Source organism: Salarias fasciatus, chromosome 14, assembly GCF_902148845.1.
Source record: "Salarias fasciatus chromosome 14, fSalaFa1.1, whole genome shotgun sequence".
NCBI lineage: Eukaryota > Metazoa > Chordata > Actinopteri > Blenniiformes > Blenniidae > Salarias > Salarias fasciatus.
The window spans coordinates 9252332-9540689 of record NC_043758.1 but is presented as its reverse complement, the minus strand read 5'-3'; the positions used below and the strand labels follow the sequence as shown (position 1 = coordinate 9540689).

General features: G+C 43.5%; 8 protein-coding genes, 2 long non-coding RNA genes and 1 pseudogene across 17 annotated transcripts in view; 6 read left to right on the top strand and 5 right to left on the bottom strand.

The window, feature by feature from the left end:
• Positions 1–20609: 20609 nt before the first annotated feature.
• Positions 20610–75190, top strand: LOC115400712 (elastin-like). The gene is made up of 50 exons (XM_030108722.1): positions 20610–20706; positions 29873–29941; positions 30610–30657; positions 32044–32226; positions 32679–32705; positions 43494–43586; positions 43932–44003; positions 44652–44681; positions 45739–45801; positions 46174–46248; positions 47004–47051; positions 47144–47206; positions 47480–47515; positions 47621–47695; positions 48800–48841; positions 48930–49016; positions 49100–49150; positions 49244–49288; positions 49388–49414; positions 49777–49806; positions 52847–53110; positions 53249–53374; positions 53459–53653; positions 53740–53907; positions 54012–54125; positions 54277–54378; positions 54551–54756; positions 54869–54923; positions 55008–55040; positions 55172–55276; positions 55356–55394; positions 62520–62630; positions 63071–63205; positions 64032–64097; positions 64202–64231; positions 65959–65961; positions 66053–66079; positions 66169–66183; positions 66288–66317; positions 66772–66837; positions 67960–68007; positions 68088–68162; positions 68258–68317; positions 68513–68536; positions 68884–68943; positions 69826–69879; positions 70324–70371; positions 72298–72333; positions 73181–73261; positions 73460–75190. The coding sequence occupies exons 1-50, from the start codon at positions 20631–20633 to the stop codon at positions 73504–73506; spliced, it is 3663 nt and encodes a 1220-aa protein (XP_029964582.1). The 5' UTR covers positions 20610–20630; the 3' UTR covers positions 73507–75190.
• A 1586-nt stretch (positions 75191–76776) lies between these two features.
• Positions 76777–121117, top strand: LOC115400186 (LIM domain kinase 1-like). Of its 3 annotated transcripts, XM_030107895.1 has the most exons (16): positions 76777–76986; positions 80041–80140; positions 97699–97837; positions 112045–112154; positions 113984–114199; positions 114521–114626; positions 114977–115176; positions 115318–115504; positions 115815–115901; positions 117502–117633; positions 117737–117796; positions 118383–118448; positions 118748–118916; positions 119031–119086; positions 119961–120118; positions 120365–121117. In XM_030107895.1, exons 1-16 carry the CDS (start codon positions 76929–76931, stop codon positions 120531–120533), a joined length of 2013 nt encoding a protein of 670 aa, XP_029963755.1. In that variant the 5' UTR covers positions 76777–76928; the 3' UTR covers positions 120534–121117. The 3 variants fall into 3 exon arrangements, with proteins under 3 accessions (XP_029963755.1, XP_029963757.1, XP_029963758.1); XM_030107897.1 differs by lacking the exons at positions 76777–76986; positions 80041–80140 and adding an exon at positions 85025–85246; XM_030107898.1 differs by lacking the exons at positions 76777–76986; positions 80041–80140; positions 97699–97837 and adding an exon at positions 105429–105612.
• On the bottom strand, positions 121117–134767 carry LOC115400196 (uncharacterized). Its single transcript, XR_003932775.1, has 3 exons — positions 134757–134767; positions 130138–130141; positions 121117–121213 (listed from the first exon to the last, which is right to left on the bottom strand). It is a non-coding gene; the product is annotated as an uncharacterized LOC115400196 (long non-coding RNA).
• LOC115400188 (septin-4) lies at positions 125672–167033 on the top strand. Of its 4 annotated transcripts, XM_030107901.1 has the most exons (12): positions 125672–125868; positions 130333–130340; positions 162103–162199; positions 162324–162410; positions 162509–162632; positions 162732–162866; positions 163586–163703; positions 163824–163925; positions 164603–164699; positions 164807–164969; positions 165099–165198; positions 166832–167033. In XM_030107901.1, the coding sequence occupies exons 1-12, from the start codon at positions 125817–125819 to the stop codon at positions 166898–166900; spliced, it is 1152 nt and encodes a 383-aa protein (XP_029963761.1). In that variant the 5' UTR covers positions 125672–125816; the 3' UTR covers positions 166901–167033. The 4 variants fall into 4 exon arrangements, with proteins under 4 accessions (XP_029963761.1, XP_029963763.1, XP_029963762.1 ...); XM_030107903.1 differs by lacking the exons at positions 125672–125868; positions 130333–130340 and adding an exon at positions 149085–149239; XM_030107902.1 differs by lacking the exons at positions 125672–125868; positions 130333–130340 and adding an exon at positions 154971–155003.
• On the bottom strand, positions 147201–168163 carry LOC115400198 (uncharacterized). Its single transcript, XR_003932776.1, has 3 exons — positions 168080–168163; positions 154243–154245; positions 147201–147211 (listed from the first exon to the last, which is right to left on the bottom strand). It is a non-coding gene; the product is annotated as an uncharacterized LOC115400198 (long non-coding RNA).
• Positions 168164–169141: 978 nt separating this feature from the next.
• LOC115401090 (max-binding protein MNT-like) lies at positions 169142–182852 on the bottom strand (annotated as a pseudogene).
• A 7276-nt stretch (positions 182853–190128) lies between these two features.
• LOC115400711 (transmembrane protein 255B-like) lies at positions 190129–201929 on the bottom strand. The gene is made up of 9 exons (XM_030108721.1): positions 201866–201929; positions 200182–200321; positions 198991–199053; positions 196419–196508; positions 195378–195458; positions 195156–195241; positions 194871–195030; positions 192036–192140; positions 190129–190274 (listed from the first exon to the last, which is right to left on the bottom strand). Exons 1-9 carry the CDS (start codon positions 201927–201929, stop codon positions 190140–190142), a joined length of 924 nt encoding a protein of 307 aa, XP_029964581.1. The 3' UTR covers positions 190129–190139.
• A 1482-nt stretch (positions 201930–203411) lies between these two features.
• Positions 203412–205668, top strand: LOC115400573 (RING-box protein 2). Its single transcript, XM_030108557.1, has 3 exons — positions 203412–203658; positions 203794–203841; positions 205191–205668. Exons 1-3 carry the CDS (start codon positions 203493–203495, stop codon positions 205307–205309), a joined length of 333 nt encoding a protein of 110 aa, XP_029964417.1. The 5' UTR covers positions 203412–203492; the 3' UTR covers positions 205310–205668.
• Positions 205669–207426: 1758 nt separating this feature from the next.
• Positions 207427–211736, top strand: LOC115400710 (rhodopsin kinase 2-like). The gene is made up of 4 exons (XM_030108720.1): positions 207427–208038; positions 208293–208730; positions 210780–211051; positions 211409–211736. The coding sequence occupies exons 1-4, from the start codon at positions 207427–207429 to the stop codon at positions 211734–211736; spliced, it is 1650 nt and encodes a 549-aa protein (XP_029964580.1).
• Positions 211737–251434: 39698 nt separating this feature from the next.
• LOC115400962 (frizzled-9-like) lies at positions 251435–254045 on the top strand. Its single transcript, XM_030109048.1, has one exon. The coding sequence runs from the start codon at positions 252068–252070 to the stop codon at positions 253823–253825; it is 1758 nt and encodes a 585-aa protein (XP_029964908.1). The 5' UTR covers positions 251435–252067; the 3' UTR covers positions 253826–254045.
• Positions 254046–277519: 23474 nt separating this feature from the next.
• Positions 277520–288358, bottom strand: part of LOC115400529 (tyrosine-protein kinase BAZ1B-like) — a 13926-nt gene continuing 3087 nt past the window's right edge. The window contains exons 3-21 of one of the 3 annotated variants that reach the window (XM_030108470.1): positions 287578–287722; positions 286962–287154; positions 286663–286784; positions 286325–286522; positions 286046–286234; positions 284636–285950; positions 284359–284517; positions 284136–284274; positions 283815–283984; positions 283555–283669; positions 283371–283469; positions 282578–282755; positions 282149–282334; positions 281880–282027; positions 281094–281241; positions 280864–280979; positions 280174–280301; positions 279952–280058; positions 277520–279280 (exon numbers count right to left, since the gene is read on the bottom strand). In XM_030108470.1, the coding sequence (XP_029964330.1) occupies positions 278581–279280; positions 279952–280058; positions 280174–280301; positions 280864–280979; positions 281094–281241; positions 281880–282027; positions 282149–282334; positions 282578–282755; positions 283371–283469; positions 283555–283669; positions 283815–283984; positions 284136–284274; positions 284359–284517; positions 284636–285950; positions 286046–286234; positions 286325–286522; positions 286663–286784; positions 286962–287154; positions 287578–287722 (4555 nt within the window). In that variant the 3' untranslated portion in view covers positions 277520–278580. The remainder of the gene's footprint in view (positions 279281–279951; positions 280059–280173; positions 280302–280863; positions 280980–281093; positions 281242–281879; positions 282028–282148; positions 282335–282577; positions 282756–283370; positions 283470–283554; positions 283670–283814; positions 283985–284135; positions 284275–284358; positions 284518–284635; positions 285951–286045; positions 286235–286324; positions 286523–286662; positions 286785–286961; positions 287155–287577; positions 287723–288358) is intronic. The other 2 variants (XM_030108471.1, XM_030108472.1) reach the window with 2 other exon arrangements.

Genomic DNA, 288358 nt, shown 5'->3' with positions numbered 1-288358 from the left:
CTGAAACGGGAACAGAACCTGCGAGCTTTTCATCTGATGAGGTAAAAACAGAAAACAGGTGGCAAAAATTATAGACTGCAGTATTTCCAGGACTACGGCGGTCAGCCTGCTGACAGAAAATTGACAGATCACAGCTCATACCACCAGTTTGAGGCATCAAATTAACCTTTATACGAAGCGATCATTCTCTCTGGCGTGGGTTCTAATCTCCTTGAACGGCTTTCCTCTCAGGTTTTTGTCACATCTGTGAGAGATTAACTGTCCCAGTCAGATGCTCTCTCTGCTGTTTTAATATCAAAAGATTGATAGAAAGTGACATTTCATGTTGCGCTCAGAACCGAGTGTGAAAATACAAATCAGATGACTCCTGCAGAAAGTGCTTGTTGCTACATCCGTTCTTCATAAGAGGGAGAAAGCACCCTGCAAGTTTTAAAGTTAATCTTATCATACTCAGCATTGAATAAACCCATGAGTCATAGATATCAGGAGATATTTGTAATCTGCTCTAGCAACATGTTTTGGGGCTGTACAGCAACCATATTCACTACTTTATTGTTTTCAGAGCTTTTCTCTGTAACCCCGTTGGGCCTTCCACGGACTCCAGCAGGATTTCTTGTCATCTCGGTGGTGATGAAGGGGGTTAAATACACGAGAAACCTAATGTCACTGCATACTCTCTCTATTATCGTTAACACCGTCAAATGCTCTCAAAGCTTACATGCTCAAGAACGCACATGAGAAAGCGTTCCTCCCACTCCTCCGCTCCGTTGTTCACGATAAGTTCCCTAATAAGCTTTTCCAAGTGGTGGAATATCCCACCTCCTTTCAAAGTTGTTTCAGATGTTTGGAAATTTATTGTTTCAATTGAAGACATGTCTTTGGGCTTACGATCGCCATGTGTCTGCATTAGTGCAAATTTACAAATTCCAAGGGTTAAGCCACCCTGCCAGCATGGTGACAGACAGGATACGCTGCAGCACAGCGAAATGCTTATCATTTTATTGTTTTAGTGTGTTTCACTTTCCCAGGATTGCTTAATTCTTCCAAGAGTGATTTATTGACTTTTAAAACAGAGGTCATGTGAAACGACTTGTGGCCAGCCACCTTTTGCTTTTCTTTTTATTTATCTCTCGCTAAACAAACCAGTTTTATTCGACAACAATGTGGTGAATGGATTTCACATATATAGCTCATTTTTAGCATCACTCAAGCGCTCTTGAATCCTATGTGATCTGTCACATCAGCTTTTCACACACGCTGTGACAAAACATACCGGTATGCCACTGGATGCAGGCTCGAGTTGAGTGTCTTGCTCAAGGACACTTCGACACAGGGATTAGAGGATGACGGTCTGTGTCACAGCTGGATCATAAAAGTGTCGCGGCTCATATCCTTATGAGAAAGTTTGCAACTTTTATAGCCATGTAGGATTTATGACAGTGCTGTTTCTGCCAGGTGAAATTAACTGAACCATTGTGGTGTAAATTCAGTCATCCATGAACTGAAACAAAGAGACGGATAAATCTGCAGTTTCCACAGAGATGAACATCTCTAAAACCTTGTTCCTCAGTTGTTTCACCTCGATATGTCCATTAAGGTCTCCGCCTTCTCACCAAACGTCACATCATAAAATATAAGCAAAGTCGGAATATTTAACAGCCAGTTGATCTTCCTCTGGATGCCTTGTGGGAAGGTCCTCGCATCAGTTTCCCCACAAACCAGACGACTGAGCTTCCAGACGTGAGAACCATGAGAAGAGATAAGATTTCTCATGTAGGGCTTCACGCACCGCGACCTCAGTGCACCTGCTCCATAGTTTAATTTACCTTCTTCATCTGTCTCAGAGCCAAGATGAGGCCTGACTGCTCAGGGTGCAGATCGTCCAGCAGCTGCTGCATCCTGCTCACGATCAAACTTACTAAAACCATCGAGAGGAGATTCAGTCAACTGGGTACAAGTGACTTGAGGTAATTTGATGGTCTCCAGTGTTTGCTGAGCGGCGCTAAAACATGATGTCAGGACTATTATCTTATTGAAGTATGTCAATATTTACTCTTGGTTTCTCAGGGTAGATAGCTCCTCTCTCATCGCTGAAAGTCGTCCAGCTCCCCCCGATCATCTCCCTCAGTTGATGTTCCCACTCTTTTTAATGTCCCGTCTGGCTTTCTGTTCAAGTTTGTTCCACTTATAGTGTCAATGACTTCTTTTCAAGAAGCTGTGAGATGTGGTTTGAAGATTTACAGAACTGCACAGCACATAGCCACATATTTAGCCTTTGCATGCACAAATATGAGAATGTTTGATAACTTGGATAAACCCTGTTGCCTCACTGATCCACAAATATGAAACTGTCAAATTCACATTCTGTCACTTGGAATTTTGGGAAAGTAACAGATTTACAGTAAATGTCATCCGCTTTTTTAATTCTTGCATGCTACAGTCCAATCGATGTTCTAATTGACTATTTAACAAAATGGGGAGGAAGTGGCTTTTCCAGCTGTGCTTGATAAATTCTGGTCGTTGTTATGCTGAGATGAATGGTGTCATTGATTTGTTTTGTTACAGTTGTACTGGCTGCTGCAGATTCAACCACAAAAACCTCTCAAGTAGCGTAAAACATCGGTCCCGAGCAGTCGATTTGTTAACACGCATTCATACATGTACGTGTACATAACTAATCCCTATTCAGAGAAACATTTTGCAGAGCAAAATACGATTTGCCAACACAAGGTTCGCTTTGAGATCAAAAGTCTAGTCGTTGCTAAGAAAGCATGAGAATGAAAACAGAATCCATCGGCCATGTGGCCGTCTCATGTTTGAGATGTGTCAGCGCTGGTGCGCTTGCTGGGTCTGCCTGTATTTGTTCTTGACAATTTTTGGCTTGTTTGTTCAACCACAGTTACAAGCCTCCCGCTCTTTGGCTCGGTCTCATTTTGTTTTATTTGTCAATTTATTAGTTTTTAAGATTGATATTTATGAAACAAGGCACTTCGTGTGAAGGTTGCCAACGATACATGTTTCAGTGTCGATGTCAGAATGGGATTTAATAAAATTCTTAATATTTTCAATATTTCAATTCGTGTTTCACACCAAACATTGGGCCAGATATAAGGCATTCTTTGGCCCACTGCTTGGTGGATGCTGGTTTCATAGTTTTCAGCCGACTCGTGATTGAAAATGTTTGGTTTTTACGAAGAGAGATTAAAGTGTGTGAGGACAGTGTGACGTTGTCACCAAATTATTGGATTGAAACTTAGAACCTGTCTTCCAAGTTTTTCTAGATGGAAGGGGAAGCTTATAGAGCGTTACCTAATGAATGAAAATGAACCCAAAATTGCATAAGTCCAAAACTGTGTTGTCAGAAAACTATCTCATAAAATAAGAAAACCATGTCGTTATAACAAGAAAACTACCTCATTAGAACAAGATACAGCTCAGAAAATGTTTTATTGTGGCAGTTCGTTTTTCTGAAATGTGGCAACTCTTTTTTGTATTTGATCATTTATAAATAGGTCCTTAAAGCGACACTAAGGAACTTTTCAACCATAATAAAACATTTTAATATCTTTTGTGATGATACATGACTTACAACTAGTTTAGTGCCCCCTCTGTCACGGGCTGAGGGCGTCAGTATTGCTTTCACTTGGACTAAGCAGCTGTGAGGAGGGTGGTAGGAACCCTGCACACTGAAAAACTCCAAATGTGCGTCACATCATGATATAACATTGTTTAACAACCATTAGATTCATTACCGCTATCCGTCCTTCACACAGCCACTGGAAACAAATGTAGGCAAGTTCAGTCCCACAGCATGCCACCGGGAGCAGCATTTTACGACGCCACGCGCTAGTCCTCATGGGAACTGTAATATTCATTCATGCAAAACACTACTGCTTTTGTCGACTGGCGCCGCCAAAATCAACAAAAACTTGAAAGTTCCTATGTTGCGTTCACCACCGGACGCGTTGCAAGCGTCACGGGCGTCACTGACGCCTCAAAGTTTACGCGTGTAAAGTGTGGAATTCGACGCGTGTTCATCTACACACGATGCTTGCAACGCTCGTGACGCGCGGCAGCTCATTGGCGGGAGTGGGAGGAGCTTCTGTGTCCTGTCTTCATGTTGACAATGGTGGATCCCATGAGGACACTGGCTTGGCTTTATTTAATAAAGAAAGCCAGAAAACGGCGTCAGCGGGCGCCTGTGCGACATTTTTGGGTTCATCCCATCCTGCAGCGGCGTTCGCAATTTGGGGAATTTCACCATTTGCTCCAGGAGCTGCGTGAGGATGAGGTTCGCTTTCAGCAGGTACTTCCGCCTCTCCCAGCCCAGTTTGACGAGCTTCTGGCCCGCAGTCAGTGCTCAGAGTGCTCGTCTGTGATTGGATGACGCTCTGCGTTGACGCTTCCAAAGTTCAATTTTCCCAACTTCAGGCGTTGACGCCTGCAACGCGCGTCGCCAACACTCGAAAAGCTCGAAAACGCGACGCTCGAAAAGCACCTGACGTGCGTTAGGTCCGTGAAGCTCATCCACCATAGACTGTGATGTAAAAGCAACGCCCTGACGCTTGCAACGCGTCCGTGGTGAACGCACCAGTAGTGTCGCTTTAGGATCTAAGGTGTTTGTCAAAGTTCACAGGGGAGCGTAAAGCCTTTTCTCTTCCAAGATTAAATAAATTTAGGGACACAGTAGTTTTTTTTTTTTTCCATTTTGGCAGTTTCTTTCATTCTTATGTGAGTGATATTAAGCTTGTCTGCCCCCCTACTGTGGTTCGACTGTCATTCCCATCCAAGCAAAAATTTGTTGTACCGGGTTTCTCAAAAAGCGTTGTGAACCACTGCCACAGAAATGCAGGTGGTATAATTTCAGGTGGTTTGTCATCAGTTTACTGTCAGATGAACTCAGAAAATAAGAGGCAGAGGTAACAGAGGAGGATTTAATGGATATAACAGAAAACTGGGAGTAAGAATTTTTTTTTTTATTATTTGGAGAAAACTGTATGGTGTGCTACTCTGACAGATTCATACTTGGCAAAAGATGAAGTCTGAATCTGTGTTTCATTGTAAAGCTGTTGAGAGCAGGTGTTGTCATTCTGGGCTTATATTTGTGGCTTTCGGGGAAGAGGATTGAAAACATGGTGCAACATGTCAAGAGACTATAGTCGGATTTAATGTAAAAAAATAACATCCACTAGAAAAATGTGCTACAAAAAAAGGTAATTAGTCCATTTTTAGAAGAAATATAATGCTGTTGACTTTAAATAGCAGTTCCTGTGAACTGGTAGTAACCGCAGGGTTTATAGGGACTGGTTTGTAAAGGGTTCGTTATGTATCGTGACATAGTTGCACAAAAATATATTTATTTTTTCTGGCTAGATCAACAAAAGATGTCTTTGCCTACTTTTACCTCATTGACTGATTAGTTCCCACTTAGTAATGTTTATATTTTGTCTCCGTTTTGACAGAAGGCATTATTGAGCTTGTTCCAATGTGACGTTTAGAATTTAGTTCTCGTCTCTGAGATCATAAAGACCAGCTGAAGCGTGTTTTACTGTGACACAGAATTTTAAGCTGAGTGCGGCAAAGATGATATAAAGTGACTTAGTATTTCAGTTTGCGTTATGTATTTTCTGGCGGTTAAACCACTCGACCAGATGAGCAGGTTACATGGCTTTCTACAAGATGGTCACAAATTGGCGTAATGAAAGCAGAGTTTTATTTATCGACGGCTTCTGCGGCGTGTCAAATTATTGTTTTATGGTTATTTTTCAAACAAAAATCAACCAGTTCCATGGAACATTTTTTCCTGCCGTGCCAAGTTTAAATCTCATGTGATGAAACGCGATGTGCCGTCATCTGTCAGCCAACAATCCTTCAAGTCTCACGGCCGGTCAGGCTGAGGCACCACTGACAGACCGACCTGCAGAGGCGAAGGTGCCGATTACAGCAGACGTAAAGCAGTTGAACTGCACCGGTGATAACACGCCGGGTATGCGAGAAAGCATGGCAGGGGCAGCGCAGCCGGCCAAAAAATTAATTCGATGAGTCTGACGAAGTGGAACGTAACCCTGTTTCAAGTTCACAGTGAACCTGTGCACTTAAACCCAATGTTATGTTACGCTACTTAATTTCTACTTACATGGATTAATACATAGCATCTAGTCAGCTGTTTTTTATTTATTTATTTTTTTAAGGAGGGTTGTTGCAGAAAGATGTGCTTTTTTTTTAACCCTTCCTGCTACAACTGAGATTCGAAACCAGGTCCCCCTTCATCATATTTAAACTCATGTAGATTTAAGCACGGTGCTAAATATAGTAAACATTTAAAAACAATCGTTCAAATTTAGTTAGTTTTCATTTGCAATTTAGTTGCAGTTTATCAGCTCAACTTTCCTTTACTGCAGGTTTCAACACTTCTTCTACTTTGGATTTATTCACAAGACAAAAGTTCCAGGTTTCCGATCAAAGCCGTAAATATCAGGCAGCAGAATCCTGTTGTCTACCGTCCCCTTTCCGTGCCAAGAAATTCCTTCTTTTTGTCCGAGTTCATCGATTCCTTCATGGTTAATTGGTTCCTTGCATATTTACCCAGTTGCATTCTTTTATTCCCTACAATGAGAGACACAAAACTTTTCCTTAGTGTTTATTTCACAACATGCCAGAGACGGTTTTATTTTATCCACAATATGCCTGTCAGACAGTATTTGTTGAAGGAGGCAGTGCCAGCAAATGAGTCAGCTGAGTTCCACCAGTGACTTTGAGACAAGCTATTAAGTGATTTACTGACCCTCTGGTAGATATTAACTCGACACAAAATCCCTGTGTTCTTATTTCAAAATATGGCGGCGTTCAAGCAACGCCAATGTCACGCTAAGCTCCCAGAGAACTGTCACTTACGGAGCTTCTCTTACGGGATGAGGCCGCGTGCAGACTCCACAAGAGGAAACTTTAGGAGCGCTTCGAGAAATTGAAGGAGATCATTCAATTAGGCCTTCTGAAAGAACCTAAGAATGATTAAAACCGATGAAGCATCCTGGTTAACGCTCGCTCGCTAACGGGTTTCCCGCGGGTTTCTGGTGGGACTTCAGTTTCCTCTTGCAGTCAAAAAATCCCAAAAACCATGTACCTGGGGTTAACTGATAACTTATAAATTGTTTGTAGGTGTCAAGATTGACAAGCTGAACAGTGTAGAGAAAGTAGAGGAAAATGTTTCTGAATCACATGAACTCACAAACGCTGTCACCCAGCGTTTATGACGCTCTTAATTGGTTGATCTTTTAGTTCCAAGGTCTTGGTGGGAGTGTTGGAAATCCTCTAGTGTGAAGCAAGCCACTCCGCTGCTGCAGGTTTGGCTCTGCTTCATGTGGGAGGGCACATCCAGAAACTAAAAAGAGCGCTATCAAGGTGTTTTGTCCGTATCATTGATGTTTAAAAGCTATAATTAGACTCCCACTGCCTCTTAAGTCCAAGGTCGTTTGAGGCCAATACCTCTTTATTTAGTCCTCATCTCGTCATTCACGTGTAACTTGAACAGCAGAAAGATAAATAATCTAATGAAAAAAACATTAAAAGGAACAAGGAGTGCTTATTGCTTCACATTCAGGTAATCATTCATTCGCTGTTGTGTTCGAAGTCCAGGAATAGCTTTCATGAATAAATGCTATTGATAAATGGGCATTTTACTTGAAAGCAAACTTTAGATTTCTTGGTTGAACTAAAGCTTTGGCCAGTGATTGAAAACCTTCCTGATCAAACTTTAATTTGACAACTTCGACAAAGTCATGAGTGTGTGTGGTGGCACCGGTGTGTATGTATGATCCACTGACACGGTCGCAGCGTGTGACAGTAGCCAGATACGAGCCGAGGCCCAGCGCCGCTCCAGGCCACCCGGCTCTACTTAGATAAGATAAAAACAGGCACAGCAGCCACCACCGCCGAGGCGCTCTGCTTGCCAAGGCTTTTCTGCAGGCACGGATAATTGTGTTCCAGCCGTGTACCCACTGATAATAGACGACTCCAAAGCTGGTATCCATTAATACTGCATACTTGCTGCCTTTTCGCCTCAGTGCTGATTGTCTTAGTCAAACAGGACAGTTGCCAGTTGTCAAAAATCAATGATCAAGAAAGCATCCAGCTGGAAGGAGACGGTGATGACAGGAGTAATCACATCTACACCGAAATCCTGCATCTGCATCCTGGATGTGATTCTGGAAATGACTTAAGTTTGCGTGATTTCCCAACAATATATTTAGAAGTGGTCTTGTTTAATGACACATACAGTACTTCAGTTCACCAGACTGTGGCAGTTTGAAGGCCTGCTTGCTGTCGCAGTAATGGACTTTAATGTCTCTTGATAATAACCTGCCTTCAGATAAGTTGTTTGTCAACATTTTGTATTTTTTCATTTAAACCAGACACGTTTCTCCTTCCTGGTGTTTTCAAACTGAGAATCCCAACATGGCTTTATTCTGAAGAGAATTTTCCCTGAAATTATGTGGTAATCTGTTTCTATGGATCCTGCCACGTCTTGTAACTCGACCGTCAGGGGTAGCATAAACTTTGTAACTCTCATTGAAAACAGAATGAAGGAACGACATCCTCGTGGATCCGTATGATCAAGTGACAGTACCTGCAACTGGCAACAAAGCACAGAATAAAGTGAAGTAAGTAGATTTTGATGAGATTCAAAGATAATATGACCTTCTTTGCCTTAGAAATGAATCAAAACTAAATCATAAGAGGTCGTGATCGCATTCCCAACCACTGGAAAGACCACTTTGACACAAGACAAAATAAAAAGATTGATGCAGGTGAACTTTAAGATGAATATACTTTTCTATTTACACTAGTATCTCAAATTGCACTCAAGAATGTAGGTATTTTATTGATCTTGTCAGCCAGGAGTCACGGTGTATACTATACATGACTGTCACTGTTCTGGAGCCACTGATGTGCTTTGAAGCAACATCATTGTACTTTAATTTATTAGATTGTGTGTTGGTAGCTTAGGCCAGGGTTTAATCAGTTCGACGCACTACCACACAGACCCGCCTGCAAACAGCTGCAAGTGAACAATGCCATGTGTGCTATGTTTTTGAATTAGTCAACAGTAACCTCACAAAACATGACAATGAACTTTTCAGGGTCTGAAGAAGAATGTGACAACAGACAGTAAATTCAAAAAACAAAGAAGAAGAAGAAGAAGAAGAAAGAAGAAGAAGAAAAAAAAAAACTGGCACATCCCGGGCACATCTTAGTTCACATTTTCCTTGCGTCATTCCCTCCCAGGCGAACACAGCTGCTGCAGAACAAGAGAACAAGAGGCACTTCAGGAAAGCTGGACGACTCCAGAAAGATGTGGAGGGGCTGTTTTTGTTTCTCTGGTGCCTGCATTCTGACCGAGCTGGCATTCCTTTTTTTTTAATTAGCTTACATACAGAACAATAATGCCAAACCCTTCCTGAGCCCGTAGAGGTGACGTATCACGGACATTACGCTGAGGTTTTGCCCCATTAAGCATCCATATTTTCATGCCAAGAACCACATCCAGAAACGAACAGGCAAGCATATAGCCGCGAGAACGTGGGAGCAGTGCAACAATGTGCTGCAGGGACTGTCAGGAAGAGGCATGTTCTGCTGAGCAGTTCCATTAGGAAACGTTCACTCCTGAGCTTATTTCTTTGACTTCCACCCTGAACGCACAGAGGCGACTCCTGTCCAACTGTAATGCATGGGTGTTGACTGAATTGTGTGCTTGAGGAAGAATTTTTTTTCTGTAGGAGGGGACTTCTAGAGAAAATTGTGCAGCAGTTAGAAATGAAATTAGAAACAGTTAGGGATTATTAGTCAAACTTGATTCTGGGTTGAAAATGTTCTCTGTCCTTCTGGTACTTTTACATGACATATTTATCATTGAAAAACCAGTAAAAACACTGTCAGACTTGATGAATAAAAAAATACATTTAGAAATTATTAGTAAATGACATTTATGTCCCAGTGAAAGATCGACGTTAAGGGACCGAAATTTACTAATAACCTGATCAGAGCAGTTTCTTCTGTAACCATAACTGAAGTCTTTGCTTAGAGTTGCTTGAAGAAATATAATTGGGGTGGTTTTTCTTAGGCAATCATACATTGCAAGTGCATGATTTTGTATGCAGATAACAATCAAACACTCATTGCTATTATATTTAAGTGCACTGTGTCACTTTGCCATCACAGATGTTCCTTTGAATGTGGAATCTGAGAACGTCTGCCAATATGTGACTGTCAGTGTGATAATGAGAGCTTTAGTCTGCAGAACCTTGGACGAAGACACAATTTTGACAATATAATAGCTGTTAAATGAATTGGAACAGAATATCAAATGAGTCTAGACTGAGATAATTATCATTTTCTGTGACTTCATGATATTTTGTGCGTCCTGTACGTGTGGGTACAAAAAGCTGGGCTTCATTCAGGCCTGACGTCATTACATTGACATGTATTCCTCAGTAGCAGATTTCAGACGTGCTGCATCTCTGATCGAAAGTAAATCAAAGGAAAGGTGTCGAGGCACGTTGACTCAAGATGCCGTTGGTTCGATAGGAGCTCATTTTATTGGCGCAGGAAAAATCAAAAACTTCAAAACTCTTGGAATCACAGGAGCAAACGGAGGAAAGCTACCAGCACAGAACACAGATGAGCTAAACCCAAGCTCACACAGACGACGCCTTACAAACACCTCAGCCAGCAGGTGAAGACTATCACACACTCAGACGCAGGTGACTCACATCAGGGCAGGAAGCAGCAATCAGACATGCGGAGGGGGAGTCGAGGAGCCTGAAACCAGTCAGAATATCAACATAACGCAAGAATCAAAATATGTTCCAAGACTAAAGGTGGGATTGAAAAAAAAAAAGATCTTTGGGAAAGAATTTAAATGCAGCATCTCAACTTTAAGAAACCTGAGAGTGAATTTTTTTTTCTTTATTTATTTTGCAAAGCTTTCGAAAATCTGCCCTGGAATGGTTCTGCTGAAGACTTCTTGTAAGGAGACCGAGCTATCACAGCATCAATTTAAAATTAATAATAAGTTAAAATATCACAAATAACTCACTTGAGAGAAGATGCAAGAAATCTGAGACCAATAATTCCCTCACCCTGCACCCAACTTTCTTAGCTCAGCACCTGTAGACATGCAACACATCGACCACCTCTTCTGTAATTTGAGAGGCCTTTGTGACGGTGCATTTTATTCCAATCATCTTTGAATGTCGCTTTATTTGATATTTGCAGACTGAAATGAACACGCTCTGCGCTGGTACACTCATGACTTGGTCTCCTGGTAAACCGAGGTGTCACCAGGGTCGTGACGTGTTGGGAAGGAGAGACGAGAATAACATCTGTATCATGAAAAAATTAGTTTTTTTTAAATGCAAACTGACAACATTGTTTTGAAAATCAATCCACAAAGACAATCGGTCCAGTTTGCACTATTCTACAATATATACAGTGCATCCTCTTATCAAACGACAAGTAAATTTTGCACTGCTGCTCCTCGGGAATGACTGACACGGCCTCAAATGATCTTTCGTCTGCATATTTTTACAGTGCTAAGTGGAAGAAGTGAGGATTATCACAAAACTGAAGCAGTTCACTGAAATCTGTGGCACCTCTGATGATTTGGAGGCTTTAAAAGGCATATTGTTGGCAAATCCCTTTAAAAACTATTTACTCTGGCTTTGCTGGAGAGTATAAATCACATGACTGTCATTGTTAAAGCAGTAGTGTTTTTGGATTTCTGAATTTCCTTCACTTCGCTGTGTGAAAAGATGAAGTCATTTAACCCTCGTTCAAAGTCCTTGTCTCTGTAGAATGACTGTCTGAGGATAAGATGAACTTGCTGCACCCCATCCTTGTTCCACCATCAGTTCAACAAGTGAAATCAGTTGAGAGCCTCTTAAACATCATTAAGTAGTTAGCTTGTTTGATATAAAAACACTGATATCGCAAAAATGCTGAATTCAGCAGAGTGTATAAACAAATTTGTTTAAATAAACTCTTTTATTTAAAGTTGAAGCATGAAGGGCATTCCAGTTTGATTATTCCCTATACCTTAAAAGGACAAAGTATTTTAGGTTTCTAAATACCATTTATCTGTTCGGTAATGTCTGTAATGCTTTTTGAAGGTGGATGGCCAACTTTGGCTGTGTTGATACTGGATTCTGCCTGAAATGATTCAGTGTGCTGTTATCGCTCATTAAATGCTATTATCTTCTTTTTTTTTCTCCATTTGATGTATCTTTTTACAATTGACACTGATTTATTGCAAAGCATTACACTTCAGAAGCATGCGGTTTGTGAAGTCAGTTAAAAATTATCAAGTTTCCCTGGGAATAAGATTCCGGTGCCTAAAATTTCATTTGGTGTTTTTCTTTTACAGATATCATATTAAATCACTTGTAGTACAGTAGTGTTTTCATAAGCCGGATCCCGCTGAGAGTGAAGATCAAGGTTTAGTGCGCTGATGTTTAAGTGGATTTAAGTGAATCCTTCGAACCAGAGCTTTTATAGAGCGGAGATAACCGCCATCACCTCATGCTGGTTCTACGTTTCGTTTGATGAAAATTATTCTGAGTGTTTAGAAAGTCGTACGAATAGAAGGCCAAACAGACAACAATGTTTATTTCAGTATTTGTACTCAGACCAAGGACAGTTTGAGTTATGAGTAAATACCCTGGACGGATACTGGGAAATTCTTATTTCTGTTCAGCTTCATTTCTGCTTCATCTCCAAGTAGTGAGGCTTTGGCCGACACATTTTTCCACATGAAGATCTTTTTAGCACTCTCACACTAAAAGGATTCTGGTAGAATTCTGAGTATGGGACCTTTCTGTGTGACATATCCATTTTCTCTTTGCATGTTCCCGGGTTTTGTCCGAGTGCTGCGGTGCTGCGTTAAACCGGTTGGAAAAGCCAGCTTAACCATCAGACAGCCCCTCTGCTACCTGCTACAGTGCAGCCTGACAGCTGACCGCCTCCTGCTCCAGGTGGCACTTTTAAAACCGATGTCAGGATGTGAATGTTAGTGACAGGGAACTGAACTGTGCATGAAGAGAAAACAACCATAGATGATGAACTATGAAGCCATTTCATTTTCTTTTGAAGTTATTCCACTGATCAACAGCCATAATTTGCAGATCCTCTTGTATTTATCATTGATTTTTTGGTTAATGGAGGAAAGTGTGTCCAAAACGACTTCTCACACTCATCCTTAAATGGAAACTGTTGCTTGCTTCTGAATACCATGTTGTTGTTTTTGTTTTTTCTTTTCTGTCCAGTGGATACGTCTGATTTAAAATAAATGTTTTAGTTGAAGTAAATCAGCAGGAACATCTCTGTTGTGGATTTATCAACCTGTCTTTGTTTTGCATTCCTTCTTTCCTTCTAGAAATAGAAACAGAGCAGCTTTTACATTCCTCGGCACTAAAGCCTGATCCTTTGGAATCTCTTGGCATGCCCTTTCCAGTTGTTTTTGCTATCTGGTGTCCTGCACAAACGTGTGTTTCTCTCCATGGGAATACTTATGGTTTTGTACATTTTCTAAACTGCTGTATCTTGAAGCACTTCACACAGTTGCAGATCAATAGACAGAAAAGAGGAGGGGAAACACAGAGATATGATCATGAATGCAACCAGATTTCTTCGAACACTTAATGGAAGAGTCGGGTAATAAATGTCATGACTCTCTTTATAACAATTCAATGTGTTCTCCTGAAGCCTGTGACCTACTTTCTCCTGGTGTGAGAACCTGCTGCCTTATCTGCGGATTGGGTGAGTTTGTCCGGCTTTCCTCCAGGAATATTTGTGAAAATCCACTTGATTCGTGTTCACACACTATGTAAAATATAGTACTTTGGACTTATCGCATGTGAACTCCCTTCTCCGCAGCGCGGAGCCGACCCCAACGGTTCCGTTATGGGGGACATAAGGAAGTTATAACAATGTTAAGGAAGTGTGTTAGTGGGCCTGTCGGAAATGAGCGCCGCTGCACTTAATTGAGCCCTGAGACGCGAGGCTCAACCAACTGCAACCCTTTTCACTCATTGGCATTTTGTGTGCATGTAACTTTGATCTTAGCTTGGAGAAGTTGGTGACCTGCATGGGAATGAGGATCATTTCAGGCCCACGTAATTGGTTTTCCCATGTCGAAGCCTCAGCCATAACAGCATGTTGTTAACAGGTCGCTTAATGGTTGCGGTATTCCGCCATGTCTCTCTCTGGACTGCGTCTGACACGATGAAAAGCTGTTTCAACGACTTTTTATACTGCCCATGAATTCCTCTACCGCCAATCTCTCTCGCTGAGAAGTGGCACATTGCCCGCTGCTTTTTCTTTTTTTTTTTTTTTTTTTTTGCCCTTCAGTCCCAAAGAAAGCCTGAGAAATTCTCTGATAAGGCAAAAATGAAACATTCTGGAAACACATGAGCATCACTTTTTTCTGCCAGCAATGTCTGTTGTGTTCCTTTGTTTTCAATGATTAAAAAAAAAAAAAGAGAAAACTTTCTCAGAGTAATCTTTTTAATCAGTATTTTCAGACATTGCACTAAAGTCAGTGAGGTTCATCGGTCAATACTTCCATCCATCTTCCAAAAGGCTCGGTTCAGCCGAGAGTCCCTGAAGGTATGGCTCACCCTGGACTCGTCACAGTCCGTCCCAGGACAAACAGACGGCCGCTGACACTGTTAATCAAACTATTTAGGTTTGCTAATCGACCTCAAAGGCATAATGTTTCTGTGGGAAGAAATCCCCCGGAATGAATATGTATACTGAGGTTTTCTTCACTGTTTTGAGAAACAAACATTGCTTTTAAGTGATGTCAACTTCATATGGTGGTCTTCTATCGGTACGTAATCTTTAGTGACAACTTGCGTTGATCCGATGTTGCTATTTCGATGCTGTTGGGATTGTAAATCAAAGGCTTGGCACGGACTTTCACATTACAAATTCACAAATGATCCTCCAAATTTTGTGAACGTACCACTGCAAATTGGGTTGAACTCTGCTGCTTTGATACAGACTTGATTTTTAGATTGTAAACAATACTCTTCTGTCAATGCTTTAGTCATGCTCGATGGATGTTGTGATTTTTGGATTTATTTGTCTTGCATGCCCCACTGAACAGCTAACGATTATCATTCTAACAAATCTTTGCTTTAATTTTACACCATGTGGAGGCTTCAACGTATGAACTGGCAGAACCGTGCCGTGAACCTCATTTTCCACACACACACACTGATAAAGAATCAATAAATGGGGGCTCAAATGTTTTTACCCAAGGGCTTGAAAAGCTCTCTTAGAGTTGTTGTCTTCAGGATTTTGATGCCAAACATGAGTCACCCAGCTTTCTAGTCTGGCCTTTACCAGAACTCTACAGTTTTCCCTTGGTGCCTGGGTTTGGATCTGATGCTTGCTGGAATCTGCTTCATTTTCGGAGCAGCGCTCGCTGCAGAGCAGCAACATCTGGAGTGTGGTCTGCATGTGTGCATCACTGTTTGGAGGTCGGCCAGTCTACATGTGTGTGTTTTGGTGACACTACAGGCATCAGCAGGATGAAGTTTATATGGCACCAGGACAGTCTTTAACTACCATCGCTGATGTTATTTTATTTCATTTTATTTTGCTCTGTGGTGTCACACAACACAAAAATCTGAGCATGTTTGCAGAAATGATTTGTAGCTTAATCAATGTGGATGGCTTTTTCCTTTTGTTGTTTTAGTGCGTGCATAAAACAAACTCATGTAAGCTGACCTGGAACCCATCTGCATTGTGTCAGCTGTAGGTTAATACAAGTTTGTCATACCGCAGTGCTTATGCTGGATCCACCACACTCAACTGATCTTCTTATTCCTGCGCTTATTGCATGATGACGACACCACGGCTGATCCAGTGCAGCAGCGCGGAGCAACATGTAAGCACTTACTCCATGAACAATGGTTCATTGTACCGATGGTACGCCATGTGTAGACTGTTAAACTGTGATTTTCCCCATGCTCCAAAAAAAAAAAAAAAAATCCACAACAAAAACAGCCTCATCTGTATCAGCATATTTTATTATTCGAACCATAGGCCATTGTATTCAGTGGGATCGTTTCAGTGAGGATGCCATCAGTTAAGGTAACGTGTTCCTGTCGAGGGAACAGATGTTGGGGTCATTACATGTGACAAAACACACATGTGGTCATACTTACCAGGGAGAAAGGGAGAGTGCGACTAGCTAGAGCGACTCTTTCTGCAATTTGCATATGAGTGAAAAGCCGGACTGTGTAAACACGCTGAGAACTGAAATCACCGCCGAGTGGAACCAACTCGCCGTAATGTTTCACAGTTTTTTTCCCCGCAGCTTTTTATGAGTTGAAAAGCTTTTCTGTTTTCGGCTACTTTGGGGCTTTTATGACCTGTCAATGTTTGGTTAAAAGAATACTTCCCCACTTCTGCACATTAACTAAACATTGAACAATAACAAAATACGCAGCAGTTTACTCAGAGCTCGGCGGTTCACTGCACAGGACACATCAGTGTTTCATCTGAAGCTGAGTCTCCCGCTGTGTTTAATACTGAACCACATCCTGCTGCAGTTCCTGCTTTCACCTGTAAAATGGAGTTGGAGAGGATCTGTTATCAGAACTGCATAAACAACGGCATTCACATTGCGAAGCAGCCGATTCAGAGCGTTCTGTTATCTAAGATTGATGGTGAAGAAACGCTCGTCTGTTCTGCTGCCATGTTATTGTGGAGAGAAGAAAACAGGAAGGAGCACTAAGTACGCTCTATGACATGCTGAATTTAAAGTGTCGAATGGAAACAGTGGCACGCTGATGTGCATTTGTGCACAGAAAGTGTGAACGTGTGGAAATGCAAATTAAATATAAGCAATGTGTGGTTCGAGTGCATTAGTTTGACAAAACTTTCTCATTTCTACAACTTGGATCGAATAACCTTTAGTCAGAAGTGTGATATGTGATAGAGTGTTCACTGTGTTCAGTTTGGAAAGCATCCATTTGTCCATAAAGCTGACCTTCTTTTAACCATCTAATTTGTTTTCTATCATCAGCTCAAGCACCCTTCCTCCAAAACACGACTCCAGAAAAGCTTGGAAGCAACAGACTCGTAAACAGAAAGGGGGCTCGCAGATGTTATGAAATCTCCGCCGTCTTTGAAAACACAGCGCGGCGATGTGCTGAGCGCTATAGCTGGCGCTGAGGTGGCTGCCAAGAAGGGGTAACTTGGTCATTTACTTTCAATCTGAGCAGTAATAGGCATGCTAAAGGATAAAGCTCCCACTGTCTCGGAATTTAATATACTGACTTACATTCTGAGTGAGTTGATATGGTTCATTTCTCTACCAAAGCCAAAAGTCAAAGCGAATTATATTTTGATACTTTGCCAGCAGGGCCTGAATCTGCAGAGCCTTTAAAGGAAGAGTCTTGTCTAATCCTTCCCTACAAGAGCCTGTTCCAGGATGAAAATCTGAACATATTGGCATGTTGGGCAATGTAAAGTGACACAAATAGGATCCAAGCTCCCACAGAGATTTAGGTCCATGAGACAAATCACCCCGTTGAGCTTAATGCTGCCTGGCTCATAGGCAGTAGGTATGATCATCCACCGACCTTGGACTGATGAAAGGAAACCTTGAATTTGTTACAGCTTGTCAACTATCTTTTCCACGCATCGACACACCTGCTGAAATGATACGAGCTGTGTGAAACAAACATTTGTATTGAATTTAAAGTAAATGCTCCATAAATGATCTGTCTCTGTTTAGTTTTTTGCTGGGAAAAAAAAAGCAGTAACCCAACAACAACACAAAACTAGGCTGAAACAAATGATTCACCACATTTTTTAATCATGACTGAAGCAACACAGTTCAACAGAAGACATGCTATTGTAGTGGCTATTAATTACTTTGATTACCGATCAGTGATCCATGATTTCATTTTCAACTGGACAAAGTAAAAACACAGACAGCTTGTCAAACCAGGAACCAACAATTTATACTTTAATTAATATCGTTTTGTGCCGCATGTTCTGTCCTGATCCTTCGCCCAAGTCTATGTTCAAACTCAGCGTTTTTGGCAAAAACCCACCAGCTCAGCCCAAAGGAGGACTCCAGACATGAGCTAAAATCGACATTTAGTCTTGCAAATAAATTGAGAAAAACACTGCTCCCATCCAGAATACACTTCAGATTCCCAACACACGAGCCAGCCGGGGTCTGGAAAGAACAGTACCATGCAAAGAGCAGCATTAGGTCAGTGCCCCTCCGATGTTTGGATTGTAATTCATGGTTCGATGCAATCATAAAACTGAGACCAGTTCTGATGGTTCTGGTGTTTTTGCTTTGCATCAATGGTTTGGGGCTTATTCAGATTCTGAGGTTGTTGGTGTCATGTGTTGTGATGATTTACTGAAGAAATGGATCCTTCCATTCATCACAGAATGAGTAAGTCACTGTTGGTAGAGGAGATAGATTGTGTTTTCCTATGAATGACATGATTCACACTGTCAAAAAATTGTTTAATCTCGTTCAAACATTTCAGCGGGCCTAAAACAAAATACTTCTGCCAAGGTTATAATTTTGTTTAGAATGCTGCACCGACGGCGTGTGTTTACTCCTGCCATGTGACGTCTGCTCAAGCATTTCTGTCGAACTCCAGAAGGTCTGAATGTAATGTCCAACAAAGCCAGGATTTACATTTCCATCATATAGCCAGGGCTCCTCGACTTTTGTGAATTTTCCAACATGAGTCATAGGTACATTGGTTTTTATGCATTTGATTTAGCTTTTATACTCCCTCTGGGAGATTTTTATTATATATAAAAAAAGAAAGAAAGAAACACCCGACTTGGTGATTCCTAATGCTATAAAAATGCAACCCATTAAAATGACTGATCTGTAGAAATAATTGGGGAAAACAATGGCTGTCTACCTGGACAAAGGACTTCAGAAGCGTTTTGGCATTGAACCTAAAAATAAAATTAATGGCACGACAAAGGATTGTTACAGCCAAACGCATACAAATGCAGAGGAGATGCTGGGCACGAATGGAAAAATTTCTACTTGGCTTCAAAACTTCAAGCTATCCGTTGTTGTGTGACTACTTCATAAGTCAAATGAAATATGCTGTGCGTCCAGTCTGGGCGAACTCTAACAGCTGATTAGTGTTGCATAGCTGACCCGACTTCAGTGAAATCAGCGCGGGGGAATATGAACACTAATGGTGGACGTCACCGCGATGAAGGATACTGTGTGTCTTGGAAAGCAGAAGCCATTAGCATGCGCTCAACAGCCCAATCTGTCAGGTTCGTGTCTGAGAGAGTAACGACTCTGCTGCGGCTCTCGCCAGTAAAAAAGCACGTTTTTCTCAGCCTCTATCACTGGAAAATCCAAAATATGTGTCCCAAGGTTAGAGCGAGGAGATGGACAGCGGCGGCCATGTTGGCGGTGAGGTGCTTCACAGGTGACGATGAACGCAGTGAAGAGGGTGTTGATGGTGCACTGTACAAAACAGTCAGTAAGGAGTTGGCCTAAACAGATTTAAAAGAGGAGAGTCAACTAGTCTTTCTCTGTGGCATCCATCAGTCTCAGTATGAAGGAGCTAATTTGATGGATTCATCTCTTCGCACGCTGCAGCTCCCGTTACAGGCGTGTCGGCCGGACCGATTGTGAAAAGCAGGGCTTGGAGACTTGGTGTGTTTCGTGATAGATGTGTCTTACAAGAGTTCAGGCTTAACCCTCAACCACCGAGGCTCTGTCTTTTATTAACATGACCTGCAGTGCCAATTATCCAGACGAACAGGCTGAAAGATTGCGCAGAGCATTGACCTGATGTTTTCTCGGGGGTTGTTGCTTGATGTCATCTGTGTGTGATGCAGAAAAGCTTTTCTCATTCTTAGCGGAGCCATGTGACTGCCCTCCTCACCGGATCGCCTTGCACAGTGCAGCCGCTCCTTCCAGCCTCGCTCTTATCGTCCGTGGACACACGCTGATAGTTGCCGTGCTGTTGTTGTCCCTCTTTGTCAAAACGTTCCGGATCACTCGCTTCGGAGAACGTCTGTTCCTGCTGGTGTTAAAAAGTAATGAGTTGAGAATTAGAGACTCAAAAGAGCAGGTAATATCTGGGGATGTGATTTGCTCGTCCTCAGTCTCTGTCTTGCCTGTTCCAGATAAGTGTGCTCGGTATCCCATGCAAATGCTTGGCAGACAGTTCAATCCCTTCTGGATGGGCTTTAGGAGGGGGGTCTCGCTCTCTCTCCCCTGGTTCTCCCCTCTCTCTCCCTGTTTCCTCTGTGGATGTGTGTGTCTCTTTCCCTCGCTCCTCTCTTCCTTGCTGGCAGCAGTGACTGTACTGTTGGCAAGAGTGACCCAGAATAAAAACAGCAACACCAGACTTAGAGGAGGAAAAAAAGCAAAGTGATCCACTGAACCAGAGTCGTTGCCCTCTCTTAATTACATTGACTTCCATATCTTCCACCCCTCTTTTTTAATTTTTTTTTTTCACCACTCTCTGAGACTTCAGCTAGGGTAATTAGATAGAAGAGAATAAAACCAGCTGATCTGGGAGAGGGGTGGTGCATTTTGGAGCGAGATGGCTAACAGAAACTTTCTGTTGCTCTTCTGTGGACTCTTCCTCTTAGCACTGATTCAGCCCTCTCTTCAAGGAGGTAAGTGTGTGCTGCAGACCAACTGAGCCACAATCTTAACAAGCTTGATATAATCATAATAATAAAAGAACAATGTGTTGGTGCTTTTTGGCTAAGAGGTATCAATGAATACATTTAAGATGAAACATTTTGCATGGTCAATAAACAATATTGATCTGTTCACTCTGTTGCAATATTGATATCTGTTGTTGTGGATTAATTTAATGTTGCTTTTGCCTAATTTGCATTTGCAGCAGTTTATATTTACCTCCCTTAGTTTCACTTTATATTAAATGCATTTTCTGCAGTTTTGCACAATCTATATTACTTCATCACCACTTTTGCAACATAAGTTCATGATTAATTGATTTAAATGATGGATTTGAGGTTCAGCAGTGTCTATAGAGCCTAATGTCTGTGACCAGCAGTTTACAATATTTGAAGTTTGAGAGAAAAACATATGTCCTAATATTGCTGCCTGTCATGTGTGCAATTTAAATGTCCATGACAACTTATCTGAGTAGTGTCTGCATTTTAAATTCATTTCATTCATTAAAAGTGGCTTTTAGTTGCTCAAAATCACAAAGTGTTTACATGGCTGAGGATCCTTTTTGGAAAACTGTCAGGAAGAGACTATTGCAGCTGCTCCGACTTTCTTCGCAGGAAAAAAAACTCCCCACATAGTTTATTTCATCCCTGATGGGTGGACCAGAAATGCGGTACACCCGAAAGCCTTGTGCAGACTGCAGGAACTCGTTTCGGCACCTTATCTGCCTCAGACAGCGGGAGAAAGGCTGAGAATATGCCTTTCCTCCCGCCATCACTCAGCGAGCCAGTTTACTTCTTCTCCCTGGTCGCGGTGCTTTGATTGGTTCTCGCTCTGCCTTGGCTGAGCCTCTCTTGACTCATTCAGCACAAACATGTTTTGCATATGGAGGTATGGTATTCTCCATTTCTCCACTGATTTATTGCCAAAAACACACAGTTGTTTATGTTCCTTATCTTCCGGTGTGCAAGTGACCTTTCAGACACAATAAAGCTGTTGTGGTTAGATTCTTTTTATGCTGCACTTTATTTTTTTTCAGTTTCCCTTCAGGATCAGTGACGATAATTATGACATCTGGTTTTGCCAGGCCAGTGATTCTGTTATTTAAAATCATTTTCTGTTTCAAAGCACATCTGCCATTTACTCCCTGTGCCAACCTGCACTCAGCTGCGATTGTGAGCTGCTTTGAGGCAAAGCATATTGTAGGTATTGCAGCCAACAAATATCAATCCTGGCTTCAGATCACAACTTTGATGTCAAGAGCGAACGTTGATATCGTATATCTTTGAGGAGTTCAAGCAAGTTTTGTGTGTCGGTGTGCACAAACCTGAGCCAAACCCTGTGGACACTGTTCCAGTGTAAATTAAAAGTGGGTAACATGAACCTTATTAGCACCCGATCCAGCCATTTGCCCCTCACGCTGTAGGGTTTTTCACCTGAGTTATGATGGGTCAAACAGCTGTCTGCATACTTTCAGTCAACAACTGAGTAATGGTTGTAAAAGAAACACCTGGGAAGGAGTTTGTTAATAAATATTCCCACTGTCAGGCTACTTTTTTAACCACGTGGAGGATTTATGATATATTTGTTGTCTCCCATGCGTGCTGAAGGAAGCAGACTTGCTTTACCTTCTTACAAATGAACCTGTATTCCAAATAGAGTTGGCTCGTTTTGTTAAAAACTAAATTTCTATGGTCATGGTTTCTTTTTGTTTCTAAAGTAGGTGACTCATTGAGATCCATGGCCATAGCTGTACTTTGTAAACCTTTAGTGTGTCAAACATAAGGCCTGTGGGCCAAAATGGCCCTCCAGAGGCCCCAATTCGGCCCTTGAAACCATGGATAGAGCTTCCGTGACGTCACCCATAGAGTTCCATAATCCCGTTCTGAAGACTTCAGCGAGTCCAGCAGGACGTCTCCATATCGAACATTTGAAACTGGATGTAAATGTGATTGGTCCAGCCCGTGACCGCATCACTTGGACAGAGGAGGCGCTGTGATAGGGTGATTTATGCAAAACTTTAACTCGTAATATAAAATCAACAGATGATTTATGTGAAAATCAGAGTCTGGTGAAGCCAACACGGTTATAGAAAATAGTGATAGAGGCCAAAACATGTTCTGAAACGGGGGCTTTATATGTTTATTTGCACTTTGCATTTTTGAATGGGTTTCAATGAAACCAGCATCATCGACCCCTGCTAGAATAACCCCGGAATTGCATCTTTTTGCACTTCCGCATTATTTTCATGTTTTATGAGCGGAGGTTGGTGCCTGCTTGAAACCACCAAGAAAATAGTGAAAATTAGAAAAAAAAAAAAAGTTTGTTTTTTGACAAAGTTAGGTGAGATACTCTTTGTTTTCGAGGATTCCTACCAGAACAGACGGTTCTTTGTGTTCTTTGTGCCCTTCCGCCGGCGGAACTTGACTCAGATCTCATTTGTTCTTTCATAGTCTCAGGGAGGTTGTGTGATGTTTTCTTTAGTGATACAAGAAGCTTGTTGCTTCATTTGGCAGCAGCTCGACTTAACCCCGAGGAATTTAGAGCATTAATCAATGACGCTCACCTCATTTTTTGGCCGGGTTCAGTGAAATCAGTACAGATTAGACAGCACGCATTGATCAACACGACTTGTGGATTTCAGCAACGCTCTGGTGTTGATGTTAGAATTTCCTTGAAAATTCAAACACGTGGTGCTTCTTTCCTCAGTGGTAGATTGTGTGGTGAGCAGTGAGAAAGGTTGAATGTCAGTCTGGTGAATTAATGTGACATATCGGCATCGCTTTTTGAAGAACTGCCTGAATAAGACGCAGATGCTCCTTTTGACTGAAGTTTTCTTCGGCTTGCTCTGGATCTACCAAAGCATTTTAATTTGTTGATTTTGAGCAGTATGTTGTAATTGCACTGAAGTGTCTCCATTAGTAGTTTGAATTGAAGCTGCTCACAAGCACCAACCAGAAGGGTTGTTATTGTTTAAAAAAAAAAAAAAATGTCCATGTATCTTACAAATCCTGTGAAAGTGTTTGAGAAAATTGGATTTCTTTTCATCTTTTTTCCAAAAAGTGATTTCACATGACAGCATTTTCTATTGCAGGGAAGTCTTTCCTTACAAACTCTCAGGCAGGTCGCAAACTTGTTCATTATCACAAATTTCAACAGTTTGAACTGTTATCATAATCGTAGCAGAGGCTTGAGATGAATTGTTTCAACACTCACATTTCCCTTGTCTCTCTCACTACACATAATTTATTCAAACCTTTGAATGTGATTGCTGCAATGCAGTTCTTCCATGAAGAGATTTTCTGATCTGCAATCCGTGAGGTGTGGTCTTCAGTCCTGTCACAAGTGAAAAGCAGTTAAACATGAAATAAATCCAAATAGTTGTTCCGTGATTTTGCAACAAATCCAATTTCTGTTTTTATTTTTTTTTTTTTTTTCCCATTTCAGTAACTTTATTGAGACACATAAAGTGAGGTTACTGATCGATGCAATTACTTTTCAAAGAATAGTTAATGTTCTGTAGGATCTTTACTGTCCATGTATGAATAAAGGTAGGGTCATACAGTCACTGCTGTTTTATATTATGTCCTGCATAAAGACAAGTGAAATCATACTTTCACTCCATTAAAGAATATTAAAACTTGAATAAAAAAAAAATTACCGTAAAAACGTCTTTTCTGGAGTGGCTGCCTCACCTCCTCACTGCTTTCAGCACTGCAGGGAACAAATACCAGCGTGTAGCTGTGGTCTTCAAACGTCAGCCCGAGCATCTCCCAGTCAGATGTTTGGTCTGCAGGTAGCCTGCGCCAAGCGCTCAACAAAGAAGCACATTAAGTCAGATGATTCATTCCAGCCAGTCAGTCCGAAACCCGCACCAGGCTGCGAGCCGCTGGGAGCAACTGGCTCCTGTCAGGAATTTCTCATCTGCTCCCAAATTCATCTTTGTTTAGAAACATGACAGTGTGAGCGCTACATTAAAATATATATTTTTTTATGTTAGTCTCAGGCAGGCAATCAAAACAAAGATAAAATAATAATTAGTTTGATAACTTTACATCAGTTTGATCATCATAAAAACAGACCAGAGGCACATGGCTCACTGTCAGAAGCGCTCAAAGCCCATTTTAACACTGCCTGCATGTCGGATTGACCGTGGAGAGTTTGTTCTTTTACACATAAATCACAGATTTTACACTTGTCAGATAAAACCATCACGAAAATCTCTTCATAAATGTGATTGAGGATTCTCACTCTGTCATGTCTCTTCTCTCCGTGCAGCAGATGCTAAACCGCAGTGTGTAAAGACATTTACAGAAAACATGCACCTTCTTCAAATTCTGCACAGAGTATTACTCATGAGTTGACACAGTCCAGCAACATTTTTTTTAAAATATTTTTTTTAAATTTCTTTTCAGAAATGCACAGGAAACCATTCTAAACAGCATTGCTCCATACACATTATGAATTTACAGTAACTAGAATGAAAAACAATAAAATATTCATGTCTTTAATAGATGAATAAAACAACATTTTCGATGAGTAGGAAGTGACAAACAGTGAATTTTTGGAGCCTCTGACATTCCACTTGTAAATATCTTACATCCTGCATGCATGATCGCCCTAATCGGTTGCTGGGATTGAGCCATAACGCGATCTGTTTCTTCCACTGGCGTTTACATGGTCGATGGCAACCTTCAGCCACAGTGCCATGTTCGGTTCAACTCTTAGTACTTTTACAGGAGAGCCCACAGCTGTCTCAAGTCATTTCTTTTTTTTTATTTCAAAGGTTTCTGCTTTCCTAATCTCATAATGATCCCCTGTCATCTTCCAGTGGAAGAGCTTCACACAACATGCAGAAAAGTGAACCCTGACAGGATTTGAAGGAGCTTTGATGAGTTTACGAAAACTCTCCTGTTGATTTTGCTTCTTGGAAGTGACACTGAGATCAGGTTGGGCAAGGGCAGAAAGGCAAAATCAAGTGGCGTCAGGATAAGGTGGATTTTCCATTTGGCATTAAAAGAAATATATATATAGATGCTTGTGACATTTCCCTCCTCCTCCGTCCAGCCAGTGGAAAAAAGACAATGCAAGAGGTGAGTGATGATAGGCCAGCTGTCACATGTCTGATAACGGGAGGACGTCAGGGTGCCAGGAACCACAGCGTTTCCTGTGCTGCCCCGTCGCTCTGGCTGCAGTAGAAGTGCTTTCCATTAAAGAAAGAAGCAAACCTTCCCTTCGGGGATGGCGGTTTTGGATGCACATGAACACCATTGTTAGTTCTCCAAACATTTTTTTTTTTGTGAACTCCATTGAAAGTGATGGAAAAAGTGGTGCGGAGTGGAGTTGTGTAAATATGAGGTTGATAAAGTCCTGTAAAAACATTACAGAGTAGTTTTTTCCTCTGGACTCCAGTACTTACCTAACGCTGTCCTGTAATCATGAATCATTCCTGTGGAGGAAATAGCATCTCTGTTTGTGAGCTTCCATGTCGTGTACGTACTCACATGAGCTTGTTTTGCATGCCTGAGCATTAGACAAATTGTAAAGTCAAGTCCAAAGCCCAATTTATTAAACAACCACCGCGAAGGGTCAAAGAAATGACGCATTACTCAACATCTCGTTGCAAATGGAGCAAATCGAAGCGCTTTCTAATCGCTCGGCGAAACGATAGAAGCTGCTGCTACGACAGGAGGGACGACGGAAACCCCCATCACTGGCTTTAGCTTAATTTGATAACAAGACAATGTCTGACGTACAGTTTCCTGACCGATAAATTATTCAGGCATGATTTAAGCTGTTTTGTCGAAGCCAGTATAAAATTTTCTTTTGCGGCTACTATAAATTCTGAAGAATTCCTCGATCGCGTCGGTGTTCTTTGCAGGCTTCGTCGTCTGTGTGTTGCTTATACGTGTTCTCAAATAAATGGCCTCACCAGCTTAACAGCTCATAAATATGTCAGTTTTTACTTTCAAGCAGGACACGGGATTATTTGAAAGTGAAGATACAACTGGCTGGACGCCGTCCTTCCCACTTGTTAGCTTTCGTCGAGTGAACTACGTCATTTGATCAACATTCAAAACAAAAGAATTAAAGGAACCAAAACACATGTGTTTTATATGAACTTCATTTTTTTATCTTCGACTCGGTTCTTTTCACACATTGTTCTCTTTTTGTTGTATAAATAGAAATTTAAATCCTTTGGAAATCAAATTCTGGAAATTTGTTCACACCTACGCTGCTTTGACAGATGTTGAACCGGGACTTTCTGAGAGTGTGAATTTGTTATCAATTTTTTTTTTTTTTTATCCTGTGCTTGTCGTCCTTTAATCAGGCCATTAGATATACAGCTTTGTCCAAATTAGGGTTTGAGGTTGCTGGAGCCAATCCCGACTGTGGGCATCTAGTATATCACAAAGCAAATACAGAGAGACGATCACACTTCAGCGTCAATTAGAATCATGAATTACCCTCAACTGCATGTTTTTAGACCGTGGGAGAAAACTGGACCACAAAAAAAGATAGTTTAGCAGATTTGAAAACTGAATCAAGACATTGCATCTACCTCACTTTGGCACTACAATATCAGTTCAAAAGTTCTTCCTTCTGGAAGGCAATAGTTCACGCTGGTAATTTCCTAATGATTAATATGCAAAGCACTGCAGGAAATGTCGGCGCTCCACTCCAGACCATGAGGCTTACATATCCGTTAACTCATGACTTATTTTCCTCCTGCTGCCGCTTTACTGACAAGCCATCCATCTGCAGTCTAAAGGTTGGATCATATTCAAGTCCGCAACGGAAAAGCAATAAATTAAAATTATTGTCAGGATTCCTGGGAGTATATATTCATCCTTTTTTCACGCAATTCACTGTAAATGGAAACATTTTGAAAAGAAGCTTGTTGTTTGGTTGCAATAACCGTGATCATTAAATTAATCACTAAACCTAAGAAAACAATATGCGCTAATTAAAATAACATCACCCAATTAGTATCGTGTACACATGACTGTATTTCAAGCAGTCATAATGCAGGAAATGTTCTATAAAGCAGCTGAATTAGCAGTAACAGACATTTGAGGTTTTTACTTTTCTCAGACTATATTGAAACTCTTGACTGGAGTCAACAAAGGAATGATCTGACCCCTGGTACTCTGCATCTGCATGTCAGTCTCATCCTCCCATCACAAGGAATACTGACGCTAGATGACCACAACTGAGACAGTCTCCAACTGGCCTTCAGGCAGGTCAGGTCACTGTGCAGGGGTCACAGCGGGGCCTCGTCTGGATGCATGCTCCTCGTGAACCTGTTGCACTCTGTGGCACAGATGGGACTCTCACCAAAAGGAAAAGTGGAGCAGACAAAAAGTCCCTCTTGCTTCACTTGCAGTGGCGAGACAGGAAATCCTCCTTTTGATTCTGAAGTGTTCAAGTAGAGTTGAGAACAATCAGTCAACCGTCATGCGGTCCGTGCACCTGAGATCTGTGCCAATGGGCAAACCAACAGAAACACGCATGAAGAAAACACATATTTCAAACTGATTCCGTAGATTTACTCCTGTACGGATGTTTTCCAGTTGAGTTTAGAGACATTCAACACCTTTTGTCCGTTCAGTTGTGTTTGATCCAAAAGCATAACTGCTCGTAAGATTCTTTCCATTTACACTGCAGCTGAAAACATTAGAGAATTAGACTTGGTCACACCAGTCTGGAGGAAGGTTTTTCCACACTACACTTTTAAGATTTCTTCTCCTCCTTTATCATTTTCTGTTGAGTGCACCTCTCGGACAGGTCTCCCATGAAAAAGAAGCTGTTCTCAGTGAGATTTTCTTTTAAAATAATGATTCAATATTGAAATTCTTTTCTAAAATCTATCATTTTTTGTGCAGTGCAGTTTCCGAGAGTTTAAGTATAGTTCTGCTGTCATGACTCGCTTGGATATAAAGACTCACTGGCGTCTCGGCAGATTTCAAACCTGCAGCAAAGACTTTCAGACAGTTGTGTCAATGCAGTACTTTTTAATCTTAAACAGTCCAAATATTGTTTTAATGTATGTTATACCTTCACAATCAATGTAATATTGTTCTACAAGTATACTTTATGTTTTTTTTTTTTTAGATATTCTCTTGAATCCAATCAATCAGTCACAACTTGCTCACTGTAGCAGTATGTCGACCCAGACATCTTAGATATTTGCTATTTGGTAATTTTTGTGTGTTTGCTGTTTTGAAGTGTTATTCAGCTCCTATACTGGACAGTAAAACCTTGTAAAGTTCTCCTCATGACGGCCACATTCGATAGACAGAACTGAGAGTTGATATTTCTATAATAAACAGATGAATGTGTTTGACATGTGGTTTAGATTAATTGGCCTCCCAACACATGTAAGAGCTATTAAATACAATCATTGTGGTCTCACACACCCATAGTCTGTTTCATATTGTGTCTTTGAGAAAAAGACCAGGTTTCCCCCTCAAAAAAATAACTTTTCACTTTCAATCTTTGCTCAGTGGTCCCATTAGGTTGAGCCGTTAGTTATTCCAGAACAACAGCGGTCTTTTTTTTTTTTTTAACTGCCTTGCTTTTGGTCCTGTTGTTGTTTCTTGCCCTCGTGAGGCCTCGGCGTCTGGGATCCAGAACGATCATCTCAGGAGTTACTCTGGGATGCAGCCAGAGATCTGGCGAGAAGTAAAGCTAGAGGGAGGTGACTGGAGGTTAGGGGTGTCTGTAGTTTCAGCCATTTTTTTTTTTTTTTCCCTTTCAGTGGAGGCCTCCAAATGCAGTACCTCATCAGTATGAAAACAATTCAGATTTGGTCCTCATCAAACTTCTCACTCTGGCAGGGGCTGCTACGTTCACGTTTCACTGTACGCCCTATCACTTCTGCGAACCGGTGCAGATGTGTATACCAAGGACAGATTTCAGTCCTGCTGTCTGGGTCACAGATGATGAATGTGTTTGGGAATGTTTGCCTAGTAAATGGGGTCATTGTTTAGCAATGCTGTTAGAAGCTTTGCAATAAAAAAAGAGAAGAAAAAAAAACATTGATGCTCGTGAACTAGTTGGCCGTAGTTCCAGTGCATGTCACACACGTTCCTGATAGAGGATGGTGACCTTTTTAACTTCTCCTGATGTGTGTTCCAGGTGTGTATGTACCACCCGGAGCTGGGGTTGGACCGGGAGGCGCCGGACCAGGAACTGGATTTTTTTTCGGTGAGAAAGCATCTGCCTGGACGGTTGATCAAAAGAGATCCAACTCTATCACGAAAAAAGCAAAATCTGTTTACATTTACCTGAATTAGGCTAGGTAAATGAAACTACTGGGGAGCACAAGCTACAAAGCAACAAATGACATCCTGCTTAAGAACTCTCAAACACAACACAAGACCAAATCCCTTGTAGTGATTTGAGTTCAGGCTCGTGAATGTTCCCCACATGTCGCAAACATCAACATGAATGGAGACCAACACAACACAGCTGAATGTTGTAAAGATGCTTGATTAGCAAACAAACAATGAATTCAATGAGAGCAAAACGCTTTGCAGCTCTGTGTGGCTCAGTTTGTGTTGACCTCAGTGGCATCGTCCAACTTCTCTCTCCTGCGCTCAATCGCCGCATTTGTTACGTTTCCAACCAGATGGTGGGGTGAGCCAATGTCCTGTCAAACCGAAAGCTCGCATTTTAAACCATATGCACGTGCCAGTGTTGTGTAAAAGGCATTTTCGTAGCAGCCCGTGTGCTTACGTGTATATGCGGCAGCAGAACGCTCTCCTCAAGTCCCAGTTTCAGCCGGTGTGGAGAATCACTGAGCCAGAAACTGTCCATTATCTTGTTACATGTATTCACACCGTAAATCAATAGTCCGACTGTTGTTTTACTAGGAACTGCTGGAGGAGTCCCTCCGGGCTATAAACCAGCTAAAGCTGCAGGTGAGTTGAAGAACCGTCTGATTTATGATTTTATTTCAACAGTATAAAAATGCTTGGGGTGAAACTATCTGGGTTCTCATGAACTGGTGCATCTACAGCTGCAACAGAGAGACGGACACTGGAAATGCGATCACCTGTTACTGTGTAGCTTTATGTATTAATACTTCGTTGACGAAAGGGATTTTGTCATCGAAGCGGTGTCACTTTCTCAGATTTCAACTTGTTCACATGGACTTTGCCACAATTGGCCCTGATGCGCCGCCACAGATATTCTGTCTGCTGCTTGTCATTTCACACATGCACAGCAGATACTCTCATCACTACACACACACGACTTTAGCAGCAGGTCGCCAACCACTAACGGAGACCTGGCATGGCTTCATCTCCCATTTGCTGAACAAGTTTGGCTCTTGGAAGTATTTTTAGTCAGACGCACTGAGATCTGTCCTGTTTAGGTAACTGTTGGCCTTAATATCGGTTATTTGTCACCTGTATATTCATCCATCTTTTAAACCACTGGACATCGGAGATCCTTGGCAGGTGCTATAGTTGTTGAAGTTTCAGTTTCTTTACTTGTTTGCCGCTCATGTACAGGTGATACCGCACTGTAGTCACTGAAAGGACGGAAAACTTTATTAGTTTCTTATTAATAACCAAGAGGCTACAGCTTTGCACTGAGCAACATTTGGCTGTAATTTTCATTCAGATAACAATAAGGTCATAAAGTCTGCACAGAATTATCTACAAATCATGAGCAAAGGAGAATATTACTGTAATTATTGAGCCTGTTTTGTGCGTTTTTAAATAATTGTGGAACTAAAAGAGCAAACTTGTAGCAGTTATAGAGCAGGCAGGGTTTAGCCTTATTCAGTATGGCTTGTAGAGATGTAATTTACCTCCAAATGTACAGTTAATATCAAATAATATGATAAGAGCTGCATTTTGCAGATGAGAAGCTGTACCTCATTTGTCCAAAAAATGGGTCACGACAAGGAAAAAACAACATGTTCAAAAGTAAAAGCAGACTGCACCACTGTTATTAAACTAATCATACTTTATTATTCCCCTTGGTGAAATTCCTTCTTTTTATGCAATAACCCATCCTAACTGCAGACTGAGGTATGACTCTCTGCACTTCCTCAGTGACCCACAGTGGTGAACTGTCTGCTGTCGGATTCAAACGAGCAAACTTCCGATCATAAATCCACTTCTTCAGCTTCTAGGCCACCTCTGCCCGTTAGCGACAGTCTCTGTACGCAGCTGTAGGAAGTAAAATAAATTAACTTGTTGCCTTTTCCCTGAAAATGACAGTCAGAAATAACTTGTTTGTCTTGATCTTTGATGCTAGTGACCCTCATTACATCTCTTTCCTGCCTGAACTGACAGTAGGAGGATATGGAGGTCGAGGTGTAGGGCCCGGCGGTCTGGTTCCAGGAGGCGTTGGACCCGGCGGTCTGGGTCCAGGAGGCGTTGGACCCGGCGGTGTGGTTCCAGGAGGCGTTGGACCCGGCGGTCTGGTTCCAGGAGGTGTTGGACCCGGCGGTCTGGTTCCAGGAGGACTTCCAGGAGGTATGGAGCTTGAAAAACCAAAAAAAGCACTTCTCAGACACTTTGGAGTAGCTTTAGCTGAATCAGTTCACCTCCATCTGCCTCAAAAAGCTGCTGTCGTTCATATTCAAGTTATTTCAAGAGTGTCACTGATGTTCAATGGTCAGAGCGATGACCTTTGACCCTGAAAATCACAAATTAAAAGGTTGTATCTTTTCAAAGATGGATTTTAATTTGGGTAAAGGTGACTAAAAAATAAAACTTCATATCAGTAATATCAGAAAATATTACTTCTTAACCAGAAGGACAAAGGTTTGATTTTAAAATGCTTGTTGCTCTCTGTAACTGGTATCTGATAGCTTTATATATTCCAAAGTGGCTGATTAAAGTAATATTTTACTTGGGAATATAGAATTTGAATTAAACATGAATAAAAAAAAATTAATAACGCTGTGTTTGTCTTCATCCAACAGGACAAGGTGGAAAACCCCTCAAACCAGGTATGTTGTAATATTTATGGATGTTACTGCTCCCCATGGAAAGTCCTACAGCATGTGAGCTAATTAAAATATATAGCAGTATTATGTTATTGCTGTTAAAAATAACACTTTAACGCAGTATTTTAAAGAATAGCAGATACTGTGTTGTTGTTCAGTTTACACTGAAGCAATATTCAAACTGAGGCCTTTCACAACGTGGAACATTCCTCTGCCTGACACATGCAGTCGGAGCGGCTTGAGAGGAAGGAAACAGCTTATTGTTGAAGCTTTGGTAAAGTCGCTTAATGTATAGACTGCATTAACCATCAGAGCAGTGGCTCCAGGCTCCTTTTGATTGGTCGTCACTGAGTTTTTTTCTTATCACCTGTGTGTTGTTTTTTTTTTTTTATGATTAGTTTACACTGGCTTGACAGCTGTTGAGGACGTCCTGACTGGGTGGGACCGTTCAGAGATTCCACCTCCGCTGTGTTAAGAGTATGAGGGAGTGATGATTGGCAGAGTGCAAACAGCCATCAGCGCCTGCTAAACAATGGTGCCAGAGCACTGATTAATGTTATTGTAATGTTAGACCCTCACAATATCTGGAAACCTCCGTGTTGAAATTTACCACGGCCCTTCTCTCCGATACTGTACAGTAAATATTTTCCTTCACTGTATTTTAGTCTGCGCCGCATTGGTGCTGGAGCAGTGTTTAGCCATCGTTTAATTTCCCTAAGCACTGCTGATACAATCTCAGTCTACCTCTGTGTTTAGAGAGATAAGGAACCGAGCAATCGTCTTATAATGCTGATAACACATGGAGTGGGTTACAGAAGGGTCCCTGCGGAGGGCCACACCCCCGCCCTCTAACAAGAGTTACTGGAGAGCCGTTCTGTGTAAATGACCTAATATCCAGTATTTGGTGGAAGTTGACTTTGGCAAAGAACAGCAGAGAGTTGTTCAGGAAGTATTGCCCCAGCTTTTGTTTGCTCCTCTATCTGAGCAGGTATGCATGGCACAAATTAAATCAGTGAGAAAAGGGGAAGGAGGGAAGCGGACCATTTTTTTTATTGTTCCGTTGAGGGTCTTTTATTTTGCTTCTTTTTTTTTTTTTTTTTTTGGTATTCCCTTCTCCAATCCAGACTAATCCAGACTCTGTTATGTGGAAAAAAATAGAGTGATTACTTTTGGGTCAACTAAGGCTTTGCACATTTCTAAAATGAAAGGAGAGACTGAAATTCGTGGAGGAGCTGCGTTATGTTCAACGTCATGGCAGTTCAGTCCTCTTTAAAAATGTGTTTCCATCAACGCTTTCCCTTGCAGCTAAAATATGTTGCCCGTAAATGGTCCAAATCTGGAAATGAAAACTTTACACAAACCTTTTATTTTACAAAGTGTATATTGAAATTCAAAGAAAATACAAAGTACAATTCTTTAAAACAAAAAAAAGCATGTTATTTAATATCATGTTGCTAACTTGACAATCGGGCACTTATGCATGAGCTCACACACCTTGAAGGAGCCGCTGTGATTCGCTGCATCGTAGTGACACTGCATTCCTCAGGTATGCACCTTGCCTGGCCGGTAATGGAGAACAGCAGCTGGTTGTGTGAGTAGCGTGACTGCAGTGAATCGCAGCGCCGCTCATGCAAGACCTTGTAAATGTTACACTAATTGTAAAGCCTGTCAGCATCCAGCTTTGACGATACACCGAAAGCTGGGAAGAGGAACTCTCTCCTTATGAGCAGCTGTTGGACACTCTCTCCTTTCCTGTCTTCCCTAAAGCGAAGGCGGATTCAATCCTCCTCGTGTGACGATTGCCAAAACTTGGCCTTCATTGACTCGCTCCTTGTCAATATCAAGCAGTGTGGAGGAAGTTAACGAAAACCATAAAGGTTACTGTTTTCTCTGTTATTATGGTTTTATCCTGCCATTATAATGGTCTGTTTTAGCTTTTGGATGGATGTGTCTGTGCTTTTCTTGCCAGATTTCTCTTCAAAATCATTACAAACTGACGCTGATGGACAGCATGCTGTGTGTCTTACATTTCGGACGCTGTCTGAAACAGACAATAGTTTAATGTCACATGAGATTGACAGTAATGAAAACGTGCATGATCATCAGTCTATAAGCAACTGTTTTCAGTATTTCTTTGGTTAGAAGTATACAGTGAATAAATTAAGTGCTGTATTTATTTTATCAATGACATTCTTAAGATTAACTGGAAAGTAGAGTTTGACTTGTAGTGATTTGGTTTATATTTCCTCCCTTCATTTGGCTTCGAAACAAACCGCTCACTTTCTAATGGCTTATTTTTGCGGCAAAGTGGGATTAAACTACACACCTGATAAAAGCAGACACCGGGCGTAGCTCCTTTCAACAGAAGTTAGTGCAGAATGTTTAATTTACTGGACGTCAGACGTACATCTTCCAGCTTCCAGCCGTGAAGAAAGAATGATGGAAATGAGCCTCCTCCTAAGCTGAATGTTATGATGAAATTACAGTGCAATATACCTCAGCGATACAACCTGCAACCTACAACACGACCTTGGGAAAGGAAGATTTATTACTCAGCTATTTACTGCCAATTGTACGGGCCTGAAATCTTTTTAGATAAGTCCACAAAATTAACTGGCAGCTGAGTGCATATTCTCCTTACTGCTTACATCAACCTCACAGGGCTCCTAAATGCCACTAAAAACATTCTTCTAACTATAGTGAATTGAGTCCCAACAGTCATGTGCTTGCCTGGAAATTTCACAGTCTATATAATTAATGATGATGGATTACATTGGCAAGTGCAGAAACATTTCCAATACTGAGAAACACATTTCTGTGAGCTGTCTCTTACAAACTTTTTCAATTTGAAATCTTGTCACTGCTGTGACAGCGATCTCCCCGAACGGCAAGTTTATAGGTGTTGATTACAGAAAATACATCCAAGTGTTTGAGTGTTCGCAGCCTCTGGCTACGTTGCACTGATGAAAAGATGTAAAATTGATCACTGTTTCAAATCAAGTGAATTCTGAGATGCTCTCACACCTATTTCAGACTGCAAACTTGGCTCCGTTTGTTTCTTAAAATGCGTCCCATCAGTACTACTGCCTCTTTTCTGCTGCACAACCAGTCTGCTTCACAAGAGGAAGAGTGAGCAGTGGCAGGAAAAAGGAATGATAAGAGCCGGGGGGAATAAAGGAGCAGCAATAACTTAAACAAATTTGCCGTATATACGTCAAACACACAGATTGTCTTTCACCGAGCCGCGCCGACGGCTGTCTGAGCGTGTGCTCACGCACAAGAAGTGTGCATGAGTTTCTAAGAGTGAGGAGTCTGATGGATTGAGGTGGTGATGAAAGTGTTTAGAAGAGGAGCTCGGGGGAAAGTTTAGTCTCCTGGAGGACATATGCTTTTCATTACCGCGGCGCAGACCTGTCCTCTGAGCTGTGAGAGACTGGACGCATCTGCATGCGAACGTGCGTAACCATGGGGGCTTCTAAACATGTTTGCGATCATCGCATGCACGCAATTACAAAAGTGACCGTGTGTGCACACAAACACACGTTTCCACACATAGATACCGGTATATGCTTATGGAGGTGAGAGATAAGGACCCAGACCAGCCAAGTCAAAGATCCACAGGTGTCCGTCGGCCTGACAGCCCGGCACGCCTGCGATTCATCTGATGTGCAACTGTGACTTTTACACTCGGAGTGTGTTTGGATGTCTTTGTACGGGTCACTTATTGCTATAAAATCGATGTTTGTGTTCCGACGGCATTCAATTAAAAGAGAGACCACATGTGCATACAAACGCACGCTTCGGCACATAAACACTGATATGTATCCTGGCCGGGCTTCATTTGTCCCATACAGCGCTCGTTCGAGCGCCGAGACTCACACAGCCGCACCTGCTCATTCAGACAGAAACTGCTCCTATTTTGATTCCTTTCATCTCTGTTGCACAAAGAAATGATATCAAGCTCTTGTAATTTTGGAAGCTGAACCGCCTTGAGAGGAAACTTTCAGTATGTTACTCTCACAATCAGCTCATGGAACGCAACATCTCGTCGCTCACACCCAAAAGTTCTTCTCAGTTGATGTAACGTGTTGATTTGGTTCTAATCTTTAATATTTTCACTAATTGAGCTCAAGAATTAGCGAGACATCTGAGTACCAACTGATAAGGTTGGGCTTTCATTGGTGTCTAATCAGTCATGCATTATCCTTTCTCCCAGAGTGTTTTCTCCCACACAGCACTTCCACTATCACTAATCTCCTCACCTTTTTTTTTTCTTTTTCTGTGATGAATGATGGTTTGGAAACCATCCTTTCTGGGGTGGAAAGCGTTCAGAGCATCTGACAGCACAGTTCAAGTGCTGTTTATTTAGTGATAGTTCAATTTATCAAGGTTATTTCCTTCAGGGTATTTGAAGACATTTCACAGTTACACAAGTTGATTTCAGTCATTGATTCGAATCGATTAAAATCTGGCCCACTTGAATATCTTTGTTGTACATTTCTTGCTGGATACGCAGTAATGCTGCTGCTTATCATTCACAACAAGTCTGCCTGTCGTCCGCTCGAGGTGATTGGTTACATTCATATATTTATTATCTATTATCAACACACATTGAAGGAAAGGTTGACTGTTAAATATTCGTTTAAAGTGGGACGCAGCTTTAATGACAAAAGTAAACTGTAGTATAAACTGCTAAAAGTGTCACCAACAAGGAATTTATTCTTACATCAGCTTCTTGTGTAAACCTTTTACTCCCAAATCAGTTTTACTCTTTCATGAATATACTTGTATTTTGAAAAGATGTGAGTCACATAAAATTATCTCACCTCGGTGAAATGTCTCTCTTGGAGTTCTCAGTACTTATCAGGCTGGGCTTAATGTGCTCGGATGATAAATGACTTCAAGCTCTGGCTCTCCAGGCCTCAGATATCCCCATGCATTACTGCACAAAGCATAACTTCTATACACCCGCGGCGATTCTGCTGTCGATGACACAAACGATCTGTCTTGCTTTTCTTTGTAGAGCATCCCATTTATTTGTCATAGTGTGATGCCTCGCACGGCCGTGCATCGGCCATACTTTGGCGGTGACAAGGGAACTTGGAAGATTGTTTTGAGGCTGTTACAGTGGATTTAACGTCAGCATTTCATTTGCATGTTTTGAGTCGGGCCGACCTGTCGAACACCAGACTGTTTTTATTTTTTTTGTTTTTTTCCAGCCCTGAGTTGTCGGAGAGGTATTCAGTGGAATGGCAGCTCCATGCATGTGCAGACCATCTGGGAGAGGAAGCACACTTGTCCAACTTTACATACCATGGCCACAGGCTGCATTTGTTAACCTTTTTTTTTTTTTTTTACTGTACAATCTAATTTGCACAATTAGATTCTCCTGCACATGAAGCTCACTGATGAAAAATGAACAGTTTTTCAAAGCCTTGTTGTCTCTCCACATGTAATTGTGTTCTGCAGGAGACTTTTTATGTGTTTCTGTCCGGTTTGCAGTACATACTGTCAGCGTGTCCGTGCCAATTCAAAATGGGCAGTGGTACGAACGCCGGGTTAGGGAAACTCTGCAGACATATCCAGGGGCTCAGTGTTGGCAGAGCAACTGTGAAATTCCTCCAGAAGTGGAGAAAAAGTAGAATCACAGCTCCTAACGCTTGCACAGGGACAAATGTTAGGTCAACTTGAAAGCTTATAGCCTGGCGTGTTCTGCTCTGCACGGCTCGCTGCATAAACAATGACATCAGGGGCGTAGTGGTTCTGGTCGAGCGCACGGCAGACACATGAATGGAGCTCGGATGTAAAGATGAAAATGATCTCTGCACAGACGTGTTGGAAATAAATCATGTGTTTGTGAAGCTGAGACACTCTCATAATCCCAGGCTGGAGAAGTCACAGAGTCGCAGACGTCCCTGAGAACGGCGGCCTTTTTTGACCTGATCGCTGCTTTTGTGATTCACCCAATGAGCAAATTATAGCTTTTACAATTTAAGTGTGAGCGGATCCCTTTGGTTGGTGAGATCTGCAAAGGCTTGCTTTAGTTTCTCAGTGTAAATTGCACTCAATGAAATGAAGCTCTTTGTTTCGTGTGATTCCTATCACCCCCGATTAAAAGCTCACAGTGGCCACCCATACTTTGCAGCTCATGAGCGACCGTGCTAAAGTGATGCTTGTTACATTAATTTTGATCTGGATGCAGTTAAGATGTAAAAGAATGAGGCAAACTCAAACCTTTCCCTGTTTATTAGTGAGTCTGACAGTTTTTCACTTGGGGTCATTTGGCAAAAAAACGCAGGGCTCGGGCTTTGGGACTTTTCCTGATTCCATGTAAAAATAAATCAAAAACAATAAAAGGCCGGCCGCCAGAGTCGACTGGCTCACACGAGCCAGCCAGTTTGTGCATAATGGTGTGACTGTGTGAATACTTAATTAGTCCAACATGTAGCTTCTCTCAGCTCGGTGGCCGAGGCTGACGGAGCGACGCAGAGCATCGTGGGTCACATGAGATGCAGGGGGAGAGGAGGCGCTTCAGAGTGTCCACTTGTCTCACGCGATCTGGAATCACTGCAGCACCTCACATCATTGTGCTCCCCCCCTCCAACGTTTTCTGCGTCACCTTGTAAGAATGCAATACATCCACCAACTTGGAGGAGCGAGCAGTGTGATAATTTGATACTGATAAAAATCTGGTGTCACGACAGTGAAGAGGATCATGATGAGTTTCGCACAGCCGGACAACAGCATCAGCCTCCCAGACAGTAAAATATTGATTCTCAGTTAGCCACCAGGATGCCTTTGAAGGAGTCCACCTTCATAAAGTTTTCCATCATATGACTGAAAATGGCAGCGCGGTGTTGTTCAACAATAGTCCTACTGTGCACCCCCCATGTGGCTTCCTGCTCAGATAACAACATTAAAAAGTAATAGTCAAAATGCCCTCCCCTGGCTTTTTGGTAAATAAACATTTGTTCTTATAATGCTTTCCTGATTAAACATGAGCTCAAACAAAGAATACAATGAGAAGCAAGGCCCCAAAATTTAGTGGGCATTCCAGAGCTTTAGCTCCGAAGTCTGCTCTCCTCGCGTCTGCCTTCAGCTCCAGTGGACATCTGCCACAGAATTCTTTGCTTTCTTAAATTAATCCCTTCACCAAGCCCAGCTGGTTCACAAAGTAGGAAGACAGGAGGGGAGAGAAGCAAAGAAGGAAAGAAACAAACACCTTGTTCACTTGTAAGTTTTAGATTCTCCTGGTTTCTGCCATTAACTCATGAAGTCCAGTCTGACAGACTCCTCAGACACTCACACTCCTCACACCGGTTCAGAAAGACTGAGATTAAAATATATAGAATGGTGAAATATGGGCACCAGAAAGGGCCTGAAAGCTGAAAGAAACTGTTTTGATTATCATTTGCTGTAGTCTTGTGGTTCTGTCACGGAGCTTTACCTTAACTAACCCCAATGCAGAGCGAGGAAGATGGCTCAGTGCAGAGATTAAGACCAGATATTTCTGCTCACACTGGCTCACATCCATGACCTGCACTGAATCTGAGGTTACAAACATGACCGTGGATTAACAGTAAAGCGCTTGTCATGGTGCAGCAGAACATAGTGACGATGGTTTCTTGTTGAACCCTGTTTTTTTTGTTATGAAAGACCTATAGGTTTGCATCCTCTACTGAAGTCATTCTTTATCAATTCAAGACAAATGACCACTTTGAAAAATACATGATCATTCACTCACGCAGTGACACATTTCATCTCCACAACCAGCTTGTGCAACATACAGCTGTGGAAGCGAGCGACTGGAAACTGGCCGGGTACTCCATTCTTTTTTTATTGAATCTAAATTGAGGAAACTGTGATGCACTGCAGATCTGCATCACTAACCTTCCACTTTTCTTGGACCCCGGTCTTCCCTCCCGTGTGGTATTGGGTTTCTGACCCTTCCATCTTCTATTTAGAGTATTGACCTTTTGTAGGTTGCTTTTGTCCAAGGTCCACAGCCAGTTGGGGTTTCAAGTGGTCTCTCGAGCTCCCTACTTTGGCTTGGGGGTCACAGAGAAAATTAGGTACTACATTACGGCACAGACATCCTGCAGCTTGTGAGCAATCAACTAAATACTGGGAGCAGCACCAGGAAAGCACAATGATTTGATCACTGGGACTTGGTGTGCAGGCTTTTCAAATATGGTTCATGACAACAAACAACATTGGTGTAGACTTCCAATAATGTGTGAGCTAAGACAGGTCTATTTGTATGAGCTGACATGCTGTAATAATAGTCCAACAAAAGCATGCTTGTTTGAGCGAACAGAATGAAGTAAATATGGCCAAACAGAGAGCTTTTGTACTATAACTCTACCCACAAATTCCCAAGTACACAATCAGCACATGGATGCCAAACGGACAAAGGTACACTTTCTCTTAGCATGTTCTTTTGCTCTGACCCAGAAAACACACACCATCAGGGATGGAACTTTTGTTCTTGACTCAGAAGTGTTACATTCCTCAATATCTAATGATGTTATAACTACAGAAAATAACATTTTTATTCCCGACACACTTGGACTGAAATGCTCCCTGAAGGCTTCCTGTTGTGCGACTGTCTCTTGATCTTGAATAAGAGGGTTAAACTTGTTGGTTGACCCCGTGCACGACTGCCAGAGCCAGGCTGGGTGCACATCTGAGCACAGGTGGGCCAGAAGAAGAAGTCTCCATGACCCTGATAGTTTCACTCCATCTTCATATTTGTCAGTCTTGCTTGCTCAATTCGACAAACACAACCCTCAGACCAGCCAGTGAGGGATCGTTTTGTGGACTGGAAGCTCATGATCGCAGCTGCATGGAGACGTCAAGCTGGTAGATCATTGAATGTTTTCAGAAAACACGATAGTGTGGTTTTCTTCCCCTACTTGTAGAACTCCTCTAGGGATTGAGGCAGATGGTTGTTCTTTTTGGATCAATCTTTTACCAGATGTTTCTTCTGGTTAAAATGCATTTTGATTTTAATGTCAACTTGTAGAAACTATCCTTACAATGTTCTACTGCTTTTTGTTCCTTGTTCTCACTGAGAAGTGCAAGACAAAGAAGAAATAATCCTAATTTCAACATAATAATGCTGGATTAGCCTGGTTTGTATCAGAATGGATGACCCTTGCTATTACACTGAGGTTTGTCTGAGGATGAGCTGAACAATCGATGAGGATCGAGCTGAAATCTTTGACGGAGAAGTCGGGCGCTGCGCTGAGCTGAGCTCCTGGACTTGCGTTGCATGCTCTGCTTGTTTGCCAAACCCTTGGCAAGGCCAGTGCCCGTATTTGTTTTGTCTGGGTCTTGTAACTCAACTCCCAGTCTTTCAGCCCATCTCTCCAGGCGCATTCTTCCTCCTCGTCAGTATCATTACCTGCTCTCTGCAGTTTACTGGACCGACTCCAGGCTCTCGCCCTCCTCTCCCATCTCCTTCTCAGTTTGTTTCCCAAGCTTGGTTGTTTTCACCCCATGATTTGCATCTTATACAAGTATTGATGAAAATAAATTCCTTGGTGGACTTGTTTGTTGGCGGCATTAAAATGTCCTCGGGTTTCAAAAACAATCATCACTCCGACTTGTAGGTCTCCGATTAATAAACTTTTTCAGTTTTTTTCAATTCAAACAAAAGAAATACATCTCTGACAATAATGTTTCTAACACACTCCCAAACAGTAATTCCATATGTTAACATGATAAAATGTGCATTAATCACTTTGGCAGTTATCTGGAGTGGTTAAAGTTCAACTTGATGGATCTGAATGTGAATAGCAAAAACATCTTTTTCACATTTGCTTGAATTAGTTTTGGTCTGGCGCGCAAAAGTTATGCAGAGATTTCTTAATGTATTAAATTCCCCCCTTTTCGGTTTTAACTGGACATTTTTGTCACTATGAAAGCAGAATGGTAGTTTTGTCCTTTCCATGCCAGACACGAACTTCAAGGAATATACACTTTGGTATAAAAGTCTTTTCCAGTTATGAGTCATGTAATGGCACTGGGGGAAAAAATGCAATTTTTGAGGTTCATAACCGAGATGGAACAGACAGAGACTGATTTAATATTATCAAAAGTTATTCTGAACTCTGGTTTTCTTGTTTTGGGATAACCAGCAGTTATCAATTGTTGAGCAGGTGTTGAGTGTTTTATTTCAATTCTCCTCACTCTCCACACTGTTTTTCCCTATTTTTCTCATATTTTTGTTCTTGCCAACGAGCAGAAACTGAAGCTGGGGTTTTACTTTATTCTTGCATCAAATCAAGCCAAGAGTTTTTACCCCGAACAGATTATTTTGGGGCTTTTAGTCCCAGGAAGAACAGAGTGCTCCCACCACTGTTTATACCACCGCATAACCAGATAGCGAAATGTTTCTCCTGCTGCTTCTGTCATGTGTCTCAATCACTGGTCAACTTCTGTCCCCTTGAGTGCATTTCTTGGCTCCGGAGTCACACGCGTAAATGTTTTCAATCAGATATAATTCTGTACACATTCTGCTATGTCTCGTGCCTCAGAGTTTATTTTTCCAGCATATACTGACACTGTTTCTGCAGATCCTGGAATATGTTTTCTTGAAAGTTTGAGTGATTACTTATTTTTGTTGTAGGATAATTACGGCCATAGAGATCACAAGTAAACCATTTGAGGACCAGGGAAGAAGATTTAGTTGTTTTTCTTTCTCTCTCTCTTTCTCTCTCTTGTTTGTTTTGTTATGCTTTCCTCCATCTCCAAATATCAAACCCTGCACTTCGTTGTCCTTTACAGGTTATGGCAATCTAGGAGCAGGAGGTTATGGCGTCAGTCTTGGAGCTGGAGGTTATGGCGGAGGTGGCCTGGGGGCTGGAGGCCTTGGAGGAGGTGAGTGTGTGTTAAAAAAAAAAAGACTGGTGTGTGTGTGTGTGTGTCTTCATATCTTGTCGGGCCTGGAAACCGGGGTGCCTTGTGGGGTGAGACGTTCCTGAAGGGGCGTCATCCCGATGGTTTGCAGCTCTTTGAGGGTCGAGATGTGGTTCTTAGGCTAAAGTTGCAACTGGGTTGGTATTACGGTTAGGCAACGCTTAAGGTTAAATTAAGAGATTAGACACTGAGCATCCTTCCTTGCAAGAATTATTAATCAAAATTTGTACTTCTTCGTATGTGTGGGTTGTGTGCATGTTACCAGTGTTCACTCATTTATTTCCTTTGACCTCTTGCACAATTCAGGGGCTTATGGTGGATATGGTGGAGGCTCCGCAGGCTTCTTCCCAGGAGCTGGACAGAAAGCTGCCAAAAGAGGTAGTGTGCATGGCAAAAGAGTTTGGTGTGTAACTGTAACATCAGTTTCATATCAAGTAAGACATCATATCCATTTTTCATCAACTTCCAAACAAGCTTTTAAAGTCACTGCCAATGCAGAAGACTCGGTGAGAGCAGTGGAAACTGGGGGTCATCAAACAACATGATGGATTATTGCTTGTTGGAACCAGGCAGTGATTATGTTTCATTTGCTTGTTTTGATATGTTTGTTTTGATTCCTGCAGAGATATTACGAGTCAGTTTAAGTCCTGGAGGTCAAAGTCTGAAAATATCGCTAATTCCTGGACTAAATAAGCTTCCAGCAATGTTGTAATCAAGGCAGGGCGGCCCTGTTGGGCTTTTTAAGGTGTAGCATCATCTCCCTCTGATGTCAAAAAAATACTTTAGTGTTATTGATTGCAAATTACACAGTATTGATCTCATCCATGTTAACCGTAACACTAGAAGTTTCATTTCACTCAGACTGAGAGGTCACTGGTCTGCTTGGTTCTTGAAGTGACTTACTCAGACAAATTCAGATATATAAAAAAGAGAGTTTTATTTTTTTTTGTCTGCTGATGTTCCTCTATGTTTTTTTCTGAATTTTGCCACGACAAACATCTGAGTCTATGGTTCTCCTTCCAGCAGGTGCAGGAGGCCCTCTGCTACCACAAGGAGGTGAGCACATTTTTGGCTGCTGACAGACTTCAAACTGAGCCGAACACAGACTGAAGGATACTTGTCTAGCTCTGCATGCCTGCATGTTAAGAGAAAGCCAAACTGAATGTTTTGAATTAATGGTAGCTCTGCATGAAAACACTGTTCTGGCAAAGACCACCTTTTTTTTTTTTTTATCATGTACTTGCAAACATTTGAGAGTCTGAACATCAGCAGGGCCCCGGATGACCTTAAGGTCTGCGCTGTGTACATATGCATATGATTTGCTTTGAAATAGAAGGACTGGTTGAATATGAACTGAGGAGGGCTCAATCACAGCTGGGACTGCACTGCGGCACAGAGCCCACTCTGAAGTATTGGTTGGCAATGACGGGCCTCGAGTCTCCACATTCAGCCTGTGCTGTTTTCATGTTCTTCCATCCTTCTGGCAAGAGAGAGCTCTGCTTTATCTGTTTCAAACTTTTTGCTTACCAATTCTGCCAGAACACATACTTAGGGGCAGTGCGCAATGTCTGTCCGGCAAAGTATGGAGGAGTTTTTAGATTAAAAATGAAAAGGGGTTTGAGCAAATAAATGAGAGTGTTTTGTTCTGCCGCCAAGGCCCCTTAAAAGTGAAGCTGACAGCTCATTTCCTGCATGATGGGATAGCCAAAGAAATGAGGCATTTGATGAGGTAAAGAAAATGCCATGCGTGCTGTCCGCCTCCTCTGATTATAGTAAAATTCGGCCAGTCAACATTGCATTTGGTCATGGCTGCTGACAGGCTTGAAGGGTCACATTAGCTTCTCCTTAACCAGCCTGTTACTGCTTGTCAGTAGCACAGAGCCCTCTAGTGGCCAGCAGTCACACACCCTGGAGTGTGTTATGGCTGAAAATGGAAGAGTTTTTTTTTTTTATTTCTCAGAAATAGCCCTTGTTGTGTTGTAACAACTGTCTGTCTGATGTGTCCTGCTCCAGACATGCTTCCCTGAACCAGAGCTTCTCTTATGTGTGTTCAAATTCAGCTTTGGTTTTGTGTCCAAAATATTTTATTCCTGCATACGTTGTGCTCCAACAGGGGCCGGGGGAACAGGGATCGGGCCTGGAGGTGCAGGGACTGGAGCTGCAGTGCCTGCTGGAGGCAAGAAACACACAACACATCATTTTTACTATTTCCCTTTCATTTATTTATTTAATCATTTTCATAAGCGCCGCTTTGGAAAGACAAAATTGGCTCTTTTTCAGGCAAACTGGAGTTGATTTCTCTGAGAAACAGCCAGTTTTGCGGTCCAAACCCAGTACTTTTCCTCTTGTAATAAATAAAAATAAATACTGTGGGCCGCGTAGAAAAGTCCTCTGCAGTCATAAATCACAGTCAGATGATTTTGAACTCGGCACCTTTGCAGAGATGTATGTGTCTGTGTTTTTCACACTGCGTGATTGTCAAATTCGATTCAGTGAGCTAACTAGCTTTTAATGTGTTTCTTTCTCTATTTTTTCCCCCCTCCTTTAGTACCTGTTATTCCTCAGACGGGCCTTCCAGGAGGAGCCGGTGGTGCTGCAGGAAAGAAAGCTGCCAAAGTGCCAGGTTTTGTAGACTCAACAATAAACTCTCGAGCTGAAGGCAGACAGGATGCCGTTCATGAAGCAGCAGAGCTACATAGAGTAAAGTTTCCATTGCATGTGGCATGTGGTAGGTGTCTGGCACGGCAGGAGGAACTTTTATAAATACAGCAAATATTTGCATAGCAATCTCGCTGTTTACTAAGAATTAAAAAGGTAGGTGAGATGCGTGACTGCAACTTGTAATACCGACCTTCTTTGTTTAGAATTGCAGGAATTAAAATCAACTTCTTGTGCAATTTTAACCAAAGCACGATATTTTTTAAAGGGAAGCAGTTTTCGTGTTTTTGCAGAGGAAAAAGAAAAAAAAGACATGAGATGAAAAGGAGTTTTGTCTGGATAAATATGTTTTGTGTTCATTTAAAAGGTCAGCCTCTCCACTTGAAAGGTTTTTACTGATAATATATAATACGAACAGCAGATCAATTCGCTTTGAAACAGCTGGAACCTCATATAGGAATTACCCTATTATAATCAGGATTACTGCCAATTATTTCATCTGCTGTAGCAAAATCAAAAGCAGGTGAAGGTCTGAAATACGGCACTGACGCTTTAATTTGTTGAGATGGAGCCGATGAAAGGAGTGCCTTTAAAGTAAATATCAAAATAAACCACAGAAACATTAAATCCACTAAATCTTTTCTGGAAACGGTTTTGTTTCATTTTAACTCAGTCTGTTAAAACAAGCAGACACGTTTGTCCTCTCATTGGCTGTGACAGGAGTGGGCGTGCCTGGACTTTATCAAGGTGGACTGGTGCCAGGACAAGGTTGGTTTAGCTCAGAGATTCGATTCCAGACTGTGTTTGCCACCACCCATGTCTCCGGGTTGCAGTTTCCTGGTCTCTTATGACTCCCTCAGGGTTTGGCGGTCGTGGAGTTTTGCCTGGGGTGGCCACAGGGACTGACCTGAATCCCAAATCAAGTAAGACTGAGTGATTGGTAGTGACACATGGTCGGTGCACGGTGGTCAATTATTAATGAATGTCACATAGCAGGTAAACAAAGTTATAATGTCAGATATAGTGAATAGACGACGTTATTTTGTGGCAAAGACGTTAAAACAACGGTAAAAACGTACTTATTCACCTTTTAATAGTGCATCTCCAGGATAATGTTAACTATGTGGTTAACCCTAATTTGCCCCTTTAATCAGTTTTTGAACTTTAAAATGTGTGTTTGTTTGTTTTTCATTCAGTTGGAGGAGGAGGAGGACAGGGAGGTCAGGGACCAGGTAATTTCTCAAAGGATATTATTTATTGCATTAAAAAAAATCTTCTTTTTCTCACTAATGTTGACGTTATGTGATCAGGATTGACAGATATGTTCTTGGTTGCAGGAAGTCGTGGGTATGCTGGGTCACTGCAGCCAGGCGTGTTCCATGGATATCCACTCAAATCACCCAAAGCACAAGGTGCAAATGACCACTGTAATCCTACACTGTCTGCATTATGATGTGTTTAATGACTCACTTCTCTCTAGGCCTGATAACTAACATACTTCTATGAAACCCTCCGTTTTCTGTGGCGCTTTGGTTTTTCACTAATTGAATCCAGAAAACAGGTTGTCTACTATTTGTCCACCTACCAGCTTTCTGATGCCTTCGAAATCAGAAAAATATGTCTCATTTACTTCCAAACTAAAAAAAAAAATATGGAAAATGACTTTAAAGAGAAGGTGACAGTTTTATAAACTAAGCTTGCACTAGAAAGTATTTTTTCAGCATAAAAATCTTTTGGGTTGAATAAACATTTCTAAAAAGTTTTTGCAAATTTGTGATTGTTATTATATGATAATAGTATGATTATTGTAAACCAGGCCTGGTCAACAAATGTTTATAGACTGATGTGATTTTGCTTGTGCTTAATTTTGAAGAGAAATCAGCTTTTGGACCAGTGTCCTCAGCTTTACTCACAACAGAATTCTCAAACAAGCCTTGCTCGCTGGTGTTTTTTGTTGTTTTTTTTGTTTGTATAAAATATTGTAATTGAGGCACAACATACCGCATGACTTATATATGACAAATAGCAAATGAATAACTCTGTTTCTCTGCTCTCTGTACACTTTTGCCGTGATATTGGACTGTCAGGATCAAATATATCAAGAATTGGTTCTGATTTTGTCATGTGCATCACAACAAGAAGGACAATAGAGAAAGATTTGCATACTTTCAAGCTTTTTAGACTCTTTCATAGACTTCTTTACTGAATAGCTGTAGCTGTAGTGAGGGTCGAAGGCGGTGGTTGCTTCGTTCTGTCTCGTTACTGTAAATATTGACATATTACCATTATGCTTATTCACTGTTTTTACTTTACCGACCAATGTAACATCTTGAAGCCCTCTGAGGCAACTGTTGTTGTGATATTGGGCTATACAAAAATAAATTGATTGATTGATTGAGTTGTAGACATCTGTTTATAGACTTGTGCTGTTTAGACATGCTACATCGCCACAAGTGATCAAGAGTGCACACGCTTTCTCACATTCCTCTTCACAAGATTGTTAATTTTGTCTTCAGGAGGCTATGGAGCTAAAGCTGCTGGAAGCAAACTCCCCTTTGGTACAGATACTTTCTTTCATTTGCGCCTTTGTTTCATGTCTGTGGAAATGCACTGGTTCCTGAAGTGGCTTTATGACCTGTGTCTCAGGTTATGGGGGATTCGGTGCTGGTGGAGCCGGTCTTCCAGGAGGACAGGGTGGTCCTGGATCAGTCCCTGGATATCCTGTTGGAACTGGTATGTTTTTTCACCCATACATTCTTGAAAAATCTTTTAAAAAAATGAGATTTTAATGATTATTTCTGTATTTTCATTCACAGGAGTAGGACCTGGAGGCATCTCACCTGCTCAGGCTAAAGCTGCCAAATATGGTAGTTTGATGTACTGTTCCTGCTGGTCAAGAAAATGTGATGATAGTAAATCATTTCTGCATATCTTAAATGAGTTCATGTTCTCTCCCGTAGGATTGGGTGGTCTTGGTGGTGTAGGAGGAGTTGGTGGTGTTGGTGGTGTAGGAGGAGTTGGTGGTGTAGGAGGGGTCGGTGGTGTTGGAGGTGTTGGAGGGGTCGGTGGTGTTGGAGGGGTCGGTGGTGTCGGTGGTGTCGGAGGAGTGTATCCAGGTCAGGTGCCCGGAGGTAAGATGTCTTGCAAAGGGTATGAAAAGCCCCTTTCACTTTGTTTGTTTCATGGAATAAAGCGTCACACAGCAGAAAAAAAAAATTGTGCAACTTTGTGAAGAAAAACAACAAGTATGTTGAGATTATCCCTTTAGGTTCAGTTGATTGAGCCTTAGTTTCCATCTGTCAATGTAATTTCAACACACATGTACAAACTAATTGCTTTGTCTTTCCATAAGTGTCATTACGTCACAGATTTATAGCACATTTGAGTTGAAATTCCCAGTTTTAATGCATTCAAACTGTTGAAATTATTGTTTTCTCCCATAGCTGCTTTCTGTTCATGTCGTTTATTCTAAACCTTTTTTTTTTTCCAACAGGTTATGGAGCAGCCAAAGCTGCTAAATATGGTGAGAATGTCTTAAATTCTTCAATTGCATTGCCTATAGCTCTTTTATCACAATTTTCAAAAATATTAGAAAAGCTATTTGATGCCAGACTGGAGTCCTTTATTCAAAAATATAATATATTAACCGATGGCCAATACGGTTTTAGGAAAAATCGGTCAACATCCATGGCAATAATTGATACAACTGAAGAAATAACAAACGCTATTGACAATAAAAAATACACGGCTGGAATATTCATTCATTCATTCATTTTCTGCCGCTTTTTCCCTTTCGGGGTCGCGGGTGGCTGGAGCCGATCCCAGCTGCTGTGGGCGAAGGCGGGGTATGCCCTGGACAGTTCGCCAGTCTGTCGCAGGGCTGACATATATAGACAAACAACCATTCACTCACACATTCATACCTAGGGGCAATTTAGGGTGATCAATTAACCTACCATGCATGTTTTTGGACCGTGGGAGGAAGCCGGAGTACCCGGAGGGAACCCACGCACACACGGGGAGAACATGCAAACTCCACACAGAAAGGCCCCGAGCCCCGGCCGGTATTTGAACCCAGGACCTTCTTGCTGTGAGGCAAGAGCGCTAACCACTGCGCCACCGTGCGGCTGGAATATTCATTGACTTAAAAAAAGCTTTTGATACCATTGACCACAATATTTTAACAATCAAACTGGAAAGATATGGTATTAGAGGAGTTACTTTGAATTGGGTCAAAAGTTACCTCAGCAACAGACAGCAGTTTGTGAAGATGGGCAACTTCAAATCTTCATGCTTGAACATTTCTCACGGAGTCCCCCAGGGGTCAGTATTGGGCCCGAAATTGTTTAACCTTTATATTAATGATCTGTGCAAAGCTTCAACGCTATTAAAAACGGTATTTTTTGCTGATGACACAAATATGTTTTGCTCAGGGGAAAACCTGGAGGACTTGTTACATTTAATGAATATGGAAATGAAAAAAATTAAATTCTGGTTTGACTCTAATAAATTGACACTTAATCTGAGTAAAACCAAACTTATGATTTTTGGTAAGTGTAACAAACAAACTAATGTCCAAGTACAAATAGACGGAATTTTAATTGAAAGAATACACAAAACAAAATTTCTGGGTGTAATTATTGATCAGCAGATAAGTTGGAAAGAGCATATTAAATATATTGAAAATAAACTTGCAAAAAATATCTCAATTATGTATAAGGTTCTCGACCACAAATCGTTACATATATTGTATTGTTCCTTGGTGTTACCATATCTGAGCTATTGCGCTGAGATATGGGGAAGCAACTATAAAAGCTCAACATTGCAAATCTCGCTTTTGCAAAAGAAGGCCATAAGAATAATTCATAAAGCTGGTTATTTTGACCATACAAATATATTGTTTCTTAAATCCAAAACACTAAAGTTTCAGGACATTGTAGAATCTCAAATAGCTCAACTCATGTATAGAGCACAGCAAAACTCCTTGCCAGAAAACATTCAAAAGCACTTTCATCATCCATATAATGTTTATCATCTCAGAGACATTGGTTGCAAATTTCTTATTCCCAAACACAGATCAACAATGAAAAGCTTTTGTGTCTCTGTTTCAGGTGTAAAACTTTGGAACAACTTAAGTCCAGATCTGAAAAAATGTTCAAGCATGAGGATATTTAAGAAAAAAATAAAAGAATCGATACTAAAGAATTACGATCTTAAGGAAATCAACTAATTTGAAGATGTTTTCTTTGTCTTTGGAATTTATGATATGTTACTGATCTGACACAGGAAACTGATAATGATAAGTTTCAGTTGGGAGAGGGGGTGGGATTAAATAAGCTCTGCTTCTTCCCACTCCTTTTCAGACATGCAGGATGGCATCTATGTTCTCTATGTTTGGTATATTTTGTTTGAATTGATGTCTGTTTTGATTGATGTCTGCTTTACAAAGTCGCTATTTAGATGACTTTTCAATTTTGAATTATGGTTTGCATGTTTGAAACAAATAAATTCATTCATTCATTCATTCATTGTGACCAGTGTTGGGCAAGTTCTTCAAAAAAGTAACTGAGTTGGTATCTGAATGCAAATATTTTAAAAGTAACTAATTACTAGGCTAAGTGACTATTGCATTACTTAAAAAAAACATGTTTAAATACAGTATGTCTAAGAATTTTGAACCCATATTAAGATGCATGTTCAACTATTTATTATGAAATTTAATTAAATAAATAGATGACTGACAGAAAACACTACAATAATCTAAATTATTCAAATGTTTCTGTGTGTTAATATGAGACAAGACACCAATAAAACTGTAGATAGCATTTCTACAGTTGTAAAAGACTAAGAAAAAACAGTAGATGTATGTCAATGGATGTCTGTGCTTCCATTTAAAAGCTGCCTTTGAATGATCATGGCTCTGTGGCTGTATCTCTGTCATGCCAAGTGATGCACTTTGCAACAATACACTTGATGACATCATGATTAATGAAATCAATAGACACTTCACAACATAAATTATCAACAGGAAACTTTACATTAATCTAAATGATTCAAATGTTGCTGTGTGATAATATTATACAAGACACCAATCAAATTTAATTTGTAACTTTTCTACTTTTTTAATTTGTAGCGTTTCTACATCCGTTAACGTACATCTACTGACACAAATGTATGTCAATAGATATTTATACTTACATTTAAAAGTAGCCCTTGAGTGACCAGGTCTCTCTATGGCTGTATCTCTGTCACGTCAAGTGACACACTTTTGTACCAATACAGTTTTTTGTGTACTCAAACTTCTGTTAGGTCAGCTGGACTCTAGTGGAGGAAAAAAAAAAACAAGCTTAAAGTGGTGAATTATTTTACTGTCAGTACTTGTCAGTAACAGCACTGTAATGCTGGTAAGAGTCACTGGTTAGATTACTTGTTACTGAAAATAGTAACGCCATTTGTAACACTGCAAATTAATACATTACTTTTCAAGAACCCATAAATTCACTTCTAAAATGAATCATGTGGTCAAGTCAGATCAAGCTTTTCTATTGGTCTTCCCTGGACAGGAGTCCCTGGAGGAGTCCCAGGAGGAGTCCCAGGAGGAGTACCTGGAGGAGTACCTGGAAGAGTCCCAGGAGGAGTCCCAGGAGGAGTCCCTGGAGGAGTCCCTGGAGGCTTCCCAGGTGGAGTCCCTGGAGGAGTACCTGGAGGCTTCCCAGGAGGGGTACCAGGAGGAGTACCAGACAGAGTCCCTGGAGCAGTCCCAGGAGGAGTCCCAGGAGGAGTACCTTTAGGTGGTTATTCCCCAGCAGCCAAAGCGGCGAAGTACGGTAAGATATAATATGATATGGTTTTAATGTTGTTTTCACAATATGTCACATTGAAATCCCCATCACAGGTATGTAATCAAAAGCTTGTGTTGTTTTCTCGTTCCCCTGTTTGACCATACATGATAACTGTTTCATTAGGGGCAGGAGTGCTGGGTGGGGCAGGAGGACTCGGCGTACAAGGAGGAGGACAAGGAGCAACAGCAGGGCTGGGGGGACTAGGAGGAGGAGGCAGTGCTGCTGCTGCTGCTAAAGCAGCCAAATATGGTAAAGGGATCTGATTATGTCAACCAACTTCTAATCTGATTTACACCAAGAGGAGCATATTAAGACAAACTGGGCTTTTTTAAGGGGTAGGAGGACTTGGAGCTGGAGGACTCGGAGGTGGAGGACTTGGAACGGGAGGACTCCGAACGGGAGGACTAGGAGCTGGAGGACTCGGAGCTGGAGGACTCGGAGCTGGAGGACTTGGAGCTGGAGGACTAGGAGGAGCAGGACTAGGTGGACTCGGAGGGACTGCTGCTGCTGCCAAAGCTGCCAAATATGGTAAATTCATCAACTTCATTTTACTCAAATAAAATGTCCAATTTGCACTCAGAGAAGGATTTTTAAGGCATAACTGATAACCACAGGAGTAGCAGGGCTCGGAGGAGCAGGAGGAACAGGTGGCCTTGGAGGACAAGGTCTAGGAGGAGCAGGTGGACTAGGAGGAGCAGGACTAGGAGGAGCAGGGGGACTTGGAGGAGCTGGACTAGGAGGGCTCGGAGGAGGTGCTGCTGCTGCAAAAGCTGCCAAATACGGTAAAACTATTTGATAGTATAATCAACTGAAAGAAAAATCAGATCGACAGGGACAAAGCCACATTTAACTAAAAACATCTTGAAAATACATTCGTGTTCCACAGGAGTTGGAGGTCTGGGAGGAGCAGCTGGTCTTGGAGGTCCTGGAGGACTCGGGGCAACAGGAGGACTGGGAGGGCTAGGAGGTGCTGCTGCTGCTGCCAAAGCTGCTAAATATGGTGGGTGTGATCATTTTTGTAATTATGACTAAAAAGAAATGATCATTGATATTAACCATGCCACCTTCAGGGAAGGATGATCTTGAGATAAACTTGCTATCAACAGGTGCAGGAGGACTTGGGGGAGCAGGAGGACTTGGGGGAGCTGGAGGATTTGGAGGTTTTGGTGGAGCAGGAGGACTCGGGGGTGGGGGAGGGCTCGGAGGACTAGGAGGTGCCGGAGGACTCAATGCTGCCAAAGCTGCTAAATACGGTAATTAAAGCTCAGAATTACGCATATGTCAGGAATCAATACTGTTCTTTTATATTGATGTGAAAGGACAGCAGGACAGTTCACATGTTGCTGCATTTACACAGTGATCTGGTTTTCAGACCATTAGAATGCTGCACCACTGTGGATGACAATACCTTTGTGTGTTCCACAGGAGTTGGGGGTATAGGAGGCGCCGGAGGTCTTGGTGGAGCAGGACGAGGAGGAGCAGGACTGGGAGGAGCAGGACTGGGGGGAGCAGGACTGGGAGGAGCAGGACTGGGGGGAGCAGGACTAGGAGGAGCAGGAGGAGGAGGATACTCTGCTGCTGCTAAAGCTGCTAAATATGGTGACAACAATTCAATACAGGAAAGACACTATGTATAACCGCAGTGCAGATGAACATGCATCAATATGTGGTTTGTTTTTATTTGAAGGTCAAGGTGGTACAGGGGCAATTCCACTTGGAGGAGGAGGAGGAGGAGGAGGAAGAGGAGGAGGAGGAAGAGGTGGAGTTCCTGGTGGTGCATTTGTACCAGGATATGGATGTAAGCCCGTCTCACAGACAGTACTTTGTCAAAAGCTAAATATTATGCTTTAATCTCACTTCTTTGGGCATGTTTCTGGTGCAGCTCTGGGTGCTGGTGCCAAACCACCAAAATATGGTGAGGATCAATTTTCACAATTTAAAACAGCATAATGCGGATTCACCTCCAAGAATTGATCACAATATGAGAAACTGTCCTGTGGGTGCCTTAACACAGAAACCAGACTCATTTATTGATCCGATTGGCAGGGGTCCCTGGAGCAGGAGCAGGGGGAGTTGGAGTCCCAGGGGGTTTTCCAGGGGGAGTCCAAGGAGGAGGAGGTCAGGTGCTGCCAGGTGGTGCCGGCTACGGTGGTGAGTTCTTAATAATGCCTTCAGCAGTTTATTATGTTCCAACAAACTCTAAATGGTGACATTTTCTGCATCCTTACAGGTTATGGAGCTGGTGCTGGAGCCAAACCCCCTAAATATGGTGGGTTTGTGTGTGACGTGTGTAATAAATCTTCATAAGATATATTTCAATAGCCTGGCATGCCAGACTGTCTCTCCATGCTCAGGGATACATGGGGAAACAGTCTGGTACCGCGCCAATCGAATCTGACTTCTGCCCGGCAAACTTCTGCCGGGCCAATCACAGCCCACGAGAGGCGGGAGTTAGCGATGCGTCATATTATACACCCCTCAAAACAATCATGGCGGCAGCCGCAACACAGCGAGGTTTTATCACGGCTCTGTCTGGAGTTTTGAACGAACTGAATTTGGCGCTGAAACCACAGCGAGAATCTGCTCTGAAGGCTTTTCTTTCTAACCCCCAAATTCCACCGGACGCAAAAGCGCCGCGCCGCGTCCCAGAAGCGCTGGTGTTACGACGGATCACCAGATCGGAGGCGCTGGTAATTCGCTAGGTCGCCGCTTCTAAACGGCGTGGCGCTGCGCCGCGCTCCCGGTGTCCCTTGACTTCAGGAACAAGACGTGACGCGTCGCTTAAGCGTCCGGTGGAATTTGGGGGTAAAACGGACGTAAAACTCCATGCCACGATCCCATGTTTTGTACTACAAAACGACTACAATGGAGCGCTGCATACGTCGCATTGTCGTTGTGTCACAGCCTTGTTTCTTGGATTGGTTCTCTCCGCTCATAGTCAGGACCGAAAATTGAAAAAGCCCCTTAGAAAACAACATGGTAGGCATTTTTGAGGAAAAGCATTTTAAGCATTGATTTTACATGATTTTTTAGTGCTGAATCCATTTCTGCCGGTTGCCCAGCTGGAAAAGTTACTGTTTAGTCATAATTATTGATTAATTAGTATAATTAATATATTAATCGCCCAAAGTTAGAAATTGCTATTAATTTCCTATTTGTTAATATTATACATATGATTGCTTGGTATCATTGTAAAGAGGACCTTCTAGCCTTTAATTTAAGCCCATATTTGCATTTTTTTGACAAACACAGAGGTCACATGAGCTCTTTAAACTATAAATTACACACATTTTCCCACAATTTTCGCATAAACTATATAGTTTATTTTATCCCTGTGGGATCAAGGGATATCACGGACCCAGAAGCCAACAATCTCAATACTAAATACAAGAAATGTATGATATTTCTTTGTGAGAGGCTATTGTGAGCCTTAAAATAGCAGTAACCGGCTCCGGCCCATTCACCTCCATTCATTCTTTGCACCAGTATTATGTAAACAAAAAAACCCACACCAATTGTTTAGATGTAATGATACTATTAGTAATATTAATGCAATGACAATCAAAGGCCAAGTAGACATTTTCCATCCTTGTAATCAGTAAAATTCACTGAAGATGGCAACTAATTACAAATATAAATAGTAATGATTAAATCAAAACGGCATTACAGGTTCTTTGTGATCATATTTTTTTTCCTTCAGTTCATTACATATTCATGCAAGCGTCACTTGACTTTCGGCACTGACAGGATGCAGTGCATGGGTTTGGCTTACAGCCGCACCGGGCCGTCTTCCATCCAGTTGTGCAGCCACAGGTCACTAGCTCCTCACAGCATCTGGAACTGCAGGCAACGACATGAGTTCAGGAACAAGCACGTTGTTCTCCATCTTCCATCCCATATTTTCAGGGGGTGGCAGCACCGGGTACTGCAGGTGGGCCTGTCGCCAAGCCGAAGTCTGGAGGTGAACATGATGGATGTGAAATTTCAGAGCGTCTCTGGTGGGTGGGTCTCTCTGTGGTCATGCCTTTAACAAACGGGCCCAAACGGACTTCACTGATGTTGTTTGTGTTGTTTACACCGTATAATTTACAGAAAAACATTTCTGCATTTATGACGGTGGAGTCAATAAGCTCAGGACCTTCACCAAGCCCCTTGAGTAGATGGCTGTGCTGTCGAAACACATTCCAGCAGGTCTTCTTCATGTGTCCTGAAATGTATGATGTCGAGTCTCTCCCACTGAGTCCATGGAAACCTGGAAGTGGCTCAAGAACCTCTTCATCCATCTGCAGCTTTTCTACAACTGCACGGATGGGATGTACTTTCTGTCCTTTGCTGTCCCTGCTTTCATCCAGATTTGTTGGCATGGCATTCTGTGGAAGTAGGCGATCAGCAGAATCAAGACATCGGAGTCTCTCTCACAGTTGGAGTTGAACTTCTCAGCATTGGGGTTGGAGTTTTTCCACATCTGTTATAGACAGTTCCTTTATACGATCAGTTGCTGGAGGGTTGTCTCTATCACAAAGTTAGTCTCGTGCCTGTGCAGCACCTTTTATTGTGTCAAACCCCTGCTGTCCTCCTTTTGATAACTTTTTGTTTTTGTCTCCTGACAGATGAGACATTCTTCTCGAGCTAGAGAGTGGCCAGTGTCCTTCAGAGTGCCAGCAGCTCCATGATCACGCTGAAACAGAAATTATACTGCTTATTTAGCCAGCTTGTTAATGTCTTCTTCTTCTTCTTAGTGCTCCAGGAGGGTCAGGGTACCCCGTCCCGGTGCGTTGAGCCGACCAGATGAACCAGATTTTTCCAGTGCTGGCGGTCTTGTGCCAGCTGCTCTGCATCCGCCACAGCAACTCCGTGTTGTTGGAGGTCGCCCGCAACGACGTCGAGCCATCGGGTGCGGGGTTTCCCTCGTGGTCGTCTCCAGCCTGCGGCCTCTGGGTCAAACTGGAGAAAGGCTCGTGTCGGATGTTCTGGGAGTAGACGAAGGCCCACGGCCCAGCCAGCGGGCGCGGCGTTGTGCGACCAAGGAAGATGCTCGGGGCTGGCCTGTGCGGGCTCTAAGCAGAAACTCGCTGGGGCCTCCTGATGTTCTCCATGGTTCTAAGAGCCCTGCTATCAAAGCCATCGATTCTGAGGCCAGACTGTCGTTCTGAGGCCACGTTTCTGAGCCATACAGCAGGATGGAGAGGACGGCTAATTTGTAAATCCGGAGCTTCGTTGTGCGTGAGATGGTCTGGTGCCGCCAGAGTGGTTTCCAGAGGGACTGCAGAGCAGGTGCTGCCAGGGCTCGTCTGCGGTCAGTCTCTGGTTGTAGATCCCCGCTGTCGGTCACCATGGACCCCAGATACACAAAGTTCTTGACAGGCTCTACAATGTTGCTCCCAATTTGCATGGGAGGTGAATTCACCTCGCTAGCTATCTTTAATCAATGGAATTCACTGATTTCAAGTAACTTCATTGATTTACATAAACACATTCATCAAATAAAAAACAAGTGTTAGTTACCTACGATGGATACCAACAAAGTAATGAAAGCTGTCAGCATGCATGTTGGACTCTTGTCTGCAGTAACTCCCTGGTCGGGTTCCAGGCTCACAGTAATCCCCCAGATTGTAATAATATGGTGATGTTATACATTTTCTGAAACTCCATTGGCAAGTCAGTATTTCAGTATCTGTTTTGTGTCTCTGGTATTCCTCGGTACCACAGGGCTAAAACTAAGAAAATAATTTAGGCGGAATTTGTGAAAACAAATATGTTCTTTGTGGTTTGAGGAGCTTGAGTGACCACCATGTGTGCCAGGAAGGTTGATAATTGGATTTAAATGAAAGCTAAAAATGTCCTCTTTAAAATAACACCAAACACAACATTATTGAACATTGGGAAGTGCCCTAACTATGAGCCTAAGCCAGGATAGGCAACAGTGTCTAACATCTAAATTACCATGGAAGGGGGATAACTTGGAGGAGGAAATATAGAAAATCAGGGGCCTTATTTGAAGAGCAACCGGTGGATTCTTGTTTGGGACACCTTGAACTTTCAAAAAATGCTGGTTGCCCACTTTTCCTCAAAAATGCCTACAGGGTCACATGATTCTGAATTTACAGCCCAGTCTATCAATAGTCCCGCCTCTCGTCAGCCGGTTTGAAAGACTGTCTTGTGTGTAACACATAAAGTCAGTCTGGCATGCCAGGCTAATATTTCAATAAGACTAGCATTAACTTGAAGAACTTTGACGTTAGACTAGGAGTGGGCGGTATAAACGGTTTAAACCGTATGCGAAATAAATTTGGCCCTCGGTAGGGATTTTGGTCATACCGCCCTACCGCAATAGCACATCATGTCCTCTAGGTGGCGGTAATGCAACTTTTTAGATGCCCGGTTCACCAAAGAAGAAGTACACAACAACAGCGAGGGCGGCGAGCAGTGAACAGACAGGGGAAGAGCTTGTGAAAAAGATTGGTGCAACTTCTAAAACAGTGGTCTGGCCGAACATTAATATCTGGCCCGCCAGATGATTTTGAAAATCTGAGGGAGCTGCTTCACGGAGGCAGTAACACCGTCCATTAACCTTTGAGCATCCAGCTCCTCCTAAACCGTCTTCATTACCTGTGAAACACCTTGAAACCCTCTGATTCAGTGAACAACCTGAGCCGTGCAGCTCCTGCAGCCTTCAGGGACACTTTGTAAAAGTAGCCTGCTGATAGATGCCACCGGTGTCACAGTCAGCTGTTAGCTTAGCTGTTAGCCACCGACAAACTGGGATCAGTTAAAAAAAAAAAAATGCCCTGACACCAAATCAAGTTGCTGACCCCTGATCTATAATCTGACATGGTTTGGATTCAAAGTAACTTGACTTATGTTATTTAATAGTTTAAAAACTACTTCCTGCTTCCATGCTTTTACCATGTGCTATGGTAACCATCAAGAAACTGTTATGCTGTAATTTGTATATCAAATTATACCGTGATATATACCGTCTACAGTGTAAGATTCAAATTATACCGTGACATCAGTTTTAGGCCATATCGCCCACCCCTATGTTAGACTGTCAGATGCCTTTTCTGTCATGGTCGGTGTGCAGTCAGACCCAAACACAGAGAGACAGAAGCAAGATCAACGGTTGAACAGGTTTATTCGGTGCAGGAAAACCACAAGGGCTGCAGCCTGGCAGCAGTGTTACAGGTTGGCTCGAGGCGAGGCGAGGTCGTGGCGAGGTCGTGGCAAGGTTGTGGCGTGGCGAGGTTGTGGCGTGACGATACAAAGCAAGAAAGGGCAAGACAAGGCTAGACGTGACAAAAACCTCCTCTTTGCTTGGCAGAGCAGCCGAATCCCTCCGCAGCAGCAAGGGAGTCTGGAAAGGGTAACGATCCAGCAAGGAGCAAGTGGCAGGGTGAGGTTTATATAGGCAGGCAGAGTGGCAGTCCCCAGGTGAATGCCATCAGCAATCAGCAATCAGCAGGACCCAGGGAGACTGGGACTGCCTGCTGCCCGCCTGAACAAGATCCTGACAGTACCCCTCCCTCAAGGGACGCCTCCTGGCGGACCACCAGGCTTTTCCGGATGGTCCCAGTGGAATCAAGCCAGCATCTGCCTGTCCAGGATATGTGAACGTGGAACCCACTGCAGTTCTGCCGCCCCTCCACATCCCTCCACATACCTAGCCACCAAAACCCAAGTTGCAGGTGGGACAGCATTCGTCTGACCCCTGGATGACAGGCAAATTTGGAGGAGTGTAGCCAATGTAGCACCTCATCATGGACCTTGGCAGGGACAAATGTCCTGTTGGCAGGACATGGCTCACCGACCAATGCCTCCCACACCCGCTCCATAATAGGCCATGGCAATGCTCACACCACACAATCCGCTGGGATGCTGGAAGCCTTCTTTCTCTCCTCTCCCTCACGGGCGAATTGTCGCAAGAGGACATCAGGTCTGGTGTTCCAGGTGCCTGGGTGATACGTGATGGGAAGAGACGGAAAGCAGCCTGTCGACTGGAGGCAGTTGGCCCGGCAGCAGGTGCTCGAATAGATCACCCTCCCCCCGGTCCAGGAGATGAGAGGGTCGAGGGTCCGCAGCCAGGGGTACCCAAGGATCACTGTTTCAGTGGACCGAGGTAGCACAAAGAATCTGATTGCTTCCCTGTGGTTACTGGGGGAAAGCAGGGTCACTGGGGCCATACGGAACCGAACGACGGCGACCTGGGTTCCAGAAGCACTGAGTCTGTGAGCTTGATGCGGCCGACCTCCATTGTGTCCACTCCACGCAGTGCTACCTCATTCCACCTGCTTGCAGCAGCTACCACCCTGAAGTCCACTGAGTAGTCAGCGATGGAGCGCCCTCCAGGTCTCATCATCAGCAGCCTTTTGGAGAAATCCCCCTCCTCCTCCATATGATCGAAGGCCCTCTTGAACTCGGAGGAGAAACGGGTAAAGGAATAATCAGCAAATGCAGCACTTTCAATAACCGCTTGAGCCCAGACTAGCGCCCGTGAGTCTAGGAGATTGGTTAAATAATAAATCTATCTATATCGATGGGGAACTCCTCCGGAGCCCTTTCAAAAACTATCCTGCATTGAAGCAAAAACCCACTTGCCCTGCCAACCTCTCCTTCATGCCTCGACGGAGTGGAGATGGAGATGATGCATTGCTGGCCAAAGGCCGCTCCAGAGGCTACCGAGGGTGAGGGGTCCAATGGCGGAGCGGATGCTCCCTGGGCTGATTTTGCTTCCACTAATTGGCTCACCATGGACATGCACTCAGTCATCTGCTGTCCCAGCTGATGCGGGTAACCCTCCACTGCTTCCAAGCGTTCCATGGGCGCCTCTCTGCTGGGTCTGGGTTTTGGCTGGATCGTTCTGTCATGGTCGGTGTGCAGTTATACCCAAACGCAGAGAGGCAGAAGCAGAATTAAAGGTTGAACAGGTTTATTTGGTGCAGGAAAACCACGAGGGCTGCAGCCTGGCAGCAGCGTCACAGGTTGGCTCGAGGCGAGGCGAGGTCGTGGCGTGACAAGGTCGTGGCAAGGTTGTGGCGTCGCGATGCAAGGCAAGAAATGGCAAGACAAGGCTAGACGTGATAAAAACCTCCTCTCTGCTTGGCAGAGCAGCCGAATCCTCTGCAGCAGCAAGGGAGTCTGGATGGGTAACGATCCAGCAAGGAGCAGGTGGCAGGGGGAGGTTTATATAGGCAGGCAGAGTGGCAGTCCCCAGGAATCAGCAGGACCCAGGGAAACTGGGACTGCCTGCTGCCTGCTGAACAAGATCCTGACATTTTCTCAGAGTTCAATGTCCTCTAATGAGAAGGTTAGGCCTCCAGATTGCACATTAATTTACATATTAAGTGTATTAATATTAATGTGCTCATACAGATTCCTCCATTTCTCTGTCAAATAGGAGTCCAGGGAGGAGCTGGAACAGGATTAGGAACTGGAGGGCTAGGAGGGACGGGGGGAGTCGGAGTAGGAGGTGGACAATACTCTGCTGCTGCCAAGGCTGCTAAATACGGTCAGTAAAATGAGCACACATACACAAAGTCATGCAAATGATGATTCATTTTTAAACTTATTGTGAAAGAAAGGCCACCATTTTTCTTGACACATAAGATAGTTCACATTGTTATATGTTGTAAGATACAAATCTGGGTTTCCATGATGGGGCACTGGTGCAGGTTTAGGAGCAGGAGTATTCGGAGGAGTTCCAGGGGTAATACCTGGAGGTGGACAATATTCCACTGCTGCCAAAGCTGCTAGAAATGATATAAATATGCACAACATTGATAAATATGAATGTCACATATTTTATCTCACCCAAATGTTTGATTAGAGTTCATTTTCTTGTGGCCACTGTTCATTTGTGTTGTTTTTTGAGACTGATTTTCACAAATAGTACACATTTATCTGAAGTTATCAGATGCAGATTGCATATTTTTCCTTGACTGGGTGTAGGTGTAGGTCTAGGCGGAGTAGGAACAGGACCTGGAGGACTTCCCAGTGGTGTGCCTGGAGGTGTACCTCCAGGTGTAGCAGGGGGTGTGCCTGGAGGTGGAGCTGAAGGGACTGGTGTGAAACCACCCAAATATGGTAAGAAACACAAGCACCTTTTTTTTTTCTGATGAAAATAGTTTTTTTCTAAGTACCTGAAATCACCTTCTTGTTTTGTTCCTTTTCATTTTCTGTTGTTTCTCAGCTTATCCAGGATTCCCACGAGACAATTTGTGTTTAGCCAGCAAATATATAAAAAAATGATACTATTCAACAACAACAATGAAAATCAAAACAGACAAAAGAAAATAATACAGAAAACACCAATACAGAGCACGTCTTAAGTTAACAGGCATTATACGCATTACTTGGAGACGGAAACTGCTGCAGACTTCAGTTAAACACAATACTTTCGCAGTGTGTCCAGCAATCCCCAATGGTCCCTATTAATCCATCTCTTTGTCCAAAGTATTTACATCATGCCAGCAGGACTGTCAGAGCCAGCTTTTAGCTATTTATACCAGCTGGAATAGCTCCATACTTGCTTCTCCCACAGTTTCTTTCACACCATTTCCAAAGCTTTCTCATGCTCTCTGTAGATGCATGCGCATCTTAGGTCTTAAAGTCTGATAGGAACTGGAGTCCAAATGACATAAACTTAACAGGTAAGGTAGTGAGAATTCTGTGCTGGCATGTTGTTTTATGTAATGTTTCTACAGAAAGCTAATGAGATGGTATTACAGTGTTATTACTGTAACCAAGTGCTTCTAAAAGTGTTGCAGCTTATATACAAAGACTCCTGAGGCCTGTGACAAGCACAACATTAACATTACATTTTATGATGTGATTGAAACATTCTCTCTGTATTGTAATTCAGCTGCTCACAACAGCAGCGTTCTGAATCTGACAGCCTCTGGTGTTACAGGAGACCTCTCTGGAGTGACCCCAGACACTGGCGTCAGCGGCGTTCCCAATGGTTCTGCAGTCCCAGGTGGGGTTTCTGTGGCTTCACGTCATTTATGGGATTGTACCGTTTGTTTTTTGTAAGTTGTGCACTAATTATTTTCTTTTATTGCGCTTTGTTTTTCTTTCTAGCAAAAGATCTCAGTGGAACACCTCAACCAGGTACTGAGAAATATCAAAACTCTTTAATGTTTTTACAGAAACGCATAAATGTATGTTTGTAGATCAGGATTACACAGTTTATAGAAAACAATTTTACTGTTTACCTGTCATAACTGAGAGAGCAGCACAACAGTTTAAGGTAATGTGAGAGTTAAATGGTAAAAAAACTACATTATGTCATCATTGTAACTTCAACACAGCAATCATAATATTAACACACAGGCAGCTAACCTGAACTATTTTTTCACCTTTATTTGTCCATGACATGCTACTTGGGGTGGATGCTTAAGCCTGTTACATTTTCTTCACACATGTTGTTTGTATTGCTGTTGCTGCCAGCCATTCACCATCTCCAGCTTACAGCCTCCCAGCTGTGGCAGTGCAGTGTCAAGGTCCAGCTTCTGTCTCCTCTGGTCTCTCTCACTCTGCACCTGTTGAAAAGCCGATGCGTGACTGGAACCTGTTGTCTTCTTGGCAGGCCCCTCAGCTAGTGCCGCAATTGGCAAGCCCACAGATGCCCCACATGCCAGTAAGACATAAAGCTTTCAACCAGTGGAGTGAATTATATCTCATGTTTGTAGTTTTACTGGTTGTTGAGTTGAATGTTGGTTTTAAAAGACAGCATGGGAATGAAGATGTAAAAGTTTTTATTTTTTTTTTCCATTTTTTTTTTTTTTTTTTTTTTTCGTTAAAACCCTAAATACTGTGTTAAAACCCTAAATACTGTGTTAAAACTCTAAATACTGTGTTGGGCTGAATAAAAAAACAAACAGGTTTTAGAAGGTTCAGCACATGAGCATCCAGGAAGATGCTGATGTGACCCATAGAGAGCGGCGTTGAACACCAGGGGAGGACCATCCTGCTACAGCTGCTCTATACTGTTAACACGTCGTCTCAAGGTTTTAAGAAGCTGCACGTCAAATATTTTGGTTTGCTCTTCGACTGACGATAAATTTAGATGATGTTATTATGAGAACAGGATTTGGTCTTGAAAATGTCTTCTAAATATCAGCCTTGAAAAAAGGAAGATAAAGGGACAACTTAGAATCATAACGTTCCTAAATTCAGCCCAATATGCTAAATATAGTAAAACTAAAAATATTTAAACTCAAGAAGCATATTTTAAAATAAAAATCAAGTCCAGACAGAAGACCGTTCAACTCCTGAAATTAGTCTACAGCAAGCACTGGCTAATGAACAGTAGTCACCTGAATAAGGTTTTCAGTTTGTTCTCTCTCATTTGAGTCCAAGAGCATTTTCCCATCGACCCCCTGCTTCAGCTTCCTGTTGTGCTGGAACAGCACTTCCAGCAGTTTTCTCTTCTTCATAGCAGTGTTGCAGTGTTTCTCCTTCACTAACAGCTTGCTATGCTTGCTGGGTAACTGTCATCATTATCAAAGCTCGTTTGTTTTTGAGAAAGTGGGTGCTGTTTATAGAATTTGCCATAATTCTCACAATGTCTGGAGAGGAAGTTATTTTAATTTTGTCGCAGTGATTGTATCAAGATGATACTTTGTTCACTTTACTCTGTGTGGGAAGTCTCAATCAGCTGATGTGACGTAGATGGAGGTGTCTCACATTTTGTTCCTTATTGTTCCCATTATTCCATTGCACTGATATTGATTTGTAATTTCATTGATACAGAAATATGCCTACAAATGTCTAACTTACTTTCTTAATCTTTTCTTTTTGCTCTTTGTTCTCTTGTGGCGGTTTTCTGCAAACAGGCGGTGAGTTCAAACAAAAGTTAAATGAGTTCAATTAATTAAAATCTATTATATGTTTTAAACTGTTTTAACTTCTTTGACCATTTCTTAACAGTTTCAAGTGGAATTGTTCAACCAAGTGGTAAGAAGTGCAAATACAAATTTATTAAAGTATTATTATTTATTTAAGTGCTCACATTATTTAACTTGTTGCTTTTTCTCCTTTCACAGCCGGTACAAGTGTTGGTAAATGAGTCCAAATTCTCTTATACTGAGATATATCAAATAATATTGCTGAATAATTTCTATTTAGACTCAAATTTTTCTCTTTTTTTCACATGTTAATAAAGGAGGAGCAGGAGTTGCAGTTCCCTCTGGTGGTGAGAAATGTGTTTGTGTTGTTTCTACAGTTACACTAAACATTGAGTTTTGGATTTTATTACCTCATCGAGATAGTAGTAAACTGTTACTGAAGTGATATTTGAGGGTCACAGATTATATAAATTAAGAGGAGGAACTCAATCTGGGGTGTCATCATGGCTTCATTTTACCACGGTTTTCACTCATTAAAGAAGCAGGACATTTAATTCTATTTGTTTAAAAATGTGTTTAAACATAATTTTAAAGCACCAGCAAGTTATATGATAAATCTGAATTCCTTTTTTTTTTTTTTTTTTTTTTGTTTTAAGGTAACGTTTCAACCTCTCTCCAAATATTTTCAATGAAATCTTGCAGTACATGCTTCTGGCCACATGGTGGCGACAAAGACAAACACAACAGCAGAGGTCGTTTGACAGTCACCACGGTGATTAAAGGAAATGGATGTGTTTACAGGGGTCGGCACTGGGGTCGGCACTGGGGTCGGCACCGGGGTCAAAGCACCTAAACCTGTCATACCAGGTAAACATGGAATCTTTTTATTTTCTCATGGTTTTATGTTTTACTTGTGAGTTCATAGATAGCAGGTTGCAACACCTCGTGGTCACTCTTACTAATCTCAGAACATTTCATGTGGTTTGAGTTTGCTGGTTAGTGTCATTGACTGGAGTTCAGTTAGGTTTGACTGATAGAGAGAGCTGTTAGTTAAGTGAATTTATTTGCAGACTGATTACAGACTGACAGACAGACACACTAAAGCATTTTAAAACCGACACAAACATTTTTTTCTTACCAAATACTGGGAAGATAGTTTATGGTTTAACCTCATATTATGACTGAACTTCCTCTGTAAGATCCCAGTATCACTTCATCTTAGATTAAACCAAATTAAACTTTTGTCTGTGAATTTAAAGTTCCTTTATGTTCATATTTTCTTCATAAGCCAGATGAGTCTAAATGCCATTGTAACAATAGATCAAAAGGCCTTCACGAGGTTGGAAAGACACAGGTGAAAATATTCAAACATACGTGCACAGTCAGCATCTTGAATCTGTCGATTCATGCATTTTAAAATCAAGACATCCTAATAATACCATCAGCAGAGTTTTTATGATCCCATTCACTGGTGTAGATCTCCTTCCTCCCATGGAAATCCTATTTATCTTAACATGCACGTTCTGTCTGGACGCCTAATGACTCAACGTGAATCGATAAAAACAGCAGCCTTTGCTGCATCAGGCCTTTCTCTACCCAATTATCTCTGCAACTGACTGAGCGCTCATCAATTTTGTGCACCTGCAGGTTTGCGGTTTTAAGGTATTTGTGCTACTCTGCACTTTCCTAATAGTGTAAAAAAAGATGCATCTCAGCTAAAATCTTCTAATATCAGAACATTATGTTATTTTGTATGAAAGCGAAAGAGCCCTATAAAAACCAATGTTACACTCATTTATCACGTCAAATCTTTTTACATCAAATAATGATATATATATATGTTCTTCACCATGCCTTCTGCATGATCTGAGTTCTGTGTGAAGGAATAAATAGTCCTGTCATTGAGTTATGGTAGATTTTACCTGGATTAAAGATTGATGAAACAGCAAAGACCTTTAGTCTTCTGACACTTCTCTTCCATCGGAGTAGGAGTCGGTCCGGGCGCAGGAGGATATCCCTACGGTGGAGGATATGGAGGTAAGTGCCTCAGTACTTCCTTATTAACATTATCAGTAAATCTGGGGTTCGACTGACAGGAACCTCTTCCTGTGTTTTAGTACCTTATGGTGGCGGGACGGGTACCGGGCCTGGAGCTGCAACGCTGCCCGGAGCGAAGCCTCTCAAACCTCCAGGTGTGTTCACGGAGGAAACAGACGAAGATTACAACTGTTTTGAGGATGTTATTTGTCGGATGTGCACGTTCACACATTATTGTGTTTGTTTACAGTTGTGAGCGGAGCAGGAGCAGGCGGAGTCGGAATCCCTCTGGCAGCGGGAGGTTATCAAGGTCAGGACCTGTTAGCTGAGATCAGTGGGAAAATAACCACAACTCATTCCTCTTTTAAAGATTAAGAATGTTTTATTTCATTGTTAACTTTGTATTTATTCCCTATTAGAAGCAGTTTTTTGGAATTATCCAGTACTTGATGATGATTCACCCGACTAGAAAATAACGCTACTTTTCTTTGTCGTCATGATTCAGGGGGATACGTTCCATACGGACAGGGTATGTCTGAGAGGAGAGGAGGCTCAACTCATGAATACACATACACATGTTCTAATGTACACACGACCCCCCTGGGTGTGGAAAAAAAAAAGAAAAAGACCACAACAACTGAAGCTAAAGCTTCCTGGTCTTTGACAGTTTGCTGGGAGATGCCATCATTCTGCTCTTCCGCTGCAGGAAATTGTAGGACTTGCTGATAAGTTTTTGAATCAGGCATGAGGAAGTGGTGTGGATGCATTCTATGAATTTGTCCTCTATTCTTAGCTGACTTGGAGTCTAGTGCAGGGCAGCTGCAGGCGACAGCGGGAGGCTTCATCACCACCTGTGTGTTCTCCTTTTCGTGGCAGGTGTGTATCCTGCAGCCGGGCTGGGAGGTGCTGGCGCTGGAGGAAAACCGCCCAAACCAGGTAGATCATCTCTAAGATCACAGTTTCCTTCATTTACACATTTTTGTTTTCAACTTTAAAAGCTGATTTGTTGTAATTCCTTCCCAAGTTTCAAGAATTGAGTCCATCAGTTCCAGTCATTGAAGTGAATGTTTACCTAAACAGTGGCAGCATGCGATTTGGTGATTAAGCCAAAACTTCTGTAACAACCAGCTCCAAGGAAAGCAAGTGAATCACCGACCGTTAGTAGTCTATAAATGGAGCAAGTCATCATTTCCCACTGGAGGCTGATTACCGCTTGTAGTGCTGCGCAGAACATCACAGCGTGATTGTCTGGAGATAACTCGTCCCCCAGAGAGCCCAGCCCTGAAATATCAAAAACTCTGCTCAGAGAAAATTGGATGAGGTTGTTACTGTACGGTGACCTTATTATACTTACAAGAAAAAGAAGGGGGGATACAGGAGTCGCAGCACAGCTTTGAGAAGCTTAACTAACCAAAGACAGAAATACAAATAGGCTGTATGATGCTTTATGAAGCTTAATTCAGGCTTATAAAAATGGGAGCAGATGTGATATTGCATGCACACGTTTGTAAACTGATCTGCTGATGGAGTAATACACCTGAACAACGACAAAAACCCACTTATTATCCATTCACTGCATTCTCCTTCATGAATATGGAATGTTATGCGTTTGCGCCAGATATTTGGTGCCAGATCACAAAGCGGTCACACTTTGTTCCTGTGACTTGAGCTGATTCCATCTGAGAAACGTGAGGGAAGGGGAGACGAGGAGGACGTAGCCATAGAAAGAGAAATCGTACACAGACAGGTCAAACTCACTGTATATCACAAGAAGAAGTACATTCTCATCAGTGTTTGATTAACCTTTCAATCTGACAGGCTACGGCAATCTTGGAGGCACAGGAGGAGGTGGAGGAGGAGGATACCAGCAAGGTGACGACTACAACATTTTGTACTCCGGTTGACGCATTTTTGCGTTTGCCCTCTCCCGGTAGTGATGGATGAGTGTAATCACACAGCAGCAGCAGACTGAGCCGTCTCCTCTCACTTCCCCACAGCTACTGTACAAGCTGTCCGTAAACTCTCATGACCCAAATCCTTTACCCAGAAACAAGTCCTTCTGTGTGCCACACTGCTACAGATGGCATGATAACTTTCACTGCGCAGCACAAGAGGCTTAACAAATTAAGAAAAAATAGGAAAATGAGGTCAAGCTTTCTCAGCATGTACATTTCTCATACATTACTTTTTTTTTTTTTAAATCTACTTTACATTTAAGCCTTGATGAGCGCAATTATTTTATTCCTTGATCCAAGTCTTGCTCTTTTCTTTTCAATGAGTCTGTGGTTGTTTGTTAAATATTTTTGGATCTCGCAGGTGTGGCTCCTGGATACAGAGGCGGATACCCTCAGCAGTACTACCCAGGTACGACCCCGGCTTCAAATGTGCACACGTACAGAGCATGATGACAAGGAGATTGACTAGGATGTCCTAAACTAATCACTCACCACATTGTCACAAAAGGCAGCAATTCAACACAGCTGATAACAAAGACGTGATCAGGAGGACCTGCTGCACTTCGAAATGACCCTTTCTGGCCACAGTGTAGTGAAACTAAAAGCTCAAAGTGGTTAAATGGTCATGAAAAACACTTCACTGGCCTCAAACCGCCTCCACAGTCACCAGATCCGAGTCTCATGAAGATTCCGGGCCTGGTAGTTAGCTGCAGGTGACTCCTGTGGTGCGTTAGTTGTGCCATAAATCAGCGAAGGCAACTTAACAAATGAGTTAATGGAGACATTCATCTTCTGCAGTTAGAGGCAGAGAACGAAGACTCTGTGTGTGTGTGTGTGTGTGTGTGTGTGTGTGTGTGTGTGTGTGTGTGTGTGTGTGTGTGTGTGTGTGTGTGTGTGTGTGTGTGTGTGGTAAATCCTAGAAAGTATCTCGACTTACTTGCTTGTTTTGTTCTTTTCTGTTGAAAATATTTCAGTTCTGTCTCGTTGTTTCTGCATATCAGATTCATCTGGTTCAGTCTCCCCAACTAAATTCAGTACCTGTGTCCCGGCCTGCCTCCACCTGGAGGGGGATTTATTTAATAGACGATTCTTTAACTTTTTGTCCTTGTTTTGTTCGGATCAGGAGGCGGATTAAAGCAGAAATGCCAGCAGTCAGGTAACAGCAGAGAGGAAGGACAGCAGACAGACTGATCTGTTACTCCAACTTTAGAGCTCTAAAAGAAGGAGAGAGAGGAGAACTGAATGCTTCACCTACTCCAGCTTTTTCTTCACCAGAGGATGAAAAAACAATGTGTTTGTAAAATAATCCGGTAACACTTTACTTGAAGCCCCTCTTTATAACACATTATAAGTAGTTATAAACACTAATACATGATCACAATGCTTTATAACTCACTATACAGCAGTATACAGCATAGGATTAAGGTTAGGGTTAGGGTTAGGGTTAGGGTTAGGGTTAGGGTTTGGTCCTGGCATTGTGATCATCTATGAATGTTTATAACTACAGCTACACATGTTATAATGGCATTATAATGCTTTATGAATGTACTTATAATGTGTTATGCAGGGGGGCTTCAAGTAAAGTGTTACCAATAATCCTATGGTGCTGTGGTGCCGCGTTTTGAATACACGATGAAGATCTTGATCTCTCCACCTCTTTATGGCGTCCGCCGTCAACAAGACTCAACTTCACTTCTTCACCGTTCCGCTTATTTGGATCATTTCAGCAGTGAATATATAGTAGAGACACAATGCATTCTTCAATTCAGCTCCAGTAACTCTCTCTTCAAGTCTCTGATTAAAACTATTCACCAATGCACGTATAGTTCCTAATTATTGAGTCACCTGATTTTCAAAAATGAAGCATTTAAGGGTTTTTCAGTTTTGAATATTTTTTAAAGATGTCATTCAGCTTGAGAGTCGTGAGACAGGTTAGTTTTTTTTTTACCCTACTGATGATGTGTTGTTGCAAAAGTAACAGTAAACATGGGAGATCGACCTTTCTTCATCTCTCCACACGAAACTACATAAAGGCAATTTTAGACTGACAATAATTAAATCTTCAAATGAAATGATTTTTTCAAATGTTTTTTAATGAAGGGAGAATCCAGACATTATCTCAATGAATTCTGATCTGCTGAAATACACTCATCTCCAGAGTTAAGTGCCTCCCATGTGATTTACTCCACTGTCAACAGCCTCATTCTGACCACATCCTGGCTGAGAGGCGCTCACTTCACTATGTGACCCTTTCAAAGTGCTCTCATCTCAGCTATACTATGCAAGCACCAATTTCCTCTCCTGTTTCTTTCTCTTTTTGTCATTGATGCTGCAGGTGGATATGTACCAGCCCCACTGACTCCTCAACAAGGTACCAGCATCCTCACATCACGAGGTGGCCATGATTCAGGCCGGGGCGGGCGAGCTTTTGACTTTAGTACCCACACTGCAAAATATCACATCATTGAGCTGGAGGGTGGAATCTGATCACAAAGGGCAGGTTAATATATAATGGAACAAGGAGTAAGTGATTTTGAGTGAAATTCATTAAATATATACCATCTACCATGACCATAAACACTGTGTGTTGTAAATTCTGGATTTCTTTGTTTTCTTTTTAAGCACGTCTACTTTTAGGATCCAGCTCCAGAGAGATTTTGTGAGACTTTCTAGGGCTGAAAATAACACCAGTAATGGCAGCTGTAATTTTATTCCTAGCACCTGTGTTTGGTTACATTATCGACCTCCCGTTTTCAGATTTTTACAGCCTCTCTGGGAGGCTGCTGGACGTCTGGCAGCGTTGAATCATAAATCTCAGCAAGACAAGTCGTTACAAAATGTTTCCACCAGAGGGACTTTCTGGTGAAGGGAAATAAATTGTCTTGCTCTTTATATGGGTATGCCAAATAATGTTTGTTTTTTAAAAGGTATGGGGTTTATTGCAAAAAATAGGAGGTGAACTTTGAAAGTATTATTGCATGTTTCGAGAACAGAAATGCTGTTTAATATCAGTGTGAACAGAGGACATTCATGTCAGGAAAAAAAATAAAGTAGTGACACATTTCTACAGATCAGGTTCCAATTTCCAGCTAAATCCTCTTTTATTACAAGTTAAATGTCTCTGATCCTGCTTTAAGGCAGGAGGAGCAGCTCGTCTCTGAGGCTGATCACTGTGCCAGAAATCAACCTCAGCTCCTGACTGAACTTTTGTTTTGCAGCCAAAGCAGCGAAGTACGGTCCACTGCAGGGCTTCCTCGGTGGGGCAGGAGGCGGAGCGGGAGGAGGAGGCGTCTACCGAGGTAAAGGACATGAAGCACACCTCTGAGAAAGTTCACTTTGAGCTCACAAGAAGCAAAACCCTGTTGAGAGCGAACCTTCAAAGCTGAGCAGCTCGCAACCTTCGAAAGGAACTAAAAAGCATTTGAACATTTCAATCTGTGACGATGCGATGCTGAGCTGAGACTGAAGTGTCCCTGTGATGCTGTGCTTTGCTGCAGGTGGCGTTGCAGGATGCCATGGCAAATACTGTGGGAGGAGGAAGTAGAGGATCTCCCGAGATCCAGTGACCTCAAGGAACCATGGTGCTACTGCATGATCGAGAATGTACATTTCATATGCAATCAAAGCTCCGTAGGACCGCCTGTAAAGATATTGGTTTTTTTTTACATACTTGACTTCAGTGTTTTTATGGGAACCCACCGACCCTGAATTTTGTACACGTTCTGATGTGACGTATGTTAATGATAGTGCCTTTAGACATTCATGTGTTAATCAGCTTTAACTTTGTATTGCACCTGCCTACTTGGACTACAAAATCTGTGTCTCTGTTGCTATGTGTGGCTGTGTGTGTGTGTGTGTGAGTGAGTGTGTGTGTGAGTATCGTGCTGTGTGGACAGACGGTTGTACTGTTGTGTGAAAGACTGTCCGACCTGTCAGTGCCAGTGTGACTCCGTGACCTTTCATAGTTAATCCTGAAACAAGGTGACCCGTCTCACGCAGCTGCACGGAGCTCGCCGACTCGGTTCAGCTCGGCTCCGGCCAATTCCCACCTGCTCTCAGCAACTCTGCAGACTGAAGTCGCTGAAGTTCATTTTTACCTGCAATTTTTATTTAGCTCACTGAAAACAGTTGAAAACAACCTTAAGCTCAGAGAAACCAGCATCACACACAGAGTAAAACCTCCATCACAGTGATTCTCCAAGGATGGATAATTCACTTTACCTGAGGAAAATCTCAGACTGTGCATAAACTGAACTCACTTATGATCAATATAAGTCGACCTCTTACAGGTTAGATGCTGTGATTTGTCTGGCGATGCTGATTGTAATCCTTGAACACCGCTATTCGTCCGCTCCGAACTGACCTTTGTCTTCAGCAAGAGGACACTGATCCAGATTATGTCAAGTCTTTGCTAAAATGTGAACATCTAACTATGAGCTGACACTTCAGTGGGTTGTCAGCTCGGCTCGCTGGCACACACGCACAGACTGCCTACATTGTTAAAAAGAATGACGTCCTTCAAAATGAAAGCAAGGTCACTGTGTTGTGCACATAATGTGTGCAGACTTTTATTAGATCCATTGTTCCTCAGTGACCTGAAAACCAAAGGGCCGCATGTGGCTGCACATTGCACAGGTTTGAGCAACTGCGTCGTGCTCGAGTGTTTGATGTCTGGAATTAAGAGATGGAGAGCTTCAGATGTTTAGTAAGCTGGCTATTGGTGCGCCTGGCTTTGACTCATAGCTTCACTGTTATCAGGAATGCGTGAACACGAAACAAGAACAATCATTTGCTTGTGCATTTATTCACTGTTACTGAGTGTAGTGCAGATTAATACTTTAACGGGAGCGCCTGTGTGTTTACGTGAGGCACAATGTCCTGTTGTTCTTTATTTACTTGAGCTGCTTTTTAAAAAGAAAAGGCTTTACTGACCAATGGTTCATGAGCGCTGTCGCCAAGTGACCCCATCTCTTTCTGTAACTGTGTACTGTATTTTTACTAATTTGATGTTAGCTGGCTTCAGTCCCTTCACTCGGTGCTGTTTAAGAAGCGTCTGTGAGCCTCGCTGGGTCAGACTGTGTCTTATGTATTGTGGGATACTCTTCACCTATTTAAGACTGTTTTTATAAGAAGGAACAGTGTGGTTTTGCACTTTTTATATTTCTACAACACACATGTGACTTGTTCCCAGATATCCTGGCATTTTATTTGCTTCAACAAGTAACAGAATAAAATGTATTTAAAGAACCTCTTTGTTTTTGTTGCTTCTCTGAGTCCATTAAAGCCCTGCAGGGGTAGCTCGCCCTCACAGCTGATCAGAAACATCTGGATGGAGCTTCCTGGAGGATCAGTCAAATTCTAGAAAGACATCCAGTCTTTATCTCTTGCCTGTTCGGGACCTTCATGTCGGCCCTGTTTGTTCCTCTAGAGAATCGATTCAGATTTGGTGTGTTTTAAAAACTGACACAGGTTTGATTTCCTCTCTGTAATGACAACAAACCTCGGGGTCAGGAGGACAGGCATGTTGCCCCGCGTCTCGGCGTGGAAACTCGGGTTGTATTGTGCCAGCTGGAAATAATGAACTCATGCTGCTGTGCTGAGAGGATCTCCTGGGAGAACCACTGACCCGAGATCCACAGCCCGGAAAAGTAGCTTACACTGTTGTTCCAGCAGCGCAGGCTTCAGTCCCATGATGCCTCACTTTGTCACTGCAGGAAAACATGGCACAGAACTCTGTATTTTCAGGAAAAATAAATACTGCAGCCTCATCACTCCAAAAGGTTTGCCCCCAAAAAAATGCATTCAAGGAAAACAGCTGGCTGAATATGGTTCTAGTCATAAATGTGACGTTTTTAAACACTGAAGAGGCAGTGGTGGTGTGACGCAACAAAAGGTGAAACGCACCGATTAGAGACACCATGTGTGTAGAAAACACATGCACAGGGAGAACATGCAAAGTCCACACGGCAAAGCAAAAAACTGCTCCGACTGAAAACAGTTCAAAGTTTTAACAACTGACCACCAACAAGTCAGTACAAAAATTTACTCAGTTTTAGTGGTGTAGTCCATCACATCCTCATCATTTTTCAAGATTTCCTGCCAAAAAACACTTTATTTTCCTCGTTGTAATAAACACTTCATGTATCTTTTCTATGCTGATGTACATATGGAGCTGGTTGATGTGCTCACAAAAAGTTTCACATTATTATACAGTGACCTGCAGACAGTTGTGGTGGTGTAGCGGCTTGAACTCTTGCGGCACAGTGACAGTCCCCCTGTTTGATTCTGAGCTTTTCCTCCCACAGCTCGAACACGTGTTCAGTGAAGCAGTAACTTTTAACTGTCCATAGTTATGAATGTGAGAGCGTGTTTGCATTGGATGTATGGTGAGGGAGCTTACCACTACACCATTCTGTAGAACAGATCAATCATTCACAATTCAGCCAGAATCACACAAAAAAAAAATAGTATTTTAAACATCTCCGAGCTTTAAGCTTGCTGTAGTCACTCTCTTTCCTCACACTTGTTTTTATGGTTACAATTGCAGATGATCGAACTGTATTGCAGTAAAAATGATCAATCCCTGAAGTTGCATGGTAGTTACTGTGGCGGTGTTTCCTGCAGCCTCTTCCTGCTGACACCTCCTCCTCCTCCTCCTCCTCCTCCTCCTCCTCCTCCTCCTCCTCCTCCTCTGAAATCCTTGCATTCATTACGCAGGGCGCGTGTCCTATTGGCCGGCTCCTGCCTTCCTCTGCCCGGCTCTGCAGCTCCATTGGTCGGAGGCTCTCTTGAATGAAGCGCCGCAGAAACGTGCAGGCGGCAGCGGGCAGGAGGAAGCTGCGTGGGCCGCGGCAGGGAGCGACCGACCGACGGACCGACCGACGGACCGAGCGACGCACAGCCGCACGACCGCCGCGCTGCCGGTCGGACACCGGTGATCTGTCGGAGCTCGGTGTCGGAGAGTGAATGAGGTTGATGCTGCTCTGCTGCACCTGGAAGGACGAACGCATGGGAGAGGAGGAAGGTAAGAAGGAGGAGGAGGAGGAGGAGGAGGAGGAGGAGGAGGAGGCGCGGGGCTGCAGGGACTCCCGGAGCGGAGCGCATCCTCCGCCGCTCGGAGGACGCTCCTTTCTGGAAGTGGCAGCAAACACCCACACATGCACTCGGGTTTTTTTTTTTTTTTTTTACTTCCTCCTGCTGTGTCTGTCACTGGCTGAGGATGAAGCGTGGAGTGGGTTTTCCTGCGCTGCAGCTGAGGCCGTGTTTCCTCCGGGGTGATGCTCCATCATGTTTGGATGCGCTCCTCGCCTCCAGGCCACGATCTGCAGGAAATCATCTGTGGCAACAAGCAAACATGCATCCTGCTCAGACACGGGTCACTGGCCGCATGGATGCTTCCGGAAACGTACTGTAAGGTTTACAGGACGTGAGATTGATGCCATTTTCAAATAGGAGCCTCATGTAAGGCTTAAACTTCAATAATTAGCGCGTTCCTGGAGGGACAGCTTCCTCTTGTAAGATCTGCCACCTTACACTGTTACAGGAGATTCAAACCATTTGTCAGGAGAGGCCAGAGTTCAATTTAAGACATAAAGTGACAAAATAAATTATATAGATTTAATATTCGAAATGATATTATGGCATGAATTGACCATAATTCCAGAAACTGATTTTCCATGTTCACTTTTCTTGTGAATGGATGAGCAGTTGGTAAAGGTTTCATCCCTCATCTCATCTTGTCCAAATGTACCTGATTGACAATCGAGCCAAAGTTTCTTCTCATGGAAGCACCAGCGTCTTGCTTGGCATGTGTGAACGGGTGAATGTGAATCAGTGTAAAGTGCTTTCAGACTGGTGAAGTGGTGAACGTGTCATATAACTGAAGTCCACTGAACATTATTTGTTCCTCTTCTGAACCATAAAACACGACCATGACTGAAGCAGAGACTTTGTCCTGAGCTGGCAGCTTTAGGAATCAGTTAGTGTGTTAGTGTCACATCACTTCGGTTAACCTCCGTGTGTGTGACCATGGCGTAGTGTGTGTGTGTGTGTGTGTGTGTGTGTGAGACCATGGCGTCGCTGTCAGTCAGCGTCTCTGATCTGAACAATGGAGCCTCTGTGTGAGGTTTCGCTCTGCGCTGCAGTGTTTATCTGTGAGGTGTGTCTGTGTGTCCTCTCTGAAGATAAGAGGGTGTGATTATTACAGACAAATATGTGTGCAGACGAGGTGACAGCTTTGCCTTCTGGCGGGGATGTAAATTAGCTGAGTGACTGAATACTTCATCTTTGAGTTCAGTGTCAGGACCTGGACAGTGTTTGGTTTGATGAACCTACAATGCTCATTTCGAAGTTTAATGATTCCCAGTTTTAGGGAATTATTTTCTAGAAGTTTGTTTACTTCTCAGTCTGTTTACCTTCTTTCAAAGTTCCCTACATATTTGTGATTCCCCAGCTTCCAGAAAGCCTGTTTCCTCAGTGCTGCCGGTTGTAATTTGACTCCTGGCTGCTGCTGCTGCTGTGCCACAATCTGCTTCACAAGGAAATCCAATGAGCAGATACCAAAGAGATTTTCCCTCAAATAAGTTCATTAGACACGCAATTAGTCTCCTCTTCTCAGCTTCATGTCAGTTGCAGAAATGATAAAGAAGCCTTTCAAGTTCTTTACTTTCATTAGTTTAGTCGGCAAGGATGCTGGCAGCAGGAAGAAGCATCTGGAGCTTTTTATTTAGTGGAAAGACAAACAAGACAGTGATGTATAAAATGCATGTAACTGCCATGTACATATATTTGTTTATGTTTTGCATGTTGTCTCTACAGTCAGGAGTTGATCTGTTTTCACACAAATGAAGTGTGTGTCGCCTCTTCCTCGTCCCTCTTCGCAGAGACCGAGCCGCTGCTTCCTCTCTGATGTGTGACAGAGTGATTTCTACAGCTGAATAGCTTTTTCTTTCCCGAAACTCTAATCGTAATGAGCATTTTCCTCATTAGAGAGCAAGAGGATCAATCTGTGACGGCGATCTGCTGATTCTAGTTATTCTACCGGCAAAGCTGAAGATGGAGGAAAGTTACAGTCATGCTGATTTTACAAATGTCGTATCAAAGGTTCTTTCAATTCAGAGGTAAAATCAAAGCTGTCACGTTTCATTTCCCATCAAAAAACAGCTTTTTATTAAAAAGAAGATGCTTCTTATGCAGGTTAATACAGCTCCAAGTTCATCACAAGCATCTTTTAAAACATCTTCAAGAATAGATAAATGAACGTTATATGAGACTGGGTAGGCTAAACTAGTGTAAAACTGTATAATTAAACAGGTTTATGAAGAGAAATGAGGACTTGATGGGATTTAGATCAATAAGACAACAAGTTTTCTGTGAGTTCTAGGATTTACTTCAATATAACATAATTTAAAGGCTTTTAGATGAATGAATCTGAAAAAGAACCACAAAAGATGAAACTGATGTCAAATCTCAGAAAACACGATATACTGTATGAACATAAGGAAAGAGGAAACTGCACTGAACACAAATAATTTTTTGTCAAGAATATTTTATCGTGGCGATAACAAACCTAATAATTAAAGTAAAACACTCAAGAAGTAAATGATTAAACCTTTCTTAAGTAAAAGATTTAATGCTTTTTTTTTTTAAAAAAAAGTTGAGCTCAGTTTGTATTTATTTGTTTTTATATTGTTAGATTCATTCAATAATGTTATACTATGAAACAGTCTTTTCCAAGATGTGATTGATTATAATTAGTTGAAACACTGGGTTTTATTTCTATAGAATTAGGATTCAGTTAAAAGCAATGCAGACTTTAAAATAAACAGAGCAGATCATTGGAGCGTCTCGTACGGAGGGAGAAAGCTGATTAATGCTGCTATTCACTGTGTTTTTTCTGTCATGTTTTGTGCGTTAGCCGGTGAAAACAGGACATCAGAGCCTCTTTGTGTTACAGCGCCGGTGGTATCCGTGGAAAAAGAGCTGAGGCGCAGCCGATCTGCACGCGTCACCCTCTCTGCTGTTGACGGATCTTATTTGTGCGACGCTGATATGTGACGTGTGTCTGGTGTTGTTGCAGCCGGGGGAAGTTTGCCCGTGTGCGCGGGATGCAAACAGAGGATCTACGATGAGCAGTACCTGCAGGCCCTCAACACTGACTGGCACACCGTCTGCTTCAGGTACGGCTCCACACAAACACCTCCTCCCTTTCCACACTGACGAATCTCAAAACCACCGCACCTGTCCCATATATTCTATATAACTCTGTCCAAATGTTTTCCACATGTCCACAATATTATGCAAACTTTAAAAATCTGTCCAAGCACTGACTGCACCCTCATATCCGCGAGCGTTGAACTGTGCACATGTCTTCCTGCTGGCCGACGTCACGGCAGCGTACGGCTCAGCTATGACCAATTCTACCCATGTGGAAATGCTTTTTATAATATTAACCACTCAACCAGCAAAGAATAGTCCAAAAATATCACCAGAAATGAACAACTGGTGATTCAGTGATTCATCTTTCCCCCGATGTCCACTGTCTGTGTCAGCTGACTAACTGCAGGTAAACTGATGATACGTCAGAGATCAAGGATCAATAGACCAGGATCCAGTTTCAGACAGAAGCTTTCTGCACTCTTCCAACAACCTGGTTTTGAGTTCTGTGTCTCAACAACCTCCAAGATTTTCTGCCTGCAGATTTCTCAATCTGTGATTGTAGTGATTGTTTGGCTTGAGAGACTGACGCTTGGTGAAATGACATGTTTTGCGCTAGGATGTGTAAATCTTTGATGGTTGCTGCAGTCAGCGAGCTGAGTGCAGATCTGACACATATTTATTTACTCATAAATTTAACCAATTGTGTTTTGCTCTGTCTCACTTATTCTGCTGTCTTTCTTCAGTCGGAGGTCCAGTGATAAAAAATCTTTGTATTTGTGCTTCTGAATATAATATGAAAGAAAAGAAGAGCAGATAATCTGTGTGTCATTGCACAGGCGCAGTGAAGCTGGATGCAGCCTCTGGTGCACAGAGAAAAACAACATTAAAATGCAGCGGATTCAAAATAACGTGTTCAAAAAGAAAAAATATATCTATCACTCTGGTGGATTGTGGTTCAACTATTCTTAGGTGTTGTTTTCACATTTTCTTTCACTGTATTGCGCAGCATGTCAGTGTTTTTGTGGAGTCCAGGTTCGTGCTCTCAGTCAGGTTGTTTATCACTGCAACATTAGCGTGCCTTGACCTGGAGCGTACTACATTTATTTATTTGGTTGATGATTGTTTGCATGTCAGGATTGATTTTCAGCTGAGCTACAATGTCTGGGACAGCAGTCTTTAGTGAGTTGCGGATAAGACGGTGCTCTATAGGAACCAGTCAGACGGTTTATCCTCCATGAACTCGTGTTTTTGTTTTTGATTTCCAGGTCAGGGTGTGGCTCTCAGCTCTTGTTCTCTCTGATCACCACATTAACATGTCTGTGATCTGCAGGCCTGCAGACCCAGATCTGCTCTGCTGGGCTGACAGTTGCCTCCATTTGAGGTGTTGTTGTCATTATTCACCACTAGATGTTACAGAAGAGCCGCTTTTCACTGAAAGCAGCACGTGTTGTTGTTCCTGTCAACTTGTTTGCATTTTATAAGGAAACGGTGCAGTAAAAACCTGTTTTATTACAACTGGCTGCTCTTCTTTGTGCTAATATACGTGCAGCTGCTTCGTCCGGTCCGTCCTGCTTTCACTGTGTTCATCTGAGCCGCTCTGCCAGTGGAAAACTCACCGATCAGTGTGTCATTAATGATTTCCCCCCGCCGGATGTCTGAATGGGAAATCCGAGAAGGCTATCTGGGTGCACAATGTGTGTGTGTAGATAGGGAGGTAAGTCAGACTCCCGGTGTGAAGGCTTCCAGCAGGTTTTTGTGTATTTCACAGCTTTTTTTTTTTTTTTTTTGCATATTTTGGCCTCTGCGTTTCTCCCTCACTGTATCAGATCCACGGTGTGTGTGCATCGTGTGCCAGCGGCATCATCCTCCTCTGAGGTGTCAGTTATCAGCTCGCAGCTCTCCGTCCGTCCGTCTGTCTACGACACATATGAGAGCAGGACTGGATCCCTGAGAGCAGCTCACAGTGGAGCAGTCCGCCTGAAAGTGTTACATTCTTCCAGAAATGATCATGTTTTCCCCTCAACGTTCACTGTGAACAGAAATTAGGAGCCGTTTGCTTGAAGGGATTTAAGAGCGTTCGTCTGGTCGGACAAGACGTCCGTGGAAAATCGTGTGGTGGAACAGGAAAGAGTCTGGTGCATGACTCCAGTGAAAAGGACGAGGAGACAAGAGAAAGAGGAGGAAGGGTGGAAAAAAGAAATCTTTTTCTTTTTTTTCTCGTTTTCTTGAGACTGTTTAGAGTCGTCCCCTGGGTGCAGAGAAAAAAAATCTGGCTCTTCAGAAAAATAGCAGGAACAAGCTCAAGGCTTCATGGGAAAATGCATCCGAGCTGTTTTCACATTCGCGTTTTTTTTTTTTTCTGCCTTCTGTTTGTCCCAAAGTGAAAGTGCAGAAAGAACAGACAAAAAGAAAGGGAATAGGAAGTAGTTAGAAATTAGTGTGAGAACAGCGTCGTCCTCTGAATCCACCAGGTTTGCTTTTCCACTGCAGTTTCTCTCAAAACAGCGACCATGAAGTGTAACCTATCAGACATGCACAGGATCATGGCTTCATGATCAGAACCAGTGAGTTGGTGGACTTTATTCATCACATGTGCAGAAGCTCTGCAGACTGAAGCCTCTCAGAGTGTCTCCCACAGGAGCTCCTGGAGGAATTTTATTGCCTTCAGTGTGGATTATGGGAGATTAAGTAAAAGCAGCTCTTGACATTAGAGGGAGCTCAGTGAGACGATGTGAAGCGTCCTCCTCAATGGACTCTGTAGTGACTACCGTCCTCTCACCGCCTCTTCTGGATGAGGTGCAGGAGGGATTTCTAGTCTCATGACTGTTTTTTGTTTCATGGTTTGTGCTCAGTTAAATGCTATCGTAGTTATTTGTAGTGATGCTTAATTAACCGTTCTGCTTTCAATATTTGCTGTTAGAAATGTGAAGTTGACTGCATTAGAAGTCAGTAGTTTTTCAGTGGTGGCGCCGTGCTGCAGTGTCTCTGCAGTGATGCAGCCCCGTCGTGATCCCAGTGGAACGGTTTCTGCCTGACGCTCTCTGTCCCAGCAGCAGCAGCAGCAGCAGCAGCAGCAGCAGCAGCCCCTCAGGACCACCAGGGCTTCTGCTTATTTAGCACTTTAAATAAATACCTCTTCTTTTTCTTTTTTTTTTTTCCCACTGCGAGTCGACTCCTGCTTGTGAAATGGAAAAACTCAAACGGCTCTCTCTCATTTTGGTGCTCATGCTGTTCATATTTTGCAGAAATATGCAGATGGGTTTTACCTGAAGGCATGCACACACACACACACACACACACACACACACACACACACACACACACACACACACACACACACACACACACACACACACACACACACACACACACACACACACACACACACAGATGCGCCGTGCAGGTCCGGCGCTGTGCTGCAGGACACATCTGCAGCTTGAATCACATCTGCAGGACACAACATTACCTCCACCGACGTGCTGCTGAGAGAAGTGACACAGCAGACTATTTACTGGTGGAATCTGGTCCGTGATGCTGCAAAGTTTGACGACGCGAAGATGAGGAGCTGCAGTGACTCAGCCGTTTCCCACCTGCAGCTCAACTCTGCCCGGCAACAGAAGCTGCAGGATGGAGGCAGCCCACCATGATCTATCAATCTGAATGTTCACAGAGGAGAATTATAGAAAATAACAGTTATGGATGTAATCTGCTTGGTGATGATACTGTACAGCAGTCCTGTAGCGCATGCATGTTGTTCTTGGGTTTCCTCCCTCGGTCTAAAGACATCTGTAATGTGAATGGTTTCGGGATTCACTTCCTCACACAACCTACATTTTGTACTATCCGGTTACTCAGAAGTGCTCATATTGCTGTGAGTGTTCACTGTGCTGCCTGATAGTAATCTTTGCTTCTGTTCCATCAAATATGGGCGAGTCCTTCAGTTATTATAGCAGAGGCTTTTAAGATTCAGGGGAAGTAACTACTCTCTAGTATCTATCATTTTTGCAGTTAAAGAAAGGTAAAAAAGTGAAGTGTTCTTAATGTGCTGACATTTAATTGAACACCCTCTTTACCATGTTGTACAGATGTGTACTGTCAATGCTGGAAGGGACATAAAACTGGGAATGATCTAAAATCATCAACTGATGTGAACTTCTACCGGTTTTTTTGTCCATGAAATGTTCTCAGAACTTATGATCTCTGCTCCTGCTGTTAGAGGATTTGTGAAGATCTCACTGAAACACAGAGGCACCCGGTGGACAAACTAGGAATAGCACATTGAACAACTGCAGTTCCTATTTGTAGTTATTCTTCTGTTCAGTGTCATCTGGTTGGATTAGATTGAATCTTCTGGTTTGTCCGTTTGAGCCCATTGGCTCCATCTTGGTAATAATCTGTTTAGATATATGAACGCATATAAATATGTTGTGTTTTTCTTTTAAACTGTGACTGAACTCAGCTGTTTGACTGCGTTCATCATGTGTTTGAGGATCTTTAATATTTTTGCACCGAGGACGTCTGGATGATGAAGTCTGACTCAGCTGATCCTATCGATATGGGAGTGAGGTAGCTCTTTACCAGCAGTGATGAAGAGGAGCTGTCATCTCACTCCTCCTCGTCTCGGCTTTGAGAAAACAAAACATTTCACGCTCCTGATATCAGTTCTGAGGAAATCTTCAACGGATCATTTGTAGCTACGAAATCTTAACTTGGGCTGCCGGGAGAGCTTGCAGGAAGTGGGCTGTTCACTTTGCTGGGAGCGCGGCCTTCATGAGAGAAAAGGCTGGCAGGAGGAGGGCAGGGCCGCCGGGGGCGAAGCCCGTGATGTCACAGGGTCACGCCGGCTCCCAGGGGACCAGCGGCGAGGACGGGAAATAGCTGATACAGAAGTGTGACCTCTGTGTGTGCAGCTGCGCTCAGAGAGGAAGCAGAGCGAGGCAGAGACAGAACACACACACACACACACACAGAGTGTGTGACGCCGATGCCCGTGACAGCAAGACCCACTTCAGCATCAGAGCTGCTGACACTCATCTGTCTCTGGACTGTCAAAACAAGAGCGTCGGTCTCCCGGGTGGCATGTCAGCGCAGAGGCAGCGCAGCGGGAAGCGGCCGCAGACCAGAGCGTAAGTCTACCGACCGATTTATCCGCACTGAGTTTGGAATTTGAAGGTGACGCTGCTTCACAGAGTGAGAAAAGTCCAAATACTGGGAGGAACTCCGAGGCAGCAGCAGTCGGAGTTTGTCCAAATGGAATTTACGCTCATGTTTGTAAACTACTATGGTGCATTGAGGTCCACTCAGCATTATTAAATTCCTCATTAAGAACATAGTATGTAACATATAAGTAACATAGTTTTGAAATACTCTTTGTTGTGGTGATGGCAATTCTAATGACCGTCTTTGAACGCAACGGCCATTTCTCTACAAGCTAGACACAAACCGTATCTATATTCATGTTTTATTTTTCAAAAACTTGACATTTGCTTTTTTCTTTTTTTGAACCATCATTATTTGTCAGCTTACAATCTTTGCCCAGGCTGGTAAAGATGCATCCAGAAGATCAAACTTCATAACCCCCCAAAAAAGTGTTCTTTGCAAATAAAAGCAAATCATACTTTTATTTTCAGTTCTGATGGACCTCACGTCTCAACAACAAAAAAGCTGCATGTGTCCTGTTTTAGTCTGCTTTCATTTTTGCTGACGTCTTTGTAGTTCCTCATGACACCATCTAGTGGTGAAAACTGGTATCACAACAGAAAAGCTGATTTATTGTTAGCTTCATGGTGTTGAAAGATTCACAAATTCATAAGTATGATTGTAACAACACACAAATATGTAATTTTTTAATATAGGTCAGTGTTTGTCCAGTGTGCGCTTCATTCTGCCAGATAGTATTTATTTTCAGTGCTTAAAGGAATACTCCGAAGATTTTGGACCCATCCCTATCCCTATCATTTACAGAGTTAGATAAGCTCATAAATACCTTTGTTGTGTCCGTTTGTCCAGCCGCAGGCTCCCAGCTGTTAGCATCGTAGTTAGCTTAGCTCAACTACGGCAGGTGAAGAGGAGGCAGAGCCAGACTGAGAAAGTGGACAAAATACTCCTTCCAGTGGTCCAGGGGACGGCGTATTAGCACGTGAAGTAAATCCGAATGGTTATAAAGCATTTTAAAAGACATGTTATCTTTTCAATCCGTTAAAATAACGTTTTGATCCACACAAACCTGCGCATGCGCAGTGCTTCGCGGAAGGATATACCGGAGCACAGCAGTAGAAGCATAGACTCAGCCGCTGTGCGCCTGGTATATCCTTCCGCAGCGCACCATGCTTGTGCAGGTCTGTGTGTATCAAAACACTATTTTAAGGGATTGAAAAGAAAACACGTCTTTTAAAATGTTTTATAACCATTCGGATTTACTTTGCGTGCTAATAGGCCGTCCCCTGGACCGCTGGAAGAAGGATTTTGTCCACTTTCTCAGTCTGGCTCTGTCTCCTCATCAACTGCCGCAGTTGAGCTAAGCTAACTACGATGCTAACAGCTGTTAGCCAGGCACTGAACGAACGGACACAAAAAAGGTATTTATGAGCTTATCTCACTTTGTAAATGATAGGGATAGGGCGTGGGTCCAAAATCTTCGGAGTATTCTTTTAAGGCTCTTGACTCTGTGTGTGTGTGTGTGTGTGTGCGAGAACTCTGTAGTATTTTTACAGTATGGAGCGTAGAATCCAACTGAAGTCGAGTCATTTCCGTTTAGTTGTTTTTCACTTCCTAAAACTGGCTGCACAGGTCGGTCCGCTGTGTGCATCACACTTCTGTATATCTTGAGTTTAAAAACCTCCAATTTCTTTCAACTTCCTGCTTTTTGAAACCACAACAGGAAATCAAACCGTGGTGACCTGCATGTGATGGACATCATCTGAGCCGTCTTTAGACTTAAATGGTCGTATTTCGTCACTTTTACAGATGGACGGGAAGTGGCTTCTGTGTCACAAATAAAGTACAGTCATTGTGTGTATATTTATCATTTATTAGCAGTTTGGTTGGATAGGTGGACATTTAGTATTATGTGACATCCATCATTTCTTTAAACCATTTTATTGTCCCAGGGTGTTGGAACCCAGCTGATTCTAATTTCCAAGGTTTGATTTGTGTGAAATGTGTGATCTGGTTTTAAAATATCCTCCAACAGCACCCTGGGGTGAAAATCTGCGATATTCGAATATCTTGTGGATGTCGTATGAAAAGTTAAAGCTTGAAGCTTTCAGGTGTTCACATGTTTCAACCTGATAAGGCAACTTAATTTAACTTTTCAGTATTCTTAAGTAATATCATGACAGCAGCACATTCCTGTGATACCATGTCACCTCCAGTCCATCTTTTCATTATCCAATTTGAGTGACGGCTGCCGTTGTAAATCGGATTAATATTCTTCTAAAGAGCTCTGCGATGCTGCGGGTGACTGTCGTGTCGCAGAGTTCATACCTGCTGATAATGTTTGCCGAGGGGTGGAAAGAGTCATCCCATGTGTCTGTGAATTTTGATTAATCCTTTCTTCCCTGACTCTAACCTTTTGGCTCATCCGGCTTCACCTGAATCACACTTTGAAATTTAATTTGTTGCCGTTCGGAACCAATAGAGACCAAACTTAAAACCCTGAATGGGACTTTTCTCTTCTTTTTTTCTTCAATAGAAGATTAAAGCCATAATTTCTTCCAGGTTTATCGAGTGCTGTCATTGTTCTACAATAGACTGTCTATATAGATTTATCTGAAACAGATCTAAGTTCAGAAACTGTTATGACTGCAGTTATAAAACAATCTGAACTACTGTGACGCACATTAACAGAGACATGGTCCTGGTGATTAAGGTCTTCAATCCTCAGATCATGAAGAGATCTTGAACAGAGTATGTTAAGTTTGTGTGCAACCATGCAATGTTGACTCAAGTTACTAACAATGATGATAATGGCTATGAGAACTTCAAGATGTAATCAGTACAGATTTGGCTGTCAGTAGATACAACAAAATCCAACAAAGCTAAGATTAGAACCCATTAATTCCTAAGTATTCAAGTTTGAATAGGTGGGTTTTCAGGGTTTGAGGGTGTTCAGTGTTCCAGAAGTGGGGTAGATCCAGTCGAAGTATCCTGTGGTCTGAGAAGCCGGAGGTTAATGGATTAATCAGACTTTAAAGTACTGGACCTCAGTACGTGAAGCAAAACTTGTCAATATCAAAAATAATGTTTCCACAAGTGGATGTCGCTGAGATTCCAGCACTCTTGTTGAAACTGTGCTTCTATTATGTATAAAAGTTTTCGGTGTTTCCAGTTTTTGGTCACTGTACGTGTAAACACTGAGGTCTGATAGTGAATGAGAGCTGCTGATCAACACTCATCCTGAACCTGTTTATCGTTTCCTGGCAGTGGAAGCAGTGAGAAGGCCCCGGACTGACTGTGCTGACAGTCTGTCAGTCAGGCCTGCTTAGCGGCCACAAAGGAAACTGCTGCCGTGCGCTCCATTCACTCCCAGAATGCCAGGACTCCTGTTTACCCGCTGAATAGACCTTTGGGCCCCGGATAAAGAGATTGTCTCCCACAGTCTGAAACATTTGTTTGGTGGAGTCGAGGCTGTGGGGGACTCCATTATCTGCACTGTTTAAAATGCATGGCCTGCTCCGCTCCGCCGTGTCGAGCTTCTTTAGGAGGAGCCGACGTCTCTGTGAACGCCGCTGAGTTTCAGTCTGCCAAGGCCGGGGCCTGATTGGCTGCGGGACTTCCTGGTAGACCTTGAAGAGGGGGGTTTGCTAGATGGTAGGGGGGGTGAGGTAATGTTTTTATTCAGCGTGAGAGGATGACATCATGGCCGTGGCATTCTGTGTTGCCATGGCGAAAGACGAGCGGGGGATCCCTGGGAATGAGACCGATGAGTCTGAATGAAACCCACTCAGCTCAGATTATCCTCTTCAGTCCATTAGTTATAGCGAATGTTATAATAGACGGCTGAGTTTGTCTGTCGGGCATCCTCTGCCGGCTTTCAGATTCAAATCAGGCGTGAAAACTGTGTCTCCAGACCGGGGATCCAGCTCTGTTTGTTCCTGCTCTGAGGGTGAATTCTCCCCCAAGATCTTGTGTGGGGGCGTGTCTTGTGTTTCTCTGTGTGTGTGTGGGGGGCTGAAAACTGGGAACACGCTACACTGCACCATTGTGGAGCCCACAAAAGATGAACCCTGCTCTGGATAAAAGGCGTCACAGCGTTAAAATACGACTATAATGATGACGGTGATGATCAGCGCTTGTGTTTCTTGCAGTGATTGATCAGAGAGGATTTTCCTGTGTGTCACAGGCTCAGCAGTTTTACACCCTTGTGTTTTGTTCGTGGTGAAGGACTGTTGATATAGAAAGTGAAATGCTCAGAGAAAACTCATGCGCTCACAGGCAGTTCCACACATGAAGCCCTAAAAGCCAGCTTTATTCCGTTCATAAACTACTGACTCCTCTTATGATATTTTCTCCCATCCCCATTAATGCAGAGTGCTTAAAGTGCTATAAGGCATTAATTGAAATACCAAATTATCAAAATATATTTTAACTCTATTTTAACTTTTTTTATTTTTATTTTTTTTATTTATTTTAACTTTAACTATTTAAATCAGTGTTAAACACCCTTGTCTGCCATTTGCATGTGATTTAATGATGTTATTGAAACAGATATAACTTACATCTGCTGAATGAGTGATCTATGATTTTAAAGAATTACCTCGAATAGTTTTATATATAGTATAGTTTTGACTCAAAATATTCAAACTCGCCCCGTCATATCTGTTGAAAGCCACAATACGCTTCTAATCACTTTGGCAGCTTCACGCAGATGAAACAATTTTTGTTTTTGCTGCCAGACTCCTCACTTAGCATCCGCTGTCTGATTATTCCTGATTTTACCGGAAAGAGTGAACAGATGTGAGGATATTGGCTTATTGAACGGAGAGTGTTTCTGCTGTCATGGCAGCCGAACGGAAGACGGATGTCCTTCCGTGATGGATGGTTTAATATTTAATGAAGTGCTTGTGTGAGTGTGTGGTCTCCTATATCATATTTTGAGTCCTGAAAAAACTTTTTAGTGTTCAGAATGAACCAAATGATGTATTTGAGGATTAAAAGAATGGTTTAGAGCTGAAGTTATTAATTGGATCCACATTTAGGATCAGGACACTCGGTTATTATGATTAAGGTTAGGAAACGGGACTATAGAGCAAGTTTTCAATCATAACAGTTTGGTCTCTTATTTAAAAAAAATAATGTTAATGTTTTTAATTGCAAGAAAAAAGCATGTGCTGGAAATGAAAGAAATTATATTTCAGTATTTGAATGGTCCACTCCAGCTGAATTTGGGAGGAGAACGGACATCAATGTGACCAACCTGCTAGAGAATGCATTACGCCATTAGAGTTTGTCCTGTGTTTGAGGGTTGCAGCCTCACATAAATCTTTCAGCTTTTTATCTGTCACTTGCTAACGATCGCTCGCCACACCTCAGCCAGCGTACGCACGCTCCGTTTCCTTTTGACTGCGCCTGCTTCCTGCTGCCGCCTCGGCCTCCGTGTCGTTTAATGACCTGCGGCCACACGTGCACGGACACTCCCACATCTGCAGGCGCCACAAACTTATCCTGAGGATGGATGGCTGGAGAGGTTTGAGGTGCGATTAGATGCTATTTTTTTTTGTTCTTTCTCTGTACTGAAAAAGTCCAAGTAAGGTGAGAGAATAATGAAATAACAGGCAGGTTTGCGTGAGTGAGCTTCATAGAATGAGTTGTATTGTTGGCGTTAGAGCTACAGCTCATGAAGAAGATGAGTTTCACTGGTGTGAATGTTATTTTTCCGTTTTCCCATGCCCACATGTAACCGCACAGCCAAATGACCAGCGTGTGTGAAAATGCAATACAGTAAGGGAGGTTTTTTATTTACTGTAGCAGCATTCTGTTGTCACACTGTGACATCTAGTGGCCCCAGATGGTACTGAATGTATTCCTATATTTTGATATAGAAATCACATTGCCAACCAAACAATTAAAAAAAGATATTTAAACATGGTAATCTCTCAGATCTAGAAGCTGCAGTAGAAAACCAGTCTTGATGCAATTTTATTGAAGCTGCTGTGGAGCAGATGTGAAGGCAGGACAGCAGAGCATCTCATATCCGCTTCACAACGCAGAGCTGATATAATGAGAACATTTAGCATCCTTAAATAATTAATCAACTATCTGTATGTCTCCTGTCTGTGTGTGTACGTGTGTGTGTGTGTGTGTGTGTGTGTGTGTGTGTGTGTGTGTGTGTGTGTGTGTGTGTGAGTTAATTCTGTGTGTAACTCATTTTGAGATTATGTACTGCTGCAGGCCCACAGCTTAAAATTATTTATTTATGAAGTCATGATTTTTTGGACATTTCTGATCCAGCCCTCTTTACAACAAATGAAAACCATCAGTTTGTCGGAGCAGCAGATTGGTACAAACAGGATCCTTCATTATTAATCTGGCCGAGGTTTGACCTTGAGCGTGGGCTATCCAGTTTTGAAGCCCGGTTGTGGCAAGAGGAACCAAATATTTGTGAGAAAAAATGAATGTATTGCCGAAATAGGTCCAGTTTATCACCATGTTCTCCCGGTTCATCCATAATAGTAAAAACAAATGTTTTTTGGTAACTTTAAAGTGTCAGAGTGTTTGTGTTCATCCTGTGTTGGACCGATGATGTCTCACAATACATCAGGTGAGAACAGTTTTTACCTCTGCTACACTGTAGTAACCAGTAATATAACACCTGTCATTAGGGTGATTTTATGATATTATGATTTTTTATTGGACAGACAAAACTGGGAACGTAAACCAGTCAATATATTTGCAGCTTCAGATGTCAGATCTGTCAGAGTGTTGAGTCTCATTCATTCATTCACATTCCCTCACTCATCATGTTCAGTAATGACCCAGGTCATTCAAAAACACATGAATCACAGCGTCTCTGTGGGAATGATGCATGTGAACGTCGGCTTTCTGAGGAATGACTGAGAAAGCGGTGTTCCTCAGAGGAGAACAGTAGAACTTATAAAAAGGAACATTTGAGCCTGATCATGAAGGCCTGTGTTACTGAATGTCTTTGTTTTGCAGTGAAGTGTCTGTAAATTGAATACTAGCGTAAGTCAGCAGCACATGAGCAGTTTTTCTAAATCATTAAAAAAAAATATGTACCGTAAATCAAGTGGGAACAAGAGTTTTCAGTGAAAAATCTCAACTTATAGTGGACTAACTATTATTATTCTCACACTTAGTAAGTAACACAAATCAACACTGAGAACTCTGTACTCTGCAGGTTTGAGGTATGCTCCTGAACACAAGCTTTCACCTGTGAAGAGGAAATGCAGCAAAGTCATAATATCTGGTTTAGATTTTGTAGATTAGAATCTTACTTCTTGTGACAGAAAGAATGGAAGCAGCTCCAGTCGGCGGTGCAAAATGAATAGGAAGTGAATCGGAGACAGAGCTTGTTCGTTCTGCCTCTCATGTTTCCCTGCCCGGCGTGTTTTAGATATTTTGGATGTCAAACACTCCTAATTCCAATAAATGGGTCCTGTCAAGGTGTATGCAGGTCTTGATGTTAAACCCTTGTTTTTATTCAGGAGTGTTAGAGCATCTAAAACACGAAGGCTAGAGGTTCTTTGTGTGTGTGTGTGTGTGTGTGTGTGTGTGTGTGTGTGTGTGTGTGCATATTGCTGATTTGCTTCTATTTCTTCAGAATTCACCATTTAATCACTTTTCATTTCAATAACCATAAAGGTATGAAGTATTTTTGACAGTATTGTGACTTAATGTCCAGTTGTTGCTCACCTGGATTCTGCTGTGCTCATTTCTGACTCTTATTGAAGCACAGCGGCTCAGCACGTGTGCAGAAACTAACCTTTTGTCAGCGGGAGATGTTCCTCTATATGTCCTTTGCTGTAGACATGTTTGGTAAATCCACTCGGTGTTGACTGTGTCTGGGAGTTTTGTGTTCTGCAGTTAGATCCTCCTGCGGATGTGGATCGGCCTCTTTCACAGGGTCAGATGCTTGATGGCCTGCTCCTCCTGCGGGTTCTCTGAAATGTCTTTCAGCAGCACGTTGAACTCCCAGGTTGCTCCCGGCGTCAGACCAGCAGCTTTTTGCACCAGTTTTAATATCCTTGGAGACCTGCAGGAGGAAACCCCCCTGATTTAAGTGCAGTCCATTTACTGTTTAACCTCCTTTTGCAAGCAGTCGTCGTCTCCTAGCCTGAGCTCTGCTGTGGGGTTTGTCTGACTAGTCCGAGCTTTTTCTGTATTTTAATTTCTTCCTCACAGTTTTTATTTCTCCACTGTCCCACCGAGAGCAAATTTCTCGCTCACTTTCAGAATCAGTCCAGACGTAAACAAATACGAAACGAGGGTTCATCTCTGTACTGACGTTGATAAATAGTGTTAACATAGGGCGTTGTGTTCAAGTCACGGTTCTCTGCAGGTGGCAGAGTGACTGTGGTGAACGAGGCGGCGGAGTTCAGCACCTCCCCAGCTGGCGGTAAACAAACTCACTTCCCCATCTGCATGAAAGGGGGCTGTTTTCACTTCTCCATATGTTCTCTCATTTAATCACCGACAGAATGCTGCATTTGGCTAAAATGAGCCGACGCTTCCTGACTGAGGAAAACAGAAGCGGTACGATAAAGTGTCCAGCCTGTCAATCACTCGTCCCGCTGAAACGTGGCCAGAGGTGGCGCATGTAGCCAGAAACGCAACTTAAATCATACTGGGCTGACAGATTACATTCATTTATACAACCTAATTTCACTTTATGCAAATGTGAACATTTAAAGAAAATCAGTCTTTGACATAATCGCATTTTTTCTGTCTATGAAGAGAATGAAATGCGTCAAAATTGACATTTTTTACAATTATTCAGGGTAGAGTAAGCTGAAAAAGAGCTGCAACCCCATGACGAAAGGTTAAAATGTATCGTTGACCTCATGGTGAGTCGGGACAGAGCTGCACACTCTGACCTGAAGCCAGCAGATTTTCTCTGAGAGTGGCGGCCGTGACGGATTGGAGCCACTGAGTCAGTGAAGGCGACGACCCTCAGCAGGACTCGGATCAATGTGGGCTCAGATGTTTGAAGGTGAGAGGCCGGAGGTAAAGGCCTGGAAGAGGAATTTCATCCTCCTCCCTGAGACCCTTTCAGCTAATTCCATCAGGGATGCGAGCGGGAGGGGAGGCGCTGTCCTCCCGCCGCCTCAGCTCCTCTCTGATTGGCTGCTTGCTGCCCTCTGGGATCCTGCTGGGTATTTGAAATCTGCTCTGCTTCCTCTCACTCATCCAAGAGAGTGATTTATGTGTGCAGCCTGCACCGGCATTTCTTTGTTCTTGACCTTTTTCACTTGTCAATAATCATTTTGACTCATCTCTGCCTCTCGTTTGCTCTCCAAAACATTTTATTCCTGCAGATTTTGAATTTTTTTTTTAACAGTTTGCTGGTAGTATTTAGGATTCCACCCAGTGAGATGTTTGAGGCTCACAGTAAAGCTGGTAAAGACTCTCTGACTTCTCCACACAGATAATCCTCTTACCCGTCCGTGCCGAGGCACGCGCGAACGCAGCCTCCGAAAAACAACACAAAACGAGGCTGCAGAGGAACATTGACACGTTAACTGCTACCCTGGAATAGGCACCGGCTGTTATTCTTTTGTGTTGTTTTTTTTCTTTGGTTTTGTGGTGATACTTTGGTGTCTACTTCACAGGGGAGATAATACTCGTGTCCCGAAGGCAGGAGTCCTCCATCAGGGAGCCGCTCCTGTATTCACCCATATCTTTAAGAGAGCGCAGCCACTCCCCGCCCTGCTCACAGACACATTTCTGTGAGCAGAGCTGAACCTGGAGGCTTTAATCTCCCTCCCGCCTCTCTGTGGGCATCTCGTCTGTGATTGCGTGCGTGCGTGCGCGCTGGAGCGCATCCCACCCAGGTACGACCGCCTCTCAGCGGGGGGTCTGCAGTATGACTGCAGACGCAGCAGCAGTTATCGAGCGGCAGAGAGCCAAGACAGCCGAGCCGCTCCTGGCCTGACGCTGCGGACGTCTCCTGAAAGCTTTGACCCACTTCCAGATCTCCCCCCCCTCTCACACACACACACACACACACACACACACACACACAGACTCACCCCAACAGGCTGCATAGCGAAGCAGCTCTGCCACAATCTGCTGCGCTGCACTGAAGCTCTGCACGCAGACGCTGGGGAGACAGAGTGCGTCTGTCTGTCTAATAAATAAATTGCGTGTGTGCATCCCCAAGGTTGTGCGTGCGTCTGCGCGTGTGCGTGTGTATGATTTTACAAAAGTGCAGGACCTTGGGCAAAGTCACAGAGAGCTGCTGCTTCTGTTGAATGTTGAATGAGCCTTCCTTCCTCGAGGTAGTGCTGTAGCCACCAGCTCCACAGTTTAACAGCAAAGAGCAAAGAACTGAATTTATCATTTTGTTACATTCAACAAAAAATAAAGGAAGTCGTCCAAGAGTCTCATTTACAGATTTCTTCTCAAACCTGCAGATAATGCTCTCAGCAAATGAAATATGACATTGGTGAGGAAATCAGACATGAGAATCAAAACTTTTCTTTTTTGAAAACACATGTACTTATTATTTTTTGTCTTTCACCCATCATTCCTTCCTTCCTTCCTGGTGCTGGTAGTTTTGAGCCTGAAACCTCAGCCTGCTCCTGATTCTGCAGGGTGTGAGAGGATGTGTGTTAAAGGCCAAAGGCTAAATGTCCAGTGAAATTGGTGAAGTGCATTGTGGGTTTTTAATGCAGTGTGACCACACTGAGGATTATTGAATAAAGCTGGATTTCACGTCACACTCAGACACCAAGAACTCAGACAAATCACTAAAACCGAGACATTTGAATTATGCTAATGAAAGCAGTGAAGTGAGGATAAAATGAAGGACAAAGTGAATCAGAGTGTTTCAGTATTTCAACATGCTCAGTCTTTAACCTCTTCAGAGCCAACAGGCTGCGGCGCTTTAAGCCGAGGCAGTCTCAGACGGAAGGGATGGAAACGGTCACGTAGTCATGAATGTTACAATCAAAGATTTAGGCAGATTATAAACAAGCACACACACACACAAGCCAGCGAGCATGTCAGTGCTGCTGTAAGTCACCAGTGAATGATGGTGTAACATGTATCAGAGCGGATTAACACACATTTTGATTTATGGACACATGCAGAGCAAATGTGACGGCTTGCACAAAGACAGGCTGTACATGAGAGTCAGAGGGAGAGACAGACATTCTAGTCGATAGAATGATCAGTGGAGCAAATCCAGACTTTTCCCGTTTCTCTGTAAGCAAGTTTGCTCTTGACAACTTTACACTTGAACCCTGTGAGTCAGTATTGTGAAAGAAATGGATTTGTGTGTGTTTCAGTGTGTCACAGTGTGATGTTCATTCAGGCAACCAATGATTTGTGGTTGACCTCTGCTGAAGGATCAGACACATATCTGACATATTGGTATGTCTGCTTTTGAAATATCTCCTTTATGGCTCCCCTTCCTCAGTTTTCACCTCATAATAAATAGAAAAATAATCCTTTCAGTTAGATGTTTTTAATTTGAGTCATCTATATGTTTATGTACAGTCTGTAACTGTTTTGACTTTGAAATCCACTGATGTGTGTTGAATTATTTCTCAAATAGATAAATCAATAAATCTAGCGGCAAAATTCTTTAATCGGCAAAATAACAACTGCATGAGATCAATTGAAATTTGCTTATCAAGGTAGATGCATTATTTTGGAAAATAAAAACAATTTTCTCTTACTTTTATTTGGAAGAAATGAGTGATCAGTTGTGAATTATTGAGCCTCCTTTCGACGCAGGTTCGTCTCAGGTTCACCTGTTTTCTATCTGTCTTTTCCTTTTGCCATTACTGGTGTTTTCCCAACGCTCACTGTGTGATCGACACACACGGACTCATCATCTCCATGAAAACTATAATTTGAGGCTCTGCAGGGTGTCATCAGGAGGGTTAAATACGGCCTACAGAGCGCAGCTCAATATAATGTTCTGTCAACAAAACAACAATTTCATTTGGTGAGAAGCAGCTCCCGAAGCGCCTCGAGCCAAACACTAATGACGCTCTGCACGTTATGATCGGTGTTGTCGGAGTACGCCGGGTTGTTTTTCACCATCTGAAAGAAATTTGGGCTCAAATTGTTGTGGAGCAGAAAACGTCATGTTTAAACTGTGAACTTCCTGAGAGGTTAAAGATTCAAACAGTAATTACTTATTTGAATCATCTGTTATGGAAAAAACAGTGCCTGGTTTTTCTGAGTGTATGTTGTGTGTGTTGAAATAAACGGCATAAAACAACCATTTATTGATGTTTGCATTTTTTTGGAGGATCATCTATTAAAGTTGTACTATGAGTAATATTTGTTACTCGTTTAACTATGAATTGCGAGACTTGTTCTGTCACTTTTGGTTAAAAATGAAGAATTATCGATCATTCGCTCACGTGTCTGTTTCCTCCGTCAGGTGTTGTGAGTGCAGCGCTTCACTGTCCCACTGGTATTATGAGAAAGATGGACGGCTCTACTGCAAGAAGGACTACTGGACTAAGTTCGGGGAGCTGTGCCACGGCTGCAATGACCCCATCACCACGGGCCTCATCATGGTAAGGCGACCGGATCTCATCTCGTCCATGCGCGCTCCGGCTCGTCTCTCGTCACCTGGCCGGCTCTTTGTTTGCTGACAGACCTCGAGTTACACGTCGGAGCGTTTACCGCCGGAGCCTGCACGTGCACAGCGGCGTCGGCGCACGTCGGGCCCGTGCCAGACCTGTAACTGACCCTGGTGCCTTGAGATCGTCTTACAGACCTCCAGCGATGTCGTGGTGACACAGGAAAGGGTTTCGCGCACAATAGAGGTGATCACGGTGCTGGAGAGGAGATGAACAAAAGGCTTGGCCGCATTATAGAGGAGACAGGATACCAACGTCAAGGAAGACGCGTGTCGGTTTGTTGAATCAGAAACAATCAGAGCCTGAAGAAAACCATCAATATTTCATGTTGCTGTAACCTAATATGTTGTCTTTATGTGAGAACGAACAGCTGATATTTGAAGTGGTTTTCATCCTGAACCCGTCTCCAGGTTGGAGGCGGTGGGAGTCAGTCAGCTTAGTGTGTTTGCGCAGATCGGGCGGATCAAAAGTGCAATTTACTGCACAAATACAGGCTTGAGGTTCTGTTCGCCTCATATCTCCTCTAAAGGCGCACCCAAAGTAATTTTCAGGGCTTAGCTCTGTGGCGGAGCAGACACGTGCAGCCCACAAAGCACTGAGTGGATGTTCGGAGTCAGTTTACTCGCTCTGACCCCAATCAGTGCTTTCATTCAGGTTTTAGGGCAACAATTAGCTGTGAGTGTTTGCAAGCATAATTATTTTTCAGACACTTGAACTGGGGGGCTCAGGGGTAATGAAATAATCAAATGAAAACCATGAAGTTTAAATAGATTGAACTGCTCCCTGGCTTGATTTGTTTCAGGCTCGTAGACTGAGACGCAGAACGACGAGCGCACCGATGGCATTTCGAGCTCAGCTGTGGGTTTTTCTCCAGCAGAAGATGGGCCGTAGTGACAGTATCTGTCATCGTGGTTTAAAATCCGTGGCTTTGTGTACGGTGAGACGGGTTGTGGAAGTCTCAGTGCGACAGCAGAACATGATGCAACTGTCGACAGCCAAAAGTTCAGAGATTGTCATCGAGTCGAAATGCAAAAGAGTAAGTTTACCGGATGGCATTTCTGTGGCGGACTGCTGTCAAACAAACCAATTTCCACTCTTGGAAATTGTGAAAACAGATTATACAAGACTGATGTAAGCTGTTTGTGGAAACATGTTGGACTCACGCTTGGAAGAACTACCGCTTGTCTGCATGGCGTGACAGAAGAATCCTCAGTGATGCTTAAACAGCTAAACGGTCTCATTAGCAGCAGTAAAATGATCCGGTGCTTTTTAAAGAGGTCAGTGTGTTTCCATTTGTGCTTCAATGCTACATCATTATGATCGTTTCGCTTCCATTTTTAGCCGCAGTGTCGGTGCTGCTGTATTTCTTTTAACGTTCTATTTGAGCTTGTTGTAATGAAGCAGACTGTGGTGGTTAGAGGACGCTAAGTGGCTGCTTCAGGTGATGAACGGCCTCTGAGGACCAAGTGTCGACTGCGTCAATAACAGACGGACTGCTGGTGTTCCTGATGCTCTAAATGAAGAGCTGACTTCATTCTTTGGGAACAAAGTTTCTGGTTGGACGTGCGTGTGGACGCATACAGCAGACAGACGTTTCTGAAGTGTGTGTATGTGTGTGTATTTTTGTTATTCACAGCTTGTCCTTTACACAGCAATCTCAGTAATGAATCCTGAGGCAGACCCGAAAGTGAATTAGGTGGCGGGCGGCACTGCTGTGTCTTTCTCCTCCTTTGCTTTATTGCCCCTCGGTGCAAAGCCACTGATTGACTGTCTCTGAAGCTGCACTTTAGCAAATTTGAGTTTCGTCAGCCGGTCAGGCCTCGGTCGCTCGGTCCAGTCATGCTAGTGCGTACAGATTCAGCTCCCTGCTCCACCCAGGACAAAGGGAATGTGGACTCCAGTCCTGCACAGTCACTCTGACACCTGTGCAGATTAACACGCTGCTATTTTTGAGGCGCACCGAACTGCCGCCACAGTCGGAGAGGTTGGTGATGCAGGGATGAGTCAGAGGGTCTGCGGAGTCAGCCAGAGAGAAACACTGAAGGGAGAGACAAAGCCAGGCAGGGACGGGTTTATCTCATCACACCTCATTCAAGTCCAACACATTTGAGTCTTTTTCTTCTTGTTTCACATGGCGATAAGTTCTCTGATTCTCTGCATTCAGCTTCACTTTTGTCAAAGACTTTTTTTTTTTTTCTTTTTTTACTTTCAAGCAAGAGTTGTTGGGCTGATCAGGGTGAAAGGTGAAAACAGAGTCCCTCAGATTCAGATACTGGAGCAACAATAGTTCGTACTCAGGAACCAGTTCAGCAACACGAGTTAACACTGCTAGGCCGTTCTAGAAGAGTGACGTCCCACACTTTATTCACAGTGTAAAATATTGAATGGAGAGAGAAAAAATGAATACAATTCTGTTTTAGAGGAGTGAATAAAGGCATTCAGTGGCAGTTTCATGGGTTTCTCTTTAGCTACAGTGGTAAACTTAGTAAAGATATCATTACCTCCACACCAAGTGCTGCAGTATCATTTTACTGTTCACAGTCCTAATCTCTGGAATATGTTACGCCGTATTTAAGGTTTTCACCTTAAAAAGAAATCTTAACAGTCTGCCTCAGACAGTTTGTGGGATGGGATTTTGGACGTGGGTGCTGAGCAACTGCTTCACAGTATGGTCCTTTATGGTGTGGCTGCCCATAAATGACAAGAAGTCTGAAATAATACTGAAAATATGGCCAACAGGTTTGCTTTTTTGGTTTGGAAGTAGGTCCTTCTTTCCACAATATGATCAAATGATGGGTTTATTCAGTGTAAAAACTTTGCCTTGATCAAAAAATAAATGTTTTTCACTTTTGGGGAAAACGATATTTTCATTTTTGTATGAATGTGTGGAAAAGCTGAGAGTGTTTTGGTGTGAAGGAGTGTGTCTGCAGCTTCATCTGCAGCTTCTGCTCCAGTCAGCACCTCCAGCCTGAGTCCAGAGGAGGTAATTCAGCGAGCGGATGCTGCTCGGTTGTTTATTTACTGGAAGCTTTTACTCAGGCAGATTTATGTGCCGAAACAGTGAGTTAACCGAGGCGATTGGATTTTCCTCTCAGCTCGTCCCTCCTTCGCTCTGTCCGTCCATCAGTCCCCCGCCTGCTGACGGATGAGTCTGCGTTAATCACAGCCGTCTTTAGGTTCGAGGGAGAATCAGCAAGGCAAGAGATAAAGTCAACCTCCCGCATGGCTCAGGGCTAAGGTAGAGGGGGATTGGAGAAACGTCCATTAATTCTGCATTAATTCAGTATAAGCTACAGTAGCTCGTCTAGCTCACACAACAGCGTTCACTCCCCAGTGAGACTCGGCCGTCCATGACTCTTCAAAACCCTTTCAGTACCCGCCACTTTTCCATTTATCTGCTTCTAACGCACGAACTTTACCAGAATGCCCTGTTATTCACTTCCCCAGTCATAATGTTATGGCTGATCAAAGTGTTTAGTCTGACAGTCGGGATGTTTTCTCCAATAATTTCCTTGAACACTCGACAGGTCTTCTTCTTCTTCTTCTTCTTGTCGCTGCCCACAGTTTCTCAGCGTGTTTGACTGGAGTTGTTGGGCATGCTGCGCCGTGGTCGCCGCAGTTTTCCCTCCGTGTTTGAGTTTTTCTCAGCGTCTCCTTTCATCAAGTGATCTCACACTGACTCCGTGGTGCAGAGATCAAGGCCCCGTGGGAGCCCTGCCATCTGGCTTTGTTCTGCCGTCATTGAAGACAGTGAAGTTTGTTCCTCATGGCTCGCTGTTTGGTCTTTTAAAACACCCCTGTAATGAAAGTACCATGTAAAGTAGTGTTAAACTTTGCATATGAAATGAATTAATAGCTAGTTCAATGCGTCAGAGACACAGAAAAAAGACAAGTAATGATGTTGAAGCTTTCTGGGGCACAGAGAGCTCAGAAAAGACATTTTGCTTTTGGTCAGGGAGCAACAAAAACAGAAATAATGAGAAACACTTTTGTTTTAAGGTCTGTGGTCCGTCTGGCTGCTTTGTTTTGTAGTTATGTACATGCATAACATTTAAAGAAGAAATGAGTAAGTAACCTCAGTTGTTCTGCAGTTCCTCTTTTTTATGGACATTTATATGAACACAGACCTTGTGTTGTTGCTGTTGTTGTTGCTGTTGTTGTTGTAGTGACAGTCGTCTCACAGCAGGGGCTCATTTATGTGTTCCTTCACATCAACAAGGTACATAACGTGTTGCATCCTGTCTGCGCAGGACAAACGGGTGTTTTGTGGCTCGGATAGAGACATTGAAAAGTTTAGAGGTAGCAGATGTCTTAAAAATGTGTCCGATGGATTTCAAAGATAAAACATATTTTTTCTCACACCTCTATGAATTAAAGGAGGGCCTCTTGTCTAAAACCCACATCGGGGCCTTTTTATGCAGAGTTTACGTGTTGAATTGAAAACTTGTCCCATATCAAACGTGCAGATCATGTGATCTTTTTTTTTTTTGTGACCCTGTTAAAGCAGCTCAGCCACACTGAAGTTCTGTTTTTCTATATTTACTTCATCCTAAAAAGTCTTGGGGACTTTTTTCCTTTCTGTTTTCTAATTTTGTTGCTCAATACACTTCTTTGGTTTTGAAACAATAAGAGGTGGATTTCTAAGAAATCACAATGTCTCAAAACTCTTTTGGATCACATGTTTTGTTGGGAAAACTTTGAAAACATTTTGCGGGAATGACTCGTCTTTTGTTCGTCTTCACTTTCACTTTATGACGGTTTGATATTAGTCTCATCACATTAACTTAGTAAAAACATTTGCAGCATTTTGATTCATTGGAACAAACACTGCTGTATGTTTTCGGTTGATATTGAGAAACAGAGATGTTTTGTGAGTTTGTCATGAAGTGGATGGAAAGTCCCAGACCTGCAGTGACCCTGATCACCTCCCACTGGGGTGATGTGTCTGTTGGTGAGTGGGAATCTGTCTGTTGTTCCTGTAAACACCTGACTGAGGATTGTTTGGTCTCTAAGTGAAGACAGCCTCCTGTGTAATAGGTGTTAAAGCAGCCATGTTTGTCAAGATGTGGCTGTTTGGACTGTTTTTTCAGCAGCGGATCTCATCAAGAAGCTCTCTATCGCTGTGAAGAGACTTGTTTAAACCTGCTCTGTAGGTTCATGATGGGATCTGTTTCGTTCTTTGAATCAGGCCATTGTCTCACAGAAGCGCTCAGTGAGCGGCGGTGAGACTTCCCAGAGTGGGGAAACCGTGACGAAAGCAGCAGCCTCTGCAGGCTGGATTTCCCCCCGCGGGCCGAGGAGCTGTGGGCCGTTTGGTTTCACTTCTCTGAGAGTCAGGGGGTTTGAACTTCACCACTTTTCCTTTCAGTCTATATCTTATTTACGTTTTAGGATATTTTTAATCTTATTTGGGTTACTGCATGGAAAGTCACGAACACTGTTTGAAGCAAAGCTGCAACTAAAAACATATTTTAATATGTGCCTCCTTTGTCCATGTTTAAAATTGATTGTTTACTGATCATTTCAGTTTGTAAATGTATGTTTATTGCAGCTGTTCCAAAAGGACAGAGGTGATAGTCCAAAAAAATAAAACACACAACAAATCAGTGTCAACAAGTTTATCAATTTTTTTAATTTTGTAATCAATTTTTTAATCTATTTTTAATCTATTTAGAACAATAAAATGTTCCTGGCAGCGTTTCTGTGTTCAGGTTAGATGTTTGAGTTTCTGAACTCTTAATGTCACCTTCGTATCTGCAGCTTCCTCTGTGGTGATTCAGTGGTCCTCGTGCTGACTGGTTTGTGTATCTTGCCAAGCTTTGCTCTTGATAATTTATGTTTTCGTCTTTCATTTTTGTAACAGTGATTGATAATGAAACTGTTTCTGGGAAACAAATGAAAGACAAAAAATTTATTACTCATAAAAAAACCCCCCACAACTTTAATGACTGTGGAAGATTACCAGATTACATTACGTAAAATCCTGTATGAAACAAACATGTTGGAGCGCAGCGTCGGCGCAGGCTGGATTCTGGTACTGTGTTGTGATGAAATGTGCTCTGTCCCATTTCTACATAAAAAAAGTTCTTGGAAAAAGAGAAAATGAATGAGCATTACAGAGGGATGACTTCTGATGGCACATTCAAACAACCCTTCCTGAAGTACCTCACTGTGTTCAGGATCCAAATAGATGTTTTTTAAGAGATGCTACTTTTGATAATTAGTCAGGCTCTAGCCAGTATCTGGAAAGCAGTTTATTTTAACTAGAAAAAAAATAAAATGATTCACACATTACAGACATCATATTCTTTTTTTATTAGAATTTTGAATCGTGCCATTAAAAACAGCTTGAATAATCAGATCATTCAGACTGAATGTGGTCTTTTCATCTGCTTGTTGACCTTCCCGCTGGATAGCTTCAGTTTGAAGAGCTCTTTCTCTCTCCCTCTCTCTCTCTCTCTCGCTCTCTCTCTCTCTCTCTCTCTCTCTCTCTCTCTCATCCACTAATGCAGCATCCATAACTTCCACAGTAACTTGATCACCCTGTGTCTCTCAGCTGTCTGCCTCTGAAGTGCGTCTCGGCTGCTTTAACATGAGAGCCAGCAGGAAGTGGATCTGTTGCTCTAATAATATCTGAGCTCTCAGATGGTCCTCCAGTCCTCCAGTCCTCCAGTCCTCCAGTCCTCCAGTGTGGGTGTGAGGTGAGGCAGGGTCCACACCTCGGGGTATGCAGGGCATGCTGGACATGTGAGATTACATCTTTACAGTCTGAGTCAAGTCAGGGAAAACCAGAACACACTCAGTGCATGTGACAGTGACACTGCCTTTTTTTGTTTTTTCTTCATTTCTGTGTTCTAAAAGTCTTACATTATTGAGCAAACTGCCAGGGGCTTGGTGTAATAATTAATTCCTACAGTAACACATCTTTTTGCCTTATTGTGAAGAGTTATGAGGAGATTTAAGGCATGAAAAGCTTCTGTACGAAACAAAAGCCTCCCCATTACCACATTGACATTTCACACATAAAAGCACCATGACCAATAAAATGTCCAATAAAAGTAGCATTTCATTAAATATCTATTATGTGAAATAAATCAGTAGGTTATATCAGTGGGACATATCCAATAATAAATGTAGATCAGATAGTCTTTTTTTGTTCTTTTAGTAAGGGGAACTGAAATTGTGTGTTTTGTGAGGGCCAGAGATAGTTATGGCCTCTTGTAAGCTGTCTTCACTTCCAGCTGTAATCTGGTCATTTAGTTGCAATCAGAGAGGAAATAAGCTCATATGAGCTCACCGCGGCGTCCAGCGGCCTGCCACCTGAAAGCGAGCACACTCGCCCTCCATTGCAAACGAATTGAACATGTGCCTCGAGCAGAGGGCGTCTCATCACATGGAGCGTGTGCAAGAGGGGGGCGGAGCCAAACAGGAAGCGATGAGGTCATAGCAAGAGAGAGGAGGAGGAGGAGGAGGAGGGGCAGTGAGTCTGATTCAGAGATGAGCTCAGCTGCAGAGGCGTGGGCTGCTCTCTCCTCCCTCCCTCTCTGCCCGGCTTGGCCGCCGCCAGTGTTTTGTTGTGACAGCGGGGGAATCGGCCGCCTCAGTGGGATGAACTAGACGGAGGGCGAGCGCCGGCTCTCGCTGACATGGTGGGAGATTTGTTTTTCTGGAGCTTCTGCTGTCTCAGGCTGTGGAAAAAGGAGAAGAAGGTGAGTGCCGCTGCCTGGACGTGGTTCGGGCTGACATGCAGTATTGATGAGCCGGCTGCTCTCCGGCTGGTGGAGGAGGTGTGCCGGCTGCTGCTGCTGCTGCTGAACCGTCTCCATCCCTCTGCACGAAAAACTGATGCTGCGTTTTTACTGTGCCCTCAAACTGGGTCAGCATATCGCTCTCTCACTGCAGATCTTGAGATCTTGTCCTCGTTTTTCCTCGTGCTGCTCTAGTTTCTTCTCTCCTCTTCTTTTTTTTTTCTGCATGTCATGAAAAACTGATGAGCCATGGCACGCATGCTATTTTTAGACGGCATTCTTCCTCTGATAAAAGTAGTTTTCAAAGTGTGAGTGCATTCTGCGAGAGAGAGAGCGAGAGAGAGAGGGAGAGAGAGAGAGAGAGATGCGTGCAGACCAAGTTTCCTCATTTCCAGAGAGGAAGGCTGAATACATTAGCAGCGCTTCTAAAGCAGAAGCCTGTTTCTCCGGTACTGTATGTGGCAGAAGGGGGTTTCCATTCACACGCCATCAATGTGCTCTTCTGTCTCCTCTCTCTCTTCTTTCCAGTCTAATTGTGTTTCTGTAAATCGTTCCCACTGTAGCTTGAAAGTGTTTGAGGGGGTCGCTGGCCTGCAGGGTCTCTTATACTTTTACTTATTTCTGTTCCAACAGGCTTGATTGCAGCTTTGCTTTACGTCCTCGTCACAATTTGTGTGTTTATCCTTCAGGAATTCCCTTTGACACGTTTTGTGGTGCTTGACCCAGTTGTAGGGGCGCTCCCTCTGCGGGGAGAATCGGGTTCCTCCTGCACGTGCTGTTTCAGCGATTTCTCCCAAACATCCACATGAGATCTTTTATTTTTCTGGCGTCGGTGATCGTGTGATCTCACTCTCATGTGGACCGCTGTTTGAGTTCGAGGAGGTTTCAGACATCATGACATCAAGCTTGAGCGAAAGCAGATCCAGACCTCCTTCAGCCCAAAGCGCCTCCTGCTGTGTTGATATGAAGTCATTCCGGCTGCTGTTTATAGATGCAGGTGAACTGGTTAAGTGGTTTGTTCTGCCGGTGCAGACCCATGACTGGACTCAAAGAAATGTGCACCATCATTTGTTCTTTTTGCACTTAATTTCAAGCAAATGTGTGGATGGTTGAGAGTCGCTGCTCACCTACAATGACGTATGGTGTACCAGGCTGTGCAGGCTACAAAGTTCTATCAGCAAATCATCATTTGTGCCCAGAATAGATTAAAAAAAAGCCTTTTTTGTTATCCCATTTTCTACTTTCTTGAAAGTACTAAATAAGCCAGATGATACCAGATGATATTGCTTACATTTTTTCAGATCCTCTAATTTCATTCACCTTAATTCATTTTTATTATTTCATGAATTCAGACATGTCGTCTCTAAGGTTTTATCGTGTGGGAAGTTGCTGAAAGTTTCAAAATTTATTGAAAAAAACAATCACATAGATGTTGTTTTTCTCTGCATTTTGGATTTGCTTTTAACTCTCTCCAGGTTTAGAGCCTGAATCTGTCACTGTAATTTTGGCAAAATCTTTTTATTTCCATTCAGTCGCTGCTGAAACAATTTTAAATGTATTATTTCTCATAACCGTAACTCCTTGACCATGTACAGCATCCAAGCAGGTCACAGTCTAAAAGAGAAATGCAGGACTATACGCCCACACACTAATTATTCTGGTGACAAAGACACACCGGTGTGTCGCACATTTGTAATATGAGCTGCCTGTAGCATTAAAAACACACAGTAGTGATGTATATCTAGCAGATATTGAGAGTTGAAGGTGACCTCGGGGAATCAAAGTCAACTAAAGAGTCCAGAATATCATTAATACCATGAAGGTTAATGAGGGTCACTCACAATCCTTACTGCAGCTGAATGCTTCCTTTCTTGCTGCTGTTTCACATTCTTAAAAAAAAAAAAAAAATGTTCACAATAACTGTATTGTAAAGGATATGTATTGATAATAGGGATCATTTCTAATAAGTACTGTCTTAGTTCAGCCATGAAAATGTGTTGAGCTGCAGGATCAGTCACATGACCTTTATACAAAATTTCTGCATTTTCTGTCCATTTGATCTTCAAAGTTGTCATAGACACAGACACACAGCTTGATGCTAAAAATAATCAATGGCAAATGTGACAGGAGTTGGAAAATGTCGTGGGGACGACCGTACAGTGGTTTGAAAATGTGTTGAAGAAAGGGAACTGCATGATTCAACTTGTGACAGACATTAAGAACATGTAAGCTGCGTGTTTTTCCATTTTCAGAAGATTTATACAAGTGATTGATGGTTAAATATCCCGCCTGGTGGTCCTCAGTTGATGTCTGTGATGATCACTCAGATTTTAACACCTGAGGGTTTCCAGACCTCGGCTCAGGGGGAACCAAAACTCTGAATTATTACCAACATGTTTTTTGGCTGTTTCGTGTCACTGGGAGAATTAGACCCTCATAAATTTCACCAAACAGCTCACCGAGGTCCTCTCACATTCCTCAGCCGCTATAAGGTCACACTTATAAATCAGGACGAACAAAAACTGGGAGGTCGTCTGGTCGGGCTGGAGGAGTCTGGACCGGAGATAATCAGAAGACACTTTAAATCCTAATTTCTACCCATCACTAGAAAAACACCCCCGGACTGCAGCCAGGGCAGACTAATGATAAGCTGAGCGGCCGTGTTTAAGGCGTGTCGTCAACACGCAGATAAAGGCGAGATGATGCGAAAATTCAGTTTACTTTGAAATCTGTAAGTTTATCCTGTTCTATCATGAAAGGAACAATTTCTTCTTTCAGTCATAAACTTTTTTTTTAATATTTATTCCGTTTGTAGCTTTTCCCTGCTTCCTATGTGGATATTTTCTCTACTTTAAGTTTATATGAGCCTTAAAAAGTCGTTCTGATGTAGACATTTGCTGTTAATGAATATTTATACCTTTTAAATGGATTCTTTTTGAGAAAGTTCCTCACATTTTCATGTTGTTTTAAAACAAGTCCTGAGGGTTACACACGAAAATGGTCATTGCAGGCTTGGTTAGCTGCAGTTTTTCTCGTTGCACTCCCAACATGAGCCATAGGTTTTGATACTGCACCTTTTAACTGAGCATTTTCACCTTAATTTGACCCGATCCCTCCTGGAGCCCCCCATCCCCCCCCCCCCCCCCCACCAGGCAGACTCAAACACACTCTTTTATGAAGCCACGAGGCGACATGACCGGGAAACATGCAGTCACACGCCGGAGAGCATGATGATGAACTAATACGCGTTGAAGTTATCACACGCTCAGGCAGCCCGATCTGGACAGGAAGCAGCATATTTATACACATGATGCTTTTTTTTTTTTTTTTTTTTTTTTTCAGTCAGCCTTTTGAAAAGATGCGGCTCACGTGGTGGAGATCACGCAGAGGGAGGATTTTCTATATTGGATGACAATTCTTTCTGCCTGGTTGTCTGTAAATCTTCAGTTTGGAGGGAGCGCTTGTTCTGAATGTGAGGGCAGCAGCTGTCGCCTCTCAGATGTGGCTTTTAAGAGGGCGTGTGCACGTGTGTGTGTGTGTGTGTGTGGGGGGGGGGGGGGGGGGGTTAGTATTTAATGTTGCTGTAAGTAAGGCAAAGCAAGGCCGCTTAAAACATTTGTTCCACACATTTTCAAAAACGATACAATCGAAAGTGCTTTGTGGCAATTAAATTTAACAATGAAATAAATGTCGGACAGAAAAGGTGAAGAAGAACAAGGAGAGCACGAAGAAAGAAAAAATACTGGAGAAATTCAAAACAGGCTAAAAATAAGCTGAAAAGGTAAAGGAAGTGTAATTGCTGAAGATACAGAAGTGTCTAAAATGAAAAGAGAGAATGGATTGTTGGATGAAAGGCTGGTTTCTGTTTCATTCTGACTGAAGAACCTGAATCGGCTCACACGCTCCTGTTTGTGGGATTTTGTCCTTGTGAGTCTGTTTCAGAACATCCAGTGAATACTGAGCTGAAGACGTGTTTCATGGTTAAGTTCAGGGCATGGTTAGTTAAGTAGTAGCTTTTTATGAGCATGAGAGAGTTTTAAGGTAATGAATGTAATTCACTGTCTCAAATTAGTGTGTGTGCACGTGCCTGGGTGCATGTGTGTGTTGTTCTTCTGTCCCGATGAGGTCCGAAACCCGACTGCGTGAGGACCGGGGTCATCATGGAGATCAAAGTGAAAGTCCCCTTTAGGGAAATCAATCAATTCTGAGGTGAGGGCCTGTTCAAGGGTCAGGGGGTCAAAAGGATTAGGTAACCCGGTAAAGCCGGTGAATTATAGGAATAACAACATGAGACAGCAAGGCAGTGAAACCTAATGCATGTGTGTGTGCTGCCTTGCTCATCTTTTCTGGTGGGGAGATAAACTAACTAGTTACAGCTTCATGTTATTCTGCGGGAAATAACTAGAGGTCTGTGTATTGTTCTCATTAGCCTTTGGAACACAGCCTGTGTGTGTGTGTGTGTGTGAGTGTGTGTGATGCCCACATGCTGGGCAAATGGTGGCCACAGCGTCAGAGCCACACGCCCTTTTCGTCTCCGTCCAGCTGTCCTTTCTTCCCGTCCTTCCCATTTGTCAGAGTTGCACCTGATAAACACACAAAGACACAGAATCTGCTGCCTGTACGGATGAACACGAAGCTTTAAAATGAAACATGATGAAGAGGGTTAATCTTCTCTAAAAAAAAATCTTCCACCTGCAGCTTCGTCCTCCTGGTTAAATTGCTGGATTGTTTGCACTCATCCCTTTAATGTGTTTACACCCTTTGCAGATGTCACCCTCAAGTTGTTTATGACTCCTTTTTATGAGGCTGCTTAGAAGACAAATAAAGAAATGAAGCGGGTCAATAAGCCCTCCAGCTGCCTCGCTCTCGGAGCCATCACCCCACCGGGCTCCATCCCCGCTCTGATCTCCGTCTGTTCTGCTGCTTCAGCCACAGGCAGAAGCCAACATCGGTTGTTTTTCACTGGAAATGCAAAAGAAAGATAAATAAACACAAACAAGTTGCAACGTTATGGTCCCAAATCCGAGTGGTGGCATCTCTTCCTGGAATTTTGCTGGAAGCCGCTGAATGACTTAAAAAAAAAGCTGTTAATTAATATGTCTTCTGCCGGGACCTGAGACGCCCTCGGCTCGAGTTTATCTGTTTGTGTGCACTGGCGGCTTCGCTGCTGATCTCCCAGGAGGGCGTGGCAGCAGACATATGGCTATAATGATCATTTTATTAATGCTTTGATCCAAAAATGTTCCTTTTTTTTTTTTTTTTTTTTGCTTGAGTTTTTTATATACAGCTCATTTAGAAGGAGCTTTCTTTGATTGCAGCTCTGCTCAACATTTGGTGTTTCAAAGCTTGGCTGGTTTGATTCAAAAGAGTCGGCTTTTGAATGTGATTACAGCAATTACTGGTTCATAACGTAGAATTAGATCCTGTGTGGGGTTTTTTTTCACCATCCATTTTCAACAGTAATAACCTGTAAAATGTGAGAAAATAATTAGAAAAAAAAATGCAAAATTGCCAATTAAGAAAAATCTTTCTCAGCATTTGATTGATTATTCTTTGTGCGGCGCTCCTCCCCTGCTGCTCCTCCTTACTCTCGCTCACATTTGCATTGCAGATCATTGCAGTTGAGGATTGCTGTCACGGGGAGAGCTCCAGCCAAACGTTTCTGCCACACAAAGCAAAAAAGTAAAACCAGGAGCGCGACCCCTTGGGGGGGCAAACTGCTCCGGCGGGCTCGACCTGACGGGCTTAACATGGCTGCTCATGTTTAATCATACATGTCGGTAAATGCCTGAGCGGGTGGCTCATTTGCATCAGCGGCCGCCAAATTACCTGAAGGAGTTAAAAAAGGGTCGATAAAGATTCGGGGAGGTGAAGGCCTTTTAATCAATTGATCCCAGCTGCAACAAGAGAGGACGCACAGGGAGAGCACGCATGTAAATACTTGATTTATCTCCTCGTTTTAACAATCTGGGGTTAAAAGACAGGCGGAGCAGGAACCTTCAGTGGACGCCCTCCTCAGATCTGCCAGCGTGAATTATCTGCTCATTCTCAGCTCTGTTTTCCTGGCCTTAACTCAATTCCCTGCTCCTGTTTGCAAAGCTGCCCCGAGCTCCAGAGGGGATCTGGCCGCTGCTAACTCAATCTCTGAGCCTGTAACTCATCAGTGACCCTCAGTGAGCAGACCTCGCCCTACTTCCCAGACCGGTTCCAAACTGCCTCATGCTGCTTGTTGCTCTGGTCACATCAAGCGTTGTGCATGTTTGGCCCTGGGTGATCCTCTCTGGATCAGGAAAAACGGCCCACTTAACACCACGATACATCATTCTGTACCATGTTTACTTATGTATTAGTAGAAAACAAAAGATTTTTTTTTTGTCCTTTCTTTCTTTGTAGGTCGCAGGCGAACAGAAGTATCACCCAGAATGCTTCACCTGTCTGAACTGCAGGACGTTCATTGGTGATGGAGACACGTACGCTCTGGTGGAGAGATCCAAACTCTACTGGTGAGTTTCAGCAAGACATGCATCAAAACATGTACACAAAAACCTGCATACAAAGGAAAGGAAAAGGTCATTTTCACTAAATCTGAATTCAAAGTGTGACGTTTTCAATTTGCCACAAACAAAATGACACATTTCAAGCCTTATTTGATTTTATCTTCTCAGAAATAAAAATTCATTATCTCATCAGATATGTTTATTATTCCACCAGAAAAGAGTAATTATCAGGATTAATTGTACGTAAAGCTTGGAATCGTTTTAATTTATATGGTTTGAGTTATAAAATATTCAGATATTCCTTTTTTTGTAGATTCCTCTTTATTTCATTCGATTAGCGTCAAACCACACTGCCGTGGCTGAAATGTGACCTACTTTATAAACCGTCTGCATTTGTCCAGTCGCCGCGCTGACATCCAGCAGATCGGGCAATTTTTTTGGGGGGCTTTGCATCTCGTGCAACATCCCCCTTCAATTAACCCAAAGATTACTTGTTTTAGGTCGTTTTCCTAATTCCATCTTCTGCCACTCACTAATCCATTTCAAATCCCTTTAAACCCAAAATGCACAGAGAAACGCACGGTAAGCCCAAGCTGCTCGTGACAGGCAGGATCTGAAAAATGCGTTCGGCTCATTTCTGCCTTCAAAGGAAGTTCTGTGACGAGCTGAGGTGAGAGCTGACAGGACGCATGTGGAGAAAGTCACTCCAAAAAAACAGATATTTGAATTTGTTCTGCAAAGTGTGGCTCTCTCATATCATGGACACTAATATTTACATCGAACACCGGCACACGAGAAACCAGCCAGACTTTAAATGCTGTGGATGTAGATGCGTTCTAGACCGCAGCGATCGGGTCGGACTGTTAAGAGGAGTTCGTGTGTGTGTGTTGTTTTTGAACGCTACAGCTGCAGGATTGTTTTAGTGGGACAGTCAGAAATCATAAGCTGTGCGAACAGAAGGTCACGTGTGAGTCAAATCCCAAAACACAGAGCGTGAGGAAACCAGAGGAAAAGTTTGGGAGGCTTTCAGTTCTTATCTGTCAACTCCTGATTTTACTGTGCAGCATTAACGAAAACCTCCAACACACAGTCAGACTCGTGTGTGTTCATTGAGTCTTATCACATTTAAGATGAATAAATCGGTTTATAAAAACAGATGCGTGTATGTATTATATTACAGAGAGGCCGTGATGACGTGAACCTCTAAATTTTAAAGTGTGTGTGGAAAAACTAGTGCTTAAATCCATGAGTCATCCCGAGCAGTCACTAAATACGGATTTAATTTAAGTTAGCAATTTGTTTTAATATAAATGATGAGGGAAAGTCTATTTTCAGGGCACAGCATTTCCTTACAGCTCACGCAAACAGAGCAGGCTTTGTGCTGCTCTGAGCTGCAGGACGACTTTAACTCATTCGCTGTTTCACATGTTGCATTGCAGTTTGATTCAGGTGACATGAGAATGGAAATCGGCTCTCTTTTCAGCTGCTCATGAGCCGTCTGTGTTATTTAAAGGTTTTTTTCGGTTTAAATTTCTAACTGCTTTTCTCGTTTCTCAGTCGCTTTCTTCAATTCTCACCACGTTTTTTTGTGAAATTTGGTTGTTTTGCAATCCGGACTCGTGAAACATGTTTTGTCAAAGGTCGTGCTGACCCTGGGCAGAGAATAATGACTGCACAGTTTGGTCCTGAACATCTCGCCAACAACATGTGACGCTGTAAAAACTGACGTAATGAGAACTTTATCGACCCACTTCATGATTTCATGGAAACCTCCCGAGGGTTTTCTTTCCTCCACCGCACTGTGAACGTCTCCTTCTCTCCGTCCTCCCCTCCAGCGGTCACTGCTACTACCAGACCATCGTGACCCCGGTGTCGCTGCCGGACTCGCCATGCTCGCGGATCCCCCACACCGTCACCCTGGTGTCCATCCCGGCCTCCGCCGAGGGCAACAACGGCCGCAGGGGGCGGGGCTTCTCGGTGGCCATCGACCAGCCACTCAGCCCCACCAACGGCTTCAGCCCGGAAAACGGACGCACCGTCAGAGTCTCCCAGTGAGCTGCTCCGTCGTAGATTAAAAACCGCTGTGTTTTCATGTGGAGCGTGATGATATTGCCGGAGAGGTTAACAGGGTGAAGGACAGAGGATGAAGAAGGGGAATTATAAACAGAGGACAGGTTGATTCATGGGGTTCATTTAAAATGTATAATAGAGCAGAAGAAAAAGGAAATGAGGCTGGATCTGAGTCACTGTTGTGCTAATGAGCTCTGAACTTATCTGATCTCACGTCTGGGTAGCAATGAAAATCTTCAACGTGTGCAGAAAAAAAGGTTTGAAAAGGGTCTTACCTCTTTTTTTTTAATTATTCTCTACAGAGTGGATGCAGACTGCATCAGTCCAGATGTGAAGAACTCCATCCATGTGGGAGACCGCATCCTGGAAATCAACGGGACCCCCATTCACAACGTCCCGCTGGACGAGGTGAGAGTTATTGTTGCATTGCAATAACTAGTTATTCATGAATAGTTCATAATGTTCATCTTTCCGGTTGTTTGAGAGCACTAGAAATGGTTAAATACATCAATAGACAGAGAGCTTGTGTTATATTTACTGGAGCTGCATCAATAATGAAACAGATGAGCGTGTTTCTCTTTGGTCGGCCTCATGGACGCTTCATGAATTAGCATTAAATAACTGCAGAACATTTTTAACCTCCACATTCACTCTGAAGCGTCTCCATCCAGTGCGTCCATTAGGCTGATTTTTTGAGCCCTGTTCAATATCTGTTTCTGCTCTCAATCATTCATCCTGAACGGACCGCTCCTCTCCAGATCGACCTGCTGATCCAGGAGACGAGTCGTCTGCTGCAGCTCACCATCGAACACGACCCCCACAGCCAGGCGGGGGGCGGGGGCTCCACCGAGGTGGACGGCCCGCTGTCCAGCCCCCTGTCCGAGGGCCCCAGCCCCACCCTGCCCATCACGCAGCCCCCCAACGCCGACCTCAGCAACCTGAGGTCCCGCATCATCACGTGAGTAAAGAACAAAAAATACACAAATACTGGCTTTGTACTTCCTATTAATATCACTGCAGCTGTGAGCGACATGCTGAGACATTCCGCTCTCCTCTCCTGCTGACTCATCGGATTCTGTCGCTCGCTCCTCTCTCTCAGACGCAGCTGCAGCATCGATAAGTCTCCGGGCTCCAGCAATGCAGCGTCGCCCATCTCCCAGAGGAAGGACATCAACCGGTCGGAGTCGCTGCGGGTGGTCTCCAACCGGACCCACCGCATCTTCCGCCCGTCCGACCTCATCCACGGGGAGGTGCTGGGGAAGGGATGCTTCGGACAGGCCATCAAGGTACGCAGAGGAAGTGATGTGGAGATTCTTAAAGTGTCCACAAGGTGGCAGCATTGAGACGAATCAGAACGTCATGAATTGATTTTTCTGATTGGGGATTCACTGCTTCACTGTTTCACAGCGTAATCATTCTTACTCCAGATGTGAAAAACATGGAAGCATACAATTATTTGGGTATCTTCCTACTTATTTAGTCCAAGATATATTTATGGAGGTGTCCTTCATTACTATTATCTAAAGTCTCATACTTTTTGGTGTTTTTGAATTAGTTGTGCATCCCAGCATGATTTTTCCGTGTTTCCTGTTGAAGGTGACCCACCGGGAGACGGGGGAGGTGATGGTGATGAAGGAGTTGATTCGCTTTGACGACGAGACTCAGAGAACCTTTCTGAAGGAGGTGAGCGGAGACGAAGCGTCAGGGCTCACATCATGAGGGAGAGCCGTCATAAAATTCTTTCTTCACGTCATAAAATGATTATTACACGCTCATAATGTATTCAGACGTCTCACTTCGAACAGTTTGTTCCTAAAAGTTGGTGAAGCGAGCGGCAGCTGTGCTGCGAAGGTGAATGCAGTTTGAGCGTGACTCGAAGCTGCGGTTTAAAATTAGCCGCTTTTCTGTGAGAATGTAGGGCAGGACTGAAGCAAAAGAAAAAAAAATTCTCTTATCTGATTTCAAGATTAGAAACCATAAAATCACTTGTATTAAAAAGGCTGTAGGGTTAAATGCATCATGGAAATTGATACTCTCAGTAATTGATCATTTTGTCGTGCCATAATATGGAAAGATTTAACAGAATTTGAAGATATACTGGGTCTAACATGAGAGATGGAATCAGAGCCGCTTACTGTGAGGCCTTCCTGTTTGATGTTCAGACATTATAATGTATTCTCACATACACAGTCACAAAGAATATTTTAACACGTTGGATTTGTGAAAAAGAGCCAACTGTTAAAGGTTTGCATAAGTGGCTGTTTGATTGAGTGTCACTGGAAAATATACTATACTTGTATTGTACATTCAAATTAAATACAATTTCATAAAGTCTAACAACCTTGTCAGGGCTCCTCAGTGGTGTCATGTTAGGTGTTAATGTGAGTGTGTGTAGTGGAGTGTAAAATCTGTGTTTCTGTCCGGCACTGTTTTGATCCCTCATGGGAAACTGTGTGATGCCTTCACATTGTAAGTTAAATATGAACACAAGCTCACAATATGCTGTGTTCACAAAAGTAAATATGGTTTCTACACATGTCAAGCGAGGAGTTTTTAGTCTGTATTACTTCTTCTGCTTTTCACATTGTCATAGAAAATATCGGCCAAAAGAAGAATGTTGCATTTGTTCCATTTTTTTCCTGCACCGTGAACCCAGGCTTATTTTCCCTCCCACACTGGGCGTCATCTCTCACCCACCCTGCAGATAACAGAGCGGCTGCTCCCCGCTGAGGTTTCGGCTTCTGTAAAAACCGACGTGAATTACTGCTCGTGCCACTGTTTGAAGTTCAGAGTCACTCATCCAGTTAACGTCCTTTTTAATGAGACCCTTGAAGTTCACAGAAGTATTACTTTGTGGGGGTCTTCGTTTTATTACTAGCTTGGCGACGGGGCTGAACTTTTGCTTTGTAATTGGTGTAAACAACAAAGTAGAAACACTTGGCTGTAAAACAAACCCACAGCATAATTAGAGCAGATTATGACCCCTGCTGGCTCCTTGTTTGCTTGTTGGTGGCCTGAGTCTCAGTTTGAGTCACTTGTAATCATGTTTCGGGGCTCCACGGCCTCCTGGGTAAACACTAGTGCAGCAGTCCATGACAGCACGGGGCTTGGAGGGTGTTGTTTCAGGTTAATGGACGACAGTGAGGAACATGCTTGAAAATGTCTCTGCTCACAGCCGAGCTCTGATCAGCACCAGTAATGAATCCACGTGATCATGAAGATGTCAGTTTTGACTGCTGCTGCTGATTTAGCATGACAAATATCCGATTGTTTCTTCCTTCAGGTGAAGGTCATGCGCTGCCTGGATCACCCCAACGTGCTCAAGTTCATCGGAGTCCTGTACAAAGACAAGAGGCTGAACTTCATTGCGGAGTACATCAAGGGAGGCACCTTGAGGGAGCTTATTAAGAAAATGGTAAGAAGGCCGTGCATGTGCAGAGTTCGGTTGTTATTCGGTTAATCTGATGGAGAGTTCATGCACTGACTGTAATGTTTTCCTCTCATGTTTTTCATCTCAGGACAATAACTATCCCTGGAACCAGCGGGTCAGTTTTGCGAAGGACATCGCTGCTGGGATGGTGAGTTCAAAGACCTGATATGTAATATTCATTCAGCAGTGTTCAGTCTTTACTGCGAACCCTGAAGCAGTGATTCTGATAAGTTAGGACAGAGCTAAGGACGGACCAAGGAAAGTGTCTGATGCTTTTATTTTGAAGGCTCCTCCTTTTGTATATTTTCAAGAGAGGGTGTGTCCATGAGTGTTTGGCTTCACTGTGGAGTTTAATTCTAAGAGATGACCTGATTTGATCCAGGGAATGTCAGTGGAGGATATACCAGCTCTTCCCCCAGACTTCCCCACTGTCTCCCTCTAGTGGTGGATGTTAGTGAACTGCAACACTGGTGTTAATATTCCACCAAGTCATTTCCGTCTCTCAGTGGAAATTACAGCATGGATTCCTGCAGGATTAGAGCATGGGCTCTTGACATTTCCCTCCAACATGAGGACAATGACGAATGTCACGCATGACTGAGTTATTGGATTTTCAGCAGCAGCCACTTGAGCTGTAACCAGGCTGCATTGTTCCGCTTGCTGTGGGTTTTTCATGTCCTGAGAGCTTCTGTTATATTTCCCCCCTCATGTATGTCTTTCTGTCTGTCACCCAGACATACCTGCACTCCATGAACATAATCCACCGGGACCTGAACTCACACAACTGTCTGGTTCGAGAGGTGAGACTCGTCCTCCCGTGCACCCGGTGTTTGTGCACACATACCTTCACATGCACGGCGTGTTTTCTTTGAGGATTTAACACAGTGTGCCTGTGATTTGTTCTGCCAGTAAAGAAACAAAGGGCAGCTTTGTTTGCAGGAGCTGTAAGAGACTAAGCCTTCCTATAACATTCTCTGCACATGCCATCTGGGACAGAAACGATCAACTCACATGACCTTAGAAAATAAAAGCCTTGTACAGATATTACATGGAAGCATGTTACACTGCGTGATGAAAACACCTCCTGATGTGTTTAAAGGACAACACAGTGGTGGTGGCCGACTTCGGGCTGGCTCGTTTGATGGTGGAGGACAAGCACGAGGAGAAGCTGACGCAGGGAAAGCTGCCCGGCCTGAAGAGGCCGGACCGCAGGAAGAGGTACACCGTGGTGGGAAACCCGTACTGGATGGCTCCTGAGATGATCCACGGTAAGATCTGAAGGGACACATATACCTGTTTCTCTGTGCAGCCGCTGTTCACCATATGTACTCATTGCACTAAATGAAATATACAATCATATGTTTACTTTTTCCCTCTTTCAGGAAAGAGCTACGATGAGAGAGTAGACATCTTTTCCTTCGGCATAATGTTATGTGAGGTGAGTGAAGCTGCACTCTATTCCCTCAAATACTTAAGATTGCAAATGACTTTTTGATGAATAATGCAACCAAAAAGTCTCACCGTCACTTTCTCCATTCAGCGTGAAAATTTGAAAATGATAAATGTTTCATGTCTCTACTTCTTAAGGTAGATGTGGCCTTAAAGGTTCTTAATTTCATTTTATTAATTTCTGGTGTTTACATTTCACCATTAACGTGAGGGTGAAACATGTTTATGGGGTTTTTTTAGTTTTGTTTTCCCGTCATTCTGATTGATGAGGAAAGAATGAAGACACTAGATTATACGTTTGTGGAATTAGGGAAAAGAGCATTGTTCATTTTTAATAATTGACATTTAGGGCTATTTTTCATAACTCAGTCATATGTTAGACATCTTGCTTGCTTTTTTGTGTGGACTCAGGAAAAGTTTCACTGTTTTTATTTAGAGCACAGCCCTGCTTTATAATCAGAATCAAAATCCGCAATTTATCCAACATAAGACAGTTGATTCTCATATTATTTTATTCTCTCTGGAGTTAAAGATATTATTATAGTTTTACTGAATTTGGAAAACATTGTGCGGTCCATAATCTACACATTTGTGACCCGGCAGTTTGTGCTCAGTCACTCTGTAGCGCTGGAGTATAAGTTTTCCAGATGGGCGCCATTATGCTTGAGGGGGATTAGAGAGAGCAGAAAAGCAAAGGCGTCTTCATGTGGTCGCTCACAGGCGCACGCACGAGAGCTGCGGCCTGTTGGAAACCATCAGCCTCAGTCTGGGGGCTTTACTGGATTTTCAGCTGGAGGCCTGATGGGGGCTTCTCTCACTCCGCTCTCTCCTTGCCTCTCATTTGCTTCTCCCCGCCGCCTCAGATCATCGGCAGGGTGAACGCCGACCCCGACTACCTCCCGAGGGCGACGGACTTCGGCCTGAACATTTCTGGCTTCCTGGAGCACTTCTGCCCCCCCGATTGCCCCCGCACCTTCTTCCCCATCGCTGCTGTGTGCTGCGACCTCGACGCAGACAAACGGTGAGACGCCGGCAGCCGCCTCACACTCCGAGGCTTCGCCAAGCGACACTTCACCCAACATGCAAACCTTTATGGAGGCACTTTGCTGAGTTTGAATTTTGTTGGTTGCAGTTCAAGAAAAATGCCTAAAAATTAACTTTGGTTTGTGGCTTAAATCTCCAAAATGCTGCGTAATACAACATGAAGAAATACAGCAGTACAATGATTCCTGTTTCACTAACATTAAGCTGCTGCCTGATTTCTCAGACCCGCGTTTTCCAAGCTGGAGGAGTGGCTGGAGAACCTGAAGATGCACTTGGACATCGGCTTGCCCCTCATGTCTGAACTGGACCAGCTGCACAAAGCCTTCTGGGAGCACCACAGCGCCGCCCACCCCGAGAACGGCTTGCACACCCACCCCGAACACCCGGAGTGAGGCCGGGGCGCGCCGGGAGATCGTTTGAAGATTTACCCCCTAACGAGGAGGGCGGGGCCAGCGATCGCCTGCCCCGGGCGGCGCGGAGGCCTGAGGAGTTGTGTAAATACCCCCCTCCGGACCCGGGCTGGCTCCGGCCTTCACCAGTAGACTCAGGGGGGAAAAAAAAAACCAGGATCTGAAAAGCCAGCCGTGTGAGACGCACACGCGTATGACAGTCGAATTAGCAAACGTCACCTGTGATCGCTGCACCTGAAGCTAAAGTGGAACATGTCGTATGCAACCAGAGCCAACCTTCAAATCATGACTCAGCTTTTAAATCGAGTAGATCCATCATTCGTGGTCACGCCAGACTAAAATCCTCTGTGTAGCGTGTAGACTCACTTGGAAAACTCTGCGTCGCGCAGCCGTTCGGCGGCGGCGCTTCAGGCCCCCTCAGTGTGTGCCGTCTGTGTTTGCAGGTGTTGTCGTGCGTTTTATTTGATTTGGTTCTTATTTCGACTCTGAATTCTTAAAAAATGCACCTGCTGTCTCCGGGCTAAGGTTTGGATCCACTTGAAACCTGTAAAGCTTTATGAAGCTCCCTGCAGAGTGCATGGCTGTAAATAACGCTGTCCGGTCAGATCGCGCTCCATCCCGCCCCTCTGACCTCGTTTGATCATGAACCACTAATCCCCCTCCTCCATTTTCCCACTATTTATTGTGTAGCACTGACTTATCAGAGTTGTACACATCTCACGGTACGTTTTCTCTCATTTTTCAAGAGCGGTAAGCGTATGTCATTCATACTTAACACACCCATGTACAGAGCCTTCGACACTGTAAATGTTTTAAATACTGTAAATGTACAGACATATTTTCTATACGTACGCTACATTGCCATATTTTTATTGGCCGACCAGTTGAAATGAGCAGTGAAGGTTTGATTGCAGTGAAAAGGGCACAGCTGAAGGATTTACCGGTTGCTTTGACTTTTGGACGTTATCCTAGATGTGGAAGATTACAGACTTTTAGCATTTGTGATATGAGGAATCTACGTACACACTCCTGACCCTCAGTTCAAGCTCAGTAAAATTACATGCTTTCATTTCCATTTAAGGAGTTCTCAATACTTCTACCCTACACAGCCAGGAAGAAGTGACTACCAGAGCATCGCAAAGTAATTCAAACTGAAACCCCCAGAAATTTTAGGTTTATTGCACATTTCTTTTGAAATAACTGTTTTAATTTTTGATCATTAATGAAAACAATTACTCAAATGCATTGAAATATTTTGTGGCTTTTTAAATTCAGAATTATTAAGAAATTAAGTTTTGAAATGTTGCTTTATATGTTATGAGTGTAGAAAAAGCGGATGCAACAATCAACCTGTGATTTAAATGTTATTTGGTTGTAATAAGAAATATGATGCCACTGAAATGCAGCATGTCTGCAAAAATACAGAAAAAACCAATCTTCAAACTCATAAGTGTTTCCTTTAAAAGAGATACAGGTATTGAAAAAAAAACACAACATATTCTTCATCAAAAGCAATTCACATTTTATCAAAAATAATAAAGCTGATGAAGCCTTTAGCAGCTCAACATACAAAAAGGAGCAGCTGGATTTACTGAATATTGTCTTTTTTGGCCGAGGGCAATATTTCTATTCTCTACCATTCCTTTTTAGGAACATATATAAAAAAACAGCCTGATTATCATTTTAAGGTTTTTTTTTTTTGTTAGTGATTTCTACATTCATGACATATAAACTAAAAGGCATTTTTTAAGTTTGTACTGTGATAATTATAGCCTCTGGTTTACAAAATAGGAGAACAACTAATGATATAAAAAATTCTAAACATTCTTAGAATTGTGTTTTATGATGTGCAATAAATCTAAAATATAGACTTCACAGTTTTCAATTCAAAGTATGTGAAAACTAATTTGTTGAAATGTTTGGATGACCTATATTGATTGGCTGCAGTACATTGATGTTATCATTTTCTTTACTACTACATTTCTGGTGTATTTGCTCCTGTTTGAGTTTTGTAGCGTAGATTTCATTTAAACGGAGCCATAGATGTGTGCTGGAATTATAATACTGGATGACACTGTTAAAAGGGGAACAGTGACCCTTTTAAACCTGTTACAGACTATTATTTACTGTAATCACAGTTGATATTGAAGGGCAATCGACTGGCTGTCAGTGACTCAGTGTCAGTAGTGAAGGTGTGGGAGGGACTCTCACCACACACTGACTCATTCCACCATCTGTCCACTGTCCTCTCTGGACGTTCTTCTTCTGTTTGTTTACAGGCAAATGCTCGCTGTAGATACCACTGTAAATACACATCTGTCTGTCACGTGCACCGCGCAAACACCCGCACTCCTCAGAAGCTTCCTGTCCGTCAGATTTCTCTGTTTGCACCTTCTCTCTCCGTTCTGAACCGTCTCCTTCGGATTCTCGGCTTTTGCTTTCACGAGCTGCGTGATGTTCGAACGCGGTCGGCTCAGCTTCCACACACGGCCGATTCTGTCCGAATGTTGTGGTTTTAAATAAGAAAACTAGGGATGGAAAAAAAAAACACAAAAAAATGTTGATAAAGGAAGCTGCATATAAAAGGAAATGAGATTTTAATATAAAAAAAAACACAGCATCTGTTTTTTTATATCTTCCCACTGAAATCCTTTTGTATCCTTTTGAGTACTTTGATTTGCACTATATTACCAAATGGCTGGTTGAAGCCATGTTTGTTAAGTTTCTCTCTCTTGGGCTACTTGTGATAAGGAAATAAATTAATGATGTCGGTTCAGGTTGATATTATAATGCAAGACACTGATAGAGCCTTTAAAAAGTAAAAAAAAACAAAAAACAAAAAGGGTTCTGGGAAATACGTCTTCTCGATAGCAAACAGGACATTTTTGATTATTCTGATGTATTCATGGATCAGCTTTTAATTATAGTTCTGACATCAGCTTGTTTGATCCATGAAAGCTTTTCTTGAAGTCACATTTTTCCAGGTGACATTCAGACCGTTTTCATGATGTCAGGTTTAATCTGAGAGAAACGGAGTCCTGCTCTTTGCTGTCCAGAGGATGTGACGTCCCAGATCCGCGTGCTGCCTACAGACTGGTCCTTTGTCAATGATGTTCTGCGTTGTTTGTGACTGCTTGGTTCACGTGTGATGCCCACAGAGGTCGCATTCCTGCTGGTCTTTCTGATAACGGAGTACCTAAACCCACTTTTCTCACCACTCTTCATCACAACTCCTTTGGCTCAGGGCCGAAATCTTCTCTGGAGCTTTTTCTTCACAATTCAGTTAATTCAGCAGCTTGGTAGGAAATAGTAGAACTTTACAGTAACAGACTCAAATAGCATGTTAACTTCTGTCTAAGTGTGCCACAAACCTGCTTTCTCTGAAACGAGCCTCTCCCGGTCGATGTGTTCGTCTCTGGGCATGTACTGTACACCAGTGGCTTCGCTGTATTTCTTCTTCCATTCCTGTCTGAGCCGTGTGGAGCATGTTGGATGCGTCTGAGATGGCGTGTCGATGATCTCTGAGAATGTTGCCGCAGCACTTCTTTTGCAAAGGATCGTTACCTCTGAACAATGCTGTGCCTTTGTTGTAAGCTAGCCTTGCCAACGACTCGAAAACATGAACTGATCTCCTTTTTTATTTTAGATGTAACATAAGTGCAAGCCTGATTCAAGTGGATTGAATATCATAGCTGATACCATGTTGTATGAGATCTCATCTTGTTCTGTATCATATTTATATACTTTCCAGATCTGCATTGTCAGTTTTGATATTTTAATAGTATATTTCTCTCTTTTTTTTTTGTCTTATTTAATTTTTTTTTTACACAAGCTGTGAAAACAATTCTGCACTTTAATCATGAACGTGAACATTTAGACTCTGAGAGGCGACTGTTTTTGTTTCTTTTGTCACAGCTAAAAATAAAACTGTTGCTCCTTAAACCACTTCCATGTCATCTGTGACTCTATTCTTGCATAGATTTCACTTCAACATTAACCTTCTACCAGGGGATTCGCAAAGACATGGACATTTTAAAAAATCATATTAGTCATATAATATTGGTTTATTGAAACCAATCGAGGTCAAAGTTCACATGGAAAGATTTCCTAAGAGCAAAGTGCACAAAGCATAAGCAACACAACATGCAACATTTTCATGATGTACAACTGCAGACACTTATGTAATGTGTTGCAGAGTTTCCTGATTTGGGTATTATTAAAATCTTGGAACACATCTTAACAGTTTCATTTCAAATCCATTGTGGTGGTTTGCAGAGTTCAAATGATGAAAATTGTCCAAATATCTTTAAACCTGACTTAACAGTACAATTGATTTCAACAGTAACATGTGGAAAATCCGCTGCAGTCTTTGTGTTCACATTATAAAAGCTCTGTCAGTGATGCAAACTGAAAAATGTGTGTGGGATTCTCCACAGTGGTAAAAATAGTGCTTGTTTCTGCTTGGAAAAAAAATCATTACAATTTCAAAATTTTACTACAACCAGCAGGTGTCACTGTCTTTCTCTGCCAGGGAAACAAAAAGAGCAATGTTCTTTGACTTGCAGGATGCTGGAACTGATTAAAGCTCAGTGTGAGCTAAACCCGAGTGCAAAAAGAGTTAAAAGTGGCAATATCTTGCCCAAAGGCACTTTGGAGATCAAACCGCCAGCTACAGGACAACCTGCTTCAGGAACACCTCAGTCAATACGTTGTTTGGGTTTTTTTCTATTATTTAACTTTTTTAGTGTACAAATTGAATTAAACAAATTATATAACAAATGTGATGCATATATGCATATATTAAATCTTGCAACACACCAGCACAACCTTATAATGACAGAAGATGCTGCCGCTGATTGTAAAAGCATTAACTAAACGGATGGATGGATAGACATAGACCATTTGTTAATATCATGAAAGATAATTGAAAGCCCAGGCTGTGTGTGTGTGTGCGCGCGCGCGCGCGGAGCAGCCTCTCTCCTCTCGGGTGCACGTGACCGGCCTCCCATCGCATCCACGTGCGATTGTTTTCGTTGTGACGTCGCCGCCTCCGCCGCAGCGGTCGGCGTGCTGTGACGTCACGGGGCTCGAAGGCTCGGCGGTGAGTACCGAGCGACTGCAGCCGCGCGAGCTCACTCTGTCACGGACCGGTTTCGCAGCCGCGGGGCTCGGACCCACAGAGAGAAATTTGAAGGAAATACCGCGGAATACACCGGGGAGACGGAGAAGAGGGTCGCCGCTGCCGCCACCAACTAAAACTTTACGATGGAAAATTTGTCCAGTAACAACCGATTTCGCTCAGCGGTTTTCAACAACGGTGAGTGTCTTCATCTCGCTTAACGTGTTGACCTTCTCAGGTCTCGAGCTGAGGTTTTTGACAAACATCCTCACTTTCGGCTGCGTGCTCTCATTTAAACCCGCACTAATCGCAGTGATGCAGCCCGTTTGCCCACAGGTCAGATTTGACCCCTCTGAGGATCCTAAACCGATGATGGCAGTCCTGATTTGATCATAATTGTTGTACTTTGACAGGACAGGGTACATTTAGTCCCGCCGGATGAAAAATCCTTGAGAGCCCCACACGGGACACGGCAGCAGCAGTACACTGTAATTCTGCAGCTATGTGAGAGTGGTACCGCACTGGACTATTTCTGGACCGCGCACATATAACTGGATTGCACCGGTAAAATAGAGACTGCAGCCGGATGGAGAAGTCTGCACCAAGAACCAGTCCGTCTAACCAGGGGCGGACCCACAACATTTCTCTTTGGGCTGGAGCACTGGAGTGGGGGGGTTAAATTAATTCAACCAAGAGCCAAACTTGGGTGGGCACAAAAAAGCGGATTCTCTGAAGGCTGCCAATAGCTATTTCTTCTATATATGTATTATGAATTAGCTGCATTTTCACTTTATTTATTTATTTTTGGTCAGTCTAATTGAATTCTCGCTCTTTGAGAAATAAAGGTGTGTTTACAGATTGATGTGCAAGATTAAATGCACCAATCATTTTTCGGTTTCAGTTCAGTCCATCAGCCCCGTAACGTTTTGCAATGTGATGTTGGCCTTTTCTAACTGCACATGATCCCATGTCCAGCTTTACCTGGAAGCCCAATAGTGCTGAAGATTGTTGTTGTTTGTTAACTTAATTGAGTGTGCTCCATTTCTGTTTGGATTTTTGTTTTCAAAATGCAATCCCTCAAGAACATAGTCGTCAACAGACAGAGTGTGCACAGGAAATACAGTTATATGTTTACAGCAGCGGTGTTTCCTCTGTCAAGCAATCATGTTTTGCTACTGTCTTCTTTCTCGAAGTGCCATGTGGATTATGGAAGAATTATTTGACCCTCCCTAAGAAGACCAGTTTGGAACAAGAGTGTTCATAAAATCTGTTTGAATTAAGAGTCTGCATAAACCACCTTTTTTTTAATTTGGAATTAAATTTCTTTCCCAATATACCCTATAGGATCAGATTCTTCTGTTACACATGTTAAATTAAAGCTTTTTCATTCTGATCAGGGAGGGAGCCCCAGTTTTCACCAAGGAAACCTCGCCGGTGCATCTAATCATAATGGTGAAATACGAAGTTCTGGCTCACTTTTAATGTATCAATGAAGGACTCAAGTTACACACCTTGTGTGCCTTTTTTAAGAATCTTTGCAGCCAGGTGGCACATCATGGCATGTGAGGCTCCCAAAACTGTGAAAGCAAACTGTTGATAGTCTGTCATGAAGGAGATTCTGTTGTCCAATGCTTGTACTCTTTAATGCAAGGTCTGATTTTAAAATGAATATATAGATATAATTCCTATAATTCACTGGAAAATACATTCAATAATTCCTGAAATACTGCGAATTTTGACCACAATATGTATTCCACAGGACATGTAACTATTTAGAAATAAACTTTCTAAGCTCAAAGTTTTAAATTGCATGGTCAGATTATGAGACAACAGGGCCTGTGGGCGTGGAAAAGGGCCCTCGCCCTCTCCATTGACAAAAAAGTATGTTTTTTTTCCTATCCCCAGGGGTGGAAGTAACAAATTGTAAATACTGAAATCATTGAAATCAACTAGTGTAATTGCACTTTTGTAGCTTCATGAGCATTTTTCCAAGCATGTCATTTTACTAAGACTTTAGTCCAGTTCACACTGTGTAATCTACTTTACTACAATTATAAGTCACTGCTGAGTGTTTTCAGAATTCTACAAATCCACCAAGTCTTTTGATCTGCATTATATAGCCAATTAACTATTGTTTTCCACAGAAAAATCTCGCTGCAGATTTCCATTTTTTGTTGTTAAGGGTACTTTGTTATTTTACTTTTTCAAACTGCATGAAAGGTCACATGTTAGCTGCCTCTGTGTGCAAAAAGAGCAGTTTGTTTTCAGGCCCATTTCGGTCTGGTGATACACAGAACTGTTCCTCTGTGCTGTAGATCATGCAGGGTTGGAGTCATGGAGACAGAGTGGAGAAAGGGGGAAGGGTTAAGTGCTCACATGAGTGTGGACAGGGATAGTGGGTTTCTTTCCATATGTTGTCCATGTCTTATGCTGAAACTAAAATAATGAAGAATCTGTATTTAAACTTTATAATTCATCCACTTTCATGCAGACGTTCCACTTTATTTATTCACGTTGACTGTATTTATCAAGCTACAAGTCGTGTTGCTGCACTGGTTTAACCAGAATCCATGAACATGATGAGAAACTGGTCTGTTTTGATTTGAGGTGAATCACACTCTTGAATGATTTACCTTCAGCATCTCCAGTAGTGTCACTTTACATTTTGCTTTTCGTTGTTGAAGTATTGGTTTTTGGGTGGCTACATTGTTTCTGGTCTTGTCTCATTTCAGCTCACGTTTCATTGCAGTGTTAAGTCTAAAGTGTTAAGCAAACTAATTACACAAAAAAGAGATGATATGCAGTGGTGACTTAAGTTGTGACTGTATGGTGACGACCAACAGTGCCTTTACTTCCAAACCTATAGCAGCAGCTTAGCTATGACTTCAACTCCTGACATGAAGCTTTGCTGCTCAACATCACTGAAACTGTGAACAGCCGCCGCCGGCGGGACAGTGAGCGGCGTGGATGGGTGGCACAGTCAGCAGCGGCTAACATTCCTTGTGGAGAGCCTTGCGGAGAGATGCTGCCATCTTCACTGCGTCTGTGGCCGCGCTGACAGCAGCGCTGCTGGACCATCTCAGCATGTAGGTCAAGAAAAGAGCCACAAGAAAAATTAACAAGTGAAGCGAGTGAACCACAGAGTTTAATGCGCAGTGCATGTAATGCTTCTGTGTAATGAGAATGTGTAAATGTGTAGTTGAGAATGCGAAGGCTGCTTTTTGTAAGCTGTGGCTAGGGAGGTTTATTTCATCTGTTTGTTAGTTTTACTGTTAACTGTGCACAAAAAGCTCAATTATCCGTCTTCCACTGACATCAGGAGGATCTGGAGCGATGCACTCTGAGGCCGGCTCCTGGAGTAATTTGCAGCTCATACATTATAAATCGCCTATATGCAGGTTCGACAAAACTAGACCTGCACCATATGGGGAAGAGGATACTGATGATTGTAATTAACAAATCATGGATTTTATGTTTTATTTACATGTGTATTTCTGCAACCAACATGCTGGCTCACCACTGAGCTGGTGTGAATACATGATAGTTTCTGTTTCAAACAAGAAATTCATGTCTTGTTGTGGCCAGAATCACCAGATATAAAAACATGCTGTTCTGTGCAGCAGTTCAGGGGTTCATCCTGTGAAATCTGCCATGTTAATGCTGATGATATCAGTTGATCTAAAATAGTCGCAAATATGTTCTCCAGTTTCAAGACCAAAAAAAAAAAAAAATCACGAAATAATTCTAACCCCATCCCGACCTCACATATCCAAAAGGTTGTGAAAGTGCCAATTGAACGTAATATTTTGCTTGTATCACACAATATAGCATTAGTAAAGAAATGTTTTGACTCCTTACTAATAAGAAAATGAGGAAATTATAAACATAATGAATAATTTGGACTGCTGCCTGTGCTTGACTAATTACAGGAGAGGACAAATGTTCCATCAGTGTGAGACTTTGAGACAAGGTCCAGTTTCACTACTAAGTGTATCACAGTCTTATTCCCAAGTTGTTTTTAATGGAAATTTCTGTCCCGGTGATGTTCAGTGATTACCACACCTGCTCTCTTTTATGATGCTGTAATCATGAGTGTGAAGGTGACAACATGTCAGGAGCTCATTCAAAAATTCACTCAAGGAAACGAAGCACACTGTATCACTGAGGACTATCAAACAACTTGAGAGGAAAACAACATACATGCTTCTCTTTCAAGCTGTATCATAGCTGAATGTGAACATGCTCAAATTACACGGCATTTTTAATACTCAGAATTTAATGCTTTTGGCCAGATGTCACAAAGATTAATTGAAAAAGCAGTTATTTAATGCATGGTCCTCAGTCGGGGTAGGAATTAATTTTGTGGCTGTCACAGCATTGATAAAGCACATGGCAATTTGTTTTTAGAGCACGCTTTTAGTCAGGGACTCAAAAAGCAATAGACCAAAATCAGATCAAAAATCTGACGTGTCTGAACAAGTCTTTAGCACTTGAAGCATTTTCTACATATAGTAAGTTTTTCACCTAACTTGCAAGGCTGTGTACTTTCATGAATTTATTCAACATTTTAAAAGTAATGTTTGTTTTTCTTTCATGTGTCCGATCGCTGTTGGATGACTTGAAATCACTTCTGATGCCGCTGAATCGTCGTCCTCCAACCAGATGATGAGGTAAGAAACTCCAGTTTTCCTCAAACCTGCAGATGAAGACGAAGTAGGTCACTTGTGAGGGGAGATTTAGCCTCGATTGTCTCACTAAAAGCGAGGGCAGTGTGGTTTGTTTGATGTCAGTGTGTTTTATCCCTGATAGCCCGTGACGTTGGATTTATCTGCAGTTTGGTTTAATTTGCAAGGAGTCGATGCATGTGCTTCGAATTTAAAAAAAGAGAGATGTGCTGCAACTTTTGCTGTGAACACTGAACGTGTGCGACTGAGATTTGCTTTAACGCTCCAGGGTTTCACTTGACACCACAGAAATAAACCTGTATGAATAGGTGTGTTCACACAGCCCAGATTTTCTTGTTCCTCTTCTTGCAAGGTGACAGCTGAGTATCTGCTGTGCGTCAGCTTTGTCTTCCAGACTGCGTTACTCCACACATCCGAGTGGTTCAGGTAGCCTTTCTGTGTGATGTACTGCAGTCTGAGTGATGATGGTCGTCTGTTATACCCCTTCCAGTAGCTGGAAGACTATCACCTTGGTGTCAGAACTCACCTCGGCCCTCCTCTTTGCTCCTCCCCTCCTGTCACTGTGTACATCCCAAAGCCCCGCAGCTGTGTTTGGCCTGACTGAGTGGGGATGAAAGAGGGGCGTGTTTGTTTTCAAGCCCCAACAGTTCACAGGCGGGTGGAGAGGAGGGGATCTGTGCGGGTGTGACAAACCCGGGTTCCTTCCTCAACCACATTCCTGGCCTATGTGACAAAGCTGCTGAGTACGTAGACGAGGGCACACCTCGAGAGGAAACGTTCAGCATCTGTCCCGAAGCCGGCGGAGCCTGCTGGTGCTGCTGCTCCTGCTGCTGGCAGCCTGACAGCGATCGCTCGTTACCCTCACCATTGGTTTGGCACGTCTCTTATTGGTTTTGTGATTAAATACGCAGATGTTCAAGACTGCTGGATCTACATTCCTGCTTTTGGAGCCACACCCCTTGTCCAGACCTCATTAGAAACAAGGTATCTCTCCTCCAAAACTCATCACTTGGTCCGGATTGACAGTACTCAAGTGCCCTTGTCCTGCCCCTCCCCGCGGCCGTAAACCGCGCAAGACTCTCGGGTGTGGTGGAGCAAGAGGGTGGCTGTGGCTTCCTTTTGTTAGCCTGAAAATGCCACAAAGTCTCTCACATACACACAGGGTGACGTCAGTCTTCTTGGGCAGCGCCAGCCCCGGAGAGCATGAAGAAGATGGTTGTCTCACTTGAGAGAAACTTCCCTCAAAAGTGCACACACACACACACACACACACACACACACACACACAAAATCACTATGTGCTCGCATTCCTCTGTGGCTTTTACTCAACTAGCCATTAGCTCCTTATGCCTCCAAATGCTGCTTGCCAATCGAGTAGGCAGTCTATACTTGGAGTTTATCAGCCTATTAGCTTGCTAGCTCCTGCATCGGTTGCTGGCGCTTCCTGCTTTCTTCCGACCCTGTAGCCGCCTCTGTGTTTCTCATTCGCTATCACTGCCAGTGTGTGCATGCTCATGGCATTCACTTGCAAACTGGACGGGCAGAATGTGCAGATTTGCAGCACCACGCCCAATCGTACATGACATTTAATTATTGAAGAGACGCATACGTCTTTGAGTTAAGGTAAGGGTGTGAATTGTGACTTGACAAAATGTTATGATACAGCGTTCACTTTTTTCAAGAAAGTTTTAAATGAAGAAGAACTGACAGACTGAATTTCAACTCCTTCTTCTCTTGTAGCCCCGGTGTTGTTACCAAGTGAATCTTCTCCAGCATAGAGCATCAAATGTTGGTTCTATACTCCAGGCTGTACAGTAATTCTACCATCCATCACACTACACTGTGCTGCCAGCAAACCAACAACGGAGCCACTTCATGTGGGCTCGTTTACAGAGAGAGAGTGACGTATCACTCATCGCTGAAACCTGACTCATCCCTCAGTATTATTTTACATTAGGTGCATTGTGTGTGTGTGTGTGTGTGTGTGTGTGTGTGTGTGTGTGTGTGTGTGTGTGGGGTTACTCTCATGACATTATCTGTGCGGCGGCACAGTGATAATGCAGACATTGCTTCGGCCTGTGGGTCTTGCTTTGACAGCCGGCCCTCTGGGCTTTTTTTCAGTTTGATGTGAGGGCAAACAATCGAGTTAGGGGGCGAGCACGCAACACTTGACCCAGTACCAAACTGCCGTAAGAGAGCAATGAAGAGATGCTGAGAGATGAATGCTCAAAGAGGGTTTAGTCGTCGACATCAGATGCCATCATGTGTTTAGTATTCTTTTGTAAGAGCGAGTTTTTCCACAGGAAGAGAAGCTTTACAAGTCTGTGTTTCTGTCATCATGAGCTAACTAAGTAAGGTTAAATTGATTTAAATCGTCTAATGCCATCATGAGGCTGTAATATTTTTACAGCACGTCCTGTCAAAGGGAAATATTTTGGCTTTCTATGTTGAATGAGGACGTATTGTTTTTTAATACATCTCAATTGAAATTCAGGATTTGTTGTTGGATGATCTTATATACTGTGACACATTTAAAGAAACTGGAAAAACAAGTGTGAATGATACATGTTGAATACATCGTTAATCATTCTGTACATAATTTGTCACTTTCACCCATTCACATGCTCACACACTACACACCTTGAGACTGAAAGATGACCCACTCTAAAAAATGAACCACTGTTTCCCCCCTACATCATACCTATTACTATAACTGAAATACTGCTTATACCCCTGAGATAACAACAGCCAAAGGCCAGAGGCTTGGTGATCATAAATTGTCTGTTTCATGACAGAAGTTTCTCAAATTTGGCTCAAACTTTTAACTCTCACTTACAACTGAAGCGATTCAGTTTCAGCAGCCAGATGTCAAAGTTCCATATGATGAGGAATGCAGTATCTCTGTCAAGTCTTGTGAGAACGGCTTCGTATTTGATGCAGATCTACATGTTGATGGGCTGCACAATGAACCATGAGAATGGGATGACCATTGATCATGGCTTTACGTTTTCTTTTCAAGTTGTATTTATCGGGGTTTTAGGGATTTTACTCATTGTAGACTCAGTCTGCCCTCGTTGCATTTCTCAGAAATAGCCTGAATAGTTGCCACCAAACGTATTGTGAGTCTGAACAGTGACTGATGTACCAAAAGAAATTTTCCCTTGTGGGACTAATAAAGGCATAATTCATTCAATTCATTTCACTCATTCATTCATTCAAAGGGAAAACAACAACAAGGCACCGGTGCAATTTTTTTTTTGGTCAACGTTATCTATGTTTGTAGATTACATAGAAATTATTTAAAAAAAAAAAAAAAAAGCCCCCAGTATATGTATTTTTGTAGGGGCTCATATTGGAAACAGTAAACAAACAATAAAATAAAACATTTAGAATGACTTAGATTACACATGCCTAGGTAAAACAACAAAAACAGCTACTACTCCCACTCAGAGCAAAGTCATGCAAACACACCAAAGAAGGAAAAGGTTCATGTAAGGCCCGGTCGGGGATGTAATGAGGCACTCTGCTTTTGTAGACAAATAAACTCTTGTGACATCAGGCAATTTGGCTGTGAGTTTGAGACGTGATTCTACCTAAAAATGTCGAGTTGGTTGCATCAGTTTGAGAGTGTTTGTGTTGTCAATGCAGACTCACTGTTGCGTCGTCACTGGGACACCCGATCAGAACAGATCAATTATTAATCTTTGCAGGTACACCTGGCCATTGATACCATTTGCTGCAGAGACAAATTCTGCAACAACACTATCAACCACCACCTTTAGTGTGACATCGAGTTACCGCAGAGAAGATGCGATCATTCTCTGTGAATTCTTCAGTCCGTCTCCATTCATTTCTTGAGTCATTTCCCCTAAAACTAGCTCAGAAATATCTTTCTGAATCGCTGTATTCCCCTCAGATCTCCTCCCTCCTCATGCTCACTGCTCCCTTCCCATTCCTCCTGGGCCAGTTCACCAGACCTTCATCAAGCCGACTGGCTTACGTCTTCATCCCTGCAGATGTCCCACGTCAGCCTGAGCAAGCCTTCAACCTCCATCCTCAGCACTGTGAAGAAGTTTTGGTCAGAGGGCGACCCTAAACATTCCTCTAAAGCCTCATAGAAGTAGTCCCTGCCAATGGCTATAAATAATCCCATCGCAGTTCCCATGGCCCTTTTGAGGTCTCACAACTGAACTAGCAGTGTGTTATATGTTTTACAAGAACAGAACATCAGTGTTTCATGATAACTGATGAGTGTTTGCTCTCTCACTATGCCGAGCCTTGGAGATGTGGAGCTGACTGCGACATTTATAATCAAACTTAAATTTACCCTCACTCTTTTGGCCCTCTTGAAAGTCATATTTGTGTTGCATATTGTCAGTATTTACACCATCAGCCTCTAACCTCTGAACACCTCTTGAATATCTTAATCTGGTCTCTCACTTTTTGGTCTGAAATGCAATCATTGTGATGATGCACCCACATTTAGTGCGTGTCTGATTTGAACTGCCATGAAGTCATTGGTATTCAGGTACAGTCTACACTGCATATCATAAAGGGAGAAACAGTTTAATTTAACATGTGTTAGCATAGGAAAAGAAATATTAACTTTCATAGTTTCTTTTCTTTTAGAAAGACTTAACAAGCTTATGGGGAATAAATTAATCTTTTCCATATTCAGTTGATCTATAGTAAAGTGAACAAGTACTCCAAATGTATGGACCCTAAAGGTTTTGTAGGCAGTGCAACCAAAAATGTCGATTTGTCTCTCTTTGACAGTATTGAGAATCATTTTGCTCTAATTGCACCATTTTTTTAGTAACATGCTCACAACTGATTGCTGATACCAAACGATTGATGCGGTTTCATTTACTGGAGTGTCTACATGAACGTATAAGCTGTGACACATAACCTGTTGGCATGAAACTAGCTGTAGAGATCCTGCTCATGTCTGTCTTGCCTCTTGTGTCAGACATAAGATTTATAATTTATTTTAACATTTAAAAACTCGCATTCGCTGGGAAAACATATCACTACTGCTCAAACCAGTCCTCCTGACAGTAATATGAAAGATGTGGGACTGTAAGTAAGTGTCTCTCACATTTTTCCAGTGCAGTGCTTATGATGTATTTGTGGTCAGGGCAGCGGGGCCGAGAGATTTGGGAGGCCATCTTCGAAGTGTAAGTTTTCTGTTTCAAATCCAACTGCTGATGGGTCTCTGAGCAAACCACGTACACCCAACTGCTCAGGTTGCATCAGGAGGGGTCTCTGGTGCCAATTCAGGCATGCAGATCACATGATCTGCGATGAATGTGGTTGAGTGTTGCTGCAGTGGACAGATTAAACGCCACCCTTATTTCTACCATTTCACTTTCAACCAACTGATGACACTGTAAGATTTGCAAATGTAGTCTCTGATAAGCAGTGAGTGAATTTGGGCCTATTAGTATGTTAGTTCTTGAAGACATCAATTTGTCAGTGGAATTTATCCTGAGGGCAAACTGCGATCCAGTAGAGGACACCATACTGTTTTTATGTTCATGTGGATCACAAAGCCGCTGACAGGTTGAACCCGTATGCAGGAATGAAAGGAGATGTCTGAACTGTGAGCTGTGCCCTTTGCTGCAGCTTTTCACAGCATTTTAGCATCTTTGATCTTTGTCAGGATGGGCAGGAGCCTGAACCAAAAGGCAAGATTGGTTGATCTTATCTCTGTGCTTCTGGGAGCAAAGCCACAGAGTTTACACTGACTGCTGCCACTGTGAAGACTCAGCTCTGTTCGAGGCAGACAGTAATGAGCTCCATCTATAAACAAGGATATGACGATTATCAGGGGAACACGGTGTCACGCCAGATATTTTTAATATTTGATAGCTTTTGTGGAACATGAGAAAACACTTGTGCCCCCATCAGTAGCAGTTAGTCTCTGGCATTCCCAAAAGCTTTTTTATCCCCCCCTATTTTGAGCCTTTGAGGCTTCGCCTGATGCACACATTTTACATTTAGCATCACCTAATGGCTGCTAATAATGGTGTGTGAACTTCCATGCTAGAGTTGATGGGATTGTACACTAATGCCCCAAGATGAGACCCGCATGGTCCTCAGCTGCGGGACCTTCCACTCCCCTTATAAAAACATTTCCAGATGCTCCGTTCATGCTGCCGGACAGTGAGAGGAAATTCCAGACCAGCTAAAAAGGAAGAGCAGAAGAGATGGTGGAGATCTTGGTGATGACAGGGGATGTAGTAAAGGAAGATTATAGTCTCTGGAGAACATAGACCCTATATCTTGATGTAGTCTGCCAGTGAATCCTTCTGGGGAAAAAGAAGCATTTTATCTTCAGGATAAAGAATATAAGTATATTTGATTCATTGTGGCTGAAAGGAGCTGATTTTTTTATGTCACAGGAATAAAAAACAAGGTTGCTGAATGCTTAAAGTCAGAGATTGCTCCCTGTATTGATTGAGCACCATCTAAACCAGACAGCCAAGGAACCAATTCATTTAACTGTATTTCGTCTGTTTCTACCCACCATCGTCACAGCTGGCGAGAACACCAAGACAAAACAGATACTTATACAGATGGTGGTGTCAGATAACCCTCTTGGGTGTCAGTGACGCATGGAGTGTGTTAGCATGCTCCGACATGATGATAAATGGAGAGAAATAGAGAACTGCCAGCGAAAGACCACCATAATAGGGCTTGAAGAATCTTCCTGTCGGAATAAAGAAAGCGACTTAGGCTACGTTCACACTGCAGGGCTTAATGCTCAATTCGGATTTTTTTGTGAAATCCGATTTTTTTGCGAGTTCGTTCACATTTACAATAAAATGCGACTTGTATGTGATCTCCCGTCTGAACGGAATACCACCCAAAAGTGTCCCGCATGCGCAGAAGAGGACATAACGACGTCACGCAGCAGCGCGCTTCAGTGTTTGCGGAACCCACAAACAACATACAGAATCTACAGCTTTTCAAGCGTCAATGATTTATTTAAGAACTGATCAAACACGCATTCTTACAATTGAATAGTGAGCAATCATTTCAGTGCTGCGCTTCTAATCAGCCGCGCTGAGCTCCTTCTGTGTGTGTGTGTGTGTGTGTGTGTGTGTGTGAGAGAGAGAGAGAGAGAGAGACACACAGGGAGCGAGAGAGAGGGAGAGAGGGAGAGCGCGCGTGTGGATATTATTATTATTTTTCCTCCCCGTTGTCCTGGCGCTGCAGAATTTAGCGAATGAGAAGGAAGAGAGCCAAGTTTTTGGCCATGGCGTTTTGTGGGGCAGCGGCAGCAACAGAGAAACGCAGCCAGGAGAGGTGGAACAGTGATGTGAGAGGCTTTAATGATACGGAGTTCAATAATATTTTTCGGATGACAAGAACTCCCTTAATGTGCGTCTGCGAGCGCCTTTTTTTAACACTCACGGTAAGACACACGTCTTCAGCCCCACATCGTGACGTGCAGGTCGGATAAATGCGACCTGGCCGTTCAGACTGAAGTCGCATGGCAAAAGATCAGATACGTATCGGATTTAGGACCACATATCCAAGTGGCCTGGGTCGGATTTGAAAAAATCGGATCTGTGTCGTTCAGACTGTCATGAAAAGATCCGATACAGGTCGCATAGGGGCAAAAAAATCGGATTTGGGTCACTTCAGCCTGCAGTGTGAACGTAGCCTTAGTGGCTGATTGAATCAGCTTCACAGCCTGCTGGACCCTAAACAGGAGACCCCACCTGCAGCTGATAAATGTGCTGCACAAACAAACAAGAGGCTGCTCACCCAGCAGGAGTCAACCGTCGCACAAGGAGAACCCAAGTGTAACAAAGCCGGGTACACTTTTACTGAGCGGCGTGTGGATTTCTTCTTCTCCGCGTATCACTTGTGTGTGCACATGTGCATGTGCGACATCTGAAACCAAACACTGAAGCTATACCCACAGACTAGTATAATAAAATTCAGTAAATATTTACAACTCCTGGAGCAGTTTTGCTGGAATAGTTTCTTGAGTTCCATATTTCATTCCCGTGGTATTTTCTGCTCTAAAAACCGTGGACTTGGCATTTAATGGAAGTCGTAGATTTGCTTATATTTTAAACAATACTGGAAATTTTGAGTGATTTAGTCTAGATTTATATATTGAAATAAATACATGTGGTAAAGACTTTCTAGATCGCAGTCTGCCGTGCTAAAAAAAATATTTTGTTTGCCTTTTGTTGCAGTACTGTTTAAATATGACCTTTTAAACAAAATGAAGGACCCATTTGTTTTTTTACTTCTAAAACTATGTAACAGCACCATGTAATCAAAAAACGATCTGAATGATGTCCGATACATCTGTTCTCAATCAGTTATGTCTTGTATGACCAGTACTCTGATGTGGCATGGAGCTTGAGTACATTGCTGGTATGTATCAGCTGATCATGATAGTTGAGGATGTGTAGCATATCGTCAGATTTTTTTAAATTTATATCTGTTCATATGTGGATTCTAGTGCTCAACAATTAAACAGATATAGTCAAATGGTGATGTGAGATGTTGTGAACTAATCATTGTAAGCCCTGAGTTTCAAAAAGTAATTTTTTTTAAATAAAATAAAAAGAATAAATCCACAAATCCTAATAACAATGCAGATGACTTCATGAATGTAAGTATACATGTTTAGTAAACACCTCATGGAGAAGAGCTTCATTGCTGGATGAGGAAAAAAGATTCCAGTCTGCAGCATCGTGATCATGTTATATCCAGTAGTCATGGAGCCGTGAAGCTTCACCCTGTTGTCCCTCTTGGTGTTAATTTAATGTGTGGAAAGCAAAACAGCATTATCGTTAATGGCTGTTGAGATCTATTGGCGATAAGACGGGAAAACTATTCTCATGCTAGCTAAGTGCTTTCACTATCTGGTTTATCTTTACAAATAGGATGCAGCAGTCAGAAGTGTAAAGTGTGTGTTTTGGTGGCAGTGGCAGGAGTGTGTCGCTGGAGCGGTAGAAGCGGCAGCAGTAGGTTGTGGTGGTGTTATTTGAGTAGACAGGCTGATTGCAAGTTCTTGTGGTACGTGCTCTAAAACAAGAAGTGTCTTGGGAGGAATTGAAAACATTAGCGTTGTGCTGGCCGGGACTTGAGGCTGAAGCGTCTCGAGCGTGTTTCTTTGAGAATTGAGATCATAGGAACCGGGTGAACACCACAACATGTGCGTTTGATTGGAGGATCAAAGAGAAGACACGTGGCTCCCGGCTTCCTCTGACTCTGAAGCCTGCACCCCCTCAACTGCTCACCCCGTTTTCCTTTTATGTGCTCCCCTCGTTTCAGACTGGAGTTGTTGTTTTTTTTTTTCTTGCTTTCTGTCTTCCGGTGCACGAAGGAGCTCTGACATCTGTCTAAAATAGCCCGTCTTACTTAAAAGAATTGCTCCCTCGGGCTAACCTCAGTACAAACACACTCGCATACCTGTGGCATCTTGACCTCCCTGTTATTCAGGAACTCCAACCAGACTGGGATCCCTCTTTTTACCCATCTCTGACCATGTGCATCCACCCTCCATGCCAAGGAGGTTTCCGAACTGAAGTCAACTGCTGAATAAACATGTTTATTTTAGACACATTTTCCTGTTGTGGAGTGTTCAGAGCATTCAAGAGTTAAGCGCGTACATATTGCTATAGACCTAAATTTTGTTTATGCTCTATTCTTTATTCTGTGCTCTCTTATTTATTCTTTATGCTCACTTTATCCTGCAAGGTCACAAAGGGCTGAAAAACACTGCATCTCCGAACTTGTCTGTTCACAGTTATCACTAGTAGTTTAACAGAGTATGTACTGAAAGTGTAATTCCTTTAAATGAAGATATCACAATGAAATCACAAAGTTATGGCTTGAAGTCAAACTAAAATTCTTAAGAAAAAAAATTTTTTTTTTGCAAAACCTGTCATTTAAGAAGAGCGTAACCCAGCAGGAAATAAAATACTCATTAACTGCTGCTCTGTGTGAGGTGCTTTTAATTATGTGTGTGTGTGTGTGTGTGTGTGTGCGTGCGTGCGTGCGTGTGTGTGTTCGTATGATCTTCAAACGTTCAGCGCAGCCAGAGGACGCACATTATTCGCCTGTTTTATGGAGCTGACCATAGTATTTAGGCACTGAGAGCAGCTAATGACTTCCTTAATTTTACTGTTAAAAAGTTCTCTCGGCCTCTTTTTAGAATCCTAGAAAAACATCCGGTAATTTCAACACGTTGCCATGGACCCACTAGGCTGATACAGTACATCCAGCCAGGACTGTATCCTCAGCATTTATTTTATTGGCACCTTCACACAGAGATGACAAAGAGAAATTTTAACTTCAGGCAGATCATGACTCGCTCACTTTTCTGTTCCACTCTTGAAACAATTAATTTAGCCTAAATGAGGAGAGACTTAAAGCTGGACAGGTGATCAACTTCTTTATCAGAAGATCTGTGCTGCACTTCTTGCTCAGCTGTGCCTCTATCTCTTTGGGCTGCATCAAACGGGAGCAGAATTTGTGAAGGCGTTTCCAAAATGTCCCACGACATTCGCAGTGGCAAAAGGCCTTCCAGACATTTTACTGAATTAAAACAAAAAAAAAAATCATCGCCGATGTCTCAGACTTGTTTCTAACCATTCTTTATTTAGTTTTTGTGAAATACAAAGTGGGAGGAATGTGAAATGAGCCTTCAGCATGTCAGTCTGGTCTTCATCCAAGTTGAGGTAATCATCCAGCAGCATTGGGAGTTTTTTTTTTTTTTTTTTTTTTTTTTTAAAGATCTATTTTTGCTCAACGTCTGATGACAAAATGATTGCCGGACTTGGGAGAGGCTCTGTATTTATATAGTCAAAAATTCTCAACAGGCTCAGAAGTTTTGCATGACATTATACCTCTGGTGCGAAACAGTCATAAGAACCAACAATTTATTTATTCTCATCCAAATCTTAAATCTTGAATGTGACGATCGAGCGAGCGTCTTACAACATGGTTGTGAACTGCAGGCAAAGTTTGATCCAAATTGCACCAGTAGTTTGTGTAACATGCAAGATTTGTGCCAAATACTCTCAGGGATTCCAAGAAAAATTCTTGCTCATTTGTGTTTTGTGTCACATTTTTGTTTCCACCTAGTCACGAGTCACAGGCCGATCAGATGGGGACTTATCCCGAGTGAATTGTATTTTCTACCTAAGGCAAGACCCTAAATAAACAAGTGACTTACAGTTAACTAGCAAGCGTGTGTGTCTGCGGAATGTTACTAAGATCAGACTTTGTCTTGCCATCAGAGTCAAAGAAACTTTAATTATTTTTTTATTTTTATTTTTTTTTTTAATCAGAATTCAATTGCCATTCTTAGCCTGTGCATTATTATTCCATGGTGGATTCTTAGATAGAAATCTGATGGTAGATTTAATTCTGTCGTACAACTATGTATATAGTATTCATTTTAATTTATACCAAGGTATTTATGGTTTTTATTACATTCATTTGGTTAAATCCTGCCTCTTTAATAATCCAATAAAACTCAATTCTCTGCTGTTTTCCACTTCAGCCAAATATCTCCTTGTTTTTTCAGCTGGTTCTGACTAATTCCAGTGTGCATTACCATTAAATACCAATGAGTTAGTCATGCTTATTATCCTTAAATATTAAGTGCGATATGTCACAGCACGCCTCGATGTGTATTTTTCAATGCCTGCTGCTTCAAAGGATTTTGTTCAACCTGAGAGTATTTTGACCTGAAACTGTCTGTTTCCTGGAGGATCCAGGGGGAAAAACAGAAATCAGATTCCAGACAAGCTGGGGAAAATGTGGTGAAGAGAAATTTAAGCCTCTGAATAACTCATGAAAATATATTTCATATTTTAACTAGCACAGATTATACTATCACCCAGTCAGTACGATACCTGTAATGGATTACTCACTGAGAAAAAACAGTTCTGCATTTGTTTTTATGAGTTTTTGTTATCGATTATGCCAGCCTGATTATTACTCTCCTGTTTATTCCTTTCATGCTTCTGTTCACACACTGCATCCTCCTGCTGTGTCCTGCAAACTCTTCATTCTCAAACATGCTCAGAATTTAAAGAGTCTAAACACCCCCCCCCCCCCCCCCCCCCCGCCCCCAGGCGTCTGTCTTCTCCCACCACACAGCAGGCCAGTGGGCAGTAAATAAACGCCCTCGGTGTCCTTGCCCTTCCACTCCACCTGTTAACCACGACCACAGCAGACTGCCAGCCGCCCTCCCGTGCCGCCCGTCTGTGATGTTTATGTTGGTGCGGAATGCAGCGTATTTTAGGAACTCTCGGAAAGAAGCGAAATGTCTTTAACCTGTGATCATGCATTAGGTCGAATTACAAAACACATCAGACACATTTGAAAAGCCATGTTTAAAATAGTCATTTGTCATTTAAGCTGCTGTTTGCGGGTGATGTTAAAGCGAGTAAACACCTCTTCAGAACCTGTTAAGTGCCAGCGTTAAATGTCAGGTTCTGTTTCCTGAGTGCAAGTTCTGAAGACACGCTGTCTGACCACGTAGAAAATCAGAGGTGGCAAAACTATTCCTGTTCTCCACTTCGGTTTAAGCACTAATCTGAAAGAAGAAACGTGAAACTACTATCTGTAGAGTTTGAGTCAGATAACAGGCGAGCAAGGTTTGAGATTTTAAGGAGTACAAATTGTGGATGTACAATGTGAGATGACAGATGTGGCCTTTTCCACTTTAGCCGCTTTGGTTATGAGATTGTTCCCAGTGAGAAAAGTCCAGCTGGAGCAGCCTGTTAGAGATAGTTTGGCATTGCGTAACATCCCACGACAACCTGTACTGGTCCACGAAACTGTTAGAAGAGCAAACACACCAAAAGGAATTCCTGGGTGGCACGAGGACGCTGCAGAGAGTAAATTTGTGTCATTTGAACAACACACTCCATGGCATCAGGGGAGTTTGGTTTTGTGAGGTTTACACACATTTTTGACTGATTTACTGCGAGCTCTTGTTGGTGCTGCAGTGCACCAGTAGTCTCTGAATACCTTTCTGTTTTTCAGACTCTCTGGAGACAAAAGCCCAGTTTCCTCTCTCTAAATGAGCACTCTGGTTATGGCATAGCGGTGTCTCTCTTGCATTGCTGCCCAGTTTCCCTGGGAGTCGTGCCAAGAGGGGTGCCCCCTTCTCTGCAGTATTATGATCACAGGGGAACGCTGAGGTCCTGTGCATTGCGATTCAAGCCTCGCCTTGTTAAAATACGCTTCTCATCTAGTTGCAGACGTTGAATTTTTCCGAATGAAGACAGATGTAGAATGTCAAGATCTTGTGTATTTTTAGCCGTGTTGTTTCTCCTTCTGGCGAAACCTAAAGAATGACTTGAATGAGTCAAGAAGCAGACCAGGAGGCTTGTTTTTCTTTCTAATCAACAGCCCGGTCCATCCAGAGCCAGACTGAAGCAGGGCCTGCAGAGCAAACTCTGCTGCTGACTTGGGAGTCTTGTGCTCACTGGTGTCTGGGCTATTAATAGAGCTAGCCTGAGAATTCAGACTAAGGTCAGCAATCAGATTCCTACTCCCAACTTCTGGAACGGAACAAGAGGGAAAAGTCCCCCAGTGAAATTATGCATATTTTACATTTCTCTTCATGTATGCATGTATGTATGTATACTGCACTCATGGAGGATGCCCGCACTGTGAGGGAGTTAAAGGGACATTCACTCCAGAAAGTGCCAACTGTTGTTCCTGCCGCATACATTCGCTTTCTGCTTTAAGATTTTCATGCGACTCGCAGAGTAGGGAGCACTTTCCTCCTGGAATGGCCTTTCAGCATCTCAGCTGCTCTATGCTTTTTTTTTTTTTTTAATTCATGAAGTAAGACATTTTAATGCGCTAGAATTGAGTTTCAACGTGATTAGTATAGAAGACTCCGAATGAGGAGACATTTCAGAGGAGTAGAGAGTGCTTTTGATAAGTCGGAAGTGACAGATGCCAAGAAGAGAAGTACATTCCAAAGAAGCTCTGCAGGTGCACTCTGCTGATTGCTTCAAGCTTTATCTGTGGCTAAAACTGGCAAAAACTCGACTTTAGTAGTTTATATGAGAGTGTGTGGGTTTTATAATGTAAATTGAGCATGGTAGTATCATTTAACCCACAAGTTAGCAGCGGTCAGTCTCCCTCTGATAATCGATAACTTCTGTCAACATATGTATATTTATCCCTATTTATCGCTACTTCTTAATCAGAAAGTCATTTGTTGCTTCACTCTAATGCACAGCCTTAATATCAAATCCTGATCAATCAAAGAGTCATTCAACATTCTTGTAGAGATTATATAATTACAATCTAATAACTCAAGCACTCACACTGATTCAAACCTACAGTCCGTTTACAGACGACTCTTCCCAATCTCCGGCCCTTTACTGTGGGGGGAAAAAAACAGAAGTCCCAGGCCTGAATTTGTGGGGATTTTCTCACTGGGGTGTGAGAGTGCTAACCACATTTCTAGAGAGTTTGGCTTTTCTAAATATTGCAGATGTGGCTGTCTGGATTATTTTATTAGCACAGCTGCTCGTGAGACTCTGGCAGCTCTGTCAGCAGTCTGTCCACTCACACCGATAGATAAATAGACACACAAGCGTCAGTTTATATAAACATGCAGTCTCACCCATCTGCAGTTTGCAGTCTGATTGAAAGCCACACACCCCCAACCATCAGCCCCTGATTGAAACAAATACTAACATTACTATTATTCCTCAGTCACAGATGGACTGTGTGAACCCAGTGTAACCCGACAGATTATACTGCCGTCACACTGACACCCACACAGATTATAACTGAGCCACAAACTTCTCTGTTGGAGGGTTGAATAGTAAACGAGGAAGCGTTTAAGTGGCAACCATCTGTGATTGTGATTTCTGTTATTTGTGTGATTGCTGTCTGTAGCTTTCAAGTCTTGGATGTGTGCTCCAGCTTTAGTCACTTTGTATCCCATAAATGTTCTATTTTTGGTTTATGGAGATTATACTGTGAACATCTGGAATAGCTGCAACCAGTGGTTCCGCAGCAGATGCACAAACACAACACTGTCTGAAGTGCCGTGCTCGCTGTGTATACTGTATGTAGCTTTTTGCTTTTGTTGATGACTGTGAATAAATGAGGTGAATGAAATGCAGGAATGTGGAAAAACTGCATAGACATGCTGATCATTTTGGACCCTTTGAGGTGAAACACCGTGAACCAAGCTGAAGAAATCAGGGAAAAAATAGTTTAGCTTTTAGCCGCCCGAGGTGCCGGAGTTCGATCCTCATTAGTGACAAGAAGGGTTTCTGTTTAGTTAGTTAGTTAAAACTAACCAAGTCTATGGTGCAAGTTACAATGAGGAGACAAAATGTTGAAAATTTTCTCATTTTGTCACATTTCTGTGTCTTACAGCAACATAGAAGCATAAAAAATGTTAATGCTGGGATTCTAATCTTTGGATCTCTTCATGTGTCTACATTGCTTCAAGCTCTTTCCACTCTTCATCTCGCTGTCCTCGTTCACTGCTGCTAATTCCCTCAAACCTGCCCCTCGTCCGCATCCTTCCCTCTAACATGACTGTCACATTGTGTGGCGGCGGCTCAGTTCCTGCTCTGCCCAGCAGCGTGCGGAGACCTTGAGCCGTTCCACAGCAGAGTTCATCACTCTGCTCAACTTAACTTTCTGACTGAAGTCCCTTTCAAACCGGTTCCACACAGTCCCAGATGAGCTCTGCGTTGGTCAGTGGAAATTCACTTTATCTTCAAACTGTGCCGTCGTGCCAGGTTTGTGCATTTGGTCCTGGCAGCTGAATGCAATAATTTGAAGAAAAAGTGGACCAACAACTGAGGAATTAAAGCAAAACTGGCCAGACGAGATGTGAATAAAAGATCCAGGCAATTCACTGTGCATGAACTGTTACTGCATCTTCCTGATATTCACTCCTTGGCCTGGTTTTTCAGTGTTCAGTGAGCATTTATTTTCTGAAGTCTGGTATCAATAAGAGGGCTGCATGGTGGTGTAGTGGTGAGCTCTCTTACCTCACAGTGACACTATCCACGGTTTGGTTTCATGCTTGACCATTATTATTATTGCTTATTCTTACTGTGCACATGTAGATCTTCCCAGGTTCCCAGTGTCCAGTGTTGTCAATATAAAAAGTATTGGTAACTCTAATTTTCTTGAAGCTGTGAATTTAGTCTGTCTGTTCGCCCTGTGTTTCATGGTGTGCATTGCTTTTTGCCTACTGTCAGAATCGGCTGCAGCTTCCACAATCCTAAATGATTTTTCAAAATTGGATTGATTGATTGATTGATTGATTGATGGATGGATCTTATGAGTAGAACTTGCCCATCCATTCAGATCTGTGTTGATCCAAATATTTTCATCTTTTAATATTGGATCTGACCTTCTTAACACAGGACCTTTTCAATGCTGCAAAGTCACTCTTCCATCCCTGACTTTTCTTTTTTATAACTTTTTCCATAGAAACATAGCAAAGGCAGTTATGAGCTGAACAACTGGCAAACTGCTCACAATACCAGGCTAACGTCTCTGAAATTTATTGCTGAAGTATTTTCCCATCTGCAGTGAACCCAATATAAAGGGTCCCATCCCTCCAATATGCACACATACTCTCAGGAAAGAATTCAGTAAATACAGTATTTAAAAATTACAAGTCTGGTTAGTACCATCTGACTTACTCCTGGGTGCCATATACTGTTATCAAAAATGCTTCCATGTCCAAATGTATGAACTATGTCATAATGAAAATCAGTATTTAGGCTGCACGATATTAGGTTATCACATGATAATGTTGTCTGTCACAATAACTCTACGGTTTGTCATTTTCCGTGATTTGTGCTCTGTGCTCTGTCATTTTGAATTTGCAGTGCATGGAAGATTTCTCACAGTTCCATAACTATTTTATATTGTGCGGTGCTAATAAATATGACAATCATATGATTCACTTCAGTATTGTTTTCTGGGTTCTGGTTTCAGTATAACTTCTGCAGGACTCTGCAATTTGTCTCACTGAATATACCATTTTCTTTCACACCTCATTTTTTTTCGAGATGTTAGTGCTGATGACACACATCATGTGCCACACTGCTTTTCAGACTGTTGATTTACATTCCTGGATTGAGTGGCACGTCATGGAGGCAGAAGTGGCGCTCTTATTACATGCACAGTGAAGCTTTATGGAATATTAAAGGAATGCAGAATCACACCATCTCCATAACATACATAAAAACTTCACCTACAAGTTCACTGGAAAACTGCAAAACTGTTTATTTCATTCTGAGTCGCTATCCTGTTCAAGTGAGGGAGTGCTTATGCAGTTAAAATAAACATTATCATGCTCTGCTTCTTGTGCACGCCAGCCAGAGAGGTTGACAGATCTCTGCAGGTTTTCAACGAAAGTGGCCGAACTACAAACACAGGCTGGTTGTTATTTCCACAAATGTGCCGTCAGCACCAGGGACGTGTGGACGGGCAGACGCAGGAGAGCCTGACAGCAAAATAACCACAAAATAAAAGAAAAATCTGGTACAATTCCAGTCCTTTAATGATCGTATCATCGGAATTCGTAAACTTCAACTTCTCGAAGGTGAAGGCATCTTCAAGATGCGGACAGTGCACAACAGTGGTGTAATGGCTTATAGAAAATATATACTAAGTTGTTTGTATTTTATATTAACAAAACTCATTAAAGCAAGTTATTTAGTGGTTTTAAATGATACAGATCTAGAGCCTGTATTTTTTCTTCTTCTTTTTTTTTTCTTTTTTAGACACACGACAGCCTTAGATACAGTTGGCTTCGTTGAGCACAAATGAAAACTGTTTTTAAGTTTAAAAAAAAAAAAGTTCTGAAGTGACTGGTGCATTTCATTGCTTCTGACTGTTGGGGGTAAATTCATTTGTACCTCAGTCCCATGTGTCTTAGACAGCACAGTGCATCCTTATCATATCATTTAACATTTTGAAATACTTTCATGTAAAACTGGCATCAGACACGGTGTTTTGTGTCTTGTGAGATAGAGCCACAGGTTATTATTGTAACTGCATCAAGGGTCAGGAGTGTTTGAATTCACGCTTTCTTAATTAAATTAATTAAAGCTCTACCATCACATGCTCTCTCTCTCTCTCTCTCCCTCTCTCTCACTCTCTCTCTCTTGTTATGAATCAGAATCAGTCTATTTGGCTAAATGGCTGGGTACCACCCAAGTAAGTTGGGGAAGTTTATCTGGCTGGTTTGCAGCATGCTGTACTCTAAGAGCAGAAAACATTTCAATTATTTGCAGTTTCTGTGCATTTATAAAAATGCCAAAACAGTATCATGTACAGGATCCAAACAGAGCATTTGGTTTTATTTTTCTAGAACATTAGCTGTGATCAGTCCTGTTGTCCTCCCATGTCCAGCTATGATCAGCTGCACCTGATTTTACCCCTGATTTTATTGATTTTATTGATGGTGATGGTTGATGGTGTTTTGTGACCAATTTCTTCTTGACAGAATTTCTTAAACAGAGTTATGAAGTTACTTAATTTTCTGGCAAACATAGCTTTTCAAAGGAGTTTTACAAAACTCCTTTCATGTGCATTTGCTCGTTTCCTGACATGTTTTAGTGGGATTGCTGGTTTCACTCCCTTAACTGACGCTCTTGCCCAGATGAAGCTTTTCCCTCTTTTCCTTTGTCACTGCTCTTTTTTGCAGCGTCACCTCAGTCGAGTGTGAGTGCAGCCTCACGTTATTAATGTCCAGCTGTAAGACTGGTTAGCTCTGCAGGAGCTGGAGGCACACAGGGTTTGTCCACACGGACCTGCAGGAGCTCTGGGTTTGTCGCTGTCCTCTGCTGAGCCGTGTGTGCGTCTTGGCCATCTGCAGAATGGTAAGCGTAGCGTGTCATCCGCAGTGTGACGAGCAGGGAGATGAGCGTAGCGATTCGGGCCCGTGCCTTCTGACTCAGGCAGTCGGAGGTGATTTAAAATGTGCCTTTTTGTTATTGACATTGATAGTGTACTCCAAACAGTCTTTTTGCCATCTTTACTCTAAAGCTGTGATTTCTGATGGCATCATAATAACGGTCTACTCTCATCTTTCTGCCTGCAATCTGCATGTCCTGAAATTACTAATATCTTGGTGGCAGTGTTATCTGCAGCTGTACAGTCTGCATGACAGACAGTTGTGAGGCAAAAGGATGAAACACAACACAGAAGAGCGTGAATTCTCTTTAAAGGGCTGCATGCCTGTCAGGAAAAACAACGTATGTTTGGAGCTGCGTGTGCTGAAGTCACAGATGAGTCAGTTGGCAAGGCATGGTGTTTGTGTGTAAGCACTTCTGTTGAGGTTTCCATGTGTGCCTGTGCATGTGTGTGTGTCTTGTGGTTCTTTGTGCGAATGGGCACCGAGATTAGAGACGTGGATTACATCCGGGAGGAGGGGAACAGATGGGACGAGAAGGAGGAAGGGGACTGTTAGGTGTAGCTCATGTCGGAGCCCGAGCTCGTCTGGCACCACCTCAGTCAGCGCCACCATCTTTCATGCGTCCTGTACTGTCACGTTATTTACTGTCAACGTTTCACATTTACTATTGTTCTGAGAGTGTTCTTCCAACACGTTGTCCTAATATATCTTCTGTGGATTGAAATAGAGCGACCCACAGCCAGTAAGAGCTGAGACAGCTTCGACCACGTGGAGGGAAATCTGCTCTCGCTGGATCGTTCTCATATGAAGCCCAGATGTAACTCAGTACTCGAAAGTTCTTGAGTCTTTACGAGAAGTTTTTAGTTCCAATCTGTTGGGAGATTTCTGAAAAGTTAAAGATCAGTGTGAGACCAGTGCAAGCTGCAGCTTGTTATCCCAGTGGCGTCTTACTCCAGAACACAATGGGATGTGCACAGGTTTCATGTTGGCTCACATTCAGGATGCTGCTGTTGCTTGTTGTCAATCAACGATGCTGGAAGAAGCAAGGAGCTCCTTACAACCCAGTCTGAATCGCTCAATTACCAGGAAGATGATGCCAGCCAACCCAACATGAAAGTCCTTGAGGTTTTACGCATGACAAATGTTCTATACAAAAGAAATAGGATTTATTGTATAGTTGTCAAACAGGATAAATGGACACACACAAAAGAAAATATTTGTGAAAGAATTGAAATAGTTAGATTAGTACACACTCTGGTCAGCTGCATTGAAACCTGTTGATTGTTCTGTCAGAACAGATTTACTGATAACAATAATGTAATAAAATGGTAAGCTTTTAGAGGAGCGTAAATTGCCTCTGGTGCACGTTTACACCTCAGTCTACATGTTTTCCATACAGCACATGAGGGAATAAAAAGTCAACCTCCAGCACAGTTTGCCTTTGGGCACTGCTGACTGCAGCTTCTTAATCTGCTGCTGAAAACATAATGAATGTGGTGCTCGTTCAGCCTCTTGATGTTTGTTTCTGTTCCCGTACCACCTCTGCGAATTCAGGAAACCCAGTCCAGACGCTGATGTAATTTCTCTTATTGAATCACTTGGAGACACAATATGAGCAGTGTTTATGTCGGTCTGAGGTTCCAGCTCCAGTAGCGTGGTGATAAGACTCGGCAGGAGCCAAAAATCACACAAGGTAGTTTTGTGTTCGTGTAATGTGGGACCGAGACGGGCTGGAATTCAGTGTAGCAAAAGCGAAGCTGCACACATCCCACTGACTTCCTTTGACCAGGCCACACAGAGTTCACCAGATGTTGGACTACTTCTTTGCTTTTAGCTTTACAGGTGCATTAGTGTCTGTTTGCATGGGTGCAACAGACTAAATAAACACCTTTGCCATCTTTGTAGACTGGACTCAGTCCTACAATTTGTTCTAAGGTTTTCTTTTTCATGATTCAGCAGCGGTCTGCTCAGCCCTCTGTGAGTCAGTTACTGGTTCTCATTTTGAGTAATGGCTGAGTATAAACATTACAACTCATTAAAATGTTCGGGTCCGTGCCAAAGGTAGCAGAATAAAGTACAATTACTTGAATCAGTGGAAAGCAGGCCCTTAGCGTTTTCTTTTGAAGTGACTTTCACTGTTTTGCATCTGTGCAAAGCTGATTTTGATAATCTCTAAATCTGCTTGCTACGTTTAACAATGCTCTCCTTAATTTAGCCAATGTGCCTTACACCATCTGCACTACCGTTAATGATGCAGAGGAGATTGCAAACACCCCAAAGTTCAGATGGAAACAATTATTCTTATTCTGTTCTGTTTTTCTCATCGTTATCTTTTATAGCTTAAATGACTGTGAGAGACAAACTTCAGGTATCTCGTACTCTCTGTAGGATACGTTGTTATTTTGTTGAGGTTCGTGGGATTTAAATGCCAGATAAACCACACGTAACAGCACGTGAACATAGCCCATAAACCCAGCCACCCATGAGCACGGATGACAGCCAAGTTCCTCCCAGACGTGTATAAAGCCTCCGATGACTGCTGATTGTAATGTGTGGTATGGCTGCAAATGAACAATGGAATTCCAACACTTGTAATCTGGGAAAGCCTTTTTCTTTCTTTAAGTCGTCCAGTGGAAACTCTCCCCTCCTCCCAGAGGCACATGAGTCTTTGTTGTAGTATGCCACCGTTTTAAGGGGGGGAAAAAACAAAGTGAGAAAATGCTTTAGCTCCTTTCCAACAGGAATCTCTCTTTGTTAGATAACGATCCTTAATTGAATGGAGGAGGAAGTGTAGGAAGTGTAAGTTCAGCAAATCCAGCAGCTCCTCGTTCCTGGCCATTGTGGAACAATATTTATGTTTCTAACAGAGATGGTGGATATCTGCTTCAAAGGGCAGCAGCGTGGATGCCAGATTTATTGTACTAATAGAAAGATTCTTCCACCTTCTCAGACAGCTCAAGAGAAAAAGTGATTAAATTCAATGTTTCTGCATATTTACGTTGAGTTTTCTACGTGTTTCTCATAGCACAATGTCACCCAGAAAAAATAAGGGAATGTGCAATTAGTTATCTGTGTTTGTGTTCTTTTTTTTATTTGTTTGTTTTTCATTGATAATTTTAAAGCACTTTTTAAGTTTTTGTAGTATCAGCTATTTTAAGGTCTGTCGGATACACTGACTGGACGACACGTCAGATCTCCTTGTTCAGGTTACAATGACTCAAGTATCTTGTTTCAGCCACTTTATGGCAACTGGTCTGGTGTTGTAAATGTCATTTCACTGTCACGGTGGACAGGAGTATGAAAATAGAATAGCCACTCTTGATGTTGTCAGGAGCATTTGTGCATCATCTGGTTGTAAAAGTCAACATGCCTGCAGCCAAAAAAAGCCTTCAACCCATTCCAGCAGCGAGTGAAGCCCGGTGCTTCAGTGATCTGCTGCGGCACAGACTGTTTCCTGTCGTTAGCAGCAGGTGGCACTGCCCTCCCTCCCCTGACCAGGCTGCATCCTCTACAGATTGTCAGTAGGGGAAAATGCACAAACAGCCTGATGCTGGCATTGCACGCAGACATGTTTTACACACATGCATTTAGCTGAAAATACTGGTTTCTACTCAGTCGGCTTGCTCCTCAGCGTTTGCGAACGATGGCGTGCGTTGGCTGCTGGTGTGAGTGCAGGGGCTTTTATCTAGAAAGTCACTGCAGTCCCCTCGGCCCAGAGCCAAACAGCCCCTCAGTGTAAACAAAGAGACTGTTTAATTACAACTGGCAATGTGATCCTCACAGCGCCGATAGACAGCTCCTCACTGTCACGTCGAGTTTGTCTCATCTGTGTCTGTGCCATGCCTTTGCATGCTACATGTGTGTATCCAGCATAACATACAGGTTACTCCGAGTGTGCGCGCGCGCGCGTGTGTGTGTGTGTATAGTCTGAGACTGTACATCTGAGTTTGTGTGTTTCTCGGGCTCCGTCAGCCCTTTCAGACTCTCCGTGATAATCACCCTCATGATGTGATGCAGCCAGAGAGGATTAAAGCCGGCCGGTAGTCGTCCCCCCAGACACTATCTTCCCTTACAGGAAGTACTGTCTCCTGCTGTTTTTTTTCTTTTTTCTTTCTTCCTCCGCTTTCCTCGGCCTCTCGTCTAGGTCAATTGTGAACATGCATAACATGAAATGAGGATTTAAGTGAGATTTGCCTACTGTGTGGTTTGCCGGACTGGCATGTCTGTCGACCTGATGCTATTTGTGTTGCTCCCTGTCTACTACTTATGGTAGTTATTACAGTTGTATGAGTTGGCACACTTACTCCGAGAGCTATTAAGATTGGGATCATGTTGCGTTCAGTTCTTCCCTCCATAGGCAGAAAATGAATCCTCAGCTGAATTGCGCTCCTGTTTTTGCTCTCCCTGAAGCCGTTAAAGATTAGATCCCAGCCTCAACACGAGCTGAACTTTTCAAGCTACATATATTTCTTTGTCCACCTAGACAGTGGTAGGAAATGGAAACTCTCTGGGAAAGGAACACTGTGAAATCCAAAAACGCAGTCATGTGGCGGTGTACAAAAGAAAGTGAAAATGACGTACACTGCTACTGAACCCATTTGCTTCTGTACAAAACGTCACACTGCAGCTCAGCCACAAAACCCCTTTTCTTTAAGAATTATAAGACGTGCAAAGCAGAGATTCATCAAGATTAATGGGGGGGGCTTTGTGCTGTGGCCCATTTAACAGCGTGCGTGCGCGCGCGCGCGCGTGTGTGTGTGTGTGTGTGTGTGTGAGCAAGAAAGAGAGCGTGTGCATCAGATAAACAGATTAGTTGTAGCATGTAGCCCACAAGTCACCTCTTCTCCCCACCATGGCTTCACACTCAGCCTGTGCCGCTCTGGCCCTGGCACTGCCAGCTGGGAGGTCTGGGCCGATGTGACGGCCATTGTGAGAAGCGAAGCTGCTATTATCGTCTGACGCTCAGACACTCTTCGTTTCTTTTGACTTCCTGTCTCTGGATCACTGTTTGTCAAGACATGATCTATTTAGACTACAAATCAATTTCTGACTAATCTACTTTTTGCTTGTGCATGCGTACGTGCGTGGATACGTGCATGCGTGTGTGTGTGAGAGAAGTCAGTGATGTGTTGATCTCACAGGGTGGCTTGAGGAATGAGGGCACAAGAGGCTTGTAGCGAGTCGACGGGGCAGATGTTTTCTCTGTCGAATAGCTCCTTTTCTCAAGGCATGGCAGCAGCACACACACACACACACACGCACGCACGCTCACACGCGCACACACACACACACACACACACACACACACACACACACACACACACACACACACACACACACACACACACAGGACTGTCAGTCGTCTGCAATTCAACTGCAGATTGGCCAAAACTGGAGAGGAGGGTGGAGCTCCTGGAAGGCTCCAGATGCAGGGAGGCAGTGATCGAGCATGCACCTGTTTAAATAAAGATGTTTACAGGCAAAGTGTTGGAGAATGCTCAGGAGAAAATTGGATGCTGTGTGATTAGTGAGAGAAGGATGGTAGATGTGCTTATGTAACTTTGCCCTGAAAAACAAGAGGTTGCACTCCCTCTCGGAGGCTTCTTTAAGCTCTTTTTACTTTTTCTTTTTTTTAACTTGTGCTTTCTGGATAAAACCAAAGGAGTCCTTCCTGCTGGTTTTTAGTTCATGATATGGCAGCAACTATGGAAACAAACAGTGATACCGAGGTATGTGTTGCTTCTGCTTTTGCCGAGCTTGCACTCAAGCGCAACTCTTTGTCAATTTTTTTCTTTTCTGTGTGACTTTCCATCATTGGCGGCTGCAGGTTGTCGCCGTGCATGTCGTGTCAGAATTCACATGATACAGAAGAAGCTGCACGCAAGCTGAATCCTGCACATAAATGAATTAGATCATGCTTTTTTTTCCAGATATGATTTTTTTAACAAGTCCTGGCCATTTCTGTCTAATACTGAGAGCATCCAGAATATCTGTTATGCATGAAATGTTTCGAGCTTTTACTTGATGCGCATTTCAAGGAAGCTAAAACTACATAATTGACGCATGTATTGACCACAGATGACAGCCTAATGCATTGAGAGTGTTATGAATGAGCCTCTGGTGGAGGAAGACAATGTTTCTCAGTTGACAGCGAGACACATTTGGGACAGGGATGCTATTGCTAAGATATCTGAGTATATCTTAGCACTCTATATCTTGCATGTACCATATGCAGCATTACTTGTTTTCTATTGCAGTGATATTGTGGAGCTGTGGTCACGTGACCATTTGCATGAGCTGTGAGAGATTGTAGTGGTGGTGGAGTGGTGGTGGAGGGGGGGGACTATTTCTGTCTCTCTCTCTCTCTCTCCCTCCGTACTGAGCCAGCTTCACACAGAGCCCTGCTATAACTATCCAAACAACCACAGCATTCACACAGAGCCCACATGGCTCACTTCACCACCTGCTGCTGGCCTCATCACAAGGAGAAACCTTACTGGTATTCAGCATGTGCCCTCCTCTCCATTCACGTTCTTCAAGATCAATGTACACAAGGTTAGGTTTTCTAGTATATGTAATGATCCTACTTCTTGATTCTTTTTCATTCATGATGTTCTAGCCACATGCCCATGACTGTATTAAACAGCAAACTGTGTGCATTCTGGCAACTTTTATTGTATGAACCAGCTTTAAGTTCTGCATCTGTTTTGTTTGAGATTCAATAGTTGGATTAGACTACACAAGCCAGCCTTTACTCCCTGCATGCATCAGTGAGCCTGGGCCAACCGTGACCCTGTCGTCAGTTCACCGACTTTTCCTCCTTGGACCACTTTGATCAAATACTGAGCGCTGCAGAATGGCAGCACCCGACAAGTAGCTGCAGTTTTGAGGATGATTCGTCCCAGCTGTCAACACAGTTATCCCTTCATCAACGTTCAGAAATAATTTCCCTTGATAATTTTTTTTTTCTGTATTTCACCACATGGATAAAATGTTCCTTGCTGCATTCCACCCATCAACAGGTCCGTTGATCAGGAGAGAATATGAGTTTTTATTTCACGCTGATAGTGGTCATAATGTTATGGCCGATTGGTGTGTAGTTATGCAGTCACTGTACCAGCGTTCATATTTTGCGAGCATACATTAAAGTGACACTTCTTGTTCGGAGGGCCACCCTTGTCATGAAAAAAAGATCAAGCATACAGTGAATAATACAGCGCAGCAATTATTGGAGCCGGGTTATGAATGAGTCTGTCGACTGCGTTTCCTCTGCAAACCGCGGCGTGCTTTCATCATCGAAGGTCAATACCAACATGCTGTATGGTTCTTTATGACTCCTGGCAGCTTCTGATTGCATTTCCCATGTCGTACGGGGAGCGTTTGAAGAGGGCTTTCCCCTCGAGAGCCGCGTTTATTGCAACAAATCATCATCCATCAGCGCTGCGTGTCAGCCGAACCCACTGCCACCGTCCAACAGTAACAAAGCAGCGCGGCCAAACGCACAACTTGTTTGTGTTCGGCCGGATTTCATGTCCTACAATTGTTTCTCAGGGAGCGCATGGGTCAGCAGCGGAGGTTTTAGTCCCACCATAAAGCATGCGCCGCAGCAGCTCCCTGACATGATCAGGAGGTTGTGAAGGTTTCCTTGATAACCTTTGGCTGAAAGGCTACAAAGGATTAGTGTTCTTAGTTGTACAGCCGCTTACTCCTTGCCTTTCAGACTGCTTATTAAATGTCATTAAATTGATTGAATCCGTTGGTCTGGACTGTTTATGCAATAAACAGCTCTGGAGTGGAAGTATTGCTTCAGCCCCACTTTGACAGGACATTCCTGGATGTCGTCTCCTCAAGGCTGCGAAGCGTCCTGGGTTCACGTCGAGGCTTCATCACTACGCTCTGTCCGTTACGCACCGTGTATCAAACCCCAGGAAGACCCCTTATTACCCCAGGCTTAATGTCGCTGCATACCATTGTTTTATTTTCCCTGTCTCATTTATTTGACTATGTAGAAAATGTGGATAAATGTTTTCAAGCAATTTGAGGAAGTCTTTAAAGCATTTGAAGTAATTTGAGGAAGTCTTTAAAGCTAATCAGACTTGGATTGTCTTACTTTCTTTGCAGGAATATTTGTCATAAAACGAGCCGTGTTGTTTTCGCAGGGCGTGTTATTGTTGGGCCTCGTCAGGCCTTTTTGGGCTTGAACCAGCCACACTGTGGTTTCACCTGGTTCGAGGGTGATTTCTTCTCTATTATTCTCATCTTACCAATGACACATTTTCCTCATTGCTCAGGAGGAATTAACCCCTCAGCCTGTTTTGGAAATAGTAATTGGTTCAGGTCTCAGCTGAGACTCATTCCACTGGAGACGCTTTGTGCGGCGGCAAAGGGAAAATCTGAGAAACTGGTGTCAGAGCCCACTCGGTCTTATTGGGGTTCTACGGGATCGTTTTCCACATCATTAGTTAATATTTGAGAAAAAGGTGGCTGTGAGGAATTTGTGGGATGCTGTGTGACGCACTGACTACAACATAACACTTAATACAACTAAGAACCATCAACTCTGTTAGTTACGATAAACTCAGGATAATTCTAAAATCAATCACATCCGGGCTTCCTAAGCTTATTGATTCATGCCGCTCACACAACACAAAATGGTCTGATTTAGCCTCTCTATCGGCTTTGGAGTGAAGTGTACGTTTTGTGTTCGCTTTGAACAAGTCTGCTCACAGAAAACACACAGCTTGTTGGAGGGAGGTAGTGCTGATCTCTTGAAATGTTCTGATATTTGAACCGCCTGTGGTGGTATGTTTAATATGATCGAATATCTGCAGTTTTGAGAGCAACTTTCAGCTGCATTGCAGTCCATGGAAATGAGCCAGTTTAAGAAAAGTGCAATTCAGTGGAAATAAATCCAGGCTGAGGATGAAGTGCTGCTGCTGCTGCTGCTGCTGCTGCTGCTGCTGCTGCTGCTCGGTATGACAGGAGCGACTTAGAGAAGACATGGAGAAGCTCTTCGGGGTTTGCTTCAGAATTATAAGTCGTCTGGATAAACTTAACGGGACATGAAGTTTTACTTTTTTCCTTCTTTGGTGCAACAGTGTGCCAGCAACACCGAGCAGCTCTGATTGTTCCTGACTTCACCTCTTCAGCTGTGTTAATTGTCTTTCCAGTGAGATTTCTTAGAGAGGCCAGGAGTAGCTTCATTTTACACACTGTAGGTATGATCCCATTTTTAATGAAATTCCTTTTGTTAAACCTTTTCAGCTGTAACTGCTTTTACCCCATATATGCTTTTAAATCAAGACGGAGATGGACCGAATGTCTGGCTGGTTCGGAAGGAGGAAAAAGTTGCATCATGTTCCTCTTTCGACTTAATTACTTTGCCTTACAAAGCTGCTGGGAGAGAATTAATCCTGAAACCTGCTCACAGTAATTTCTGCCTCATCAGCTGGATTTAAAGATTACAACACTTCATAAGTATTTACTACTATTTCTGTAATCGAAAGCCGTAATTATCACTACCAAATTTAAAATGGCTTCAAGTTTATATGTTGAGACTGCAGAAATAGCTGGAAAAGCAGTGGTATTATGGTTCCAGTGAAGTCGGAGGATCAGAGACGTATTTGAGGCTTGATGCTGGTGAACTGAGACAATCCACCCTGGTGAGGTGATCGTTACTTTGAAGGAACTCGCTGAATACATTTGCTTACAAATGAGGAAGTTGCTTTAAAGTTTAATGCGGTGTGTGTGAACCCATGTACATCAGCATGTAAATACTTGATATTTAATTCATTTATTTGCTCAATTAGTGGGCTCATTAACATCTTCACAGCAGCTATATTAAGCAGCTTGGCTTTCTCATTTGGTGTATCCAGGTTAATGTTGGGACACATAGGATGCTATTTTTTTTCTCTGTTTTGTTTTTTCAATAAATAGGGCTTACTTATCCTTCTTTGTTTATTCTTCTGAGATAAATTACAGATACGTATATTAATAGAGTGTTTGGGCATGTTTCATTTCCTTCTATATTTGAACTTTTTATCAAAAATAACACAGTTTGCTTCTTATCAAAGTGGAGTGTATATTTTACAGTATTTGGGTGCTTTTCACAGTTTTACATGATTGCTGACAAGATGCTTTTAACTAAAATGAGGATCCAAACAGCTGGTCATAACCTCATAAATCAACTAAACCTTCTGTCTGATATGAGAGGAGCTGGACGAGGCCGCGGTGGGGCTTCAGCTCTCCCCGGTGACCCTTGGTTCAGAGGATTCACTCCGTGTGTGGGTCAGTGTGTGGCCTTTGATCAGTGACGCGCTGCTCGTCGATGCTGCTGATCGTCCCTGCGGGGCACCGAGTGGCTCGATGCAGCTGAAGGACGCCGTGTCCCCTGGGTTGGAGGCGTATAAAGGCCGGGGCTGCCGGTCTGAGCGCCGTGCTGCCTGCTAGAGCGGGTATGAAGAGCAGTGTGCACAGAAACGAGAGGGAGAGGATTTCCGCGCTGGTGAAAGGTACCACAGGTGAGACGGCAGAGGAGAGGAGGTGAGATTGTACATTAAGAAATGTTGAACAGTTTTTGCAGGTTTTCTGAAATCGAATTAGTTTGATCTTTCATTTTGCTTCTTTTACAAGCTGGAGTTGTTGATTATATGTTGGTGGTGCTGATTGCTACTCTCCTCAGTGGCTATTACGTTTTTTTAGCACTATATTTAGGATAAATGTGGGAAATTATATTATGCGTCACTTCAAAGCTGTTGGCGCTTTCCGATTGACCGTGTGTTCTATGTAGGTCACAGAAGGAACCATGCTGGACATTGATCTCAGTGGTTTGGTTGTGGCGCCGGAAAACAGGTCACTGATTTCCTAAACTGGGAAACTATCAATGTCTCCTCTGCCCTTAAGCTCTCGATCCCACACATAATGAAAGCTGTCGGCCAGGAGTGGAGGATGGAAACCATGCAGCAGGAAAGAAAAAGTGTTTCAAGAGCTGCGTTTTGAGCTTTGATGTTTTAACAGTGGGGAGAATATCAGAATTCTAAGTATAAAGTTTGGTGCCAGTTTGGCAAAGATAACTAAACTAATCTCTTTGAGAGGAAGTGAGTTTTATTTTGGTAGTTTGACTCCCCATCAAACACTGAATGGTTTCTTCCATTATACTCCTGCAGCAGGGATGTTTGAACGTACCAGCTGACTTTCCAGTGTTTAAATAGGACAAAACCACAGGAGTTCATGTCGACATTGGAATTTACGGAAATCTTGTTTCTGCATCAGTCACTCGTGTTTTCGATCATACCATTTCTGTGGTAAATGGTATGTTGTCTCATATTTTGATTTGTTTTTGCATTTATTTAATCCTTTTTTTCTCATCTTTTACCTTGTCCTCTCCTCACCTTCATCGTGTTCACTCCTTTCGTCACACTCCTCGTGACTCTTGAACCTCGTGCGCCTCGTATCTTCATCGTGGACTTGTGGGCCCGTCTCCTCCCTCTCAACACCCCACTACTGTCACCCGCCCTGAACCCCCTCCCACTTGTGCGCTCCTGTCTGGTTGGAGATCGCAGAGTGCACTGTAGCCCCTGTTGCAATGGAGGACAGTGACCACGAGGCTCCGTCTTCCTCAGACGAGCACGACTCGCGCCCCGCCTCCCCAGCCCACTGCAGGGACCATGATGCTCAGCAGGTATCAGTGACGCCCCCAATAACTCCCCAGGGTCAAACAGACCATCTCAACTTCAGCCTGAACTGTGGAACATCTGCTATTTCCTTCAATGTATTTTAACAAAGAAAAACCATTTTAATTCCTTTATGATATTGTAAACTGTGAAATCAGGAAGAAACTGTTTTGTTGAGCAAAATATAAGAAGTGGTCAGAAGACTCAAACATGTGATGCAGGAAAGCTGATAACAGATGAAAAAAATACACGTATTCAAAACAACCCAGAGATCTTCTGAGTCAGTGTTCGTCTGTAACACGATCCGTCATTGTTTCTGACAGTCCTGCCATATACGCTGGAGATGTCACTGAAAACCCATCCACACATTTTTCTAACTAGCTAAGCTGATTTCTCTTCGTCCACCCGCTTTTTTACCTTTGTGTTTGCCCCCTTCCTTCCACCTCCTCCGTCCTCTGCACCGCTCCGTCCGTCCATCCATCCACCCCTTTGACGTCGGTGTCTCTCTAGCATTCAAGCCACTCAGATGACTCGGAAGTGGAGAGCATAATGCAAGACCCTCAGCATCACGGAGGGCACGTCCACCACCACCATGACCACGACCATGACCACACGCACCATCACGATCACGAGGATCAGGACGCAGACAGGGAGGCTGAGGGCGAAGACCGCCCACACACCCCGTCTTACCTGCGGCCCCCGGCGGCGGGCAGGGCCCAGTCAGATTCAGGGTCAGACGCCAGTTTGCCACAGAGCAAAAGTGTGGAGTTTGACTTGCCGTCTTCCGCCAGTCCTTCCAGGCCAAAGAGCCCCTGGGGCCTGTTTGACCCGTACGACAATAACGAGGTAACAGGAGGAGGAGCTGTCAGGAGAGGGGGAACTCGCTCTGAGTGTTTCAGATCTGTCTGTAGCACGGCTGAACAGCTGAACTGCGTTTTGTAGAGAAACATTTATATTGTTGTGGAAGGTTGAACCAGAAAGTTGAATTTTTGTTTTGTTTGAGCTCATATTTTTGTGGCGAGCTTCGATTCTTTTGGGGATTTTGGGGAAGTTGACTGTGAATGAAACAACCTGTACTGAACAACTGAAGTGGACCACAGTCAGACAGAAATCCATATAACGTCCATTTACACAAAGAACTCTTATTTACTTTTAGGACCAAGACAAGGAATATGTGGGTTTCGCGACATTGCCAAACCAGGTCCATCGCAAGTCAGTCAAGAAAGGCTTTGACTTCACGCTCATGGTAGCAGGTAAATCCCGCTGTGCACATCAGCAGACATTTGATCTTCAGCCCCCTGCTTACTTTGAAGGGACGGCTGCTAATCACTAAGTGTCGAGCCTTGCTGTTTTCTCTTTGTTGTTCTCTGTTTGAAGGTGAGTCTGGCCTGGGAAAGTCCACCCTGGTCAACAGCCTGTTTCTCACAGATCTCTACAAAGATAGGAAGCTGCTCAATGCTGAAGGTGAGGAAGCTGGTTCTGCTTTGACGACTCAGGTTTTGCTGTGCAGGTTACGTGCTCTGATATTTGAAGCTGAAGCTCCTTTGTTGTCTTTCTACTAGAGCGAATTACACAAACAGTGGAAATCACCAAACACACTGTGGACATTGAGGAGAAAGGTGTCAAGCTGAAGCTCACCATTGTGGACACCCCGGGGTTTGGAGATGCTGTAAACAACACCGAGTGGTACCTTTCACACGCCTTTATTTAGACTCTAAATCTGATTTCAGCTCTGTTATCCGCACTGCCTCGGAGAATGAGCATCCCTGTGTGTTTCTGCTCCAGCTGGAAGCCGGTGGCCGATTACATCGACCAGCAGTTCGAGCAGTACTTCAGGGACGAGAGCGGCCTCAACCGCAAGAACATCCAGGACAACCGCGTACACTGCTGCCTCTATTTCATCTCACCTTTCGGTCACGGGTATGATAAAGCTCCCGTTCTCGTCCAGCTCGCCCACGAGACCTTTCTATAATTAATCCACTCATTTTAACTCACAACCTGAGTAAAGGAACTAATGCGTACATGTAAGTGCACCAGTCTTTACTTGCGGTGCATTCAACCACATAAATTGTTAATGCAGCGTCTCTCGCTCACGGTTAAGGCACTTCTCTGCTGCCTTCAGGTGGATTTACATCTGCTGCAGCGCCTTCACACAAATCAATTGTACTGTGCTGATGCGGTGCTTTTCAGTGCATTTGTGCACATGCACTGTTTCACATCACTGTCCCCATCAAAGAACTGCTGGACCATAAAACCAAAGTAGCTGCAGTGCTTTTCAGTGACATGTATAGAGAAAGGGCTCCCCCTGCTGGTGTGTAACCGTCATTACCGGTCAGATACACCAGTGATAAACCTCTGCTGCCACTGACCGATCACCCACTTTCCTCTCATGACTGGAAACCACCAGCTCCAGAGTCAAACACAGAGAGGCAGACGTTCAAAACAAACTCAGGGAGAACATGAGACTCATGCATAATTCCCCAAACCCAACCTGAACTTTCTCTCTGTCAGGCAAGCACACAGAATCTCATGTAGAACTTCATCTAGCAAAGCAGGCTGCACTCACGTAAAACATCTCTTGATGTAACTATTGCATCTCAACATTTCTCCTTCATGAACTTCGTTTGTGTGTCTTCCAGTCTCCGGCCTTTGGATGTGGAATTCATGAAGGCTTTGCATGAGAAGGTCAACATCGTCCCCATCCTCGCCAAAGCAGACACGCTCACCCCGATGGAGGTCAAGAAAAAGAAAATTAAGGCAAGAGAAACAGTTTCCTTTAAGGCAAACCGATCACCGGCCTGCAGCTCTTTTTGTGATGTCAGTCAGTTTAATTTACGTTGTAAAAGTTGAGTTTTCACATCAGATCTTTTCTTGCAGATCAGAGAAGAGATTGAGCAGTACGGCATCAAGATTTACCAGTTCCCCGACTGTGACTCTGATGAGGATGAAGATTTCAAGCAGCAGGACTACGAGCTGAAGGTGCGCCTCGCAGCTGTCTGTCAGCCTGCTGTCATTTCTTTATTTCAGCCTTTTGGGGCAGAAGCCTCAGGGCTCTCGAGTTGATTCCACAGTAGACATCAGTATACTGACATAACATAGCAAACTGAACACCAGGAAAAAAATTTCTCTTCTTCTTTTCAGTTTTTTTAACACATCAATCAATTATTCAACTGAAAAAATGTGTTAAAGCTTTCTTGTTCGTAAACGTAGTGAAGTTAAAACAGATTCAATGTAATCAACCGAACACTCAGTCCAGTGCAGACGTCCCCAGTCCTGATACGTCAACCGTTTTCCACCCTTCTCGCATCGCTCGCTGGCAGAGGAGATGCAGTCGGTGTATCTCTGTGTGCCTCCGTCCTCGGTTGCCCTCCAGTGAAAACAGTGTGACGAAATGGAACCGACGGACGCGAGCTTCAGAATAAACTTTCCACATTAGTGTTTAAAACTGTGAAGCGTTCCTCCAGATGGATTAAACAGAGATGAGGGAGCTGCCGCAGAAAACAGAGCAGTGGGGATGTGTATTGGGAACTATAAAGAAAACAAATCCATGGTGAACACTGCAGTGCAGCACAGCCTGCATCCGTCCAGTCTCTCTGTTGACCCATAGACATCCTGCACTGCTTCAGATTTACATCTCTTTCTCTTCTCTCTTCAAGGAAAGCATTCCCTTTGCAGTAATTGGCAGCAACACGGTGGTGGAGGCCAAAGGGAAGCGGGTGCGAGGTCGCCTCTACCCCTGGGGCATCGTAGAAGGTGTGTCCCTGCTCAGACTGACAGTTGTAAATCATTCATCTGCTGAACTTTGCGGCACGACAGTGGAAATTCTTGATTTGTGAAGACGGTCGAATCTGCTTTCACAGTGGAAAACTCTGCGCACTGTGACTTTGTGAAGCTGAGGAACATGCTCGTCCGCACACACATGCAAGACCTGAAGGACGTGACCCGAGAGTGTCACTATGAGAACTACAGAGCCCACTGCATCCAGAGCATGACCCGCATGGTGGTCAAGGAGCGCAACCGCAAGTATGATCACACACCGCAGCGGGCCGGGCGAGCACACACACGCGAAGCTGTTGTTTTTGGGGGAGGACACATCCAGGTCTGTTTGCTGTAATTCGTTAAAGCGTCTCTCCAACCGCCGTTTCTCTGCAGCAAACTCACCAGGGAGAGCGGCACAGACTTCCCCATCCCCGTGGTGCCCGGCGTGTCGGAGAGCGAGACGGAAAAGCTCATCAGAGAGAAAGACGAGGAGGTACGGCACGCCGAGCACGAACTGGACTCGCATCAGCAGAACGATCACGGCCACGAGCAGGAGTCTGAGCAGCACGAGCCCTCAGAGCCTCAGCCCGGCTCAGAGACTCTCTTACGTCGGATAGACGACGAAGCCCTCTGAACTTTGTCGACTGTAACTTGTTTTTTGTTGTTGTTATTGTTGTTGTTTTTTTCTAATTTAACCAAACAACATTTTCTGTGGTTAGAAGGCAATCAAGCATGAAAAATCTGAAGTGGTGTGATAATATAACAAAGCTCTCCTCCCCTGTCAGTCTGAGCTGTGGGTTAGATACTAATCTGCCACATCAACATTATTGGATCAACACTCCCTCTGAAAGCACAAGCACGTTACTTTATAGAGCTATAGCTTCAGCCGCAGGAGCACAAGATGCTTGGTTTAATTTAATCCACGCAGAACTCATCAATTAAAGGTGAGCTGAATCACCTGAATCAGATTCGAACAGTTTAACACATAAAGAAGCTTACATCAATCCCAATGATTACCACTTGCCAGCCCCTTTTTTCCCCACTCTGCCCCCCGATGGACACACCGGCCTCTGACGTACAGAAGCTGAAGCACTCAGAATGAAATGGGAACGTTCACAGACCTGCTCCACATTCAATAAAGTGTTTTATTATGATTTTTCTTTGACATGTGTAAATGTCATTTGCAGGCAGGCAGAGTGTCGGCCGCCCCGTTGATCTCATCCAATCAGATTCAGGACTGCCAGTCATGTTTTAATACAACATGCTGTAAATATCTGGTGATCTGACTCAGATCTACAATACTCCCCCATCAGTTCTCATTTAAAAAGACAAAATAATACTTACTATTTATTGTTATGGGAAATATTTTCAGCAGTATTATTGTGAAAAGTAACATGACCTAGATATTCCTGTTATTCTAAATCTGTAGCTACAAGACAAACACCTAAAGTTAGAGTGAAATGAAACATGAAATGAGCCAAATTAGAAGCCTCTTCTTGGCTTAAACGATCAGAAAAGTTTAACCTAAAATATGCTGATATGATAAAAAAATACAAATGCAATACCACTGTGTCTCAAGTTCCCCTCCAACTCCTCTTCCCTATTTATTATATTTTAAATAAAGAGTCTTTTCTTCCTCAGTTGTTTCTTTTTTTTTATTTCTTTGTGTAAACATGATGAGATAATACAATGTAACGTTACTGCAAAACATAAACATGGTTGTTTCATTCATTTAACATATTTTACTACAAACATGAAAGCACATACAACTAGCCGGGTAACTAATGTTTGTGTTATTGAATATTAAATGTCATTTTAATTGTAAAATAGATTTGAATTATCCACGAACAAAAAAAAAACTCAACATAAGTGGCAGAACAGTTTTCCAGCATTAAAATGTGTTTGTGCCACACCGGTCGTCTTGAGGTTAAAGGTCAGGCGGAGGATCCTGCGGCAGTTCACCGCAGGTCACGTGACCAGCAAAGCGATGGCCGATCTCCCGAGTGTTATTGATTTGCGATCAGCGTATTCATGTGTGAACAATTAGCCCTGTTTAAACCCCGCGCGGCTCCGCTGCAGTACGTCCACCATGATAGTAACACCCCTCTCTTTTCTTTTCTCCACAGCTGCGGCGGATGCAGGAGATGCTGCAGAGGATCCAGAACAACATGATCACTCAGAAAGATGGCTATTAACCCAGAGCTCCCGTCACGCTGTGTACATGTCTTTCTTTCACTGGGATACAAAAAAAAAAAAAAAAGAAAAGAAAAGTACCCAGCAAACCCGTCTTCCACTCTGCCAGCGTCCACTCGGCCTCATCAACAGCATGTCCCACGCGGCTCAGGGAGCTGCTGAGGAGGTGGTAAGATGTCCCGACACCTTCGACCTCTCCAGGATCTCTGACGTTAACGACGCCACTGCTGCAAAGCCCAGAACTCTCCACTCCGCTGTGTGAAACAGGAATTAGTACATTCACATATCTGAAGTCTTTATTTAGCCACATGATCACAGGGATGGTTTATGAAGTTTATGAGGTTTACATCAAAGTACAGGTGATTTTTTTTTTTTTTTAAGTAAATTTTTATGGTGCAAGTGTTTATTGTTACTATCTTTATAGGTCAACATGCATATATACTGTAATAATTTAATTTTCTATACTACACTTTTTTTTTTCCAACAGTTTTCCACCTTTCATGTGTTGCTGGTTTTGTTTTATAACACCTCCCTAAACTGCTGAGCTTCACATGGATGATGTTGAAAGGTATGGTGATTTTGTTTTGATTTTATTTTCCGGGGTTTGTTTCACTTCATGTCAGGGTTGATTCTTCAGCACATTCAGTGTAGTCGAGGCCATGACGCTTTGCTCAATGGTCAGGGTAATCTCACAGAAAGCTACTTCCAGATTGTCATGTCAAGATGTAACATAAAGTACCTTTAAACAAAACAAAAACTAAAGAAGTGGTCGATTCAGAGTCAAACTTTAAAAAGACAAGACCCTAGATTTGTATGAAGTGACGAGTTAAAGGCGGGGTTGCATTAGCGGACATGCAGCGTATTTATCTTTTGCATGTGAAGGTTACTGCAATTGCATATCACTTTGATTTTGAACTTGTACGAAATTTCAAAAACAGATTTTTATATATATATTTTGGTTGGTTTTAGATATTTTTTGCTCACTTCAGGAGAACTCCCATGTCGGATGAGTACTTACTTTAACACGTATCTTACAAGCAAGGATTTCCCTTTAAAAGTGATATTTTTGTTAATGCCAAGAGTAGCGATCAAGAATGATGAACATATGTCTCTGTCAGTCTTTTCTATGTTGCAGACTTTTTTTTTTTTTTGAACTTGGGTATGATATGACTGCTCTGAACTTTTGTTGAAAATCTGACATTCCTCGAGCTTCTGTCCCGGAGTCTGGTTTATGCTTCTGTTCCTTCCTTCTTTTTCTTTTTTTTTTTTTTAAATATTAAATTTGTCTTTTGGTATGTTATGTTTTTGAGTATATTTATGTAAAAGATTTATAAAAGAAGTGAGGACAGAGAGGCCAACATGTAAAAATTCTAATATTGTAATAAAATATGAATATAATTTCATGCACAGTTGGACAATGACCTTTACTTGCCTTCTTTGAGTGTTGACTGTGAGTTATGCAACTTTTAATACATTGAGAAGGCGCTCGTTTTCCAGAGAAGCAATCACACAGGAAACGCTTTTAAATAACCTGTTCTATTCATGGTTTTGATCAGCTTCCTTTCCCAATGTCTTCTTTTCCTCTCCATTATGTTTGATAAGAGCCATTAATCTGTCCGTCCATCTTCTTTAATGCTTCATCTTCCTCATCCTCCCAGCTGACAGAGAGCAGGGACACACCTTGAACCCGTCACTACTCCCCTGCAGGCAGTCCAGAGTCGAAGAGAAAACTGGAATCCTGAAATAGTCAATTAATGATAAACTTAAAATGATTTTCTTCACTCCTTAAATGAATTGATGGATTTGTAAATAACGGAATTATGTTTGAAATGCAGTAAACAAGTGTTTACAACTGAAGCACTGTCTGAACATTTCATTAAATAACTCCCTTATCCCTTAATGGCTTCCCACTTTTGAATTTGAACAAAAAACACTTCAACATTCAAAGATGATAAAATTGTTTTAGTTTGAGTCAACTTTCCCTTGCAACTTCTGTTCTTTTACTCTTGTTTAAGACAAGCTGTCATTACCATTTTCTTTGAATGAAATAGACAAATAGACATTTGTAAACATAATACCATTTATTAAGTTTTATTTTTTAATAAATTTTTGATTTTTTACATATCCCCCCAGGTTTTTTTTACATGATACATTTAGATCAAATACAGCCCAACATTTACAGGCAATGTACAACTTAGACTTTCACCATAGGGAAAACACACAAGTATTGTTGCTTCTTCAAGTTTCTGTGTCCCTGTAATTCTCATACATTTTGTTTTGGTGGAAAATGATGTGAAAATACAGCTTTTTTTTTTTTTTACAATCATATGCTTAAAAATTTTAGAGGGGGGGGGTAAAGGGTTGATCATTTTTTTCAGTAAACTGGTTCTTCAAAACTGAAATACTAAACCACAAGAAAATAAAATAAGGGCAAAAGATTTTACAGAGTGGCCAAATGTGATATAAAATTAAAACATCTGTGTTGACATCAGCCTCTTGTATATGGTCCCAGAAAGAAAAAAAAAAAAAGGGTTAAAATAAAGAGATACAGCTCAAACAAGCAACACTTTTTCTTTTAAAATAGAAAATTGTTTTGAACGTTACACTTTAATAAAGTAAAAGCATAGCAAAAAAAAAAGGTTTGCCACTGCACATCCTGTCATGATCGGTACATTCAGTGAAGGCAGCGCGGCTGGAGCTGTCCTTGGTGCTGCGGCGCAGGTTTTCACAGTGCGAGCTCCGGGAGGGACCGTTCACAGCGAACTCGCTCAGAACGGATCCCCACGACGATTTATCGGTGACGCTGCTTCGGATCAGAAAGTTGACAAGCGGAAAACACGGCTGCAGTTTGCAGCCATCTGTACTGCGATTCACGATGGAAACACATTTTACTACATCGTCCAGACGAGCACAATCTCCACACGAAGCTCTCCGAGTCAGTCACGTTGCCGTCAGTAAAGATCTCTGCCATGAAGAGCCCCAACGAGCTCCCAGTGGGCCAAAAGATCTGTGGAAAGTCAAAACTTTCTGCAACACTAAGTGGCTGAAAGGGCATAAAGATAAGTCACAATCTGATTGTCTCTTAATTCATAAAGGAGCCAGACGCTGATAAAACTGCACATTCATCCGGTGTATGAGCGACAGACTGAGCAGCATCGCTTCTCCACAAAGGCTTCTGTTCGCCAGTGAACACAAACGGCCAATAGGAGGAGCTCCTGCTGCGTGCGCAGTCACCGAGGACTGGTCTGTGTGAGGGGAGTTCAGTCCGGTCTTCAGCTCCAGCCCTGCAGCACGTGCTCCCGCTGAGGAGGAGGAGTCTCTGATCACAGTGAGTGACGTGCTGGTGATGGAGCTCATCAGAGACTCACTGCTGGACTTTCGGCCTGCGTGGAACGTCGTCTGTTCCTTCAGCGCGAGCCGGAGCTGCCGAGTTCCGGTCACTGTGCATCACAACACACCCGGCGACGAAGGCCGACGACGCGCGGCGTGCCGACGCTGCACTGCGGCAGCCTGGCGTTAACAGGAGGTCTTGAAATGTTCCCGACTTCACGTCACGTGACAGTGAATTTTCAGCAGAAGGCTGAGGTCCTCCAGCAGCTCCCCGCCCCGGCCCTGGAGCTCGCTCGCAGCCCGTTCTGAGGCCGGACGGTTCCCCCTCCGGCGGAGCGTCTCCGTACGACGCCCGGCGGTCCGGTGGGCGGAGCTCAGGCCAGCTTCAGGGTGCTGATGGGAAAGGAGGGCATGGTCACCATGGCGACGGGGTTCAGGACCGTCTGACCGACGAGCTGCGGATGATGCGCCATCATCTGGGCGCTCTTGGTGACGATGGCGGCGGCGGCCTGCGGCACCGCCGCCCCGTTGACCTGCGGGTGGGCGTGGTTCAGCGTGTGGGTGATGTGCTGCGTCACGGCCACCGGCTGGGGGTAGAGGGCGGGGAGATGCTGGCCCAGGTGGGCCACCGGGTGCACGGTGATGTGGCCGATGGGCTGGTGCACGGGCCCGGCGGCGGCAGCGGCGGGGGAGGGGGCCAGGTGGGCGATGTGTTTGGGAGCCCCGCCCTGGATGACGTGGTTGACCGCCTGGATGACGGATGGGTGGGACACCGAGGCGTGGGCGATGACGGTGGGGTGCAGGCTGGGCGCGGTCACCAGCTTGGTGTGGCCGGGGACGAGGGGCTGCGGGGGAGGGGCGGGCGCGGCCGGCGCGGCGGCCACGAGCACCGACGGCGCCGGCGCCGGCTGGGCCTGGGGGGCCTTCTGCTGGATGGAGATGTGCTGGGTGATGAAGGAGGTCGCCGTGGTGATGGGCGTCAGCGTCGGGGCCTGGGCGGGCGGCGCCGTCTGCAGCAGCTCGGGTTTCGCGCTCTGCGGCACGCCGGGCATGGCGGCCGGCGCTCTGGACGCCGGCTCTTCTTCTACGTCCTCGTCCATGTTGTCTTCGCCTTCTGCAACAGGAAAACAAGCATGAGCGTCATTTCACACGACGGCGACTTGAAGGCGGACGTGGCGGGAGGCGGCGGCGGGCCGACCGGAGGCCGTGGAGGTGGAGGCCTGATCCTCCTCGGGCTGCGTGGCCTGCCGGACGACGCGGTCGATCTCGCCGTCCACGTCCATCCACTGGCTCAGCTCGTTCTTCAGCTCGTCCAGCCGCTGCTGCGTGGCGATCTTCTCCCGGGCCAGTCGCTCCATGTCGTGCTCGTACTCCTTCTCTTTGCGTTTTAACGTCTGAAAAGACAAAGTGGAAAATAATGAAACTCACAGACATGTACGGTTAAACCTCTACTCTGATACCGGAAGTTTAAACCTGTAAACACACTTTATTCAAAGCTATATTTCAAAACAATGTCTGAACTGATGAAGTTCACCAATTCATGACATTTATTATGAAATATTTAAATGCACACTTATTCAACTTTTCCAGTCTTGCATAAATTAAAGTTTTATTCCATTAAATATTTTCAATTTAAGTTGTTTAATTTCTAATTCCCTCTTTAATTCAAACTATTCATGATGTTGTTTTATGGCACTTCACAGCTGCTACTTAACGTTTTAATTAAACTTTTTAATTCTAAACGAATCACCCAGCAGAATTCATCCAAGGGAAAGAAATGTGACGGAAAAACAAAAGAATGTGAGTCCGGCGGCGGCGGCGGCGGCGCACAGACCAGAAGAATGGAGGGAGTGCAGCATGAGGGACGGAGGGCGGAGCCGCTGGAGAGTGGGAGGGGCCTGCTGGGAATGACTCTCTGACCTAATTTTCTCCTGATCAGCTGACGCTCCACTCAACCAAACAAAGCGAGCTGGACTTCCGCGTGCACGGCAACAAGTGGAAAAGTTTGGAGTTGGAGAAAAGAATGTGCCGCACAGACAGAAACCGCTCATACGCTGATAACACGGCGGACGTAGTTTTATTGTGGGGGGGGGGGGGGGGGGGGGGGGGGGGGTGGAAAATCAGACACGCGATATTACGACATGATGGTTCAAATAGCTCATGCTCTCGAGATATGCAAGCTCGAGAGATGCAGGAAATGATGGTGTGAGAAGCCCGTGTGACTCAGCATCATAAAGCTGGATTTCCAAAGGGTGGACTTCCTGTTTGTGGTCACACCACCAGTGCTGTAGTGTGTACGTGTGTGTGTAGGATTGGAAAAGAGCACCTGCATGTGTGAGACAAGACATGTTGTGTGTTGCTCCTGGCCTACTTACTGTACGGTGTGTGTGTGTGGCCATTTCTGTCGTTGTTTTGTGTGCATGTGCGACTACAGTACGGCGCACACGGACATGAATAGCAAAGGGGACAACAGGCGGGCCCCCGAGCGAGGCAGCACCTGTCTCCAGCCCTGATCCGGATTAGAAATGCAGTGGCCAAGTTGGTCTGGGCTCTTGCTGCTTCCAGCTGGGTGTGTCGGAAGGAGAGCTGCGTGTCTCAACCGGCTAAAACACTTCATATGGATGTATTTTTGTGGTTTTGGAAGGAGTTTCGATGTCGCTACAACAATCTATTGTTAGTTTTAAATACTACAAACGATGAGTCGGAACCAAAACGGCATCAGTGCTGTCAAAGTGAGAGTGACACACACACATCTCGCTGCTCGTACGGTTCAGATCAGGGTTGTGTGCTTCTGGTGAGCCTCAAACTTTCCTGGAACAAACACGTAACTGTTGAGTCACAGCGGTTCAGTGGTTAAAGTTCCTGCCCTGCAGTAGCACCGCCTCTGGTTCAAGTCCGATTTGGGGGTTGGTGTGTTTTCTGTGAGGGTTTTGCATGTTCTCTCTGTGAGTGCGCCGCTGTTTTCCAGCTTCCTTCATGTTCAAACAAATTCAGCCGACTTAAAATTATTTGAAATGATTTTCTTGTTTTAAGTGACAGCGGCAGTCTAAGCAGTGAGAAATGATGGATGAGTCCTGAAAATGTGCTGTGGACACTCGCTGTTGTTTGTAATTCATTTCTTTTGTGCACATTATGCTGCAGACCTTATTGAATAACATGTTCCCTGAGGACAGAGAGGTGAAAACCTCCCTCACCCTCCATCAGGTCTCAGTCAGCTGAGGACGTCCTCGTTCGATTCTGGCCACAAAACATGATGTACTGAAGCGACCCCCCCTCCTCTGGTTGTCAGGGAAACAGCTGAAAGCCTCCCAAGGTTCCCTCCTAATTCTAAAACCGTACGCCTTCATGTGCCGTAAAACTCAACCGACGTGAAAACATCTGGTGACACGCAGGCAGCGAAGTCTGGCTGCCTTTGTTTCGCCCAGCGCCACTACTCATGACTCATGCAGAGAAAATGAGCGAGAGAAGAAGTGCTCCACAAACACACAGACCCACTGAACTCTCCTCTCTCCGGCGGCGGCGGCGGCGGGAGCGACCCACGCCGCGTCCGTCCCTCGGATCGTGGCTCCGACGAGAAACGGCGCGCTGGAGATTAACCGCGCTGGACCCTGACAACTGGAGACAGCAGGCAGATGGATCCCGCGTGACTTCCACGGCGCGTTAATCGTGTCATCAGAGTTGACAGGACACAGGGGCGCCCAGCACCTTTTGATTCCTCTCACATGGCTGCGCCTCCGTGAGCCTCGCCTCCAGTGTGCGCGAAAATCTAGATCAGCGCAGAGATAGGCGGCCGTGTGTGTGTGTGTGTGCGCGTGTGGGTGTGTTCGTGCACATGCAAGGTAAACAATGCTCAAGCGCCGTCACAGGCAATGCGAGTGCCGAGCACATGGCCCGACAGAGAGGCCACAACAGGAGGAGGGAGGGGGGGGGCGACAGATAGCGGGGGATTGAAAGAGAGCGATACAAGCTGTACCGACTGACTCACTTCTGCAGCAGCCAGGAACACACAAGCACAAGGCTGGCTTGTCTTAAAGGGCCAGGAGCTCCAAGGCCACGTTGCAGACATGCTGATCACAAGGTCTTGTGACAGTGCCGTAGCTTGTCTCACTGTGCCTTCAAGCTGGAACAGAGGCGGTCACGTTGGGGGGGGGGTTCAACAATAAAAGGTCTGTCTGCAGGGAAACACAAATACCTACTTCTGCACAGCATTGTGGTTTGCAAGCTTGCATCAGCGGTGGCCTAATTACCTGTACCTGGTAAAGAATTAAGTGGAATGAACTGCTGTTCATGTAAGACAGCAGGGCAGGATGGTGGCTTTCACTTTTGTAATATCTACTAATAACCACAGGCGGAAGTGTAATGCTGGTTTTGTCAGTGTAAGTCCAACTTCAAAGCCCTGAACTCTGCTGTATCAGGTTTTCCTGAAGCTCAAAACTCCGTCAATATAAAACTGTCAAACGGCGTCACTGCAGCCGTGTTTTAAAGACAAGCTTCAAAAGGCTGTAAGTCATTACAGCTCGCTGGCATTAGCCAAACAAATGACACCTAATGCATCCCGCGCTACTGGGGCTTTTCGACGTCTCCCAGGAGGCAGTGGAGGAACAGGATCGGTCAGCTCAGAGTGGAAACCGAAGCGGAGGAAACTGAGCCGTGTGTTTACCGCTCCACGCTCCCTCCCCACTGCATGCAGCTAAGCCCGCTGGTACAGCGAGTCCTGCCTGTTGCAGGGCTGGGAGGAGGCACCAGCACGGGGGGGTGACGTCACGCGGCTCCGGCTAGCCATGTGCTCGCAGCTCATGTGGCCCTTAAAAGCTCAGAGAGGCAGGAGGAGGAGGAGGAGGAGGAGGAGGAGGAGGAGGAGGAGCTGCAGGGCACGGCAGGCTCACAGGCACGGTAGCATAATGAAGCACAGCAAAAAGGGAGAAGCTCAAGCTCAGATCTGGCTCCATAAACGGGAAATCACTGGAAAAAAAATCAACTGCAATTGTGAATCAGTTGAAATTGGAAAAAAAAAAAAAAAAAGTAAAAGGAGAAAATGGAATTGGGTTTCAAAGCTGTTATAAAGTCTGAATTTCCGTAGAAGTGGGATGATACCGGGCAGCAGTTTTCCCACACTTTCGCTTTATTCTAGAACTCTGCGTGACAAACGACAGGGAATGTGATGCAGAGCCAAAAGCCTTTTAGCTAAGTGTTTTTGTGTCTGTCAGCCAGAGGAGGCGAGGACAGGGCGGGGCGGGGGGGGGGGGGGGCAGAGGCTCAGGGGTGGTTGCAGGCAGGCCGCACGCACCTCCCATGTTACGGTGCCCGTACCGGCACGTGTATGGCTTTTCTTTAGAAAAAAAAAAAGAAAAGAAAAACACTGGCTGAACATCCTGGTTTCTCTTCTTTAAACCACACCACACACACCACACACACACACACACACACACACCACACACACACTGAACACAACAATGACAAAAAAAAAAAAAAAAAGGTACACAATGAAACTTAAGAGGCAGTAAAGTTGCGGTGGCCAGAAACTCAGAGTTACAATTCCCCTCTATTCACAACAGGACATTTCGGGATGAAGCAGCGTCTGTTATAAAAGTCTTCCTCGCTCCACCTGCTTTAAATTTAGCCCTGGTCCAGCTCAGCTGTTGATAGGAGGGACGCCGGGCAGGTCAGTCAGCCAGTCGAACACACACACACACACACACACACACACACACACACACACACACACACACACACACACACACACACACACACACAAAGTGTTGCTTAATCACAGAGAGGCTCGTGGGGGGGGTTGGGGGGGGTGACGAGCTGCACTCCCACGCTGTCCTAGATTTCCTCACTATCCACGCACAGACACCAGCAGACCAAAACCCTGCTTCCCAGAGGATCAGAGCGGCGACGCGGCGCTCCTGTCAGTATCGCCACGGGTCGATCTGAACGAGCTCCGTGAGGAGGAACACAGCGAAAAGCAAGGCTGATTCCTTGACTTCGCTGAGGTTCGCCACCGCGGCCTCGCCGGTCGGTCAATAAACTCAACAAGTACGTAACAGAAGCATAATCGCTGTCTGGAAGCGTTAAACCAGGCCAGCGGAGGACCTTTGCTCCAGCAGGATCCTCTCGCCGTGGGCAGGCTGCCAGTCCACACGCTGCACGCTTCACTACGGTGCAAATGAGGAAACCTCAGAGGTTACGGCGGGACCCAGGCGCCGCGGCAAAACAGGCCAAGAATTCAGGGAAAAGCCGAACGGAGCTGAATCCGCCGTGCGAGCAGTGGATGAGAAGTAGGATGTTTATCGAAGCAGTTCGATCACATCAGGCCTCCGACAGCCTGAACGACAGTGTGAAATATCCACATCTAATTTTAGAACATCAGTCTTCATGTTTAGAGGAAAGTCAGATTTCCTTCTGCTGTAATTACAATTGTTTATTGTTTGGAACAACAGACACGCCTCCTGTCCCTTCTGGCTGAACTAACAGGAAAAGATCTTTAGGAAAACCCGACAGTCACTGTCCCACTGATACTAATCCTTATATTATCAATCCCTAAACTGCTAGAAAACAGAGAAACAGAGCTTCATGTCGATGTACTAGTTACTACAGTGTTCCTTATTTTAAAATTCAACAACCATAAATCAATATTACAGTTTACAATATAACAAATGAGCTGAGGTCTAAAACACGATCACTCTGGGTGGAGAGAGGTCACTGGTTTATAGCATGTTTGTTCAAGAGATGTTCAAGCTGTTCCTTTTATTGGTGGGTTGACATTTACTGTCTCTGACCGGGAGATTTCCACCCGGAACCAACCTGAAGTCACGCTCTGTTCCCTGGGCTTGTTTTTAAAGCGTCACGCCCTCGCGCGAGCAGGTAGCGCCACAGGTAACAAACACGGCGCGGCTCTTCCTCCGTGCTTCAACCACTACTGGCCGGCATTCAAAACATCCTCCTCTGCAGCGACAATGCTTCAGTCCTCTGAATGATGGACCGCTTCCGACTGACAGGCGGCGACGCCGCAGTCCAACAGTGTTTGTGTGTTTTCTTTCATTTACTCCAACTCCATGCTAGTTTTTCTCAGTATACTGACAATGGGAAGGACGTGACTGTCCTTGGTGCCGCAGCTTCTATTGTGACGCAGAAACGTGAGAAGGGAAGCTTCATTCTTGCGTGGTGATAATTACACGAGTTTTTAAAAAAACACACACACAAGAGGACAATCGAAAGACTTCAGCTTGCTTTTGAAATGAAGACACGGAGATGTGAGGAAAACAGACGAACGAAGACTTCTCACTGAATCGGTACTTTGTGTACCAGCGTTGGATTATCGCTCTGGAGTTGCACAACACTCCGTACACATTCACCCACAACGTTCGTCAAGTATAATTACAACTTTTGGCAGTGGCGCTGACAGTGGATGAATGTGGTGCAACTGTCTTCCAACCGTGACGCCAGAACAATGCAAGATAATTAAACTGCTGTGAAAATCGAATCAAGAGCTCCTTACAGCGAAGGAATTATTTAGTCAACATCCACCGAGCCAACGGAGCTCTCAGGAAATGTGCAAAAACTTTAAATTCAACAAGCGAGGTCAGAGGTGACAACTGAGAGCAAAAGAGCTCACCTGAATGTATCTGAGCGCGCTCCTCAGCCACGCTCGAGGTTGGAGGTTTTCTCTCGTCGATGTGGGGATGTTCTTCTTCAGCGTCTCAAGCACTCCTCTAGGTGCGCCCGTCTGGAACCAGACACGGAGGGAGACTGAGACAGCAGAAAATCATGGATCCATGCGGTAAAGTAATCACTGGACATAAAAAACAAGTGGCCTCTTGGATTAAAACTTCAGACTTCACTACACGCTGATCCCACCTGTGCTTCTCAAGCTTGTTGTGCACTTCTCTTGTTCCGGCCACTGCAGGAACACAAGAGGAGCACGTTGTCAGGATTTCATCTCTGAAGGCGACGCAACAAGAAGCATCAACATCAAAGACAAAGTAATGTTTTTAAAAAATGAGATGTTTCCTATTCAAGCCACAAGACAGATCTACAGCTTAAGAGAATAAAATCTGTCAGTAAATTAAAGGAAAGCTTGATTGATCTTGATTGGTTGATCTGCAGTAACACGGTGTGGCCGTTCAGACTCACCCTCCAGGCCTCTTCTTGCCGTCGAGCTGCCGGCCGTCGTCGGGCGGACTCCCCCGGCCGACGGGGCTGCCCTGCGGCGCGGACAGCCGGGTGGGCTGCAGCGGGGGCGAAACGATGGAGCCGGGGGTAGCGCTGAACGGCGTGCTGCGGCGGCGTCTGCTGCCGGAACCGGAACGCCGCCGGCCGGAGCGATGAGCTGGGTGTGATGCTGCTGCTGCTGCTGCTGCTGCTGCTGCTGGTGGTTCTGCGTCGGCTGCTTGTGATCGCGGGCGGCCGGGCGGTCCGGTCTGGCTTGGGGCAGGAACAGCAGGGCCGCGGCGCTCTGCTCCTGAGGGGAGTGAGGCTCGCTCTTGGGCGAACTCACAGGAGGAGCCGCCGGCGGGGAGAGCGTGGCGACGGGCAGCGTGGGCGAGCCCGTGGGGTTGGGGGTGACCACGGGGACGGGGACGACGGCCACGGGCATGGAGGGGGGCTTCAGGGAAGGAGGCACGGGCGCCGGACAGCTCTCCGCGTGGAGCTCCTCTGCTCGGAACGCTTTGGAGACATGGCTGACCGGGGCGATGGAGTTGTAGCTGACATCAGAAAACCTCTGTTCAGTCAGCTGCTGCAGACGCAGACTCTCCTTTAACTCATCTTCTGTGGGAGAAACAAGAGTTGAACAAAGCCATCAGTTCCCTCTGCAAAACAGGAAGGTCTGTCAGTTTCTTTTAGAGAAAACACGAGCGACAAAGTCAAGATATTCAGCAATGGAGGAATCTAAAACCAGACTTCTTAATATTTGAAATACTTCTTCCTTTTTAAAAACTTCTGCAAAACAAAGTAATTGTTTCTCTATTGGTAATACATATTGCAATAACACAACATGGGTCACAGTTAATGAATATTACTAATTTATGAAGAGGAGCTGTGTTGCACAGCAGCTCTACTTTCCTGCTGACAAAGCCAGGAAGGCTCTCTCACACCAAGACACACGTTTCAGGAAAAACAACCTCAAAGTGTGTCAACAAATCAAATGAATCAATTAGGTAGATCAGTCTGTTGAGTCTGTAAATAAAAAGACATCTTTAGAAAAGCACTGAGTGTGAATTAGGATCAGCCTGATCACGTTTACACTGCCGCACCAGCGTACCGATGTATGGAAGCAGCAGAGAGAGGCTGGAGTTGCTATGGCAGCTGTGATATTCAGTTAGAAATGTCAGCGACAAGTGGTTGTTAATACCATCGTTACGAAGGAAAGCAGGGCGCCGCGGCGCCGCACAGAGGAACCAGCTCAATTAGATCTGGGCGTTGCAGAAATGAAGTTATCGAAGGTGTTGATGATGGAACGTAATGCAAACACATGGCACAGAGAATTCCAATTTCCTAAACAGTAACGGTCATCTGTTCTTTGCAGGCATTTTCATTTAAAAAAAGAGAAGAAAAAAAATTAAACTGATGATACACTGCTTTTCTGTCCTCCTTTGTATGTTATGAATCTCAAATAGAGGAGTAAAAGTGTTTGTCCTGTAGGGAAGAGTTCAAAGGTCAGGAACATTACAGCCTCGTTTTGTAACCTGAACACAAACTTCGCTCAAACCCGGTTCGAGTTTTACAAAACAGAAAAGCTGGCTTTGAGTTTGCCGGAGGGAAGTTATAGAAAGTATCTCCGTCTATCTTTTGTTCACACAGAAATATGCTGCAACGTGAGGAGGAGACTCTTCCTGCTTCCAGTAACAACACAACTTTCTTCTTAAAGCGCATCACATCAAATAATTTGCCGTTTCACTTTTTCAAACAAGATTTTTTTTGCCAGCAAAAATGTTGTTGAACTGAAAATCTTCCCTGATGTCAGAGAACCTAAAAAGAACAGCATGTTCTTAGTTTTGGTGTGCGATGGCTTTAATAGACGCTCCACGCTCAGTGGACACTTTTCTTAAAGAAAATCTGAGAAACTCATCAAAAACATGCTGGTTTTCTGTACGCATTATATAACTGCAACAGCTCACAGAGAAACAATGGCCTACTTTCCGAACACAGTGACCTGCTCTACAGAAGCAGGGAGGAGGAGGAGAGGAGGAGAGGAGGAGGAGGAGGGGACTCTCCATGCAGCAAACCAAGAGGCTGGAAAGCAGACTAGCAAGAGATCTCACTCGGAGCATCTGAGTCCACAACGTCAGTAAAGATCCGAGAAACTCCAGCTGAATCTGTAAAGCCGAAGACTTTTCTTTCTTGATTAAGCGGTGTTCATTTCAGAATCTTGTCCTCTCCAGGGTTGAACCGTTGCGGGGGCTCGGAGTGGGGGAAAACCTAAATAGCCGCTCACATTCAAAAGGTGATGCAAGGTTACACACTGCAGTGAGTCTGAAGGACGGGGAGGTTTTGTTTACAACTGCTGTGGTGCTGTGGTGTCGCCCCTCTCCGGCTAGGAGAATCGAAGCCCTCTGGTATAAAATGTTCGATTATAACACAATATATTCATTTTCAGTGGAATCGTAATGTTTAAAGACGAACCCGTACACACGGGTTCATGGTCTTATCTCAAGTCCAGATGTAAAATGTGACAAAAGTCAGCAGATTGTGGCAGATATGGTTATTCTGACGTGATAATGTCTCACATAACTGGTCTTTGCACTCAAGTCTTATGGGGGACAGAAAAATAAAAGTTATCGTTATTAAATGTCATCAATCAATTTCACATCGGGCAGTTTGGGAACATTGATTTTTTTTTTAAATGCAGTGTTCCTCACGTTGCTTGTTACATATGGCATGCGTCTGTGATTTGTTTTCTGACAGCATGTCAGTCAGGTGACCTGTCTCCTGTGTGTAACAGTGTAACTGAGGACACTTGACCCCACAAAAGGAGCACAAGTCTGTTCCCGCCACAGCGATAAAGCGCAGACTGCTCGTGTCCCTAAATACCCTGCAGGGGACTAATGTGTTGGAACCATTTTGGTACACCAACATTGAGAGAGAGTGTCAATGTTTTTACTTCGTCCATCATCCTATAAAAGGAGAAGAAAGGTAAACAGCTGCAAAAATCTGAAATTATCTGTGAAGAGAGAGGGATTTAGAGAAAAGAGGGCTGCAGGGTGTTAGTCCTCTCACCTCACAGCAACAACAACAGCTATCCAAATGCTTCCAGGACAAGTGCATGCTACCTGATTTACACAGTCCAAACATTCAGTGTTTTCTATTAACTGGTCTTGCTCTTTATGCTGCTAATGTGTGTGTGGTTATTCATTGATCAGTAATTTCCTGAAATGGACAGGTGAGATCAACTCCTGCAACCTTGAATTGATTTTTTTACTTAAAAAAAAATAAAAATAATGGTTAGAGTTTTTAAGAAAGCTGTTACAAAAATAATTAGTACTCAGTTTCACTTGAATTATTGAAATATACTGTAGAATCTTCGATAGGGGAGATATTCTTGTTTTGTTTTTATTTTATTTATTAATTTGATGACTAAACACCACAAAAGATTGCAATGATTGTAGAAAAATTTAAAAATCTAAATATTTCTCCCTCCATTTGATGATTCAGTTCACAAACTGGACTTGACAAATACACGACGAGCAGATTTGTTTCCACCTTCGCGGCTGTAGTGACTCATCCTCTTCATAAACAATCTCTGGGAGGGGTTACCCAGCACGCACGTGGCGAAAGGGGCGGAGTCACGCGGCCTTGTACCTTGCGGGTGGGCGTGGTCTACCTGAACACGTCACGGGCAGACGCTCGATGCCCTCCACGAGAGGCTTGCGGAGTTTGTTGTTGTTTCGTGATAAACACGGCAGAAACATGTCGGCTCGCGGGCCCGGCATGGGCCGACTGGCTGCCTGGCCCGAGGGCCGCGGAGCGGAGACCCTCAGCCAGCAGACATCTGATCGCACGCGCACGGTGTCGGGTCATTATGTAAAGCGCGCCTGGCATTCCGCGCGCCACCGCCCTTCGTGTCCTTCTGCCCTGTGGCGTTTGTTTTATATGCAGAAGGCTTGGCGGTGTGTGTGTGTGTGTGTGTGCGTGCACACTGACCGTCTCTGCGGCAGGTTTGACTGCAGCGGCTTTTTAGAGTCACTGTTTCGCCAACAGCGCGGCAAAGCGATATGAAAGTAAAGGAGAAAAAAAAACAAACTCCGACAGTCCTGTCAAAGTTACAGCGACGCAATGTCAAAAATCAAGCATCGCCCTTTCACAGCGCGTGCGACACGATCCGCATCTGAAATAAAAACCATAAACTCACCACGTGCTTTCTGTTGTTGCTGGGCTTGCCATTCCAGAAACTTGGCAGCTTCCAGGAGCGTTTCGATGCTCATTTCTGTCCAGGTAAAGAGGGAGATCCAGAGCAGAGAGAGAGAGAGGAGGAGGAGGAGGGGGGCGGCGGCAGCTCCAGCGACGGCAGCAGCCTGTCTGAGCTCAGGGAGAGATTCCCGGAGAGAAGCGGCAGCAGGGTAACAGGATCCCCCCTCGGCGCTCCGCTCCTCCACTCACGTACCAGAGTTACAAACAAGATGGCGCTCCATCCAAGTAGTAGGAACAAATAAGGTTTGTGAATCACGCAGAGTGTGTCCCCGCCCACAGGCACGCAGCTCCCTCCCCCCGGAGTGACAGAGGGAGGGAAAACACGGAGCGTGTCAGTGGAGGGAGGGGGGAGGGGAGGGGAGGGGAGGTTGCCAGGTCCGAGGGTTTCCCGTAACATGGTCTTATATTGTCTTCTCTGTATTAAAGCTTCGACACAACTATTCTGGACACAAATTAAACAGACAAATCCCCTCCCATGGCCGAGAGGTTAGAGAAGAAGATTTAGGTTGCAGGTTTGAATCAGCTGAGGGTCACCACTGTGGGCCCCTGAACATGACCTTTGACCCCCAGCCATCCCCCGAATGCAACAACCTGCTACACCTCTGCCTCTGGGTTCAGTGTGGAAAAACTGGAAATGACTGAGGGGCTTAATGAAGGATGATAAGTTAGCTTAGTTTCATTTTCTGAATCTCACCAAAACCCATTGAAACATCTGGCGCTTCAGTCATGAATGATCAGTCAATCCATCCATCCAGAGGAAACCGCAACATTTTTGGCCAGCATTTGAACTCATGAGGCAAGAGCACTAACCACTGCAACCGCCGTGCCTGCTGGAAAAATGAAGAAGGGAGGACTGATAAGACTGGTTTTGTGTGGAGAATGTCATTCGAGTCAAGACTGATTCATTACTATTCATTCCACTGACGAAGTTGGGGAAATTCCAAAATCATATTGTGTGTGTGGGTTTCTTTTTTAATGAAACTCTGATGAACTATTTGGGGGGGAAAATGCTTTTATTACTGTTGCACAGATGTTGTTGATGTTCTATTAAGACTCTATACAAAGTCGAATATAACATGTAACATAGCAACACTTGAACCTATCAAGGCGCAGCATGGAGGATTGGAGCAGCAGTTGCTCACAGCGTGAAGGTCACCAGGCCGTTCTGTGTGGAGTGTGCATGTTCTGTGAGTGTGTGTGGTTTTCTATCCCTGTTGCGTTTTCCCTGCGATGTATGCACCTGAGGCCCTGAGGAGCTGGATGGATGTTGAACTTAATGGTGGAGCAGGTTTAGTCTCACAGACGTGGCAACCTCCGGCTGGACTGCTCTAAATCCTGAGTCCAGCCTCTTGTCTGGGGGGGGGGAGTGTCAGTAAATGTTCCCCAGGGCTGTGAGCAGCTTACTGTTGTCTATCTGTGGCTTAGCAACCACTCTGGATCAACATGTCAACAAGCAGGACAGGAACGGGACGCTTTTAAGCTGATTTCTGGAGAAAATTGTGTGACCCCGACCCAACAAGCACTGGTTGTTTAAATACCAAACTTCAGCCCACATAAATAAACTCACTGAACCACTATTAGACTCTTAAGCAGAACTGGAAAATAGAATTTCCAAGTGGGTCACAGGAAGAACTCTGTCAATATGAATATTTATCTCATGAGAAAAAATGTGAACCTAGCCCAAATCTTCTTCCTTCTGTTTGAATTGTATCTAGATTTTACTTCTAAATGTTTGATAATCTGTATTCCAGCTTCCTGGTTGTTGATGTTAATCTCCAGTTAATAGAATTTAATTTCTCTCAGGTGTCTTCATAACATATCAGGGTTTTTCTCTCACATGACTCACAGCAGAGAAGTCAAAGTCCAGCCGGGACCGAGGACCACCTCGTCCCAGAGCGTACAGGAAGTGTGCTCCTGCCTGTGACAACAGAGGGCCTGACTGCACGCACGCACGCGGCCGTGGGTATTTAGGTCTGTTTTCCTGCCATTCACTCAGCTCTGCGGTGGAGTTGGAGCTGTGTGGAGTTGGACTGGGGGTCTGAGGGGGGGGGGGGGGGGGGGTCTCCAGGAAGTGTCTGAACTGCACAAAGTCAAAGTGTCACAGTAAAACAGAGGATCTGATGAAGTGACGACTAAAGGGCTTAACGTGAGAACAAACACAGAGGCTGTTTGAAGAGCTCAGAGCAGCTCTCAGCCTCTCCAGAGTGGCTTCAGTCTGATAAGCAACACACTTTCAAACAGACACTTATGCTGGAACCAGAAGTGAAGAGTGTTACCCTCAAAAGCTTGTTTCACCCTCCCTTTTTCGAGTTCCTCTTTTTAAGCTTTTACGCTGCATGCAATTATTATTCATTCTTTTTTTTTTTGTTTGTTTGAAATAAAGCAATAATTTGATCAATTCAATTTCAGACAGAGTTGATTTTTATTGGCCTACTTATCATTAATATTGTTTTTATACATTAAAGTTTCCATCATGGCAAGAAAAGAAAAAAAAGGTGAATGACTAATTGTAAAATGACATTATTGATATGAAAAGCGGAATGAATCTAAGAAATTTCTGAAATCTGCCGATTTGACATGAGATCCTGATCCCTCTTGCATCCAATTATGAAGTGTAACTTAAAAAAAAAAAAATCTCCAATTTATCAAGTCAAATCCTTCACCTTTGTTGTAGGCTCAAAACAAAATAACATTAATGGAAATGCTCTTTGTTTCTTTCTTCCTTTGAATATTTTCAATGAAAACATGACTCAAAAATAATTTGTATTATTCATGAAGCATCCTAAAAGAGATTTAAATTTGAGTAGCTTTGATCTCATGAAAATCTTTGGTGCTCTGAACTTTTTTCCTCCAGAGGCTCTTCTGAAAGTTTCCATCAGACATTTGCATGTGTGTGTTGTATTTTCACTTCATTTCATTTAGACTATGTGCAGCATCACAGCTTTTCTCTCTGATCCAGTACCAAATGAAACCAAGGCTGACTCTGGCCACAGCCGCAAAACCTTTAAACAAAGGTTTTGTGAGTCAGAAATCCGTCATGAAAACCAGGAGATGATTCCCTATCAGTGGAAAAATGACTGCAAGGCCTCAGGTTGCAATAGGAAGGTTGGAAAGTCGTGGTGTTGCTGCCACCAGGTGGACAACAGGAGGAGAGACACATTCAATGACATTAGAAGACTTCTGATTAATATGAGGACATTATTGTGTGTGATGTTGTGCAGGAACTGTTCTTAAAAGTGGTACAGTGGCCTTGTTTCTCTCTCTCTCTCTCTCTGTGTGTGTGTGTGTGTGTGTGTTCTTGTATTTCTATCCTTGTCGGGGCCAAATGTCCCCACAAGGATAGCAAAACGTGGAACGACGTGCCTTGTGGGGACCTTTTTCCGGTCCTAAGTAGGAGAAACAGTGTTTTCTTGACCATGTTGTTGTTACTGAAAAAAGTAAAAGTGCAAAAACATTTCTTTAGGGTTAGGCTTTGTTGTGGTGTGGGTTAGGGTTAGGGTAAGGGTCAGGGTTAGGGGCTAGACATGAATGGGAGTCAATGGACGGTCCCCACGAGGATAGAAATACGAGACTGTGTGTGTGTGTGTGTGTGTGTGTGTGTGTGTGTGTGTGTGTGTGTGTGTGTGTGTGTGTGGTGTGTGTGTGTGTGTTTTAATTTGTTGTGAAATTTAAAAAAAAAAGTAAAACCATGTTGTCATTGGATCAGTGTGTTTAGTGTAGCTGTAACAGTAACTCATTTGTGAGCTTTTCTTTATATCAAACTGACACTTTAGTCCGGGGGTGGGCTACTAATGTTCCTAAAGGGCCATAAGAAAAGTTCACATTGAGGAAGAACAGTTGTGTTGACATGAGTTTTGCACAACAACAATGATCCCTGTCTTTAAATAATTTATTTTTTTTCACAGTTTGTATGAGCTACTGTTGCTCAGAGCCCCAGTATTTGTCTGGAAATCATGATTACAGTTTTTTTTTTTTTAATTTAAGATCAGTACATACGTTAAAAAAAAAAAAATTAAAAAAAACAAATATATATATATATATATATATATATATATATATATATATATATATATATATATATATATATATATATATATATATATATATCACCATGTTTTTTTTGTTTGTTTTTTTTTTTGTTTCACAGTGAAACATTAAATTTGACAAGGATGAATTGCTATCTCTGATTGCCAATGTACTAAACACAACCAGTAATGTAACGATTGCGAATAAGGTGGGAAAAATTGAACAAGAAAGAAATGAAGTCGCTGCAGGGCTGTTTTCTATGTAATTGTTATTTTTGGACAGCAGAGGGCGCTAGGCATGGCAGTGTGACATAGTCTGTTGTATCTTTCATTCTACTGAAAGCTTTAAATCTATTTAAATAAGTGACGTATCATATTTTTTTACCATTGAAAATAAAAATTCATGCAATACAGAATTCACCCGGATGCAGTTGCAGTAAAATCAGGAGGTAAAGAGTCCCTTTTTTCCCCATCTAATTTCATATTTTTAATTTTCTTCAAATAAATCATGATAAAAACAAACACGCAAAGGATACAACCATAATAGTTTAAATGTGATTTACTGCATTTATTGACAGTGTAAGGCAGATGAATTATAAAATTCACTGAAAAACCCACAGCTGAACAGAGGCAGCAGTTGTATTTAAGGGCTGTTCACATCTTGGGAAAAACATGAAAAAGTCCAGCTTTTAAGCAGAAAGAGCAGATTGGTCTGAGTCAGAGCATGCTGTTCCAGCTCTATACAGAGGGATGCAGCAGGTCTCATCCTGTCATATTTTGAAAAACCTCTATTAGATTATTGCTTTTCATGCACAGCAGTTACAGGCAACGCGACTCCCACTGCAGTCAGCAAAGTCTACTACTTTATCTCAGCAGACGAGCAACAAGAAAACATGCAAAACTGTATTATATTTTGGTTTTTGTGCTTCTTTCATGATTCATTCACTGTTTGATAAAGAGTTATGCTGTTTTGTTTCATTCAGACTGTCTTAACCTTGCATAACTTAATTTAGTGTTCAGTTGCTTTTAATGTTGTTCCCTTTAGATGTGCATTCAATAAGACTAAACAAATACAAAAAACATTTTATGGATTGAAATTCTTATTACTGAGGTGGTGCCACACATTCCAGATGGAAAACTGGACATTTCTCCTCTCAACACAAAAGCAACCAATCCCTTGGTTTTGTTTCATTATGTTGGTGGTTTTGGTTTTCTTTCTAAGGATTTGGTTCCTCAGACCGGTTCAGTTAGACCAGAGCTACAAAACAACAGAAGCAGCCGATTGAGCTTTAAATGTGAAGCGAGAGCGAGAGAGAGAGATGACAAACAGGACCGAGGCTGGCGCTCGCTGCTCACTGAAAACAAGCTGAAAAGACCTGAATCACCTAATGGACAAGGATAGAATGATTTATATTTTACATACTTTAATCACACATTGCAACATCTTTGGCTGCTTCTGAAGCATGACAGTGTCCAAATGATTTAGTAGTTCATACATATATATCAAAAGCGAATAATCATACATCAAATAAAAAATGCATCACAAGCTGTAAATCAGTTGCTTTGTCAACGCCCAAAGTGGAATTGTAGTGGCATGAGCTGCTTTCTCTTTTCACTGACATTAGCAGCTACAACATGCATCTCATCTGTGTACATACGCCTCTATAGCTCAGATGACTGGTAACTGTTTTGATGCAACATGGTGTCAGATCTCCGTCCGTCTCTCAGTCATGTCGTCGTCTCTCACCTGTTTGTCACCTGCTGTTTTATTTTGACTCACTCGTCTCGTCTGCAGCTGCTGTGTCTGAGACCCTTGTGTCCTTTTGGATCTCCTAACTTTTCTCTTTCTCTGGCCACTGACCTGGATTGCACTTTGGATGCCCTCCACCTTGAACTCGCTCAGTGAACTGCACTTCAGCTGTGAACTTTGCGTGAGGCTGCTTTTTAAGTTCGACACCACCAGCTGAGACTCACGGCAGTGCGGGATCGAGCAATTACAGCCAGCCGCAGGGGCACGAACCGGGCTGGGCGGTAAATGACTGAAACAATCCAGCAGAGCGACCGAGGAGGAAAACAAAAGCAAACATGAAACACGTCAAACTGTGACCGAAGGAGCGGCTCACGGTGTGTAACGCCCAACTTGTCAGTCAGCTGCACGTCCCGCTACTGACCCCTCAGTCCCTCCTCACACCAGGAGCAAAACACTCCAACAGAGACCCACAAAAACTCCTCCACTGGTTGTTGATCCTCAGAGCCTCTCTTCGTATGTGGCATTCCTCCTCCGCCTTGGGAGATTTCAACATTTTGGGAAACAATCTTGACATGTTGAAGGATCCATTTACATCCTCGCTGCTGAGCCCTGAGGCAGCGTGTCTCTGGGGAGGCCGAGCACGAGGGAGGCTGCCGAGCTGACAGGACTTCACATTCCGGTGGGTGTCTGTTGGGATTTTGGGTGGAAATGCCACTAATCAAAGGGTGTAAGGTGCAGTGGTTCGTATTCTCACCTCACAGTGAAAATGTCATGGGTGCTGAGTTTGCATGTTCGCCCTGTGATGGACTGACAACCTGTCCAGAGTGTCTCCTGCCCTCCCCCATAGCCCTCCCACTGCGGAGACGAAAACAGTCCAGATGAATGTGCTTCAATATGCATTCCATTTATTTTATATAGATTTGTTGATTAAAATCACATTCTTGAGGGGCCTCATAGAGCACAAATCTTGCATGAGTCCAGATTAACAGAAAGTCAATGTTGACACACCAGTAAAAACCACACACAGCTCCAGTATCAATGTGTGTGTGATGGATTAAGCAAGTGAGAGAAAAAAGACAAATAATTTAAACTCTGATGACGTTTCAACTTAAGCACACTGTTAAAGTCTGAGTTATGGCCCCTCTAAACACATGAGGTCAACTTTATGAATACATAAGATAAATTTACAACTATCTCACAAGATAGCTGAACGTCCACACCCCCCGGCCGAAACGTCACAGCAGGAGGATTTATGGAGACGATGCACTGAGCCTTCGTCGTCAGATGAATTCAGGCTTTCATCAAAACGGGTTTCATTTAGGAAAACTTTTGTTGAAATAAGTGTTTTTAATATACAGTAACAGTTCAGTTTCCACATGAGACAAAGACAGAATCCCCTTCTTTGATGTCTTTCCGCTAAATTCCTGTACCTCATGGAAAGGTGCTTGCTCATCTTGAGCGGACAGTTCCTGGGTCAAAGGTTTCCCATTTATTCAGTCTTCTTGTGATACCGCTGCCATCCTGGAGTGGCAGAAAGCCTGATCTGGATCCACTCGCTACTATAATGTCCCATGTGGACTTCTGCAGTTTAAGGAAGATTAAACTAATAAAATAACTGTGTGTGATTTCCCTTCTCACAACAATATCTGAAACAATCATAATGACGGTAGCTCATCCTGCCTCTCATGTTTTCAGTGTTGCGCCGGTTGAGGAGCTCTGTGGACCTCAGGCAGGGAGATCGTGGTCTCGGTACGGCGGCAGGCTGCTCAGCGGGGCAAAGGGGGGTGGAGGAGACGCCAGGAGGGGCACCGAGGACGAGGCAGCCGTCTTTTCTCCGGGATCAATAAATCCTGGCGCTAACTGGAGGAGAGACACAAAGAAAGACGTTTTTCACTGGTCCTGTCAAGTCTGTGTGGATTACAAACGGCAATTTACTATGACAATCACAGATAAAAAGACTTAGCTCAACATTGTTGACTATTTTTTTGAAGTTCCTAGTTTGATTTGGAACACAAGCATTTGTTATGTTTAACAAAACACACAAAAATACAGCTACAATGTCAGAATTACACACTGAAGTTTCGAGTTTAACACAGAAAGCAACAGGAAACTCATGATAGTTTTGCAGCCATGATCACCAGACTGAGGTCAGCTGCACTTTTGATGCAGTCAATCAACGTTATTAGTTTTTCTCCATTTGGCTCATTTCCTGAAACAGAAATAACATTTTCAAAACTCTAAGATAATTTGGTCTTGGAGCTCAGCACAACACCGTAATTCACTTGAACGAGCTCATATCTCTCCCAAAACGGTTCACTCATGTTTCAAAGCTGTAAATAAAGCTGGAGTTTCACAGCTCACTTCTTCACTGGTCACCCTCCTCACCCTCCTGATCGGGCCCCTGACCCTCACACCAACAGATTCATGTCTGGTATTGATGGTGTTGCACTACGTTCTTGACTGATTTTGACAGCTGAGCAGATGATTTTGCAGGTGTCGACTGAAATACAGCGAAATGATGCCGACATGCTTTGGAGAGAACAACTGACGGAGGGCATCAAGATCGCTGAAAATACATCACTGCTGTTATTTGCTTGTAAACAGAAGGAGCGAGGACCTCACAGAGAACCACAGCGGCTCGGATACTGTAAAAATGTTTACAGCAGATTATTCCTTAATGCTCATTTGCCCAAAAATTACCCAGCAATGTTTTGCCGACATAATCAAGTTGCATGTTAATAAATCTAAACAGAGTAGAGAACTGAGACATTTGCAGCAATTTCAGCTATAAAAAAAGTATTAAGAAGAGCTGCAAATTATTTAACCAACTTTTACATTCTGCATTCCATTGAATATACAAACATCATATATTATTTTACATTTATAAAGCTGAACACCCAAACTTACAAGTTGCAGACACTTTATTAGCTGTAAAGATAAATCAGCATCACTATCTGTATTGAATGAAACGTTTATTGATTTCATCCATGGTTCGGGGGTTGGAACATGAATCATTAAGAGTCCATTCGAAAGACTGTCTGCTCTGCGAGAATGCAGTAATGAACTAATGAAGTGTGTGAGGCTTCAAAGCAGCGGGGTGCAGACGTCCTTACCAGACACTCCTTTGTAAATGTGATTAAAGGACATTTGCTTTGATTTGAGGGAATTCAACCGCAAATAGTCTCAGATTACTTTAATAGAAAACATGCTTCTCTTTGGAGAAACACTGAATTTAATGTGACCTACTGTGAGAACTAAGTGGTTCGAAGTTCACTTCAGGTCATTCTCTTCAGGCTCCTCTCTTTCTTTTTCCCACAGACCTCTGACTGTGTTAAATGTACATTTCTAAAAGCCTGTTGTCCACCCTACCGTGAAGAGAGACTCAGGGTGGTCCAGATCAAACATTTTATATGGATTTGCATCATTAATCCAACAACAAACGGACTCTTTTTTCAGCGGATTAGGAACATCCATTTTCATAGAACAAAACAAAGTTCCCAAGTCATGCACAGCACTGACGAGGGCTGTGGAATACAATGTTTCAATAGGACAAAGACAGCACTGCAAAAGGGTGTGGTGTGTGTTTATATGTGTGTTTGTGTGTGTGTGTGTAGCACTGACTGGGTGGAGCCGGTGTGCTTTGTATGCATTGGTGTCCATCAGCAGAGGGGCTGTTGGGGAAGATGCAGCGCTCTCAGAGAGGTCAGTCACAGGGCTGCTGCACCTCTAACACAAAGAAAACACACACACACACACACACACACACACTGAAGATTAGATGCGTATCAGTCACAGACATAATCACTGATTTATTATCGGAGTCAAAACTAATGCCCCTCCCTTTGGGTGGTCTGTCTGAAATATATTCAAGGTTAAATCCAAAACCTGCGTGAGGCTGCGTCTCCATAAACTTCACAGACTGTAAGTTTCTGTATACTTAACATAATATACTGGAGCCAGAGCGGAAAAGAGCGTCAGTAAAGTACATGATAGCATGAGTAAGGGACGAACAACAGCAAAGAACCACAGCTGCAGTTACAGGACACGTCTGGGATTTTCATAATTAATGTCCACACAAAAGAACCATTCTGTTTGACACCGTCAGGGTTATTTGCAGGCTCAATAATGCATAACATACACACAAAAATGGATGGATAATGTAAAGAAAGCTGAAAGTCATTCAATCCAACACCTTCAGCAACTTGCAGCTATCAGTGACTCATAAGGACAGCGATGTGTGTGTGAGCTGTGTTTTCATAAATGCCTCGGTCTCTGTGGAACGACACTGCACGGGAGCCAAAAACCTCTGTGTGGGAAATTTTAAAGAGTGTGATGGAATTAATAAAAAAAAGAAAAAGAAGCCAGAAAGAGAAAACAATGCCTGTGATTAGATGGACAGCGTAAAGTCCATGGAGGATCACTGCTAGTAGCCACATTAACAAAGAGCTCAGTGGCCACAGAAGGATGAAGCTCCACCAGATGGTGTTGTGTTCGGTCCTGGGAGACATTTAGTGTGCAGAGTACATGCTAAACATACTGCTCCACAGTAAAAACTATCCCAGTGGAAGGTAATTTTACACCCGCTCCTGTCTTCAACAACCTGAATACCACAAACGATAAAGCATCAGCAGTTTATATCCACTGAAAGATGCATTGTTGAAACGGTGCAGTGTTGTGTGCATCTGAACAATATGAAGCACCGATCTTTTCCTCCTCACAGGAGAAACAGTGAAGGAATGTTTCTGATAAACACTGCTGATGGACTCAGGCGAAGCAGCCAGAGACATCCCTGTTAACCCACGGCGGTCGGTACGGCTTAGATTACACTCCTCCCTCAACTGGACATCCTGTCTGTCCTGCATCTCCGGCACAGAGCGATGAGGAAGTGAGTCCGAGGACAGCGCTGATGGATAACTGGGAGTCTTTATGAAAGCACCGAGCCTGAAAACACAGGCGGGACATTTCTGACCTTATGTTTCATTTTTGTGGGAAGCAATGAAAAAAAATCCTGCGAGGCTTAAGAAAGAGAGAGGAGGGAGGCTGCGCTCAACTGTGTGGATATTTTTGACATTTAGGAGCGTCAAAAGAACAGATAATGCAATGACTGCAGCACAGGAAGGCAAGACAGAAAACCACAGGATTCTCTTTAACTTTCACCAATATTAAAGAGTGTAATGAAACGATAACTGTACAAAAAAAAGGAAAATTTGTGTTGAACAGGTCTAACCACTGTAGAGAGGTTTTGTTTGCCTGGAACACACGGTGTGGATTTGAAAATGTGTTGGTTTGTGTTTGTTCACTAAAAAGTAAAGCAACGTTTAGAGGAACATGAACTTGGACAATGTTCACCTCTGTTCCTCCAGGAAATGATCGGAACAGGCTCTTTCAAACTTTTTTCTGGTAGATTAATCAAATTAGTAACATAATGAGATATAACTGCAGAATGTGAGGCCTTACATGTAACTGGGATGAAAGAAGATTTTATATTGTATTAGATTTGGGGTTTTTAAATATTACTGAAAAACTAATAAAAACATCAACCTAACCTTGGTTGCACTCAGTTTGGCTTCATTTCAACAAATTTCTCAGATTGGTCTGAATTGTGTTTCAGGAATACAGACTGAATCAGATCAGCCCACAGAACAAATATATTATCGATGAGAAAATGTTTGATGTAAAACTGGAAAAAAAATAAGAACAAGACAGGTGCTGATATGCAAATATGACTACAAAATACGAATATTTTTCCTTTGCATGAATATTTGTATGAAAGAATGAAGATTCTGCTGAAATTAAACCATTCAATTATCAACTGGAATGTTTTTCACTGCTGTTGCAGTAAAAATCCAATCAGACATCTCCCTGATGTCCTTCTGCTTTCTGTTCGACTCGTATTCAGCCAGCTGATTGCTGACGCTGACCGACAGCTCAGTGACGCATGGCCATCTTTAAGTAAAGGAAGATAAAATATTGATCGTCTTTTTCACTACTGTGAGACCAGCCCCAATAATATTCAGTAATTTACTGTTGATGAAGGTATATATAGTTCTGGTCAATGCTTGGCCTCTTCTGCTAAATTATTTTTGCCACAGGGGGGAGGGGGAGGGGATATATCTTCCCTGCAGAGTAAATAAAGCTACTTCAAAAGCAGTAGTATCAATCGGTGGAGTTTCTTCAAAGGATCAAATTGCTCTAACTCTGTTTATATGAACCTTCTTGCTCTCACTGCGCACCGCTTTGACTTCGCATCCAGGAGAAACCTTTGGCTGGCTGCCAGATTTCCTATATTTCCTACACATTGCTTTGGGTTTTATTACTGTGATGAGTTCCGAAAAAAAGAGAGCGTTTTTCATTTCTTTAGATTAAATATAAAATGTCCAGCCTGCGACGGGAGCTGCTGCTGTATGGCTTCCTGCCGGTAAGGTAAGGCTCGACCTGGAGCTGGACCGTGCTCACCGGGACTTTGATGCTGCCCAGCACGGCGGTGACCAGGATTCCCATGAAGAAGGCCACGAGGTTCAGACCGGACAGGATCCAGATTGAAACGTACAGAACGAAGACTTCGTCGCAGCTTTGCACTCCAACAAACTCGTAGTAGTTGCTGAGATAACCGCCGCTGCAGAACAAAACAGCATCATGCAGAAGTATCTCTCCAGTGCTCATCAGAATATTCAAGCAGATTATTCATCAGTCTGATTTCTGTTTTTACCCTCAAAGACACAAAACGCAGCTTCATCTTACTTTGCACAGTCGTACAGATCGCAGCAGTAACAAGTCCCACTGCGCACCGTCAGGGTGCAGGACTCCTGCAGAGTCCAGCAGGACACCTGAAGAAGGAAAACAAACAGACGCCTTCAGAGATCCTGGTGCTTCATTTAACTGTGATATCCAGTCAGACTAATCATGAGGACTTTACCTTCTCGTATTGAGCATGTTGGGAGTGTTGGGAGCATATTTACTTACAGAAGTATAGAAATTCTCATACATGTAGCTGTTGCCGCTGCTGTAATGTTGACATCGTCCTGCTTTCAGTGGACGCATGTCCTAAGAAAAAGGAAAGAAACAACAACATCCATAAAGCTCAGTAAAAAGTTTAATGTCAATGACAGAGATCTACATATAATTACAGGGAATAAAAACAAGGAGAAAATATAAAATATAATCTCAAGCTTACATGCATATGAACTGAAATGATCACAGTTTCAAACATTTTATTGAAAACTCATAAAAAGAATCCAACACAGCTGAGAGCGATTTGAACTCACAACAAAATATGTATGATGTGGTTTCTGATGCTTGAAAATAGCTAACAGTAAAAATCTGCTTCTATCATACAAAAACACAAATAAAACGGAAGAAGCTCGATTAAGTAGAAACAACACAAACACTGCTGATATTTTTACCCGTTGACAAAAAGATAAAACAATTTCCCTCAGACTGAAATACTCAGAATGAATGGATGAATGACTGAGTGCTGAAATGTCCTTGTTTCTTAAGAAATGATCCCTTTTCCATAAAGAACAATAAAAAAAAAAAAGATTAAGGTGTTAGATCTGTTTCCTTGCATCGACAATGGAAGTGAACATTTTTTTGCTTTTAAACTTGTTGAAAGCTGTTTCTGGAGGATCTTTGTTTTCTAATTACAACATCAGTAACACTCGGCAGGACGCTCAACAAGCGGGCGCATCGAGCCAAATACAATATGACCTCAAATCTTTGTTGTTCAAACAACTTCAGCACTGAACGAAAACTGATGTTTTGAGCTCACAAGCATTCTGGCAGTGAAAAACTAATATGACGAGAGTTAGAACAAACACTTTCAATCGACAGAATTGAGAGACGGTATTCATGTAACATCGTGCCAACATAAGTACGCTGCCACTGAGAGCCTGCACCGATGGATCAAAGCCAACCAGCGCCACGTGAGTTTATTGTTTCACTGCCTCACGTTACCGTTTTCATCATTCGGCACAACTGTGCTCGAAGGAGCAGCAGGTCACTCACCAGGTTCAGGGCCGTACAGACACCGTCGATGAGCAGGCACAGGAAAGAGCAGATGACCCCCAAGCTGAGGAAGAACATGGCGGCTCTCAGCTGGAAGAAGGACACAGCATAACACAAATAAAAATGGATCCTCAGATATATTATAGAGGAAATAGCAGAGAAAGAGAAAAAAGAAAGGCGTGGGATTTGATTGAAGCATTTGATCCTGGTCAGGTAACTTAAACAGTAGCAGACGACAATAAATTACAATTGTTCAGGATGTTCGGTCCACTTTAACTCAAAAAAACAAATGCTTTATCACTAATATTCAATATTATTGAACATACAGACTAGTTCCAGGAGTCCATCTTAGCTAAAATAAACATTTCTTAATTTATTAATCCTTTACTATTCCCCAGGGGGAACATTTCTTCATCGGTAGGCAGTCACACAGCGTGGCTCTCTGGGGGCCGAGCTGCTTTCAGTTCCTCAGTCAGAACCAAACATGCAGAATCTGCTTTTAGTTTTTAATTCTACAGAAATGTGGAACAAACTTCCAGAAACATTCCAGAAACTGGAGGCCTTCCTGTTCACTGCCTTTCACTGAACAAATCACTGTATCTTTGAGTCTTGTAGAGCACCTATACCTTCTAATGGTTTCAATAATGCTTTTATGTTTCCATTATCAGTTCTTTTTTTCACAGTTTATGTAAAGGACTTTGAATTCCATTGTTGATCAAATGTGTGAAACAAACAGAGGCACCTTGCCTTTCAGTGTATGTCTCAAAAATGTTGCAAGAATATTTTCTGATGATTAAATTTGAGTAAAAGTGGCCTGGAGTTTGTGTGCATAATGTGGGACAGTTTCTGAAGAACTGCATGACATCCACAGAATTTCTAAGGCTGGTTATAACCTACAAATATTGTGCAACAGACGATTATAAAATCTTGACCACATAAACCTGGAGTCTCTCCTCTGTTCAGCAACAGTTTCATCATCAGACAACAAGTACACCGCACTCATCGACCGACGGATGAGTGAAGATATGCCGAAGGATCAATTTCACTGTTTCTACAGCGCAGAAACTAAATAGAGAAGGGTTCGAGATGTATTTGAAACATCCACAACAACTACGAGAATATTATGGAAAACAAAAGAGTTGTGTGAAGAAAGGGAACATCTGGAATACCCTGACATTTCTGTGTGTGTGTGTGAGTGTGTGTGTGTGTGTGTGTGTGTGTGTGTGTGTGTGTGTGTGTGTGTGTGTGTGTGTGAGTCTTTCTATTGACCCACACGGTGTGATTGTGACTGACCTTTGGAAAGGTTACATCACTTTTCAATCCAAGCTGCAGGAATCTGACCTGTTCCTGACATCTGAACGCTGGGTGCAGACCTGATGGCTTTCAGATTGCTTCAGCAGCAGCACACAGCCTTGTTTCTGAGAAATCTCATTCAATAATGACAATCTTCAGTCATCAGCCACTCTGCTTCTTTGTGCTCTTCCATGTACTCTTTTAGTTTGTTCCTGCAGTTATTCGGGATGGATACCAGAAGGAGGATTGTTGATTAACTTTAACTGATCTGATCTTTGTCTTTTACTTATTTCAACCTCACAAGGTCTGAATGGACATTTCTGAGGCTGGTGACTCATGAGGTTAATTTCCTGAACTGCGTTGAGGAGAGGAAGTTAACGTTTTAAATATTTCATTCTCAAGGAAACATTCTTGAAACGTCTAACTTCATGCCTTGAAGTGACTCATGTGCCCCTTCACTGAATTATACATTTATTAACATCATATAGGTTCTCACTGTTGTCATGATGGGTATTTATGGGTTTTTAAAGTATGAGCTGGGCGGTGCCAGAGAGCTTAAGGCTGTGACAGCAGAATAAATCTAGAGGTCGGGGGAATGACTTCTCCAAATTATCAATCATTTTATAAAAACGCACATTTGTGGATCTGCGGTGGAGTGATAAGCAACCACTGTCTGCAGCTGTCCGACAAGACAAGTGCAAGAAACACAAAAGAAAGACACTGTACCCTTCAGACTGTCACAGTGTGGAGTTGAGGTGTGTGAGTGTGCATGGAATCAGTGAGGGAGCAGATGTGTACATGAGCAGCTCTGCAACATGTGTTGCCTCTCTCTTGGCCAAAACACACTCTTTTTCTGGCAAGACAGAGCTGGGTGTGCTCAAGGAAAACATCCAAGGACATTATGAAAGCAGATTCGGATGTTAACCTGCCGGCCAACGAGGACTTTCTGAGGGGGAATTTGTTCCTATGTGGGTTTTCTAAAAGCTTCCTCCCACAATCCAGACAGTGTTTGTGAGGTTAAAAAGGTCTCGAAGTGTTAATGTGTGACTGTCTGGTGACCTGTGCAAGCAGCAATTCTGCCGATTAGATCTGAACCTAGTAACCTCTATTGGTCACGAGAAACTACTTATGCTCATGCTTTTTTTTTTCAGAATAATTAAAAAAAAGGAAGCACATTGCAACATATTCCAGACATCAAGCGGCAGGTCAGGAGCAAAGAGAGCGCAAGCTGTTAGAGGCCGCTGGGTTAAAGAGATACGGAGAAAGGAGGAGGATATACCAGCTGCCTGCGGTTTTCCTCCAGACGCAGTCCCAGGAGTCCCACGAAGGATCCGAGGGTGAGCTGCAGAGGACACCGTGTGATCAGATCAGATATGAAATGAAGAAGGATGGCTCATTTTCTTAACACAACAGGAGAAATTCAACACCTGCAGAGGATCCGTTCAGCCTTTTCAGGTTCTAAATCAGAAGGAAATCTGAGCATCTATAAATTTAGCAATATTAGTCAGATGTCTCAGCTTCTTCAGAAAAAAACCCTGCAAGATTATGTACCACTTTCCTGTATGCCAAGCGCAGGCATTACATATTTTCCTGAACATGGCACTGCCTCATACTTCCCTGAAATATAACTGCATTCCCACACATAATGACAAAAAAGACTTCTGTTGCACGCTCACTATGTGTTTCTTACCCCATCCGGAATGCTACACTTTGAATTGCTTTTAACCCAAAACGCAGCTTTATTGTTGATTTTATATCCACAGTAATGAAACAAAACCACTTTTTATGGAACAAAACTGCTTCAGTGGTGTGTTTCTCTTCCATCAGCGGTTTAACTGCAGTTCCCACCATTCAGCAGCGTTTCAGAAGCTTTGACTTTGTTTTTGGTCCTTTTTTAATTTATATTTGTGCTTCTGATTTCAGGCCTGTTGACACCAGATACCGCATAACGTTCATTTATTTGTTATATGGTTAGCCATCAAAATCAGGAGTTCTATTTTGAAATTGATCTGATTTTCAGATGGCGTGGGAACTTCCTGTCTAGTTTGATCTCCTCCACATGGCCTGACACGCCTTCCTTCAGAAACAGAAACGCTGCTTGTTGTTCATCCCTTTTCGTCAGCATGCATGCAGTCAGATTACCACTCAGCACAAGCACACACTTACAGAAAGCTTGACTGTTGCTGCTGTCGGTTATCTTGAAGAATTTCCACACAGTTAATATTTCTTCTGCTTTATTCCTTCACCTGCTCTGCTGAGAGGCAGTCAGTGGACGTTGGATATTGGGTTTGGCTATACGTTCATGAGTCTGAGCAGAGGATTTGACTGCTTTTCACATTCTATATCGCCTCCTGGGGATGTTTGGAGGATCAATTTGACATCTCCTTGCAGGAGGTGCAAACTAAAAAAGCAAGCATTTCAAAAAATGCAATTAAACCAATCTCTTATCTCTCATTGCTGGAAAACTTACAATGACTCCCGAGGCGTAGCCGGTCACATGCAGGCTCTCCGTGCGGGTCGTGGTGTAGATTCCCAGCAGCACCAGCAGCAGGGACAGAGTCAACATGCCCAGCACCAGCCAAGACGCCCTCCTGACCCTCATCTTCAGCTCTGACACACACACAGGGGAAAATAAACCTTCCATCAAGCTACACGCTTCACTGCACACCACAGAAAACACAATAAACGGCTCCTATATCTGCTGGCTTGAAGCAGGAATCAAACCAGAGTTCAAATGTCAATTTAAACTCAACATAGTCTTATGCTCAGCTTGTTTTTATTGAATTTATGTTAATTGTATTATGAAAATGACAATACGAACCACATGTCTCCAATTTGCAAGGGTTAAATGTCATGAATTGCTTATATATCGATGTCAAAACACAGGGCCATAATTGTTTCACTGTGTATCTGATAAAGACTTTTTCCAAGAGCGATCTCCTTCAAAGAACAAAAATAAACAAATTACAGAAGAATACATGACGTTTGACACAAAGAAAGAAAAGAAATGACAGTTGAAGTCAAGTATGGCTGACTCTTCAGGAAGTCAGCTGCTGCCAAACATTTCTGGGACAATGAAATTAGCATTTACCTAAATGCTTTTAGTTATAAGTCACCCAAGAAAGAATAAATTAATCCTGTTACATTACATTACTACATTTTAATTATTTTTTTTTTTACAGTTTAATTATGAATTTTACATATGAGAATGAGCCTTGGGATGAAGCAGAAACAGAACCAAACGGTTCAATTTTACTCATGGATGTATTAACATTTCTGCAATAAATTAACAATAATGGTAAATCTCTTCATGCACAAGAAGAAAACATGACAGCTACTCCAAATTTTGCTTGTGTAGTTAATTTGTAGCTATTTCAAAAATAACCCCATACATCAGGAACCATATCTGATCTTACATATCATAATAGCCTTTAACCATATCCAAGAGGTCCCACACAAACAGAGCCACTGAAAACACATTAGACTATTTTTACTTTACAAACAAGGCAGTGGTGTTGTAGAAATGTTTGCTAAAATATTTACCTGACTGCATTGTGAAAAAGAAAATACTCATCATCAATAACTGAAGCAAAATAAAATTGCATTTACAGTAACTGTCATAAGATTGGATTGTATTAATGAACTTAAAAACCCTAAAATACAAACTTCTGTTTTTTTCAAAACATTTTTGTATTAAAATAAGAAAAAAAAACATCATGCGATCACAATGAAATTATGTAATATTAATAATATGTGATAGCAAACTGTGGACTGAACCTGTCATTCCTGTCCCAACTGCATGGGAATCAAACTCGCACCTCCATTTACACTTCCTTGAGGATAAAACAATAACCTTATAAAGTTGCTAAATTGCCTCAATTCGACTTCAGTTTCATTGTATTAATGTCATTCTCCTTCTTATATCATTATGATTATTATTACTAGTAGTAGAAGTAACAGTATGAATAGTTATAGTAATTCTTTTATTAAAACAGATTTTTGTAAAACAACAATGGAAACACCTTAACTTGTAAGCCCTGAATCCTAAAAAAGTATTAAACCACAAAAAAAAAACATTTGTTGCAGTTAAAGCCTTTCTTGTAGAGGGGTAAAAGACTGTTGTTATCATCTATAAGATGCAATAGTAACGTTACCTGTTTCTGGGTTTGCAGATGCTGGTTTGCTTCGACCCGCCGCTCCAGGAACCATCAGAGTCATGACAGATAAAGTCCGCTGAGACACAGATGTAGAAATCTGCCCATCCACTGCGGGTTAGGAGTCTGTTCCAGACTCAAGCCCTTCTTGATGCTGATGCTCTGGTTTCAACTTTCACATTAGAGCGCAGCGCCTGGCCGTGCTGCGTTCAGGGACAATCGGAAATGTACCTTCAAAACCACATGTCAAATACCTGTTGAATATTTACCGAAGATGTAAAGAAAGAAAAATAACGAACCTGTAAATAAGTCACACCCTCATGTTGGACGTGTATGCTTGGTAGGAAGTGACCGTCATGATGATAAGAAGCCAACATCTCTGAATTCTTCCCAACACTCAGAGGTGTGCAGTTTGTCTTTATTGCAAATTTTTTAACCACTTATGCTTTAATTGAAAACATTCATTTGAGGAACGACAGGAAGACAAACAACACATATGCATGTGTGGAAAAAATGTGTCAACTTCTTGTGAGGTCGAGCTTTAGGAATTGGAAATCAAGCAACAACCATGCCAACGTTCATTCTTATGTATTTGATTGAAAAAATAATAATAATATTGTGCTTTCAAGCTCATTATTTAGAAAAAAAAAGTATCCATCCACAGCCATAAACCATTTTAAAGGAGTGCAAAGATAAGAGTCTGAATAATTACCTTACATTCTTCATTCTTTATCTGATGATTTAAAGTCTCCTCTGTCTCAGAATGGGCTGGAGCTCAGCTTCCCTCATGACTGATGAAATTCCTCAGAAATATGTTGGCAGTTTTAATAGTGATTCATGAAGAGAGAATGAGGAAAACATTAATTTTGTACGTATGTTGGATGTGCAATAGCTTTGTGGATGCACAAAACATGCAATGACCTGGACACACATATTGTTGCACAAAGAAGAAGTACAACATCTGAAGGTATACGTTACGTACACAACATCTTTAGACTATCTCTTGTCCATATGGGATGAGAAGTGCTGTACAAAAATAAATTGATTGATTGATTGATGATCATCTGTTTTTGTCGATTACTCAAAACTGTTTAGTTTGTTTGAGAATATGCAAACTCTACACAGAACGATTCCAAATGGTATTTGAACTCAGATTTTCAGGAGCACTAACCACGGCACTGTGTTGAAGAGGATATATGGCTCAGTCAGTGCATACAGGTAAATACACAGGTACGTCTCGAAAACAATGGAAAATATTGCCTTCGTGTGATTCCTTCACAATTATTTTAATTAAATTATCGTATATTTTAGAGTTATTTCTAAATATTGAAACATTTCCGGCCTCGTTTGAGTCATTTTTCTTAATAACTGTAACTTATAAATCATAAATATTTATAAAAAAAAAAAAAATTAATATTACATAAGATCAGACTGTATTTAAAATTGATGGTCTCTGAACAACGGCGCCCTCTGGTGTCAAGATGCAGTCATTACGCCTGAATGAGCTCGTTAGCTTTAGCATTAGCACGGCCGGTCCGTCGCGTCCATTTTGTTTAGCCGTGAGCTAACCTGCGCTGCTAGCGCCGCGTTAACACTACCGGTCTACCGGGTTCACCGAGCAGCAGAGATGGATGACGGCGACGAGCCGGGTTTAGTCCTCTCGCACAACACGTCGTCGGGCTCCAAGTCGGGCGGGGACAAGATGTTCTCCCTGAAGAAGTGGAACGCGGTGGCCATGTGGAGCTGGGACGTTGAGTGTGATACCTGTGCCATTTGCCGGGTGCAGGTGATGGGTGAGTCCGAGGAAGACAAGCTTTATCCGGCCAGCGCAGCCCCGGATACCGACGACTAGCGGAGGCTAACGTGGCTAACATGAACGCCAAGTCGCAGCAGTAGCGGCGGAATAACGCGTTTCTATTCGTTTGCAGACGCTTGTCTTCGATGCCAGGCGGAAAATAAACAAGAGGATTGTGTTGGTAAGACATAATTTTACCTCATTTATTAATAGAACGATCCAGCAGGTTTACCTAACACGTTCACAGGAGCTAGTTTATCACCGAATAAGACCTTATCGTTGCAGAGCTTTATCTTTCAGTGTTACTTTAATACTTAGCTAAGTCAGACTAAAATCCAGTGATTTTAAAATGATAAAACTTATTCATGCCTCCATAAATGCTGCCTATGTCATCTCACGTTATTGTGTATTGGGATATTTAAAAATGAAAGCAGCACACAAGCCACTATTGAATAATCAAATGGATAATTTTGAACTGTAATCACTCCTCCCAACTAATTCTACTCAATCAAATAGACAACCTTACTAATGCATCTCTTGATAGGGTTTTAGATCGTTACAGTCTTATAAAAATGTCACACCTTGGCCTCTGGCAAAATTACACAGTACTTTGAGTATCCTGGATTTCATTGTGAGGGGAGTGGTGATCTGTACATTTCTACTGTCAGTGTTTTTTGCAGAATAGATCATCCAACTCATTCAGCCTGTTTTGACGATAAAATAAGTCACACGTTCCCTTTTAAGGACCTGCAGAATTAGACAGAAAATGCTGAAAATTCTGACCAAAAGGTGCTTTTGCAGTGGTAGCAGTTTGATCACGTGACTACAGTTGTGCTTCAAAATGCCCTGTCATTAGAAGGATGCGTTTTGGGTTGTTTGTAAGATGTGGGATGCAGACCTGAAGACTCAGGCATCATGTGGAGAAGAGCCTCACATCTCTGTGAAAATGTCTAGTTTTGGGTTTATCAATTAACCAGTTCCCTTCTGAATTACACGAATCAGTAAAAGGAGCTTATAGATAATATGAGGACATTTTTTCATAAGTCAGTGTTAACCAGAATTATATTGTTTAGTTGGAAAATGGGCTTTGGTACTTTATAAATCAGTCAAATTCCTGAAAGAGAAGGAAAAGAGGGTTTTGTTATGGCTCAGTGAAGCCATAAAGAGTCTCACTTCCTATTTTAAATGTGAGAAATTTGATGCCTGCAGTCCATGCAAGAAGTCCTGTCCAGAAACCATGCAGCCCAAGGAATTTTCATGAAAAACCTCAGAAGTGAAGTGAAATGTTGGCTGATAAATCTGGAAAGTGTCAACAGGACGGTCATTATTTTAAATAGGGCAGAACGAGCCCCCAACTTCAGTTTCTTATAATTTTGTTAAATATCAGACCGAAACTTAAAAACATCCATCCGATCAGTCAGTAAGATTTGAAGCAGATTAAAAGATCAAATTGGTCCAGAGAAACCCAGCATTTCCCTGAGGAGAGCTTCCTGTTTGACGTGATTGTGTGCGCTGTCTCCTGTCTTCCAGTTGTGTGGGGCGAGTGTAACCACTCCTTCCATAACTGCTGCATGTCGCTGTGGGTGAAGCAGAACAACCGCTGCCCGCTCTGCCAGCAGGACTGGGTGGTTCAGAGAATCGGCAAATAAGCCGCGCCGTCCGGGTGGGCTTCACCTGCGTGCACCCGAAGGTGCTGACAGACTTTACAAGAAGATCTCCGTGGCCTCCTGCGTGGAGCCACCAACATCAGCTGCTGTCCTCCTCCTTCAGATTGCATGTTTTGCAGTGGTCCTGCTGTCAAAGGAAGGACGGTGGAGAAAATTGAAGCTGTGCGGACGTTTGCTCCTCGTCGACTGGCTGAAGCTGCCGCAGCTACTGAGACAAGAAGAGGTGGATGAAATGTGTTGCAGCTCCGTGTTGGTTTTCTGTTATTGTCTGTGATGCTTTCTGGCACATCTTCAATGTGTTACTGTCTTTTTAAAGAAATAAAGGTTTGTGACTAGTTGTACGATGTATGTTTCTATGAAGGCATTTGCATCACATCTTCACATGACAGGAAATCAGGGTTTTTGTTTGCATATTGTTTTTATTTGAAGCCTAATTTTAAATCACTCTGAATCAGGCAGTTCAACATCTATGCTCCACATTCTAATAAGACTCTTATTGGGATTTTCTTTGACATCTGCTTTGTTCATCTGAACAAGCTCTGAGCAGGTGAAGTTAAGACCCCTTGGGGCTCCGGGTCGGAACCACTGACCTACGCAGCTGAAGGGGAGTAGACGACTCAGCCCTTAAGTCACCTCACGGCTCTAAGTACTTTGGCTGCCAAAGTGAACTACCTGGACGGCGGCCATGACAGCAGTACCGGCACTGGTGCGTGTGGACCCTGGACTCCTTCCAGCGTCCAGCTTAACCGTCCTGTTGACTGTGGCCTCTTCACCCAGTCATTAAATTCATCCAATACGTTGAGTCGAGATCAACATGATATGCGATATATCTGCCAAACTTATTTTTTATTTATTTACATGTTAAACATAAAATATTAAAATTTTTGATAGATTTCATGAATTTCAACCAAATTCTCATCAAAGAATCATGCCGTGGAATTACTGTTTGCTTTTAAAATGTATTTTTTGTGACGCAACAGAGAGAGTGGGTAAGACTGAGGGGAGTAATTGACTTAAGACTTTGAGGCTAATGACTCAAAGGTCATTTCGCCAACCTTCTTGAGCACTAGAAGGAAGTGACCAGTGTTCTCAAGTAAAATCCATGATGAGATGAAGGCTCCTGTTTGTATTCAGGCTTCTCGAACACTTACCATCACTCCAACATAATCTACTGATCCTAATCATTTGTCACTGAGTCTATAAAACCTGGAGGTGGTGAATGATGCCAGTCACAGTTTTGTTTTTACAAAGTGTGATGAGATACATTGAGCTACTCCACAAATTAATTTGTTGTTGCAGTGTTCAGATTCAGAAAGCACATAATGTTCTGCCATTGTAACCTCACCAAGCAGGTGTTTACTTTCACTGGAACTTTAAATGCTATTAAAGGTATTATGTGTTGCATTTTTTTGAAGCACTTTCTCCTCTGAACACACTGAGCCTCATCAGGCTCACACATAGATCTCTGAGAGGGATCAACGGTCATCAGAAGTCACCAGTGAAGGTTAAACATCCTCTGTAATCTACTTTGAATATGAATATTATGATGATTACAGCGATAGGTGTTCTTTTTATGATTCTTATGATAGCATGGGTACCAGTGTGTTTGGCCTCTGAGCTTTAACGAAGGACCTCACGTTCCCAGTTGATTTGGAAAAATTTTTAAGAAAATGTCCTGAAATATGTGTGATTTTGTGACTATTTGCTTATTGCTTAAGCCATCTATTGACAACAGTCTTTGTTTTTCTTTCCTCAATACTAGTTATAATCAAGCGGAACCTGTCAGGCCAGCATCTGCCGCCTCATTATGTTCACTTACTACCCACAGTCACTTTGCATCTTCTAAAAATAGACTACACTAAAGCCTCTTAAGTTCAAACTGCATAAGTTGCTTTCCCTGTGTGCCGTCTACGAATAAACGTGCAAAGACACTTAGCTGGCCACAAATCCCCCGAGCACAGCGGTGTTCTTCAGACTCAGGTAGGCGTGGCCCCGGAGGTGGAGGATGTCCGGCACGCCGTCGCCCGAGGCGTTCAGTTGTGCCTAAAACTCGCTGATGGCCGAACCGTAGGTTTTTTTTTTGCCAGCTGCCTGCCAGCATGACAAATGTCACAGCTGACCTGGTGGGATTGGACAACCTGGTGGCCAACACGGCCTACCTGAAGGCTCAGCAGATAGATCGCACCGAGCTGAGGAAACAGAGACTGACGCTGACGCTGCCCAGGCCGAAGAAGACCTCCGCTCTCCGGACGGCCGTGGGGAGGAAGTACGAGCCGCTCTGCGAACAGCAGCCGATTGGGAGGAAGCTGTTCCAGCAGTTTCTTCTGACCTCCAACCCAACGTACAGAGCTGCCTATGAGTTCTTGGAGGAGCTGAACGCCTGGAGCTTTGCTGAAGATGAAACCAAAGAAAAGGCCAAACAGGGGATCCTCACCAAGTTCTGTCAACCCGAGTCCAAGAGTTTCCTCTCCTACCTCACAGGAAGCGATGCAGAGACATGCAGGTGTTTATCAAGCACAAACTTTGATGAGGAGAATTTGGAGCAGATCGGAGAAGCCACCAGGGAGTTTCTGAAGGGGAAACCCTTCCTGGAGTACCTGAGCAGCCCCTTCTTTTACAGGTTTCTGCAGTGGAAGGAGTACGAGGCGCAGAAGATAACAGACCGATACTTTTATGAATTCAGGACTTTGGGGAAAGGTGGCTTTGGTGAGGTAGGTGCCACAAACCTCAGCACTTAACATGCAAACAGCTAGTTGGATTTATTTAAAACAATGAAGATAAACCCATTTTTCTTGAGTCAGATGGATCATCTTAGTCAGTTACATGATCAGTCTCAGACAAACATGCATTACTTTGCTTTAAAACTGCAATAAATACTAAACACACAACCACGAACAACGTCTATTAGGATATCATCCGTTAAATGAAAAGGTGATGAAGTCTAACATGTGGCTCTGGCTGGCAGGTGTGTGCCGTGCAGGTGAAACACACCGGCCAGATGTACGCTTGCAAAAAGCTGGATAAGAGGAAACTGAAGAAGAAAGGAGGCGAGCGGCTGGCTCTGCTGGAGAAGCACATCCTGGAGAAAGTCAACAGCCTCTTCATCGTCAACCTGGCCTACGCTTACGACAGCAAAACTCACCTGTGCCTGGTCATGGACCTGATGACCGGCGGAGACCTCAAGTTCCACATCTACCATTTGGGAGAGCGGGGTCTCCGCATGGAGCGCGTGGTCTACTACACGGCTCAGATCACCACCGGCATCCTGCACCTGCACGCCATGGACATCGTGTACCGCGACATGAAGCCCGAGAACGTGCTGCTGGACGGGAAGGGGCAGTGCCGGCTGTCGGACCTGGGACTGGCCGTGGAGCTGCCGCAGGGCAAGATGATCTGCCAGAAGGTCAGTGAGGCAGCGTCAACATCTGAAGACAAGGGACACACATTATTATCATCTACAGCGGCATCTCAAAGAATCACAGTAGAAGGAAGTTCATTATTCCTCAGTTATTTCTGAGCTCAAAACATGTAAATTACAGAATTTTAACTGTCTTATCTTTGACTGAATCTGAAATATTTTCAATGTTTTGAGATCCTTCATATATTTTGTGATTTGTAAGCTAAATTTATATTAAAAAAAAATCAATCTAAAAGTTGTGTGATAAATCTGAATTATACAGAAGTATAGTCTCAATGAAATAATGATAAAAAAATAACTTTCCTTTTCCATTCACTCTCATGGGTCAAACAAAATGACTGGATCGATTTCTTTAATTTCTGGCAACACAACAAGGTCACATTCCAACTCCTTCTAAATGCTTAATATTTGGTTAAATGAAACAGGTCAGATTGCCTCGTGACTTATGAGTAAACACTGAATATCATTGTGTTTCATTTCATACCGAGAACTCAAAGTAACAGTGTGATGAATTAAATAAGCTGCAGTCAGAAATGTGATTGGTCTTTGCAATTTTCTGCAAGCAGAATGTGAATTCTGAAGACAATTAAATAATTTCACTCAGCTTCAGCTCACAATAAAGAAAAACTTAGTTAACTTTATGTATTCCGTAAGTTGAGGACATTACGGAAAGTTTTTTTTTTTTTCCGCCCTCTTTGCATATCTTCTGAACGAGCTGATCCTTGACCACCACAAGCAGCTTACCAGAAATAGATATGATGGTGCTAAGCCCCCTGCCAAGACCCGGTGAAGCAGCATAACTCTGTGTAACCTGCTGAATCTTGTTAAAAGGTGCTTCTGAAAGCTGCCCCGGCCGACCGACATGGCCTGGTAGCATTAGCTGGAAAAACCTTTGCTTTACTAATGCCAGATATGACTTCCACGTGTCTGTCCAGGACGATGAACCCGCAGGCCAGAGAACTCAGCCGACGTGAGACTCATGCTGCACAATAGAGTCTCTTTTACCAGCTGACTGGCCTGATGGAGTGCTGAAGCAGCAGTATCAGCTCTATCAGAGTCTAATTGTTTCACTTTGGACAATGTTTTCTTGTGTCTGCCTTTAAGCCGTAGTTTGATTTTCTGATTGTAGACAGAATTTCACAAAATAAATTAGATAAAATGGTTTAGAAGTAGACCATGATGTAGATTCCTTAAAGGAGTCTTTATTAAAAGGGTGAATGAGCACAGTCGCTGATTATGTTCGTTGAATCATGCATGCCTGATATAAAGCACATTTTGAGGGATGCTGGGATGAGAGCCTTCTTCAGTTCATTATAAAATGACAGTAAAGTTTGAGTTGAAGTAAGGTTAAGTATCCAAAATCATCCTGAAAGTGTCCTAATTGGTGACGTGCCAACTGATATCAATACTACCAAAATCAGGGATGACTGTGTCTGGATTCATTCATATGCTTAGATGACAATAATTAAATTGAAGTTAAGGTAACACTTTACTTTAAGCACCCGGTATAGCACATTATAAGTAGTTATAAACACTCATACATGATAACAATGCTTCATAACTCACTATACAGCATAGGATTAGGGTTAGGGTTAGGGTTAGGTCCTGGCATTGTGATCATCTATGAATGTTTATAACTATAGCTACACATGTTATAATGGCATTATAATGCTTTATAAATGTACTTAGAATGTGTTATACAGGGGGGCTTTAAATAACGTGTTACCGAAGTTAATATATTAAGATAAACTTGTTTTATCTCTAAATTTAAGTTTTTACTGTAAAGCTTGCATTTCCTGCTAGTTGTCTTTTTGCCTAGGTGTCTATTTAACAGCTGTATTTTGGGAAAAGAAACAAACAAACCTTGACCTCCTTTCTCTTATGGCATACCTTCAAGCAGGAGGCTTTTCTACAAAGCATCAATGTTGTATTGAGGCGTTTGTACTGTGGTAAATTGCAGAATCTTATGTCCAAAACCTTCTATATCAGTCAGATTCCTTCATGTGTCTTCCCCTCTCTCCGTCCTCATGTCAGGCTGGCACCTCCGGCTACATGGCTCCTGAGATTCTGAAGCAGGAGCATTACCGGACCTCGGTGGACTGGTGGGCTCTGGGCTGCAGCATCTATGAGATGGTGGCCGGCCGACTGCCGTTCAAAGACTTCCGGGAGAAGGTGCAGAGCGACGAGGTGACCCGGCGCACCTTGGAGGACGAGTGCAAGTTCACGCACAAAAACTTCGACGCTCCCACCAAAGACATCGTCGGCCGCTTCCTGAAGAAGAGGGTTGGCATCCGTCTGGGGTGCCGGTGAGAATAAAACTTCATGCTGCTTTCAGACTTACTGCAGCTTTCCATGTGTGGAACCTTACTTTTATTATTATCATGACTCAAGAAATATGCTTCCCCAATTTCTAAAAGACTGAAAGAAGTCAACTTATAAAAGTCCTCAAGACACACTCTGTTTGTTCACAACTTGTTAAAAAAAAAGGTGAAAATACACAAGCATCTGTTTAATCATTTAAAAAAATAGATTCATTCTTCATCTCATGAGCATGTATAATGTGTAACAAAGAGTCTTCAGAGGAAGTTTTGAGAGATTCGACCTGATAACAAGGTCAGAAATCATCATTTATCTCACCAATGTTGTGTTTTTGACCTTTACAGCAATGACGACCCACGAAACCACGTGTTTTTCAAGAATATAAGCCTCCATCGGCTGGAGGCGGGGCTGGTGGAGCCCCCCTGGGTGCCAAAGCCGAACGTGGTCTACACTAAAGACACGGCCGAGTTCAGGGACAGTTCTGAAGTCAAAGACATTCAGCTCAATGCCAAAGATGAGAAATTCTTCAAGGAATTCAGCACGGGAGCGGTCTCCATCCAGTGGCAGAAGGAGATCATCGACACCGGAGTGTTTGACGAGCTTAATGTCCCCAAACTGGACGGACGCGACTGTGAGACCTCGTGGAAATCCAGGATGTGCATTGTTTTGTAAGCATTCGGCCAACATTTTCTTGAAAACAGTCCAGAAGCTGAAAGTATTATAAACATGTAAAATGCCTGCTTGTAATACTGAAGTGAGAAACTTCAGAAGCCTTCTCAGAAACACTTTTTCACACCTACATACCTTCTTTTTCCCCTTCACCAGACTGTATGCTCATATGCTGGACCATCATTTTTAAAAGCCGTGATGCTAAATCAGTGCATGTTAAAAGTAATCACAGCAGAATGGATGAAAACAAAAAAAAAAGCATGCTGACAACAGCTTCTTTATGCTTCGTCTTGCGTTCCGTGTGAGACAACAGGTCCTGGTGGATTCATAGTTTCCATTACATCAGTCAGCTGCTTTGCAGACTGCAGTTTACACGAGTCGGTAAACACACTGCTGAATGAGTCCCACTGACCAGCAGCAGTCTTACTATCTGTGCATAAGCCTTAAAGACTCAGGTGTCACACGAATACCTCGAAGGCCTTCGATTCATCTTACAAGCAGAAGATGTCTCGCAGCCTCTGGCTGGTTCAAAGTCCCTCAGTTGCAGACATTCACCACTAAGTGCCGCCACACACTCACAGAGAGCATCCGGCCTCCTGGAGGCTCCTCATCATCCTCATTTACCCTGACTGTGCTGCTCCGGTATTTACAAGCTCTGCTGGACTCGCTTTAACAAGGGATGCAGGGAGACAAACTGTCGTACACACATAGTTTTCCACTTAAAAAAACATGTTAACATAGTTGTTTTTTGGCACTATCAATCCGGTGCCAGCCCGCTTTACGACCCCTCAAAATCACCTTCATGTTTATATGCCATATGCAAACCAAGGGGGACATTAACTGCTTAAGTGCAGAGCAACAACAACACAACACACACTGTTGATGAAAACCTGAATAGCTTTTGTTACTTCATCAGTTCATCGTTGTCTTATCATGGTGAATCAGCATCGTTTCATTCAGTTGATTTTTTTTGTTGCTGTTGTTGCCTTTCTTTGTTAGTGATGAGATGAAATCTGAGGAGACAGGCAGGGATCTTCATTCAAACGACTCAGCTGGAACTCTGACTCGACACACTTATTCCACCTGTATGCTCCATGTCTTGTTTCTGAGTGAAATTCCTGATATGATCCAAGTTTTACTCTTCAACAAGCTCCTCTTACCTCCAACAAAAGGACACATTCTGGGCATCAAGCCATGCCAACCATATTTTGTAATCTATGAAATACATGAATGTGCTTTCTTGTGTTTACCCCTCTGGATTGTGTACAGTGTTTTTATGAGCGTTGGGCTGTTTTTCACAACTTTATAGTCGATGTTAAAGCAATGTGACCTTTTTTTTTTTTTTTTACAAGATGTGATAATAAAAAAAAAAGATAAACAAATTTCCAAAAACCTGAGTGAAATACAGCAACTCCCTGTGCTCCACTGCTGATGACTTCTGCCGACATGCGAGTCTTCGGAGTGATGAGATCAGATGTTACGGATTCACGGTATGCAGTCGTTTTGATTGTCCTCTTGTTCCTCTTCGCAAAGCGCCTCTATCCAGGCTCAATCTGAAAAACAGGAAGGCAGAGACTCAGACTGAGGCCAGCAGCTCGCCGTTTAATTAGTCCTTCATTCAGCAGACCACTTCAAAACCACAGACACATTTAGCTAATGAGGGTCACATCAACATGAGGACGGAGGGAGGGGGGGGGTTCTGACCTGACGGGGCTGAGAAGTGGTTCCGTTCACGCTCGACTGTCATGAGATTAGAGAGGGGGGCTTCAGATGGAAATCCAAGACGCAACACGATCACGGCCGGCTGTGAAGGCAGAGCGGGGAGTCCACTGCGGACGACGTGACGACAAGACAGACTCTGCACCGGGTCTCCAGGAACATGTTTTTACCAGGCGCGTACAAGACACTGCCAGGGTTCAGCTCCCCGCAGGCCCCGGCGCTGCAGCGCTGCCCTCGGACTCACAAACAGCACCGACGCGCACACACGCGCACACACACACTCACACACCACTCTGCACTCATGCATGCAAATATGCTCACGTACATGCACATTTATGCATCCTCACGCTTCAGATGTGCAAAAACTCCAATGAAACACAGACAAACTCATTTACACATCCACTACACACACACGCACACACACACACACACACACACACACACACACACACACACACACACACACACAAAATCTTATTACCTCTGTAGAAGCAGGCATGGGGTTTTAGAGATCAAAGCAGGACAGGGTGTAATTTGGTATCTGCGTTTGTTACATGCCCATGCTCTGGATTCACATCAAAGGCGTGTGCCACACTTCAGTTCTGCCCTGGCATCCCCGGGATGGTATCACACCACTCATATTCCCGCTTTTCCCTTCTTCGGCTGTGTGTGAGGCTCCGTGTGTTTCAATATACATAAAGAGAAGAGCCACGCAGGCCGGCGTCCACATATGCTCTTGTGTGCGTGAGAGCGCGCACGGGTGTTTAGGATAGGTGAGAAAATGGTTAAATAGCGCAGACAGAGCGGCCATTGTCCGCCGGTGGAAAGTGAAGCCAGCCATGTGGGAGAGAGCGACGGCGGAAGAGGGCTGCTGCTCGCTGTCTCACACTCAAGGCTAGTTTGAGGTATTTATTTTTTAGATTAAACATCTGTTTTTCTGTAGCTTGGTTATTTTTCCTCGGGCACCATTCACACCTTTTCATTTCACAAAAATGTAAAAAAAAAAAAAAAATTGTGATCAGGACGGTGGTCTTGCCATACTTTGCCATCAGGGAGACACAACAACAGCTCAGGAAGTGTTTTCTTCTGGGTTCACAGTCCGTGTTTCTCAGCTTCATTGCTCAAATTCTTAACATTTCCACAAATAAAGTGAATTCCTGCAGAACGGTCCAACAGAAACAGCGTGTGTGTATGTGTGATGTGTGTGTGTGTGTGTGTGTGTGTGTGTGTGTGTGTGTGTGTGTGTGTGTGTGTGTGTGTGTGTGTGTGTGTGTGTGTGTGCGTGATGTTCCTCCCCGCCGGGGCCCAATGGGCAGTTTCCAAGGCGCCCAGACCTCAGACCCCTTCCAATGCCAGGAGCTGGACATCATCATGGACAGGGCACCATACAGACAGACACACACACACACACACACACACACACACACACACACACACACACACACGTATGCACGTTTTGTGTTTTTATCAATTTCATTAATTTCAATTCCTGCAATTTTAGTTTGGTGAGACTTGAACAACTCAAACCAACATCCCATCAGGCGAGCTGAACAATAGTCTGACCCACACACACACACACACACACACACACACACACACACACACACACACACACACACAAACAGCAAAAAAAGAAAAAACATTCATCTGTTTGTGTCATTTATGCTCACACGGAAAAAAACAATGCTGCCAGAGGCTACAACAAAAGCACCACTTTCCAAATTAAAGCTTCACAAATTTGTCATTTTGATTTCTTAAAAACACTCAATAATGAGCAAAAATGCTTACATTTGCGGTTTTATAGCAACAGATTTGGTAGATCATATTTTCATTCAGTGAATACAATTATACAATAAATCCTGCAAAGATGCAACATCAGCTGGAAAAAGCAGCTGCCTTGAGACCTAAGATGAGTCCAAGAAGTCAGAGGTTTACTTCATATCAGCTGCCTGAGCATAATTACAATAACAGCACAACCTGCACACAATAACTAAGTTGGAACTCAATGTGTTTGTTATCCTGCTCTTTTTGATAAGAATACAAACCATAGTTTTGTGTTTCTTTTGTAGGTTTAAACTTTGACTGTCAAAATGAAGTAATGAGGAGTAAAAATTCTCTGGAGGAGGTGATTTAGGGCCCAACAGATTTTGTCCTGTTTTAGTAATTTGCTTTCTTTGCAGTCTACACAGAACTCTCAGCTGCTTTGATTATGTATCCTCGACTGTTCAAATCTCTCTATTTGTCAAACATTAAATGTGCCATTAAGGTGTTACAACCATAAGATTCTCATCATAACCTTTTCAATGTATTTTTTTCTATGCTTTCATTTATTACAATTTAAAGAAAATTACTGTTTCTTCTCACCTGAGGGGTGTGTTTCTGATAGTTCTCACTCATCTTTATAAAGCATTTATCCTTCTAATACACGCAATTCACCCCATCTTCACAATCAGTGCTGTGCCTCGTCTCTCCAGACACCTGTCACTGGGACTAATGTTCTCCAAAACTGGTAGAAAAGCCCAAGGAAACAGCATAAAGTTCAAAAAGTTGCAGCATCCTGAAACCGGAGTTGGTTGGAGCGTAAAGCTTTCTGATGTTCCTCACCCTTCCACTGCAGGCTGATTGAAGATCAGCACATCAAACGAAGGGAGAGGGGTAGAATGATACAGTATACGCCATGAGGGGAACACTTTACAGCTCCTCGTCTGGCAGGGTGCAGGGGAAAAACAGTTGTGGTGCATGTGCTAATGTACTTTAATTACAGTACACCGCGCCGTGCCATGAGGGTCACTGACCGAACAGACTTTGGCATCTGTGTTTGTATGGTCAGCACTGCCTGTGTGTGTGTGTGTGTGTGTGTGTGTGTGTCTGTGTGTGTGTGTGTGTGTGTGTGTGTGAGGTCCTGTTGTTCTATAACTGGTCAGAGCCCAAACTTGATTGCACACTAACTCACATGACAGTGAGAGCAAAAGTCTGCATTAGGGAGATAATTATATTTGTTTTGAGGTTAAATCAAGGTTAGATGCAGGTTAGGGTAAGAGTTAGTAGTTACACACGAGTTGAGAGTGTGCAGGAAATGAAAATGAAAAGTCATATAATAGGTACAGAAGCATTATGTTGGTATGTGTTTACTTTCATTAGGAGAGCCTATCAACTCCCAAATCAATGTCTCATGAAGAAAGCCATGAAAAGAATGAGGTTTAAATGTTACATCAAGATTAGAATTGGTGAAAATTAAACTAAATGTTAGTGTTAATCAGGCACTAGTTATGGCCGAGGTTAGGATCGGCAGGAAATGAATGTAACTCAATGCAATGTCTCGGGAAGGTAAGAAAACACGTGTGTGTGACGGCGTGTTCGTTATGGAAGGTGATGTGTGTCCCCAATTTTCTAAACTCAGTTCATCCGGACTTGTTGCAGTAAAGTAATCCATTCCATTTTTTTATTTGTAGGGTAAAGTGAGTAGTTGTTTCAGGTGAGTTTTTGAATAACTCTGCAGGAAATGAATGTAAGTCAATGCAATGTCCCTGAAAGGCTGAAAACACACACAAAAAAAACATGCGTGTGTGTGTGTGCATGTGTGTGTGATCGATTCCTCAGTGTGCTGGACCATTGTGTCACAAAAACAGAAATCTAAGCTGTGAGCCGGCGTTGGTTTCTGAGAGTGAGTCCAGTTTGATTTAATGAGCTGGTACTTATTGCATTCTTTGTTAGCGGTGTAATATGACTGACAGTTGGCACGGCGGGCCGGCTGGACTCAGTCCAAGTCCATCACTGCTGTTAGTGTGTGTGTGTGTGTGTGTGTGTGTGTGTGTGTGTGTGTGTTTCCAGTGCCCAGATCAGTTGTCGCGTGCTTGTGTGTCACTGAATTCACTTCTCCCACGCTGAGACACCGAGAGCTGCGCTGATGCTTCGGATGAATACGGCTCTGTATCTGCACCAAAAAAACGGGCGGTTTCCACTGAAAGGTGTTTTCATAAAGATCAGCACTCCTCTTCACACTATGAGCAAATTATGTGGAATTTCCTCAGAGGAACTCCTCATACTGTTACTCACTTGATCCCTGGGAGCCAGCAGGAAGAGGAGGAAGAGGTAGAGTCACACTCTGGCAGTAAGCTGGGATCCCCACAGGCAGACGCCGTCTTTCCTTTTTCTTTTTTTTTTTTTCTTACTTTCATTAATGAGGAGCTGTAAATGTGCAGCAGGAGTCTGGACAGTTTTCACTTTAGTGACTGGAGGCCGACGTCCCAGCGTGGATCAGATGATGTTGTTTCCATGGCGACATGAGACCGAGACGAAGAAGTGTCGGCGTCCAGCATCAAAACAAATTTGATGTCAGCTTTTCACTTCTGTTTCTGGTGCATTTTTACTCTCATCTCTAGAGGAGTTGCTGGAAAAAAATATGCATTAAAGTCTTTATCTTCCAGGTTTGTTCAAAGCTATGCATCGTGGATGGGGTAGCACTCTATTTCAACCAGAGTTTTCAAATATCTTTTACTAACCTCTTTCTATTATTGGAAGTAACTACGATTTTGGATGTATCACATTCAGAATGAACAAAAAACATTTATTTTTTTGTTACAAGGTAATTTGGTGAAACCTCTGCAAAAAAGGACAGCGTGGCCAATGTAGCTACAAATCAAAGATTTGCACATATGGAATAAAACCAGAATGAGACACAATCTACAGTATGATTGAGGAATGGCCCATTGCTTTATTTTAAAGGTTCCTGCTTTCTAGTAGTTGAATCATCCAGTGTTTGGCTACACTCTAATGTTTCAGCAAATCGGACGTCAGAGAATCGGGTTCTGCAGTTTGCCTTGGAGGTAATCTGGAGGAGCTCCAAGGTAAATAAGATCCACAGGAACCACTGCTCGACACTAAGTGCTGCCACTGAGTCAGACAACATAAATGTTTGTGCTTTTCTGTCTCGGCGTTTAAGCAATCAGTGGCAGTTGAGCAAAAACAAAATCTGCTTCACATATCTCAACATGTACACAGAGACGAAATGGGGAAAAAAATAACTTTTTCTCCACCATTTCTTTAATACGAGTCTGGATTGAGGAAAAAAAATCCAGCATTTGTAAAGAAATATTGTTAGTTCCTCGATAAAAATACAGTATAAACACTCTCTCCGGTTGTGGAATCCTTGATGGTGCTTCATCTTGTTTTGACAGACGGGCTAATTTAGGGAGCACTACTTTGGGCTCTTTCTTGTTGCGGGCCATCTCTTGGCATTTGAAATCAAACTGAGCTCAAGTTGCCAGTTCAGGAACAGCAGCCATAACTTCTGTCGAGAATGCTTTCAGTGGTAACATGCCTCAAATCTAAAAACTCCACAGTGTAACTCAATCACTCTTATTTTTATCTCCAGTGAATGACGTTTTATACGACGGATTAAAGAGCCGCACTTTATCTTGTGACGATCGGGAGGATGTGGCCTCTGACTCTCCCGCACACACATAAATATGCCAGCATAAATACAAGTACACACTAACCACAGATGTTCCTTGACAGGAACTGCTGTGACTCCAGCTCATTTGTTTATCCCTGCATGCACAGTTAACTCTCCATGCCCTGCACAACACAGTTATGCTGCACTTTTCCATAGTAACTCTTTTTGACTCTCACTTTCTACTGAGACCACAGAAACACAATGGATACCATGAAACTCTGGAAGTGCACCGAAAATGCATCTTATCTATGTCCTGATAAAATTTATAGTGTGTCATGCCATAATGCTGAGGAATACCTCATGCACTGGTGGCAAACATATGATCCGAGAACCAAACATGACCCGTAAACGGGTTCAGTCTGGCCACAGAATGACCTTCGTTCAAAAGAATAGCAATAACAGTTTTTCAAAAATCACAGGATATCAAAAAAATATATATTGTTAGACTACTTAGTTGTGGTAAATGATATAAATAGCAAACATAAGATGATGTGTATTTCTTAACAATGAATCACAAATACAGGGAAACAAACTCATCGCAGGACCCCACCGTCCAACTGAGACTCAAACTGAGAACGCCATATAACTTGAGAGATTTTGTAATATATACATGTTCCTAGTTTGGCTCGGATTAACCTGCTGTCTTTATAAATTAAAAAGTAATAAAGGAGAGTTCAAAATTGCCTTATTTGTTCTCAATGAAAGGAATCTCAACACGATCAACCTTATAGGCTGAGTGTAGATTCTGCTGTTGACAAACAAGCGAACCGAGTCCATTTAAAAAGAAAAAGTATTTCAATATATATTGCAATCAGTTTACAAACCAACTGGAGTCTCATCTGAATCACATTTAATGGAAATCTAATGTAGTTTTAACCAAAATGCTGAAAACAATCCATGGAAACAAGAGCTTCAAAAGCAGCGTATTGTAAATGGCGTGCACAAAGTAGGAATTCCTGCCACTATTCGGATGTATTCTATACATTTCATGAGCTTTTGATTAATTTTTAGCTGGTAAAATTCCCACAGCCATAACATCACATGCACCGTGTTGTTACGGGTTTCAGGACATCCTTCATTCGGGGATGGGCTCCAGCACCCTGCCAACAGAATTAAAAACAGCAAGCATGCCAGACCGATTGATGCACCTTTATTGTTAGGGTATTGTTGCAGAGTAAACCTCAGAATGTGTTTAGAATCGATCTAATGTTCAAAATCCCAGTGTGAACCAGAACCGCATGGATCAGGCTGAGCTCAATGTTTGGCTTTGATGCGGATTGTACAAATGTGGACGGTTCCATGGCTCTTGGTTTGAACTACAACCTCTCCATGACAGCAGCCAAGGTCAAGAACATGTCTGAGGTGTCTCTGGAATCGTGTAAGGATGTCACAAGAAAATATCTGACTGGCATAAACATGATATATCACAGTGCTGAATGTCACGCAGCAGGATACAGTTACCGTTACCATATTCAACTGTGTTATCCTACAGTTCACCGACAGTATTAAACGCGCCGGCGTCACCTTTGAATTTAGACCCTTGTGCTATATTTGTCCTGTCGGTCAGGTGAGCCACAGGTGTCCTCTGCATGAGCCTCACGATTCATCGCCGTGAGCTCTGATGAATCCTTGTGGATTATCAGCAGAGCAGGTATTTCCAGTCACATTCACACATGTTTTCAATACATTTGCCTAATATGACTTCTAATAACTCCTGAAGGAGGGGGGGTAGAGCTTTGACGGGAATTGTCTGACATCACTTTACAAACATCTCCATTGTAAAAGATGGCAGCAGGTGCAGCAAAGCTGACGCATAAAAGCCTTTCTGTCCTGAGAGGAGGGCGATGGGGCGACGTGGAAACACCTGTGAAGCACCAATTGGCTTTAACCAATCGCAGATGTGCTGATGTTTACGCCCCGAGAGAAGAAACAAATCGTGCTGTGCAATAGAAACTTTTACCTGTTGCTTCTCTGCAAAGTTCCCTTTGATTGTCAGGTTGGATTTCTTAGAAATGTGAACACTGCTGAGTTTTTGATGCATTGGCTGAGCTGTCACCAGTCTGATGACTGATGACGTTCCGCTGGAGTTACATCAATGAGTTGAAGGTCAAATAGTGAGAGAGGAGAGAGCATGTGAGTTACACTGGTGTTTAAGATGCGTTTATTCTTTATTTTTCAACAAAGGGCTTCTGTTGAGAACTCATCTGTGAATTCGCTCTTCCAGCTCTGAACATCTTGATTTTAGTCCACAATTTACCTTCCTTACTTTTTTTTAATTACTTTTCATCATCTTTTCTCAAGTAGCTCATGAGTTTCTCACTTGTTCTGAATTGAAAAGGCTACGAAATTCTTTCACAGACCGACCTACAGGTTGAGTTTTGCTCACACTTTCCATATTTCACACATGTAGTGTCAGATTCCTGCAAATATTTCCTGCAACTGAAGTGGAAGATAATCTGGAGAATAACTATGACGACGGCAACTTGTTGCCATCCTTAAATCAATAATGCAGTTACATTTATCAAACATTTTTCTGTTGAGCTGCTGTCTCTCTTCTGTTTCCAGACCAGGCTGTCGAATGCAGGTGTAGAAAATTGAATCCAGCCACAGTTGCAGTTGAAAATACCGGACTTTAATACTGACTGGATAACAGACTGAAAGTGTGAGTGTCACCATTTCACTTCCAAACATATGATTTAACAGCCCCAAAATTTAGTTTAATTCAGAATGCAATAATAAGTAACACTCAATTGACTTTTCCAAGTTTTTTAAGTAACCAATAGAATTAGTTGTCTACTTCTTAAAGACAAAAGTAATTGCACTCAACTAAAAATTTCCAGTAACCTGCAACAAAACATCTGTTTTCAGCACAAACGTTCAGGTTTCCCATCTGCAGAAGACTGCTAATGCTATGCACTAATGGAGAGAAGTTACACTTCTGGCTTCACTGGATATTGGAAAATAATGTCCACTAAAATGTTGCTTTTGCAGTCAAATTGCAGCCGCCGTCCTGACTCCGGCCCCTCGGTCTCTCCTGGATGATATTTGCAGTCACTTCCATCCTCCGGTGGGCGGGAGTTTGTCAGACAGCTGCTTTAGGTCACATGTTTAGTCAGATTGTTAACACATAATGAGCCCTCTTGCTCTTATAAACATCAAAGACCTTCTATCAGTCAGAGCTCCGTCCTTCCTTTGAACAGCCTCTAACATTAAGGCCGGTGGACGAGCCGACGGGACGTTTCTGCGGAGATGTGTCAATGTTGCACATTGCAAATGTGGACACTCACACACAACACGCATTTGCACTTACACTCACACGCACAGTGTGTGTGTGTGTGTGTGTGTGTGTGTGTGTGTGTGTGTGTGTGTGTGTGTGTGTGTGTGTGTGTGTGCAGCCAAGGCCCCGGGATGTCTGAAAGGAGCCCTTTCTTTGATGGTGCGGCCCTCACTCCTCATTTGCCGTTTGAGTTGGCATCGGGTGAGTTCTCCTGTGGGCTTCTGCACACACACACACACACACATACACACATACACACACACACGCACACACTCGAAAGCTTCATGGAGCCTGCAGGGAGTCAAACTGCTCTCACCTGTTGTCTCTGGCAGCCCAAGAGGAGACGATTAGCGCCCTGCACTGACAATATGCTCTTTGTTCCCCCTCGTTCTCCCCCCTCTCTCTCTCTGCCATCTCATACTTGCAGTCTGTCGCTTCTGCCACTGCTCATTTCTCCCTTGGCTCAGGCCTTCTGTCTTCCTCCCTTTTCTACCTCTTAGCATCTCTCTGTCACTCTTTGTCTATGCGTCCATCGAGCCCGCTTTCTATTTCCGTCCCTCCCTCCCTCCTTTCCCCCCCTCTCTCTGCCTCGATCCATCTCTAATGCCCTTGTGGCCCTGAGAGCAGAGTGTGGAAAACAGTTGAGCACTTTATCACAGATCATCGATGTAATCCCTGTAAATACACTCCGCGAGGTCTCATTTCTGGAGCCGTCCCAGTAAACGAAGCCAGATCCAAGTCGAGATGCTTTGCACCGGCGTGGAAGTTAAAAGTTTTGAACATCAGCATGAATGCATGCTTTAAGAAGCTCAGCACACGGCCTCTGGTCTGAATGCATTAGCATGAATTAGTGAGGCCCGGTCATCCTTTGCTGGCATCCGAGGGTGAGATCCTGTAACTGTATGTCCCCTCAATGTCGGGAAGGGCACACAAGCTGCAAACAGAGCGAGTGTGACATTTCCACAGTCTGGGTCACAAATGTACAGCTGTGTAAAGTGTCCTTTACGGCCAGAGAGGAGGACCTCTGTGAGACGTTCCTCGGTACATTGAAAACATAGTGGACAGCACTGAGGGGTCAGGTGCAGCGAGAACAGGCGCATCTGTCAACCCGGTATCAGCTGTACTTCAACGTGAGGTACAGCCTTCATGACTCTGAGGTAAGATTAAAAAAATACTCTACATACAGTACACAGTTTACAGTTTGAATGAACCCAGCTTTTTTAAATAGCACTTATGTACAATGTGTAAACTGTAATGTAGGAAAGTCCAAAACAAGTGTCAATGAAAAACATTTGGCGTATTTGCTCTGAGTATTTTCTCCTGGGTTCAGGTCTGGAGACTGGCCTTGGCCACTCCAGGGTCTTGAAATGCTTCGTCTGGAGCCACTCCTCAGTTGTCCTGGCAGTGGGTCATACTCATTCTTTACTCATTTATGAGTATAGTATGAGTATTCTTTACTCATACTCATACTCATTTACTTCCTATTGTCTCATGCTAGCTGTTGCCAAAGCTGTCCGTCCCTGGGAGTGGGATCCCTCCATACTGTGGTTCTCCCCAAGATTTCTTCTTTTCCCACAGGGTTTTTGGAGTTTTTTTCTTGCCGGATGTGAGGGTCTAAGGCGGTGGTTGCTTCGTTTTGTCTCGTTACTGTGAATTTGACATATTAACATTATGCTTATTCGCTGTTTTTATTTTTACCAACCAATGTAACATCTTGAAGCCTCTGAGGCAACTGTTGTTGTGATACTGGGCTATACAAAAATAAATTGATTGATTGATTGACTCATGCTGGACGACTGCACCATCTTCAACGCTCTTACTGAGGAAAGGAGGTTGTTGCCTCATCCATCCTCCGATCAATACGTTGTAGCCGTCTTGCATCCCTAAAGTATCACATTTCGACCCCCGTGTTTTATGGTTGGGACGGTGTTGTTGACGCTGGACTCATCCTCCTTTTTCCTTCAAACACGGCAAGAGGTGTTTATACCAAAAAGCTCTATTTTGGTCATACCTGATCACATGACCATCTCCCATGCTTCCTCTGGATCGTCCAATTGGTCTTTGGCAAACTTAAAATGGGCATGTGTAGTCTTGAGCAGGGGGACCATTCAGGATCATAATCCATGATCTTGTATTGCGTTACTGGCTACGACCTTTACGACTGTGGTCCCAGCTCTCTCTCACGTGGAGCTTCAGACTGAGGGAGTCTGAATTGAGTTTCTTGCATTGACTAATAATTGTTCCAACATTTTGTTGCTTTCTCTCCAAGGGGTTTGCTTATTGTCTTGTAGAATTCAAACAGCTGGTAATGACTCTTAAAGAAAAACTCAGGTCTGTGAGAGCCTGAACTCTTGCCTGCTGGTAGGTGATCAAATATAATGTGATTTTCTGGAATTTTTTCTAGATTCTGTCTCTCACAGCTGAAGTGTACCAATGATAGTCACAGACCTCTCCATTTATTGTTAGAGGGAAAACTTAAAAAACCAGAAATGTATCAAATAGTTATTTTCCCCACTGTAACTAATGAGTATGGACAGGCACTAATTTTTAGAAACGTTTGCAACACTTTTCCAGTGTCAGTTGAAGTGTAGTGGCAACTTGAGCTACCTGAGCTGAAACATAAATCCTGTGAGCAACTTGATCTCCTCCTGGAGATGAAGGAGTTGGCACCAGCGTGAGAACAGACACACTTATAAACACATGTGCGTGCGTGAAATGTCTTAGATGCTTCATCTGTGTATTCAAAGCAATTACAAAGGTTAAGAAGAATCTCAATGTGCAAAAATAGAAACATAGAAGTTGATAGAGATGTAAAGCGCTGTAAAAATACCTGCTCAGTGTGTGTGTGTGTGTGTGCATGTGCGTGTGTGTGCCCATCGGCCTTGTGTTTGAAGCTGGTTCAGACTTCACAGGCTGTTTATGTGACTGTTAGCATGAGTCTCTTATCACACCTGCTAAAAAAGGGTTTCCGTTCACCTCACAGTATGCAAACACAACAGATATCGCATGTACAATGTTTACAAGGCTGAACAATGACTTTACTGTGCGTGGAATACAGGCATTACATTTTTTGAATAAAGGGAATATTTGTTTTCACAGAGAAAGTAAAATTAAATAAAAACAGTTTAACCTATCAGATTTAGAAATACAACTTTACTCAACAGAAGCACTTAACTCAACTAGCTGCCCTCTTATTTCTTTTGGCCCCTCCGAACCTGCAGCACAGGGGCTTGGTTTGAGTTGGCACGGAGGAGAAGCTGGAGTACAAACACTACCTGTCAGCTCCCGGAGGCTCATATTGTACAGCCGACTCCGACTCTCGGAAAAATGGGCCAGCGGACCGAGTCTCTGCACGGAGCAGTCCTTCAGAAATACACACTTTAACCCCAACAACATGCTGTAACAGTTTAAGCTGTCCATAATGTTCAACGCTGGAAGATCACTCTCGTTGTGCAAGACAAAGAAAAGCAAAAGAAAATTACATTGGATCAAATCTTTCAAATGTAGGATCTGTTTTGAAATAACTTTGAGTCATAAGAAAACACTTTGGATTCATTATTATTCCATGTTTACCGAGTAGCTCATCAATTCATGAACACAATTCAGGAACAAACTGACTGATGAGTCAGGAAAACACTGAAATAGCTTTATAATAAAGTAAACTGTGAGTGTTTATTAGTGGTGGAGTAATAAAACAAACCACAGTCCTTTTTGAACTCACATTATTAGAATGGAAAGAGCTGGCTGAGCAGATTCAAAAAACAACAAATCATTATTTAAAAATTTCACATTTATGCATCAACAGTAGACCTTTGAGTCTGAAGCTGAGCTGGTGTGGATTGGTGAATGCCTGTTTGTCGCTCCCTGTTGACATCCACAGTGTCTGCCAGTCACACACAGTGTGGTGTCGCTGACCCTTGTCAAACTGCAAAATGCTGCATCTCCACATCTCGGGGATGAAGAGGCAGTAGCAGCTCAGACCTGCTCAGTAACAATCTCTGCTTCAGTGAGCTGTAAAAAACACAGCCACCGCTGTGCTTTAAGGCTTCACTGATGGGCCATGACAGATTGAGCCCACCCTATGGACCAGGGCCTCTTTGCTCCCAGACACGCTGGAGCTTTATTAGACCTCAGTATGTCTCCCTGCGGACCCACGTTGCCCTGCATGACCTGGGCCGCTCCAGTCACTGATTGGCCAGCGGCTCCCCAGGCCGCGGGCCAGGACTCTCTCAGCCGGGGAAGCAGTTGAGACGTGTGCTGTAAATCAACAGGCCAGAACAATGACACCCGAGGAAGCTACAACTCTCCGCTTGGTGAATACGCGCCATAACTCACATGTGGTTAACCTGGAGAGAAAGTGGACTTGATGTGAAAAGGAGTGAATGTACAGGACTTGGCTAATCATTCTAAAATAGACCCAAAAACAATCACATTAGGTTTTCTGCATTGACTCGCACTTTTATAGCCTCGTCTCTCCTGCACACCCCGAAACATGTTACATTCAGAATACAAGTCTGTTAATCAACAACTCACATAGGATCGTATAGAATATTAATGCTTTTTCTCCATGCTGAAGAAGTGTATGTTTTTTTCATTCAACAGCAGTGTTAGATGATGCACTTGCGTTTCAGGATTTATGTGATGAAGTGAGAGCAATCAATATTTCAGCTCATCTCCCATTCATCCTGTTTGTGTGACTGAGGGAGTTTGCTATGCCGGTCGGAGCTTTGCTGGATCAAGAACACAGATAAGCACATTATTGAATGTTGACAAGTTGAGCTGGGGTTGAATACCGCCCAACACGAGGGGAGCTTTCCCAGGGTCATATCACAACACGCGCAAGCTCAACAAAACAATAAGATGGTAGACGATCTGATTGAGATTTCTTTTACTGCAGTTATGCAGAGAAAAGGTTCATCATGAATCACGTTTGAATTATTATTCATGAAACCAGTTTGATCAATAACTTAACTGTAGATATCATTATCACAGTACCAAGACTCAGTTCATAGGAAAAAAAAAAAAACACTGTGGCAATGAAGCTAATCTCCACCACAGGAAAAAAAAAACTAATCTTAAGATGCTCATCTCCAAAATAAACTAATGTTAATGAGCAGTAACGTTCGGGCAAGAGGCTGGAGAACAAACAAAGAGAACCTCTTCAGAAGTTAACCGGCTTCCAGTAGCTACAGCCTTTATATATGTTTGTCCGTTGAGTGAAGTGTTATGGAGATGTACTGTAGTCTGTTTGTTAACAGTGGCAGTCCTCAGTCCTGAGCGCCAGCTGCTACTTTCACTACTGCTTGACAGATCTGTCCTCACAACATGCAAATACACAGAACCTACTCGTGACAATGTAAGATGATGCCCAGAGTGGCTTACGTGAAGTTGTGCTGGAAACAGACCAATGAATAAACAGTCAAAAATACTTTTCCTTATTTTAAAAAGGCAAAGCTTGACTTGGACATGTCCAAAAGCCCCACAGCACACGGGATAAGACTGGGCGCTTACTGTCCTTAAAAGGCCTTATGTAATTCAGTTCCACTGAAGAGTCAAAAGGAATAATTCAGTTTTTACTAAATAGTGTGTAGCCACAAACTGGTTGTTTTCATTAAAAGGATGATTGTTTTCTCAATCTTACCGGGCAGTTTTCATGTCCAAGCCTAAGCTCCTGTAGGGTGTTTCCAGTCTGCAGTGGTCAGTATCTATCAAAAGTGGTCCACGGAAGAAAATGTGGTGAACTGGCGACAGGGTCGCGGGCGGCCATGGCTCATTGATGCACATGGAGCGCAAAGGCTGCCGCATGTGGCCTGTGTTTATATATCAACTGCATGTGTTGGTCTAACTGCGTTTTTATGGTGAACATTTCTCAGAAATTTTGTCAGAGATGATTTTCCACCGCTCCCGTAATGGACAATAAAGTTTTTTTGATTCAGGTTTTGAATCAACAAGTGTTGAGGCTTTGGAACTGGGACCGGTCAGTCAGAGAACTGGACCGGGAACATGGTCTGCTTTGAGGAATCCTGATTTCCTTGACATCAGGCGAATGGTCTGGTGTGTGTGTGGCTTACTGGAAAAGGTTGGATCCTGTCATCCATGCAAATATTGCTGTAATACTGACCATCTATCCAAGCACCATTGCAGTCCATGTAAATCCTTTCAGGAATTTTATTCCCTGATGGCGGTGGCCTTTCTCAGTAGGATCACTGCGTACCTGACCATGAATCAAAAAATGACCTGAGGAATAAATCACAACAAGTTTGAATTGTTGACTTGGTCTCCAAATATCTTAGATCTCAATCCAACTGGGCATCACTGGGGCATTCTGGATAAAAAAGTTCTCTCCCTAAAGGTTCCACCTCTCAGTTTCCAAGACATCTGTTGCTAACATCTTGGTACCAGATTTCACATCATATCTCCAGAGATCCAGTGGAATCTGAACCTCAACAGGCCAAGACTTGAAGAAAAAAGCCAACACTGTATTAGACAAGTGGTTATGGTTCATCTGAGTGTGTAGTTCAACAATAAAGTGGAAACTAAATATTTCAGTTGTTTCAGCTTCTGTTTGTGTTGGATTATGAATCTTAAACTCTCTGTGCAGAATTCTAAAACATCTGATGAAGGACCTGACAGTAATGAGCCTAACAAGCCTCTCAGAGTGTGTTGTGTATGCACCATGTTTCCTCACCCACCCAACGGACAACCGACAGTTCTCACTGGAAAAAGAAATAGCCTTGTGTGTGTTTCTCCCTCCTTCATTTCAACCATATCTCTCACTCCTCCACATGTCAAATTCAGTCAGGGTTTTTTCTTTTCATGCCCTCTGCACAGAGGAGGTTGTTATGAGTCAGAGTCACTGGCTTGAAACCTGAACATCACTGTTTTAGATCTTTTCTTCTTCTTCTTTTTTTTTTTTATCTGTGAGATCAGTTTTCTTGGCATACAGTTTAGCATAGGGGCACTTTATCTCACAACCTCCTCCCCACAATGGCTCTCCTAATCTCCCCCGTTCCTCCGTGTTGGATGAGGGTGTAGGGTGACCTGGGTAAAAAGTATTAACCTCACTTCTCTACACACTCATATAATTACCACCAGATTGTAAATGACCTGGATACGCTGCTGCAGTCTCAGATAAAGACCTCAGCGGTCGGGAAGTGAGGAATAATATGACATTTGATGTGGACTTTCCTAAAAATACAAACACTAATAAGAATAAGGCCAAATGCAAACTTACGGAGTGACTTTTCCAGTTTATATAAAGTTTTAATGTTTGGTAAGCATGGGTAAGGTGAGAAAGGAGGATAAACCATCCAATGGCCTTCTGGGAGGAATACAAATGAAACAAGATTTTTTTTTTTTTTTTTTAATATGTCCTCTTCCGCTAACCAGGGCAGGCTGTGTGTGCTGGCTGCTGGTGAATGGCCGCTCTATGTTCTGACAGACAGGAGAATGAACGGTTTTATTACCTCTATGCACGGCTGCCAGTCATCATACAGAAGGTATCCTTCACACAGAAACACCCTGACTCTGAACAGATATTCACTGTCAGCAAGTTATTACAACCTCAGGTCCATACAGGAATCCCGCAATAAAGTTCAACAAAAACTCCCTCAGCACAAGCTGGCGTCTTAAGTCTCCAACTTACAATGCATTGTTGTCATTTTATCACCTCATCATATGCATGATTTTTGAATCCGTCTGTCTGTTTTCCTGGGAGCTCAATATAAAAAAACTCAAATCCCAGCTGATCCTTTGTAATCATCGGCATCTCACCTGACGGAGTCCTGGAGGCAGCTGGTATCTGCTGCATCCGGTTCTCCTCGCTGGCATTTTCTTATCAAATGCTAAATTGTTGTACATACGCAGTAGCGCTGACTGCTTATCTAATGATCTTAATCTAAAATGACAGAATCATCGGCAAACAAGCTGCTCTGCAGTTCAACTTTTTTACTCACTGTGAGCCACCATAGAAAAATATACAAAGAACGAGTTAGGGGTGATTAATACTTGATGAATGCTGTGGATCATTCAAAATGGATCATGGTCTGCTTTGCACTTTCACTACTTTCTCAACTTTTGTTCAGGTGCTAAAAGTTTGTGATTCGTCAGGAGGAATGGGAGAGATCGGAGAAAAATACGCCAAACCTGAAGGAGACCTCAGAATCTATCACCCTGTCACGGTGATCAAAGTCACTTCGTCAGCAGGACGGACAAAGCACATCAATAAAATGTGTTCTGAAATCAAAGTAAAGCGGCGCTGCCAGTCTTCAGGGATCAAAGTTGAAACTTGTGCTGTTAACTCTGAGATCAGACGCCTGGCGCATTTACACTATATTTTCGCAGAAGTGGAACTTCTTAATGAATTCCCCATGAAAGATGTTGTTGTTGGGGGCTGCTGGGATCTTTGTGACGTTAAAAAGTGGAGGTGTGCTGGCTTTGAAAGGGCCTTCTGTATTTATAGTAATGCATTACAGTGTTTTTTCATTACTTTAGTTGGATTTCAATACATGTTCATGGCGTTCACCTTTCTATAATAAACATTGTATTTGAATTTTGTTTTTACTTTTGCCAGTTTCACCTTAATATCATGAATGACAAGAAATAGGAAATGCTCAGTCTTGTTTAAAAAAAAAAGCCTAGGCTAATCTATTGATATATATTTATAGAAGTTGTTGATAAATGACTCCATGGAATAAAAGGTTGTCAGTCATAAAGCATGTGAAATCCAGATCTGGCTCTACAGAGTCACTGGAAGGTCACCACAAAGCATAAACAAGGGGAACGTCTCTCTCATCAGAGGCTTGTACTTGTTCCGCTGTAGTGCCGTTGGCACGGGGGCAGAAAGGTGATTTACAGGCTATCAGCAGACCATCAATACCATCCAGGGTATCTGTGTCATCTCTGGCATTTTCCAGCCGAGGGGACAGATTGTGACTCCATTTCCATAAAATCAGAGATGAAAGACGGCCGGGCGCCTTGGGACCGGCGAGCCCACCCTCGGAGAGGGGAGGCCATCCCTTTCAATTGAGTTTTGCAATTACGTCTTTGTTTAATCTCCGGCCGCTTTCTGTTTCCACATGCCACCCAAATTCCATGCCAGCGGGTAGTTTAGGCTGCGGCGCGACTTGCCAGCACTTATCATATCAACGCACGACAGAGGGGAGCCGAGCGCTCGTCAAACCTCACATTTACAGACACGTTCAAACACAAACTGCAGCTCAGTCACCCGCTCTGTCAGGTGGCATTGGTCTGGTCTTGCATAAAACAAAAACCTAGAAATCTTAGACAAGTATCAGAACAAGGCAGAACTTTGTCTGGCCGCCACCCCTCCCTCGCCTGAGCACACACACCCCACAACCTGACCCCCACCGCCATATGCCAAAAATTATCATACAAGTTTCTCTTTGTATCCATATTTAAAACATGACGGAGAAGAATTGAGTCTTTATACGAGGGGGCTGCTGTGTGTTTATCCAGCAGCGCCAGCACCAGGAAACAAGAGAAAGCCCCCATTGCTGCCGGTGGAAGCAGGAAAGGGTCGGAGACTGCGGGGCTGGCGGGAGGAGAAGTGAATGGAGACGAGGAGAGAGAGAGGAGGAGAAAGAAACCCTTTGAGTGACAGTAATTTAGGAACCTGCACTTTTTTTTATGATTCCCCTGCTTTTGGGAAAACAAACTGACTTCTGTGTGTGGCACCAGGGACCAAATCAAAGACGTCTTTTACCTTTGATAGATGTGTGTGTGTGTATGAGTGTGTGTGTGTGTGTGTGTGTGTGTGTGTGTGTGTGTATGAGTGTGTGCGTGCGAGTGTGTGTGTTTATAACTTGCATATTTAGGTAAGCAGCTGTGACATAGCTTAAACAAGAGTAAAAGGTTTGCATGGAACCATCTAGAAGCGATTATTCTACTGATGGGACATGCTGAGTGAGGATCACATCCGATAGATGCAGAAAACAAAGTTCGGATGGTGTCTGGGTTCAACAGTGGTGAGAAGCATTTCATCAGGTTGCGTTCTTTTCTGAACACTCTTCTTTTTCCAGTTTTGTGGCCCATCACCATGCTCTTTCTCAACCTTAATTCGTTATTTCTGTCTCCGTCATGTGTTTCCCTTCATGGTTCCGGAAAGTGATTTTATATAGATGGTTCTGGTTTATGGTTCAGGTTTGGTTCCACACGTCTCATGTATTGACACTGATGTCTTTGGTTACTTCATGTCTCGTGTGTTTCAGGATTTCTGGTGTAGTGAGACTCCGCCCTCATGCGCTCCTTCTCTGATCACCCTTCAAGTGTTTCCACCTGCGTCTCGTCAGAACCTGCCTATTCAGGCTTTCAGTCTCGCCGTGTCTTTGTTGGTTTGTCTGCTGTATTCCTGTGTGTTTTGAGCTCATACTTTTTGCGTGTAACAGGGATTCCTGTTCTGCTGAAACATGGCCATGCCTTTGGGTCCTCAGTCTGTTGCTTATTTTTGATTTTTGGAAATTTGGGATTGATTTACTATGGCTCTGATATGCTAAACACATCCTTCACCAACATGTCCAAACTCCATGTCAGCACATTTTAATTTGTGCGTGGTGAACTTTAGCCAATGAAGACAGAAACAACGTTGTTCCCAGCCGATTGTAAACAGGGCCTAATGCAAGCAAGGAAAAACCATTAAAGGTGCATTAAGGAGTTTGCACATTTTGTGCGAAACAGCGCCCCCTGCAGGCCTTGGGCGTAATGCAGCTTAGTGAAACACTCGTGCCTGTGGCTTGCGTGCACGCAAGAGGGGATCTCCTTCCTTGCTCTTTTAGTAGCGCTCAAGTAAGATTTAAGTTTCTTTTACCTGGTGGAGTCTGTGCTGGAGCTGTGGCAGTGCTGGAAGCCAGTCTTTTCTTACTTTCTGGAAGATCCTGCTCAGTTGTTGCTCACTAAGCATCTGGAGGAGTAATGGCGGACAAAACGAAGCCTAACTAAATCAGGCCAGCCGGAGCGCGCATTACGTCATTCCTTTCAAATTCTCCCCAACAAAATGCTGGTGCCGGACCGGCACTGCAACTTTCAAGTGACAATTTAGAGCTGTTAGAGGTACTTGTAATGAATATGTCAGGGCACATTGTACACATCATTAAAAATTTGTAACATATTTATGGTGGAAAATAAGTATTTTTAAAGTTGAAAAACTCCTTAATGCACCTTTAATGCTGTTGTTTTATCAATTATGGTGCAATGCATTTCTGTGAGGATGCAATTTAGAATATACAGAATCTGTCCCTCTAAAACTACCATTATTTGTTAGCTGCAATTATGTGGGTTCTGTTTCTGAGGGATGCACAGTTATACTTTCCTGATGGTCAACAGTGCTCTTTAGGACTAAGGTTTGTTTTGTATGCAGTATTGTTCAACACGGCTCCAAATAAAAAGTAGTATAATTATCTTCACCTCCAGCTGCATTGTCGATTATTTTATTGTTTCTATGAACTGAGTTTTGGGTATAACGAATGTTTTCTGAGGTATCGCACTAAAGGTAAAACACCTCACATGGGTCAGGGAGCGGCAGAGGGTCTGAAGTCTCGTCCAGGACATACAATGCCCAGATCTGTGCTCCATGTTAACGTACCGTGTTTGTGGTTCACCGGCTGAGTTACTGGCAGTTCGCACCATCAATCCTCCCTGGTAGCTGGAGATAAATATTTGTTGCGTGGCTTAATACTGACCTGGCTCTGTGTATGGCACCACAAAGAAACCAAGCAGAAGTCTTGAAATGAAGCAACCGAATAAAAAAATAGACCAATTAAAAAAAAATAGGCTACAGTTTTGTTCATTTGAAACTTGTGTTTCAACAAAACTGAGAAAAAAGTTTCCGTTTCTAAAAGGTCAATATTTTATTTTGTTTCTAGCTATTTTTGCAAGTCTTCAAAGTGTTAATTTGTGAAAGCAGTCTTCCAGCAAATGAAAATAATGATGAATCAATCAATTGTTTAGAATAAATCTCAGATGTCCACTATTTATATGGCTGATTATTCACAGATGTTTTATTATGGCTTTTAGGCTCTCCTCACTGGAAATAAGGAATATTTACTCGCCCTTTGGTGTTTTAAAGTGAATCTGAGTGTGTGTGTGTATGTGGGGGGGGGGGGGGGGTGGCTTTAAATGAAGTGTACCAATAGTTCATGATATAAATGTTGACATCTTTTCATATACTTTACAAATGTAGAAAATTTGATGACATCTCTGAAGAAGAGAGTCAAACAATCACTCCCGTTACGTCTGCAAATTGTCAGTGAAAACTATTTGATCACAGATGATTTACAAGCCAACCTAATAAACGCACATCTTCACAGAAACTGTATTGGGGAGGTGTTTCTAATTTGTATGTAAAAAAAAAACTGGATAAAGAATGTGACATACTGTTCATCATCACTGTAAATGTAAACAGGCTGCAGTCAATCGGCATTTTTATCTAATATACAAAGAAACCTCTGTATCATCAGCAGCACGAGGCAGCAGCTGAATGTCGTTCACAACAAACTGTGTATTTTATGATGATTTCCTGGAATGCAAGAGATTAAAACCATCAAAGACAAAAAAAGCACATGAAAAAAAGTCATATCACAGGCTGTTAAAGTTAGAAAACTGAAACTATTCTGAATCTGCAAGCCAGCAAATGATTGACTGAAGTGCCTGAATTCGCAGGTTTATAAATCGGCCCACAGATGGATCCATGTTTTTGCTCATGTCAAACAGAACCAGGGCTGAACAGCCCTCCTGATGAACGACCCTCTGGCCGCTCAGGAAGGCCGTGTGGATCGGAGGTTTTAAACCACAACGACCTTTTCACTCGTTTCATTTCTTTTTATTTTCTTTCTTATTTCGACATGAGACACTGGATAAATTATGCTGAATATGAAGGGCCCCCTTGTTCACCAAGAATAATAAAGACAGGATACCCTGGTGGAGACCCTTGCAGTAATTTTGCTCATAAGTGTTTGAGAGGTCTGAATTCACCAAGTGGGCGAGCAGAGAGAGAGAGACAGAGAGAGAGAGAGAGTGAGGGCTGAGGGACTGTCTCATTTCCTCCATGATGGACGAGCCTGTTAGTCTTCCACTGTTAACACAGGACCAGCCTCACGGCACACATCCTCCATTATTCCAGCAGCAAAAGAAAGGAAAAGAGAAGTGGAAGTGGAAAGGGTGAAATGAAGAGATCAGATTTAGAAAATGTTTTAAATCAACATCAACTTACTCGACAGTATTATTACATTTATTCAATGTCCACATCTCACTCCACAGGCATGAAAATGATAAGCCCGCATGTTAAAAATGAACAACGGCGTCTTCCAGGAACGGAGAGACTGACCACATCGCGCTGTTGCAGCTATCTGTTTCCATGTTTGGGACGGTCATTTATTAGCGCTGGTAATCCATCGGATAATTTCTCCTGCTGCTGTTTGGTTTTGGGTGCAGATTCAGGTTCCCTTCCGAAACGAAGTAACAAAAAAGAAATAACAATGTCGGCTTTCCTCTGGAGACATGGAGGGACTTTGCTGGATGTACTTGTTTTATGTCTCTTTGCATTGTGGATGTATTGTAGAATGTGTGTGTTTCTCTGTGTTTGTTCGTGTTTCTATGCCAGAGGGGTTTTTTTTCTGTTTTTATAGCAGTTTGTGTTTTTGCCAGTAAAGTTTGTATCTCATTGTATTTGTGTTGTGTCTCTTAGTAGTTATCTTTTCATGTTTGTTGTTTGATTGTGTTGTGATTTTGTGTCTATTTGTTCATACTATATTTGCAGCTCTCTTGTGTGTCCTCACGGCTGATTAGCATCTCCGTATTTATATTTCCTAGCCTAACTTCGAATGAAACTGTGTGTTTTAATATTTTTATGGCTGTTTAGTTTGGTTGTATGTTGTTTGCGTTGATTTCCTGTGACTTTTGTGAGTCTGATTGTGGTCTGGTTGCACCTCTGAATTTGTTTCTCATCTCTCTCATCAGGTCTTCAGAGTCATATCTCACATTTGTCATGTTTGTGTCTCTTCGAGGTGAATTTTTGTGGATTTACTCTCCCTTGATAACTTTATGCATCATTGTGTTTCTTTGTGTCTCTCTCATTCAGTTTTTTGGATATTGTGCTTCCTTATATCTCCTTGTGGTTGTTTAAATGTTTGTGTCACAGCTTTGTGTTTCTTTGTTCAGAGTATATTTCCAACTATTTTGTGTGTCACTGTAATAATTCTTTCTGCTACCTTTGAACCTCTTTTTTATTCAAATCCCAATGTTTTTGGAAATGTTTTTGGCTCTTTGTAGCTGTGTTCTTGTATCTCCATGGTTACTTTGAGCTTAATAACTGTTCTGTGAATTTTTGCGGTGGATTTGTCTTCTTTTGTTGTACCTTTCTTGACTCTTGCTCCAGTCTGCGTCTCTGACTTTGCTTTTTTTTTTTTTGTTTATCTCTTTGCAGAGTTTTTTTCTCGGTTTGATCTTCATGGTCACCTTTTGTTTCTGTTCTGTGATGCTATTTGTCTCTTTGGAGCTGCTTCGTGTCACACTGTGGTTGTCTGTGTTTAGGTTTCCTTTGGTGATTTTGTGTCTCGCCATGTTGCTTTGTGGTTACTTTAAGTCTTTGTAGTTGTTTGACATTTCTTTTCCAGTTTACTTTTTATCCTTTTGGGGCCACCGGGACCCTTGGCTCTCTGTATCTGTGCTGGATGGGCTCGCTGTGCGTCATCCTGCTTTTTCTTTTTATGTATTAACAGCAATGAGGCAGCTCGTGTGTTTTTATCTGACACTGTGTTATTTTGGTATCACACTTTTGGGAAGAGACTGGATTTCCTAATGCAGCATGTACCTGCATGCTATGGCAACCGGCAGACAGAGTTACATAATTCAAACCTCCGACCCATTATCCAGTATTGTATAACAACTGAACGCAGCGGTGGAGCCAGAAACATTTCGGTGGGGTGAACAGGATGAATTACGGCTGCTTTTTGGACGGCACATAAATCACTATTATTTCATATTATAGGAAGGGCATAAATAAACCACTGGCTTCAGCCTATTGCTTCTCTTGGTGATTTAAAAAGAACAGAATTTTGCTGCCGTTTGTAATTTATGCATGTTGAAATATGACCAAAAATAAATGGTTCATTCATTTTTTAAAAAGACAAGCAATGCTTGTGAAAAGGTTGTTAAAACACTGTAAAAGAAATCCTTTGATTTCATCTGGCTGTCACAAATACAGATCAGTCATGAGAGCACAGCGTCTGTGTTTGAGAGTCCAGAACTCCTGCATGATGTGGTGCGTTCAGCTCTGTCTGCTCACCACGGATCTGAGCGCAAATGAAACCTCTGAAAAACAACTACTTTATTCTGATCGAGTTCATTTATTCCAATCCAAAGCAATTTCATGCCAAACAGAGAGGTTGGCTGAGGTATTTTGTCTTAATCAATTAAGGAAAAAAAAAAAAATACAATTGATTTTGATAATTTCAAACAGTCTTGTCAATACAGAAGATTTATTTTTTTCTTCTTAGTCATAGACTAGGAACATTTAAACAAGAATTAGACAAGACTAACGGTGTAGTTCAGAGTTCTAGACAATGTAACTCTGATACTTGACACCCGTCCCTCAGATCTGGTTGCTCAAGCTTTGGCACTGATGGCAGATGGTGAACGTCTTGTGTTTCAATGCAGAAGCTTTATGTGCTTGTCGGCTGCTCCACACTATTAATGTGAAGCTCTGAAACTCTCTGACAAGGCTTTCAAACTGTATTCGGGTCTGCAGTCGTTGCCGGTCACATCATAAAGTCCATCTCCCCTTCTTCATCTGTTGTTTTATTTGGTTTTTTTTATTTGTGGATCTGTGCTTTAGCTCCTTCTCCTCTTCAAAGACCCAAAGCTTCAGTTTCTGACACAGTTCTGTTGGTGATATTCAGGTTTAATGGTGTTGATACATTCAGGACCAAGCCACTGGCAAAAGCAGAAAAGCAACCCTGCAACATGATGGTACCGCCGCCATGTTTTGCACTCTAGTTTTCCTGATCTCCATCCTTTGACCAGTGGCTTGTGTCTGGCACTCGTTGCCTTATTGAGTCTTTCTTTAGCCTGGAGGCCTTCTTGGTCTTCATCCATAGAGTCCTACTTGTTTTAGTGTTTGCTGAATACTCCAGGCTGAAAATAGATCTGCAGATTGTTATAGATCAGTCTGAAGCTGTTCGGGTGTCCGACAGGGGGATTTTTTTTCTCTCCCAGAGGAAGCATTACGATAGATTAGATAGAATAAACCGATGCAACTGGGATTTTAAGAACTTGCCACACAGTCTTGTAGTTTGTAGAAGTTTGTTTTCCATTTCTGAAGTTCTTAGTCAGACAGTCTGGATACAATCAGTTCTTCTTCGTGCAGTAACACTAATTTTCATTGTTTCATTCAAAAAACATTCACATTTATTCACAGGTGAATCTTATTTGTTTTTATGTTGTCGTTAAAAGGAAATTAACAATCACGGGTGCCAATACCCTGTTTCGTTGGCAGCTCGAGGGGCTAATGCATGCATGCCGACTCACGTCACCCTCACACTGCCCAACACACACCCTTCAGATGTGGACAGTTTCCAGAGGAGGGTCCACCTGATTCCCTCATCCGTCTGCAGGTTATAAATAGGATGAGTTTGACGTCCCCGCGCAGAGGTTTACGGGGTGGAGTTGAGGTGGGGTCAGAGATAGCTGATATCCTTACGCTTGTCCTCTAACCGCTCCATGAACCCCCCGCCTCTCTACGCTGCCAGCCTTCCCTCTGCTCGCTCTCTCTCTCTCGGTGTTGGCCCACCATGTGTCCTCCCTCACTCACACTGTGCAACATGTGTCACTCGCACTCTTTCTGGCATGCACTCCGTCTCTCCTCCACTCTCTCTTTCCCTCCGCCCAGCTGACAGCATGTAATTGAAATGGTCAAACACATGAAAACATGACAAATGGCGAGAGGTATTTGTGCTTCATCATCATCCCTGCGCGGCGTCTCCCCCTCTCTCCCGCCTCAGCTGGAGTTCGGTTGACAGCCTGTAATCGAACTGCTCGGGCACATGGCGAATGCTGGGCGGCGGAGGAGAGGTTTGTGCTTCATCATCATAACTATGAGAGCGTCTCGAGATCTGCCCTCCCCGGGTGTGTCTTTCCACACACTTGGCCCCAACACAGAGTGAGTCAACAGGTTAAAATATGAATTATAACTATTTGACCTTCGCATGCTGTTTTTCCCAACAGCGAGTCCCTGAGAAATGAGATGTGCAAACAAACAAGACTGTAGAGCAATACATGTGTTTTGAACCTTGTCTCACATCTGATTGTGACATTTTGGCCAAAATAGTGTGATTACTTGAAAAGCACTCTGACGAAAGCAGTCCTGGAAGGTCAGACTTTCCTGGTACCACGTTGGAAGGCTGCTTCTGCAAAGACAACAAAGATAAGACAGAAATGAGGATAAGACCGGAGATACCCTGCTGAGCGCCGGTCCTGGGTTTGATCACCGGCTGTCAGCTTTGACAGTTTTCACCACACACTGATAAAACGTGTTGGGCTGCACCACTCGGTGTACCAAGACCAGCCTCACACAGGAAGTGATGGCCACACTCCCTAACAGAAATAACTCTGGAAAACTTTCAAATGTTACTTGTCTCCTCTCAGTGTGCACATAAACTGATAAGAATCCATCCCAATTTTTTAGGATAGATTTGTGGAGCTTTGACACTTTTTGGTGCATTTTATTGCGAAAGCTGTTGTGTAAAGAGATTTTTTTGAATGGATGGAGTATGAAGGCAGTTGGTGGTCAAACTGGTGCAGTTGATTCATTTATGTTGATATATATTGAGTGCTATAGCTTTATCACTGTCGAGTTTTTTTTATAATAAAGGTATCTGCTAACTCACTATCCAAATACAAAGAGCAGTGGTAAAAGAAGGACTTCGGCGTTTTTCTTTCTTTGCTCTCAAAGAAAACTGAAAGCACGACGTGCTGCAGTCACAGTGAAATCATACCGTCCTGCTGTTTTACTGTAGCCGGCTCACGCTGATAATGGTTTGATAACACGACACTACAGACAATTACATGCCCTGGAATGCAGGCAGGGAATGCGACGTCTGGTATATCAACAACTGCTGCCTCTTGCCAAATGCATAATGAAGTTGTTTTGGTATCTCCAGCTATCTAAAGCAGCCATCTTTCAGCTATCCGAAGCAGCTATCTTATGTCTCTGTCCTCTCTGACATCTGACGGGACAGAACAGTCAGACAACACTGGATACACTGATAGTGCGGGGGTCTTGTTTTCCCATGCGCGTTGCCAGGATGTGATGTATAAATAGGCACCGAGCTGTTTGTGTGTGAGTGCAGGCTTAAGTTATGCGACTATAGCTTGATAGGGGCCGTGCGTGGCGGCGAGGCCGCGGCTGGGCCGGAGCGACGGCGGGTCAGGGCTGTCGGCGTCTTCTCATGTCCTGAGATCTGAGAGGCCTCTCCCAGGAGGTGGTGACGGGCGGCAGAAGGGCACGGATTCAGAGTATTTTGGTGTTAATTGAGCTTATTGGCCTGCTATTCACAGCCTTGACATGTGATTGATTTAGAGGCCGGTGCGAGATTGTGACAAAGCTGACCTCTCTGGTGGCGGCTCCTTAGATATGGCCTCAGGACCGCACAGCTGTGAGGAATAATCCCCTCCCGTAGTTTTTTTTTTTTTTTTTTTCCAAAGAGGAGTGAGCAATCTGCCCTCCTTTGCTATTTTATTAGTTTTCCGACGGCACAAAGAAGGACAGAAGGGAAAGGGAGGAGGGAGAAATGAGAGGTCCTGGCAGGGGACCTGGGAGGGTTTTCTAACCGGTGCAAAAGAGCAATTAAAAGTGAATCCGGACCTGTTTACTCTGCTTACCCTGAAAAGATTCTGCACCTAGATTTATGCTGAATTATGGAACTGAATGCCTCCATTTTTATCTGCTGTTTCAGAAGTTTATGTGAAACTTCAACCCACAGCTGTCAGCTCAGCACAATGACTGGAAACAGAGACACAGCGGCTCTTTCCAAAAGGTAAAGATAGTCCAGCTCATAACACCCCATAAAACCGCAATGTGTCATTTCTGACTTATTTATTCCTGGTCTTGTCATTGACAGGGGGGCAAATCAGGACGGGTCAGACGTACCAGTTCAGGCCAGAGATTTACTCATGCTTTTAACCTAAAGCAGTTTTAATATGTATTTTTATCTTTACTTTAGCCTTTAAAAAACTGCCCTGTTTTAGGTCAGACCATCTTTCTTGCGCCACCATTCAAGCAGATTTTACTTGCCATCAGGCCTACAGAAACTCTGCATAATGAGGGTTTAAAATGATTAATAATATAATATCAACAGTAAAAGACGGTAGTGGGTGATGCAAATGTGCAAGCCGTTGCATCATACATTCACTCATGGACACACTCTCACCGACGACCAACAGTCAACCAAACACACAGCTTCAAGTTAGTGAAATGAACAATATTCAGGCTTCAGTCAAGAACTTCAACTAAAAAAGGCTGCTGCTGGTATTGTTATTGATTCCAAAAACAGATGGACGCATCTATCCTGTTGTTGCTTTTCTGTACTGGAAGCATGTTTAATGTAAAAGCACTGCTATACATGTCATGTTTATGAATGTAGAAATTATATCAACAGTTACAAATCTAAATTGATTGGAGTCTTGTCTCATATTATCACACAGCAACATTTGAATAATTTAGATTAATGTAGTGTTTCTTGTTTATAATTTATTCTGTCAAGTGTCCATTCACTTTATGAATCATATATTCAGATTTCTTAATAAATAATTGAACATGCATCTTAATGTTCAATTAAGAGGAGATCCAAATTTTTTACATATTCAAACATGTTTTTTTTTTTGAGGGAGGGCACTTTCCCTAGTAATTAGTTACTTTTAAAGTATTTTAACTCAGTTACTTTTTTGAGGAAGTAACAAGTAACTATTATTTTTAAGTAACTTGCCCAACACTGCTAAATAGATGAGCGGATCAGAAGGAAAGTTAAGATTGTGAAGCCACAGAGGTCAGCTTCAGACAGTTTGGACTTTTGTTCAGGAGAGGAAATATTGGACAGATGATCTTTGAGATGAAACTGCCTGGCAGGAGGAGAAGAACAGGATCTTAGAGAAGACTGACGGATATGGAGAAGGAGTCTTTAAAATCTTTGGGGATGTCTGGTGATCATTTTCCCACAGTTCTCTTGGCATTTGAGTGATTTCCATGATTTTTTAACCTGTCATTACCTGTCCAGTTTGTCTATATGTTTGTATCAGTGTATCAGCATCTTGTAATAATCTTGTAATAATGTATAATAAATATAGTTTATTGTTTTTACTGATAAAACACATGCAGGCGCAGAGAGAAATATGGACGCTTCACACTGAAAACGTGCCATTCTGTAACTGGGCACCACACCACGCTGCTGTGACAGAAGAAATGGAGAAAGAGATGGTGAAGTGATGCAGTGCTTTGTGCTCTCACATCATACTGAAAATGTCATGAACATGCAAACTCCTTTCTGTGTGGAGTTTGCATGTTCTCCCGTAGTGTGCGTGCCTTTTCTCAGGGTTCTCTGGTTCGTTCCACAGTCAGAAATGTGCCTTCGAGGCAAACTGGTGACCTTAAATTGCCTGTAAATTGTACGACAAATGGTCCAGACAATAAATACTGTGGAATGAGGGGAAATTTTGATATCTTAAAAAAAAAAAAAAAAAAAAAACATTCTTGTTGGATTGCATCCTCAAGCTTTGTCAGTATTTATCCATTTTCCCAGTGAGATGTCAGACGCCAACAAAGCAAAGATGTGGATTCAAAAACTGAGGTAAATCTGTGTTTTCTTTATTCTGCCTGTGCCGTTTCTCCAGCTGATTGACAGGCCTCGACAAAATAAACAGCAACTGCTGCTGTTATTTCAAGGCAGATATGCTACTTGTTCCTTTAACCTTGCTCGCTCCGACACCCCTCAATCCATTTTTAGTCTTTCCACGGCGGTCTGGCTGAGAGCCTCAAAGTCGGTCACTCGCTGCTCTCCGACCCGCAGTGAAATACAATCGATCCCAGCTATTACCCATGCACCCCGCTTTGACAGCGCTCACATTCTCATGAAGAAGAATATAACATATTCTCTGGTCATTCAACGAGCATTGTTCTTGCCCAAAACCTCCCACAGAATTTCTAACTATTTAAATAACACTGGCAACATAATATTGTTGTATAGCCTCACCTCCTTTAAAAACTTTATCATTAAATATTTCAAAATCCTCTGGCCCTGCGTTGTCTCTGTGCAAAGCCTCAGCCATTCAAAACACCCCCCTCCACACACACACACACACACACACACACACACACCCCTTCGCCACTACGGCTGCATGACCGCGCTCTAGTATTGCCTTCAACTCCATTGCTCCCCAAGGATGTCTGAGAGCGGCCGTGTGCACGCAGAAACTTCAGCCTCTAAAAACAAAGTAGAGACATTTAATTTGACACACACTGCAGAAACATCACAAATCCACCACTATTTTCCGACTTTTGCCAAACACTTTTCATGTAGCCCCCTTTTTTTCCACTCTTGTCAGTGAAAATAAATAATGAGGAGACTGTTAATATTTACAAAAATCCTTCTGTGAACATACAAAATCAAATTAAATTCATAAAAAAGCTCATTCCCTCACAACCTATAACATATTTATAGTATTTGAGAGGCATGGTGATCCATGGATCAAACTCCTGTAACTGAAACAAGGTCAAATATTGGCCTCACTTATGATTTCCTTCCAAATAACTTTGAAAATATTCCTATAGCTTTCATAGTGGTGATACTGTATGTTTGTATTGTATGTAATGAAGACCTACTGTGTTGTATTTGTTTCTATTTTTGTATTTCTCAGGGTCTTTAAGGTTGATTATTCAGCTGCAGAAGTGAAACCCTGTCGGCCTCTTTCCCACAGGAGCCATTATCAACTTCTGTCACAGTGGGAATGACACAGTTCAGGGCAAAACCAGCTGTTTTCGATCCTCCGAAAACAAAAACATACCTCGATTTGTTAGTTTCCTGTTTAGAAATGAATGCAAATCAGTTAAGAGCAGAAGCTGGAAAGTTGCAAAAGGAAATCTAGTGCTGAAATATGTAAGAAGCAACTGCCCGTTGATTCTCTCTTGTTGTTATTTTAAACGTGAACTATTTTATCAAATTTCCCAGTAGGTCACAATGTCCCGGTGCAGCTGGGAACACTTGTTGGCAGTGTCAAAAATGTTGTTACCTGGATGTATAGGCCAAAAATACAAATAAACTGATATTTATAAAGTCAGTACAGTCAGCTTCTACACATTAAAAAAAAAAAAAAAAGATATCTGGCTAGATGGGTTTGTCTAATGTGGTCTGACTGTGATGAAGTTTTTCTATTACAGATTACATTGTTAGGAAACACTATTTTTCATGACGTGCATAAATGTTGTATTGAGAGAATGTAACAGTATTGGAGCACTAAGTGGGAAGTTCCCAGTTAAACAGCCTTCACATGTTTTTTTTTTCCCACCTTGATGAGACAGAAAAAAGCAACAAGTCTGAAGTTTTATTTGCAGTGTTTTCTAATGAAGAACTGCATTCATAGCGATGGCAACAGCTCCGATTTAAGATCTGAAAATCAACGTTAGAACAAACAAACTATGTCAGTGGAAAAGAAAAAGAAACAAGAAGGGAACAACACACTTTATTCAGATGGAGCTGGATTTTGCACAGAGCAGCTTGGTGGAAGAACTGCATGTAGCTAAACATAACCTGTGCTAATCTTGTTTCTAAACCCAACTTTTCTGTTTGGCAGCCTGTTAACATACCTCACATAACCCTGGTGGAGGCCTAATGATTTGCTTTGCTGCTGTGCTTCAGTGTCAGGCCACTTGTATACTGAACACAGGACGGTGGAATCGATCCTGCTCATACAAACAATCCTCTGGAAACTTGTTTAGGCCTTTTGAGCAACAAGTGACCACTGTCTTTGAAAGATAGCTGCCAGCACTGATAAAATGTAGCATGTGTTGCACTTGCAGCTAGGAGAGATAACTTCTAAATAGTCGGGAGCCTGGTTTCCCGGGGCCAATGTTTCAGTTGACACTGTCACATGCTCAGCAGCGCTTTCATAGATACTGTGTGAGATGTTCAGTTCAAAAAAAGCAATTATGCATGGACTCAACACGGTGAACTCCAGCCAATCCCAGATGACAGCGGGCAAAAAAGTCACAGTCTCTCACACTCACATTCATTTCCATCCATCCGAGTAGGAAAATCCCACTTTAAACCAAAACATGCACAGGGAGACCATGCAAACTCCGCACAGAATTTCCTCAGTCCAGGAATCAAATTAGTATAATCTCCCTGAGAGGCGACGATGCGAACCTCTTCACCATGCAGTCCCTTATTGGCACATGCATGACAAAAAAAAATCCAACCAATTTATGAGGAAACTTTAAAAATATCAGCCAAACATGATCTTCAACAAGTATGTCCCTGAGTTTCCAACTATTTGTAACCAGTCATTTTTTCTTCTCTTTTTTTTTCTTTTTCTTTTTCCAAACTGGAAACACCAGCAGGTCGGTCTCAATTCAAACGACTCGATTATACATTGTGATACTTCAAGTGTGAACAAGCCAACAAAAGTTACTCTTTCTCGTCGTGACATTATCTTGGATACATTCCTTCCTACGAACGTATTTCACCAGCACCTGGATCACTCCGAAGCCGTACGACTGTGAAACCTCCAAACGATCCGCCTGTTTAACTCCAGTAATGCTGGCATTTTGAGGCCACAGCAGCAGCGCCGCTCTTTCTACCTGCCACAGGCTGTAAAGGACATTATCTCGTTTCAAAACAGCGGAGGATGAGGAACACAGATGGGCTGAGGTGATGAATCAGGCCCATTCACTCAGTCACCTAATAGCACTACATAAAATTGCATAACAGGGAAACCGAGACATTTTGTGCACACTGTCCTCTCATTACAGCAAATAACCATTTCAAACGGTGGATCTGGACAGACGCGGACGCCGCCGCTTAAAAAGACATCGTAACTCTGCAGCTGTGATTGGAAAACAATAAAACTACAACTGCAGCTCCAGCTACCTTCCACTCGTGTCCTGCGTCTGCCGAAATGATAGATTATGACTACACAACACGGAGAAGAGATAATTATAGGAAAAAAAAACCTCAACAATTTGCCATTATCCTCTCTGTCAAAGGCAGCACAGCGGCCCAGATGTATTGCTTTATGTGTGAGGTGTCTCTTATTACACCCATAACAATCTCAGCCTCTGGATAGCAATGTCATGCCGAGCCGTGGCAAGGCTGTCCCATTGTTCTCCGCTGGATGTTTATAGCATTGAGCCTGATATATGATAACCAATAAGTAAGAGGTAGTAATTACAAGGCCCACACTCCAGCGGATTGCCTGATGAATGCATGAAATAAAAGACTGGTGGGGGGGGGGGTCTGTGCAATGGCTGGTTCATACAAAGACGTAAAGGGCCCTAACATACGGCAGGACTATGGGCAGAGTGCAGGACAGAGGGGAGGGAGGAATAAATAGCATATATCTATTTCCCCCACTAAATGGCTGAGTAAATAGAACTGACCTTCTTAAAACAAATCAACTGCACGCCAGAAAATGGCTAAATCAAAACGCTCAGTCGCACATATTTCTACTCTTTTCTCGTTTTCTGTTCAGGTCAAGAAGAAATAACACAATTAGGTGAAATAAAAACATACTAGGAAAGCACAACAGTATCCTATTGTAGGGCCCAGGAAGCACAAGCAGCAGTGTGGTCAGACCTTGTGGCTCCTACACTAATCGGTGGCACAAAGCCATTTATTCTTTCTGAATGTTGCCCCAAAAAGCAAAGGCAACAGCCACCCAAACTCAATGCACCTAGTGGTTCATTTGTAAATAAGCCCTGCATCGCAGTCTTATCTCTATCTGAATGTTAGAGAATTTTTGGCAACCTTTACTGAAAATATATAGCTCCATCAGCATATGGTTAGTTGAGTTCCCTCAGCTGTTTCTGCTACAGTGAGCTTCACTGTTCACTGTTCAGTTTTGCAGACTTGTACCCACTTTAGTGCACAAACACAGACCAGGCATGGGAAACCAACAGCACATATATAGACGAACAGGTGAAAACAAATGTCCCGTTATTTGATTAGTGCGTGCACATTTGGCGTGTTCGCTGTTTTTTGAGGTCCACATCCTTGTGAAATCCTGGGATGCGGGCAGATCTAAACAAAGTGACTCACATGGGTCCGCTCAGATATGAACAGATGACTGTCGAGGCATGTTGACATAAGGATCCTTGAGCCACGTAACCACAGCCATGAACCGGCCCTCGGAGAGTCGGGCATAGTAATCTAAAAATAGTCACTGTAGTAAATGTAATTTGTTGGATTGTGAAAGATGAGCGACCTGTGCACTGTGTACCCTGGCCTTCAGCTAATATCGGCTGGGATTCAACCCCAGGTTAACGCAGTGAAAAAGATGAGAGGCCGTTGAAAAGAGAAATATTCACCTGTCTCTGTTTTTCTTATAACAGCAGGTAGAAACTGAGTGACTTGTCTGCTCACCTCCGTACAAAGACAAAGTACTTTTTAGTGTCTCTATAGTCAAACCTGCCAGCGCCTTTAGTCCTCACCAATCATAGAACACATGAATACATGTTTGCTGAATGTATTGTCAACTAAAAGTACTGTGCTACTGTTCACTTGCTAACCTGATAAACTCAGATTAAAGAGTCTGCCAGTTGTTTCTCTATGCTGTACTGCTTGCAGTGCCAATATTCTATGTGAACTCTAGGAAAGAAAGCCAATAAACATATTGCACTATTCTTTAAAAGTATAAAAAAAAGTCCTGTTTTTCACAGGATGAAGGTTAGTCGACTAAAATCCCGATTGCTTCAAGAGTCAAGCCTTGATCCTTCAGCGCTCACATCTTTAGAGGCTTTGTCACTCGGACACTAATGCATCCTGATGTGTGTTGCTTACCTTGGAGAAAGATATCTCTCTGATAATAATCTGAGGCCTTCTGAAGGCACACTCAGGCCTCTCCAGCAAGCCCTCTCCAATGACCCGTCTTTGAAGTGTGAACTTGAAAAACGTCGGTGGAGAGGCTGCTGAGTCGTAATGGAACTTCACTCAAAGCATTTCTGTTTGATTCACCAAAAGCCTCGGCACTGACGTACAACACGATATCATCTCAGAGTCTGGAATGTATTTCCTCCCCCGCTCGATCAGCCTTAATTTGAAGTTGGAGGCCTTTCTTTTTTCTTTTTTTTTTTTTTTTTTCCTTATTTACCTGAAGCCAGATCTGATAACGCTGCCTTCAGCCAGCTCAATTTGTCAACTAGAAAGCATAAGAGAAGACTTTCTCTCACAAAGCAGAGCTAAATTATGTCTGATAATGCAAAGGGCAGTCTTTCTGCTCAAGTATTTTCACACTTCATTGAACGGGATGAAAGCGTTTGGCTACTGCTGTCATCTTGACAGGTTAATCTGTAGTTTCTGGTTAAATTTCCTTTCCTTGCTTGGAGACAGATATGCAGCCTATGACTGCAGCTCAAAATGAAGACAATGTGAGAGTGACAGCTCTGTATCTTTGACCTGTCAAACATTTTAACCAGCGCAATAATGGTGGGGATTAATGCACACAAACAAAAAATGTGGATGTTTTTTATTAGCTCGGGATAAAAGCAGACGGCACTCACTTCAACTTACTTTATGTAGCACATGACTGGAAGTTCCAAGGAAAAGTTCTGCTTGTTCGGGTTAACAAAATAGGTTAATTGAGCAGGGAGTGAGTCGCAGATAAGTCTGTCTGGCTGTAGTTTTGTTTCACAGAGAACCAAACAAGCCTCTAACCTCTTCATTCTCTTTTACCGGCGTTGTAGCTTTCGGTTCCAGCTCAGATGCTACACCTTTAGCCTACATAGGTGACACAGAATAAAGAGGGAACTGCTCCACACTGAAGTGGGAGGATTTTCAGGCAGCTGTTGCTTCCAGTTGCAGGGTTGTGGGTTCGATCGCACATTTTACCCTGGCCATGTGTGAAACTGTCCTTGGCCAAGACACTGAACCCCAATGGCGTGTGTGGGCACTTTACATGGCCACTGTCGCTGATGCATGTGTGTGTGTGTGAAGAGGTTAATGAAATGGACAGCACATGGTGGTAAATGTACTAAAATAAGTAAAAGTCCATTTACCATTAACAAATGGCACCATGTTGAGAAACTTCGGTTCAAATTTAGTTTTCTATAGGCTAAATGAATAAAATGTTATGTCTCAACTGACAAGTTGTGGCAGTTCTCGGCTGTTTCCTCCCTTCTCCAGCTTTATTCTAACTTGCAGGCTTCTGACTCCAGCTTTAACCTGAGTGTTAACATTTTTTACTTGTAACGCACTGAAAGTCAGCAAACAGGCATATTTCTGGAAACTCAATGCCTCAGCATTCTGTGCACTTCCCGGTACATTGAATGTGCTGTCAGCACTGATCCAAATATTACAAGCACCAAGTCATTCTCAGGCCAAAAATGCATAAAACTGCCTTCAGCGGTCAGACTCCGAACACGGGAGCTAATAGAGACAGTATGCAGTTGACAAGCGATTCAGTCCTGTGGGGCGAGAGGCCAAAATCCTCAAGTTCCACCCTTGTTTGAGAAAAGAGCAAATGCTGAGCACAACAGCTGTGGATCAGGCTCTTCCCATTCAGCCACTAGATGGAAACAATGCCCTGCTTTGCATGGTCACTGTTGTATCTATTTACTGCAGGTTATTTCTAACTCTGTTCACTGTTTTGACTGTTATCATCTATTCAGTGAAATCATCCTGTGTCTGTGTGTGACTTTACATTATTGCAGAAATCTTTAAACCGGTCCACACGCCAGCAGTTACTTCTTTCCAAATGTCTTTTAGCAAGACGGTGGAATCCTGAGTGCTCTGCTGACCTGCAGGGCTCAATAAGGTTTCATGTTATATTGCATGAAAACATTTACAGAAATGGTGACAAAGTAATTGGGAGTCGGCAACGGTGGAGCGCCACTGGAACTATCATTTTACCAGCGGAGCGGGGTATTTTCTACAACCACACCGGGGAAAAATAAACCACCCTGTGTCTGAGTCGGAGGCCCAGAGGGGAAAGTTTCTGCCTCACCTGTTTAATTTTGGTGTTTTTGTTACAATTATATAATAAAAGATAATAATTGTTCCAATTCCAGTAGGTGAAGGTTATTAAAATGATTCATTGTATTGACATTGTATGGTTTGTGCTTGACACTGCCACCTACCAGCACGGTGAAAAGTACAGCTTCTGGTCTGCTTCAGGTTTTGCTAAATTCTGCTGCTTCCAAATGCAAGAATTTCTTTTTTAACAATCGCTTAAATCACATGCTGCATTTTGTGAATAATAGCGATTAAAACAATACAGGCGTGACAATGGTTTGGGGTTTTCTGGGTATATTTAGCTTCAGTAGGCTTCATTGAGTGCATTTTGCTGATTATATTTTTGGTTTTGAAATTAAATATACAAAATAGAAAACACCAATAGTTCGTTCTTATTTTGTATATCTTTAAAATAAGCAGGATTGTGTTGAGCATCCTACAAATTACCTTGAGAAATTACATGTTGAATAAAAATAACAGACATGTTGAATAAAGCAATGTAAGTGAGGGGATATGTCTACCTTAATGCTGATGTTTATCCAAACATCTGTCGTCCCGCCACAGGACAGGTCACCAGTCCATCACAGGGCAGACAGAGAGACAGAAACACATCGTCCTTTCACTGTGGGAGACAACTGGAGCACCTGGAGGAAACCCAGAGAACACAAACATGCAAACTCCACACAGAAACTATGAAGGACTGAACCAGAGGTATGAAATGAGAATACTAACGATCAGTTTTGATCATTGCACCTTGTTCACAAAGAGAATATTTAACTTAGCTGATAAAAGTAAGGTGGGTATCTTGAAAAAAAAAAATGCAACAACAGAGCTATTAAAAAGTTGATTTAGACTAACCCCATGTGACCCACCGATTCTTTGGATCCGCCCCTGTGGCTGCTGCCATGTCGGTTGAATGATTCGGAATTCTGACGTTAAAAGCAACATTATAATGAGCCACCTGGTGACTGCGTGACCTCCGAAGCGGTCATTAGTGCTGCTGCTTTCTCTGCAGCACAGTCAGAGCTATTCAGGGCAGAAATGTCGGAGGTATTTGAGCATCCTCCAGCATCTGTCTGATAATTTTCCTAGCGTGGCGCTCGGGTTGTAACGTGAGCGTCACCTCCTCCTCCTCCTCCTTCTCCTCTCTGACTGAAGTCCCACTGAGCGGCTCTCAAACTTCAGTGTGGAGCCTGAGAGCGGAGGACGAAGAGCCGCCGGAGCCCGTCACCCAGCCCCGCAGCGCCCCGCAGCCCCGCAGCCTTCCGGAGCCGCGCACAGCCGCGTGCAGCCCGGACCGAAGTCTCGGACGGAGCCGCGGCTCTCACCGGGGAGAAACCCCTCCGAAGTTTCCGACTGACACGTTTTCTGCCTCGGACATTTATCTCGGGAGTACTGGCTTCAGTCTCGAGGCTGAATAATTAAAACACAGCTTTTACTTTTGGCTGTTTTTCTCTTTTCATTTTTTTTTCCTGGAGCGGCTTTTCAATTCAGCGACGCGCCTCCGGTATGGACATGGGGAAATAACGGGGATCGCTCCGCATCCCAGCCCTCGGTGTGTTTTCCCACTTTCTATATTTTTCATACTCATTTTTTTCTTCTTCTTCTTTTTGAAAGGCAGACCCGTGCGCGTGCGTTTTTCGTTTTTGGCGGTGAAATAATGAGCATGGACGGTTGTCCGCTGAAGGTGGTGATCTTCCTGTGGTGCCTGCTGGTGATTTCTGGCTCCAGCTTCGAGATCGGCTCCTACGACCTGGAGCGCGGCAGACCGGCCAAGTGCGAGCCCATCGTGATCCCCATGTGCCAGGGCATCGGCTACAACCTGACCCGCATGCCCAACTTCATGGACCACGACGACCAGAAGGAGGCTGCCATCAAGCTGAACGAGTTCGCCCCCCTGGTGGCTTACGGCTGCGACGTGCACCTCCGCTTCTTCCTCTGCTCCCTCTACGCCCCCATGTGCACGGACAAGGTGTCCACCTCCATCCCCGCCTGCAGGCCCATGTGCGAGCAGGCCCGCGAGCGCTGCGCCCCCATCATGAAGAAGTTCAGCTACACCTGGCCCGACTCGCTGGACTGCTCCAGGCTGCCCACCAGGAACGACCCCAACGCCCTGTGCATGGAGGCGCCCGAGAACGAGACCAGGACGGAGGTGAAGAAGGGGGAGGGCATGCTCCCGGTGCCCCCTCGCCCCAGGCAGCCGGGCGCCGGCGGCGGGCGTTCGCCGGGCGCCGGCGGCTCCTGCGAGAACCCGGACAAGTTCCAGTTCGTGGAGAAGAGCCAGTCGTGCGCCCCGCGCTGCTCCCACGCCGTGGACGTCTTCTGGTCCAGGCAGGACAAGGACTTCGCCTTCATCTGGATGACCGTGTGGTCCATCCTGTGCTTCGTCTCCACCGCCTTCACCGTGCTGACCTTCCTCCTGGAGCCCCACCGCTTCCAGTACCCCGAGCGGCCCATCATCTTCCTGTCCATGTGCTACAACGTGTACTCCGTGGCCTTCATCATCCGCTCGGTGGCCGGAGCCGAGAACATCGCCTGCGACCGCGAGCACGGCGAGCTGTACATCATCCAGGAGGGGCTGGAGTCCACCGGGTGCACCATCGTCTTCCTCATCCTCTACTACTTCGGGATGGCCTCCTCGATCTGGTGGGTCATCCTCACCCTCACCTGGTTCTTGGCTGCGGGGAAGAAGTGGGGTCACGAGGCCATTGAAGCCCACAGCAACTACTTCCACATGGCCGCCTGGGGCATCCCCGCGCTCAAAACCATCATCATCCTCACCATGAGGAAAGTGGCCGGCGACGAGCTGACGGGGCTGTGCTACGTGGGGAGCATGGACTCGGGGGCGCTCACGGGCTTCGTCCTCATCCCCCTCTCCTGCTACCTGGTCATCGGCACCTCCTTCATCCTCACCGGCTTCGTGGCCCTCTTCCACATCCGCAAAGTGATGAAGACCGAGGGCACCAACACGGAGAAGCTGGAGAAGCTCATGGTGAAAATCGGCATCTACTCCATCCTTTACACGGTGCCCGCCACCTGCGTCATCGTCTGCTACTTCTACGAGAGGCTCAACATGGACTACTGGAAGCTGAGGGGCCTGCAGATGAAGTGCGGCTCGTTCGGCGGCCAGAGCAGCGACTGCTCGCTGCAGACGTCCGTGCCCACCGTGGCCGTCTTCATGCTGAAGATCTTCATGTCGCTGGTGGTGGGCATCACCAGCGGGGTGTGGGTGTGGAGCTCCAAGACCCTGCAGACCTGGCAGGGCCTGTGCAGCAGGAAGCTGGCGGACAGGACTAGCAGCAGGAAGCCGTGCAGCGGCGTCAGCTGCGGCAGCACGCACTGCCACTACAAATCCCCGGCCGTGGTTCTGCACATGGCCAAGACTGACCTGCACTCAGACAACCCCACACACGTCTGAGAGGAAGCACACACACACACACAAACACACACACACATATATATACATAGAGATGTATGCCCTGTGTGAAGAGGAGCTGCTAAAAGGACTTCATGAGAAGTGGTTAAATTGAACTGTCACTTCTCTGCTGCTGCCAAGAGACACACACACACACACACACACACACACACACACACACACACACACACAGGTACTGGCGACACCGTGAGGAACCATCTATGAACAGTATTCATTGCATAAAGGGAAATGTTCAGTATTGTTACTCATACTTTCCTGTTCGTAGTGTTCTGTGCAGTAGACATGCCCAGTGTTGCGAAGCAAAAAGAAAACATAGAAAAAAAAAGAGAGAGAGAAAAAAAAAAGGACTGTTCTGTTATGGGAGGCATCTCGGGAAATATTAGTCTGTTCTCCTCCCTAAAAGTGGCATGATTAACTGTATAAAGCTGTATAAATGTTCTATTTATTGTAAATATATTTAATTTAAAGGTTTTCGTTGGCTGTTCCCCGATGGGTTGTTTAGATACGTTTATTAAAGGTCAAGGAAAAATAAGTGCCTTTTATAAGAACTTCAGTTCTTCGGGGGATGACAATAAATCTGTTGAATTCATGTTTAACTTCATGGTGTTGTTGTTGTTATTGTGGTCTCTCTCACAGTTTGTAATAATGAACCATTAGAGCAACCCTAAATGGTTGTTCATTTCAGTTTTGTCTCCCAGTCTTCTCATGAGATTTAGACAGTTTCTCTCTCCCTCTCCTTTTTTTTTTTTCCCGAGCAGAAATCTTGCCACATGTGTTGTCTTCCAAGTGCATGCCACATCCCAGAGGCGTCCCCAGCAATAATCCTCAAAGAGAATCGCTGATGAATAGAGTGACAAACCATGGCGAGCGCTAATGTTTGCATCATCAGCTTAAAAAATGCAGGAGCAGTTTGCGGAGGAATATATTTAATTAATGGGGGTTTTAATCCTTCCACAGAATCACTGTTGTTGCCCTCTTCGCTGCTCTATTTGATCCTCATGCAAACACTCAGCACTTTGATCTGAGAGCACAAATCTGAAGAGGATTTCAGTCGGATTGCATGGTTTCACTGACAGAATTAACTTGAGCACAGGCACTCAAAACTGTGGCTACTCATTGGGTAGATGGATTATTAATTTAATGCTGGAGTTTATGTGCGGCTGGGGACTGTGCTTCTGATATGAATGGAGGAAATTCTACTACACAAAGTGTTTAGTTTGGCTATAGGAACAATACTTTAGAGCCTTCGGGAATAACGTGAGGTATAAATAACGGCTCACCGATTCAGAGAGAAAATATGCGTAGCTGAATTTTTTTTTTATTAAATAAATACTCTAAGTTGGTTCTTGCAGCTAACTTTTCAGTAATAAAGTCAGGTTTACTGTGCACAAGAGCTGCAGTGTCCTCAGACGGTCCATAAAAAAAGTGGAAATAAATAGCTTTAACATTACGGGACTTTGACAAATTTAGGTGCCAAAGTAAATTGCAGCCACACACAGCAAGTCATTTCACAGTAAAACACTGGAAATTAGTGGAGTGTTTCACAGTGGCTGGAGCTGATTGTTTATTATGACTGTGTGTAATTGTGCGCTGTGTCACACCACGAGCAGCAGCAGCACATGAGAGCGGTACTTTGGAAAAATGTGATGACCAGGAGCTTATTTTCATTACTTTACTGGAACACCAGCCGGATGAACCGGGCATGTGCCGGCCTCACACCTCCAGAGGGCCACATTTATTTTATTTTCATTTTTCTAACATTTGTAGTCCAGTAGATTTACCCAAGATGCATTTAATGCAGCTTGCTCCACGCAAATGTTTAGATGGTTTTATGTCACAGCAGTGCTGAAAATACATTTCATCTCTGTTTCCATCTCATTTTATTTTGTTACAGCTCTAAAAACATCCCTTTGTTTTAGTGCATAGAGTTACATATACATCATGGAAGCATTTACATTTTATCAAACGTCTTCTCACAAAGCCCAAACAGTCGAATTTTGATCAGAAAATAAGTGAATTTCCAACATTATGTCATTTTAAACTCTGTATCCTGGAGGCAAACTGAGGGAAAATTCCAAAAATAAAACCCCTCATTGCATTTCATATCATCCTTTGAATTTTGTTGAATCCAAAAATACAAAAAAAAAACTTTATTATTGATAAAAGCTTTATTCTGCTGAAAGATCGCCAGCCCTGCCTGCTACGTGTTTCTCAGAAGCCCAATGTTTTTTTAAAAAAAAAAACTTCAGTACTCTGGATTTCTGCAGCCTTCATCATGCATATTTTCACAGATCCACCCTCACAGCGTGGCTTTGATGCTAATAGTTCATTAGTAATAAGAGAGCGCGAACCTCTCGGCTCGGGTTCTGCAGGCTGCTCTTATCAAAACAGTGTGGGTAAACCGCAAACAGTAGCAACCTTTATTGAAAAATTGCATTCCTTTTCATTTTTAAGTTGTAAGGTCATCCCTCTGGAGGTCCTGCTTTGGCTCACGGGCAGTGTGTTTCACACCCCTGCTGCAGCAAATCAAGCACAGTTCTGTTCGGGGCGGTGTTCTGCCGACACGTGAAACGCCTCGGTTAACTTAAATTAGTTATCCCTCCCTTTTCCCCTCAGCGAGATGAAGGTTAACGACCAACATCCTCCTCTTTCTGTTTTCATTACTCATCCATTGTAGACGTTGCCCGTTGCTCCGGCAGGCGAGCGCTGCGAGCGCCGGACTGTGGAACCGTGCGGATCACATTTAACCATTAAGAGAGAAAGAGGGGAGGGAGGGGGTGGGTTGGGGTGGGGTGGGGGGTTGGGGAGGCGGGGGCTGTTTTGTTTGGAGCACACTTGCAGCCGGAGACCCTCGGCTGGTGGTGTTTGAGCCACATGTTCCAGTTCATGGGCGCTTGAACGCGGGCGCGTGCTTCCTCCCCACTTCACACTCCAGTGGCACGACCCAGAGAGGCCAAACACTCGCTGTGTGGGACACAGAGCGGCCTGTCCCACCTGCGCCGAGCCGCTCTGATTAGATAGGAAGGAAGGTAGCCGCAGAGAGTGAAGCACACGGGTGTAGCACGGAGGGAGACTTTACTTCCTGCAGGTACTGTTCTGCTGAAACTTTATTTTTTTTCCTCTCAGCAGTTCATTCTTGCTTTTCCTGTGGACTGCTGAATATGACCAGTTCAGGTTTTGAGAAATTCAAAAGGTCAACAGAAAATGACTCGTTCTCGCAGCAACAGGCAACCGTTGCTCGGTTTCTTCTTCTTCTTCTTTTTTTTTTTTTCCACCACAAATATGAATTCTATCACTGCATTTCCAGGTCACTGACGGCTATTTTTAGCTTCTCTCTTTCGCAGAGGAAAGGCATCACACGGCAGAGCTTCAGATAGAGGCAAGAAAGTAAGGTTCATTCCAAAAACAGAGTTTGTTTGAGCTGTGGTTCTTTTGGCGCCACAGAAAATGTTGCTGCCGGGAACACCTTCCTCTCCCTCTCTCTCTCTCTCTCTCTCTCTCTCGTCCACACACACACACACACACACACACACCACACACACCTGAGGTCTGCAAATCTGGAGCACCACCAACCAATCAACACACAGCTTGTTTTGACGAATACCCAACCTCATCTCCTCTCATGTTCAATTTCAAGAGTGAGTTAAGTTAAGTTAACTCGGCCTCGCTTGAGAGATTTGGCTTGGCTGAGTCTCCCTGCTGTTTTTCCTCTCCTCTGGCTCCGGAGGTTAAATGGTGTCAGTCAGTCGCTCTGAGCGGCGAGTTTGTCTGGGCCTGAAGCGAGGCTACTCCCACAAAAGGCAACATTTTTCCTCACAGGTTTCTCAGGGATTCTTCATTGTGCTGACCGAGGGCTTAACAGTGTATTTATTGAATCAAAAGCAACACAGAACGGTTGTATTTATCTGGGATTTGCACAATTTGTTTTTGATAAAGAGGCGTAGAAAACACCTCAGCAGTTATCCCGCTTCGGCTGCTGACACCATGTTTTTGTCTGCCCAGGAGAAATCCCCCCCATCTGGTCATGGGTTTGATTAAAGGCGATCATTATGGCATCAATGCACCTCCCTCATAGACTTAAACCCCTGCCCACCCCTCAGGGTGAAAAAAAAAAGAAAAAATAAAGCATCCTTCATTACCCTGCCCTCCCTCCCTCTGCAGTCCCTCGCCCCCCTTGAGCGCTATCCCTTTCCTGTGCTGTTTTGATGTGTAAATGAGCGCATTGAAAACCTGCAGGCCCCCGAAGAGACGCTTTCCATGAAAATGCGGCAGTCAGAGAGCACCAGAGTTCACACAGCTCACCACTCCCCACAATCAGACGCCCAGTGCGCCGCCGCCGCCGCCTCGCCTGTTAGGGCAACACACAAAAGATGGAATCACACAGTCGCACACGCACGCTAACTTGTATCGTTATGCAGGCTTTGTGACCTCCGAGAGAAATCTGCTTAAAAGCACACGGACAACAGAACTGATGTTACAAAGTAAAAATATGAGTTCCATTCAGATGTGAGGAAAGAAGGCATAAACAAGACAGAAAGACGAACAGGTAATGCTCTTCTACGTCCTGCTTCATGTAAACATGACGGCCAGAGAATAAAATCTGACAACATCCAGTCAGAATGACCCTTTTTTGACCTAGCAGAGGTCAAATTATCCTTACTGCACATCTGTTACGTAATGTCACTACACACACGCGTGCGCGAGCGCAACACTTCACACACACTGTTTTGAGTAAAATAGTGCTGGGAGGACTCGGCTGAAGACGGTGCTGTTGTCAATGTTTCTGAGGTGTTGAAGTTTCAAAAGAAACACTACAGCATAGAGGAAGACTTCATGAGTGTTTATAGCAGCTTTCCAGCGTAGCAGAGAAAGCGCTGACACAAGGTTAAAGGAGATGAATGTAAAGTGTGCCGAGTCTACTGAAGCGGTAAACTGTTTTTATAATCTTTTCAAATCTCTTGGTCGTCACCAATTAACCATAATCAATCTAAGTAAAGATTGCAAAGTACATTTTGTTGTCTAGTCCTTTTGTTCATTCATGTTCAATGAGTTTTCTTCAGGCCTGTGTGAAGAATTGGTATGTGTTGCATGTGGGCTTTTATAGTGCGGATAAAATTACTGTTTATACTGCTCTCTTGCATGTAGTTTCTTAATACTGATCCTGAATATGTCAAATGCGGCTATCCACGTTTCCCTTAACAGCACCAGAACAGCCGCTCGCTCAGTTAAACAAAACAAAACAACTGATTCAACATTTGTGGCAAAACATTAAAGCTAAATCTGTATTGGAGAGTACCGTAATTTATTCTGACCTGTATGAATGTTTCATCAACATGTGAACCAAATTTTAGCTTTAGCCAGACCAGAGATCTTTGTTAGTCTGCAGATACAATCTAAGTTGTAACTGTACTTGATGAGAGCTGAAGGACACAAATCTCCAGGCTCAATTTCAATTTCCTTTCATCCCCATCTAACGAGGGTAGAAACATGAACAGAAGGAAATGTCCCTTTGAATTTAAAAGAGAATGAAGTATAAATTAAACATTAGCCAAAGGAGAGTCAAATCAAGATTTAAACTTCAATGAGCAAACATTTAAGGATTTTTCCCCTTCCACAGCTGAGAACATATAAAATGCTCCTTTTGGTTTGGTAATAATTATCTGTGCTTCCACTGCCGTTTTTAGGCACATATTGGACGGATGTCACTGGTGGCGATCTCAAGACGACAGATTAAAGAAAAGAAATGAAAGTTTTGTTTCATCGACTTAACGAGGAGCGTATGGTCGCCTCCACACATCAGCAAAAATTAATACAGAGAGAGTTTGTGCAACAGCAGCAGAGTTCAAAGACAACAAAGAGGAAAAATAACTGGATATTTTTTACATTGAAATCATAAGACACAGCGAGCATTTCACTCACTGACACAAACATTTCCAGAAAAGAGAATAAAGTCACTGCACTTTGATAAGCGAAGAAAGAAAATGCATCTTTCTTTTTATTCTACCACCAACAGACTGGCAATTTATCTATTAATAAGGTTGCAACTAAAGTACAAAAATAGGAAATAGATCATGGTTGAATCCATCTGCATGCAATCTTGTGAGTGGCATGCAGGGTATAAATTTACAATAATGGTCAGTACAATTAAATTGATTTCAAAATGTACATGCACTTCAGTGCTTCAGTCTGTGCATCTGATGTAGAGCACTTGTCTTGTCTTAGTAGGAGCTCCACTCAGGTTGTTTGTCTTGCAGATGGTGCTGCAGCCTCACTTCACTCCACACCTGGTTTTGTTGCCTCTCTGAAGATAAAAGCAAGAACTCAGAAGAGGTTGTCTCTATTGTATCATACATATAGAAATCGGCACAAAACCTTGAGAAGAAATGGCATCTAACTCAATTACAATGATTCATATTGCCAAGAAAGGCAGTCTCTTTATCTATTAAAAAGCTCTAAGAAACACTCGAGCTACTTCTATGATTCCTCTTTACAAGAAGAACCAGGTTCCCATTCAGCACTATGGCCAGGCTGATGGGAAGCCACAGCTCTGTGCAGGCTTGTATCCATAACTGTGAATTTCTTAGATTAGAAACATTTATTTTTCTGTTCTTCGGTAAAAACTGAAATTTGTCTTCTTCTAATTGTCTTCCTCACTTAATAAACCCCTTCTTTAAAAGCAAACCCTTGATTCTGATGTTTCAGTGGGTAACAGGCCGACATCCAACCTCCCCTTTGATTTGTAAAGCCCTGGCAACAAGTTATAATTCAGCGATGGGAATATCCATGCAGAAATTATGTAGTTTTATGCCTTTCATGTAGGATTTCGAGCTCATCATAGTGCAGAGATCACTCTAGTCAAAGTTACTAATGAACTTCTCGTGGCCTCAGACAAAATACTTCATCTCTGTTCTGTTCTTTTAGAGCTCAGTGTTGCATTTAAACCCATCATAACGGCTTATTATTCTTATGAAAGGAACAGCATCAGACGCTAATCATACACTGTATATATATCAAACAGATTCCACTTTGCTCATGTTAATGATGACTCTTCAGTTCAGACTAAGTTTAAACATGGAGTTCCACAGGACACTGGTTTAGGACCCACACTTGATGAATGTTCCCTGTAGGAACTATTTACAACAATGCCATTAACCTCCATTGCTACGCAGATGATACACAAATGAATCTATATAAAAAATCAGATTATATTGATCAACTTGTCAGACTCGAAGCTTCTCTTAAAGACATAAAGGCCTGTTTGAGGTGTGATCTTTTTCTTCTGAACACAGATGAAGCAAAGGTTGTTATATTTGTCCCAAAACATCTGAAGAACAAATTAAACAGAGAGTAACACTGGACAGTGTTATTTAGACCTCCAGTACCATTATGAGGAACCTGGGAGTTATTTTTAACCAGGAATTATCCTTCCACCTCTACATCGAACAGGTCTGCAGGACCTTTTTTCACCTGCCTAATATTGCTAAGGTCAAAATCCTGTTGGCTCAGAGTGATGCAGAGAAATGTATCCATGTGTTTGTTACATCTTCTGATTCCCTTTAATCAGGATGTCCAAATAACTGTTTAAAAAGTCTTATATTGATGCGAAATGCTGTAGTAAGAGCATTAACTGGAACTAGCATGATAGTAATTTTAAGTTCTTCTTTCGAAGCCCTTATCAGGATGAATCATATCTTTAAGACATTTTGGTCCCACATCACCACAGCAGAGCATTTGGTTTCATTTCTGGAGGCTAACGCAGTCTCTACTTTTCACATTAGAGCTAAACATTTCCTTCAAATAAAGATGACAGCTGGACTGGTTCAGGCCAGCATGCAGGGCTTTCCAGTTGATCTGCTGTAGGTTTAGACCGCAGGGAGACACTCACCTGTCACCTGTCCTCCCTCTCTGTAACTTCCTACAGATTCTCGGACAGCTAAACTGTGAGTCCATGATCTGAGCCTCGTGTCGCCATCAACTCTGCGGTAAGTGAGCTAGTTTGCCTCCTTTGGATGATTCACTTGATGTTTGTTGATTTCTGTCTCTGTCCTCTCCAATAGCTCTTCGTATCCTTGAAGTGGCTCGGATGGAGCTGATGACCCCTCATCTGGACGGTTATTATTCTTCTGATGAATGAGCACACTTCCAGCAACTTACTTTGTGCGGTTTGAGTTGTGCGAAGTCAAAGATGTCACAGGTTCATACAGGTCAAAGCAGAAGAAAAATGAGTGGGAAGTAAAGACTTTGCAGATTGTATCAAGAGAATCACGCAGGAAGTGAAAGTTTTAAGAAGAAGTTTCCAGCGAGCTTATCTTTTTTTAGTGGTGTTTTTTTTCATGTGCTTTGATCAATAAGCACAAGACAGAGAAGTAAAGCTTTCTCATCCCTCTGTACTCATTCCTGTACTCCGTCTGCCTGTGGCTGAAGGAGAGATGAATCGTTGAACAGAGGGAGGTTCCACCGCTCGCTCTCTCTCTCTGAAGCCAACAGCATTGCTGTGATCACTGTTAATCTCCTTTGCCACTCTGCTGCCATCTCTTCAAATACATTCATCTCATTTCCAATAGCGTTCACAGCCTCTGCTTCCTTTCTAATTAGGCACCGTCAAGATTTCAGAAGTCACTCTTTTGGTGTTCTGCAGAAAGCGCGTTGGCGCTTTGAGCTACGGGGTCAGCGATGGCAAGTATTTGTTTGAGGGTTAAATCACAGCAGGCCTTTCATCATGTTGTTATGTTGCACGATCAGAGGGTTGGGATTATGTAGGTCAGACATTGGAGAGTGAGAGCGCCCCTTTTGTAGCTGCCATTTTTATTCAGTTGCTAGGCAGCACCCGCTCTAATCTCTTGTACCAAAGAGTGTCTCCCCAGAGAAAAAGAGAGGGAGCAGGAGTTACAAAGGACGAAAAAAAAAAGTGAAAACAGCGTCAACAAAGAACACAAACCCATCCACTGACTGCTTTTAGAAAGACTCCAAAGGGAGGGAATGGAAACGGACAGGATGTGGGAGTCTGGGCCTGGCCCTGAGACCTGCTCCGGCCCTCCTTAACATCCTTAAACCCCTGTGGTTTGTTTGTGCTGCTGCCTGATAAAGTAAAAGATCACACAACTCCAACAGCAGACATGATTTTACATCAAAATCTGTGCCCCTCTGAAAACTTAAAAAACAAAAAAAAACTAATGCCTTTCTCTTGAGTCGAGCTGTTCCAAACAAGTGTCTGAGCTCCGGTGGGTCAGTCGGAGCGGTACGGCTTGATGTGAAGCTCGGCGCCGATGCCAAGCGTCTGTCAGCCTTTACTGCGACGGATCAGAACCACTCAGATCCGGAGCTCGCCTGGCAAGTGTGTCTGCTGTCACACCGCCGCTGCACCCCCCCAATCCTAAATGTGCTCATGTCACGCTCCGCCATCAAAGGCTCACCCCTCGGCTCTGTGTTCTGAGAAAGGAGGCACATCCCTCCTCACCCCCCACCCCCCTCCCCACGCACCGCCCCTCCCCTCCCCTCCCCTCCCGCCCCAGCCCCAGGATCAGTAAGGATCCGCTATTCTCCGTTGCATTTCACACTCTTTGATTTGGAGTTTTGAAGTTTGTTCTCGTCTGCCTTTTTTTTCCGTCTTCTGTGTTTCATATTGAGTGTTTTGATTCATGAAGTTTTCAGATGATGTGTGCTCCGCAAACTTGGCACCGTCGCTCCGCCGACTCTGATGCTGCCTTTAATCATCCACCTGCTTTTAATCATTTCAGCCTTTTGCGCAGACAAAGAGATTTCTAAACTGTACACAAGGGAGTAAATGAGTCTTATTTTGTGACATTTTGGGAAATAAAGCCGGCGTTCTGTCTTTCTGATGGATGCTCTGAAGAGTGACACCAAGCTGGAGGCAGCAGATAGGTGGCTCAATCAGTCAGAAGAAAACACTTCCCCCTGCAGAATTTCTGCAGTTTCTAAGATGTTTTGATTGACTTTGAACAAATAAACGTGACATAACCTCACGGACCTCAGTTTGTCCTGGCCTGCAGTCCTCATACAGTAGTTTTACATGTTGTATCCCTTATGTATATTGACACGGCATTGTTTCATTATTATAACAGTCACGAAGCGCCATGACAAAGACACCACGTAAACTTATCACAGAAACGCCTCAGGCTCAAATCATCAGACAAAAGTGTCGACACAATTTATCTAACGTGAAGCACAACTTTAGTTCAGTTCATTTGGTGTTAGGCTCGAGACCGACTTGTGTTACTAAATAGTCTGAGTTGGAGGATTACAGTTTTGATGGACTCCAGAGTTTAACTCTTGGCTCCTTTTCACCCACAACCATTTTCCTCAGAAAATGCATTTTGAAATGAATAAACCTTCGTAATTCCAACGTTTTTGGTTTTTGGTTCAGAGCGTCACTTGTCTGATTTTTAAAGCCTGCAACTCCTGGAAGTCACAAACTAAAGTTAGCTATTTCTGCACCGTCAGTTGATTAACAAACGGGAATGTTAACACGAACCTGGGACTGTGAGAAGATGAGTTTGAGAGCAACATTTGGCTGCTGCTTTTCTTCATAGGTCACACTTGAGTGTAATTGTTGACATATTTTGTGTTGTACGATAAAAACATGAAAAATCTAACCACAGACATAAACAGAACCATCTTTTACAGACACTTTGACAGCAGTTCGCATGAGCTCTTCTTTGTAAATGTGTGACCACACTTTGGAGATGCTCACTGAAGGAGTTAGTGGACTTTACCCAAAGTAAAGTTCTCCTAAAAAAAACTGAGACAAGTTGACTGCTTCTATTAGAAAACGCCTCCACAGTTGTCACATGAGACCTGAAAAAGAAGCCAGTAAGGGTTTGCTTCTCACATTCAATCAGTCTGAGGAGTGCATTTTGATGTGCGTTCGCAATTAACTGTAAAGGGGGAAAAGTACAATTTATGAGCATAATTTCATTCTTCTCTTGATAGATTTGTGTCTTGATGAACTTGTTTTGTGTGATTTCTGGACTCTCACTCTAAAGCAGCATGAGTCTTAGTTGTTAATTTCATGTGAAGAGTGTAAAGTGGGAAATTGGACCTTCCAAATGGTAACCATCCCATCTCCCAGCTGAATGAAATCAACATTTCTCCACCAGACTGAACAGGCTGATTAAAGCGGTGCTGTGAGTATTTACTGGTCGTGAATGTGTGTTTATGTGTGTTGTGTATCACCAGCCGTTCAGTCTCGTTTTCTGCTCTGGGCTTCTCGGAATCGAACATGTTATATTTAACCTTTTTCAGAGTAAGCATCTGCTGACTTTGTCCAGGATTATTTGAATTTTGTGAACAAAATGAGAGGGAAAATTCAGCAGGAAGTTCCGGGGCTTTTCAAACACATTGAGCCAAAAACTTTCCTATCATCAATTAAGTCCTTTTTCCGGCCAGCAGTGTTGACTCAGGCTGATCACTGTACATTAGCCAGTCTGAGTCGTAAAGGGAACCAGCTGGGGCCACACTCACTGCAACACTGGCCCTTTTGTCGAGGTCTCAGCCCCCCTACAAGTAAAATAAAAACCTTGTTGTATGAGAGACACTCTTTGTGTGGAAGCAGACATTGTTCCTATTGTGGCGTGTCAGAGCCGACATGCCAGGTCCGGCGCGGCGCTGAATAAACTGTGGTTTGTGTACATACTGTAACCGTAGGCTGTGGAAAAGGAGCGAGGCAGAGGTCTGTGATGATCTTGGCGGCCGGCGGTGGATTTGGCATGCGGGTTAAGAGCTGGAGCAGCGGTACCGCATGCGGCCTTCTCCCTCTGGATAATAAGCGCTTGTGGAGCAGAGCGGGAGAAATCCTGCAAGGATCAGCCTTCCTGTTCACACCCCATCATGCATGAGCTGGCAGTATCCCCGTGTTGTTATGGTCACGAGACATTTCCTGTGTGTGTTTTGGGGTTGCATCTGGCCTTGTTTACAGCCCAGAGTAGAGCCTCATTAAGTGGAACATGGTACTGGGCGGATGTGGGGGGGGGGCTCAAGTGCCTATTAGTGGGGCCAGCGTGTAGCCCCAAACCAGAACCCTACTGGGCCAGGTGCTTCATGCTGTACGGCCTGTTTCCACTGCAGGGCAATGCAGGGCTTACTCCTTAGAAAAATGTGCAACATTCACCTCTAATATCCGACTTTTAAAAATCTAATGTCGTAAATCTTCCAAAAACAATTCACATGCTCTACTGAATGTTGTGCAACTTATTGAGAATTAGAGGTTTTCTTGATTTTAAGTTATAAAGCGCTGGAGTCGCTGGAACTTTTCTCTTTCTTAATGAGGATGTGTTAACATTGTGCTCCTGGTTGTATTCCTGTAGTGTTGCTGTGACACATTAGCTGAGCAGTGAGCTCTGACTGGGTCCCTCCCATGACTGATTTACTTATTAAGCTCAGCCAAAGTTACATCGGTTAGTTGGAAGTGAAATGTGGGGCCCACATGTTATTTTATCCTGTTTAAGTTAATCAGTCACTGATAGAGTTGTCCATTTCTCTGTTTTAACTACAAGAAGGAGCAGCAGCTGAGACCAACTGCAGAAGACACTTCCTATCAACTTATGTTCATGCAGAGTCACCGATACATGAGTAAAAAGCAAGAAAACAGAAGCTGACCAGAATTCAGTGATTATAAATTAATTCATTTTACTCCATCTCTATTCAATTCAGTTTCAAACACTGTTAAGAGTCATTTGTTCATTCAAACTGTGGATTGATGCATAGCTGACACTGCAGCTGCTGTCTGTGAGGGTGATTAAAAACACATTCGTCAGGTTAATTATAGTGAACTGAGGAATAAGCAATAAGTGTCTTTGTTGTGCAGATCAGACTGGATTTATAGGATCTGTTCACTGTTTGTTTTTATCTATCAAGGAACTTATTGGTGACTGCAATACTTAGTAATATCACCAAATAAATCCCTCAAGCACGCATTTCCATTCATGGAGTGAGCATCGCCGCCTGCAAAGCAAGCTGGGAACCTCCAATCCGAGCAGACAAAGGTGTTTCAAATACGTCCCTCATTTCTGCATGTGCGCGTCCAATTAGAAATTCAGCCCTTGCCGTTGTGCGTGCACAACCGTGAGACCCTCAGAGGCTCTCAGAGATGATGGATTCATGAATTTCTCCACATCTTTAGTGTGAAGTGTCCTGCACAGACCAGAGCCGTGCAGCGGCGGACAAAGCGGAGGGGGATTAGTGTCCCTCCCGCCTTTCTGCTCACGCACGCCCGCGCCGTGTAACTCTCAACATAATCAAACACTCACCCAGTGTGACACACAACACAACCAAACACTCTTCAGGGGCCGTGCTACTAAAACAAACCCTGCGCTGGAACCCCGGGGGCCGGGGAGAAGCGGCGGCCGAGCCGCGGAGACGGATGTGAGGGAGGCCAAGAACTCGCAGTGTTTATGCCGAGCAGCCAGCGAGTGGGAAACGCAAGGAACACGATCCCCGTGTTTTCCTTACCTCAGCTAATCCGACAAAACGACAGAGGGAGCAGATTCTCTTACAGAGAAAGCTGCCACTTAGATATTTATCCTCGCTAAGGCAAACATCTGGCCCCGGCAGGCTGTTTTCGCGGGGCGATACGAGTGGGTGTGATGCTCAGTTGCATTTATTTGGGTGTGAAGTTTTAATTAAAAGTGAAAGCGATGCCTGCCAGCCAACCACCCCAGCTTTGTCTATCCCCCGAGGTTCGTCTGAGGAGAGCGAGAACAGAGAACAAGACGTCAGAAAATGAAGACGCAGACAAACAACGGCGGAGAGATGAGTAAAAGAAGCGCGGCGGAGGGGAGATAGAGTCATTTATCTGCTCAGGAGGAGGCCAGGGTGTGAAATTTCCCTTCTTGCTGTTTGTTTTCAGTTGCAGTCAGATGGAACAGCCTGAATTACAGACAAAGTGCCCATTGGCCTGACACACAGAGAGAAGGGCGTATTGCTTACAGTGAAGTCAGCTTAGTCTCCGGAGTCCGGCTCTCCAGAAGCAGCCGTCCATGCAAGATCACTTCTGTCAGCTGGGTCCAAGCAAGGCAGGGCTTTCCTACCCAGAATCAGAGGAGGGGAACTCGGGGGCAACTCCTGTCATTCATGTTTACGTCTTCATTCTGTCGTCCCCTCCTCTGAAATGGCTCCTCACTGATATCTGTGTGTTTTCGGTGTGATTCCCGCTGCAGCGTTTTGCATCGCAGTCAAAAGCAGCGGTTTACAAGCGAGACTGAGCTCATGTTGTGTTTACCAACCGCCTCCGGACACAAAGCGCCGGGGCCTCATTTATGAGCTGGCACACGGATCCCCTCATCACTTTAAACTAAACAAAGCTCCTTGTGCATATACCTTGTTTACAGCAGCACAGGTAATAAAGCCAAAGCTGCCACCGACCGGCTGTAATTGCGTGTAGGAGGCAGAAACCGTGTGAATGAGCTGCAGCGCCTCCCCTGTGATGTTATATTCTTGTAATTAAAAGAACACAGGAGCTATTTGATTTTCTTTGTTATAGGTTTTTGAGAAGTGCAGGATGCTAGATGGAGTCATGATGCTTGTTACGTATTTCTTGACGCTGTCCTCTGTAACACTGACGTTTTTACTACAAAACAACAACCCCGTGTTAAAAAAAAAGAAAGAAAGCGAGCATCGGGTCATATCGCTGACAGATGTCCGCGCGGAGATTTGCTAGTGAGTGTCACAGCACCTGAAAAGGCGCCTGTCATGCGTTACCTGGCCGTGCTCTCGGCGTGAGAGGACGTTAATTGGCAGCGAGGCGCCAGACCCCCGCCGCCCCTCCTGCGGCGTCGGTCAGAGCCAGGAGAGGTGGCACCGCGCCGGGCCTCGAAGCGCTCTAAACTCCCCCCCCCCCCCCCCCCCCCCCCACTCCGGTCCACAAGGAACCAGGGTGTTTCAGTTTGTGGAGACCATCCCTGAAGCGCACACCTGACCTCAACTTGTACACTTGAATGGAAAAACCTACCCAGGGAGCAACATCGGAGGACTCAAAGCTTTTTCTTTTTCCAAGGATAAAATTGAGAATTATTTTCAATGTAAGACCCAGAGTGGTTCAAAGAAGAAGAAGAAAAAAAGAACCCTTGAGGAGAGTTCCCTCCTGGCGGACTGGAGTTCACCCAATGTGTATATATGTGTGTGTGCGTGTGCGTGTGTGTGTCCTGGCTCCGGTCTGCCGTCCGTCTGCCTCCCCTGGATTGGACTCCTGTCGCCTTCGCAGTGAAGGGCCACTTCAACCTGGGTGGATATTCTTTCCCTCACATCTGCTACAAATTTAGCGGAGCCAAACCGTTCAAAGGCTCCTTTATGGAGCCGTCAGCAGCCCGGTGGCTGGCGACTGGCTCGTGCATGCTCGCTGCACTCACACACCTTGGCACACACACGCACAGAGTGCACCAAGGTGTGTGTTTATGGACACATTTACACATTTGGATACGCACTTTCAAACATGTTGTGTTTTTCTCCCTGACTGTTATTGGTGATATAAACACATTCTTGGATGAACACAACCGCTGGCAGGTTCTTCCCAAAGCAAAGATAAGAACTTAAGTCAGACACCAACAGCTGCAGTCCCTCTTTTTTTTTTTTTTTTCCTTCTTTTTAAGTGAATTACCCATGCCTGGTAGATAAGTGTAGGGGTGGTTATTGCACCATTACACACTTTAATCTATTTATTGCTGACATCCCTCTCACTGGGCATATGCTCACTCCAGAGAAACATCAGCTGTGACAGCAGCAAGGCCATCCTGTAACATCAGATCAGTCTGACCTGAAGGGGGGTGGGGCGGGGAGATGGGAGAAAATGATGACAACTCCTGTAAGATCTGCACCAAAAGTGGTGGGAAATCATTTTTCATTAGAGTTTTTGTTTTATCCATCATCTTTAACGCCACTTGTTCAGGGATGCAGGGGCCGATTCAGGCTCACCGACTGAGCTGGAGAGCCAGTTGATCAGGTGAGTGATGAACTTTATCATTCTCACTCAGTAAAAGCTCCAGTAAAACCTGGTGGAAATTAAAATGCAGAACCATTAAAACGTTCCATATTGTTAGATATTATTATAGATTTTACAGTTCAGTGTCCATGACCGTAAGTGGGATGAAGAAATATCATAGAAGGAAGAATTTACTTTTTTAAAGAAGCTTTACTTGAGTTCAAATTGTTGATTCCTGTTCCACCTCAGCTGTAATGTATCCACATGTTAAACGTATATTTTCTGCACTACTTTATACATGAAATATAACATTTCCTGGTGCAGTGGTGAAGACCGTCAGAACGACGACGCTCGCAGAGATAAACATGTTGTTGTTGCGGTCGGTGATGTGAGCCTCATGTCGAGTGACATGCAGAAGCTTTTCATTAGCAAACAAAGCTGCAGGACGTTGTGGTGAAGCAAGAGGTCAAAGGTTGTGCTTGTCAGTCCCCCGTCTGGCTTGAGGTGACACTAATTAACGTCTGGCCTCATGTGAGCACATTTTATCGAACCAATGAAAGTCGGCTGTTTAAGACACAGGAAGGGATTTTCATGTGGAACTAAACAAAAACATTTAGAATACAATTTATATGCCATGTTCAAAAAGTAAAGTAACTTAACACTGTTATTACTCATGCTAATGCTAACACTGCTAATGTTTTGGCCACTGTGTGGAGTTTCCTTCTTTCTCATGATTCTCATGCCAAACCAAATAAATCTGACCTGGAAATAACTTCATTTCAAATGTTGTAAGCACCGACCTGTTCATTTAAATCTCAGCACGAAAACACATATTGAGAATATTAACTAAGTCATTTAAAGTACGGGCTACGTCTCAGTGAAGAGTCAAATGAGTAAATGAACGAGAGCTCCTTGCATCAGGTGCGTTCAAAGACCTTCTTCTTCTGTGGGGGAGGAAGTTAATTAGTTTTGAATCATTTGCAAGTAAGTTTGACAAAATAATAAAAAAAAAAACCTTATATATTTATATACAAGGCTCTTCAACATTTGGGATCACAAGCTTGACTGAACGATAAGATGAAGCCTTGGTATGAATCATGAAAGGCCTCAGCCCACTTATTACGTCTACAAGTTTGACTGCCTTTCATCTCCCCCCGCAGCACGCTCATCCAATTGTTGCCGCTGCCATATCTGGATCCCCGAGTTCAAAGAAAACTCTCTGGGTGATTCTGAGGTTATTCTCTTCGGTCGGTTTTTTAAAATGCCTTTAACATTTTTCAGATTTGTGCCTCCATGTAGATGTTAAATTAAAAAATATAAGTGGCAGAGAAGAAAGAGACGCGCGGAGGAATATCCAGCCCCCTTTACCTGTGTGATGAAAAGCCAGCCGGAGGATGTGAGCTCTGTAAGCAGGCCAAGTGAGTATCTTGGCACTGATGCGCCTGGTTGCAGTCACGGCTGCCGAGGAGCTTTATGAGTGATATGTAAATGCTGCTGTTTGGTCTACAGGAAGACTCAGACTGTTTCAGAGGAGTGCAGGATTCCCTTTAGGATGGCAGCGCTGCCGTCCCCAGAGAAGCACCAGCCTCTGAACTCCTCCCTCACTCCTCTCTCCTCTCACTTTGGTTATATCATCAAAGGAAGAGGGCGCACATGAGTGGAGAAAATTGGGGGAGAAGGCTCTGTTTTGTGAATAATGCATTAATAATAATTCACTCTTAAAACAAAAAAAAAACAAAAAAAATGGAGAGAAATTTGGGGCACGTGGCTGCTGCTGTGGTCACGAGCTGCTTTTCACACTCCATTTTCAGGGCACCTTTATACTATGATTACTTCACTTCTTTCTCTCCTGGCGGACTGTCACAGCTTCTCTGCCTGTTTTTTTTTCTCTCTCTCTCTCTCCCCTTGTCCTCATTTTCTCTGTGCGCATCCCTGCAGCTGCCAGCGTGATAGACGACTGCCTGAGCTCCTGCTGAAGAGAGCCGTGATGTGACACAAATCAAGTTTACGTCTCGCAGCTGGAGCGTCCCCCCTCGCGCACACTCCAGCAGCAGAGCTGGAGTCGCTGTTATCGCGGCGCGTGGCGGCTCCGACGGGACAGGTGTCAAGGCGCTGCAGGTACAGGCCTCAATCCGCCCTCGTCTCCAGCTCCCTGACACCTTGAAAGTGCAGGGAGATGCTTATGAAGATCTTATGGCGGTCTCCGGAGTACGACGTGAGCTATTAATGGGTGACATACTTAAGAAGCAGCGTCTTATGGCAGGTGGCTTGAAAGTATAGGAGGATGAGCTCCAGTCTCCCACTGCAGAGGTTTAATCTCATGCTGTTTCTCTGTGCAGGTTTTCATAGAGGATGGATGGATGGATGGACTGATGCACTTCTTAATTGAAATCTTTCCTTTGTTTATTGTCATGTGTATTATTATAAACCACTAAAATTTTCCTTCACGTCATCCTGTCATATGAACTCCATCTACTGAATAATTTAAAAAAAATAAAGAGAGAAAAAGTGCTGAGTGGGTTGCACAGTGTTTAAAAAGAGCTGACATTCACACTCAAGGACGAGCGCTGATGGAGTTCGGCATTGTGCTTTTAACTCTTTACTGATGAAAGGCTATATTTCATCAAATGAAGCATTAATCAACATCAGTGGTGGCATGCTTTGTCACAGTACAGTCATTTTCAGACTTTACCCAAGGTTAGCTGGTTTTTATTGTGCAGATTTGTGCAAAATTTAGGCAATGAAAAAGTAGGAGCCTCCAGGTGAGGAATTATTTTATATTTTCCTCATCACAGCTCACTCTGAGTGGACTAAAAGAACAGTATATATATATGTGTTTATTTTTGGTAACACTTTACTTGAAGCCCCTCTTTATAACACATTATAAGTAGTTATAAACACTAATACATGATCAAAATGCTTTATAACTCACTATACAGCAGTATACAGCATAGGATTAAGGTTAGGGTTAGGGTTAGGGTTAGGGTTAGGGTTAGGTCCTGGCATTGTGATCATCTATGAATGTTTATAACTATAGCTACACATGTTATAATGGCATTATAATGCTTTATGAATGTACTTATAATGTGTTATGCAGGGGGGCTTCAAGTAAAGTGTTACCTTATTTTTTTATATCTTTATTTTGTGTAAAAACAAGAAAAAAAACATTTTGTTCCATAAACATTTCAACGTCAACAAGCTCATCATGTAGCCACGGCTCCGTCAGGTAATACCATTTTTCACCACAAGATGGTGCGTTGAGCCACTCAACAGCTGCTCTTGCATTCAGTCCAAAACAAAAGACGAAAAACTAAATTCTACCTTGAAGAAGAACGTGAAATTCAACAATCGCGGCATCTCTTCGGAATAACTAACATCAACAGTGACTCACTACTGCCACCTGCTGCACAGCAGATGATCCACATTTCTATCCTTGAGTGTCCCTTCCTCTACTTGGTGTGGGGTCAGAAAATACATAAACTACCCTTGAGGGGAGCAGTGGAAAGACTGCAGCAGTTTTCTGAATGTTACTGTCACTATGCGGTGTGAGAGTTAATAAATATTTCTTTTAATCCGCCAGTGTCAGGTGGATGAACAGTGGCCGCCGCCGCCGCCGCGATCCAGTGACTCAGCTGTCCTGTCATGTGGTTTCACTTCACGCCTGCTGGAATAAGCGAAACACACTTGTTCCCCTCTAGCCAAATGCCCTCTGCACTGGGGTAAATATTTGCTGGGTGGGTTGCTCCCCTGTGCTCTCACACACCCACACACACACTCACACGGTGTGTATGGATGTGGGTTTCCTCGGGGTTCAAAGATCAGGGCTTGTTTGTTGGAGAGCAGAATCACCTGCTGCCTCTTTTAAAGCGATCAGGTTGAACATAATCAAACAGCGGAGACCGCCTCCATCTTACTAACGTACGAATAATTCAGTGAAAGTTCATGTGTCGCGACTTATTAAAGTGAAATCCACTGGAACAACACTACTCAGTCAACACCAAGTCAAGCTACTCACACTTCATTGCAGCTCTAAATATTTATGCAAATGCACAAATCCGTCTGGACATCATGTCTGGATCTAACATAACTCAGCCATATCCAGAAAATGGAAGTTTTTTTTAATCATTTCATACAAGTCAAATGTTTTTCTGTTTGACGGTTGTCCCTAAAGCAATTGATTGACCCATGTTGTTATGACTGTGATCACAAACAATAGTTTGGCAGTAACGTTTTCCAAATGTAATATAATATGCAGCATTTTTGTGAACTTGTGGCTAACTGGACACATTTAAATAAATCAGTTAAATAAGTCCTGTGATCACTTGTTATGATACTAAGTTGCATTTTTGTTAATTTTCTTTTTTCTTTTTTGTTTTATTTAATGCGTTTCAAAGCTGATTCTCTGGTGATGAAAGAAGAAATCCATTTAAATGCCTCCTTTGCTTTTTAATTTTTGTAGAAAATTCGATTACAGACAAACTCTTTTAGTGATTTGGTTCCAAAATCGAAGCAAAAAGCTAATTTACTGTTACTAAAAAAGAAAGAAAACAACAAGAAAAGAAAATCCCAAGTCAAAAAACTTAAATTCTTTTCTAGTTGTTGTCGTTGATAAAGGTTTCAAATGGTGAACTTTTGGTGGGAGGGCATAAGATACATATTTTAAAAAAACTTCAGCACATAGTTTGTCCTGCAATCAAATGGGAAAACCTAAACATGCATTATTTAAAACATGCATAGAAAACAAATAAAATACACAGACTTTGTTTGGAAATAACTTGAAATGCTAGATATTGTCTTATTCCTGTGTTTTAGATCTGATTCTGACATAAGAGAAGCATACTGCACTGTTAATGGATATAGTGCCAGTGATGTTCACTGTTTTATTTCTTCACTCCTGTCGAGGTTGAAGCAGGAAAGTTAAAAACCAGAGACTCTGCGAAGTCAAACATTTTCATTGGAGAGATGAACGAATACGGTATCTGTCAAATTCTGAGCCAAACGAATTACAGAAACATGTAATAAGCATTAGACCATAAATAAGGTTATTTCACTGTGTAACCTTGATTTTTTTAGCTCATTGTGCGTTTTCTGGCTCTCCTGCCTGTGAGAATGTTTTGGTGGTTTGGAGCCAGCGTGCAGTCAATCACCCCTCAGGCCCGAACAGGGAGTGAGTGTGGATGATTAATGCTTGTTTCGCCGTGTTGGACATCCTGCCTGCAGAGGAATGACGAGCGCTTGACACGTTTCACGAGCTCGGAAAGAAAGCGGTCATTAAACACCGAGTACATCAATGGCATCCTGTGTTTTACTCAATTCATCACAGATTGTTTAATACTGGAAGCAGACCCCGGTGAGCGAACGCGATCCGCCGCTCAGGGTTCATTACAGGTTCAGATAAATCTTGGAGAGTTCACTGTGGTGGAGAAAACTCCATCGCTGAAAAGGAGTTATTGTTAATCATTGTTGGGAATGATGGTGAAGCGTCACTTCTCCTGGCAGAAACAGACCAAAAAACTGAGGTTACGATGAGGCCCACTTTGAAAGTTTCATTGTTTTGAGCTGAAAAGGGCTGCAGAAAGCTGAGATAGCTGCTAGTTTTCACATCATTCACAGCTTCCCTTCGTAAAACTGCTGCTTCGTCACGTCGTTAGTTCATTTATCATGATAACTGAACTGCATATATCAGGTGGTGAGGTGTGTGGTGCGTCTGCCTCGAGGAAGGAGGGTTTTGGTTTCAAATCTGGGCCAGGTGTTCAAAATAACACGCAGGCGTGGGGGCTTACGTGACTTTTCTGTCCCTCTGCGATACAGCAGCTTGTGTCCCCTTCCTCCAGCCACAGTCGGCTTCGTCCAGAGCTGCATGGAGTGGGACAGAAGCTGATGGACTGACCGCCATGTTGGTCACTGATCTGTAGGTTCTTCCCGTAACAGATTCATGAGCGGATCTGCAACATACCGGTAGAAACCTTTCAAATGAAGCCGTAATGCATGTTCGAATTAGATTTTAACCCTCCTGCGAGGATTTATTAAAGCACAATAAAACGCAGAAGGTTTGGGGTTTATTGAGGCTGGATGCAGCTGCCGCCGTGCTCAGACTGTCACTAATAAAGTGCTACGTTTCCACTGACTTTTCACATCCCTGACCTTTACTCCTGCCCATCTCGGCCTCGACACCTGTTGCCAAATTACAGATGGCTCCCAAGCTGTCACCACCTCCCTTTCACAAGTTTCCAAACGTCCCGCTGTCCCCTCCCGTACGTCAGACCTCATCTGGAATGTTTCACTGTGTGACCGCTGCTGCCGCCTCACACCTGCACAGATTGCCCCAAAACCAGCTGAGTCAACACAGACAGATGTAAAAAGTGTTTCAGTCTGAACAGTTACAGTTGGATTAATATTCAGTCTTAAGGGAAGAGAAGAGCTGGACTCAACCGACGGCTTCACCTTTTCCACACAAGAGCGTTTTCATGGAATGGCTGGCGTCCAAGCTGCTCATCTTCCCCTGAATAATGAAGCCATTTATCCTCCGTTATGTCACTTCTGGCGTTCGCAGATAAAACCGGCTCCCAGAGAAGAGAATCAGACACACCAGGGAGTTAGACAAGTGATATTTTATTAAAAAGTCAAAGACATGGCCCCGCTTGTTTTCCTCCCCCTTCGCTCTCTGATTGAAAGGTTCACAGACGGCAGTGATTTCTGACACTCTTCATCTCAGCAACGACAAAAAGAACAGGGAGACCTACAGGCTTCGTCCATCGCCTTTATTGGAAATTCTTTACAAGTGAATCCTCAGCACCTGCCCCGACCCAGCTTTAGAGACTATAAATATATATATAAAAAAGGAAGTGAAAAAGAGTTTTGCAGTTACCCCAAGAATAAAGAAAGCATTTACAGTCAGGTCTCATTTTGATTTGGGCAGTCACTTTTTCTTTTTTCTTTTTTTTTTTTTTTGCTCGTTCGCTGAGATCTCAAACAGTTATAGCTGTGAATTTCATCATGTCAGGGACAAAGTCGAATTTAAAAAGAAAAAAAAAAGGAGCTACGAGGGGCTTAAACAAGCAATGACTGAACAAATCTGAGAAGAGTCTGGAACAGCACTAGTAGAAACACAGGTGAACGGCACAGCACAGTACAGACAGACGAGGGCGAGCCAGCCACTGTAAAACCAGTATACATATTTATATATACACACAATGCTGGAAACCTCATCGGAAACGACACAGGAGCTTCTCCAGCTTCACATTTAAGTGCAGCGGATGTGCTGGTCTTAAAAAAAAAAAGAAAGAAAAAGAAATAAAACTCCAGATTTGCTGCACAGAGTGTTTCAGTTGGAATAAAGAGCTGGTGAAGTGAAGGGCGGAGAGTCAGGTGTTCGGCACAGCAGCACTGTGGCAGAGCGACCTGGGAGAGAGCCAGGGCTTTCAAAGTGCAGGCGTAGATCGCCGCCTGGTGGTCACACCAGGACGTGGCGCGCTCCAAAACCTTCAGTCTGCAGAAGTTTGACTTCGCGAGAGCTGAACGACCGGATCGTTGCACTCCGAGATACAAAATGACTGCCGAAAGCCCCGTTTCAGTTCCTTGCAATTTACTGGGTGCGAGTACGATCCACCGACGAGCTCTCGTGTACAATACCAAATAAAATGTGCAAAAATATCAAATATTCAAAAAAATGCCCCGTTTTTCTTAACAAACATCACATTTGCCGTTTTTAAACACTGTTTACAAATGTTTATGCACATAATTTCTTTAAAGTATGGTCCTGCAGCTGCTGGCATCAGAGGTGCTCTTTACACAGAAAGAGTGCAAATGGATCATTTGAGGTACCGGTTCGTTTAAAGTGGCAGGGCACTACAGAGGAGGAAGAGGAGGAGGAGGAGGAGGAGGAGAGGCAACTCAGCTCTACAAGCCAAGAGTCACTTCCCTGAAAACATCTTGGCACCAAGAGCTAAGATCAAACTCTGTTCTGTTGCGTTATTTCCTTAAAAGACAGAACATGATAAGAATGATCTCCACTCCTGAACCCAGGCTCTGATCTTTTAAACCCGGGATGGAGAGAACCAAAAAGAAAAAGAAGAAAAAAAAAAAAACTACTACAACTAGCAAAATCCTACAAAGTTTATCTATTGACTTGCTTTAAACCAAAGCATGACTCTGGAGGCAAGACGTAGGAGTAATTTACAGTGGCAGCCATCAGAGTGGTTGTGCAGCGAGGGGAGACCAGGTGGAGGGTTCCGGGTGTGAAGACGCCGCCTCCGGCGGTCCGCGGCTTCACGGTGACTCGTAACCGAGAGGCGGGAAAGACATCCGACATCTTCCCCCGAAACGAGCCGGTGAAGCCACGCCGGGTCGGCGAGTGAAGACGAGACGAGCGGCGCTCGGGGAGGAGCGCGCGGGGAGGATTATAAAAAAGCTGCTCAACGAGACGACACGGGTCAAATTACACTTGAGTGAGGTTGTCATGGAGAAACGGAGGAGTCCCAGGAGCACCAAACACCTCTCCTTTAGTTCAGATAGGTTGTTGTGGGTTGTTTTTTTTTTTTTTTTTTTGTTTTTATGGTTTTTGTTGGGAAAAAAAAAAAATTCTCACCAATATTAAACATGTTACAAATATAAAGCAGTTTTCTTCTGTTTGTTTCCAAAATATGAACAGAAACTCTTAACACAAAAAAGTCCTTCTGAGGATTGCGTCCCGCTGGCTGGAGGAGGAGGAGGAGGGGTTGGTTTGTCGTCAGAGGAGCGGGATCGATTCAGGTTTTCACTTTAAAGCGAATTTTAACGACTGGACAGCAAGTGAGCGCCCCGGGTTTCACGAGCGTTTCTGCCTCTTGGAATGTCGCTGCTGGCTGGGGCGGTCCTCGTCGCTGCTCGCGTCGCCCCGGCCCCCCCGCTGGCGAGTTCTCCTCGTGTCCCGCTCGCCGTCGCTGTCCTGCTCCCTGTAGTCCTTCCTGCTCCTGGACGCCTGGCTGCGCTTGCTTCTCCTCGGGCCGCCGTCGTCCTCCTCCTCCTCTTCCTCCTCCTCCTCCTCCTCATCCTCGTCCTGCTCGCTCTCGCTCTCCCTCTCCCGGCCCTTGCGTCCCCGAGCATTTCTGGCGTTCTTCCTGCTGGATTTTCCATTCTGCATTTTCTTCTTGGGCTCCTCTTCCTGCTCCTCGTCTTCTTCCTCCTCCTCTTCGTCTTCCTCCTCCTCCTCCTCCTCCTCCTCCTCGGACGTTGCGGGCTGCTGGCTGACTCTCTTCCGTGAGCGGCGGCGGAGGTAGGTGAGGCCGGGCAGCAGCTTCTGCAGCAGCTCCGTGAAGGCCTGCTCCGTCTTCACCATGCAGGAGAGCACCGTGCTGCCCTGCTGGTTGTACTCCTCGGCGTTGGAGAAGACCAGCTTCAAGTCTTCGAAGAAATCCTGAGCGTGGCGGTACGAGCTTTGGCCGAACTTCCCCAGCATGGTCTGGAAGTCCATGGGCTGGGAGATGATGTCCAGGTAGTCCTCGGCCTCCTCCAGGGAAACGGGCTCCCTGAGCGACAGACAGATAGGAAGCATCAGACCGACGGTTCAGGAGGAAACTCGGCTCACAGACACTCTTGTTGACGAAATCTACTGCATTTTAAACAACCTCATTGAAATCATGAAACGTTCATGTGTTTTGGGAAGATTAATCTTTAAATGTTCTAAATATTTACATATTTTCACACGGCTGTTCAGAAAAGCTAATAAAAAAAGACAAATAAGCTTTCATTAATGTAACAATATAGACCCACAATAGATAACATCTCCCTGATCATAATGTCATATATTTTATGAGTGTGTGTTTTTGTTCTCCTTCATTCAGCTCCAGCTGTGTGACTTCTGTTTAGTGTTCTCCCACACCGTATGTCATCCATGCTGTGTCTTGAGACTTTAAGTCGATTAGAAAGAGATCCACATATTGCAAACATGAATGTTTAATTCTTAGACACGCTAAATTTTCATCCTCAGATCTTATCCATCTTTAGACTAAAATATCTGCCATAGAGGTCACAAAGATCAAGTTTAATGTGCGACCTTGTTCATGTGTGAGAAGACGATGTGTGACGGCTGCAACTGGATTCCTCCTGATGAAGACGATTAAATCATACTGAACTGTATTTCATCTGAGGAAAGGCTTCCTCCCAGTGTTCCCCGTCTGACATGAACTCTGCCGCTCACCTGAAAGGCCAGCTGTAGCGGAACTTCATCAGTTTCTTGAGGATTTCCTCGCACCGCTCCAGCTCTAGCACCTGTCGGCGCACTCCCGTCTGGGAGCTCTGCCGCACCTGCAGGAAAACACACACCAGCTAAATCAGTCAAGCAACCAAAAGAGGATTTTTTTCTCCCCCCCATTTACTAAAAAGTATGGATCATGAAAAACAGCCGAGACGTGTGTCTCACCAATTCATCGATGTCTGCAGGGCTGTTGGGACCCGTTTTCTGTTTGCTGCCCTGAGACGGCTTCTTGGATTTACTCTTTGAGCTTTTTTGTCGAGTTGAAGACTGCTTGTTCTTCTTCCTTGGTCTCACTGCAGAGGATAAAGTAACATTCATCAGCATGACGGCAGACGTTAGACAGGCATGTGAACTACTGGCTCAGCTTATGTTCATGTTGGTACTGCATGTTCAGATTCAGCCCAGGCCGAACCGGTAGTCAGATCATCACAGCAGAAATGAGAGATTATTGATGTCTTAGTTGAACACCCTTTGGTGAAATCCTTCATTCTCAGTTTTGATCCTTGACTCAGAAGATGAGCTGACAGAGGGGATCAACCTGCCACATACACTGAGTGAAGCCAGGGAGACACATTCAAAGCCTGGAACCGGAGTCCAGGCCTGAGCTGAGCTACATGACAACACAGAGACAAAGGGGACGCGGAGAAGACGGGAACGCTGCTAGCATTCCTCTCATTCCCATCAGGACCTCCGCACGAGGCCCACCGCCTCCAAAACCAACACTGGTCATGTGCTGGGCAATTTAGCATATTGGCCTTCCTCTTTTTTGATTTTAATTCAGTGCCACCTTTAAGATGAATACGGCACGAAACGTGTTAAGCGTCTGAAAACCCGTTTCCTCTGGCCGACACTCACAGCTGTGCCCCATGGCTTTGTAGTCGTTTTCCTCCTCGTCCTCTTCATCTTCGTCGGAGTCCTCCTCTTCAGAGTCCTCCTCATCCTCTTCTTCATCCGTGTCCTGATTATAGTTTCTGGAACAAAGAAGGGAAATTTTAAATTTAAGCACAGCCGGTTTGAAGAAAGAAACTGAGGTCAGGACACGAGTTTGTTCAGAGTGGAAATAAAAGACAAACTCTGTCCTTTACCTGGAGCGGGAGCCTCGCCGGGCGATGGTCGGCTGGCAGGCCGGGCACAGCCACTCCCCGGTGGGGATGCGGTACAGAGCCGGCCGCAGACAGAACAGGTGGAAGGCCTTGTTGCATTCGTCACAGAGGATCAGTTTCTCGTCATCACCTGGAACGAAGCAGCAGCTTCACCATTTAATAAGAGTGTCTGTGATGGAGCGCCTCTCTAACCTGGCTGAACCTGCTCTTCACTCCCTAAAACCAGTTGCACATTTCTTTCGTGACTCTGAGTGCATGTTTGAGTTGGTTTCCACTCATCACTACAGGTTCACCTGTTGCTGCGCGGATCTGTGGGTTCTGAAGGTAGACCTGCCTGACACCACTATTCTGCTCTGCTCTGCTGCTGCAGCTGCTGCTGCCCTGTCTGGACCTGGACCTGGACCTGGACCTGGACCTGGACCTGGACCTGGACCTGGACCTGGACCTGGGCCTAACATCCATCACCTGCAGCACAAGCAGCTTCATCCTGAGCACTAGAGGGGGAGCACAAAACCACGTTGCCTGAGCAGCATTCAAACAGACTCCACAGATCTGGATCCAGAAATCAGGTTCTCCGTGGAACCCCATTTAAATGAAAACCAAAACATCTACATGTTCATATCATCTCCAAATACTATAGCAATTAAAAATGGCAAAAAAATTGGAAACAGTATGAGGAAGGAGAAAAAAATCTTATTTTTGTTCACTGTTCTGTATTTTTGAGCTGCACCTTCTGACTCCTCAAACATGATCGGGACAAGTCCTCACCTTTCCTGCGACAGACTTTGCAGCGAGCGTTCTCGGCCGACATGTCCCACTTAATGCACGCATCCAACATCCCCAGCAGCACGTGCATGCGGGAGAAGGTCTGAGCCTCTCTGATAGCCGTCTTCCACTTCTCCACCGCTGTCGCTACCTAAGAAGAAAAATCCGATATCGTGCAGTGACTCACGATTGACATTCACTCAGGCTTCGTTTGATGAGTGCGCGTCTTACACAGCTGTTAGAGGAATAACAATCTTGTAAGGTTTTCTCACCCTGGCTTCTTCTGCCAGCCTCTTCTCTTCGTCCACTTCTTCAGCTTTGCTGCTTTCTTCCCCTCCCTGCTTCTTCTTCTTCTTCTGCTTTGGGGCCATGAATCCCTGCAGGAACTTCTTGATGACACAAGCCTGGATGGTGATGACGCACTCGCCAAAGTCCTTCAAGCTCTCCATATGTTCCAACTGCAGACAACAGGGCAAACAAAAGAATTAATAAAACCACGAGTCAACAATCATCAAGACCAGAACATGTAATAAACAGAAAGGAAAATAAAAAGTCTTGGACCATCCTCACGCCGACTTACATCCGTTCTGTTTTCAAGACTGATCAGCTGTCTGCATATTCAAATGATCATTTTCTTGTGCTAAAGTCTGATAAATAGTGCAGAATAAACACGTCACATTTAGATCAACAAGCTGAATGACCTGGTCTTCGATGTCCGTGTTGTCGTCCAGGTATCCCAGGCCTCCCTTCTGGAGTCGTGAAGCCACCTCCTGGATGTCGCTGCGCATGTATTTGAGCAGCTCTGAGTAGCCGTCGCAGGTCCTGAGGCCCAGCTTGGCTTTACGGCTCAGGTGGATGGAGTGGACGATCTCCTGGTACCTAGAACAGTGAAAGCAAACGTCATTCAGCTTCATTGTCCTTTTTCTCCAGACTCTCATAACTGTTTTGCCATCTGCTGTTAAATTCAGGAGCACTCCAGTAACGGTGTGTCATCCCAGGAATGTTGTCAGAGTCATTACTTGAAGAAACGCTGTGATAAAATGCTCTGCAGCTTCTGTCAATCAGTAAAGTCTATTTTAACTTACAACTTCACACAGTACAGCACTAAGTGAGCATCTTTATTAGCATTTGTTTCTTTATTTTGTCTTCATATTTAAATCTCCCATCATTCTTTTCTGTAAATGTCTTGTTTCCTCAGTACCGATTGCAAAGTTTAGTTTGTATGTATGGGTTAAATAAAGATTGACACAATGTCGTATTTACAAGACTTTGATTTGACTGTTATTTAGTCTGAGTGTGGGAATGGGTCTTTGACCTGCTAAATCTTTCAATTTGTGAAAAAAATGAATGGGAAGAATCAACATATAAAAACAAAAGGCTAAAAAGAAAGTGCAGACCTCTCAAAAGCATGACGAAAGATTATTCCAACGGACTGCTGACAGCTCATGAAATGTGTGTTAAAATAATCATCTCCAACAATGATGCAGCACTCACCTGCTTTGTATATTTCCCTTGAGCTCGCTCTCTCTGACCCCCTGAGGATGAAGGCTTTCCACCAGCTCCTCCAGCTCCGCCGGGCTGCCACAGATGAACCTGGACAGGAGCGGAGAGGGTAAGAATCAACCGAGAGTGAAGTAGTAGGCCTAATGGAAGAGAAAACACACAGGAGGAGTCTCACCAGAGGTTCTGTCCCTGTTTGGGAACCGTCGTCTCTATGCAGACATCCACTGCTGGTCCCTGCTGCAGCCCTTCGCTCGCCGCACCATCGACACTCCCGTCATCCTTCTCAGCTTCTGCAATTCAAAAAATAATTGATCACACAAGCAGTAACTCTGTATGAACAAACAACAATTCATATTATTTCGCAGTGCTATCAGGAGCTACTGATGAGTTGAACATGTGAGGATTTCTTTCTGGATAAAGAAAAATCTGCTATACCCTGTGAATCAGGGGCAGCGGCTGCTTCACTGTCCTCCTCCTCCTCGTCTTCCACCTCGGGTTCGGCTGGTTTGTCCTCTGGCGGGGGGGTGAAGTTGTAGTCGATGCCTTCATGCACCCATCCTTTCTCTATGTACAGGCCGGGGACGACGTCGGAGAAAAGCCAGTACCTGAACGGAACGTCATGAGCACGGTTCAAATTTATCCCAGCAAGCTGCAGAGTTCATTCCCACTTATTTGTCCCCTCATTTGCAGAACACTAATTTCAATGTTTTGGTTCATCTGTGTAGAAATGTTTCCTCTCTTGCGAGCAGCACCGACCTGTTATGATTCCTGTCCGTCCCCAGCGGCGTCCGGCGCATCACCAGCCTGGCTTTGGTGATGCCATCTTGGAAGGCTCTCTCGGTGGCGGCCCTCTGTTTACGTATCCGCTCCTCTTCGGCCTCCTTCTCCATCCGTTCTGAGTGACAAGAGCAAAATGTTGTGAGCATCTGTAACATCCGTAAGCACGTTTATTTTGAAGGTGGAGCAAAGCGCCATGTACCTTTGTTCTGTCTGTCCATCTCCTCCTTCTCCTTCTTGGCCTGCATGGCCATCAGCCGCCGGTTCTTCACCGAGCTGATCATGTCCTCTGGCTCAGGCTCGGCCTTCACCGCTTCTTTTTTGTTTTCTTTCTTTACACTTGACTCTTTTTTCTTCTCTCCTAATGAAAAAAGCAAAAGCAAGCATTGACACTTATTTAATTTGTAACTTGGCAAAAGAAGTGTGAGAAAATAAAAAAGAGAAAAGTTTTACTGATGAGGTTGAATCTCTCCTCGTACCTTTGCTCTCCATCTCCTTCCGCATCTTCTTCTCGGCCCTCTTGCGGTCGTTGACCTCTTTCAGCATCGCCAGGCGCTCCTTCCACAGCTCGGCCGACCGCTGCTGCTTGGCGTCCACGTGGTCCACCACCGAGTACGTCATGAGGATGCGGTGGCACAGCGCCACCAGCAGGGTGACCTTCTCCTCGGGAGTCAGCTCGAACACCTCCACCGTCTCCAGCTTCTCCAGGTACTCCGTCGTCACCACGTCGTCGAAGCCCCCCGGGGCCCCCGAGTCCTCCGACCCCTGCCCGCTCTCCTCGCCGTGGGTGTCGCACGGCCGCAGGCACAGCCGCGCCAGCTCGGAGGCGGAGTGCATGGTGAGGGGGATTTCCGACAGGGGCATGTCGAGCTCGCTGTAGCCTTCGGCCAGCTCGTCCTGCAGCAGCGTCTGGAGCAAGACCACCAGCACGCGGTTCAGGTACAGGAAGCCGGACCTGTCTCCCGCCAGCGCCTCTATCAGAGCGACGGCCGTGATCGGGTACTGGTCGTCCGGCATCAGCAGCCCGGCGTAGCAGTGGAGGAAGTCCACCACCATGGCCACGTTGCCGAACAGGGTGTTGGGCAGCCCCTCGGGCATGTCCACCAGTTTGAACGCTGGCAGGTTTTTGCCGCCTTCGATCTCTTGGTCTTCGTATCTTCGCGACTGCTCGCGGCGGACCAGCATCTCCTTCACGCGTCGCTCCTTGGCCTTTTCTCTCAGCTTCTCCCGGAGCTCCTCGCGTTTCTTCTTCATCTCCACCTTCCTCTCCTCTTCGCTCATGGCGGCCCATCGCTTCTTCTGCTCCAGAAGCTCCCAGCGTTTCTGGACCAGCTCTCTGAGCTCCTCCGGCAGCCGACCGCGGTCGTCTGAGGACAAGGCCTTCGCTGCTTTGGAGATGAGAGAGGAAAGGGAGTTCTTCTTATCCTCTTTGCCCTTGTTCTCTTTGTAGTAGCGAAGGAGGTGGAGAGCCATGGGGTGCAGAGGCTTCCCGAGCTTCGGCGTGCCCATGCCTGTACTGCGGGCTCTCTTCTTTGGACTTCCTGCAGGGGGGCTCTTGGCCAAATGTAGCAGAGTCATCTGCTTCATCTTTGGTGTTTTCGCCCCGGCTTTTCCGTCCTTTTTGGAGGCTTTGAGAACGTTGAGCTTATCGTCACCTTTTCCTGTTTTCTTTCCTCTCTTCTTGTCCACAGACTTTCGGCCGGATCTCGGCGAGGCGGGAGAAGAGCCCTTGCCGTCCTTCTTAGGAGTCCCCGAGTTCTTTACCTTGAGTGGAGAACCATTCATTTTAATCTTCTGAAAAACAGGCACAACAAAACCTTCGACTTTTAGGGAGACCTCATGAACAACGTCTCTACTAAAAGGGTGTGATGGCCAAACGCACTGCTAACCTGCATGTGACCCCAAATGGTGGGACTGAGGGGCATCCCCAGGCCGTCGCTCTTCTTTCTCCTTTTCTTTTCCCCCTTCTCATTTCCCGATTCCTGTCCCGCCGTGTCGCCCGTCTTCAGCTTCTTGCTTGATCTCCCATCCGGAGACGTCAAACTTTTACGCTTGGCTGAGGGATTTTCTGCCAAAAACTTGAGACAGACAAAAAAAAAAAAAAAAAAAAAAGAATATGTGAAACTGCAAAGCAAACAGCACGCAGGGATGTACGGTGAGTAAGTTACCTTGTGTGGATCAAGCAGGAAGTCACTGAATTTGCTGGGCAGACTGTATTTTTTCACCAGTTCGTCTTCAACCACCCAGGGAGCGTTTTCTGCCATGCCCAGCCTCAGAGCGTAGTGCCTGATGAAGTAGCGTATGATCTCCTTGGTGGGAGGACGCTCTGTCCTGAACAGACTGTCTACTGGCACGTTACTGATCACCTTCAAACACAAAGGAGGGAGAAATTCAGTCAGTTCAACTGCAAATGTATTTAAAAAGAAACGAGCCACTTGTAATTTCAAGCTACTGATTCAAGGCAAATAAATAAAACATTGAATATTTCTCGACGTGAAAAACCAACCTTGTCCTCATTGATGAGCTTCACGTCGTACTTATGAGGGAGGAATTTGGGCATGACCCATCTCTTCTTCTCTTCTTTCATGGCAGTAGGAAGTTTCCTCGGAGAACGTCGAGCCCGATCACCTGAGAGCAAACAAGACGAGGAATAAATATTTTAAAGAAAAAGCAACAAGGTGATAGAAGTGGACACAGGGGAGATAAAGGTTTTTAACTGGGAGCTTCATCGGGTGTTTTTAATCTACTTTTAATCTACTAAAAGACTGGGTGTTTTTAATCTACTAAAAGACTGAATTGACTCACTCAGGCTCTCCCTCCTGCTCTCCTCCTCTCGCAGTGGAGGCTCTTTCCTCTGGTTTTCCTGGCTTGCGTTCTCCTTGTCACTGGAAGGGGAGTCACAGGCTCCTTCGAGCTTCTTCTCCCCAGGCTCACCCTCGGGGTTTTCTAAAGGATGGACCTTCACCACCTTGACTCGCAAACTTTTGTCCTTCCCCACCTGAAGTGAAAAAGCCCATGAGTTAGATTAAACTCGCATTACCATGACAGATGGGTGTAGATTCTACATTTTATTGGATAGTTTATTGCATTAAAACAAAATCTTAGGAAATGCCTTCGATATTTAAAGAGCAAAGGATGTCATAGGATGCAGAATAATGACTTGTATGGCACTTTCCAGCAAGTTTTTTGAATTTCACAGCTATTGCACATAGTCTAGGAGTTCTGGTTATGTGAGATTCACATAACTGCCAGTAGAAAAAGGATAAGAATACGAGGGTTAAAAAAGGTTTCAAAATATATCAAACTGATTGTAATTCCCGTAATGATAGCAAGCACTGTGCTAACATGGAATATACTGAAGTCACCTCTCAACAGATGGCATTTCAAGAACAAATCGTTAAATGTAAGAAGTCAAACTGACCAGAAAGTCACATTCTTCACCCACGGCGTACTTGGTGAGGATTTCCACCCAAGCCATTTCCACCAGTTTGTCCAAAGACACTGTGTTGTGGTGGACCATCTCCAGGACGGGCTTCTCAAACCACTCGTTATACTCCTCCTGGAGCCTGCACACAGAACACGATCGGCCATTAATTTCAAAACACAGAGCCAAAAACATCACGGTCCATCTCCCCTTTACTAATCACATGCTGTCTTTCAGTGTTTGTGTGTCTGTGAACCATCGATCCACACTAGTGTTGACTAAAAGTGTGACAAAGAGCTGACAGTGGCCAGTAGGGGGCGGAGCAGCTGATGGCAGATATAATTAGACAGTGCTTAAGCACAGATCTTGATCCTGAGGGACTTGAGCTCTGGCCAGTTGAGCACCGCTCTGTGGAGACATCTTCTTGATCCTTTCATTTCAAGTGGTATGTCGCTGCTAATGCTGAAGGCGCATATACATACAGTAATATGCACGTGCGTCTAGGCAGTGGTAGATGGACAGACTTAAAAAAAAAAAAAAGTCAAATACTCGGGGGTTTTGTTTCTTTTGCAGATCAATCTGAGATAAAGAAACTCGTCAAGTCATTGTAGATTCAAGGATGACTCAATCACACACCCTCAAAATAGAAAGAGAGGAGGAGCACCACATTCACCCAATCACAGCAGAGCAGTAAGCCTTGTGACCTTCACTGGGAGAGTACGCTTTTCGCTGACAGTCCTGAACCACTCCTCTAGCTAGAGCCTAATCTGTATTGTTG

Excerpts from the sequence above, each read along its gene's own strand:
- LOC115400711 (XM_030108721.1), bottom strand. The coding sequence starts at position 201,929 with ATGACTCTGATGGTTCCTGGAGCGGCGGGTCGAAGCAAACCAGCATCT. Across the intron at positions 195,459-196,418 it reads TCTGTACGGCCCTGAACCTG|GACATGCGTCCACTGAAAGC; the intron begins GTGAGTGACCTG and ends CCTTTTTCTTAG. Across the intron at positions 192,141-194,870 it reads TGGGCAGCATCAAAGTCCCG|AGGTGCAGCAGCCCTGTGAC; the intron begins GTGAGCACGGTC and ends TCTTTGTGTTAG.
- LOC115400573 (XM_030108557.1), top strand. The coding sequence starts at position 203,493 with ATGGATGACGGCGACGAGCCGGGTTTAGTCCTCTCGCACAACACGTCG. Across the intron at positions 203,659-203,793 it reads TTGCCGGGTGCAGGTGATGG|ACGCTTGTCTTCGATGCCAG; the intron begins GTGAGTCCGAGG and ends ATTCGTTTGCAG. Across the intron at positions 203,842-205,190 it reads TAAACAAGAGGATTGTGTTG|TTGTGTGGGGCGAGTGTAAC; the intron begins GTAAGACATAAT and ends CCTGTCTTCCAG.
- LOC115400712 (XM_030108722.1), top strand. The coding sequence starts at position 20,631 with ATGGCTAACAGAAACTTTCTGTTGCTCTTCTGTGGACTCTTCCTCTTA. Across the intron at positions 30,658-32,043 it reads TAAACCAGCTAAAGCTGCAG|TAGGAGGATATGGAGGTCGA; the intron begins GTGAGTTGAAGA and ends CTGAACTGACAG. Across the intron at positions 55,041-55,171 it reads TGCCAAACCACCAAAATATG|GGGTCCCTGGAGCAGGAGCA; the intron begins GTGAGGATCAAT and ends TCCGATTGGCAG.
- LOC115400710 (XM_030108720.1), top strand. The coding sequence starts at position 207,427 with ATGACAAATGTCACAGCTGACCTGGTGGGATTGGACAACCTGGTGGCC. Across the intron at positions 208,731-210,779 it reads GCAAGATGATCTGCCAGAAG|GCTGGCACCTCCGGCTACAT; the intron begins GTCAGTGAGGCA and ends TCCTCATGTCAG. Across the intron at positions 211,052-211,408 it reads GGCATCCGTCTGGGGTGCCG|CAATGACGACCCACGAAACC; the intron begins GTGAGAATAAAA and ends TGACCTTTACAG.
- LOC115400186 (XM_030107895.1), top strand. The coding sequence starts at position 76,929 with ATGAGGTTGATGCTGCTCTGCTGCACCTGGAAGGACGAACGCATGGGA. Across the intron at positions 114,627-114,976 it reads ACAACGTCCCGCTGGACGAG|ATCGACCTGCTGATCCAGGA; the intron begins GTGAGAGTTATT and ends GCTCCTCTCCAG. Across the intron at positions 115,177-115,317 it reads CTGAGGTCCCGCATCATCAC|ACGCAGCTGCAGCATCGATA; the intron begins GTGAGTAAAGAA and ends CCTCTCTCTCAG.
- LOC115400962 (XM_030109048.1), top strand. The coding sequence starts at position 252,068 with ATGAGCATGGACGGTTGTCCGCTGAAGGTGGTGATCTTCCTGTGGTGC.
- LOC115400188 (XM_030107900.1), top strand. The coding sequence starts at position 161,496 with ATGCAAGACCCTCAGCATCACGGAGGGCACGTCCACCACCACCATGAC. Across the intron at positions 162,411-162,508 it reads GAAGCTGCTCAATGCTGAAG|AGCGAATTACACAAACAGTG; the intron begins GTGAGGAAGCTG and ends TCTTTCTACTAG. Across the intron at positions 164,970-165,098 it reads GTCAAGGAGCGCAACCGCAA|CAAACTCACCAGGGAGAGCG; the intron begins GTATGATCACAC and ends GTTTCTCTGCAG.